The sequence below is a fragment of the Manacus vitellinus genome, unplaced genomic scaffold, assembly GCF_001715985.3.
Source record: "Manacus vitellinus isolate BGI_N305 unplaced genomic scaffold, ASM171598v3 scaffold_5_pilon, whole genome shotgun sequence".
Classification (NCBI taxonomy): domain Eukaryota; kingdom Metazoa; phylum Chordata; class Aves; order Passeriformes; family Pipridae; genus Manacus; species Manacus vitellinus.
In genome coordinates, this window is record NW_021940682.1 from 42,804,517 (window position 1) to 43,092,874 (window position 288,358).

At 39.7% G+C, this 288,358-nt stretch overlaps 5 protein-coding genes across 7 annotated transcripts in view; 3 read left to right on the forward strand and 2 right to left on the reverse strand.

The window, feature by feature from the left end:
* Positions 1-10,538: 10,538 nt before the first annotated feature.
* CAPZA2 (capping actin protein of muscle Z-line subunit alpha 2) lies at positions 10,539-42,613 on the forward strand. Its single transcript, XM_018080507.2, has 10 exons — positions 10,539-10,644; positions 25,854-25,917; positions 27,260-27,311; positions 28,003-28,066; positions 28,642-28,848; positions 30,065-30,144; positions 32,971-33,049; positions 36,553-36,624; positions 38,118-38,180; positions 39,091-42,613. The coding sequence occupies exons 1-10, from the start codon at positions 10,606-10,608 to the stop codon at positions 39,229-39,231; spliced, it is 861 nt and encodes a 286-aa protein (XP_017935996.1). The 5' UTR covers positions 10,539-10,605; the 3' UTR covers positions 39,232-42,613.
* Positions 42,614-54,237: 11,624 nt separating this feature from the next.
* On the forward strand, positions 54,238-197,991 carry ST7 (suppression of tumorigenicity 7). Of its 3 annotated transcripts, none has more exons than XM_008932473.3 (15): positions 54,238-54,425; positions 133,293-133,375; positions 141,492-141,651; positions 145,879-145,933; positions 146,507-146,622; positions 147,734-147,809; positions 149,632-149,786; positions 153,021-153,118; positions 165,123-165,237; positions 174,453-174,525; positions 176,031-176,133; positions 185,587-185,737; positions 189,602-189,694; positions 192,652-192,791; positions 197,669-197,991. In XM_008932473.3, exons 1-15 carry the CDS (start codon positions 54,275-54,277, stop codon positions 197,762-197,764), a joined length of 1,665 nt encoding a protein of 554 aa, XP_008930721.2. In that variant the 5' UTR covers positions 54,238-54,274; the 3' UTR covers positions 197,765-197,991. The 3 variants fall into 3 exon arrangements, with proteins under 3 accessions (XP_008930721.2, XP_017936066.1, XP_017936067.1); XM_018080577.2 differs by lacking the exon at positions 54,238-54,425 and adding an exon at positions 92,300-92,677; XM_018080578.1 differs by lacking the exon at positions 54,238-54,425 and adding an exon at positions 109,819-109,848.
* A 6,933-nt stretch (positions 197,992-204,924) lies between these two features.
* On the reverse strand, positions 204,925-220,677 carry WNT2 (Wnt family member 2). Its single transcript, XM_029963534.1, has 5 exons — positions 220,595-220,677; positions 219,036-219,262; positions 215,756-216,033; positions 212,532-212,796; positions 204,925-205,206 (listed from the first exon to the last, which is right to left on the reverse strand). The coding sequence occupies exons 1-5, from the start codon at positions 220,675-220,677 to the stop codon at positions 204,977-204,979; spliced, it is 1,083 nt and encodes a 360-aa protein (XP_029819394.1). The 3' UTR covers positions 204,925-204,976.
* A 6,070-nt stretch (positions 220,678-226,747) lies between these two features.
* Positions 226,748-265,218, reverse strand: ASZ1 (ankyrin repeat, SAM and basic leucine zipper domain containing 1). The gene is made up of 12 exons (XM_018080250.1): positions 265,126-265,218; positions 259,977-260,099; positions 256,882-256,993; positions 248,169-248,280; positions 247,790-247,924; positions 245,323-245,435; positions 242,476-242,551; positions 242,100-242,156; positions 234,721-234,833; positions 230,263-230,368; positions 229,729-229,842; positions 226,748-227,930 (listed from the first exon to the last, which is right to left on the reverse strand). The coding sequence occupies exons 1-12, from the start codon at positions 265,208-265,210 to the stop codon at positions 227,784-227,786; spliced, it is 1,293 nt and encodes a 430-aa protein (XP_017935739.1). The 5' UTR covers positions 265,211-265,218; the 3' UTR covers positions 226,748-227,783.
* A 2,132-nt stretch (positions 265,219-267,350) lies between these two features.
* Positions 267,351-288,358, forward strand: part of CFTR (CF transmembrane conductance regulator) — a 104,512-nt gene continuing 83,504 nt past the window's right edge. Inside the window, exons 1-2 of the mRNA XM_029963525.1 lie at positions 267,351-267,398; positions 271,865-271,996. Coding sequence (XP_029819385.1) covers positions 267,351-267,398; positions 271,865-271,996 — 180 coding nt within the window. The remainder of the gene's footprint in view (positions 267,399-271,864; positions 271,997-288,358) is intronic.

Consider the following 288,358-nt stretch of genomic DNA (forward strand, 5'->3'; position numbering starts at 1 on the left):
GTATCATTGGTAAACGTACTTAGTATCCCTTCCAGTCCTGCGTTCAAGTTGTTAATGAAGACATTGAAGAGCACAGGGCCTAAGATGTAGTCCTGTGAACCCCACTAGTGACAGGTCGCCAGTCTGGTTCTACCCCATTCACTATTACCCTCTGTGCTCAACCCATGACCCAATTGCTCACCCACCACATGATGCATTTATCCAGCTGTGCGCTGGATAAACAGTTTGTCCAGAAGGATACTGTGAGAAACAGTATCAAAAGCTTTACTGAAATCCAAAAAGATTACATCAACTGGCTCCCCCTGATCAACTAGGTGAGTTCCCTTGTCATAAAAGGAAATTAGATGCGACAAGCAGGACTTTTCCCTCATGAAGCTATGCTGCCTCTGATCTATACATATACACACCAGTGAGCAATCATAGAGAGCAAAAAGGGATAGTATCATTTTATTTTTTGTAGTGTAGTATCTGCACAGGATCTCCTTAATGTAACCCTTGCCAATGGACACTGGTCATTTTTATCAGAAAGATGTAAGCCATTAACTTTTTTTTTCCCATACACTACTAACAAAGCATGTAGGCTTGCTTCTAAACCCTCTTCCCTAGAAGAGTCAGAGTCCAACCCACATGAGGAGCCCTCACAGAAGTCATAATTCCACAGAATTGCTCTCCTATTTTGTTGCCACAGAATTTTATGCTTCTGTCTGTCTGCTTTAATGTTCCCAATAATTAAGTGTTCCCTTTCAGGTACACTGAATATTGACTTGACTTTCTTTTCCCGAAACCCTATAGACCCCTCCCACCATATCTAGCATTATTCTTGGCCTTCTACACTAGGCAAATGTACATTCATTGTCAGCTTTTAATATTGATTGCCTTAAACTACAAAAGAGAGCCTAAAATTAAGGCTGTATATCCTGCAGCAGGAGAAGAAAGATTACAATCTCTAAGTCAGTTGCCTCAGATTCCCTCCTACCCCAAGGACTCATATTTCACAGGGGCTTTTTTGCCCCATAGCCTGGTATCAGTAATCTTTAACCCATACAATATAGTGTCAGGCACATCTCAGATGACATTGGGCAGCACACACAGAAGTCAAGCACACATCCCTCAGATTTTGCAGCTTTCTTCATCAGCTGACATCAGGGGATGATCAACACCCACTGAAACCACTTCATTATTTGTTTTGGTTTCCCTTTTGTTTTGCTTGGCTAACAGAAATTCCCATAAATATTAAAACATAAAACCCTTGGTGTGACACAGAGCTGGCCTGTTTTAGTCCATTCCCCTCCACCTGCTGCCATGGGCAAGAACAGACCCTTGCCACTGTCCCTCCTGGCCTCAGCCATGTGCAGGGCTCCTCCACTGTACCCATGACAAAATCCCAACTTTGCCAGGTTTAGAGAGCTGCAACAGACTTTCATGAGTTGATGGAGGGTTTATTAACAGACCATTGAAAAATCCTTCCCTGGAATACAACCCACAAGAGGCAGGCTGTATTGCACAGAAACTGTGAAGGGCAGTACACTGTAAGGAAAAGACATGACATGAGATGTGCTTTCCCTTCCTCCCTACCCTCCCATTTTCCCACTACTTTCCTAGGCCGCCTCTTTCTTTCCTGGCTCACAGGAAAAGTCCCAGCACAGGAGGCAGGAAGCAGTGGTGGCAGCAACAACCTGATATGACTCAGAGCAAAGAAAAGATTGTGACTAAAAGGAATGTAAAGCCAAACCCAGAAACAAGTAACTAGCAATGAAAAATCTAAAAACTACCAGAAATGAACACACAGAGGTCCAATCATCACGTGCTACAACAGAGAACAGCCAGAAAACAATGTGTGAGGACACAGGTTGCATGAGGAAGGTGGACTCAGGTACAGCAGGTCTGTAAATAAGCTCAACTAGGTTTAGAAACAGCTTTTCATGTCATCATGCCAGCAAGCAGCACACAAAAACAGTGATCTACCTGAGTCTCACCACCTCCTGCCTAGTATCATTCCTACTAGTTCTTTCATAAGTTATCCAAGTCTCACCTTCTGCCACCATTAAATTTTCAAGAAAACTCTGTCATCTCCTGTGTTGCACCTGAAACATTTATAAAGGCTCCCTGCTGCTCTCTACCTCTTTCCCTAAAAATGGCTTTTGACTTTAAGGCCACAAAAATGAGAAAAAAAAAAAAGTAGGGAGAAAAGACAGCCCTCTCCATCACACTAGATGGTGTTACTTTACATATCTGGATATCCCACTTCTGTTTGTACCTCTTTGTCACCTCATCCTACACAGCACAACAGAGATGTGAGACTCCTTTTTTTTGCTGCATATCCTGATCTGACATGAGAGACTAAAACCAGAAGTTCAAAATTTTCTGGTGAGAAAAGAAGCGGAGTACAGTATTTGGACTTACTTTCCACAGATAGCAAAAGCCTGAGCTTACCATCTGGAAAGGATGCACACGAGGATTTCCGTCAGACTAATAATGTTCCATATCAGGCAGGGATATCATTATAACACAGCAAAAGGAGTCAAAACAGGCACAGGTACGTAGCAAAAGCAATTCTCTAAAAATTAGAAAACTGGTTAAATCACATGTGGAAAAAAAAGGATCAAAAACATTTTCTTTGGTTCAAAATAGTTCATCCATCTAGATATTGAAATTATTTAGTGAGTTATTAAGTACTACCAAAATACAGTCCCAGTTTTAATATTTTCCACTTTAGGTTAGTTAGTTTAGTTAGTTTTGTTAGTTCAAACAAAATGCTTGCTAAAGGGCCACAAAGTGAAAAATGACAGCATTTTTTCAGAGTAAGCATAATTATTTATTCCTCTGTGCATTTATTGAACGTGGAGAAATGAAACTAGTAAAATCGGACCCCTAATCTTTGAGTTACTTTTGTTCTGAGTTGTTGTTCTTCTTAACCAAAAGATTACTTTGGAGGTGGGGGGTTGGGGGTGTTGAGGACATTATGGTGAGATGTATTTTTGCTGGGTTTGCATTAGACATTTGTCAGTTGCCTTTCATGCCAGTTGAGGGAGAACTATCCCTTTATCCCCATTTACTGCAGCAGCAACAATAAAAAAATTTTTTCCCTTTTCACAATCTTCGCAGGAATAGATAGAATTATTAACCTACTCGAAATCCCATTCTTACAGAGATAATCCATAGTGGAAATGCTTGGTGGAGGGGGTAGGAATTCTTCCTTGTAAACCATTGAATAAAGGGTTGTCAATATGACGCCTATGAAGCTGATCACAGCAGCAAGTGCACTCAAGTACTAATTTTGTGCATCATTCAAAGCTCACACAATTAAAAATAAAATTACATTGCTTTATTTCAAAATCCTGATTCCTCTTCCTACTATTTCTTCTAATATGTGACACAAGATCAAAAATTAAGACCCCATACCACTGTTAAACAGCACAAAGTACCACTGACTCTGTGAGACCTTTTTTACCACATAAGCACAGAAATTCCCAGTGCTTCAGTCACATCTGTTTGCATGGTTTATCTTTACTGAGATTTTATCTTCATAAGACATTTGGTTCTACAGAGAGTAAAAGAAAAAGGAATTTGGACTCCTGCAGTGAATCTCAACTTCATTAAACAAATCAGCACATTTGCCATTTCCTGTTGAAAAATAAAATTGCCAAACAATGTCTCCTTTAGAATGAAAGTAAATAAATCCAGCTAGAAGACCACACTTTCTTTTTTCAAAAGGGTATAACTAAAAATATAAGCAGGAACCAGGCTCAGTGAGAAGGAAGGAAAGGAATTTTTGCATTTTCTCATAGAGCTTTCCAGAATCAGGTGGCTGCTCAATTCCTGTGAGCTAATGTTCTATTCCTGTAACAAGCTGATGGCTGGGGAAAGCAGTGCTCCAGCTCCTTTGCTTTCCTCAGTTTTGCTTTCTCCTAGTACCATGCTTTTTTCTCAATCTTTCCTGGTACAGAGCAAAGACAAACAAATGATGTACACCAAAAGAGAGCAAGACTGGTTCAGGATGGAGAAGTCTCAGAGTTACTGTAAGACACACTGCTATCTTAAGGGTACTCTTCAGCTATTATGGGGTGCAGAACCCTCATCCTTTGATTCTGATTTGTCGTCTTCCTTTGTTAATCCTAATCCTGCTCTCTTATCCATAGCTACTGATACAGCATTCCTGATGTCTGAGTAGGAGCTGCAACAAAGGCTGTACAGAACTACAGTCCTCTTGGTACAAAGTCCTTTGTGGATCAATATGAGATTTACCTCCCTGAGTACAGGTTCCCTAAGGAGCATAGAGCAATGCTGAATGACAAGTGCAGTCCTTTCTCTCTTACCTTTTAAGTTCTTACAAGTCCCTCGTGTTCTTCCCTTAGCCCTTGTCCCCTTTCATTGGTCCATCACTATCTTTCCCTTTGATCTTCTAACACTGAAAAAGGATTTGGCTGTCATAACAGAGACACCTAGTATTTAGACAACTGGACCTGAATTAGCCACCTCATTACAGACAATAATCTTGTCCTATGAAAGGCATCTTAACTAAGTCAGATGAATCTCACCCTTGGAGTGCTTATTTCTCCCTCTTGATGCTACAGAAGCTGAGAGTCCCCAGCTCAGACTCAGGCGTTTATCAGTTAACTATCAAAAATACTCCCCAACAATCCAATTTTAAATACTCAGCTAAACCTTTTTACAACCGGTTATTTGACCATGATATTCCCCATTTCAATAATACCTACTCTATCCTCAGTAATTTCCTGGTCACCTTTTTTTTTCTCCCTTTTGAATTCCATTCTCACTGGATCCAGCTCATTATGCTCAAACTATTCTCTCTCTAATTTAGCTCTTCCATGGAGCCACTTCCATTCTCACTTGAGTTTCTCTCCGTCAGCTGCTGAACGGGAAAATGGCTCAGAGAATCACGTCATATAGTGTTAGAAGGATTGCTTCAGGATCTTCCTTGCTACCTTCTCCTGCAACACAGGCCACAAGATTCCTTAAGTCCTTGCTGAATTGCAGAGTATATCTTCTGGGAAAATGGTCAACCTTTACTCAAAAATTGCTAGTGCCAATGTTGCCTTGGTTAAATTGTTTCAGTAGTCGACTACTCTGACAATTAATACTAAGTTTATTTTTATCTGAATTTGTCCTGTTTAAACTACTGGCCACGAATCCTGTAATATTCTAATATACCAAAACATCCTATTAACAACTTTCTGATCTCCCAGAAAGTACTTAGAAAGATTTAAGGTGTTTGTTGTTGTGGTTTTTTTCTGATAAAACTAATGAGAGATCGTATTGGTTGCATTTTCCGGTCCCTGATTATTCTCTGAACTCTTTGCAACTCATAAACGTTCTCCTTGAAAACCTCTAGCCGTACCTGTCTATAGCAAATTTATTTATCTTTGAAAAACAGGCTGTAAAATAGACATGTTTATACTCTTCTTTCAAAGCACTGTCACAGTACATGGATATGATATATTTTATTAACAAAACATTTATCACTGTAGCACAGATTAAGTTAGCAACTTTCCCACAGATACTGTGAACAATGCCACACAAGACTTTTCTAGTTGTCTTATTTTTCCTCGAAACTCTGGTGTTGTAATTTAAATCCCTAAAATTGTTCAGTTCTGGCACTGCTTTGTTCAGTTCAGATCATGCACTGCTAACTTCAAGACCACTTTTAGAATGCACTTTTACTATGCAGTTGTTCCTTACATAGCATCAGAACTAAATAAATTAGCATAGAGAGAAGATTTTCTGTAGTGAAAGATGTTTTATAAGAAGTTACTAATCTTTGCTCGACAGTACTTCATTTTGCACTTCAGAAGGAAATCAGGATTCTTTCCTTAGAGAATTCTGGATAAAGTGCTTTTGCAAGTCTGACAACTTTATCAAACAATACATTCAAGAAGTCAAAGGATAGATGAAGAAAAGAAGTTAGCAGGTAGAGACATTTTAATAGCTAACACTGTGGAGAACCCTACCAACACATAACTCATGTCTGAAGATTACAGGCTACAGGATCAGTAGAACATGACATTTTTAGCAGCTTTGAAAATCTGTAGGCAATTTGGAATATATAGGCATTGCTCATTTGAAAAGATAGCTTGAAATTGGCTAGACTGAAAAGTATATTGCTCAGTATGCAGCACTTCATCCTTATTATCTTCTTGTTGACTTCAGCTCTTTGCAGATGCTGCTGCACTATTGCCCATTGCCTTCAAAAATGTGTAACTTCCTTATCTCTGCTGGAACTAAAGTAGCAGCCAATGAGACATAGCTGTATTTCCTTCCTTTGGGTGTCCTCTGAAATGCTCAACACTTGCTTTTTTCACCCTACTTTCGCATATTCCCATTCCTGGATAAAAATTCTGTATCACAAATTAATTATTCCACTCAGCTCTTGAAAGAGTACATCTGCTTCAAAGTACCTCAATTTATGGGAGAGCTAAATCTTGTTGTAACCAGTGAAGTAAACCACTGGCCTGCATTTCAAGATAAATCTAAGAAACAACATGGGTATCTAATTCCTCGGCACATGTCAAAAGAAAGGCAAATGCAAAACTTTGAATTTGAATTACATAAGGCAAGCTATATAGCTGACTATTTGTGGAGGGGATGGGGTGGAGAAAGAAGCTGAGAAAACTCCCAAGAATAGAAACAGAGTACAAAGTCACAAAGCAAGCCTGGGTAAGATCTAATCCAATCCTATGAGGAAATTAAAAAGAGCTTCTAGGGTAAATGTGTTAATCAAGATCCCTAAAACTAACAAAAGAAATACACTCTAACTATCCAGTTTGTGATTTAAATAATTATTGCATCCATACTATCCATGAAAACCATAAAATAGAATTCGAAATTAATAAGACTTGTAATAATATTATGGTTGTAAAGCACAAAGAATGTTGTAACAATCTTAAAAATGCCACAGTAAGCAAGACGATGAACCTGATAAGCAAAAAACCTAATGACAGTAAATTCTAAGGTATCAACAAAAATCTTAATATAGGAAAGACATTTTTGTGGGAACAAACTGGAACAACCTCCAAGATGCAATTGGAAAGGGCACCAGACAAATCTCATCAATTCTCTCTTTCCCATGAAAGGTTGGACCAGATGATCTTCTAAAGTCCCTTCCAAGTTGGGCTGTTCCATGACTCTAAGAGGGACCTTCACAGCAGGTGAAGGACTACTGAGTCATTCTCTTGAATGTCTGCTGGGGCCTAAAAGATCCTAAGTGTTACCTTGGAAGGAAGCTTGGTCTCAGGCTTGCCCTACAGTTACACTTGATTAATAGTTTTCTTCCTATCATAGCTTTTCTTCCAATGCTATTTTAAGGATTTAACATTCAACTTCTTCAGAACAAACCTATTTGCTTTTGCTGCTAAGGATCTGTAAGGTACACAGAGCAAACTGGGAGGTTTGCAAACAACAAGTCCCCAAAAATACGGACACAAACTGACAGGCAAAGCCCAAGGCCCTAAGATCTGATACATATTTGGGAATCTCAGGAATTGGAGTATGCCTCCCATTAACCCACAGGACTGTGAGGATTTATACCAACAGGTATCAGGATGCAGGAAAACTCTTCCCATGGAAAGGAGCAGGCAGCAGGGATACAGCCTACCACACCTTTCTGGCCACTCCTCCTGTCCCACTGCCAGGAACACCATCTGAGCAGGACTCAGAGCTTGACCAGAGTCCACCTTTGTCCCAGGAAACAAGAGCGTAGTACATCCTCCAGATTAAAGGAGTAAGCACCAAATACACTTCTCATCAGTTTGTCCTCTGAGCAGATGCAATAGATAAAATGTCAATTTACTTTATTTTTTTCTGCATTGTTTATCTCAACCTTTGGGGCCAGAGCAGGAGGAGAAAGGAGGCGTGCTGCGCTAACCGCTATGCTCCATCGCCTCCTCACCAGTCTTCAGGATGGCTTTAGCACAGAAACTGCACTTCTCTCAAGCCATTTTGACAGCCCTGCAGGGAGATCTTGCAGGAAGAAGTGCTGCACTCTCCCTCCCAATGGTACTCAAAGGCCAGGGGTCTGGCCCTATGAAGTCAATACAGAAAGAAGTGACAGAAGCAGTACAGCAAAATAGCAGGGTACGTGATTGGTAGTTTTTGTTTTGTTTAATTAATTTGTTTTTCTCTCACTACATCAGTAAACTGCACGCTGCTCATCAGACAGATCTGCTAGCCCACACTGAGCTTCAGGTAGTGGGACTAGGCATCTACTAAGACATGAGCTACCTAGGGAGCAACAGGATGTTTTGTTGTTCTGTATGTGATTGTAGTGCAAATTAGCCTTCAATCAATGTGTAAAGAAACTGGTATGTGAAAAAAGGTGAATTTTATAGCATGAGAAGATGTGCTGTTTGGAAATCGGCTGTACTCAATTTAAAATAGCAAGTAAAGATATATGACTTCAGATAAGATGCATATAAATTCCAAACTAACTTGTGTATCACTGCTATTTCCGAAATCACTTCTCAGTCTTGACATCCTTAAGCCTCATCTCCTGAAATTTGCTCTGCATCTCCAGGATTCCTTTTAGTTCTCCTTTAAAATCCGTCTGAAATTTTCATATTCTTCCTGAAAAGACATACAAGCACTCCACAATACTGAGTCACAAGGCAAGAACACTACTTATTTCTGCGTGATTATTCATTTCCCATTAAGTCCTAAGATCACAGTAAATCACCTGTGAGGATACTATCCAGAAGATTCCCATCAGTTTCTATGATGACTACGCAGTCCTCCTCTGAATCATTTACTTCATTATGCGAGTTTCAGCAAACTTCCAAGAAAAAAACTGGTCTAAATATGGTACATCAAATAGATAGATATATTAACTCATTAGAAAATTATTCACATTTATCTGATAAGATCTACCTTTTTGAACTATCCTCCTAATAAATATTAAATAAAGCAACATTCATGGCAAATCCCAAGGTGTGTTAAAAATTAACAGGAGCACTTCACAGACCTCCTCAGCTAATTACTCTTCAGACTCCTGGGTGGAAGTTAAAGTCCTGTTGCATGAAACAGAACATTGCACAATGCCTTTCCATGCTACAGACCATTACCTTTTATTATTGAGTCCAAAAAATAAATGTGCGATATTCTAAACCCAAATATCTCTTAGATGCACCTTTTCTGTTCTACATTTCACCACTCTACATCTAGCAATGGCCTAATCAAACATGAGCTTTGGTCATCCTTTATTTTGTTTCTGACATAAATAAACTATTGTCCATTACCTTTATACTCTATAGCTTCAGAAATTTTAAATCTCTTTGACTTTCCTGAATCAGCCAGGTTGTCCAACCTATATATTCATTATTTTGACTTATTTTCATTTACATCCTTTGTTCATATATAGATTTTTGATGCTATTGTGATATCCATGTATCCATTTGACTGTAACAACTTTTTGTCGACTATCGCTTTCCTTCATTTCCATGCAACAGACCTGTTACTGCATCTAGAGTGATAGCCCTGAAAAATTCTACAAATATTAGCAATAATTTGCTCTACTGCATGTGACAGGATTTGTGTATAAACACTCACGCAAGAAAGACAGAAGTGGATGAACTGCATAGCATAAAAGAAGCTGGCTACATTGACACCACTAACCATGACTGACTTTAGGTGTACCCTGACACCTGCGATTTTCCAGTCAATGATGAGCTTTTCTTTCTCTGTCATAACTGGGGTAAAGTGCACTGTGCTGACGTTGAAATGTTACAAAGAGTTATCAGTGGACTACGGGCAATCCTTGTGAGTCATCATCTCAAACGCCCCTGTGCACCTGCATGTCGCACCACTGGATGACACACTTCATGTTTCTCGGTCTTGTGGTCCCAATCTATTTATTTTTCTGTTTCCTCCCACCGACCATATTCCATGTCCAATCTTCTACAGTATGAATCACTTCACACAGTCTGTTTCCTCAGTCACTGTCAGTCGCACCAGACTGAGCCACAACCTCCCCCAGCACCCTGTGGGATGCTGCGGACAAACCTGCGGCCCTCGCCCTCAGCACCCACATCCACTGACCCGCACTGAGCACCCTGCCAAGGCTCTGCCTGAAACCCGGACATTCTCCTCCTACCTGAAAGGAGGCTGTAACCGGGTGAAGGTCAGCCTCTTCTCCCAGGAAATTAGCGACGGTACTAGAGGACATAGACTTAAACTGCACCAGGAGAGGTTCAGATTGGATATTAGGAAGAATTTTTTTCATAGAAAAGGTGATTAGACACTGGAATGGGCTGCCCGGGGAGGTGGTGGAGCCACCGTCCCTGGAAGTGTTTAAGGAAAGACTGGACGTGGCACTTTGAGCCATGGTCTGTTGACATGGTGGTGTTGGGTCACAGATCGGACTCGATGGTCTCCGAGGTCTTTTACGACCTAATCGATCCTGTGATTTTCAGTTCTGCCTACCCCCGTCCCCCGTTGCTGTCGAACCAAGGACGGCAATCCCCCCTTCCCGCGCCGACCACGCCCTTCACTCCCGGATCCCCACCCGCCCGCGCGGCCTCCGCAGGGAGCGCGCGCGGGTCCCGCCCTTCCTGCCGGGAGGAGGAGCCGGGAGGGGGCGGTGCAGCCGACGGGAAGATGGCGGACCTGGAGGAGCAGCTGTCCGACGAGGAGAAGGTAGGGATGTCTGGATGGGTGAGGGTGCTGCGCCGAGCCGCGCCGCCCTCCTGTCCCCCGTTCCTCGAGCCGCGGGCCCAAGCTCGGCTCTCGGCCCGGGTTCCTGTTCGTGGGCCGGGCCGGCGGCGGTGGGTCGGGGAGGCCGGGACAGGGCTGGGCTGGGCTGGCCCCGGCCGCATCTCCCGCCGCGCCTTGTACGTGCGGGCCGGCGGGGGCGGCGCCGGGGGCGGCGGGCGCTGTGCCGGCCGTGTGCGGGGAGCGGGCACGGCACGGGGAGGCAGCAGGGACGCGGAAGGGCTCTCCCCTCCCCTTCCCCCACCTCCACTTCCCGTTCCCGGAGCGCCGTGCCCGTGCCAGCCGGAGCACCGGGCCTGCATCCCTCTGCACCCTCGCAGGCTGCGGGAGGAGATGGGGAGCAGGTGATTGCGGAGAGGAGCGGGGTGTGGGCGTGAGGAACGCTGTTTTACTTCCTGCTAGGAGGCATTAACTGGGGAAGCGTAAGGTCAAGGAGCAGACGGCCTGTGTTAGCGAGATGTATGTATAATCTCTTTTTGTGGCAGTTGAAAATTTAGATTTAAGGCAAATTTTTCTAGAAAAGTCTCACAAGGAGTAGGATGTCTTGTGAAACCTCAGTTATCACTCCTCCTTGTCATCGTCTGTTGGATCCATCTTCATGGCAGCTGCCTGTTCCCAAGCTAGGGTGTGGTGTTTTATCTACATTGTGCTGGTGCACTGCTCATGCCTTTATGTAATGCATGATCTTGTTCACTTTCGACTTTAAAAATTTGGATTTTCATGGCTGTGGAAGCTGTGAGATGCCACAAATGTGAGAGGCATCAATAAATGATATTTCAAACTTGTTTGAAGTTAGAAGGATGTCTAAACTGTTTAGGTGGTTACAATAAGACAGATTTTCTGTTTGATCACTTTTCATGACAAGAGATGCACTGACGTGCCAAGGGATGTGTAGCACCACCAGGATCTCGTTGTCTGTTTCTCAAGAGGTTTTAAGACTATGCCCTCCTCTATGTAATTCACATTCAAATGCCACCTCTGTGTTGGTACAAGCAGTAATCTTATCAAGAAGTATAGGTGGTAATACATGTTACTTTTAGCCACTTATAGGAAATACAAGTAACACTGATCGAGTGCGTTGTACCTAGAGGGTGTGCAGAAAATACTTAGACTACAAGTTATCTTGTCATCACTGAATGGTTGGAAGGACCTTGGAGGTCATTTTGTAGGGTCATCTATAGGATGCCCAGGACTACCTGCAGATGGCTTTTGGAAATCTCTAAGGACGCAGACTCCACAACCTCCCTGGACAACCTGTGGCAGCCCTTGGTCACCCTTGCAGTAAGAAAGTGTTTCCTGGTGCTAAGATGGCACCTCCTGTGTTTGATTTTGTGCCCATTGCTTGTTGTCCTGTCAAATAAGAAAAGGCACAATGACAGTTTTATCTTGTCTCTGAAGCACAGTCTGTGCTTTTGTGACTGATGGAGTTTTCTGAACTTTCTTCCGCCCACTAATTTCAGGGTTTTTTTCTCTGAAAATGGGCGCAGACCTTCTAGAGACTCTTCCTGTCTTGATATAAGTAAATAGAATGAGCACTCATCCATTGTAAATTTAAATTGATTACTTATCTGCTTCAGTCCTGTATATAATTGATTGACCTATATGAGTGGAATTTTCCAAGTCTGAGAGTGTATTTTATTGGCTAAGAAAGCAAAGATGGGTAACCTGCAAAGTAATGGAAAAACAGGCAAATATCTATGTAGATTTTGTGATACCTTAAGATTTTTTTTTTCTGATGCATTAAGTTGTTGTATCATTGTAAAATAAAAATGTTATTTGAAACATTCAGTTTACTGAGCTAAAAAAAAATCAGCTGGATAGCATTTGACAAGCACACCCTTCTCACTCATCCAGCTGGGACTATAAATAAATGTAGGAGTAGATGCAAACAGGCAAACATTGATTTTTCATGGCAAATAAATCACGTTGCTCATTTATATACTTTTCTCCCCTGATACAGAACTGATAGTGTTGAAGGCTGATGCAGATGATGGTGGTGATGTAGTTTTGTAGCTAATTTCAGTAGAAACATAACTAGAGCCCTGGTCAAAACTTCTGAAATTCAAGGAGGGAAGAAGGTGAACCAAATAACAGAAGTTTTTTTGTATCAAATTCCTAATAATTATGTATGAGCACAAGTAAGTAGGAGATCAAGTGATATAGCCCCTTGATATGACAAGTTCTGGAAGGTCTTGGATCCATATCTTACTTCATGTGTAGTCAAAAGACTTAAGTGTTGCAAAGACAGTAAGCACTTGCACATACCTTATTCTTGCTAGATTTAGGGTGACTGTGTTTAGCTGTAGCATAATTCAAATTTAAAACTGGCAGTGTTTAGCATAATTGAGAATACAGAAGGGGCATAATTGAAATAATGGCAAAACAAAGAGTTACAGTTCAGGTAAAGAAGCTGTAAAACCAAGGAAGAAGAGCCAGTTGCCAGAAGGAGTATGATTTCAATATTCAGGATTGCGTGATTGGTTTTGAACTTGTTCCTTAGATTCACATTTTAGTGTGAGATTTTTGAAGCCTTGCTTTTCTTTCAATAATGATAGTAAGTGTGAGGATAAATTTGAATAAGCATTTAAAAAAAAATCTGAGAATTATTTGAAGTAAATAAGTTGTGTAAGATTTGTGTAGATCCAAAGATCTGAAGTTGGACTATTGCCAGTGAGAGTTACTGCCTTTAGCATCCAGGACCAGCAATTTTTCAGTGCTAAAGACAGTTTTTGTGAGCCACAGTGTTTTGTAGTTGCTTTATTCAGGTAGGTCACTGAAATTTCAGAAGCTTTTGGATATGTGGAAAACATAAATTTATGTTTGCTTCAGTTTATAAATAAAAATTAGGTGTGAAAGTTGTAAATCTTGAAGCTCTGAACTCTCAAGCAATGGAAAATGATCACTTCTGTGCCCTACCTATGGATAAGGTAGTTTTATTATTTATTCAAAACTAACAAGTTTTGAATGCAAAACCTCTTTATGTATCCAGGATATTTGAAGTAGTTTTATTTAAGTCTAGTAACCATTTTTTCCAGTTCAGTTTTATTCCAGTTTCTGTAGAAATTGTTTTCTTACCTGTGGCTGTGTCAAACAAATAAATATATATAAAAATATTTTTAATGAGCATATTAGTGTGAACATAAAAGGTACAATTTATCTACATGAATATAGGCAATGACTGATGGAAGGTACTGATTTTACTGTAAATGTTGCATTTGCTAATGTAAATATTCATTAACAAACAACAGCACAAATGAAAAACAACACTAAAACTGTTTAAAACATAAAGCTTGTGTTCTGCAGTTCATTTTTGGTGACTTGAAGGGACACGTTTACTGTAGGTTTGGTTGCACAGAAGTTAAATAGCTGTGTATGTCTCAAGATAAAGGCTGAGAAAATGAGGATACCTTCAGGGAGGAAAGGGGAGAATCCTCTTAGGAAAGGATAACACATGAATTTTTTTAATGCAAAATTAGCCCTTCATTCCTGAACATAATAAATATGGGAATTGTCAAACAGTATTAAAAAAAAAAGGAGCCACACCTCTTTCAGTAAGCTTATGTCTCAGTAGTTTCACTTGCTCAGAAAAGTGGGGTTTAACAGTGGGTCAGCTTGCTGTGATTAGAAAAAAAAAACTTCTCTTATGATGCGGAAGTAGCCCTATTTTTTAAAATGAGCCTTCATTGCTTCCTGGTACTCCTGGTGCATTGGGTAATTTTGTAACTTCTTAGATTTATAGGTTGTTATTTAAGTTGTAAAGGTTGAGGTCTTACACCACCTAAACTCTGCAGTGTAGTTTTGTCAGATAAAGGAAAAGTCAGTGCTTTGGAATGAAAAGGCTGTGCCAGTAAAATGCATTCTCTCTCGTGGAACTTTGTCTTTAAAATGTAATACACTGACAGCATATTGCACTTGGACATACAAGCCCACCACTGTGGGAGGCTCAGGTGTTTCCTTAACACAAATATAAACCTTTCTCCTGTAACTGTTTTGGAAACATTAGCAGAATTTTTGACTGAAAAAATGTTACTTTTCTAAAATCTTTACATGTGTTAAAGCAGTTCCTGTGCTCTAAATCGTTAATTTTGAAAGGATTTAGAATTCTGACTTTTAGAATTGTGCTGAATGAGACTTGGAGACTGTAAATGAGTCGGAGCCAGATTTGCAAAACCTTTTCTGGGTATAATTGCAATGTAATCTATAAGGTAAACTTAAGGTAAAGTCTTGCAAGTATCCTAACGTTCTTTCTTTGTAGTTCCTCAGTGTACGCTTTGTGCAAAAGTGCAGCTTTACTAACGTGTCTCACAGAAGGACCTTATGAGCATCCTGGTTCTTATTTGTATTTAAATGCTAAATGGAACTGGAAATGCTGTAGCAGGATCTGATGAAAGTTTGAAAAACCTTTAATACTTAAATGGGTAGTAACTCAGTTACTTTTTGAGCATATCTGGTGTTTAATTTACTACACTATCAAAGCTATGAAAGTTAATATTTTTTCCTCAAGTGAAATGTAGCTGTGTGTAATGGTGTGGAAGGAATTGTTTTTACAAAGATGAGGTTCAACTCCATGGTTACACTTTGATAACATTTTGAGGAAATTCTTTAATAAGAATGAGAAAGTTGGGAGTGCTTCTCAGACTGACATGTAGTTCTGAATATAGCAGTCCTTCCAAGATTAAGATTTTCACGTACATCTCAGAATGTCCGTAAAAATGTGTATGAAAATAGCGTGTTGTCTTAAGAATTATTTTTTTTTTAAAACGCACCAATACTGTTGAGATTGAAGGACAGGACAGAGATCTGAATCACTTTGTTGGGGAAGTATTAAACACTATCTGAAGAAATGATCATGTCCTGTATGTGTAACTGCAAAGAATAACTTTGTTTATTTCTACAGTCATACAGGCTGGAAGAAACTTCTGGACATAAGTCAAATGCTGCTTGTTCAAAGCAGGCCAACTTAGATAAGGTTGCTTAGGGACTTGGTTTGAGTTTTGGGTATCTCCAGTGATGGAGATGATACTGGCTTTCGGGGTGAGGTATTGCAATGTTTGACTAAACCCATGGTTAGAAACTTTTCCTAATATTTAATTGTTGCAGCTTGGGTCCAGTGCTGCTTGGACTTGCTGCTGGGTTTTCACTGTGTACCTCCAGAGAAAGTTACTATGCAAAGCAAAATTTTCTGCCTTTCTGACAAGTTTAAAAGTAATTACTTGAAGCTTGAAGATGAACACAAATGAAACCTGTATTATATTTATAAGTGATTTTTAAAACTGCCGTTCATATAGTCTTTTCCTATTAGTAGTCTGAAAAATTAGGTACTTTTTGTGGACCTTTTGTGGACTTTTAACATGTTATTGAGTATGTATAATGCAGTGGCAGCTCACGACCATCTTGCCGCCTTTGTGCTCACAAAACTTATGCAGAAGCTTGCTACCCAGGAAACCTCATAGTTTAAGTAGATAAGAGAGACAAAGTGAACCAAAAATAGAGAAGAGCAATAGAACAAGTTATTGGAAAACCCAGTAATGAAACTGGAGACAATTTCTGATATAATAGATATGATTCTATTGCACACCAACACAATCATCAACTGTTCTGCTGTGAAAGTCCATCTTTGGTTCATTTCAATTTTGGCCATCAAAGAAGAGCAGGATATAAGGGGTTTAGTCACATTACTTATCAAAACAGTATATTTTTTTCAGGCAACACCATATAATATTCATTTTCAGTTTCTGAAAGTGGGGTGTAAAGGGGCTTGAACTGCTCATTGAGAAATGAAAGCAGCTTTTTCAGCATATGGCAATTACTTTTTTTGTAATGCTTTAGTTAAACGCTTCTGAAATGTAAAATACTTCAGATACTTTCTTAACTTGACAGAAGGTGTTAAAATTTTTAATAGGTAACTGAGAGAGGATTTTAAGACACTGAAATTGGGAGGGAGAGACATACAGCTAAGATGGCACCTTATTTTTCATAGAGCAAGCTCTGAGACTGTTCTCTTTCTCTCCCCACTGCTACTGAATTCAGGCTTGATGTCGTTGGAGTATCCAATTATAACAAATTTTCTTGGGCTAGGAGGAAGACTTACTTTAAAAATTTAGGTTTTGTAGTGGAAGAATTCTTTTCAAATATTAACCAATATTTCAAATATTAACCAATATGCTTTTTAGCTTATAGTGGGTACCACTTTATAAGGATTGCCGAGAAAGAGAGGATCATGTCTTAACAGGATGCCTTGGTTCTGTATGTGGGAGATGATACTGTCGGTTTCTTTCTTTGTGAATGAAATCTTAGTTAGCCGTGTCTTATACCTTTTATTTCTCAGGCAAAAGTTAATGCTTTTGCTTTTCACTAAATGTAAAATTTTACTATTTTTTCAGTTTTCAATGAATGACTTTTGCAAGGAAATAGGGATAATTTTTTGTATGCTGCTTATCTGTTCTCTATCTGATCCATAAGCTAAGTATGCAATTGCTCAGCTGCTAAAGGTTTTATGGGTAAGATTTACTCATAATTTTGCATTAGACCAATGCCTGCACTAGATATTTGTCAAATTACATGAGATTTCTGTTTAGCAAAGGGAGTGCTAGTCTCTAACATGCTTCTCAATACAGTATTTTGTTTCTTGGGCTGATTACATATATTAGGGCTTGACCCTACAATGAAATAAGAAGTACCAAAAAATGATGTAATTTCAAATACTGATATGTTGAAGCACCCAACGTATAGTCTCCCAAGACTGGAATTTAATGCTACTTGATTGGACACATCTCCTTCTCATCTTTTTTTTTTTCCTCCTTTTTTTTTTTTTTTATTTTATTTTGCCTTTTTTTTTCTTTTTTCTTTTTTTTTCCAGAAAGTCCTTTGGAAGTTACTGAAAGCAACTTTTGTCCAAGTTGTGAACCTGAGATGTTATGACTACCACATGAAAGATAAAAACTTGCAGTTAAGACACTTCAGGGAAGAATGTTCTATATGACAAATTTGGGAAACGTGGCCCTACCAATAATTTTAGAATCCCATTTGCATATATGGAGTTTTCTTAGCCTATTTGTTGTCCAGCCAACTACTGAGAAGACATGAACTTTCAGGGAAATAAAGGTGTGAGGAAAAATAATATAATGTATTCTACTGTCTGTATTATAATTACAAGCAATTTTTTCTACTTCAGAGATTTTATTAATTGATGCTGATAGCTGAAGCTAAAGTCTCAGGTTGATCTTGATCCCTTCACATCTACAAACAAAACTTATTTGTTTCACTAATTTCAGACCAGTATAATACTTTTAATTTCCAAGTTAAAATCTGTGAAAGCTTGTGACATTAAAATTAGATATAGTCAGGAGTAATAAAGTTAACTGCAAAATTACATGGGGGAGATTTATGTTCTCTAATATTTTTTTTATGGTTAGACTTGTGTATTACCCAAGTAACATATATTGCTTTCACGTTCCCCTTTGCTATCTGTGGCTGATACAATGACTTTCAGGAGTCCTGTTTTATGTTTGGGTTTTATTAATCCTTCATCTTATCTTACATGCTGTGTAAAGTGATTTTAAGATGGAGACTGTTACGATATTTAGATATTCTGCTGCGGAAAGGCCCTACAGTGAAGAATCCAGCACCTTTCAAAGTGGTTATTTTTATGAAAATAAATCCCATTATCCAAGTCAGGTTTTCAAGTAGAAAGAAGGCAGCTAGAATACCTCATGTTGTGTAAGATTTACTTTTTGCACCACTGTTAAGTGCTGGTACTGTTATATAGTCTTAAATACATGTGTATTAAGAATAATTGAGGAAAACACACGTTCTACAGATGCAATGCAGCTCTAGGCATTACTAATAAGGAAATGTCTGTTCAGTCGAAGCCATAGACGTGGAATGTGCCCCTCCTTTCCTGTGCCACAGAACCACATTTTTGCAGTGTTTTCTTCCTCAGTTCTTCCAGAAGCAGAAGTGAATTGAATACTACAGCACATTTTTCGGTTGAGCCTGGTAGGAAGGCAGTTGCAGCACTACTTCTGTATTCATTCCCTGTCTACCAGAGCCTTAGTTCCACGTTTGTGTGAGATGATGCATGTTTTGGGATGCTGCTTCACTGTTTGAAATTATGCCTGGGGGTATGGTGAGGTTTCATTAGAGGCTGAGAAGGCAATTTGCTGCTGACGTGGGTTAATCACTTCCTCACATGTATATTCCCAATGCTTGTCTAGCTGTTTGAAGGCTTTTTCACCTCACAAAACTGTCAGCAGGAAGGAACAATAATTATTTAAAGTTCTTTTATAAGTGAATTGGTTGCTATCTTCTTGCCACCTTTTAAAGCTATTCTTTAGCTATATGAATTTGCTTATCTGAATATTCACATAAATAGATGAGCACTGGTGATGCATGGAGGTTTGTAAAAATGCATCACAGGGCTTATTTAGGAAGAGGCAGGGAGATTAGTCATTTTGTTGGCAGCAGCAGCATGGTATTAGGTCAGTTCATGCCATCTAGGAAACACCCCCAGCTCCTTTATTATTTTAAAAGATGTGTGGTCATTGCTGGTGTAACATCCTAGTAAGTATCTAACTTAAGGATTTAATGAGCGCTTGGAGACAGTGATACCAAGTGTCTAGCTACCCAAAACAGAAGCCAGTTATATTTTCTTTAAACGCTGAAGGGTTTACAAACTCAAAAACTATGTTGGTGTTTGCAGTGCTGACAGAGCATCAGGCATTGTATCTTGCAAATGTTTGCACCTTAGACTGTGTTCCTCGATGTGTTGTTACATGTGTCAATGCAAAATTCATTTTGGCTGGTAGATGTCAGAGCTGCATATTGAAAAATAATGGTACAGCTCAAGCTGAACTCAAACCACGAGTTTGAATCAAACTCAGAACTCGATAAAACTAGATAAGTCTTTTGTCCAGTATCAGTCCAAGCAGTACAAGCAGAATCCCTGAATGACTTGTATGTTATTGTGAGTGTGAGTTACAGGGTCTTGAGAGAATTGGAACTTACCTGGTTTAAATCAGTTTAACTGTTAATATTTCTGTAACTATGGGTTAATTGTGAGAAACCCCTGTAGTTACCTGTAAATAGAGTGGGTCAAGACAAAGCCATTTGTTTAGTTGCCTGCAGACAGGTTTTCAATAAGAACTACAGCAGAAGGCATGTGTGAGAATAGACCTCTCTGGACTCTTGACTGTTACTGGAGCTCCCTTCTCCCCAGTGTGATATCTCATCTTCTTTTTTTTTGCCAAACATAGCTTCCTGTGAATGGGATATTTATTGTGTTTTATAAGATAGCTAGGTGCCCTCAGGAATCCGGAATATAAATGCATAATATACAATGCATAATATACAATGCTTTGACATTGTATGCTATAACAATAATAAAAGTAACTTCTGGAAGCTCTTTTTTTTTTTTTTGACCCCTGTGGTTAGCAACAAAGTTGTCTCTGAGTGAAAATGTATTATGGGAATCTTTTACACACCCTCCCCCAAAATTTCCGTGCAGTTTTTTAGGTAAAAAAGGCTTTTAATATCTACTTCTCTATTTCATTTTTATTGCTGTGGAGCAGTGAACTTTAACCTGTTACAAGTGTAGAGGAGGGTGGGTCTCCCTTCTGCAAGGAGTTCACAGCTGAATTTGAAATAAGTGATGTGTAGGAAAGAGTAAGGGTAAGTCCGTGGTTTCACAGCATCTTGCTTGTCGGCATGTTTTCATTGTGCAGCATGGGTGTTGATTGAAGGAGTGAGCTGTCAGGGTGCCTGGCAAATACAGCCATGTTTCAGTTAAGTTAAAAAGGGAAAAGAAAAAGGAAAGGGGGGAAATTTTAATTCCCCTGTTACCTTAGCAGATCGAGAGGAATGAGCATGCCTTGGCGGAGCTGACAGTGGTGTGGCACTGTGGAGCCCCGCACTGCTGCGAGCGCTATTCCTGACCATATATAGGCACATACAGCACAGAAGGTCGGGCTTCTTCAGCCAGTGTCACTTCTGATGTGTCAGGAACAGGAAGAGTGGTTTGGGGGCATTTGAAGTCACTACGTATAACTTCTTTAAAAGAAAATAAACTTGAGGCTGGAAAAGGTAGAGGAGTAAGATTTCTCAATGTATCTGATGGGTGTCACACATTGAGAGAAATTAGATTGTGAAATAAAGGCAGAAGGTTGAAAAGAAAGATGGATTTAGCATAACTGTCACCATTCAGTACATTACTGCATTTCTCTGTGCTTGTGCAATCTGAAAACTGCAAATACTGTTGTAACTAAGTGTAGGCATTTGTTGACAGACTAATTGTTTTAATCCCTAGTCATTATGCCTAATAACCGTGCTCCTCACATGCAATAAACCTGTCCTTTTCTCTTTTGCTAAACTTCTCTGTCTGAATTTTTACCTTAACTGAAATAGTTTACTTTATAAAATCAAAAAGCTTGTAACTGATGTGATGAGTTGCATTTGGCTTCACTTGCAATGAGAAAGTAAATATTGCTAGTTCTTACCTGCTGATACCAGGGTTCCATTTAAGCAAGACTGAGAGTGTATGTGAAAATTGGAGAAAGAGAATGCCTACAGTGCGGAATGCTTCCCTTCTCAATGTTTTCAAAGTATCTTTTTTGTATTTTTTTTATATATAACTTACTCTCAGCTTCTGTATGATTTGTCCAAATTAATACTCACACCTGCACAAAGTCATGTTTCATAAAAACATATTTAGATTGGGGGGTTTTGCATTCAAGAAATTTAATATAATAAATGCGCAGTTCCTTATATAGGCTTGTAGTAAAAGCTGCCTTTTTGTGAACCATTGATGACTGGATGTCAGGTTTTTGCCACTCTGAAGACTTTAAACTGAAAACAGTGTCCATAAATCAAATCTTGGAAAGCTACATCAATAAAACACTGTCTTCAACTTTAGGTGGTGTTTCAGGAGTAACTAGAGTAATAAGTGGAGAAACTTCAGGTGTTGTCTGTCTTTACTTTTGAATTTTCTCAAAAAATACTCAACTGTAACCTAACTTTTTGTTACTTGCTGATACCTGTGTAAGGTTCTTGTACTGTGTGTGAAGGTGCAGTTCTCTTGGGTGAAAAAGGGTTTGTCACTTAGACTTTTAAAATATTAGGTTGTTTCTGTTTTGGCCTGTTCAAGACAATTTTTAAAAGTCTCAGGGTATTGAGTAATCAGCATTGGTTGCAGCTGTAATGCATCTGATAGACATGTTTTCTTAAAACAGTTTTCAGCAGAAAAGCTTCCTGTCTCAACTGGACTGAAGTGCAGTTGAGGTTTTTTGCTTGTCACTTTGTATTACAAGTTATGCACCTCTTGCTATATGTGCATTCTTAATTTATTTTTTTTTAGTTGTCCATAAACACCACATTTTATATGGACTGTCCCTTTGTTTTAATTGTGCTTCCCCAAGTGTTAGCTGAGCCAGAGGCTTTTTACTGGCAAAAGGGAGAGATTTTCATCTTGTTGGGGCTTATGGAAGTGCATTCATTTATCCTTCAGCATAGTCTGGTTTTGGAAAACAGAAGCCTCTTTTAGAGCATTAATTTCTGAAACAATTCAGTGGCAATAAAGCTGTAAGTGATTTTCCGTTGTAATGTGCTAAGTGAGACTACTGGATTTAATTCTTTTATATGGGCTCCCTGTATATATGAGTTGGGGAATTACAGCTTTTTCAGATAGTCATCACAGATAAGTTAATTTGGCTTAACTGCTGAAGCAAAGTTCATTACTTTTAAATTGGCTTCACAAAGGCAGGTTAGCAAAATGCAGTCTTAGCTGACAGATGCAATTTCTGAAGACACCTCAGGTTTTTTGCTTCTTGTAAGCATTAATATACTTTATACTTGATGAGATGTTCATTGCAAATTTGCATGATTGTGTTTTTGTTCTGTGAAAAGTGTCATCTATGAAGAATTATCACAGTGAAAAAATTCTTAGTGAGGCATTGAATTTACTAGTAAAATGTTCATTAAAAGTAATGTTTAGTTTGGTCTGTCCTGAAGAAGCATCTGTTACTGTTGAATGTTTTTGAATGAATATTACTTATACCATAGCTAATCTGACTGATAAGAATAATTTTTACTGATAGCGAAAAAAGAAGCAAAAGCAGTTTTACGTTACCAAAACAGTGAAAATGGGGTAGTATTCCAGTTTTAGTACAGACCTAATATCTCACCTTAGAGATGTTACCAGTTTAAAGCATGCGGTCATTCAGAGTACAGTTTGGGCACCCAAGTTTTGCTTATATAGCTTCTGGCAGCCCAAAATTGATGGACTTCTTATTTCAGGGCTCCAAATGTCTGTGAGTCTTGTTTTTCTGCTTGCCCAAAGCTAATCTGGCCTTGGCAGGGGTGAGCAGTCCTGTTCACCTGAAGTGTTCCTTCATCTAACTTTGAGCCAGGAGTCTGCTGCACTTTAGTCCAGTTGAGACGGGAAGATATTTTTACTGAAAGCACACAACTAAATACTTGCTCTTAAGTGTGAGGCCCAATCCCTGACTATTGATGGTTATTGGTATCAGCCACCAAGCCCCACACTGTCCCATCAGTGCGATCAGGGAGGAATCAGAAGGGTGAAAGTGAGAAAACTCGTAGGTTGAGATAAAGAGAGTTTAACAGAGAAAGCAAAAGCCATGCACAAAAGCAAAGCAAACCAAGGAATTAATTCACCACATCCCATAGACAGGCAGGTGTTCAGCCATGTCTGGGAGAGCAGGGCCCCATCATGTGTCACGGTGACTTTAGTAAGACAAACACCATCACTCCAAACATCTCCCCCTTCCTCCTCCTTCCCCCCCCCCACCTTTATATACCGAGCATGATGTCATATGGTATGGAATATCCCTTCAGTCAGTTGGGGTCACCTGTCTTGGCTGTGTCTTCTCCCTACATCCCATGGACCCCCAACTTCTTTGCCAGTGTGGCAGTACAAAAAGCAGAAAAGGCCTTGGCTCTGTGCAAATGCTATTCAGCAATAACAAAAACATCTCTATATTATCAGCCCTGTGTTCAGCACAAATCCAAAACACAGCCCCATACCAGCCACTGAGAAGAAAACCCCAGCCAAAACCACCACAGTTGGTCATTTTGTAAAATACCCTGATGATAGAATCTTGGAGCCAGTCTTCCCCTTCTCCTTCTTGAGTGCTTTAATAGTATCATAGGTTAGCTGTATTTCACATCCTTTATTTTTCTTTGGATTGAACATTGAGCTGAGTACAGTGCCCTGACTTCAGCGGGAGAGGTATGGAGTGTGCAGATTGGTGGTTGGGATAATCTTGCTAATGCAGATGAGTTCCTTTGGTTCAAAGGAGACAATCCAAGTCTCCTTTCTTCTTACCTGGGCAAGTGCTTTAATAAGTTGCCATAGAAGAAGATGCTCGTCTCTCTGTCTCTTTTGAGAAGAGTAAAGCCTGTTACATTTATCTCAGTATTATGCAAATTCATGTTTACATGGAAAGAAGAGTTCTGATGAGGACATTTGAGGTAGCAGATAAAGGCTGTCTGCAATCCAAAACGTTGCATTCAGGTTAGAAAGTTTGGAACTGACAGCTTTTCCATTTCCATTAGCAGCTCTAGTGGTGGTGTGCTGTTTGTGAGCTGAAAGCTGCCTAGGCTAGTCACTTGAGGTTTTAACACTGCTAGTGACGCAGCTGAGCACTCTGTCAGGGTACTCTAAGCTTGAGTCACCTCTCCTGGAGACTGAAACTTGGGCTGTGTCAAGAACCAGGGACCTGAGCACTGGCTGTGTTGCTGCTAGTAAAAGCTGTTTGCAAGTCAGTTCAAGAGCTTTAGCATGCTCAGACAGTTCTTTTGTAGTTTCAAATACATATAAATGTGTAAATGCAAAACATTCTTTGGTTATTTTTATATATTTGTTAATGGAGTATGGTGGTTCTCAAACACCTTAATTTCAAACAGTGCTCTCAGAGAGTGCAGACACTGAATCTCCCAGCTCTTTATTCCACAGAAATGTAATTGAAGGTGTTAGGAATGGGAACTATGATTCAAGTGGTATCCTGTATTTGAATAGCAACATCATATCAAGCATGCAAGAGAGCTTAGAGTGTCTGCTGAACTTGGATGACTGTAAAGTATGAAAGATAGGAACTTTTGTCAGGTGAAATTAGGAAACCAACATTTATTTAATTAGTTTCTATAATGGGTGCCCATAACAGTTTAAGGGGGAAAGAAGAATAAATGAAAGCAAGTCTGCTGAGTGCCATTCTGCAAATAGGTAATAGTTGAGAGGTTTTAAGTTCTTTCACATTAAAAAAGTATTTTTGTGTTCCTTTTGCAAGCACATGTATCTGTAGCTGTGCAGTGAACCAGGTCAGGGAATTGGTCTGAGGGGAAAAAAAGAGCAATAACCTTTCTGATTTTATTCACTGTGTTATTGTACAAGGGCTTGTGCAAGCAGGAGGGAGAAAGCCAGGGCAGGTGCACATACTTGTAGTGGAAATACTGGCTTATGCTGTGTTTTCTTTGCAAGAAGTTGTGGCTGAAGGCAATTGTTGGAGGACTTGCATTAATTAAGATCTCAAGGTGGTTTTTTTAAACTTTATCTGTTGATCCTGTGGCACTAAGAGGTCATAGGTAGATGCAGGTGAAATTACATGTTTTAGTGTCTATGCAGTGGTTTTAAACTTGTGTAGTTTATCAGTTACTGTCTAACTGTCACCTTTTGGAAAGTATAGAACCATAGGATGTGTAGTAAAATTAGAAGAGAGGCTTTGAAGATCAAGTGTATCTTCATCATGGTTTCTTGCTCTTCTGGACTGTGTATTGATTCCCAGGCATCCATGGACTGAAAGTTAAAGTAGATTGTGAATATATTATTGATCTTATGTGTTATATTCATCTTTTTCTTTTTGCGAATAATTACAAAACGTGAATGATTCAATTTCTCCATCTGCTTCCATCACATATAATCTCCTTTATTCTGTCTGAAGAGGTGGAACTTTATATTCTGTGTTTTTAATGAAGACAGGAAGTTAAAATAATCCGAACAAATATGTGAAACAGTGGGAGTTGAAAAATTTCATGTCTGGCTATTAAAATTACATAATGCATAATAGGTTTGAATAGGAACAAATACAAGTATATACAACTACATGATTGTTTTTGTATTTAAGGTGCGTATAGCGGCAAAATTCATAATTCATGCTCCTCCTGGGGAATTCAATGAGGTGTTCAATGGTGAGTATGTCTGCTCTGTCCTTTCACTTAAGGCATCTATATCCAAAATTGTATTGCTGATCACTCTCCTGAGTTTCATGTAGTTTACATAGTAGTAGCTCCCACACTGTAAGAGTTGGTTTTGTAGCTTGGCATAATAAGCTTTTCAGTCACAAGACAGCTTGAAGTTTAAATGTAAAAGGAAGAAAGTACTACTTTTCTTTCTGATGTAAGAACAAGCTTTCTCTCTGTTTTTAATCAGTCATGAATTAACAGGTGCTGGGGTTTTAATTTAGAAACCACATGTACTCTTTGATAAACGTCTTTGATAAACAACTATATTTTTCAACAGAAATTAAACTAGCTGAAATTAAAATGGTCTTTTTTTCTGTTTTAAGAAGGAATAGCATTACAAATACTTAACCTTGAATATACAGAGGACTACTGCCTAATGCCGCTTGTGGAAAGAATATTAATCTTCTCCAAACATTTCTGACCCTTAAGTTCTGGGTACACTTCATTTTACTGAATGTATTGGTAAACTGAAAGGAAATTTAAAATTAACTTGTCTCAACTCTTGTTGCCTGAACTTTACCTAAGATGTTACTTTTCTTTAAGAATTGTTGTGTTTGTCTGGCACCAAGATATGTGGGCATAGATATTGTATAAAAAGGCATGTGTTTTATAGCTGTGGTTTACAAATGTCTCTGAAGCTATTTAAATAAAGAAGTAAATTAGGTATACTAAACCTGTAGTTCAATGTCAGACAGGAGAGAGCTTAAATTTGTTAAAGAATGCAATTCTTTTACAAGTCTTGTTTTTGAGTTGAACTGTGACCAGCTGATTATTATTTAAACTTAACTAGTACTGCATTTGTGAAGTGAGCAGTCCTCTGACTAGTAGAGTGTCATTATGGAACAAGACCAAAATTGGTAAGGCTTAAAAAACAGTAAGTGCAACACATACCGTATAAGTGTCATCAGAATACAGTAACAACAATATAGTGTGAGGGATTTGGTATTATACATCTTTAAAGTGAACTTGTTAGAATTCTGTGCTGTTCTCATTCAGAACTTCTCTAAAAACTAGTTTGACAGATTCCTAGAGCTGTCACACACCCCGTCGAATATGGCTTATATCTGCTTACCAGATTGTGTTGGAAGAGATCCATTTCTATACCATTCTTTTCATTTTGTTCAGTCAAAATTATGAAATATGAAGCAATAAACTGCCTACCTAGTAATCTCAGTGGGTATAGAGTGGTTTGGGTTTTTTGCTTTGTACAGTCTGTTGACATTTGTTATGTGACTGAAACAAGTTTCTGAGTTAACTGTACTTTTATGTTGTAAATACCTCCTTTCAGATGTTCGGTTGCTGCTTAATAATGATAATCTTCTCAGGGAAGGAGCAGCGCAGTAAGTACCAGATGCCACATACTCAGTTGCATAAAAGCAAGATATTTTTTCAGTTAGACTTTCATAATCAGTAAGTGGTTTGTTTAAAAGATGTGTGCTTGGCAAGTAAAACTCTATTGTGTGTGTTGGGCATCTTTGATTAAGATTAAATTTTTGGCAGAGGAGAGATCTGTGTTGTATCCTAATGATTAGAGCGGCTGTTTTGGAAATGGATGACCTGGATTTTGGAATTACTCCTCACCTTCTTGGATTTTGTTTTCTATTTCTTAGTAGAAGTTACTAAACATCTTAGACCCTACTTTTATGTCAAAACATTATGCCTACTGTGTTTTATGCCAAAATTAATTTCATCTGTAAGAACAGAGATGTCTGGCTTAGTAAGTTGGATCCCAGTTGAATTTAAACTTTATCTCATCCTCCAGTTTTATGGGTTACTGTAAAACTTATGTGTTTGTCTACATCAGGTTAGTTTTGAACATATATCTTTGTGAAATGGTGTTTAGAATCTGTAATATGAGCACTGAGTGAACCAAGATGATTCCAAGAATCTGGGGCTGCTAGATAATAAAGAATTCATATTTTTTTATGCATCATTGCTCAGATTATTAGCTATTACTTAAATATCTTACAGCTCCTAAAGAAAAAGATTGTGCTTGATGCAGCCTTTTGTTGTTGTTTTTTTCTCTTGTAGTGCATTTGCACAGTACAACTTGGACCAGTTTACTCCAGTAAAAATTGACGGTTATGATGAACAGGTACGAATACAACTAAATACTTGCAGTCTTCCTTAAACTCTTAAAGATGTTCTGGTATTGGAACATTTCTTGGCAAGAAAATTAGAAGAAATGCATCTTCCCCACCAAAACATAGAGATTGTGCCCCTCCAGTAGTACCAGTTCCATAAGTTAATCACATAGGGGCAACTAAAAAAGTTGAAATTTCAGTCTGTGATGTTGGCTGAACAGTCAGATGTATTTTGGAGCTGTAAAAACTATTTGCTTCATCTTCAGTACTACAAGACATGAATTTATGTCTTGCATTGTTTGTTCCAGTAAGAGGGTAAGATTCAAATTTGTTTTCTGAGGCACTGTATCACATTAGTCTTCTCTCTTGCTATATGCATGTTTTGTATGCATAATAAAGTGTGAGTCTGGATGTGAGTAGGCTTCAGTTAAATGTTGGATATAATCAGATTGGGCATGGCATTTCTTTCCCTCTTTATTAAATAGCAAATGTTAATAACTAATTTTATAATTTAATAAATTTTATATAATATATATATATATATAAATGTAAATGTAAAATTTTAACTAAAAGTTTATTAACACAGGTTTTGATAACAGAACATGGTGATTTGGGAAATGGAAAATTTTTGGATCCCAAGAACAAGATTTCTTTTAAATTTGATCACTTAAGAAAGGAGGCTACTGATCCTAGACCCCACGAAGTTGAAAATGCCATAGAATCGTGGAGAAATTCAGTTGAAACAGCAATGAAAGCATATGTGAAGGAACACTATCCAAATGGTGTTTGCACAGTAAGTGCTAAATTACATAACCACTGTACCACTATAGATAGAAATAAATTTTAAAAAAGTAGCTATTTGTAAACCAGGAAGACAGCAATTTTGACTGTAAAGAACTTAGTCCTGTCAGGAATTCGTACAGGGAAATAAGGGAAGGCTTCAGAAGTTTAATATTTCAGCTACTGGATTATTAGTGGGTGGTTAGTAGTTACTACTGGTTATTAGCAGGTCATAGTGAAGACTTACCTCTCAGTTTTGAAGTATTTTTATTTAAATTTTGTAAAGCATTAAGATCTTCTGTGGACTACTGCAGGTTGATCCCACTGATCCTGGCTACCTGGCTGGTTGCTTGGGGTGGGGGGCGAGGGGGGAGGAAGGGGTTGGCAGGAGGGAGAGGAAATGCATGATACAAATGTCTGTCTTAACTTAGTTTACTGAAAACTGTCTTAGTAGAGCAAACTGTTTTCTCTCCATCATATCTCCTATATGTCAAAGTGCTGTATTCTTACCACCAGAATTGGAGATTCTTACGGCTTCTTAAAGTAAAACCTCTCAGTCTGGACTAAAATGGCATTCATTTGCCCTTACAAGCCCTATGACTATTTAAACCTCAGCAAACTGATCTACTGATAGCTGTCCTGTGCTTTATGTTGATGTGACAAAAAAATTGACTAGGGAAAAAAATCAGTTGCTGAATTGACAAAGTTGGATTGGATTCCCAGGCAGTCAGATGAGTTCCAGCTCCTGTAAAGGAAACCAGATTGGATGTTCATTGAGATAATATTTGGTAGTATTTGATTTTGGGGGATAAAGCAGAACAGAGGACCAAACTCACCTGTTTAGTCACCTTTTTGCTATTCTGTACAGGCTGAAATCATCATTTAAGTGTAGAATAACTGATGTTTGAAACCCAGCTGGTAATATATATATAGTCTCTGTAGTAACTGCTATAGGCTTAAAATTCCTATAGTTGCAGACAAATGAGTTCACATAAAATTCAGTTGTTTGACCTTCAGGTTTTCTAATCTTAGATTTTTCTGCTTAATAAACACTTTAATGTTTCATGTATGAAATATTATGTAAGAACCGTAGTGGTTATAAAATGAAATTTTACAGTTTAACAGTAGTAGAACCAGATAGCTCTAAGCAGTTTGAGCAAGATATACTGAAACCTGGACTCTGTTCTTTTTTTTACTTTTTTTACTCTTCTTGTTTTTTCTTAATTCAGGTGTATGGTAAAACAATTGATGGACAGCAAACCATTATTGCATGCATAGAGAGCCATCAGTTCCAAGCAAAAAATTTTTGGTAAGTTTCTGTATGGATGCACACAGAGTAAAATACAGCAAACTGATTAAGTGCCACATCACTGATAATCCTTAGTTCAGAGAAGAAGATAAGTATACATCTTGTATGTGACTTTTTTCTCCCTTCACCCCACTCCACATTTTTCTGCTAAAATTGTAGAAATCTTTTCCTTTGTGGTAAGTAAAATGTCAGACTGCACACCTGCATCTCCTTTGCAGAACTTTAAAAAATTCCATATGACACAGTTTATCACACTGGTACCAATACCATGGCTGTATTCCCTAAGGCAGTTGCTTTTGTGTGTGTTGCTTCCTTTGTGATTGACAGAATAAAACCAGCTCCTCCTGTTTTGAATGTCTTAGAGAAGTGACCAGAAATTATTTACAGTAGGATTTGAGTGATTAATTTTTGTGAGAGGTAGATAAAGATAATTTTGGATGAAATGAACTCTTACAAACTGCACATTTCTATTTTTTCTGGACTTGATTGATAGATGTTTTCCACAGTCTGGAGTGAACTTTGGATAGCACCTTACAGGAAACTGGCCAGAGTTTAGATAAATATCACAGTATCAGGAATGGGTTAAGGAGGTTATACCCTGAAGATAACTAATATATGCATCTGTCTGAAGAAATGTATTTGTTATTTTATTTGCTATTTTCCATCTGCTTGAAATTTATATTTAGTAATCCCATGGGTAATGACTGGACTGCAGAAATCTTTGTTTTCTAATGCTGAAGGTGGATATTACATATGCATAGTAATTTCACCATGTGTATATATCAGATAAATTATTTGCCCAGTACAGTGATTTTTATTGAATTGGTACAGCTAATAAGTTATTTTTCCTATTGGCTTAAACTTGACTAGTTAAGTCTGCATGTTTTACATCAATACAAAAAGTAACTTGAAATAATAATACTGATTTTCTTTTTAATTTGGAAGTGTGAATGAATTTTGATATTCCAAATAGTTACTTTAATATTATAGTCTTTAAAGAAGAGGGATAGATATGTAGCAACGTTGTATAAATGGAGAAAATGTTTCTTGGAAGTTTTCTTTATTAAAGTTATGGGTAAATATTTACCATGTTTCTAAGGGTTTTTCAGGGGGATAGTCAGACTCTAATTTTCATTCTTAGCGAGTTGTAATAATGCACATTGGTTTGGGGGATATGGGGATGGAGAAATGGATTCAAAGTTAACCAGGCTCCTCAGTGATGCAGCTGTATGTCTGGATATCCAGCCCAAGCTGCAGGCAGTATTTATCCTCAAGGTGTCCCAACTTCTTAGGCATTTGGAAGGCTGTCGACCCACCATGAGAGCAAGTTTGTTGGATGATAGAAAACCAATACATACCAAAGAAAAATACTCTATGATTATCTGAAATACTATCAATGTAGTAGGATAGATGGCTTATTAAAGAGTGTGGAAGAAAAGGAAGGATAGTTAGTCTCTTGCAAAACATCTGAAGTCAGTAGAGCTAAATAAAGTAATAACTTTGTTTTTACCTCAGAGCATTTCCTACAGAAAGGTCCTTCTGAACTTTAACTCCCTTTTTTTTTTTTTTTTTGGAAAGCATCTTAAGGGCAAGAAAGATATCCCAGACTGGAAACACTGTGGTCTTCTTAACTTCAAGGGACCACAAAGTGGCTGAGAAGCAAACAAATCTGTTAGCTAGCTATTGAATCCCAGGCATCTAAAAACTATACCTGAAGTGCAGTTCAGCACGTAAGCTTTCTCATAACCAATGGGTTAGTCTATAAGGCTACCAGTAGTATTGGTGTCACTGAGTTGGGCAACCTTTCAGTGTTTTTTCAGTGATGTCAACAAGCTTCTGAATTGCCTTAATCTGAATTTTCAGTGATAATTTGGAATTTGTCTGAAAAAATAACCAAATGCTTTATAGTTAAGTTATTGTTGTTTGTATCTAAGATGTGTCATTATATAGATTCATTAGTAACTGTTAATTTTAGCATTTTATCTCTTTCTCTCCCATTGTTGAATGCACTTGGAGCACTGGAACTTACACCTAACATTAGCAGGACTGGAACTCCTAGTATTAACTTTCTTTCCTTCTCTAAGTGCAAACACAGGAGGAATCAAGGAGAGCTGCCATGCATTCTTAATACAGCTTCAGTGTACTAACCTTCTAATCCACTAACCTCATAACTGAATAAAAAAATGTCTAGTCTACAGGAAAGAAATCAGGTGAAACTGCACTCTCCTCATGCTGTTTTCCAGATGTTTGAAACTCCCTTTAAGCATTTTGACAAGGATGCTGAATTTGTGGAAGAGAACTGGAAGGAAATAGTTGTCCTGGAAGGGAAATACTAGAAGAGCTGAAAGGCCTAGTTACAGCTCAGCATAGCAGAAGGTCTTGCTACTTGAATGTTCCTTCCATTCAAGTTTTTGATAGCCTGAGGTGAAGCATGACTTTGACTGATCCAACAAGTCATCCAGGTCCTGGAAACAAAATATTGACTGTAAATGCCTGGAAACAAAATATTGACTGTAAATACCTAATTAATGCTGAAAGATGGAAAGAACACTGGAGGCTTTAGGTATTTTCAGAAGTTAAGTCCTATTCTTAAAATATCCTTACTAATAAATCTCTTTGGTCCACACTGAAAACTGAGGTTAAATATTTTGAAAAACTATTCTGTTCTTCAGTGATAGAGGCTAAGTCTTTAGGGGAAGATTTCGTGCATGTGTAGTTGCACTGCAAATTTAATTCTCTGGTTTCCTTTGACTCTTAGTTGTATGTTGGGATTTTTTTCTTAACCAGTGGGGTGACATCCAATTTCTGTTTTATTGTTTTTTAAAGGAATGGCCGTTGGAGGTCAGAATGGAAGTTTACAATCACCCCTTCAACCACTCAAGTGGCTGGCATCTTGAAAATTCAGGTATGCTTATCTCAAACTGTGTCCTGGTCAGTAAAGTCTCCAGTTATTACCAAGGGAGACTCAGGCCAGTGTATTAAATATGTTAAGAGAATTTGGGTTCCCCGTAAGCAAAGCAGCAATTCAGTTACGTGTGAGTGACTTAATTGAATATTTACCTAATCCTTACAAACACAAAATATGTGTTTAATGTAATGATTCAGAAGACTTCAGAAGGTGTATTCACCTCAGCTGGGTATATACCTCTTTGGTTTCCTATTTCTTGAATTCACAGTGGGACAAGTCTTTCCTGAGGGTAGGCCCTCTCTGAAGTAGAACTTTTTTTTTTCATTTTAACTAATAATAGGGGTTTTTTCATGTTATCCTATTGTTCAGAACCTGTGGTTTCAGCAATTGCACTATCAGAAATTTTTTAATCTGGGCCTTCATTCAGAATTTGCTCTTCCTGTTGGCTTTAGGGCATTCAGAAAGGAGGAACTCGAAGCAGGCAGAAGTCTTGACACCAAAGGAAGTCTGACTGTCATGTGGTAGGCAGGGAGACTTCACTTCCTGGATTAGTTCTCTGGAATATGTATTCATACTTTGCAAGAGTTTATTAAAACAGTTCTGGGATCAAGGACTAGAATATTAGTGCAGTTTGACTATCAGCATAGTACTTTATTATGTTTTTTATAAGATATAAATCAAGTTCCCTTCTCCTACTCTTTTTGTGCCCCCATGAGGTTTGCTCATCCTTACTGATCAGTGATGATTTCAGAAGGAAGATGCAAAGGGATGTTTTTCTAGCCATAGCCTGAGGCTAGGATGATGTTTTAGGATGTGGTAGCTGTGTTCAGATCCACCCAAGCAAGGGAACCTGAATCTAACTTCCCATTCTGAGGCAAATTCCATAACATTTGTAATGACAGTCAAAATCTGGGCACCCATTATTATGTTGTCGGATCACAACGGTCATAGTATCCAGCACCTTAAGTAACTTCTAGGCTTCTCAAGACTTTGTCACTTAAATTCAGCTTGCAGCAAAACAGGCATTTTCTGCACAGCACACACTTTTGATTAAATGTCTTCAGAGGTTTTCCAGAACACGGAGGCAGGTGTCTACCTAATTCTATAAAAGATTAGCCCAGTAGCCTAGAAAATAGTTTAACCAAGAAACTTAAGTTCTAATCAGCTTTTCAATTTGGGCACCAACTGATTTTGTCTTTTGTTACTCTTTCACATAATAAATCAAGTAATTATTTACATTCATTAAAGTCTGTGTTCTGGAGAGCAATGAGACGTTCTACTTTTATTGCTTGTATAGGAAATAGTTGTTTCACCAAGAAATTTTGAACTCACTTTCAAATTTTTGCAAATTGTGTACAATTTCTTCAATGTATGTGGAAGTGCTCCCTTCATCTCTCAAAACAAACAAGTAAAAAAGGTGCTTTAATTTTTTTTTAAGGAGCAAAATAATCTTCTAGAATATCAACTCCCTAAAACATGAGTGAAATTTGTGTAATTTCAGTGTTGTTTGCAAAATCTTTGACAGCAATATGCCATTGCCCTGTTTCTGATAAGGCCTTTTATGAATAAGTTGGGGGAAATTGCAGCATCACGGGCGTCTTCAGCATTTCTAAGATCACTTGCACAATTTCTTCTTTTTTTTATTTCTCTTAATAAATTCTAATACAGGAAATTATCAGTTGTGAATCTCTTCCATTGTTTAATTTTCTTTTTGTTCTGTATGTAAGGGGAAAGGTAACAGCAGAACTTTTTACTAAAACTAAGTCCTTCTGGTGCTTAATGTGTTCAAACTGTGCATGGAAAACTAAGTGTACTGGTTACTAATTTTACCTCTTAGATAATTTGTTATTCACATCCCTCCTAATTTAACCTTTCCAAGAGGTTCTGTTCATAAACATCCTCCTTCTTGTAGTCTTCTGAACCCAGACCTAGCATTCTAGAAAGATGTCAGTAGGGAGGTGTAGTACAGAACACTTATGTCCCATATTTAGTTTAAGATATAACACATCCCAGAATAAGATTTAACTCTTCATCCCTGTTAAGATTTTAGGCCTGTTTGCCAAGAATGTGATTCAGTGACAGATAGGATGTTTGTGCTGGGGTTGGCCTGAGAGCACAGAGGAGGTGTGGGCCCCTGCAGTGGATTGTCATGGACAAGACGGGAGATTTATATTTCTTTGGGTTTTGCCATTTAATTGGGATTTCTTAAAATTTTGCACTGATTAAGCACTTCTCATCTCTTAGGAATTGGATTGAAAAAGGTTGGCAGAAGTTTCACCCAGCAATGTTTGATTTGAAAAGAAACTTATTTTGTGGTTAGGTTGATACCTTTTGTTGCAAAACAAGTATTTGACGATAAGCAAAATAATCATGTAAGATGAATCATAGGAAATTTTTCTCATATAGGAAACCTTTCTTTTGCAATGGTATTACAGCTCTCTTACTACGTGTCATGTTTTTTTCATTGTTATTTATAAAGCTGAGAGTCTTTTGCAATATCATCACAATGCATATGAAATTACACTATTGTGCATTAATCTCAAAATTAAAATGTTGTCTTGTCTAATAGGGTGAGACACATGTTTCATTTTCTCATAATGTCAGCTATATTAACTACCTTGACTTTATCAAAATTGTAAGAAAATCTTTAAAGATACTTGTTTAAATGTCGGTGACCTGCATAACTCTTCTATATCAATTATTGTGAATGATTACATGTAATTTTATATATCCTTCCTAGTTTTTAAGTTTTCCAACAGTTGCATTAGGAACTAAATGTTTTCAAATCCTTCCCAACTGAATTTAAAAGTACTAAAGTTAGCTTGGGGTAGAGTTTTACTGGTCTCCTCCTGCAAAATAATCAAGGAAGCTGTTCTGTAGATACAATGTTTCAAGAGTAAATAGATATTATCCTGCTTTGCAATCTAACCTTAGCAAACTTTGTTCCAAAGAACTCCCTTGTCTAGATAAATACCAGCTTTTGTTATGAGCCATATCTAATAGAGGAAAATATCAAACCCAGGCAGATCTAGAAAGGGAAGCCTAATGTTGCACTGTCCTTAGGAAACAATTTGGGGGAAGCAGAACAACTTCACAGTGTCCTGAAACCTTGCCAAAACTATTCTAATTTTAAATATATCTTCACCATTTACAGTAGTCAGGTCTGTTCATTTCAGGCGTTTCTAGTAGGGTCACATAAATTGTATGTTGTCATCTTCATGATGTTAATCAAAACCTAAACTTCTTTGTATGAAATACTGCATAAGGCACATCAACACAAAAATGTTTCCAGAGTATCCTCTTTAGTAATCCCCCTCAAAAATAGTAAATTCTACAATATTTTGGTTTTCCTATTTGCTTTTGTTCTGTAACATTTTATATGCCGTTTTGGTTCATTTGTATAGGTTTGTTACGATGATAAATAACACAATACTTTGATTTTCCTGTATGTTGTTGTTCTGTAACATTAAATGCAAGTTTTTTTGTTTAATTGTCTGTAGGTTCACTATTATGAAGATGGTAATGTTCAGCTGGTGAGCCATAAAGACATACAAGATTCTCTAACAGTGTCTGTAAGTGAACTTTAAGGACCTTAAAGGGTATATTGAATAATTTAAAAATAAAAGCAATCTTAAAAAAAGCTCAGAAGTTTGGAGGCAAGTTTGTTCTTCTGCATGCTTGGGAATTAATGTTTTAATTTACAAATATTCTGCATGTGATATTTACTGCTTTTACCTAATATGTAGTTAGTGTTTAAAAAAAGTAAAAAAAAGATAAAATTAATGTATGCTTGCATGTGGCTTGTATAAGTTAAAATAACTTTGATATTAAAGCTTTAACTAGCTTGCTGTCAGTCTTTCTGCACTTTTGTTGTATTTAAACTTTTGTCTGCTGAGTGACCTATAGAATTAATTTTGGAATATGAGGGAGGTTTGAGTTATAATAACTGACTTTAGTAGGAGATTGCCTCCTTTGCTTGCTAGGAGAAGACCACTATGCTAAAAATAGTAAACAAATGATACCAGTTCAGAAGTAGTGGTAGGTATTCTCTTCATTTTCTCCCTCTCTGTAGCTGGTGCTGTCAGCCTCTTGCTTTTCTGTACAAAAGCCCTTTCACAGATGGTTCAGCTTGAGAAGCATAACACACTTTATATTTAAAGCATCATCTTTTTCGACTTCTTTCCAAATGGATCATTATAGTAATGAGGAGCAAACAGTAGAAATAAAAATTGCTTGGAAATAGTGCCAGATGTACTTTTTAAGGGCTGATAGTGTTGCAGCATGAACAACTACTGCTTTTGAAATAATGTGTTTATAATTGTGTTTATAAACAGTAAAATTTTCTGTTGGAGTGTTTTTTAATAAAACTTAAGCCAGTGAGGTTAAACTGGCAAAGAGAAGTTGTAAAAGTGAACAGTAGAAGTATTTTAATGATAATGACTAGCAGTAACCGATTTGGCTCAAAAGCTCAATTCATCAATAAAGAACATTGTTTATTAATACAAAGTGAGGCTTGTTGGCTTTTCAGTTGCAATAGCACCATAAAGAATGGGGGATTGTGGTGCCAACTGATAACACTTCTGGAGCAGTAGATATAAAATTACTTTTGACTCCCTGAGCAAAGGGATCTGTTTAGTCTTTCATTCATATAAGAGTTATTTCAGGGAAGATTATGTGGATGCAGTTCTCCTTTCAATAGCTTTTGCTTCACTTTCTGTTGGGAAGAAATTTAATTCTGTTTTGCAGTTCAGTAAAGCAGCAGAAGACTGATGAGCAGGAAAACATCTTTTACATAACTTTGCTAGAACAAAAGCAAGTATGCTGCTGGTTACAGATTTTTAACCTTGGCTTTGAGCTTTATAGAGGGCAGAGGCTGTACAAGTTCCTATTTCACACAGAAGAAATGGTAGGTAGATTGACCTACCAGGTAGGTAGGAGTCTCAATGGCTTCTCTTTTTTGTTGTTGCAGAGAAGCCATTTTATACCATCAACAGGCACAACTGAAATAAATAAGGTGTAAATAATTTTGCTGTATATCCGACTAATTCAAATGCTTTTTTCCTAGAATGAAGCCCAGACAGCGAAGGAATTTATAAAAATCGTAGAGGCTGCAGAAAATGAATATCAGGTATGTTGGAAACAAATGCTGTATCCTTACTCATAGTTATAGCATTACCATATACTTAGCCAAAGCTAGTATTCTGTAACTGGCAAGCTTTTGATATTAAGATAATGCAGTTCCATATAAATAGATAACATGCTGCTGTTAACTCTGTCTTGCCTTTCCATACCTTTTAGGGATTGTGCTCACCTACTTAACATTACAGTAGAAGTAATTTTTTGAGAGCAGAAAAGCTATTAGCAGGATCAAATATCAGCAATTCTGATCTGTTTAAGCATTAGTGCATTCCCTAAGTGGAATTTTTGTACAGATTCTGTTCAGAGGCTACTCTGTTGGACAATATTGCTAAATATGATTAGGCATTACCCATTTCAATTAGTCATTTCAAAGTTAGAAAAGTGTAACTGTTCTGGATACCCTCTGCAGAAGTGGATAGACGTTCATTCAGGTCTTGAACATAAGGTAAATTTAGACACCATGTTCTGTCAGCTTGAAAAAAAATACTCTTTAATAAAGAATTTTTAAATAGGTATAGTATGCATTAAATTCAAGTTCATACAATGTTGTGGACCGGCTTTACCACCCTCCTAGGAAAAACAGTTGGGAGACTTTGGTGTCTGGAATTACTGATGTATGCGCTAACCCTGATCAGCACTTTATTCATGCTGCTGATTAACCACACTGGTTTGCTGAAACACCTTGGCTATGGCCAGGTTTATTACATGTCTCACTAATTTTCTTCACATAGTTTCAATCTATATCTAACAACTTTCCTTCATAAAATATTATTTTAATTTAGCATGTTTTTATTAAGCCTGTTTAAGAGGTAGCAGGCTTCTCAATCATTTAATGTTTATATAGCGTCCTAGTTCTGTTCTTCATGTGTCTTTGTTTTGTATGACTTTGTGTTTAACAGACTGCTATCAGTGAGAATTATCAGACTATGTCCGACACTACTTTCAAGGCCTTACGTCGACAGTTGCCAGTTACCCGCACCAAGATTGACTGGAACAAGATCCTTAGCTATAAGATTGGAAAAGAGATGCAGAATGCTTAGTGAACATTGCATGACTGGATCGTTTTAGTGTCCTTGTATACAAATAAAAATTATTACAAAAAGTATTTGGAACTGTCAGATCACCCAGTCAGCATGGGCTTTTGCCATTGAAAATCACTGTAAGTAGTTTGGTTAGAGCATAAAGCTTAGCTAATTGACTTTTTTCCTTTTTCCTTCCTTTCAGAGGGTTGCAACTTCAGTATAGCTGAGTATCTTCCTTTAGAGTCTCTGTTGTACCTTTATTTTTTTATAATGAAGAGACCATGCCTTTAGTTTTCAATTACACGTTAAGAACAGTTTGGAAAAATATTTTTGCATATGATAACCCTTTCTCTTGCTTTCATGTGAAATGGACAACTTCCAAAATTTGCTGGGTTCCTTGTGGAGATCAGTAACGTGCATTTCTAGGTCAAGGTCAACATGGAGTTCGCCATAGGTGCTGTTGTAGAAATCGTCTGTCCTTTCATTTTATGTAAAATTGGGAAAAGCATTTTCTGTATCATTTAAACCTGTCAGAAGACTTACCTAGCTAGCTCCATGGTAGCTAATTATTTTTTTTAAAGAAAAGGCCAAGGTCTAATGCTGTTTTAAGATTTTGAAATTAAATAAAAGTACTTACTCCAGAAATGCATTTAATGCTTTGTTCTGACAATTACTTAAATGAACTCAAACTCCATCTGCCCTCGAGCTTTTTTATCATAAAGCTACAAATGTATTATAACAAGGCATATTGTAATATATATAATCCTGTACTCATTACTATGTCTGTTTATTTTTTCTTGGATTGAAATGTACTAAAATTCAATGTGACATTAAAACGCAAATTTTCTATTTATTTGAGTATCAGATTCCTTCCTGATATAGCCTGGTTTTGGTGTTTCTAAACATTTTTAAAATTCTGCTTAAAACAGCCACAAACTGGTGTATTTGGAGATTGTAATATTATCAGTTGTTTCCATCTGCATTTAAGAAACATCTGCGCATGGAAGTCTACTTAAAACAGGTATCTTTTAGCTTCAGATTGGCTACAGAGGATGGAAGAAATTACAAGACCAAAAATTAATACATGTGTCTGGAGAATACCTTCCTTGATGTATCTCATATTGAAAATGGATGTCAGGTATCTAAAAACACAGACTCCATTACAAATGCTATATAGCACTTCTATGAAATGCATAACTTTCATTTTAATTGGATAAAAATTTGTTCTACAATATGCTACATACTTATATGCTCATGATGGAAAATTAAAAAGCTTTTTTATTTTTGAGAAGGCAAGTATTCATGCTCACTCCTAAACAGTAAAGCTTACACAAAGGTTTTATGTCTTTGTTTACAGCATGATTTAATTAACTACCTTTAACTCAAGTTACAGCATAGCAAGAGAAAGAGTCTAGACTTGGTACTGAGTATAAAAAAGTACACACGAAGTAGTTTGCTGTTTGAATTGTAATAGCAATACCCCAATATTCTGTTCTTCAGTGCTCTCTTAAACAGGGGTATAGAAATTCCACTGCTACTTTACAGTACTAAACTGTATAGTAGAAGAATGGGATTTGTTCTACCACAGTCTTCCTGGAGAGTTGCTCTCTCAACTGTCTTTGTATATAAGCTACTGAACTGTGATGTTCTTTTAAAATCAGCTTATAAACATTGTATGTGAGCCAATAACAAATGCTGAGTCATTGTCAAGTCAGTCTGTCAGTCTTAACCAAGATCTAAATACAAACCTTCTTCAAAGAATTTCTTCCAACATATTTGAGAACAAGCTAAACAGCAGTGAATGGACAATTGGGAGAACTGTTAATGGGCAACAATGGTGCAAATAACTTTTCTAGCTGTTTAGAATGTTGTGTATGACCAGAATCAGCACTGGCTAAAAGTCAGAATGCTATTTTTCTTACCTGAAATAAAAAAACTACTTTTAAATATATTCCTAATAAAGAGGTATTTTACTGTGAAGTACTCTATTACTGTATTTCCCTGTTTATTCAGTCCTGTGATAGTCTTAATTCCTTATCTTGAAAGAATAGCATCCTTCAGGTTCAATTCTACCAGTTGGATGACAAAGTAGATTTGTATTACTTATATTTTTTCTTGTTGTGGTAATTCTTAGTCTGTGAGTTAACTTTACAGCTGGAGCATCAAATTTATTAAGTTATAGCTTCAATAAATCCATGTCTAAGTAAATAAACTATTCTCTTACTTTTTCAAAATGGTGTTGTATCATATTTAGGGCGTAACGCCTCTGCAGATGAAGCTGACCTGACTCTCAGCTGAGGCACATGGCATATTCAGAATGCTTGATTTCTGTCAAGATTTTGGATGTCACTTGCACTTTTTTTGTTTCTATCCCTACCCCTTTTAAATTGGAGAACTTCAGAGCTTGCTTGTTAGTCTTTAGGGTATTTTGTGTAGGTAAAGCACTTTCTCTGAGAAATTTTGCTATGGCAATTGTCTTAATGTGAATTACTACTTGTTTATATTCTATTTTTAAATATAAATACAAGCTTTGTATTGTTGAATGTTGATGTAATAGACATTATAGCTTGTAAAATGGACTTGTACGATGCTTGCATTTTTGAAGTGTATTACATCTTATGCATCCTAGTGCCCCTTTATATGAAGGAATTTTTAACTTCTGCAAGTGAGCAATTGTTCTTTATGAACATCTGCAACAGGAGCAGCAATTCTGCTTTTGGTTTCTCCTGAGCAGCCCCTTTTTGTATGACTGTCTTCAAATTCATTGTCATTTTGATCACATCATTACTACTTCTTATGCTCTACATGCTGATAACAATTCTGCCATCTGGCTCTATTGGGAACACTGCAATGCAGTTCATTGGGAAGTGGTCATTCAGCCCTGGGTTAAAAGCATTGTGTGAGACCCAGCATCCCAATAGATGTGGTTTCTGTAGGGGATGGCTCCAGCTGCATCTACAGCAGCAATGTAGTTTGTGCAGTTTGGGAGCAAATCCCTCTCTCATCTTCACTTGCCCCAGACTGGTTTGGCTGCCAAAGCCATTTTGGGATGCTTGAGTTCACTTACTTTTGGAGAACTTGGAACTGGGCTCTCCAGCTCTGAATGGTGGCCCAAGTCAATAGCAGTGGTTTCTTTCAGGCAGCTTGAAACCACCTATGTGTTGAGGATGTCTGAAGCATCAGACTAAACCTGGCCTTCAAATTTCCAGACTCTATATACCATGGGTATAGAAGTTTACATCAACTGTTTGATTCTGTGGATTCACTTCTATCGTATTGAATCACCTGCGGACACAGGCATGGCTTCTGCTACATTTGTTGACTGGAAAGACTGAAATTGTTCTTCATCTGATGCAACTGTAAACTAGGTTTAGATTAAACTTACTTTGTTCGTAACCTTGAAGTGTCAATTTTTGTGTGACAGTTACAACTCTAAATTTTATTTTAAGGGGAAAATTGCATCAGATTTTAACCAAAAAAAGTCAATTTTTCTCTCTCATCTAAAAGAAAGGAACTTGAATATGCACTTTATTCCTTCTGTGAAAATGAATGCTTAGTACTTGGTAGGTTCTCTTATTAGCAATATTTTCCACTGCTGCTGTGATTGGCTTACCTGTAAGAGGTATTGCTCAGCATAATGTTAGCCATGTGCTCATCAGAAGAAAGAGTGGTAATTGTTGCCTTTAAGGATGTATTCTGTAAACACATTCAGACTTCACTGTGCATCTTTTCTTTGTAAATCAATAAAGTTGTGCAGGGGCAAATGTGTCAGGTTTCTTCCTCTTAAGTCAACAGGAGTATGTAGACTTTTGCCAGACTAGCTGTAGTTTGAAATAATGTCAAATCAGAAACAACTTCCAGCTTACAGGGTTGTAAATATACCTACTAAAGTAGTAGGTGGTTGACTGGTTTGGAAGGACAACACCACTCGGCCTCCCTGGAGCAAATCTTCTAACTGTCTTAAAGAAAATAAGGCTATCTCCTCTTTTGCAGATGAAGTGTTTATGAACCTAACTGAAAAATCACAGCTGCAAGCTCTTGAGCGCAGGAAAACTACTTAACATTCTTTCTCTTGAGATGTGGATGCAGTGGATGTATTTTCCTTGTGCTGCTTGAGCAGCCTCCCTGCCAAGTGTGCAGGCTTTCTTGGGTGGTGGTATGTATTGTCAGGGACTGGGCATCTGTTGCAGAGGCAAAAGTTAGGTGCCTAAAGGCAGAAATGTTCAAATTTTTGCTGGGCTGTGAAGGTGCCAGAAGGGCCAATTGTGCAGCAAGGGGCCCAAAGATTAGTCCTGGGATTTGAGACACTGTCATGCTGCCTTTTCCCAGGTAAGGCAGCACATCCAGTTGTTAACACAAGACATGTCAGTAAAAAGAGGTACAAGATTGTGATCAATTATGATTTTCTTTAAGGATGAAAGGTGCCATGTGTTTCCACTCAACTAAGCCTGCCATTCAGCCTGGTAACAGGGAGCCTGATGCTGCAGCTCTGAGGAATAAAAGTTGCACTCCAGGAACGCAGGTCTGATGGAGGCTGGCACAGCACTCACAGACAAAGTCTTTAGTACACAGTGCCTGTGAGCTTCGGCGTCTGCTGCCCACCAGTTTGGGCACACGTGCTGCTCCTGAACCTGAGCCTTGCAAATGGCAGCTGTGTGTTTCAGGTGTTGCTCAGGCTGTTCTCCCTGTCCCAGCAGAGTCTGTCTGAACTCAGGCAAAACTCCTGATCCTGCTGCCCCAAATGCCTCAGTGGCCCTTCTATTAATAACCTGCTATTTGTACAGTAACCTGGCACCTCTTTCTCCTGTCTCATGGTCTAACCATGCAGTAATAACTTCCACATAATTTGGAAATTAGGGAAACAGACTTGAAAAAGGAGCAAGTTGATTAATAAATAAATCAGTATTCAAAGTAAGAACAGATTTTTTTTTATATTCATTCTCAACTTTGCTGTGACACTTAAGGTTAATATCTGCACATGCAACTAGAGTAGAAATCTGAGCTTTCAGCAGTCATTAGCAGTTTTAAACTAAGTAGCAGGAAGAAAAATCTGTTTCATTCTTTTCTTTTACATGATGCCTGGATTGTCAAATCAGCTTTCAGATGCTGTAAAAGTTAGTAAGGTTTGCAAATCTTTCACTTCATTGTAATAGGTAGCAAAAACATGATTAGCCAAAAAGCAGTTTTGGTTAAAGATTCCAAATTTCAATATTCAACTGTAAGATTTCTGAACAATAGTGGCGTTAGAAATCTTTAAATCCTTGAATGAAATGCAAAAGTTCATCTTGGTTTTTATTCCACAGCATGGCACAATCAGCTGCATCTTTACCATATGTGGCAGGACAGACTTGTGTGCTCTGAAATAAATTGTTAAAGATTATCCTTCCTTTCTGTAAGTCTTTGGCATTTTTAGTATTAAGGTAGATAGTGGGAAAAGATAAATCTACCATGCTGGATCCTGATCTCTTTTTGTCTTAGCTATGGGCATACAGAAAGGCTTCTTCCTATTCTCTTTGCAACACGTTTTAGGTATTTGAAGAGCTTCTCCAGACTATGTAGCTTTTAGATTAAAGACTGAATTCAGCAACTTTAATTTCTACATGAAATCCACTACTTCTAAGTAATTTCTTTACATCCTACTTTTTAGTTTCTGTTAATTTTGAGAAGCTTGTATTTTCTCTGTATATTGTTCCTTTCAGTCCTGGTGATATTGCAGGCTGTAATGATATTAATCTAGTACTTGGATTTCCTTTTGCTAGAATCTGGCCTTGATTGCTATAATATTCTCTAGCATTGTCTTCATGAGCAATTAGAAAATTTCTGTTCCAGCATTAAAACCCATGCTAAATTAAGGAGGTAAAAGAATCAACCAGCCACTGCTAGGTATGTGTGCCTGATGCTATCCTTCTCTACTGACAAAGCAGGCACTGGGAGTGTACAAAAATGAGACTGTCTGTATTCTAATGATGTGGACCAGCCAGCAAATGCATCCTGGCATGAGGAGACAAGGGCTGCTGTGAACTTGGGTGATGAGCTGTATCCTTGTTACTTGGGATATTTATGCCAGCAATAAGCAGTTTGACAGTACCTTGTAGGCACTGATGTCAGTTAAAAGTGAGGAGGTAAAATGCACCACCCCATCTTGTGCTAGGAAACAAAGCTTTTTTTCCTACCTTTTTACTATGGAAAAGAAAAGGAATCAATGATCAGTCAAAGTTGACAAGCTGTGAAATGCATCTCACCTGTCCTGCCATGCAGTGGTGAAAACTGGATGGTAGCTAGTGTAACATCCATGCAAGCATTTTCCATATGTCTCAAAAGCTCTGTGTGTAGGGACAGGTAGCATCCTCCACCAAGCTAGCCAGAACTACTTCTAGAGTACCTGAAATCTGTGTGTCATTCAAGACCCTGTTTAAAGTTCCTGTAGGCATGTACTGAGCCTGAAGAGTCCTTTAGCTGTCACAGGTACCAGGAGCCAGCTCAATTGCAGAAGGCTAGACCTGAGAGATGTTGCTAAGTAAATGCAATATGCTCATGAAGAATTGAAGTGCTGCTCCTGGTTCAAGGCTTTGCTACAAGGCAAAGGTTTCTGCATGACTGATTCTCTGGGTGCAAAATAATGTGTTAAAGTCAGTAATGAGTATGTGTCCTGTCCCTGTTCATTACTAAACTGAGTGAGCCCTCATCTTTCATTTAAGAACTTGTCTACTTCTCCTTAGCTCTTTTAGCTGCAAACTGTGTGCCTTGCAGTCCTACCAGCAGTTGGTATGGCCAGAGTTACTCTATATCAGTGTAAATTAAGAAGGTGGAGAGTGCCAGGGCATAATTTCCCAAAGGATAAATCCAGCTACCTGATACTTCACCCTCCTGATAAGATCCTTTCAGATGCAGTAAAGTTGCTACCCAAATTGTAACTGCTAACAGAGGGTAACCCAGTGTCTGGATTGCAACTGGGGCAATCCCACAATCAAGCATTATTGTTCTAGGAATCATCAAAATTATCACCAAAGTAACATAACCAGTGAAAGATGTTCCAAGGCCATCTATAACAGTGGGTTTTCAGTGCAGATGATGGGTTTGCTACAATCATGGCAGTTTTTGGTGGTGGAGATCACCACAGAAGGTGAAAACATGGGAGCAGCAACCATTACTATGTTCTTTTCTCTGAATCTCTGATAGTTTTTTGATGAAATTGTAAGGAAAAACCCCTTCAATATGGGTACTTGTGCCTGGTTAGGAAATACTGAGGGGAAAAGAACAGAAGCTTCACCCAGACTATAGGTGAAGCTCCCTGCTTATCCACCAGGGTTTTCATCTTCCCTGCTGCCATGCAGAGCAACTGATTCAGTCAGCAGCAGGAAGACAAGCTGGCTTTTTTACCTGCAATGATTGTGTCTAAAGAGAAAGTGAAGTGAGCCAATGCTGGAGTCAAATATAAATGAGGATTCATCAGATGTGTGTTTGTCAGGAAATGAGATGGGACAGAAAAATTTCTGTTGGAGCAACAGAGAGGAAGGTATGCCATTAAAACCAATTAGCCAGAGCAGCCTGTAGGAGTGGGGTTCTTAAGGATTTAAATCTCAAGCACAGAAGATAAAAGTGCAATATAGAAAAGATAAAGGCTTTTGGAACATATATCTCAGGATGGAAAAGGCCTAACAGCTAATTTTTTGGGGGTTGAGAGGGCAAGAAAAATATACAAATATCTTTAGTAAAAGCAATGGGAGAAGGAGAAGAAAGTACTCCCTTCCTTTCTGAAAATGGTTGAGTAGTGGAAGCAGGAATGAAAATGAGTTCTGTTTCTAAAGGATGATTGTAGAAAGGGCAGGATATGTTGAGAAGGGAAGGAATTCAAAGCCACTGTGATAACTACTACCTGTATGTGTTTCTCTTATTAACGCCCAGAGCACCCCTAATGCTGGGCAAGTCACCTCTGTTGCAGCAATTGGGGGAGGGCAGCACAAGCTGCCCATGCGTGATCACCTTTGGGCAAGGACAACGAGTCTGAGAGAGTTTTATAAAGATAGTGACCTCTCACGAGTCTGTATCTGTATAAAGCTCTGGTGTAAGTACCACTATGCTTCATTTATATATTCAGAGCCATTGCAGAGCATTTTGTTGTCAAAACTGAACCTGCTACCCTGACTTTGGTACCCTCTCCCAAACACTGAAACACTGTGCACCCTACAGCTGCAGAGCCACCACCCTTTTCCCCACACAGCAGCAGCTGTTGGGATTTAGAAGAACTTTGTCTCTATGTAATGCTTCTTAAAATCCTCTTTTGCTTGTTTCTCACCTTGGGGCATGCAAGCCCAGAGAAGCCCAAATTTGCAGAAGCACTCATGTCAGGCTGGAGTTCAATAAGTATGAAGTCTTGAGTATCCAGTGATGTCTAACATCCCATATTAATGACTATATTTAGTGCTATTCCTTCTCCATCACAGCCTTCCATTTGCAAAGAGATTGTGGAAAAAATCCATATGCAGTCTCTGAAGTCCTTGTCATAAAAGAAACCATCAGGGAATGAATAATACTGTATCTATAGCAGATTTCAGTAATAGGTAGTAAATGGGACCAGGGATATGTACTGAATAATGGGACTGCAGGTATCCACTGGTGCTAGAGTACAAACACATCTTGTTCCCAACAAGCAGGTGGACTGTGTGAGAAATGCAGGTGTTTCCTGAGCCACAGACACCCACCTCACCCCTGTGTCTATAACAGTCTCAGCTATGGCTGTCCCATCACACTGTGCTGTGCAGTAAATCCAGAGCTACATGATAAGAAATAATAAGTGGGATATAAGCTAGCAGTAACTTATGACACGGAAAATCATTTTACTTTGTGCTTACCAGTACTAGCAGGAGTGAAAAGGAAGAAAATTTTCTCATACCAGGTGGCCCCATCACCTTACCCTTCTGTGTTCTTCACAATCAGAAGAAGGCTGAACTACAAAATTGTTACATAAAAGCCTCCATGGTCTGCAGAGGGAGGATTTCTCAGCAATGATGTACTGGATAGATGTGGAAAGGCAAGACAAGTAGGCCAAGGAGGAAAGAACTGCATCAGGCAAAGCAAAATAATATTCTGATAGTTGATTTTGCAAAGGTTTAACAAGATTTGGCTTGGGAACCAAATCTAGCTGTGATATAAGGAAATGGTGTGCCATTTGGATGCTACTTGCTTCCATGGCAGAGGAAGTGCTGCTTGCTCAATCCCTGCCTTCCAACAGGCAGAGCTGTTCTTATCTTCCATAATAGTTGCCAGCTTCAAGCAGTAATAATTATCTGAACTTGATCAAGCACTGTGACTGCTTGATTTCCTTCCTCTGAATTTCTGGAGATTAAGTAAAATGTCACTGTCAGTGGATTTCTGTGCTTCTACCGATATATAGCTGGTAAAGATGCCATGTTGCAAATGATAGAGGAAATATAAACTATACTCTGCTAATTGCAGACTTCAGAGGAGAGACCTTTTTCTCTCTTTAAAATGTTTGTTCATTAAATATAGTATCAATGCTCAGCAAATTGAAGACCATGCTCAACATCTTTTTCCTTAAAAAAAAAGGGAAGATACCAGGCAGTAAAAAAATGCCATGTCTTCTCCATCTCCATCTTCCACAAATGCATCTCTTTAAAAAAAAAATTAAAAAAAATTACCGTTTGGCTTCAGTCCAAGGCACAGATGTGGGGTGCTGAGCTCTTGTCCTTTTCCTCAACCTAAATGGGGGAGGGAGAAACCAGTTGCTGGTTGCTTCTGGGCTTTTCACCATCTGTCTCTGCCTCCCTATTTCTCCCACAGCCTCCCGTGACATACAGAACATGTGTGGATGCAGATGCCAGATCTTGACTTCTGGAGAGCTCTTTTTTGACCAAGGGCCAACCTCACAGCTCACATGATTTATATGAACCCTAAGCATATACCATCTTGTACAAATACTGATGTATGTTGCTCCACCACCTGATTTTTTATAAAGAATCTTAATAAAATGCCTCAATGAATATATGTGTCCACTTCCTTCAAAAAAAAATACCTAATTGCTACCAGGAGATATTTCCATGGATTAAAAAAAAATAAAATATCAATTTGCTTTAGCAAATGTGTGTGTTTGGGATGGGGCACTGTGTCATATTGATGCCTAAGTGTGCTGATGGTCAGGGTAGAATTTGCATCTCATTTTTACGGAAAAAAAGTAATTTGCTCAGCAAAAAAGCAAAAGAAGAAAACAGGTTTGGATTTTTTTGATGTTTCTTTTTGGGATTTGGTTGGAGTTTTTTCCTTTTTAAGAATTATTTTGAACACTACACAAAAATACTGAAACTCTGCTCCAAGTTGCACCAGCTATTTAGCAACACCTTCCTTTGCCCTGTCTTTGCACTGACATCTGATTCTTAACTGAACCAGTTCTAACTTGGGTTTTGTCACTTTGTCTTGTAATTACGGCAGTTTGTTGGTTGATATTTTTTTTAGTAAAGATCTTAAAATTACTTTCAGGAAGTCTTTCCTCCCTCCCATGCAACGACCCAGTTTTCTGGCAGTCCCCATGGCCATGGACAACACTGTGGTAATACTGGAGACAATTCTTTAAAGCTTTTTGACAAGTAGTGCTCAAGGCATATTTGACTTTTCCTCAGTAGGAATGGTGGCATATTTTTAAATATTACTCTCTTCCTATAAGCTGAAGAATATTCCTGCAATACCATAATATCTCACTTTTAGAATGGGGAACAGAAACTTCAGCCTGGGCACACTGTTTAGAAGTCTGTAGTTGCAAACTTTTGAAATATCTTTGTTTTAATGACAATACATAGACTAAATTGTAAATTAAGCATGACCTTTTATTTCAGTGTTTTGTAGCGTATTTTCAGTTCTCTGGATTGTGATTTAGGATTGCATGTACTTTGAAAACAGATTTCTAGTATGTGATTAAGCCATTTTATGCAGACTTTGGTATGTCTGAAAAGTGCTGGGTGCAGGATCCCATGAACCCTCCTCCAGTGCTTTCACTCACATTGGTATGCTACCACTAACCATTGCTGATTCCAGTTTAGACTGCCATCTCCAGTTCAGTGCTGATATTGTTTAATATGCAGCTGATATGTTTAATAGGTGCAGTATATGCATATGTATTTATGTGTATGTAGTACACGTGTGGATATAGGGATGCATACATATGTATATTGTTGTTTAATATGTATCTGGATTAAAAGGTGTTGGGCATAACACTGCTTAATGGAATTCAGTTGCTGATGAGGCATCAGCTGAAGGTCAGGGGGATATCTGGCATCTTTGAACCAAGCTGACAATGTTTCCCAGTGCTCACATATACGTGGAGCTCATGTTGGTCTTGTTTGTGCCCTTTCTGAATGTCCTCAACTAACGTGCCTGGCCATCTTTTGGCTTCCAAGACCTGAATGCAATCTTATTTATAGCTGGGTTCCGAGGAGGTTGTACATGGTGGGCCTTGGAAAAAGTCTCTCATTCTGACCTCTGAAATTATCAGACAGAAGATATTTTAAGGTTTATTAAAAAAAAAAAAAAAGAGGACCCAAAACATTAAAAACCCCACATACAAATTCTGTGTTGGCAAAAATTTCAAACTAGAATTTTGCACATAGTGGTCCTATTTATTCTTTCTTACTTGCCGGGACCCAAGTTCAAGATAATTTATTTCTTCTGGAAAGAAACAATAACTTCACTCATGTTTAATAACCGTCATCGCTTCTGCTTCCTGATTTCATTTAGCAAAGTCATCAACAGTCATACGAGAAACTAGGAACACTGAACTCAGTTTATGACAAACAAATTAGTGTTTGCACTTACAGGTATTATTTTGAGGTAGGAACTGAGGGCTTGTGTGGGGAAACTCTAAACAAGTGAGATAATTGAGTGGAAAACCTTAGCAGAAAGGTAAAAGACTATTTTCAAAATTATTTTTGTCCAAAGATCACTTCAGCTTTATTCTGTTATAGCTCGAGGCCACGAGTGCCTGAAGCCAGATGACACTCAATAAAATTGTCTCTCTTCATAGTAGTGAACAGTTTGCTTCTGACTTGTGAAATGCATGTTTCAAGGCTTTATATTAATCACTGGCATTTCTTTCAAACAGAACTGAGAGAGGAGAGATAATTTGTGTTAAATAGACCATGAACTGTGAACTTGCCTTGAGTATCAGGTTAGGTGCTTCTTAGTAGGAACAACAGAAATGTAATTTGTCATATGAGTGCACAACGCTAGTAATGAGTCAAGATATCCTAGTGCATAAATGTTCTTTACCTCACACAAACATTTGGGGTTGGACAAACAGTTTTTATTTCTTGAGTTTTTGGGGATTTTTCTTTTGGTTTTTTTTTTTTTTTTTGGTCATTGTTTTGGTTTGGGTTTTTTTGTTGCTTGGGAGCCTGAAGAACTGGACTCTGTTGGCACTTGATTTTTAAATACTTAATGCTCACTGTAAAAACATTGGAGATCCAGGAGTGAAATGCATAACATTACTGCAAAGTATTAATAACTGCTGTAATTTCAGAGGAAGAAGAAACATGTGTGCTTAGAAGAAAAAAGGCATGAAATTATTAACAGTGCTTTAAGTGGGCACAGTTTGTAGTGTTTTGATCTTCTAGTAATACAAGAGATACAAAGAAAGCAGAGCTGGAGGAACCAACACAATCCACTCCTATCTTTCAATAAAAGAAAATAGAATGAAAAGGAAAAGTTGTTTATAATAATAAACTTTTAAAAAGCTCCACAAACCACTTCTATCTTTCACACATAAAAGGAATCAATCATAGTTAAAAAACTATTAAAAATATAAGCAATATTCTGAAAATTAAAATATGTAGAAGAAAATTTCTAAAAGTGAAAAATTGCCTAGAGCTGAAAAATTGCCTAGAGCTTTCGTCTTTTTTTCAGTACATACGAGAACATGAGATTAATATTTTGATTTATAAATAACTGCATGATTGAATAATGTTGAGGGGGTTTTTTTAGATGTGACAATGTATTAAGTATTTCTCACCTTTATAATTTCAGCTTCGGGCCCCCTGGTGGTCTAGTGGTTAGGATGCGGCGCTCTCACCGCTGCGGCCTGGGTTTGATTCCCAGTCAGGGAAACTCCCCCGGGCAGATGGAGCTCGTCAGCCCTGTAAGGCCATCCATCTAAGAGAAGGTCACTCTAAACAAACCTACGTCCTGAGGACCTCGCTGCCACTGTCCAAGCTCGCTCAGCCCCGGCAGATGAACCTTAGGATTAAAGGGTGGGCTCAGTTCAGCACACGCTGTGTCTCACCTAAAAAAATCCATTGTGCAGGCTCGAAGGGGAATGACCTTTCCCAAATCTTTGCTCGCGAAGACTGGCCATACCTACCTACCTACCAATTTCAGCTTCAGGGGAAGCCGAAATATTTGACAAGTGGTTTTCTTCGGTGTGTAATTAAACTATAAATTACTTTTTTGTAGTTAATCTGTATACTCTAGTTGTAAAAGTTTTGTGATTTCTTAGCAGGAAAAACTTCTGCCAGTGTTGCACCAATATTCTGATATGGAGACCATGGTCCCTTTATCAGAAGATCCTGTCGCCATCAAATGCATAAGACAGAGCCAGTATTCCCCATCCAGCTTCAAGACCCATAGCAGTGTGAAAGAACACGTTTCATGTCTTTGCTACCATGAGAAGGTATCAATTTGTACAACTAGAGATTTATTTTGGTTTAATGCCTTTGGGTATTGTAAACATTCTGGAAAAGCTACAATGTTTTTCTCTGTGATCAGTTTTTCATTGGCAGACTAGAAAATCTCAGGATAGAGTGGCTACTATCAGTTGGAGAAATTCTCCGGAGTTTTTGGGTTTTTTTGTAAAAATAGCACCTGTTTCTTGAGATGCTGGAGAGTGTTATCGCACTAGATCCAGACTGTGGAAACACAGGAGAGAGATCCAAACAAATTGCAATATGCAGCGTGTATCTACTTAAATGTTTGTAAGCTGTGTAACATCATATCAAAAAAAAAAAAAAAAAAAAAAAAGGCAGGGATCAGCTGTGTTAACCAACCTCGGAATTTTTGTCACATTCTGCTGTCAAATCTTGTTTCATGAATAAATACCTCATTTATGGAAGAAGCAAAATGTATTTTTCAAAAGTAGAGTTTTCTGACTTGAAGTTTATGCTTTACTGACACTATTTTAATGACACGCGTATCTAGTGGGTGACATCCCTGCCTTTGGCAGGGGGGCTGGAACTAAATTATCTTTAAGGTCCTTTCCAACCCATTTATTGTGACACATAGTTATTTTCCAAGGAGGGAGTTTTACAGTTCAGGACTCTGCTGGGCACTGTGCGAGCACACACACGCACCACTGTGCCTCTTACATTATCCCAGCAAGACGCTCAGGCCAGTCAACTGCAAAAAAACATCCTACGTGAGCCCTTTTTAGGCTTAAAGTCCTGTAACGCAGTGAAATTAACGCCTGAAATTCTTGTTCAAGATCGTAAAGATGTGGAAAAAGAAGCTGCACGGCCCTCCGCCCCCCGCTCCCCCTACCATTTTCCGTTCCCACCCCGCCGCCCCGCGCCGCTGTTCTCCGCCATGGCTCTCGCCGTTTTCCCCGCGTTTTTTGCTATTCATGCGGGCAGGGCCGGGTGTGCAGAGCTGCCTGAGGGCCGATCCCGGGTCGTCCTGTAGCCCGCTGGGGGCAGGTCACGGCGCCGCACCGCAAGCACCGTCCCCACCCACCTCCGGGTGGACTCGCTCAAGGAGTTCCATTGTTAGCGGACAACACTAATGATGTGCTCAACATTATTGTTATAAACCTCTTTAGCACCACCCCGCCCTGAGAGCCGGCGTCTTGGTAAGGCACCGTCTAGTGCTCCCGCGCGGGACCCTCAGCTCCCGGCGGGCGCGGGGAGAGCCCCCGGGGGATAGAGCGCGTGACCATCTCCACCAATACATCACGCTGAGAGCTGTGCCAGCAGAGAGCACTGCGTGGGGACTGGATTCTCCCCCCACCCCCCTCCTCCGTCTCCTTTTTTTTTTTTCTTTTTTTTTTTTCCTTTTCTCTCCAAAAAACATGGCTGAAGCTGGGATGGGCTTTTTGGAACAGCTCAAGTCTTGCATCGTCTGGTCCTGGACTTATCTCTGGACGCTGTGGTTCTTCATCATGCTCTTCCTCGTCTACATCTTAAGGGTGCCGCTGAAGATCAATGACAATTTAACCACAGGTAGGCTGCGATCATGTGCCCGCCGCCCCTTCCCCTTCCCGCGGGGAAGGCTCAGCCTGGGGACAGGGGAAGGGGCGCGGGCTGTCGGTGGGGGAGCGCCCGCCACTGCCCCCTCGGGTTTTCTAGTAGTGGCTTACGCTATTTATACTACGTACATTGTACCCAAGCATTTATTTTTTCAAACAGAGCTAAAACTTTTATTGTGTTTCTGATAAAAATTAGATCTCAGCTGCTTCTTCTGGATGATAATAAATAATAAGAGTGCAAGTTTACTCGGAGATTATCTCTGTTGCAATGGACTTTGGCTGTTTAGACTAGCTAAGGTAGTGTACCACTACTGTACTGAATCAGCAGTAACTTATGTAGTGTTAGCCGGTCTGGATTGGGCTGTTATGTCTTTATCTTGAAATTGCTTGTTTTTCCTACCTATCTACTTTTTCATTTAACTTCCGTCCCCTCATGCTGGAGAAGGCTATTTTTTTTTGAGGGAAGATGCGATGTAACCCATGTGGCATCCCTGCTGCTGGAAAGTTGAATGTTGTCTGAGCAATTTTCACCCACCTGGCCTGTTCTCATTTGATAAGCCTTTGGCAAATCCAGCATCAAAGAAGAATTAAAAAAAAAAAAAAAAAAAGAAAAGAAAATTCAGCATACTGCAATTTTCACTTTAAGTGTAAAGGCAGTTATAAACAACCGTTAAATACAGTTTGGGTCAGTTTTTCATAGTATGTCTTTGAACAATATCCTGTTTCTTTTGATATTGCCACACGCTGTTTAGAACAGGATGTAATTCTTGTTGCTTGAGTCTTAATAATTTATGTAATGTGTATGTCCCAGGTAAACGTTGCAGGCAGTGGTTGTCAAGCAAAAATGTCAGAATTGCTGTATCTCATCATTTCGCTATTGAAAATGATTGGCATCCATCTGAGACCTAATCAACCCCCTCTGATTTCTTCCTGAATTTGAGCAAACTAATTCTTGATGCACTTTCTCATTTGAAATGTTACTCTGGCTATCTTCAGCTGAGTCATCTTGGAGTTTACTGAAATGTCTCAAAATGCAAGTAAAATGACAGTATGAAATCTTTGAGGAGGTTAAAAAGACTGAAAAAATTACCAGTAAGCCCCAAAGTGCCTGATGAAAATGAGTTACCAGGGGAGAACAATAGGCACAGTATGGTCTTTATGCATCATCTGTTCCTAAATGGGGTGTATTAAAAAAACAGCAGTGGCAATAACACGATGGTTTTTTTGTTTTGTTTAGTTTTTCAAAGGTTTTTTGAACGGATTAAAAACTATTTGATTTATTGTGAATTCCTCCCTCCTAGTTGATTACAATAAGTTTTATTGTCATTAGTTTAAGGTTGCTCATAAGGTAGCACAGCAGCTGGCTATGTGATATCAAATATATCTCAGTGATGTGAAAATAAATGTGTAAATGTTGTTATTAAAACTTCTGTGTGACATAAAGAAATAATAAGGTGATAAAAACAATGACTGGGCATTTTCCCAGAACAAGCTGGATCTGGTGGTGAGTTGAGGTCAAACAAACTGGTTTTCAGTACCACCAGAGGCAGGCTTAGGCAGCCAGTGAGAAAAATGCAGTTCCACAGGTATGATTTGCACCTCTTGAAATAGTGATTTAGGAAGGTTTTAGATATTTAGAACAGACACCTTAAACCGAGCCCACAGTAGGCTGATGTGATATGAAGGACTAGTGTGGCATGTACAGGAGAGCACCTGCCTAAGGGACCTGGTTGCTTCCTACTGCTGTGTGATTTTGTTTTTCCATGTCTAATGTCAGTGTTCTTAAAAGGAAGTGGAAAGGCTAGAGAAGATAGTGGAAAAATGATTCAAAGGCTAGGAGGAGCATCAGAATAAAAGATTTTACTTGGGAGATGACTAGATTACAGTAAGGAGGTATTGTTATGGGGGAGAAAGAAATGGCCTTTTAATCATGAAAAGAATGATAAGAATTAATGACTGGAAACAGAGGGCAAACTCAATTTTGCCATAATCTGGTATTAATTTTTAGCAAACTGTGAATCAGCTGCTAGAGGAACCTCTGGGTTTCCCATGTCTGCAAGTCTTCAAATGTGATGATGAAATAGGAGAGACTAGTGTTCATGCAGCCTTAAATTGTTGCTTGGCAAGGACAGGGCAGCGGGTTGTGCACCATCAGCAGTCGAGTCCTTGCAGATGATTTCACCAAATAGGCCAGTGGTCACTTGTATCAGAAAGTTTTACTAAGATGAAGTGTGGGGCCTTTTCTCCCCTCTTTTGATGCTGTACAGGTGTGCTCGCCCTGAGCATTTGGTGGCTGTGGTAGTGCAAGTTGGTCATCCTGTCTGTTACTGTGGCTTTCCAGGCTTGAAAGTCCTCGTGGTTTGGCCAAGCATAATTTCAGTATCCTCAGTGGAATACGTTGCTGTGATACAACCAAAGGGAAATCTAGTCTGTAATATAAAAATATTAATGTTAATCTAACTGTGGTGTTTCATAGGTGGGTTTTTTCTTTTTTTTTTTTAAGCTTGATGCCTTTTATGAATAGGAGAGTTTGACCTGTTGTAACTGTACCAGACCATTAACCAGGAAGCAAGAGAGGACACTTAATATACCAGGCTAAAATATTAAATACAGAATAAGCAGTTGAGGAAGCGGATGTTTTAATCTTATTCCAAAATAATTAAACATGATTATTTTATATAACATGCTGTATTTTCCTCCTTGTTGGCACTTGCATGATATCTGAATGCCATACTAATCTGAACTAAGACACACCTCTTCTAAAAATGTGCAACCCAGCTTGTTTTTCCTGACATAACAGTAGGGGTTTCTAGTCATATCATAAGAAGGAAAGAGTCCTAGAAGTTAAGCAGTTTCCGATTATTTTATTTATCCTTTCAAAGTGCAACAAAAAAACAGATTTAATGACCAGAGCATTAAATGCAACTGGCTTGTGACAAGGCAGCCAGGAAGAAACCTCTGGGTTGCTGAGGGTAGAGAAATCAGGAAAACTGATGTCCTAGAAGTGTGAAAAATAAGTATACGGGTATGAGCTGTGGGTTGGGTCTGACTCTGTCAGTGCCTGTGGAGTATTATTGCCTTTCTGAGGAACATCCCACTTCATCTGTGCTGGAGCAAGGCCCTGTGGTATTACCAGCTGAAACTCTAGTGATGAGAAGGTTAGAAACCTGCAGAATGAAAGAAAGCAAGTAACGTCCTGCCAGGTCCCCAAGGTCAGCAAGCCCGGGATAGCTGCGGCTGGAGGAGGAAGACCACGGCACCTTGGTGAGGAGCTGTTGGCTGGGACAAAGCTGCGTTCTGAGAAACAGCTGTCTTTCTTCGTTATGATTTTTTTTTTAATTATTATTATGACTGACTGAAAATAATGCCTGCTCAAGTAATTACCTAGAATTTTAATTAATGTGGAATTTGTGACCACGTAATAGGCTTCTCTTAAAGCCCAGCACCTGAAACACTGTGCATGGTGCTGCCATCTAGAGAGGGAAGAGGCTGGTGTGGAGCAGGGCTGGCATCACTGGCCACTGCCAGGTCCCCACTCACCCCTGTGGTTTGGTGCATGCATGGGCAGGGGGGCAGGGCAGACATGTTCAAAGTCCTGTAAAATTAGGATAACAACACTTTCTCTTCATCCGAGAGTCTCTCTGAAGACACAAAACAGAGAGGTTTTTCTAGACAGCCTGATGATATGGTGATCTGGCCCACCTCAAATATGTTCACTGGTGTGCACATTGGTAAGCAGAGCACTTAGGAAACTCCCATCTCACTGAACCCTTGCTTTATGAAACTATCTTGTGTTAAACCGTGCAAGAAAACTGGGTGTGAATCCATAAGCAGAAATACTGTGGGAGATGAAGAGATGTAGCCTGCCTCTCCTGTTTGGGCTGTGCTGTCTTAGGGTGGTGGCTGCTGTCAGTGAAGCTCATCTCGTCTCTATGGTCTTCCCTTTCTGGGCTTCCTGACCCTGCAGATCTATACTGGGCACTGGTGCAATGTGCCCCGATAAGTTGCAGTGTGAGAAAAAAAGTACCTTTTCATTCCCGTGGTCTCAAATTCAAGTAGCAGCATGAAACATTTATCTATTATTAAAATTTAACTAATGGTTACTTTTTTCCGACTGCTGATATTTGGCAATCTGAAGCTGCATGTGTGCAGAGCTATGGTGATAAACCACCCTTAGGGCAGAAGTATTTTTTGGGGACTGGGTGCCTGGGGGGTTGACAGCTGGTCAGGAGGTATTGTTCCCCTTCATAAATTTAAGCTTGGGAAGTTAATCATGAGGGTTGGAAAACATTAACCTGACAAAGGCCAGGGAGTTTCAAATGGATTAAAAAAGAGTAAAGAGATTCTTTCTTCTGAGAAGAACTGAAGGACAGTTAGTTTTAAGTTTGCAGACTTACAGGTAGTTGCTTGGCCGTTCTTCAAAGCCGTCTGCCATCACTGTGATGGGTTTCCCTGTAAGCATCTGCTGTGTGAGCTACAGACGTGAGTGTGGTGGTGGCTGTGAGTTGACAGAAAACCTGGAGCAAAACTCCTATGCCACCAAAGGAAATGGAAGAACTCTTAGGTCCCTGTAAGTGCGGTGTAGATTTAGGGGTTTTTTTTAAGAACTTGGCTGTTGAAAGTAAAATTTCAAATGCATGACCATTTCTGTCAAAGTCAGCATTAATTCTGCGTATAGATTTCACAGAATCGGTTATAGATAGATAGTTTACTCACAGACTGGAAATCACTTGCATTAATTTTTGCATTTCTTAGAATGTAAATAAAATATTTCCTAAATACTGATCTTATTTTCAGCTGTCTTAATGGAATTAAAGTAAACAGTATTTTCTTTACTGTTAAGCTCTCTCTTCAGTTGTATCAGTTAAAGCACCGCGAAGCATTCATAGTGACTGCTGAGCCTCCAGACAGGGTTTGAATGTTAGAGGTTTCTTTGCTCTGTCTTTTTGGGTTTTGGAAAAAAATTAGTAGCTACCTGGCTATAGCACATGTATTTTCATCATGGTACACTGGGAAATTCTCCTTTAAATTTTTATGGAAAAAATTTACGATGGGCATGAAAGTAGCGTGTTATTTTTGGCAAAAGTCTTTATAGATTAAACTGGGTGTTCTTGGGGGAAAAGCCCTATCAAAACTTGTTTGATCAATTCCTGATGGATGCAGCTGTACAATGATACTTGTTTCTATGAATTCTGACATTTCTTCACCAGTTTGACTTTTTGATTGAGCTTAATTTTTCAGTCAGCATCAAATGCTGAAAACGGAATGAGATCTGTGGGAAATGCAAGGTTTTCAAAAACTGCTTCTTTAAGAAATTGACTTTATTACTGCAAAAGCTCTAGAAGATTTGCAGCCATTATTTCAGGGGAAATATGTAAACCAGAGCCTTCAAAATAGTATTTGATGACATCTTGAGTGAGCTTACTGTAACACTGACCAATAGGCAACCATGGAACTGTGCTGCCAGTTTCTAACTGAAGTCTAATGTCCTCTGTGCTGATGAAAATCTACGGAAATGCTGCTAAAACTGTATATATGCAGTAGGATTTTCCCAAAGCATCCAGTGACTGCCTGGATAAATTTAACCTGAAAGAACATAAGCCCCCCCTGTTGTTCACAGGGGTTATAGGTCCTAATTGTCTGAGGCTGCATAAATACCACCATTCTAAATTAAAGGAAAAACTTAAAATAGATATTTTTTGTGTGGTTATTTTGTAAACAGAGCAAATGCAAAAATCTAGATAATAAATTTGCATTTGTGAAAGACAAAAGAAGTTCCAAGTGGTGTCAGTGCCTGAAGGACTGAAAAGAGAGAGGAAAACACATAATTCTGTGCCAAGGCTCTACATTAAGTGAAAAACAGAAGGACATGATGCATGCCTGAGAGCAGCACCTGGCAGGAATTGAGAAGACGATGTTGGATAAAACAGAGATTTTGGAGGGAATGACATATCTGTGTTTTAAAATGGATTCTCTGTGGAGAGTCTAGCAATAACACACTGCTAGCCTAAGGAAGCTCAAGCTGTTAATCTAATCACAGAGAAGCCACGAAAGCTACTTGACAGTAGCTAAGGAGGTGTAGGAGCTTTAATCTAGTTGACAAACATATAGTGAGCTTCCTAAATATTTGGAGTGAAAATGCCTGTTACAGCAGGCAGAATTGGGGCCCAGATCATCTGTGATCTGAAGAAGCAGCCTGGCTGCAGAACGTGCTGCATGCAGTGCCCTCACTTTAATAGAGAGGTGGTTGCTTATGCTGCAAACTATATTGTAGGAAGAAAATAACAGGTACTAAAGTAGCCTTTAATTATAGGGGACTAATCTTAAAAAAGGGGCGGCAGCAAATCAAACCCAGAGGAATGCACATGCTAATTTTTTTTTAGAGGAGATTTTTGAAGATGTGGTTTTGGACCCAACTGCAATGGCAAGGGCTTTGGCTCTTGTGGTATTAAAACTGTCAGTGTGATGAGGATTGCCAGGCTTGACAGTGGGAGAACTGGGAGTGAAATCTAATGGCTCATGATAAATAGGAGAGCTGACTAGTTAAAACACTATCATGTTGAGGTTTAGAAAACCCCACACCCAGTTGGAAATGCTTGCTGATGGTGTGCAGGTGTGTTGTGCAAGCACAGAGGCTCCGATAGACCCCAGATGTGCCAGGACTTCTGTGCACGTGCCAGAGAGCAATCCTCACCGAGTCCAAGGTTTCTGTGTGTCGTTCAGTCAGCTGGCAAGCTCTGTGTTTGAGGGAGTTATTTGTCTTCTTGGCAACTGATAAAGCAAATAAAATCACTTAAGTGGTGACTTAGGTTGGCCAGTTTCTTTTGGACTAAAATCTGCAGAAATGAACAGAATGAATCAGAAGTTGATGAAGGTGCAGTCTTTTGTGCAGCAGTCACAACAAGTCAGGATTCAGGTTTTTTATAATGAGGCTAGTTGTTTAAAAAGATATTTTATACTTAGCAAAATAAGGCCCTGCTCCACATACCCGTTAGTATGTTGAATACAACTGAGAATTCTGTTGAACTGTAAAAGGAGAACTAAGCCATAGGGAAATTAGACCCTTATCCTTCAAATGTTCAACAGCTTGGTTTGTTTTGCAAGCAGAGGTCCAGGGCTTTACTGCACACATCCAGGGCTTTACTGCACAGGTAGTTAATATGCATGAATTCTCAATGACTTGGGCCTAAGTAGTATACTAAAGTAGTGCAGGAAGCCTGTAGCAATACTGGGGATAGAATCCCCAGTTGCTTCAGTCCAAAAGCAATTTTCCCTTTTGTGATTTGATGGTCACATCTAAATTTTGCCTTTTTTTACCAGAGCTACTTCAGGAACATACTTAGGGCATTTGTCAAAGAGTTGAGGATAACACCAAACCTGGTCCCGTGGCTGGACTGTGAGGTGCTTGTGGGGATGTTACTATTAAAGGGGACGTCTGAAGGCCCGCCCCTTCCACCTGTTTTTAAATTAGCTTTTTGTGGCACTGGAGGCATCTATTGAAAGATTGTGTTATAAACTCTAGCTTGTCCTCATGTCTGTGAAGTGACATGTGGACCAGTGATGCTGTGTAAATACAAATGAGTGAAAGTTGCTTTGTAAAATCCTAACACAGGCTAATTGGATTTTTTGTGTGGCTTAGTCAGGCACTGCAGAAGGGCAATCAGTTTTAACACCGAGAACACTAAGCTTAAGCAATGTTAATGCATTTAAAGACAAGAGTTAATGTCACGCTTTCAGCAGACAGAACAAACAAGTTGTTACTGTTAAGCCTGAGGAGAAGGCCTAAATTCAAAGTCCAAATCAAACCTCGCCAGCTGCTGAGAAAAGACAAAGATTTATTATTGTGAAGTATAAACTGGAGATTTGTCACTGTGGTAGACTCAATGCTTAAGTTATTAAGTACACTTAAATATACCGATTAGAAAGATGAAAGTTACAGGGCAAAAATGAAATGCAATCATCATTAAGATTCCTGTACTGCACAGTGTGCCAGCTGCAACCATGAGATTTAATTTCCAGCTCACTTTCTAGAAATAAACTTGGCTTATTAAATGTCAGGCCTGGTAGGCTGATATGCAGAGTCTTGTGCTCAGTGGCAAGACACTCAGAGATCAGATTTAAAGTACAAGAAATGTTACCATCATCGTCGTCTTATTTCATAACGCTGCCATTTATTTCTCAAGAAAATAAGCCTGTAAGCTGAAAGTGTCATAGATGTTGAACTTTACATAACTGAATGTTTTCATGACACGTCCTGTATGTTTTATGCTGAGGACTGAAAATTTTTTACAGTGTGGTTTGGTCTGAAGCAGGGTTATATGATCCACTAGTAGACTTAATCTTCCATGTGAAATTTCTCTTGCTATTTTTAATTCTGGAATGAACTTGACAGCAGTGTACCCAGCTGTATGTTTTACACAAAGCTCAGCTTAGAGTCCCAGACTAGTCGCTTCGCCAATTTTCAGACAGAAGGTTAAACTAGACCCCGTCAGGAGAAGGCTTGCAGCTGGCCTACCATACCCTGTGCAGGGGACAAGGGGACAGAGAGTCCCTGGGTGAAACTCAAGGCACTTCTTGAGCAGAAGCTGACTTTGTGCAGCAGCAGTATGCTTGCTGCAGCTGAGCAGATGAATTCTCCTCCCTGTGGAGAGAAGAAGCTGAGGAAGTCTTGTGCAGGGCTGCGCTGATGCACAACTTCTGTAGTAGTAAATATTGTCCTACATATTTCCAGAAATCCTTGTCAGGAGTCTGTGATTTAAAAGTGCTGATCACAGCTGTGCTAGTAGCCGCCCCAACAACCACATAGTCTTGTGGGGAACACGAGTCTCAAGGAGCTCTCCTTAGCTCCAGGATTTCCGAAGGTGGACCACAGGACTTCCCCAGACCTGACCACAAGGGTGTGGCCTGTGTTACACTTTGAGGGCATCTTGTCAGTGGTTCTGAGAAAGCTGGAGTTTTCATGCTTGATGTCCTCCTGTGAGGAGTATGTAGGGACTGTGCTCTGTGACATTAGAGAGGCGTACAGGCCTCTCTGGGTCCCTGACTCCAGTCCTGAGTCTTATTTTACGTTATCTTCCCATAAACTACTGCACTGAAAGACTTTTTCCAGAACCTGATAACTCTGGTGGATAGAAACCTTGCTCTCATTCCAGCTTAGATGTGTTTGTGGCTGGCTTGCATGCATTTGTGCTCAGGACAGCTCTCTTCTTTACCTTCGTAACCAGCACTGCTGCCATGAGGACTGGTTCCCAGTGCACTTGTGGGATTTTTCCTTCTTGTCCTTCCCTTATGAGATTGAGTCAGTTGGGCTGTCTTAGCCTGCTCTCCTAAAATGGCTGGATGTCCTTGATTCTGGTGGTAATACTCCTTCAGTTTTCTGTCCGTATCATAATTGAGTAACCAGTGTTGTACATCCTACGACAAGGTAAGGCTTCTTTAACTGCCTCATACAGTGTAATTAGTCCTTCTTATCTTCCACTGGAAATATTTCTCCTTGCTGGTCCCTTGCCTTTTGCTCCATTAACTTTGATGTGGCATCTCTGGCAGCTCATACCAGGAGCCTTCTGCACCTCCTGGTTTTGGTAATAGAAATACTCAGTTGGCAGATCTGTGAGCTGTCCTCACAGTCCAACACTCCCAGATGAGTGCTCTCTCTCTTCCCCACATCCCCTGTTTTAACTGTCTTTCTCTGGCACTCTCAGTACTTCACTGAAATCCAGACAGTTTAGAGCTACTCAGTTTTCTTGGTAAGAGAACTGAATACTTTTAATAAAAAAGCACATCTGGTTGGTCTGGCATGATTTATTTATTTTGCATTTTATCCTATTTTTCAGGTACCTCCTTTACTTCATTTATTGTTATCTTTAAAATACTGAAGTTTCACATATTACTGCCTCGTCATAAGGCCATAGCTTGGGTCTGCATGTTAAGTACAGAAGTATGAAGTATTCTGGCATAATTTGGGGAGTTTCATCCGTTTATTAAACTGTCTTGGTACTGGGCTTGCTTTTTCAAATGCCATTTCTTTCAGTGAGATGGTGTCTGTATATTCTCTTAATCTTACACTCAACCATATCTTGGACATGTTAAGTTCTTTGAATTATATCTGTTTCTCCTGTCACAGTATCTCTTTCCTTGACCTTTTATTATTTTTTTTCTCCACATTCAGCAGTTTCGTTCCCATTCAAAAATGAAATAAATACTCACTTTGGTTTGGGGACTGCTGTATCCTCTTTCTTACCTTGCTGTCTCCTTATTTATTTTGTTGAAATAGTCTTATTGGTTTGTTTGATTTATTTTGATGTATATTAACTGTTTTTATACAGCTCAAGATATAACTTAGTTTGACTTTTTGCAGATATGATTTTATTTCTGTGCCTTTTGTCCCCATCAAAGCAGAGGGGAATCTTTGAACATCCCAAGTCTTGTGGGTGTTACTTGCACAGGGCTGATGCTGCTTTATTTTAAAGCCTTAGCTGATAAATTGGTGTCTGTGAGGTAGAAATGCAATTTAGCTTTCTTTGATTATTTTGAGAAAGTCTTCATTGCAGTTCAGGCCTCCTTGAAACAGTTGGCAAAGCTCCTACTCACTCTAAGGTAACGACTCTGTTGCCCTGAGAGTTTTTTGACATTGGTCCTGATAGAAGAGGGTATGTAGTGTGAATGACTCTCCTACACCCCCCAGCAATCTGAAATAAGTCTGCACATTTGCTGCCTTCCTGGATTTGGAACATGATAGGTATCAAGAAACTGAGAACTGATAGCAGTGCAGGTAAGAAAGCATTAAATAAAGGTATTTAGTGTTAAAAAAAGTTGACTTGTCTAAACCTAATCTACAGAGTTTCTCAGCTACTTTTATGTTTAAAGCATTTTAATCAGGTATCTTCCCACATGTTTTTCAGTTCTTGAAGTTGCAATATAAATTTTCAGTTTTACAAAGTATCATAAGCTTCCTGACAGTACAACAAATTTTACACAATATAAGCCAAACCCACTAATTAATAAATCCCTCAGCTGAAAATTTTGCTTCAAATACTATTCTACTGTCTTTTAAAAGTCAGTTAGATCTAAAAATCCCAATTTTTCTGCAGGCCACATTCAAACTGACAATGACTGGTTATGGAACAATATCTTTATTGGGCGATTGGTTTTACTGAGGTTTCTGAATAATATATACAGTAATGTATAAAATAGATGTTATATAATATATACAAAATGTATTGTTATCTGTTCTATATAATATAGAGTAGTAATATATATGTAATAAAATACAATGCTGCCCCCCTTGTGTTTGAGGCTACAGCTCTATCAGTTGGGGTATAGAGTCAGTGATGTGCAGGACTAATCAGCATCATTTGCTAATTTCCTTAGGTGAGCTGGTAATACAGGCTTGAAGTAAATACCCTACAATATCTTCCTTAAAAATCCGTTCTTCCCTAGATGCGCTGGAGTTCCCATTGCCGGATGGCAGCAGTGTGTGGGTTTGTGTGCTGCCACGCTCTTCATTTGCTGTGGGGCTGTGATGGACCATGTTGTCTGTTGATGTAGGTGAGAGCAGCCACCCCTTGGTCATTGTAAGGTGGCTCAGTAGCTGTAAATGCTGACCCAGCTTGGTTCATTGGGTCAACCGAGGGAGGGCAGCTGCCACCCTGGGAATCACTGAAGATCTCTCTCAGCTCTTCCACTCTGAGTAATGACCCCTTTGCATCTTGGCAGTGGACCCTTAGTGCTGGAATTTGTGGTTTAGCCCAGGGTGAACACTGGAGACTTTCTTAGTTTAAAAAAAAACAATCAACAATCCCCAAACCAGCCACAGAGAGCCCACAGAGTGCTGCTCTGGCCACAAGCTCCCTGGCATACACAGCCCTCTGTACGTTGCCACCGTCCTCTATCCAGTGCACGTGTGATCCTTCTGCATGGGCACAAAAATCAATAATAAATGGTAAATGAATAACGAGAGGCCTGCCAACCAAAATCTCTTGTTTAACTTCATGTTTCTTTTCCTTTACTAATCTAATGTAAGAGAAGCATTTAAGGGGGAAAGATGCTGGGAACGACGACATTTTATGAAGCCTTTGTTTCAGAAGCTTGGTTCAGAAGGAGGCCGATGGTGTCCGTGGGGGCCGTTGTTCCCTCACAAGCGCAGTCTGCGGCTGTGGGGTCCTGGGCTCAGCCCCTCAAAAACTCTCTGCCTGTGTAAGAGTCAAAACCCCATGGCATTGCTGGAGTAGGTCTCTGGTGCAGGGTCAGGTCTGCAGGTCTCAGTATGTGTTTTTATTTGTATACAGAAGGCAGATTTTACTTGCTTTTGGTCTTTAGGACGAAAATAAATTCGTATTAAAAGTATATTTTCTGTTCCAATTTGTAACATTAGTTTGTTTGGGATATGTATTTTGAACATGCAGACTGGAATTCTATTTACAGGGCAATGTTTTCAGAAGCACCTGGGGTATTTCATCACCTAGATGCTTCAGTCAGCCATTAATTTACTTATTAACCTGTACTTATTTATATACTCTTTATAATAAGCTTAGTAATAAATGAAAAATGCTTTTCTAACTGAAAGAAAAGCATTAAGTTTTGGATATACAGTATATTATGTGCATGTGGGATGGCACAGTATTCTTTTACTCGTATGCTAGTGTAATTCTGTACATTGTAGTTATTGCTTTTGCAGGAAGTTATGCTATCAGTTTGGAATAAAAGTTAATATTAATGGGAGATGTGAGAACACCATAAAATAATAGTAAACTAAAAATGCATACCAGTTTAAACAAATCTGGTTACAGTGTTTGCTTTCTGTGAATGCTATAGTTCAGCAAGATGAACATTGACTGGCTTGGGTCTTCAATGTTTTTCTTAAAATGTGGGCCCCTCTGCTCTGGTGATCACCAGCACTGCATGGCAGTAGATGGAAAACATCTGATTTTTGAATTCTATTCTTAATTTATAGTGAACAAAATAAATGGCATATTTACTTACAGACAGTTAATATTACGGTTTGGCATGTTGCAGTTTAAGTTTAGTAGAGAGGATTCTTTGAAATTGTAGTTTTGATTCACGAGATGTTTATCATGCAGAAAACTTTACTAGAAGCCAATGCACTTGCATTTGAGTCACTTTGATTTCCTAGTCATCACTATTCAGATGGGAACAGTGAGATTAGACTTTTGTTCTGTGCTGTGGGTTTGTAGGGTTTTTTTCCCCTTGTCTTTGCTAGTTCCCTTCCAGTCCTTTCCTTAGCGCTTGAGCCAGCCCTGCCCCGTGTCTTTCTTAAGCTGCCATAAGGTAGATTTTGCATTTGATACTCAGTAATGTGGCAGGAGTGGAAAAGTATAATTCTTGCACTAGAGGGCATCCTGTGAAAGACACGGGAGTAATGCAGAGACGAGAGGCAGCTGCAGCGTGTGGGAAACAAAGTCTGACCAAAACGCAGGTCTGACTGCGTGTGGGAGACCTAGTGAAGGATCAGCAGTTTCCAACAGCAGACATGCACACACAGACACAGCCTCATGCAGAAAATTTGTGAGTGGAGCCCCTACAGGTGCAAATGGACACCCTAAATTGTCACTGTATTGCATCAGGTTACCCCCAGAGGGGAAGTCTTAAGTTGCACACAGTTGTGATAGGTAAGTAATAAAGTTTTAGGGCCATCCTACAACTAATGTAGCTGTATGGCAAGGTTCCACCCTTGACCTTCCGAAGTCTGCCTGTGAGGAGGTCCTCTAAATTGCTTTTACAAGGTCAGATAAAAGATGAGGTTCGTAAGATCCAGGTCTTGGGCTACAGAAATTTGAAGGAACTGTGGTGACTGCCATAAAGCTAGATTATTTTAGGTAGGACAAAAAATAATAAAAAATGCAGGACTAGAGGACTGATTGTGGTCTAAAGGTAGACTTGTCTTCCTGAAGCAATTACCACAAAATAAATTAAACAACAGGTTTGAAATGGTTGTGGTGATGGGTGTTGTGTCTGTGTGCCCAGGCTCCTGCAGACTGCGGGCTTTAAGACAGTGAGGACAATTTGCATGGAGGTGCTGAGGAGGTGACTGGTACCAGCCTGCCTGCCCTTAACCTACTGCTTCAACTATTAAGGCCACAAGGCATTTTTACAGACTTAAAGTAACTTCTAAGGCTCTGGAAAACTCATGCTAGTTGTTGTGGTTTAATGTACCTGACTCTGGCTGATTTATTCTGTACAAACAGCAAAATTAGCTCCATTTCATGAAGGTTCATCTCCTGCCTAGCTGTTATTAGATAGATCTCATGTATAACCTGTCTGAGCATTTGTGTATACATCAGAAATATTTTAGTTGTTGGTTTTTGTATGTGTACAAACAAATAAAAGGTGTTGGTTATTTTCTGTATCCTCCCAGCCCAATTCAGCTGATCCATTCAGGCATGTGTAATAGGGACACTGATACAAGTCTTAAAAAATGCCCCTTTTGTTTCAATATAATGTTCATAAAAAACAAATATGTATATTGCTCATTTTTAGCATTTGACATCTTTTATCACAGACTTTCAGGAAAGAAGTCGCTGCTTTCCTTTGATGTTTATGTCTACCTTGTTAAAAAAAATCGTATATCTGGTTGTTCTTTTATAAATTGTTCTTTTATAAGTCAAATCAGTCGTGCTCTAGTTCTGCTCATTCAGTCTGTTCTCTAACTTATTTTTATTCTGTCTCTGGACTGCCATTGATATTCTGTGTGTGCACAATAGCATCATTTAAAATGGAGGTGTTTGAAGCTGCTCAGACAGTTCAAACAGACTCTAGAGCATCAGGGGCCTCTGGGATAGTGCATGTCTGCTTCATTGGGATTTTGTCCATGAGCTTATTTGGGAAGTTAAAACTAGATTGGGGCTCAGGTTCCTAGTCTTTATATGGCTGTGTATTAATGCTAGCTCCCATCTTTATGTGATCTATTCAGACAGACCAAAGATAAACATAAGTGATAAAAGATGAAAAAAGCTAAGCACTCAACAGGTCTCAGTGGTTTGTGATGCAAGCTGTTCCATGCTTATTAAATTGATTTTCTGAGTGTGTGTATTGTTGTAAATGAATGACAACTTAAGCTAAAGAGACTTATAATGAGGCACACCAGGTAGAAGCAATGTAAGTACTTAAAGTTTTTGTCCATAAAGTGTTTTAGTGAGACCAGTCTCAGCTATGATGTGCTTTTATGACAGATATTCATAAATGGAACAAAAATATTTGCTAGTGTCTATCAAGGCAGCACCCTAACTTTAGAGAGGTTTCAAAGGCAAAATACAAGAAAACAGATTTGTATGGTCACCAGCAATTCACATTGAATGTCAAGGGCATAGGGATAGGTGTTCTGTTCCAGTGAGTTATCTCATATATCTCTTTATCATAATGTATATTTCATTCTTGTCCCCTCTTTCACTTAACGTGGTATAAAATAATTGGAAGACTTTTAAAGAATATCTGCCTTGGTAGACAAGCCCTTGGCCCTTCCTTAGCTTAAAACATCTTCTAATGCTGAATAACAATGGCAAGGTCAGAAGAATTAAAAGAAGTTTGCATGTGAAGTAGTTTCCTATGGAAATACTTTTGTAACATCTAAAGCTGATTGTACTGTATTGTAACATCTGAAGCTGAGAAGAAGTAAGTGAATGTGAAATAGGAGCAGGGCTTACTGTGTATTTTTTATTAAACAAAATTCTTCATATGTAAAGGAAAAGGAAAATGCCTGATTTATTGATAATTTCTCAAGTGTTATCCAACATCATTTGAGTTTCAGGTTCTCATTTGCTTTCCAAATCTTGAGTGATAACTTTCTCACACACTCTTCCTGCAGTTGCATTTGAATTCACTTTTTTCTTGCTTAAGCCCCGTCACCACAGCCCCTTCCCAAATTTGTGATACATGGAGGAGTATAGGCAATGATATGGAAAGAATTCAAAATTCATGTGTCACTTTCTATTGACAATTTTAAAACCAAGTTTAGGTAAAAAGCTTTTAACATCTAGCTGTGTGGGGAGAGTGAGAACATAGCAGCTTTTGTTTCCATACTGGCATCCTCTGGGAAACCCTCAAGGAGCTATCACAGAAAACATAAAAGGTGTTGCATAATTGCTAGCATTTATTTTAATTTCCTCTCTTCATGCTTGGAACTAGTCTGTCTACTTTCCTGGGAAAGGTAATTTGATTGAAAATAAATAATTGCCATGAAAGTTCCGTTCCAGTCATCAGATAGGAGTTCAGTGTGTTTTATCAGAGAGTGGGCCACGATGCTTAGAGAGTAGACAGCAATGCTTAGTGAGCTGGAGTCTGGCATCCAGATTACCAAAAAGCAGTGTCACCAAAATGGCGACTTTTCTCTCTTTGATCCTCATGCAGAATAATTAACACCCATTTGCAGTACTGCTGTAAAATCTTAGTAGAGGCAAAATCTTGACATTTTTACTGTAATGACAGTTATTGAAAGCTTCTTCAGTTTAGCCTGGAAATCATCCAGCAGTTTCCTGTTATCTGTATGTATTGGGTTAGTGTGGCCAGGTTTTGGTAGTGGGGAGTGTACAGGGGTGGCTTCTATGAGAAGCTGGTAGAAGCTTCCCCCATGTCCAGTAGAGCCAATGCCAGCCAGCTCCTGTCTCTGAGCAGTGGCAGAAACAGCCTGTGATGAACTGACCGTAACCCCCATTCCCTGTCTCCCAGCACCGCTGGGGGAGGAGGAGGTAAAACCCAAGAGAAATAGGTGGAGGGAAGTTGTTTCTAAGACTTACTTTACTTCTCATTATTTTGTTCTGATTTTGTTAGTAGTAAGTTCAGTTAATATCCTCAAGTTGAGTCTGTTTTGCCCATGACGGTAGTTGGTGAGTGATCTCTCCTGGTCCTTTTATCAGCTTGTGAACTTTTCATTATGTTCTCTCCACTGTCCATTTGTGGAGGGGATTGATAGAGTGGCTTTGGTGGGTGCCTGGCATCCAACCAGGGTCAAACCACCACACTGTAAAACAAGGGGTTTAATGTGGGTTTGGTATTTTTGAGCAGAGTAGAGGGTTTTGTATGTACAGGCAGACTGTGCTCCAGAAAATACGCAGAACATAGAAACCTCTGGTGGAGTCACTTAGAACATTTCTAATGTTGGTTTGGGGGAGTTGGGGATGGATTTTTTTGGGGGTGGTGTATTTTTTTCTTGAGAATAGATAATACCAGATACAGATTCAGCAGACAAAGAAAATAACTTTTAATAAACAGGTGACAACTGTGATCTGCCCTTCCTTCATCCCTAGTTTACTTTCACGCATGAACTTGCTACTTGGCTTGCCTTGTTATACTGTTATACTGTTATGGATAGTCTTACTGTAATTCCAGTTTTGAGTTTTGATGGTTTTTGACTTCATCTTTTAATACTGACTACTGCAAGCAATTACATTTAGTGAAAGCCTGTTGTCTTGTGCAGTTCTCTTTTTGTCTCATATATTTCTTTGCAATTCTGTTTTTTTATCTACATACATTTACAGTATCCCTTCTCCTTTAACTCTTATGTGACCTAAGCAATACTGAGCTTTTTAATCTTACAATTTGTATTACCACTGCTACATCTTCCTCCACAGTCATTTTTTTTTGGATAGGTGGTTGTACTCATAGGTGGACTATGATACATAAAATAGATTATTTATTCAATATTTTTTACCATCCCTAATATCACATTTGTTTGGCTGTTAGGGAAACCTAAAAAGTTCAGTTTTTCTGGCTCTGCCTGCATCTGTTCATGGAGGGAGTCAGTTCTGTTGTGCTGTGTACAGCAGTGCTCAGATTTTGTTCTCAATCTTTTACTCAGTATGGGGAGAGAAGAAAATCCAGTCATTGTGTTTTAAATATAGTAACTTCTAGTAATTTTGATGATTACTAAGATGCCTTTTCCTATTATAAATAAACCACATTGTTTAAAATATTTTGACTAGACTGAATTATGTCCCAAAATTGGAACAGGCTGAAGAGAGTTTGGGAAAGAAATTACCATCAAGTTTTTGCATTCTTAACCGTAAATGGAAACAGAAGGGCATTGACTGGCCAGAAGCTTTAATTCTATATCTCTTCTTGATAATGGAAAACATTATATACTAAAAATCCTGCCAGATTTAGTTTGTCATGCTTTGGAGGTTCTTCTGGAGGTCTGTAGGTGGTGGAAGGTGACAAGCCCTTCTGTCTGGAGCTCCTTGGGCAACCTGGCGAGCACTGAAAGTTGGATATGAATAGATGTTGGCATCCTCTGGAACAAACAGAAGAGGTAACCCAGCATCACTTTTGCTTGGAGAGCCAGACCAAGCTGACAGACACTTGAGGATAAGCATGGCTTGTTGCAATGACAGTTTCAGGGGTTTGATGATCCTTTTGGGTACCTTCCAGCTCAAGATACTCTGTGATTTTGAGTCATTGAAAGCAAAACCTGAGGAATTTAATGTCTTCCTTGTTCAAACTGCTCGGCAAAGGCTGCAAAGTTTGATGAAGTAGCAAGATGGTTAGTTGAACTAAGGAGAAGGAGAGCTTGAAGGGTGGAAAACCTAAATGTGGTCACTGCTTCTTTAGCTGTCATGAATCCATTTATTTCCATGGACTAAACTGTCTGTACAGGTTTTTTTATACTGCTTGAGAATCTTGCTTCTTTTTACATAGTTTTGTCAAGATTTGTGAATTTGGGAGATAGCATGTGCCAGACAGGAAGGTCATTGAGTTCAAGTTACTGATGTGGCTGAACATGAACAAAATGGTGCCGTGATGCTCTGGGGCATATCTTTGCCCTCCCGAGAGACTCACTGTTTGCTCTCCTCTGTGTACCATGTGGCGTCTCTCTTTGTGTGCATGTTACATGAGACTTAATACCTGTGAGATGGAAATGAAACTCTTCCAGTGTCTGACCATATAACACAATGTGTTGGGGTGTCACTTCTGGTTTCTCATTCTGGGACCAGAACAGCTCTCTTGTGAGGAAAGGCTGAGAGTGCTGGGGTTCATCAACCTGGAGAAGAGAAGGCTCCAGGGAGACCTTATAAAGGGGGCTTATAAGAAAGATGGGGACAGACTTTTTACCAGGGCCTGTAGTGACAGGACAAGGGGCAGTGATTTTAAATTGAAAGATGGTAAATTTAGATTGGCTATAAGGAAGACATTGTTATTGAGTGTGGTGAGGCACTGGAATAGGCTGCCCAGAGAAACTGTGGATGCCCCATCCCTGCAAGTGTTCAAGGCCAGGTTGGATGGGGCTTTGAGCAACGTGGTCTCGTGGAAGGCGTCCCTGCCCCTGGCAAGGTAATGGACTCTTTGGAAAATCTTTACAACAAGGTGACAAGGTGTTTTACAGTTTGGGAAATTATAAATAATTGTGGATGTTAAAAGTTCAACGTTATAAAGTCATACAGAGGAATGTTTCACCCATAACAAGATCTTAACTGTGTGTTGTGGTTTTTACTAATTTGTGTGATGTAGGCATTTGATGAATTTTTCCATTCCTAATTTTCTCTAAAGTAATAAGAGAATTATGCACTACTTGCTGCTTCTTTGCTTCTTTTATGGACTTGGAAGAGTCCATAGTCTTAGAAGAGATTTCCAAACAGTAGGTGTTTGAAAAATACCGCTTCTCTATCTAGAATTAGTACATAGGGCTCTATTTTAGGTTAACATTTTTAGGTTTGTCTTCTTTCTACTGTTGGTTTGTTAACAGTTTTTTATGTTCAGCATTAAACAGAAACAGAAATGTAAGGAATCACTGTAACTTTTTTGTTATTTACTAATAAGTGAGAATCTCAGTGCTTTTAGGAATGTTTGTAGCCGTGTGATACATCCCTGTATGAAGTTAGGAATTCCATCTGATGTATGAAAACCATTGATAGTTGAAACTGTGTTCTGGTTCACGTTTCTGTCTCAGCGCAGATATAATACTTCATGGACAGCCATGGCCAGAGGAGATTTTCTGGCACAGCAGGGCAGCAGTTGTTTTCTACCAGCAAGACCTTTGACTTTATAAAGTGTCCTTGTCCAGTTAGGTGGAAACCAGCTGCACTTATGAGCCAAGATAGATTTCTGCACTATGAACTGTATGAACAGCAAGAGGAATAGGAGATCCCATAAAGGCCTTTTACCCTAGTGGACAAAAATCACAAGAGGCAAGATGGACCTTGGGATTTGGGGTTTTGGGTAAACCTGGGGCTCTAGGATGGGATGAGGTCCAGCTTGTAGGGTGTGTTGGATTTATGCTGTTTTTCGAGGTGAGGCATTTTTGACTAGAAACATTGTTTTGTTTAGCCAGTTTCTTTGGATAGATTGCCCCATGTAAGTACAAGTAAGACAGTGGCACATCCATACCCCTTCTCCAGGGTGCATTAAATATACAGGCCTCCAAGGGGCTGGGTTTTATGAGACTGCTGGACTCTGCCAGGAATATGAGGTGAGAGAGCCTGTTCATCAGTGATTGCAAACAGGTTTTCTGAGAGAATCTAATTGCAAAAGTAACTGTGGAAGTGGAATAATTTTCTTATTTAATGTCCTTTTATTACTTCATGGAACATAGGTATCCTTGGGACCTCCATGGTCATGGAGATGAACGTCCTCCCCTCAGCAGGTACTCAAGCAGGGTCTGGTTTTTGGACGTGTGAAGTCTACACAAAGGCATGAATACTGTTTTCTGCAAATAGTTTCAGGTGCACTGTATTCTCTAATCATGTTCTTTACACTCAGCAAACCACAGTGCTAGTGGGACAGCAAATGCTATAGCTTTTGAACATCAGACATGCTCCATCATTCTCTCCATGTTGCCTCTGATAAGCGCATTTTAGAAAACAGTATATTTATAATGGCCTTTAACCTTTTAATGGAGTTGAGAGAAAATAATACAGGTTTCACCATTTTATGTTTTGATTACCACTTAGTTCTTTTAATTCCAAGGTGACATTATCCTGTTACATTTTTCTCTGAATGGTCTAACCTGCTCACAGTGGTGTCAATGGCTGATTTCTCCCTGGCTTCTATAGCTAAAAGTCCATGGCAGCATGAATCAAAAGTATGTGTTCTGTTTCATCATGAATTTGTGGTTTCTGCCTAAGTTGTGTGTGTTTAGGAATAATTTTGTAGGAAAAATAGGAACATAACATATTATTTCACATACAACCTATTCCTACTTGTTTTAGTAGAAAGAACCTAAAAATAAAAAATCATGACAGTAAGTAAAGCTGAAGTAATAATTCAACTAAAGGAAAGAAGAAATATAGCAATTTAATGGAAATTTATTTTTTCCCAAGCTGCACACAGTAAGATACATTTAGTCAATGCAGTATCTCATTACCTGCATGATTCTTAAGTGTAGTGGAGAGATTCATCTGCTTTTATATTATATGGCAGGTGCACTTTTTTACTAAAGTGTAATGCAGTAGCCAGGGAACCAGGGAGTATCTCCTGTTGATGACCAAAATTGCTGGCCCAGACTCGTGGTATAGGTGCATGGCCTTGGCATTTATAAAACCATAATTTGCAAAACCTTAAAATTTTAACGTGATCCTTCAGACCTGACATCTTTTGTCCCTCACCACTCACACAAAATACACCTTTATTTAGCAGTGCTATGTGGAAAAAGAAGGAGGAACAAACGAGTTTGTTAGAAGTACCAGGCATTTAACCTCACTTTCTGTGCATGTATGATGTGCTTTTAAGAAGTAACAGGGAATGAATGTGTAGGAGACCTTGTCTCTCCTCATCTGCGATAAAAAAGCCTTCCTTAGGAGAACAAGCATGAATGAGAATTTGTTTCAGGAAGGCAATTTAGTTTTAGACCTGTATTATCACCTACTAAATATTAAACTTTACTTATTTGAAGATCAAGAAGGTCTGTTGTGCTCTTAACACAGACAACATAATTTAAGCATTCATTTCAGTAGCTGACCAACTGTGTGTCACCAAAATGTGATGTACCTTCCTGACAGATCTCCAAATAGATGGAGATCTGTCAGGATCTATGTTTTTCTATGTTTTTCTTACAGCAGTTTTTTATTGTTGCTGATATCTGAAATGAAGAGCTGTGGACACTTGCTAATAGGAAAACTGTTGATGCTGTTCTGAATAATACTTCCTGTGAAGGGGTTGAAATATTATGGAAATGATGACTAAGAATATTTGTTTTAAAATATGTTATGCTACATTCTTAGCCATGGATTTAAAAATAAATAGTCTACTGGAGAAAAAATGTTGGGCATGTTCCAGTTTCACAACAAAAAGTGGGGGTGGGGTTAGATACTCTGTGCTTGTGCTGAAAAGGAAAAGTGCAGAGGGATTGGATAAAGGCATTTAGTGGAGACCAGGAGAAGTCCAGCTGCATGTCTTACATGAGGGAAAAGCCTAAAAAAACTTTCTCAGTATTTCTGCAAGTTGATGCAACTCAATATGATCAGAAAAGGAGAGTCGACAGATAAAGTGTCAAGAACTCGATCACCAGATTAATTCAACTTTTAATTTTAACATTTTTTTAATGTTACTCTTTTGAGTCTTAGTTGTGTACTGAGGTTGTGATACAGAGAATGGAGTTAGTCTGAGAGTAGAAAGCCATAATTTGATATGTTCTATGTGAAGTGTAACACAGGAAGAAACTCTTGCGAGTATTGCAGAAGATGCTTTACTACTCAGTGCTTTTAGCCTTTGGACATCATCCTTAAACCTCTAGTTTTAATCCCAGACTTTCATGGTTTGTGTGATTTAAACATCCAAAAACACACAGACCTCTCTGGTCTCTGCAGCATTCACGATAAAAGACTTTGGTAACAAGTGATGTGGGTATGGGTCAGGGGTACAGGTAAGCTGTTGGACTGGCTAATGTCTCCAAAATGAAGATGTCCTCAATTTCCTTCCATATCATCATGCATCTAAATCCTAGTTTCAGAAGTGATATGACTTTCTAGAAAAAACAGTGGTACTTGAATAAAGAGGTTCCTAATTAACTTTTGAAAAACACACGTGAGTTTTTATGTATTTCAATGACACAGCTGAATCAATATTAAAATAAATATGTGTAGGTAAGGCATGAAATGTTTTTCTTTAAACAATAAGAACAGGACAATTAATAATCATGAAAGGATGACTGAGAGAAAAATACATCTACCACATGCAGAGCATGTGGCATAGCTGGTTTTGATAGCACTGGACATTGCTCCTTTTCCAGACTGTAATTTCTATCTCTCTGTGATACCTTTTTTTCCCTCAATAAAAATCCAGTGGCAGTAGATAAAATAAAATAAAGGATGTATAAAGGTCCCACGGAAATGAAAAGATCTTTAAGCTGAGTTTTGGACTTCCTGAATACCCAAACAAAACAGCATGAAACAATGCAAGAAAACTCTAGGTGCCTTTGGGAAGTGGGTCAGACTGGGCTGGTTTGTGGGTGCTGGTGGCTGCGTCCTGGGACACGGGAACCTGCTTCACATCTCTGATTTCTGCCTTGCCTGGCTCCTGGTCAGGTGAATTGGCCAGGGCAGGGTCTTCTGGGGGAAGAAGTTTTGATTGAAGCCTGACTCACAGTGATCTGAGGTGAAAAAAGGCAGATTGAGTGCACCCGGTCATGAAATAGGATCAAATCTCTGGTCTATCTTAGCCCAATCTAATGCCCTACCAGAAGGCTCTGCAGGGTCCTCCTTGTGCCTCATGGTCTGCAAGCTTGTCTGGGCTTTCCTGGCAAAGTGTTGTTGAAATTTATGCACTTCCATGAAATACATTGATGCAGTTGAAAATGCTGCCAGCAAAAAAATCCCTTCTTGCTCTTCTAGGGATACAGTGAATAGGAGGCTACTGAGAGATATTTATTAGAATTAGTCTTATAAACCCGTCATAGTGTAATTTATGCTTTCCTCTCTGTGCAGGCTACAGCTTTCCAGCTGTAAAGATTGTGAGAAAGTACAGAGTGGTCCCAGACCAAAAAAAAGAAAAACCAGAGTGGCTGTGAAATCCTGTTCTCATACAAATGCTGAGAAAGATTACTTGCAAAATATGTATCAAAAAAATAACAGTGACCATTACAGATAAAAAGAAAAGTCTAGTTCTTAAAAAGACATAAGCTTTGCCACATGTTAGGGAAACTTAAAAAAACAGAACCCTGAAAAAATATTTGGAAATACTAGTTTATTATTTCAAAAAACAGTGACGTTTGCAGAGTTGTCTGCATGGCTGTCACCATGTTCCCCTTCCATGGACAAATCTGTGAGATTGTAAAGGTAAAGAAAACACTTCAAATCCTAAGTGTTTCTGTTTCTTTTTTCTTCTTTTTCTTTTTTCTTTTTTTTTTCTTTTCTTTTGGTCATATACATCATAAGGTTCAGACGCTTGTTTTTATCTAATGCTTGGGGGTTTCTGCCCTTTTTCAGGTTTATTAAGATACAGTCTCTGTTCTTCATTTGAGTTTGTGTCACCGTGCTTGGCCATGTGGTCAGCACGTATAAAATCTGCCATGCTGCAGTGCAGCAAAAGGAGCATTGCTCCTCATCACTTTAGCTGGGAGTTTGTTCATGGCTGAGGTTGCATGTTTCTTCTTCTGTCTGCTGGAATTCCAGGGATGTTACAATACAATATAGTTCCTGACACAGACCAATGAATGTGATCTTTACTGTGGGAAAATTTCTCTGACAGCCACACTGGTTGATAGATTTGTTGTTGATGCTCTCTTTGGTCACAGGATGTGGCTCGGGCAGCTGTGTCTGCACAGAGAGGGAAGATTGATGCTCCCTGCCATATTATTCCATTAACCTTCTCCCATCTCCTGACATTCTTCTCTTGTGCTCACACCTCAGTCTGCCCTGACTCTGTCTTTTCTCTGCAGTGCATTTTGACTGCCAGGTCTCTGGTTTTTCAGCAGAGCTGGGTCCCTGAAGCACAGCTCTCCATTGCAGTCTCATGAAGATTTTAGATAAAATGGTGTTGCATATTCAAGTATATTCCTGCAGCGGCTAAAACCTTGGCTGACCTGGAAAATTACTCTAGTCCATTGTGCGGATTGCTGCCACACAGCAATTCAGCAATATTTAATTTGGGTTCTTCACTATTCGCTGTAATGGCACTAGACAGTCTTTTGCACAGTGCTTTCATTAGCCTATTAATTCTCAGACAAGACTTTTGTGTCTGTTGGGTCCTGTGAAGGTGGGTGTTGATAAGAACAACTTATGGATAGTTGGTTTAGCTCCCTGTAGAAACAAAATCAGAGATTTGAAAAAACTGTGATAGCCAACTCAACTCTGGGATGGTGAGGGTGGCCTGTTTAGCCACCAGCGCGGTTGTAGCAAATGTGGGTAGATCCTTCCCCAAATCTTCGTTCGCGAAGCCATGATGATGATCATGATCACAACATTTGCTGCAGTAATAACATCCCAGGTAGTGGGAACCCTCTGATCTCACAGATCAGGTGGCAGAGGTAGCCGTGGGTCAGTGGTGGCAGCTTGCTGTGTGCGGGCAGCCGGTCTTGCTATGTACTCTTCCCCATGTTCTGCTCAGCCAAGTCCATTCCCAGACCTGGTTTCCCACATGCCACTCAGGAGAGTGAGTACCAAAAGATGCGTTTAAGGAGCTTAGGCTAACACAACTGGTTCAGTGAGCACATGGCTGCTGAAAGGGTAGCAGTGCCATAACTGCATGCAACTGAAGTGGATCATGAAAAGGCTCTGTAGAGCTTCCAAAGGCATGGTTTAGTGAATTTTTTTATGTCGAGTAATACAGAAATCTGTAGCTGGCTACTGCAGAAGCAACAAAACAATGCCACAGTATTGTCAGAAGTACTTTGGATTTATCTGATTGTGAAAGAAAATTAAACAACCGAGCTTTTAATATTTACTGTGACCTAAAATGATACATCTTAAGAGAATGAAAAGTTTCATTTGTTGCCTACAGTATATTAATTCATCTGTCAATTGGAAGAAAAAAACAGAGGTGTGATTAAGATCATATTTTCTCCGAGATCAGTGGTGCCTTAAATCAAGGAAATTCAGAAACTCTCTTTCAATTGTTTCACAACAAAGGCAAAAAAGTAATTTAAACAGTTGTCTGATTATTTTCAAGAAACAATAAAAATTATTGTAATTTAAAAAAATATAAACTATTATTTGGTTCTGAACTGCTGTCTATACTGTTTACTATGCAGTTTCCCAAGGCACATTATGGAACAGTCCTTGATTTGGGAAATCAAAGGTTATAAGGATCTTCTTTTATCTGCAGAAACTTCAGAATTCTCTGACACAATCTGTTTCATTGGGGTTGATAATGTGGAAATATTTAGTCATGTCATCACTGCATGTTTTTTTTTCCTTAGAGTGCAGTTGAAAGAGTTACTTCTGTACTTTTAGGCTGACAAAAGAGTCCTGTCACTATTACAATTTCTTTTTTTTTTTAAATACTAGAAGGGGGAAAGTGAAGACATGCTTTCTGTGGCTTACTACTAGTACTTATTAATGTATTAAAATCTATTTATTATGCACTCTTAAACCTAGTTCAGTCTAAGCATTATTGGGGTCTTAATTTGGCAAAAGTTGAGGATTGTTGGTTAAAATTTTCACTATAAAATGTTCCTTACAGAGGTATATGTTTTTGCTTCAGTAGCTCTGCATTCAGAGAAGGCACAATGCTGTACTTTTAAATCCAAGCTTCCTGCTCCTTAAAACTTGCTGAATTTATTATATATCTTTTTGCCTCAAATGTGGTGATGGACAGAATACTTTTCTTACATGAATAAACTTGGAAAAATTACGGAAACCTGAAAAATAATCATCTCTTAAGGCTGAGTTTCAATTTGAGGTTAATTCCAAAGATGTGCAAAAACCATGATATTAAGATTTTAGGAAAAAGGAAGTCAAAAAGAATCAAATGACATGTCCTTCTGCTTTAAGTACCATTATTTGAATAAATTGTGCACGTTGCCGTATCCTTGTTTTCATCCAAGGGATCTCTAGTTGACCTGGAAGGGCATTTTAATCAGGAGATTGAAAGGAATGGTGCATTCTGGGCCAGGAGGGACTGCAGTCTTTGAGGTGGACTTGGTTACATAGATTGGATTTCCAGTGGAGCCCAATGGTAGGACAAGAGGCAACACACAGATGTTCACACATAAGAAATTTTTCCTAGACTGAGAAAATACTTCTTTACTCTGAGGGTGTTCAGACCCCAGAGCAGGTTACCCAGAGAGACTGTGGAGTCCCCATCCTTGGAGACATTCAGAACCGAGGTGGATGTAACTATGAGCAACCCGACTGGACAGGGACTTGGATACCCTTGCAGCCTGTGCTTCTGGGTGATGATTTCGAAGAGCCTTTAAAGCAGAGGATATGGGTCAGAGCAGAAGAGAGGGGAGAAGATTTTTCTGTGGGCTTGGGAAGAAAAGGAAGTTGGCTGTGTGTTGGGAACAGCTGGATGCTCCGTGAGAGGAAGGACAGACACTGGTGCTACAGAGCTCTGGATTAGGAAGTGTGGAGCAGGCAAAGGCAGGGCTGGGACCTGAGCATAGCTGTTGCTGGATAAGTAGAACAAGTAGCCACCTTGCTGTACCCATTTCGTCCAACTTGGATTTTGGTTTGAGTAAGTATCTATGGACATGACTGTATTGCTTTGTTTGAATTATCCTTAGAGGGTGATTTATCACTTCACTATGGATTTTTGCAAGGGAGCTGTCCACACTATCTGTCACCTGCCCCTTTAGGCTTTTGTTTGATCTGTTTTTGCTTTGTGTTTACTGCTGAAAACATAGTAGTCCTTGTCTGTTATAAACTAGTGAAGCACTCTGTTTTAAATATTAATAACAATATAAACCAAGAAAAAATTAAAAAACAGATTTTAAAGAAAATACATACTTAAAATGCAGCTAACCAGGAAATTACCCCTTCAGAAAGCTCCTGCCTTGGAGACATCTGGCTCTGTAGCTTAGTGCACGTAAATCTGCTGCACTTTGCAGCAGAGCTAAACTATGACTGTGGCTATTGCAGTAAGATATTCCAGTTCCCTTCTGTCTTCCACAGTGAGCATGCAGTGGGTGTCTGCCCACTCACTGCCTGTGCCAGGGCAGGCCCTTGCCAAAGAACACATAAGGGACATTTCAACAAGGAAGTTTTTAAAATCTTTAATGTTATGTCAGAGCAAAATAAAAGCTTTTGCTTGTCTTGATTTAATGACAATATGTTCAGGAGGTGGGACCTCTAATGAGGTAAAACTCCATTTCTCTTCTGTTTATTTCCCTTCCCCAAATATTGACAAATTTTGAAGTTAGGAGGAGTCTAAATGAAGGAGGAAAAAAAGATAACAATTTTACTAAAAAAAATGGAGAACAAAACAAAAACAATAAATAGCAGAAAAAATGTCACCTAGCCATCCCCCTCCCCCTTGGTTAAAATGAGAAAAACCTGTAAGAGTATGTCAAGTGCCACCAAGACAGCAGCATGGATCCCGATGGAGCAAAACCACTTGACAATGATGAACTGGAGCGGCACCAGGACTGGGTGATTGTGAGCCACGTGGCAGCAAGTGCCCCGACAGCTCCCCAAAAGGAAATTCCCTGTCTTTTCAGCATTGCTGGCAGTAGGGAACTGCTCCAGGAGATGACTGGCACAGGCAGACACTGCTGGCAATGGGGAACTGCGCCGGGAAGCACTCAGCACCACCCCCCCCAGAACAAGGAGAAAAGTTTTACGAAGTGCTGGAGACTTAATCCCCCGAGTTGTCGTAGTCCCATGTGCTTTTGAACTATGTGATGATATGAAAAATTCAATGGAAAATCTTCCCCATTTAACTAAAACGGTAAGATTGGCATTTCTTTAAGTGAAATGTAAGTTAAGTACATTAGGTTAAATGTAACATTTAAATGTATGTTAATTCAAACTAGTAAAGGACAATGAAAAGTCAGTGATGGGTTAGTTTACTGGTGAAATACAAATTCACATTATGTGTTGCTTTCATTTACATCTGTAATGTAGGGCTAAAGTAGACCTGAGTGAACTATTTTTTTCATAGAATATACTCTGTAAAAATAATTGCTCTGGTATTCATACAACAAAAGCAATGTCCCAGAAGAGTCTTAATTCTCTCTGCACAGACACGAGAAATATAGCTGCAATAAGGAGCATATTGAGCACATGATCAAGACATAGTAGGACTTTCCACTAAGGTCTTTTCTCTAGGACCTGAGACTGCATGCCAGGGGAGACTGTATGTTCATAGTTGGACACTTGTTAATACACGCCCTTTTCTTATTCAAGTATGTAACCCGTTGCTTTTCCGTACCTGTAATGTGTTGTACCAATTTCAGTCAAACACACAACAACAAAAGTAATGAAACCTGTAATTCTGTACCAGTTTTCTATGAAGAGATGTGAAGGTCAGAGTTGGAGAAGGTGCCATACTGGACCACATTCATCCAGTGCAGTTTCCAGTGATGTTTGATGTGAGCTGAAGGAAGACACAACAGTCTGTGTCATTTATTTCAAAATACATTTTCTTGAGAGTTGTCATTTAAAAAGATTTTCACGAGATATAATTGATGCTATTTGACTGAAGTTTAAGGGATCTGTGAGCCTCTGCCCTTGGGGTGCCTGCAGGAGCAGCCTGAACCAACTGAACACAGGAGGCGAGTTGTTCTTTGTGCTTGAGGTTGTGTTTTGGCCAACGACCAAACCATCTTCTGCGAAGGATAAGTGGTATAAAACAGTACTTGCCCATAGCATAAACAGGGCCGGAGGCTCAAGTGGGTAAATAACACTGACAGCCAACAGTGCTAAGCAGAGCTGGTGGCCATCTAAAGGCTGATGGGTTTCTCCAAGCATCAAGAAGGGATGCTTGGACACAATCTCCCTGCCTTGCAGACTGAGCAGAGCTATGTGCATCTGCTCTGCTACAAGGCGAAGCTCTTCGGCCTGGTTTGACAACTGATTAGGTGGAATTAAGTAAACGAATCAGGTATATCGGAAGGGCCACAAAGCCTTCTACTTGAAGAAAGGAATGTGTGTCCATGCTTAAATCTCTTAGGAGAAGGCATGTCTCTGATGGCAGGGGAGACTTACTCTTTGGCGAAGTGATGCCTGCTGATTTTATTGACTTAGTGTATCTGAAAATGTTGTACTCGGCATGACCTTCCTGCCTGGGCTGATGGAGTTGATAAACTCTGTCTGCTACCCAGTACTAGACACAAGACCTTGAATCTTTCATGGATGGCATTGAAGGCAGAGAAATGTCACAGTGGTTCAAAGTACCAGAAAATCACTGGTGTAATGCAGATCTCTGCAGCTCCAGGGGGGCAAAAGGTTGTCTCTCTGAGCTGAAAACCTGCTCTTGAGATGACCTGATTGTTCCGAAGTCTCGGACGGGTTCAGGGGGAACTTGTACCCATAGCGGAGGCTACAGTTCAAGGTAGTTTTGGAGTGCGGGGGTCTACTTTTTCTTCCTGTAATTATGGGGTCCCTGACCTCAGCATAGCCTTCTCCTTTTCCAGTGCTTCCCCTAAAACTCCCAAACACACAGGAGACATTTCTTCTCTATGTATGTAGACATCTGCACTTGAGCTGCTCAAACTTGACTTTGTGTGCTTTTCCTGTAGTCAGTGGAGGGAAATGGGCACTGCTGGAGTTGGCAACTGCTGAACCAAGAACAGAACTAATTCAGAAAATCAGTGCTCTCTTTTCTGGGATGCAGGTCGTGGAGACTGGGAGCTGCAACCCCCATGTCTCCTCTCTCTCCTTACGCTGTGAAGTACAGCAGCTCTGAGGGTACCACCACTCCAGGGGAGAGGCCAAGAAAGGGGGATATCAGAACCCTGGCCCTGGGCAGTATGGTCTGCTCAGAGGGAGGATTCTGAGAAACTTGAATAGTGTTAATGTCTGATCATTTAATTGTCACCAAGTTTTAAGTGCTACTTATTGTTTTGCCCATCTGAAGTTACAGTTCTACGTGGTGTTCATACACTGACCATCACCAGGCTGAAGGCATAAGCTGTAGTTACTGAGGCTGCTTTGTGCTTTGACAGCACAGTAGTTTGCTGTGAGAGGCACTTTGTGAACCAGTAAGTGCCATGAGCTCCTAGTAAAAGTCTACTGTATATCTAAGATGTTTCCACATGGAGTTAGACTTGTGAGTCTCTGCAGTTTTCCTTTATGCTTGGTGCCAGGTGAGAAGGCTGCTGGTACAGTTCACTCTGACATGAAGTGGCAGATACCACCACCTTTTCTAATCTTATTTTCCTCTAACTGTATACCTAAGCCACTTGCTTTGATTGTTTTATTGACTCTCGGAAGCTGTTCTTTGTCAAGAAAAGCTATGATAATCAAGTTATCCAAGCATTTACTAATTTTTGTAGTTAATCTTTATTCTGAGAGAGGAATTTTAGATCTTCAGTCTACAGGGATGGCACTGCATGGAAATGGAGTGAAAACCCTGGAAAGAAGGGCTGGGACACCACCAAAGTGCTGCTTCTTGGGAAAACTGAAATCCTTAAATGACTACGATGTTGTCCAGTGAAACTAGTGCAACAGTTTCCACTGCACTTGGTTTCCCCACTGACTCTGCAACTGTGTTGTATTTATGGCTGCAGTATCAGCTCGTCCACTGTTACGCACAGGAGTGCCCACCTAGGAATGTAAAAATAAAACTCTCAATTGATTTTTTTTCCTATGGTTATGCTATGGATTCTTTTATGTCTGCTAGGGAGTGTGCTCAACACAGCACTCACCCGTCCAGCAGGGACCCTCCTACCTTGTTCTGTGCATATTCCCTTGAGGGCTTAGTCATCCTTAATTTTTCCCGTATGTACGATGAAATCATGGCTATTTGTAATGTCAGACTGAATGTTCTTAGTGTGTTTACTTGGGCTGAGAAGTAGTATAAATTTGATCTTCCTCTCTCAACAGACAAAACTTTCTGCTAATCGTGAAGTTTCTGCTAATCATGAAGTTTTGGCATCAGATCAAACATTATTAATGCAGATTGTAATGCAATGTTGGCAATGTTTGCTACTCCTCTAAGTCTCTGTGACTTATTTTTATACAGATAAATTGGATATTTGTGTTTTTTCTGGGGCACACATGTTCCCTCTGATGCCAGTTTGCATGTGGTTTATTATGAGTCGACCTTAATCCTAATTTGTGATCCCTCGGAGTTACATAAAAAATGACAGTTTGTTTATAATCTGTTTTTTTAATTTGTTAACCACCTCTGTTCACTCTGACATTTGAGGCTTTCATGCGTACCTCGTGTGCAGTCCCGTGGCATAGATCCTTGGAAATGACCCTGATATTAGGATACATAAAATAAAACCCCAAAATATTTTAAGTATTTCCCTCAGTGTAGAAAATCTTTTTTCTAATATTTTATTCTTTTAAAACGGCACTTAAGTAGCTGGTGATTTAAGTTTATTTAATTTAACAACAGTGCAGATTTGGATGCTTCCTGTGTTTCTAAGTTCTCCTTGGATTGTATTGAGAAGTAGTGTCTTCTGCTGGGACATTTTTCACATACAGCAGTGGCCCCATTTCATCACACAGTTGCATGCATTTGGGACAAAAACTGCTCTCGGAATTTGATGAAGCCATTTCACATGCTCTGTTGAGCCATGGGGCTTGATATTATTGAAAAAATAACACATTTCATTTGGTTTTGATATGTCATTTGCACACAGGGAGTAGAATGTCATACTGTGTTGGTAACTGTCTATTTGTGGGTAAACAGTTCTGTGTTTAAAAGGAAACGAACCAAACTGAAAACCAACAAAACAAAAGAGAGGTGAATCATCATTCTGATCTTTTGGCAGTGTTATACAGAAGGTGAGTTATACTCTGCCACTTACAAAATAATACTGCCTTTTTTACTAGTCTCACATTGAATATTGTAAGGTAAGTTGTTGAAAATGGACTGTTTGTTCTGTATCCTCTGTTGCAGGGAATGGGAATACCGTTCTGTTCTGTCACTCCCTGTTACTGGATGCCAGATAGGCAAGTAGAGTCCAGGGGCGAAATAGATACTCTGTTGCTCAGTATCTCGAGGCTGTATTGCCTACAGAAGTTCCTGGTTCCTATGAGAAGGCAGAAGCCAAAGATTTGGGGGTTCTTCAATATCTTAAGTCTAAGAAGGAGCAAACACTGAGTCCTCTGAAGAGAGCTTGACACCTGCCTATGATCTACAGTCTCAGTCGTACTCTAGAATTAGGTACTTAACCTGGGCTAATATTTTCTTATTTTCTTTCTAGTATGCAGTATTCTTTACTTACAGCTTTCTGTGTGTAGTACTTTACCATTTCATACTTGCTGAAGCTTCATGTCCATTAGATGTGCTCCAGATGGCTGGGTGGCCTGGGAGAGGCAGAACACACAGAACTTCCACTGTTAATTGCAGAGCATCTGCTGCTTCATGCCCATGGTAAATGGCTTGCAGTAATCATCTACAGAGCTGTGCTGAAGCGAAGATCTTCGTTAAAAGTGAAGTTGAAAGGCATTACAATGTAATAATTGGCTATTATGGTTCATTGTATCTCTTCTTTAAAAAGCAATCTGTCTTTTGAACTTCATCTCTCAGATGAGGACCAACACAGACATAAAAAGATTTTTTTTGGTGGCAAAAAGTTCTTGATCTTCAGTCTGTCTTGTTACTTATGTGTATATACATGTATATGTTTACTCAAAAAGCTTAGTTCTTCCAGGCATTAATTGCCTAAAAATACTAGAGAAAAAGAATTTTTACATGAAATGGCTTTGCATAAATGAAATATGGACTGCACAGAAATATTTGAAAAATCAACACAAGAGCAAATAATAATAAAAAAAACCATCCCTGCCGTCAGTCTGGTGTAAAATCCTTTTTCTATGTTAAACAGGACAAAGGTCTTGACTTCTTTTCTGCTAACAGTCTCCTTCCTTTCTGTGCCAACCTAACAAGGGAACTGCAAGTTGCAAATAAGGAATGTGGGTGGAAAACCTTGAACAAAAGATGATAAGAGCAGGCTATGAGGAGAACACTGAGGACTTCCAGACAGCTCAGATGTTCAAGGATATTTTTCACTATCTAGCCAGTCCCCTTGCCTCCATGTCTTGGCTGCCTGGTGTGGTCTTGTCTCAGCCACCTGCCTCAGTCCCTGGGCTGCTCCTTGCTGTCCAGCCTGTCTCCTGGTGAAAACATGCTGGCGTTTCCACAAATGAAGAACTTCAGACATTTTGTTCCAGTGGAACATGCTTTTCTTGGCTCTCCTTGGCTCTGAATGCTGTGTAATCCAAGCTGGCGGACCCCACTCAACTTCTGCCCCACTGCCCACTTTCCTACCAGAAAGGGCTTGTCAGGGCTGTCCTCCAGGAGCAGGCTAGCCCTGCTCCTTTTCCCTGTGGCCATGGCTCCAAAGTTACCTTCTGGGACACTGGCTTCATGTATTGATAGAGGTATTGGACAACACCTCTGCATCGGGGACTCTGTCATAGCATCAGTGCAGGCTATTTGCCTTGGTTCTTTGGGGGCTTGTACCTTAAATAACGTGACCCTGGAAGATGAGAAGCTGAAGTTGTTGCACCACACTAGATTACACTGGTGTAATCACAATGTCAACTTTTTCACCAAGGATGTCTATTAAAGATAATTAAGGGTCAGCAGAGTTGAGCAAAAGAAGGCCAGAGAAAGTGTAAAGCCAAAGAGCTGTAGCTTCGTAAGGCGTGCTGCTCTTTGGCTTCATTTTTCTATAGAGCATGAAAAAACACCTTTGCTGTATTTTGTGGGTGCCATGGTGATCAATAATTGGCATGGCAGCTGTTGCCAGAACTGACAAAACTGACAGAAGCTGGAGGTTGTCACAGTGTGAGTGGCTGAGGGTCTCACTGAGTTTTTAGGAGGGAACTAAGTAACATTACTAGAGGCAAAATAAATTCGTTCTGGGTGTTGCTGAATGGTCTGGACTCACTGCACAGTCACTTAGAGGTTTCCAATAGCTCCTTAAATGCATTAAATTTTTTAATGTCTTAAGAAAAGTTCAGTTTTCAGGCATTACAAAACTTACAGAACTGGGGACTTGGAAAATAAAGCCAAGTTTAACTAGTAAAAATCCTTACCCACCTTTGAGGCCTATTGAGATTATCCTGTACTTCCCCTCTAGAGACTCAAAGGTGTGGGACCTGTTCCCTTGCCCTGGGGGGAGTCAGCTGAGACTTCCCCTGTCTAGGTGAGCTACTCAGGGCAGGAGAACCTCACAGGTGGGAGGGACTCATTTCCTATTCCCAGAGTTTCTCCTGTGAAAAAGGAGGTTAAGTGCAAAATGAAATGTTTCTCTAGTGACGAAAGAATAAAGATTTATGCTTTAGTAGATCAGCATAAGGCACGTGTACAAATCTACCTCACTTGGTATTCAGATTTTCTGCTTGCACTGTCTTTATAGAGAGAAATTACTTCAAAGCAGAAATTTACATTTGTATAAAAAATTTAACATTTCATTATCCAGCTTCATTATTAAAACTCAAACTATGCTTTAGGGTTTAGACACATGTATCCCTATAAAACCAAGTAAAATATGTGTATTATTCTTCTGCAGTGATAAACTGAGGAACAAAGTAAATCTGCTCCAGGAGTGGCAATGGTTGAGAAGCACATCCCTTTCTCTGGCAAATGTGAATATAAAGGAGAGAGCTTTGCACAGCATATATTATTGCTGCTTTAAATATGCTGCTTGTGGAGAAATGTTTGGAAGGTATATTTTAAAAGAATCAGAGAAAGTTCTTCAGTGTCCTGTCATGGGTCAGCATCCCCATAAGGTACTGAACTGCCAAGCCTGACAGTAATGAAACAGATTGTTATGAAATCCTTCTAGAGATACTGCATAGGTTGTTTGGGCTTTTCAAATGCCTGTATGCGTCAGTGTAATGAGAACTTGGCAGAGGGCCTGTACTCCATGACACCTTCAAGGATGTCTTTGGAAAAACCCTGAGGTTTTGCATCTTCCTTGGAAAACAATGCTGTGGAAAGGTCCGATCTGCTCATCAGAGCAGAACTTATTCTTCAGCCATTGCAGGAGTGCACTTGGGTTTTTGTTCCAGAGAGTTGTGTTTAAGATGCTTTGAGGATTACTAGTACATAATAGACAGGTTTCTTTTGTGAACTTGCCTCAGTTGCTGGAAAGCCCAGCCAGGACACTTGTTTTGTTCAATGCACCACAGCTTCTTATCAACCTGTTTTGACAGAAGAAGGTGTTACCCGCTCCAAATAGTCAAAATAACTAATTCAGCTCTGGGAACGGCAAAGCTACAGTCCTTGTCAGAGGATTTGTGCCACTGTCATTATAGTCAAAACCAATTTGGACACGGCTTCCCAGTGCTGAGCACGCACGTGACTGCAAATATTCATGACTGTTAATAGCCAGGCTGTTAATTCAGGTGCTTAGGTACAGATTTGAGGACATCTGGTTAATTTATGACATTTGTGGGTTGATTTGAGTTACCATTCACTGGCATCCTGTCTGCCGGTGGAGAGACTAAAAGCTGCCTGTTAGAAAGTGTGTTGCAAGATGTCACCCCAGGGTATGGCCTCTCCCATGGCTTTGTTCCAGAGATGAAATACAGTTAAATGCTCCCATGAGCCTAGTGGTCCTAAATATTCTCATGGTGTGTGCAGAACACAAAGGGACTGTTAACATCTGAGCCATCAACTCCCTGGTTCCGTAATGATTTCAGCACACTGAGATCCTCAGGTGGCAGGTCCTCCCAGCCTTCAGTAGTACTTGTTTTTCCAGCCTGCTGCTGATGGTGGCATTGTGTATTTTGCAAACAGCACAAACCCCCTTGGCACGTGGAGCAGCAGGATTGTTTGGAATTGTTAACCCACAAAACCTGAGAAATGGGAGGGGGTGGTTGTTTTCCTTTAAATGCTTCACTTAATGGACCTACATCTGCCTCCTTTCTCCTCATCCACCAGCAGTACTTTCCAGTCTTTGCCATCTTGGGAACTGCACATATGTGTTCGGTGAGACTTGGCAGAATTGTTCTTTGTTTTACCCCCTCCAGACAGCCATGGATAGCCCCCAATGTCTGGTAGTTTCTAACCATCAACTTACTACCTTGGCTGCCCTCACCAGCATAAGGCAGGCAAATTCCTATTGTCTGTGAGAGGACTGAAGGAGCTAGCTTAGGGCTTTGTTTCTATGTTTGAACATTTTTCAATTACTGAGTGTCAGAAAAAAAAGAAACTCAAAGAAATTCAGTACACTAAAAATGCACTTGCAGAGGCTAACAAACGCTAGATCTAAATGGTTTAGAATAATAAAGAAGAAATAAGGAAAATATTTCTTTGGTTGCTAGGATGCCTTTTTATCATTGAATTCAGTTAGTGGTTTTATTTTTATTTAGATGTATGACTTATTATTGTGGTTAGAGCATTGTTGCGTGTATTCTGAGAATAAATCTAAGTAAATGAGACAGTTGGATAACACTTTGATGTGAAAATTAGGTTTGAAATGTAGATTGGCCCAGAATTTTAATATTTATTTGAAGGAAAAATAATAAAGAGAGTTAATGATAGAAATTTGTGGTTGTTCTTTATTGGAAATGGTATAAGTGGTATTTACTAGGGATATGTGTCCCTGAAATTTATTCCATTAGCACAGAGACACTTTGCATCTCGTGCAGCTGAGAAAAGTAGAGCGAATTCCAGGCAGATATTTTCCTGCTAGCATTACAGCTCCGCGTGGGAGCTTTAGCATCACGGAGGGAAATATAGGTCTGGCTCTTTGTCTTCTGCTTTTTGTGACAAAGGAATTCCCATCTGAATCGCTCTGCTCTGTCCAAGCCCCCTCCGAGCCTCTGGGTTAGCAGCAGTCAGTCTTTGCAGTGTTCTGACGTCATCCCGTGTGTGCATAAGCTCCGCTATTGTCTTACGGCGAGCAGGGCTGGGGATTGCAGTATCTGGTGGCTGATACCTATTCCTGCCTGCCGGTATCACGGAAAGGACGCTAGCCTGCCCTTATCACTCGGATTTAAAACAGAAGCTCCTGGTTTTTGCTTCCTGAAGAAGGACCTTCACTGCGGTTGCAAGGAAAAGCTGTCTGCGGTGTTGAGCAGAGGACGGGAGAGGAGGAGAGAGAAGAATCTGGCAGCTTGGATAGCCTGGACTGCATTGTCTGGCTTCATGACCCCTGCTGCGTAGCAGTCTCATCCCTACTCTCATACACTCCCTCTGTCTTCCACTCTTTTCTTCTTTGCTTTTTAAAATAGCAGCATCTGGGGAGAGCCATGTTTGGCACTGAATCTTCATGTAAGTAAATGCATCCCACTTACATCCTTTTTCTGTTGAGTACAGGGCTTGTTTTCCTCACTCTACCCACCGCGTTTGCATTCTCTTTGCTGTAGGTCGTGGGCTAAAAGCTGTGGTCCTTGCCTGTTTGAGAAGGGATGAAAAATGCCAGAGGGGAAGCATTTACCTCCTTATTGTGGGTACATCCTCGATACAAGCAGCAAGACAGCATAGGGCTGTCAGCACTGCTGAATTCAGGCCACTGAAAGATGGGGGGAAAAGGCAGTTTTGCTTGAATGTGTCAATAGATAAGATTGCATCTGTCAATGACCAGGAGTTGCAAACACTCTTAATGAATGCACTAGTCAGATGATATGTTTGGGGATTGTAAATGCTGCAGTATTAGATGGGCGAGAGGTTGGGGAGAGTGATTTAACCTGCAGGTTAAATTTGCTTCATTTTTGTGTCTGGGAAAAAGGAGGCTTGTATGCAATCCCTCTTGTAACTACAGAATCCAAAATTAAATTGGGTGGAATTCTAAATATGAGGTGAAAAATGCAAAATAATAGGATCATTTATTTGTTTCTTCCTGATCTTTGTTCTGGAAAATCTTAGCTGAGGCAGTATAATAGCAGTGCAGTATAATAGCAGTGCAGATGCATGTCACTGAAAGCAAGCCAGTTCTGCTTCAGTGGGAACAACAATTACCTACCTGGCAAATCTGTCCAGGAGGAAGGCTGGGGGTTTATGTATAAATAATGCTGCTGGTGACAGTGTGGCTGTGTGGAGACCAGTCTGATCCAGTGATTATTGGGTGACTGAAAAATAGAAAACAGTCGGTTCACGCTGTATTTTGTGCACAAAATAGTACTGTATGTTGAAAACATGTCTCATTTGAATATGAAGTGGTGGCTTTTATAGAGCATTATACCATGCAGTGAGGTGTAATGTCTCCATGCACTTAGGCTGGGACCCGTTCTGTGTCTTGGCTCTTCCTGGGAAGTGGCAAGAGCATCGGAATACCTCATAGTCACATCCTCCTGGCTGTCAAACCCCTTGCTCCCAAAGGGTTAATTGGTCCTGTCACCTGGTTCTGGTAGCTCCCCCTCTCCTCTGCCACCTGGTCATGGTCAAGGTCAGGCAGGACAAAAACAAAATTTGCCTTTAGATTTCTTTTGTTTGGGGACGAATTTTTCATGCACAGTTGTAAACATGTTTGCAGCTCTGGGTCAGCGGAGCATGAGCAGAGATGCCAAATGTAGCTGCGTCTATTTCTGCCCTGCCAGATCTGTGAGCCCCAGCCTCTCTATCCATGGGCTCTCTGTCTGCAAAATGCACAGAACGTGCTCTGAGATAAAATCAGTGCCCCACCTGCCCTCTTGCAGAAAGGTATAGTGCTTACTCAGATTGTTCAGTCTTGTTCATTTTCTTGGGTTACAAGGCGCATTGGCTAAAATCACTGGCTTGTGCACAAGCAGCTGTGGCTGTTTTTGTTTCCATGGTTCCCACAATTTAGGAAAGGGTGATGGGAGCTTCCGTGACAGCCACTACCTGTTTCCAAGAGAGGTCTACAAACATTATTTGCTTTTAATAAAAGGGTTAAGCAGAACATGGCTAGTTGCCATCGATTCGAGCAGAGGCTGTGGTTGGTCTCTGCCTACAGTCCCTGGCCTGACGAAGAGAAGGGCAGTGTGGTGGCCTCGCCTTTGTTCAGAACAACTCCCATACGCCTCTGCTCAGGCCTGGACCTCCTGCCCAAGAGTTCCTCTGAAAATTGGACAGGCTGCCCCATTGCCTACTGCTGCCAGGTGCTGGCAGGCGGGAGGAGAGTGGAGTTACTGGTGCTGCCCCCCTGCACACCTGCCTGCACAGGCCAGTCCTTGCGTAACCAGCCCTGCCCACACCACTGCTGGAGGCAGAGCCGGTTTGCTTTCAAAGACAGAAGATAGTATCAAAATTATTTTAATCAGAATGCAGTCACAGCTAAGAGGTTTTTGGTCTTCCCTTTCCTCCTGTCTTTTTCGTATTTCCAGGCCATCAAATGATAACAGTGGTACTAATTGTTAATGTTTCTATCTGGCTAGAACATAAAGTAATACAAAATAAAATAAAAATATTCAGATCATCTGGACCTTGAAAATACAACAGACGCCCTTGCTGCTGCTATCCAAAAAGCATAAAATGAACAGATTTCAGTTTTTTTAATCCTGCTGTTTACACATAGTGTTTAGGATTTTATTTCTCTTCTGTCTGATTAAAAAAACAAGAAAAATGGTCAGAAGCAAATACTGGTTCAGAACCTTTAGTCTGTCACTCAGTAGCAAAATATTTTAAATGTCAAACCAACTCTCAAATCCTGGTCTTTCTTTTTGCTTGTAGCAGCAGTCAGAAGGGCAGTAAAAGATAGTCTGAGGGCTGTTGTAGGAACAGGCATCTGCTTATCACCTCCTGGGTGGAGGGAAAGACAAACAGCCAGTGACGCCGGCCCATAAAGGGGGATAAGGCAGCAGGCAATGCACAAACATCTGCTGACACTCCAGCGCATGATGAGCAAGGATAGAGAGTGCAAAGCAGAAAACCCAGGAAGTGTCTGTGGAAGGGTTGCACTGTGGCAGAGTACTTGCTGTACGGTCATGGTCATTTTTTTCCATTGGTCACATGTCCTCTTTATAATCCCCACAGGAAACATATGCGCCAGAGACCCTTCGTCTTCGGTGCTTTTGTGCTGATCCACTGTCAGACATGCTGCTGGGGCAGTGTCAGGGGGCTGTGTGCATGAGGAGGCAGCTGTCCATCCCACACCACCCCTCCTGCTGACCTGACAGATTTTTCTGATTTCCATAATAGTTTCACATTCTGGAGGGAGTGAATAAAATCTGCTTTGATAAAGCTTGAGTTGAGAATTAAGTCTTTTTGAAGCTGAAATAGTGTTACAGTGCTGCCCTGAAGCTGGGAAGTGATGGGGCTCTGAACAAGTGACAGGCTGGTCCTCATGAGAAGGACACCCTCAGCTCAGGGAGAAGAGGTGATCCCAAACCTAGCAGAAATAACCAGCAAGCATACCTTGTCTAACTAGGAATACTGTCAGTTGCAGGTCTATATGAGAGACAATACAAGCACAAATTAAATGAAAATGTGAGAGCAGTCACAGTTGGTGGGACTTAGCAGTGGTAGGGGAGGTCAGGGGAATGCAACTCCATCAAGTCTGTCTGTATATTGGTAAGGAATGGGACAGGATGCAGTTCAGAGCCTATAAAGCAAGCAGAGAGGCTCAGAGAGCCATTTCATGTGTGTCTGAGAATGTGCACCATGCATATGTGCTTCAGATACCGCAGAGAAACTCAGTAGGAAGCTGCGAGGGAGGGAATCACACCCATTCATGCTGCTTGCCCTGGTGGTGTTAAAAGGACCGAGGTGCATGCTGTGGAAGTCTGAGGTGATGTTCTCAATGCTGCTATGTTTGTTCATGCTGGGGCGTTTTAACCTAACAGCAGTGCTGAACTGTGAGGGTTATATGGGAGGTTGTCTGGGAAGTACTCTTCCAGCCTGGGCTGTTTGAGAGATGCTCATGGTGGTCCCTGCCTGATAGATCAGCAGCTGCACTCTGGAAAGCAGAAGGACTCTGGACCAAATGAGGGCTGACCAAAGGGCTGGAGAAATACAAAACCAAAGGCCATCTGGAGCTTTCCTCTGCCGTGAGGCTAATGCTGGAATGCTGCTCTCTGGGGGGAGGCTGAGGACGGCTGTGGAGAAGGGGAAAGCTTGCCCACTTAAGTGTGCCAGGAAAAACTGCTGTGCTTGCTCAGGCGCACTGTACTGTCTTCTGCTCTGTCTGTTCAGGAGGTACCTTTGTTCCTAGGCATTTTTTTCCCAAACTCTCTTCCAGCCAAAATGTAATAAATGGCAAAGGTTACACCAAGAGAATTGATTTTATGGCGTCAGAAAAGTAGTTTTACAAATCCCTGCAAAACATCAGCAGCCAACAGTGGAGAAATCGGAGACCTTAGCATCAGATATTGAGAGCCAGAACAATCTGATCAGTATGGGTGCTGCCATCCTGGGCTGATGTGCCTGCCTCCTCTGTTTTCAGCACTGGTACTCACCCCATCTGTGGGAAAATGAGCCAAAACCTGACCACTTTTGCAGGTAGTTTTGAGCATCTTGGCTCCCCAGGATGGTTCATGGGGTGGTTAAGTGAGCAGCAGCAAAAGGGAGGGTGCAACATGATTGTTGAAACTCTGGTGGGATGCCTTGGCAAGACTGGGCTCCACTGAACCAGCAGATGACCAAAATGCTCCTTTTTTGAGCATAAATAGCCCACTGCCATCCTAAAAGGCCAAGACCAGCAAGTAGCGGTAAGTATAGCCACAATTCCACAGTGATGTCACACTGGTTTCTCAGGCAACAGTACATCAAAGAGAGGTTATAGGAAAGTACCAGAAACTGTAACTTTAAACCAGTGTATTTGGCTGCTGAGATTCCCGTTGTTGCCCACAGAGTCAGGACTTTTGAAAAAATTTCAGAACCAGGTCAAAATGAGGCTTGGCTACAGCAGTATCAGATGCCAGAGTAAACTTGGGTTATGAAAGGGATTGAGATTACAGAAGCTGTAATAAACTTGGCAAATGCATCAGTGAAATTTCAAGGTATTTGGAGAGAAAATGTAGTCTCACCTTCCACTTACAGTAGATTTTGAGGATTTACCGAGTGCTAGTATTGTTATTTTCTAAATGAATGCATATTTTTAAAGTACAAACCTGAGATAAGATAGGGTTCTGCAGGTTCTGTAAATCCCTTGGCCCTACCACTTTATTAGATGCCTGAGGTATGGTCTCCAAGGCTTAACTGCATGTTCAGGAGGACAGGAGATTGAAGTGCAGCCCTCCTACTCCGGCAGCACGAATGGCAATTTGAATTCACTGTGTTGAGCTGTTCACAAGCACTGTCAGAAGAGTTTAAGTGCACCTTGTCCTTTCTTCCTCCACAAAGAAGAAGTGAACTGAGACATCTCACAGGCTGGATCTGACTCATGAATTTGACAGTCTTTGGTAGTTTGTCTCTTGCAGCCCTGGATCCCCTTTCCTATCTTGTTTAGAGGTTGCAAGGGTCTGATGTAGAGTTACTGAACACAGTGCTAGTCTCCCATGTAGCTGTGTCCACACATGAGCTTCTGGAATGGGGAAGAAATCTGAAGGTACATGAAGTGAATAGGTAACCTTTTGCTTGTCAGATCATTTGGTCTTTGCCATAGTTGAAAACATGAGCTATAATTAGTGGACAGGTCTGTGATGGGTCAAAGATGACAAAAGGTCTTTCAGATTTAAGATAAAAATCATAGAATAATTTAGATTTGGGGGGACCATCACTTCCCTCAAAGCAGGACCAATCTCCAAGTTAGAGCCAGTGACGGATATGAGCTGAATCAATTGACATGTTTGCAAAATGTTATGAGATCAAAACAAGCTTCAGCTTTGACCAGTTTAATTTACAGGACCAGAAATAGGGATAAATCCTCATACCCAAGGACAACTGAAAGATTATTAGAGTCCCTTTGGGCTGTGTGACCTAGATAGGAAGTGCAGTATAAGCAGTGAGAGCTCTGTCGTATTATTTGAGCTGGGGTAAAAGCAGTAGTGTTTCATTGTAATTTAGGGATAATTAATTGTCATGCCTGGAAAAAAAACTTATTCACAGAAGAATCTAAGTAATCTCTTTTTGTTTGAGCTAGAATCCCCTGCTTGATCCCTCAAGCGCCAGGAAAAGGTCTGTAAAGTGCTATGAAAAAAGCACGTGGGATTCAGAGAGACAGAGTATTCCAGATTTTCTAGACTAATGGATATCTTTTCCATTTGGTGAAAATGCTGATGGGATGTCACTGTTTAGATCCTGTCATATAAAGGTTACTATCTATAATGGGAGATTAAAGAATCTTAAAAATGCCAATATGTTCCCTATTGAAAAAGACAGAATGCTATATTAGCCAAATAAGCTGTAAAACTACAGAGAAAAAACACTTGCTACCCAGAATCTGGTGTAGCTCAGTGAAAAATTGTCTGACTTTGCTGTGTTTGGTCAAGGTGAAACTTACACTGAGAGATCAACTTAAGATGCTGAGAAATTGAGAGTGGAAGTGAACCCGTATTTTGCCTAGACCAGGAAATGTACCATTGCTTCCCAAAACTAGATGGAATTAGTATTTTAGGACTTCCTAGCTCTCTCTATTTCATTTGGAAATGATGTTTGTCAGGTGTTTTGATCAGTACAGGGGAAGGAAAACTCTTGTGAAACTACATGGCAGCAATACAAAATTAAAGTATGACATGTTTGACCTCTTTTGTGAAACTGAGTGACTGGGAAGGTCTTCCTTGGTGCATACTTTGAGGGTTGCTGAGATAGTGTTTCAGCCTAGATAGAGGAGGAGCCTCAGGTGAAAATGATACAAAGTTGGTGAGCTTGTCAGAGAAAGTATATAGCTATGGTGGGGACTTTCCAACTTTGTGTAGCCCTTATGCAGTTTTTGTAAAGGTTTGACTGAACAGTGAAGAAAGATGAGAGTGGTAGGAATGAGCTCTGGATGAAAGTGGCTTGTGCTCAGAAGGACTGTAGCCTAAGAAGCCATGAGGAGATTTTGAAGATGCCAATGGAAACATGAGCCATCTCCCTTAACCTTCACATTTAACATGCCACTCACTAGCCCAGTGATTTTGCAATCTGTAAATGCTAGCTTTCATTTTACCGTTAGGAATGAGTCTAGAAAAGCTGTTGTGTATTTGGATTTCCTGCTGTACTCACTTGAGTGTGGAAGTACCCATCTTATAGCACATCAAGAAGTTTTAAGAAGATATGGTCTTGATGAGTTGTAGTTGTGCAAGTGCAGCAGAAGAAAAATATACTCAATTACATATTTTTAAAGTTCCTGGTGATGCCTTAAGCCCCTAATGGTTTTTTTTATTTTTCTAATATTTGTAAGACTGGTAAGAATTGTAGGTTTTAAAAAGCAGAAACCCCTTTCTCCCTTGTTCCTTTCCCTTGTTTACATATTCCCTAACCCTCTTACCCCATTCTATGCCTCCCATATCAAACCTACCCCTGAATTCAGTAGCAGTGTTTAGTCTTTTGTCAAGGCAAAGACCCAGACTGTTTGGAGAACAGCATATCAGGGCCTAAACCACAGACTACGGTCAAAAATTGGGTAGCTATGTGCCCTTTGTGCTCTGAAAATGGTGAAGATGAGGAAGTAGGTGGTCCCAAAAAGACCCCAGACCCAATTCTCAGGGGAAGGGCCCAGGGCAGACCAGAGGAAGGGCCAAAGGGTGGACACATCTGGGATTGGATGGATAATGTTATAAAATGTAACCTCTCAGGCACGGCCTGCGCGCGCGCGTCTTATATCACCTACTGCCTTGGCAAATAAACCCTTTCTTATCTCACCCCTAATTAACTGCTCCGGAGATTTTTTCAGCACCAAAATACACAGGCAACACTGGATGGGAATAGAAAAAGGAGACTAGATATTTTTAACTTCATGTATTTGCTGCATTTTTTAACAGTAAGGGATTGTATGATGAGGGCACTGCTAGAAAGCAAATCCTGAGGGGAACGGCATCTATTACAGCTCCATGGAAGTCAGAAAATGGCAGTGGACTCTACTTGTAAGACCTGTGCTAAAAGAAAAGTAAAAACTTATGCAAGAAGATAACATCCCAGGCAGAACCTCAACTGTATAAATCGCTGGCTTATGGATACCTAACACGAGTGACACTGACTCTGAACTGACTTAGCACAATTAAAATATTGCTGGTCACAAAAGAAGAGAAAAGCATTATAATTAGCAGTACTGAAAGATGCTAAAAAGGTATATTTAACATTTTAAAAAGGACCTGAATGTGGAAGATATTGGCACTAACCTTTTTTCCTCTCAACTGCATTCATTACTGTCATTAGTAAAGTATTTAGGACTGTTGCAGTGGCAGTAAATTGTGCCGCTGTATTTGCATCAGAGTAGGTAGTAATGAGTCACTCAAACTATCAGCTGATAAAATACTCTCAGACTTTAATTTAAGTTATCAAAGAATACAGTAGATGAGAAATGTCAACTAGCTGGTCAAGTTGTATGTGAAGATCTCATGAAGTGCTTTGTCATCCACAAGCAGTCTAGCTGCAAAGCCCTGGAAGTTTTAAAGGCAATGGTTGGAGGCAAAGGCCTGCTAGAGGGTTAAATGAGCCAGGGAAAATGTTCCTCTGACTGCAACATGCATCAGCCTGACTGTTCCCTGCATCCTCTGCTGCTTGCGTGGTCTGCAATGATAACTTTAGATAAGCTGTTCAGAGCGAATAATCGATTGATAATCGAGCTGCTTGTGCAGATGGATGGAGAAAAGCTCCAAATGATGGAAATGAGCAGCCAGATTAAAAAGCAACAAGATCTAAACTGTAAGGATCACATTCAAGAGTGGAAGTTCCTCCAGGAACCCACGGAAGTGTGAGAGGCCTAACACATGAACATCACACAGGAGCATAACGTGTCTTTGGTCACAGGACAGGAGTGGTTCTCTGTGCGGGAGCGGATTCCTCTACAATTGTTGACCTGCTAGAGATATCTCTCTGCAACTTTGACTGGAGTGTTCTGATAGCACAAGGAGATAGCAATGGGATGAAGGATTTCTTGGGTGTTAAATAAGACATACTGCCTTATCTTTAGTGTCATTTACACTTGCCACATTGTAGTGAGACTAGGGAATATTGCCCCCACCCACAGGGATACAACAGCTACAATAACTGAGATATTAAGTTGCCTACTCAGGATAAAGCACTAGTGGTCTGTCACATCAGGCAGGGGTCCAACAGAGAATGGGCATTCAAAGGCCTTTACATGGGACCTTTTCTAAACTTATCTTCCATAGGTATAAGTATTTTCACAGCTGGGGTTCTCACTGTGCTAGGCTACACCTCCACGCCATGGAAGGTGGCACTGCTGTGGGCATTGTGCATCACAGTGACCATCTGGATGCAGAGACATTCACTTGGTCGCTCTGGGGCATTGCATGTATGCTAATGACTTAGACTCTCTGCGGGCTTGGCTGCCTGTCAGAGAGGAATGAAGCTGTAGATTTAATGAAGCTGTAGATTTCAAACAGTGCCCTGTACTGCAGCAGTTTAGTGAACTACGTGCCTGGCATTTAGTTAGGTTATGTCTTGTTTGTCTGTCTACAGTGACATTCAATTAATTCTTCCATAAAATACAGATAAATACACAGAATTACTCAAAAGGACAAAAAGAAAAGGCTCATGTTTGGACTTACCATCATCCTTAATAGTATCCCCTTAAACAGAGAGGCTCCCCTGGGGGAACAAAGAGATATGACTCTCTAATCTGGAACGTCAGCGCCGCCGCCATCACTGTAGAGCGAGTCGCTGCCGGCAGCAGCTGCTGTCTGCAGGCTGGCAGCAAATATGGGCGTCTGCATTTTCAATTATTGTCCTTTGGGACACTGGTTTGTATGTACTCCAGATTTGCTTTGGTTTAACATGAGGAAGAAAGAAGCACTCTATGTCATTGAACAATCTAACTATGGACAGAGGAGTTTAAAAGAACCTGCCAGTTCTTGTTTATGTATGTAGTATGTGTGTTTATTTATCTGTGTCTTTATTTATTTTACTTCTACAGCTGTTGTCAGTTAAAACTATTAACTGCCTTTTTTTAACAGACTAGTTTACTGAAATTAAAGTAGTTTTTTCCTAGTGAGGGAAAAGCCTGTCTCCCTATATAGCATATCATTGCTGATGAGAAGCTGTGGTCTTCCTGCTTCTTGCCAGGGAGTTCAGTGCCATGGCAGTCTGTAAATCTTGTTATTCCTGTGTGGGGGGACTCCAAAAGTTTACATATATCTGGAAACTGGACTACCCTCTCATCTCCAGAAGCATTTCAGACATACTGACAGATCAGTGTTGGAGCTATATCACGGGCGGTATGGGGAAGCCTGCATTGCAGCTGACTTAGGTGTTGCCTTATGTATAGGTAAGGGATGATCATATTATCAGGTTGGCTTTCAAAAACTATAATTTCCTCTCTAAAAATCAGCTACTGGAGGTTGCCGATTGCTTTCTGCTGATTTTTGTTTTGGTTGGTTCGTTGTTTTTTTTTTTTTAAAATTTGCTAAAATCTGTCTTTCTGAAGTTCATTCTGGAAATACCTTTCAAAGGAAAAGATGCACAGCTATTTCAACTATTAAATTCTAATCTTGAATCACAGTTGTTTGGCTGTGCTTCTGCTTTCTAGCATCCAAACTCACAAAATTGGTCTGAATAAATAATTTTGAAGAAGAAAATGAGGACAGCCAGTCAAATAATAGCAGAAGTTATCAGTGGTTATAGTCAGAATTAAATCTAATCAAAATAAACTTGTGAACAGTAATCTAAGACATTAATTGATAAAATAATTGGCAAATAAGATAATCATGATAGGACAAGAACATGACCAAGTGCCCTCTACTGGGTTAAAAACTGGCTGGATATCCAGGCCCAGAGAGTGGTGCTGAGCTGTGCCACATCCAGTTGGCAGATGATCACTAGTAGTGTTCAGGAGAGATTCAGTATTGGGCCTGGTCCTGTTTAATATCTTTATCAATGATTTGGATGAGAGGATCAAGTGCAACTTGAATAAGTTTGCTGAGTTGGGTAGGAATGTTGATCTGCTGGAGGGGAGAAAGGCTCTGCAGGAGGATCTGGACAGGCAGGATCGATGGGCCAAGGCCAACTGTATGAGATTCAATAAGGTGAAGTGCTGGGTCCTGCCCTTTGGTCACAACACCCCCATGCAGTGCTACAGGCTGAGAGAAGAGTGTCTGGAAAGAGTCCCAGCGGAAAAGGACCTGGGGGTGCTGGTCGACAGCCATCTGAACATGAACCAGCAGTGTGACCAGGTAGCCAAGAAGGCCAATGGCATCATGGCCTGTGTCAGAAATAGTGTGGCCAGCAGGACCAGGGCAGTGATTGTCCCCCTGCACTTGGCACTGGTGAGGCCACACCTTGAGTACTGTGTCCAGTTCTGGCCCCTCACTACAAGAAAGACATTGAGATGCTAGAGCGAGTTAAGAGAAGGACAACAAAGCTGGTGAAGGGTCTAGAGAGCAAGTCATATGAGAAGCAGCTGAGGGAGCTGTGGGTATTTAGCCTGAAGAAAAGGAGGCTCGGGGGAGAACTTATTGCTCTCTACAACTACCTGACCGGAGGTTGTAGCCAGATGGGAGTCAGTCTCTTTTCCCAGGCAACTACAGACAGGACCAGAGGAAATGGCCTCAAGCTGCACAAGGGGAGGTTCAGGTTGAGCATCAGGAAGAATTTCTTCATGGAAAGGGTTGTCAAGGATTGGAATGGGCTACCCAGGGAGGTGGTGGAGTCACCATCCCTGGAGGTGTTCAAGAAATGACCAGACACGGTACTTCATGCCATGGTCTAATTGACAAGGTGGTGATCAGTCAAAGGTTGAACTCAATGAACTTGAAGGTCTTTTCCAACCTAAATAATTCAATGAAGAAATATTTCAAATATTATAAAAATCAAAAATTTAATTTGCTTTCATTCCTTGCAAGAAGAATAGAGAGCTACCTATGAGCAAAAGTAGAGGTAACTTATTTTGTTCTTTATAAAGCTGCTTTTTCCAGGGCCTTTTACATGAGTCCAAGGCAAAACACAACCAACCATCATGGACTCAAGTTTTATCTGTCCAAGTGATTTCACACCAGCTGTAGCAACATGCTAATGTGCAAAAATAAGTCAAGAACAGCAGTTGTCTCACTGCAATCAAGTTTGAGTGTTAGCCATTTGCAGCTGGTCGCCTTTTCTGTGGGAACAGCGTGTCAGGGTGAGTTTGAGCCATGAGTGACTTGGCCCAAATAGGTGTTGAAAACATTTGTGCTGAATTCTTAAGAGCTTAGGCTGATTGATGAGATCAGTCTTTTCTGTGATTACTATTCTCAGAAATAGTACATCATCTCTTACAAGGTTTGTCTGGATATGTTCTGACTTAGGTTTAAATAAAAGTGTGGGGTTTTTTAAAAAAGGTTAATTAGTATGGTATAAAAAGCCCTACAGACTCTCAATTGGGACTAAATTGGGACTAAATGGGTTTCAGATTAATTGAAATAAACCTTCTTAGCTGAAATAAACTCTCTTAGCTGTAATAAGAATGTACATGAACCACTGGACAAGAATGTACATACTGCATCAAAGCAGCGCAGGCAGGTCAAAGGACTTTAAAGTAATATTCATGTAAAAATGTCATCATGATTTATTGGATTTGGTTTTAATGTCTTTCATAGTACTCCTTGTAGTTTTCAGAAACTCAAAATGAAATATCACCTTTGTTTTCTGTGTTCTCAAGTCTCTTGACAAGCATGAATGACCTTGGATAAAGGGTTTGAAGTTCGCATCTGCTGAAGATGAACTATGGTTTCCAAGCATAACAAATGAATAACCTTGTTTTCTTTCATCTTGCTGCTGTGCAGTCGGCCCTTTGGTGATATTTCTGAAAAGCTAACAATACATATTTGGAGGATGCCAAGAAAATGGGTAGTATTTCCCAACACATAGATGCAACCATGCTTTCCTTAGAGACTTGCTTGTTGAAAGAGACATGTCTCTTGTAGTAGCAGAGTCAACAATTCTGACAGCACGAGATGAGAAGGGCCACCTTAAAGTTAGGAGGATATTATTTGTGATAGTCAGCACTTAAGCCATTGTTCAAGGTAATATAAAAGTTTCTCTACACCAAACAGCCTATTGTTTATGTTCTGTTCTGTATCTAAATACCAAACTTGAGCTGGTTTTAAAACTTGAGATTCTGACAAAAAAAACAGGAATCGAGCACAACATATATTTTGCAAGCTGTTGCAAAATCAAGCACGGGCTAAGTAGCTGATCTTGGGAGACTGAAATAAACTGAAGAAGAGTGGTTGAAAACCTGAAGGAGGAGATCAGATCATCTTCGTTCTGGAACAACAAGAAAATTGAAGACGTGATAAGCTAGAAGAGAGAGGGAAGTCTGCAACATGGAAGATCTTGGAATAGTATGTTCTCGAACTGTGGGTGATTTGGAAAGTGTGAGAGCTAAAATCTCATATGCCAAATATGCATTTGGACTATATATGTGCGAGAGAGGAGGGAGGATGAGAGAAACAGTAGAAGGGGCAGATGCGAGCGCGTTTGATGGTGGAATGCTTAATCCTGCCCACCCTTCTTTGAAGAATGCTGCTGTTCCCATAAAGAAACTAAGAAACATCCTTAAAATGTAAAATGGAAATAGTAGAAAATGCTGGAAATGCCATTTAAGTGATTCTAGTAACTGAGACCATTTTAGAAATTTAAACACATCAGTATCCCTATATTCCAGTACCTAGATGAGAAGGTGAATGACAGATGATTTCCTGTACTAAATGATACTACTCGGTTCTTGACTGCTGTGGAAACGGGAGTTCATCATGTCCATAGAGCCAGGCCCCCTGCTTCTGCTTGGAATGGGAAAACAGGACAGTGTCTCTAGGACTGGGGTGGTGAAGCTGCAGTGACCAAGGTGATCCAGGGCTGGAGGGGTTGACACAACTCCTACTTTATTTTCAAATCTTTCAAAGTTTGGAGTGGAGGTAAGCTCCATTTTCCTTCTCCAGTGACAGCTGATGGCTGCTTTTGTAATTTTCCCTGGGTCTGTCAATCCTGACTGTGGTCTGTTTTACTGAAAGCACCAGTTGAGTAGCCAAGCATTTGCTTTTGTTCCCAAGTGGTTCCCTCTTCAATACTGGAAGTAATCTATGCTGTTACAAAATGGGTGGGAACCCAGGCTGTAGTCTTGTTCCCTGGTCAGTGCAGCCTGCCATTTGAAGCTGGGTTAATAATGGGATGGATGTGAGTTAACAGCATACTTAGCAGGAAAGAACAGAACCAGGATGGGGTGGAACCAGGGGAGAGAAGAAAGCACCTGATGCTGTTTTGTTTGAGCCTGGTGTGCTCCTAATCCTGCTGGCCATTCAGCCTTGATGGTAGCAATAAGCCCGAGTACCAGCTGTGCCTTCTCATGGGCTGCCATGCTATTTTCGGCTCCTGTGAAAATGAGGCATTTCTGGTTTTTTTCTTTTTCTTTCTCTAATGAACAAGTGAGTACAGCAAATGCATCTATGCCTTCCTTAGTGATGTCTCCTCTCCTTTTAGCTGCATCTACTGTAAGGTCCCTTTCAGTCCGTTACTTGCTTTAGATCTAGCGCCTTGTAGTTCAGAGAAAATAGTATCTGTTTGTTGATGAATTCTCTTGCAGCTTCCTGCAGTTCCATCTCTTGTAGTTTAGAACTTGGATTTCTGAGCATAGGCATAGTTACCCATTCAGCATTGCCAGTGTGGCCCCACGGAGACTTTCCTACATAATTTTCCCTTTACTCTGAAAAATCTCTTATTTGCAGAATATATATTACGAATGTACTAAAGAGCTATCTCAATTTTTCTCCCTATTTTTTAGAACTCTAGAGATGATAGTGGAGAAAATGACCGAACATGCCGTGTTTCATGTTCTGTACAATCACTTCCAAGAGTTGGTGTTTCAGGTTCTTCTGGGACATAAAGTCTTTACAGTCCTCAGCTGTAAAAAGCTCAATGATCTCCTTTCTATTACAGCCCAGATAGCATGCCAGAGAGGTTGCTTGAGCATAAAAAGGTGCACTAAATTAATTCAATAAATCTAAAAAAATACATTTATTGGTTTGTTGTGGACAGATCAGGTTTAAAAAACATGCTTTGCTACAGAGAGGGCTTAGCTAGGTCTTTGGCATGAATGAGTCAAAGCGTCTGAAGTATAGGTAGCCAAAAGGTACATGTGTATTTTCAATTAACAAATACGCTCTGAGTATTTTGAAAGTGGATATAAATCTGTTCTGAAGCTGAAAGACTTATTATTTTTTCATATAATCCCTGAAATGGTAAGAAAGATAAATAAGATGATCTCAAGCTTGTCCTCCTGGAGAAGGGAAGCAAACAGAGAGCTAAAGAAAATAGTTATTGTTATCTATGACATGGCCTTCAGTTATTTGGCTTGGAGCAGTCTATCATATTTTTGTCTTGAACCTGTCACTTATTTATTTGTTGCTCATGACTGACTCCCAGTACTGCATGTGATTTGGCTGATCGGGCTCAATCTGATGCACAGTGCATCTCAAAAACCAGAGTTACTCATTTTTTCTGCTACAAACACATCTGGCTGATCTTCGGGCTCCATTCTATGGCCACTCTGGTTCATACATTTATAGTTCATGACATTTTCTAGGAAATTGGTGAGTTATTTTGTTAAGCACCTAATTTTGAGAGGAGACTTTTCATCAAGTCCTGTTAGGTAGTTAGGTTTTCTGCTAAGTGGGATTTTCTGGTCTTCAAGTAGACTGACAATAGCCATCTTTAATGGGTAAGGAAGAGACTCTGGTTCTTCAGCTATAGCTTTACAGCTGGAAGTGCTTTCACCGCAGTACATCCCTGCACAGCACAATGCTGCTTCCAATTTCAGTCACTAATTCCATCTGCTTTGAACAAGATTTAAAAGTTGCTTAGCAGCAAGTGCCTGTGGTGAGTGGAAGGTAGCTGCTGTGCTTGCAGAGCAGCAGTTGCTTAAAGCAATGGCAGAATTTTATATAATTATTTATGCTCCTATTTTTGTATTCTCTGCTTATGTTTGTGGCAGTTACTGGATAAAAGAATACGAGCACATGTATGTGCTCATATTTAATGTTCTGAACATTTTACATATGCATACAGTGTTTATTTTGTATAGCTTGTGTGTAATAATGAAGCTTTTACATTGCATCCTCCTTCAGGAAAAGGTTTGTTCACAATTGTGTGCTTGGGGGTTTGTGTTGTCAGTTTTAGTGCTGGGGTATAAAGAGAGGAACTGAGTCAAGACTGTGAGACATAGTACATTTGGAACTGAAAACAGCAACTTTAAATGCAGTAATTTCCCAAGCAAAGACACTTTACCCATATTCCAGTAAAATTTTAGTGCTGATCAGCCAGTGGATGTTTCCATTGCTGAATTCTACTGTGATTCTTAGTATCATTTCAGATTGCAGGAAAACAGTGATTTTATCATTAATTTGATGCTATTTTTTGAAGTAAAACAGTGAATTACAAGTAGAGTCAGTTTCAAAATTGGCTGATTGTTTTAAATCATTAGTTTTTATGAATTCTTTTTCATTCTGTAATATTTTATCTGGGCATTAATGTAGTATCAGTCTAGGTTGAAGTACTACTTGTACACTTAGTTTATAGTTTTTCAAGACACCTTAAATGTTATTCTATCACCATTAAGCAGGATCCTGGAAAACACTGATGTCTGATAGCTCAGTCAGGGTAAAAGAGGTATCTTCTGAATAAAGATGGTCAGGTGCTTCCTGAAAAGCCACTAATGAGATAAGCCACTAATGAGATAAGCACTCAGATAATGGCATCTTCTCCTGTGGGCTGGTAGTGCTGAGGTTGACCAACTAGATTTACCCTTGAAATAATGTTACAGGTGTCAGTGGCCCAAGCTGGGGTCATTCTGTCCCACTTTTGTGTGTGATCGATAGGCTTGTTTCGTTTCTGCACTATCCTTCCCCAGCAGCAAGATGCCCTGGGACAGAGACTGGATTACCTGGAGTCTTGAAGTGTTATCCTTTAGCATCTTCTGCCATTTGCCCAAATCACATCTTTCTTCAAGCTTGAACACTGTTTACAAGATGATTCTCTTGGGTGAACGTCCTCCATATGTGCTTGTATTCAAAAGGAATGTTACATTTTTAGTCTTTGTGAGTGATGTAAGGTGTGCTTCCAGATGTACATGCTGTATGTATTTGTACTTTTATACAGGTGCTTTTTGGTAGTAATACTAATCCGTTTTCATTGCTGGGTGATGCAGCTGTAGCATGAAGAACATGAAGGGGTCATTTAGGGCTCAGATCAGTTGCCTAAATGAGCCAACTAGAGCCATTTCAGATGTCCTGGAACGTATTTCACCTGGCTGCCAGCTCTTGGTCCCTGGGGGCATTCTGTGTGTGCTTTGTGTCAGTCTATCAGCTACCCTGTTCATCTCAAACAGCTCTGGATGCACATGCTTAGACAACCAAATCAAACTCTTTTAGTCACCAAGGGTTGTCATTTATGAATCCTAAACAGATCCAGTCATGGTAAGTAATGTGGGAATCTCAGATTCCAGAGTAACTGCAGGTTTTTTGGGGGCTTTTTTTGTGTTTTGTTTTGAACAGTAGAGAGTGAAAGTCACAGTGATGATGACAAACTTGGACTCCGTCAAGGCACGCGTGTCAACTGTTCCCATGATTAACACCGGTTGCTCAGCAGCACAGGCTCGGGGCTCAGGGAACATGCTGTACTCAAGTTATCTGGCCTAGAAATGCCCTCCACTTGCCATTTGCAAGCAGGGACAGACAGAAGACAAACATTTCTTCCCCTAAATATGGAGCTTGTTACAGCTTAGTTGCTTGGCAATCCACTTGACTGTAAAATAAGCAGACTATTAAGCAATGCTACCGGTTTCCTTCCTTCTATGGCTTCGCGGGATATTCTGTGATCTTTGTGCCATTACAGCCTTTGCAACCCTCTGTTTAACTGCAGATACACACTGCTGCCACGGGTCTGGCTGCGGGGAGAGAAGGTCATTGCATTTTCAGGTGTTTCTCCGGTTGGTTTTTTTTTATATATGACGATACATTTCTATTCCCACCACTTCCCTCTATCCTTAATTTAAGCTTATTGTCAACAGGAGTTGCTGCTGTCTAGAATTACTCTTGGCACTGGGAGAAGGGGAGACACTGAATGCAGCAACTCCCTTTGTCTTCCCTGTAAATTTTCTAAGTAATTTATTAATATAATGACACTTCTAGATTCCTTCATCATTTATTTCCCTTGATCCAAAATAAATTCTTCTTTCTCAACCCTGTATTGACTAAACAGTAATTCTGACTCCTCCCTTTGTAGGGAAAAGTTGAACTATCTGCTGCCAGGAAAAAACAAGAGTTTTCATATCAGATTATATTTATATAGCATAAATTTAAATATGTCTTTTTAATATATGTTCAATTATATTAATTTATATTTAATTTGTATTTATTTATGTGACTGTCTTGTGACTGAAGTAGTGTCAACCATATGCAAAACCTTGATAAGTCCTTTAAAGATGCAAGTGTATTTTTGATCCCAAGTGGATAGCTGTTCTTGCTGTGATTAAAGTAATAATGGTAATGATGAATAATTATTAATAGATGGCACTATTCATAATTCTGAATTATACTAATCAAATACAAATAACAGATTCCAAACTGTGAGCAGGATTTGCCTCAGGGCCATTGGAAGAAAGCCCTTCTGATAATCTGGGTTTATGTTTGCAGAAGTTACTTTAGGTTCTGGCATACTTTATTTTGATATACCCTTTTCCTTCTGTTCAGTATAGTAAGTGATGAGAGCATAAGGGTTTAACCAATAGCTATAAGGAAAAGGAATAGAATAGAAAGGACAATATAGCTAACTAGAGGATAAAGAGTGAGAATCTCATTCACAGTAGATTCTTGTGTATTTGAAATTTAGAGTTAAAAAATTGCTTTAATCTTATTTTCATATGTCATTTGACTTTCCCAGACAATGAGCCCTGAAATGTGATTGCAGTTATTGCAGGAAGTATTAAATGAAAGAACATTTAAATACGGGAATTAGTAGAACTGCAGTTAGCTAATGACTGTAGTACACTTGGTAAGCAAGATATGCAAATTTGAGTGGGGCAACGTCTTGAATCTTTCTTCTAATATTGGAGGAAAAACCCAATTCATCATTCTTGGTCCTTAGCCTGCTGATGAGTATGCACAGGAACCCAGACCATTTGTGGGCTGATGTTCTGGTCCAGCAGTGTGTGGGAGCAGGCTGCTGTGGTTGCACTTTGGGATAGAAAGCTGAAGAGTCTTGAAGGATGGGTCGGTGGGGTTCTGAACAGCAAAGGACCCTTTGAGGTGTTAAGCCACTTCTGTGAAACCAGCAGTAAGACAGACACTGATTAACTCCATGAAATAAATTCACATGCGCGCGCACATATTTTTATAGGATGTATTGCATACATTAAATTCAAATTAATGTTAATTTCTACTTGCTTCAGTGTATTGCTCTTTAATACCAGAAACAGATTTACTTTCCAAAAAGAGGGAAAATGCAGGCATGCTCACTGTCTACACATATAAAATGCACAGAGGTAGTCCTACATTAAATGGAATTACAATATCCCTTTTCAAAGAAAAATTACTTTCATGAAATCTGTCAGATGCCAATCATACAACCATGCTTTGATGCCTTTAAAGTGATAGATAATTATTTTTCCAGAGGGGAAAAGCATATACAGAACACAAAATTTAATTATGCCTGAGAAGACTGGAAGTTTTTAACATTTCAATACAAGTGTGACATTTTGGATATTGGATGATTTTGGATACAGGCCTAATTAGATTTAGCTGCAGTTTATAGCATTCAACATACAGAAGTATATTTAGCTCCAAAAACCTGAAGATAGGAATGTAAAAATTGAGGCACAGACTTAGTCAGGAGTTTGTCACTTAATAAACAGAACTAAGTTTTTCCTGTGAAGGGCACGTCTATATTTTGCAGTGGAGAGAGCTTCAAGTGAGCTAGTGGGGTAATAGCAAAGCAATATTGTTCTTCAGTACTGTACTCAAGCCAATTAGTCTGTCAAGCTCTTTGATATGGTTTTGCAGCTGTATTGGATGACAATGAGCATCTTAACGTTGCATTGTCCTACTGTACCACATGGGGTTCCGAAGCAGTGAGCAGTCATTCAGGGCTCTCTGCAACACACCTTTCTGTAGCATTCCCCATAGCTGAGGGAATGGTCTGAAGTTGTGTTAAGGGAGGTTTAGGTTGGATATTAGGAAAGGGGTCTTCACCCAGAGGGTGGTTGGGCACTGGAACAGGCTCCCCTGGGAAGTAGTCACAGCACCAAGCCTGACAGAGTTCAGGAAGTGTTTGCGTTTTGACAATGCTCTCAGGCACATAATGTGACTCTCTTGGGGCTGTCCTGTGCAGGCCCAGAAGTTGGACTTTGGTGATCCTTGTGAGTCCCTTCCAACTCAGGAAATTCTGTGATTCTGTAACTGTGCAGGGTCCCTGGGCTCATTTCGAACCAGCTGCCCTTAGCTAGCTGCAGATGTTGAGTTGAAGAGCATGAACTTTTCACCCATGAGGATAAGGAGGGGAGTTAAGCACCTCTCCTGTCACTAAAGCATTACTGCAGACAGTCAATATGAAGAGTGCTTTGTCCTCACTAGGTTCAGGAGGCAGATGACAAAAATGGAAGGCAAAGTGAAAATGACCATCAAAGCTATAAATAAAAACCCAAACCAACCCCCAAACCACACCCAAAGAAAGAAAGAAGGGAGCCATAACTGCCCCATTTTGTCCTTGTCATTCTCTCCACTGAGGCATGCCATCCTACATTCACACATTACTTGTATGATAAAAATCTACATAAAAATTGCATAACAATTCTATATGAAAAGAAAGAGTGCCCAAAAGGGAGCAGAAGAATGGTCTTCTCATGATGGCTTGGGAGGACTTCATTTAAAAAAAGAGCTCTTGTATCTCAGTAAGGTTCTTTGGAAAAATCCCTGCAGTGACTGGCTTGTTCCCAGCATCTGCAGCATGAGAGATATCCAGAAAAGGCAGCAACAGAGAGAGCAGTAGTCAATCAAGCATATTATTATTCTTTAACAACTATTTCATTAGTAAAGATTCTTGTGAAGCAGAGTATATTAACACCAAATGAAATGAACTGAACAGATGTACAAAATAATAAAATCAGCTCTGAAATAGATGGGGTTTGTCTATCAAGCCTATCTTTCTGGGTGCTCTAAAATCATTTTTACCTGGAAATGGGGCCTGGATGATGCTTTCTTCTGTTTAATATATATGATTGTTAATCATAACAGATGTGCAAGGGGAAAGGTATCATCCAAGAACTGTGCATTCTGCTGCAACCACTTAATGATGCAGTGTATAACTTACTGCTATTATGGTGACAGCCTTCAGAAGGCAAAATTAGAGACATGGCTTTTCTCTTTTGGAATTGTTAACCCTACCAGGAAAATGGTAGAGGTATCAGGTTGCTAGGGGAGACCCTGTTCCAGCTAACACCAGTTGCAAAACTTCCCCTGGCTTCAAGGTGGGTAGATGATTTCCCCTGTGATTCCTGTCTGAGATCAAACACTGACTCAGTGTTTAGTAGTGCTTCTCTCTATATATATTTTCCTTTCATAAATGTGAATTTAATACACCCTGTTTAACGATGCAGTTTGAGATACACAATGGAAAGGACATTGAGGTGTTAAGCAAAATTTATTAGAAGGGTTAAATCTCCTTGGACCAGTTGTTACAGTTGGAAAAAACTGACTGTTTCCAACCTGCAAGCCTTTCTGAAGCAGAAGTTGTTTCGCTTACTCTGGCTCCTTTTTCCTCTGAATTATGAAGGCTTTCTTTTGGACATTCAGTTTTGGTATCTTCCATTTTGTCGCTGCAGAGCTTTTATGATTGTGATGGCCTGAAGATAGAAATGAGACTGAGGAAGAGATTACAGTCACTTCACTAATACTTCACATGTCATTCCACCCATTCAGATATTGAAATCTGCTTAGATTTTCCTTGATTTGTCCTTTTTATTTGGGCAAAATAACATACCAAAATTGAAATATGATGGCAAATTGCAAAAGGTTGTAAACGTGCTTAGCATGAGCGAAGACTCAAGATTTTGGTTGGCAAGAGCTGTTGAGATCTATTAATTTCTTTGTATAGCTTCTTTTAGTCCTGTCTCACGATAGAAAAGCACCAGTCCATGTACTGCAGATCTAGGTGACATACCCTGCATGCTGTTTTTTCATCAATATTTCATGCTGTATAGTGATGTGACCAAAAAACCAAAACCACCACACCAGCAACTGGAGTGCTCTGACATTTCCTGGAGTCCCAGATTTCCCTGCAATGTGCACATGCGACTTCATTAATAAAGCCCCTTTTATTAGATATCCAGAAGTTATTCTTCTATTGGTTTTCTATAAGAAAGCACCATTATTATGCTGCAGTCTAGCAACTGTGCTTAATCCCACTTTAGAAAGTAGCTTCAGACCAGACTAGAGATCTAAAAATAGAACATCAGGATCATGGAATCACAGAATCAACTATATTGGAAAAGACCTCTGAGATCATAGAGTCCAACATTTGTCTAACACCACCTTGTCTACTAGACCATAGCACTAAGTGCCATGTCCTTTCCTAAACACCTTTCTTAAATGTTTCTTAAACACTTTTCTTAAACACCATCCAGTCCTTTCTTAAACACCTCCAGGGTCGGGTCAGTGAGTCCTCTACCTCCCACTCCAATGGTGCTGCCCACTCCAATGCCCAGCCACTCTCTGTAAGGAACTTCTTCCTAATGTCCAACCTAAACCTCCCCTGGCACAGCTTAAGACTGTCCTCTTGTCCTACTGCTGGTTGCCTGGGAGAAGAGATTGACGCCCACCTGGCTACAGCCTCCTTTCAGGGAGTTGTAGAGAGTGATGAGGTCTCCCCTGAGCCTCCTCTTCTCCAGGCTAAACAACTCCAACTCCCTCAGCTGCTTCTCCTAGGACTTGTGTTCTGTCCCTTCACCAGCCTCATTGCCCTTCTTTGGACGTGCTCCAGCATCTCAATATCCTTCCTAAACTGAGGGGCCCCAAACTGGACACAGTACTCAAGGTGTGGCCTAACCAGTGCTGAGTACAGGGATGAACATAAAGAAAGGAGAACCAGAGCTCTGGGGTGCACCTCTCTGTCCCTTTAGCTCTGATCGTGTCTATTTGAAAATTGGCATAACATTAGGCTATATTTCCAGGATTAGAAAGAGTTTTAATTTCTGTTTGTTGGGTGCTTTGAACATTGTGACAAAAGATGCAAGTGCAAAAGATGGTGTTTATTAGCATTTTATAAAATCCTCATCAAAATTATTGCTATTTTTATTTGTTACAGACTTCACAGTAATTTATAATTTGAAAACAATATCTGTGTCAAAATAGATAATACAAGTCTAGTTTGTTGGAAGATTTTTTAAAATTTCTTGTTGTATGAAAGTCCAAAATAGAGAAAGCATCTTGCTGAAATCTTTCGTACAGATGTTAAAGACAAACAGATTGGGGGAAAAAAAGATAGTTTATCTTCTGCATTTAATATGAGAAGTTCTCAACACAGTCTCTTCCTGTTCACTGGGAAGAAAAAAGTGCCTGTTAAGGACTTACTTTAGGCTAACTATGTCATTTTACCTTGAAACAAGACAGTAAATTATCCAGTCTTTTGTGGTTCAGAAAAAGAAATATGAAAATGCTGCCCAAGGTTATGAATCTAAAAACCATTGAGCGACTACACTCAATGACTTGTGTGTAGTCCTGGATGCAGAGCTGTCCTGAAGGTTTTGCTGCTGGAACAAACAGCTTTAGAGCAGTTGCTGAACTAAATCAAACAACCAAAATCTCATTAAACCTCTCAGCTTAAATGGTTATGGGTAAATTCTTGGTGCTATGCACAAAAGTTTAGCTGCTGAGCTGCAAGTACCGTTAATCAGAGATGGAAAGCTAGATCCCTGGGCTAAAAATTTGCTCCTTAAAGTCCATCTTAAGCATAGGTTTTTTGAGAAACTACCTGGAGAGTCTGTGGCTTGGCAACACATGAAAGTGAGAAGTGGAGAAAGGGGAAGGAGAGCTGGAGGAAGAAATAAAAAATACAAGAAATTAATTTTGGCTTTTCTAATTTGTGTTTTAACAGGTATTCTTTTGGCATTAGGTGGGTTATAGTAAATCCTACTGTTTCACTCTTTAATCGTGAGTCAGAAATGAAGTTACATAAGGTGCAGTGCGTGTGATTGATGACGTGAGCTCTCGCCGTGCTGTGGGTTTGCCCTGAGCTGTGAATACCTGCTACCTGCAGCTGCACCTCCGGCCCGGCAGCCCCCCCGCACGAAAGGTGCTGTGCCCAGGGCAAGATACTGTGCGGCACGTGATAAAGAAGCAGAGTTAGACCTTGAGCCCTTTGGCACTGAACTGTTTTTTACCTCTTTCTCACTGCTTTCAAAAGGAAGAAGGAGCGCTGTGGCTGTCTGATTCCCTGGTAGTGCACTGGAGGAGCTGAGTCTGTTGGAATGGGGCGGGAAATGGCAGTACCTGTAAGAATTTAAAACACATTTGGAAAATCTGGGAAGAGTAAGCAAAAATAAGGCATGTAGATTTTCAAATATGTGAAGGAAAGTGAAGATAAACAGGAGGCAAACTCAGATTTCAACATCCATGGGATTTAGGGGCCAGGGAGTTAGTAATCCATTGCTGTGAGGCAGGGCTGGATGCCCTTACACTGCTCCTCCTGCTAGCTGTGCTAAAGGACTCTTGCTAAAGGACTTTGTCCAGGAAGGGCCCACATTGTCCCTAACCTGGATTTGGCAGGTAGCATATGGCAACTTTTTCAATTACTGATTTCAGCTTTTTGGGGCTCCCCTTCAAAGCAGGGTTCAGTTGTACAGAGGCAGCACTGCCCCAAAGTGAAAGGGGGCAGCTGCTGCTGCCTCCCCATGTTATCCTCAGGAACCAGCACCCCTCCACCAGTCCCTGTGCCTTCATCCCACCATGTGATAGAGAAATCGATCACAGGCTTTATTCTTGCAATAAATCCTTGGCAGTGACGGTTTCCTTTTCTTTAACAGGGTTATTTTCCTTCAAGGTTAAAGAAAACTTTTTATTCTTCTTTAAATAAAAAAAGCAGCTGTATTTTCTGATCATTCCTTCTTGTCCTTCAAATCTTTGTTTGTTTTGTTTGTTGATGTTCATTCATCAACCACTTTCTTGTAATCTATTCCATGCCTTTTCAGCTGAACTACAGGGAAATCTAATTTCAGGGAAAGCTTTGCAAAATGATTTACTGAGGGGAAAAAATTCTTCTAAAAAATTATAGTGGGAACTTTGACTAGAGTTTTTGCCCATCAGCATTCATTATGCATTTGGTCCATCATTGTTTACCATACAATGTATAAGTGGCAACTACTGATGAACTCTTCCAAAATGGGTGTTGTTATCGATTCCTGGCAGAAAAGACATAAACAGAAGTTTTGCACTCTGGTTCCTTCTCCTTTTGAGACCATTCCCAATGCATGCAGATGAGATAGGATAGGTTAGGATAGGGTAGGATAGGACAGGAGGATAAATCTACTCTGCTTTTTTCAAATGGCATTGCAAATTGAAACTAAATTGAGCTAAATGACAGAATGAAAAATTTACAAGTCAAAGAGGAAGGAACTGCAATGGAGACCAGCAAGTGGATGCACATCACAGAAATGAAGGCAAGAAGAGATTTTTAAAACTATTGCAGCACGGAAGGAAGTAAAAATGGCTTTGTGAGCTGGACACTGGTGTGCTTGGGAAATCCGCTTACAAACTGTAGGTATGACCTGAAGAAATGGAGGAACAAATAATTCAGTCCTTTCAACCCATGTAGCCACCTCAGCTAATCTGATGTATGGACAGCACTTTGGTTCCACTGATGCTGGCCTCAAGCAAAAGATTATACTGGGCTCATCTGGTAGCAGAAGCTGTATGGTTTCCCTGTCAACTCTGTGCAGGGCTCCTGGTGATTTCCAAGAAAGGGAATATAACTGTGGTGAAAAAATTTCTGTCTTCTCAGAGCAAAACAGAGAAAGCAGTAGTGGTCTACACAGAAAGAAAATTATACGTTTCATGACTGTCAGTAGAGAATCCAGACATGTTTCATTTTTTTTTCTCAATTTTGCTTCCTTTTTTTCTGTTTATTCTGTTTATTTTTTTCTGTTTATTAGTTAGGATTTGACAGAAATTGCATGATTCTTTATAAAATAAGTGTGTGAAACTGCAGGATAAAAAAATCTGTTTTCCCTTTGCAGCCCAGCCAAAGACAAGATGTGCTGCTTGGTACCAATGTTTTCTGCATGCAGGGAGGTTCTCCAGCCCTTGAGAACATCCTTGGCCACTTCAGTGAAGAGGCCTCTCTGTAACTATTCCTCGGGGCTTGTTTTCAAACACCCAGGCAGCATGCTGTAACTCAGGAGGGTTCGCTTGAATTATTCCTTTGAATTTCGGTGCTACATGTTTACTTGTATTTTTGACTCAGTGATGCTCAGGTTGCCTAATTTGCCAGCATTTCCCAAAACTTCAGTATGGAAAAAACGTCAGTGGCATTTTGTGGCACTTCAGTTCTCCTGATATATATTGATAGTCAGCATTTGCTCACAGCCAGAGAGCATTGGTGGCAGTGCAACTGGCAGATGGGGCAAAGACAGCTTTGGTTTTCTGAACAATGTCCTCTTGCCTTTTTTTTTTGCTTTACCTCATAGGAGCAATCAAGCATAGGATTGAAAATGTTTCCTTGTTTTTGAAAACAAGGAAGTAAGAGTAAAAATACTGCAAGTTGTCTGCCCAGCTCTAGTTTGAGACTCAGTAAACTCTGAGGGGTTTACCTGTTTGGCAGTATTAATTTAACTAGGGAAAACTGACAGTATTAAATTAAATTGGGAAAACTCCTACAGGAAAAAAACCCCAGCTTTAGGGAAAAGATAATGATTCTGTGCCATTTAGTTAATTATCCAAATTATGAGTGTACTTCATGAGCAATGAACCTGGAGTAATTTCCTCAGGAGTCTCACTTCTCACCAAAAGGAAACCACCATTTTGGAGAAGTCTAAAAGCCTATTATAACATTTCTATTTCAAGATGTGCATTTTTCCCACAAAGCCATGTTCATAACTCCCGTGTAAAAAAAATCCTGGATTTATTTATTTGATCTAAAAATTAAATGTCCTCAGGACAAAGACCTTGTTAATGGGAGAAAAATATCAGCTTTGAAAAACATTAAAGTTGGGGTTTTTTTGTTATACTTCACTGAGAAAATTATGAATGCTTCTGGAAAATGGTTAATTTAATATTTCTTTATTGATGGACTCATGCAGAAGTAAACAAATCTTGCCCCACTGCATATCAGACAAATACATTTTTTTAAGACAGCTACATGATGGTAACATCTCTTTATACCATCTCCCAGACCTGCTGGTATTTCCTACGCTTGACTTCTGCTACCAGCATCAGCTGTGGGCTTGACTTTGCTGTCAAGCTCTTGCACATATTTGGGCATTGTGCTGTTTCCTTCAGGCAGCAATGCCTTAACAAGCCCAGGTGGTTTTCCTTAACTCCTCTAACTGATGTTTCCTCTTTTCAAAGTTTGAGATCCTCCTGCTCAGTGGCAGCTCTTCACCACGTGAAGGATTAATATGAGAGAGCGCTATTGAAGGGAGCCATTCCGTAGTAGTGCCAGTGTTGCTGGAGCTCAGAGAAACCTCCATCGGGGAGCTGTTTTTCTTTCTAAAAAGTAAAAAAAGAGCGAGATGGTAGCCAAATACAGGGAAACCCAAACCTAACACAGTAGGTTATTTTTGGTCTTCACATTTTCTGCTAAATATCAGTTTTTTTAGTCTGCAAAGCTGTATTTGTTACTTGTTCTAATTACCTTTACCTACCCTCTCACACTCTCTTTCATTTTCCAACCCCTTTATATATATTGAGAATACTCAAGTCCGCTTCACAGACCACTGTGGTGTAGACTATCACTCTGTCCTTGGACAGACTGGATCTAGATCAGGTCTGCTGGAAAGTGCTAAATGAAACACCTTCCTTTGGATACAATCAGCTATCTTCTGTAGTGCCTTCTTGGTTCTGAGGGTGACACTACCAGAAAGAATCCTTGGAGAAGTCCAGAGCAATTCACTTTGCCAGGCTTCAGGAAGGTGCTACATGTAAGTGAAGAGTCCAGCAGGAGGGCCAGAAATTAGTTCAAAGATCTCTACTGCTTCTGTGCACAAAAGGTTACTTAGCTCTCTTCGCAAAGCACAAGCAGGGAGCCCAAGCCCCAGAGCACTGCATTGAAAAAACTCGGAGACAAGCCAGCCATGAAGCTGGGAGCAGAAGCCAAGCTCTATTGCAAATTCTGTGTTGCTCTGGTATTATATATCCCTAAGTGTGCCTCTCTAATGGGCACTTCTAGCCAGAAAGTCAGCTGCCCTTCTCTCGGTGGTATTTCGTGCTTTGAATAATGAGCAATAAGGGTTTTGTTGGTCATTTAAGTGCTACAATTTCAAGTGCTTAAACACACTTAGCAGGTTCCGAATCTCTCTGTGTCTGAGCCAAGTGGCATTTTGAAAAGCATTAAGTTAAGTAGCTCCTACAATAATTTTGCGTTCCCTCTTTGAGCTTTCTGTACTAGAGCTCACTTCAGTTGTATCGCTATATTGATTTTGGTATTCTGCCACTCTCAAAGTTTTCTTCTGGATTTTTCTGTTGAAGCAGTTGCTCCTTCAGATGTGTGTTCAGAGGGGAATTGGCTCCACTTGCCGCACACTTGGAGGTCACTTTCCTCTCACTCTTTGTCAAGGGCCAGACAGGAAGCTGGTTCCTGGCCACAGGTGTAGGGACAACTGGGAGTAGATGTGAGGTCCCCCAGCTGTTGAATCTTTTTGCTGGCATTCTGCTTCCTGGAAAAATTCCATAAAGTTTTGGTACTGCAACAAGAGAAAACATGGCAAGTTTTAGCTTCAAAGACAGTTTTTCCAGGGTGATCTGAGTAGGTCAAACTAAAGAGCAGAAGAAAAAATCCCAATGCAGTGATTATCCTGCATTAACCACCAGTATCTAAGGATTAGCACAGCCATAGTCACCAGTCCTAGATACACTAATGAGAACAGAAGAGGAACAAGCAGATGCAAGAAAACCACAGCATTTTGATGGGCTGTTTTTTGGAGCATGGCCTTCTCTTGGTCACCGGGTGCAGTGGTGAAGTAGCATTCTGTTGTGTTTAGAACTGAGTAGAGGCAACAATCACTGCATGGGCTCAAGTCTTATCAGCCCCAGGGAAGGGGAAGGTGAACTGCTGAGGTTCGTCTCACCTCAGTGACTCACTGTATGCCTGTGAGCAGACTTGAAAAACCACTTTCTAATTGCAGACATCTCTTTTGAGCCATCTTGGCCTGATTTTTTAGGAACTTGACTTCTCGGCACTCATGTTAGTATCAAAGGAGAGAATTGCAGAGAGGATCTTAAGCCATTACCTGTCTGTTTTGAGACCCAGATCTGCATGATGCAGTGGAAGAGAAGGACGGAGTTGCTGACTGGCCATGCTTCTGGCATGCCCTCCCTTTAGCTCAGCATCTTTCTTGCAAGCCATTGTGCAAAAAACAGTGCAAGACCCAAGACATATCCTGTTAATCACAAAGAGAAATACTTTGGGGAGTTTTTTTAAAGTTTCTTTCACGGTATCTAGAATCCAGCTATAGTTTGATATGGTATGACATGCACAGTATTTCCCTTATTTACTAAAATGTGTGGGTACACTCTTTAGCTCTTTTATGTCCACCTGGAGAATTCAGACAGGTAAATAAGCATTTACTTTCACAGGTTCCCAGCTGGATCTAAACATGGTAGCTTGCAAACACAGCTTTGAATTTTCCAGTTACAGCCAATAAAGTATATGAGTGGGGCAACAACAGGAATGAGAACACAGGTTACACTAAGTCCTGTGCAGGTGTTACTTCTCATGTGAGCTTTGCATCTATCAAGGGTGCTACGTTTGGCTAATTTAGTCCTGCATTTTTCACTTCTCCCTCTATGCTGTTTGGCTTTAGAGGAAAAGAAAACTGACAATAGCCAGTGGCTAACACAGAGTGCTGGGGTTAATGTATTTGGTGTTTCTGGACAGCCCGACTGCTGCAGCAGGTAAAATGACAATTCACCAAGTCCTGTCTGCAAGTCCTGCCCCACTCCTCCTATGGTCTCTCCTACCTGTGTGAGGAGAACCATCACTGAAAAGATTCAGTAATTTAACCAGGAAAAAGGAAAATTAAATAAGTAACTATTGGACAGAATGCTCTTTAAGTTATTTTCAGCCAAGTCAGCCACAGTTGATGTTTGAAATTAAAACCATCAAATATTCAGTAAAAAAAATAGTGGGTGTCTTGCAATGCCTTTTCTTGTGGGATTGCATCAAAGGCTAAACCAAATAACATCATTATTGTTAATGGTAATGAGGTAGACTAAGTGGTGTAATTAGTCTTCTCATGAAACAAAGCAAACTTTAAAACCATGGACAGTCTGGTTTTGTCCAGCAGACACATAGGACTTCTGGAGGAAATCCCCCTGGAGAGAGACTCACTACTTGTGGAGGACAGGAGGACCACCCTAACCACAAGGTGATCATGTTTTACAAGGCTAACTTCATGCAATAAGTTTACAAGCCTGTGTGAGAGGGGTGCTCCCTCAGCCTCTGCTACGTCATTTGCTGTGAGTTTGGTTGGAAATTCTTTCTCTGAAGCTCAGACTACTGAAAATCTTTATTATACAAAATTCTCCCCTGAAGTTTGCCTCCTCATCAGTTAGGTCCGGAATGCAGATTGCAGTTCTGTCTGCAGTTACTGCAGAGCCTTTTCCATTTTACTAAGTTTTGGGTATCCCAAGAGGCTAGTAGACAGTGGAAATTATACAACACTTGTCAAACCTGTTCCTGTGCTTTCTTAGAAATACCCCAAAATGGAGGCAAAGAGATAAAAATTTTCTACTTGCCTTGTCTTCTTTTTCATTTGGTACAATTACTGTGTGAGTCACTCAGTGTTAAGAATACTTTGAAGGGGAAAGTTGATTATTAGATACATAGCAATAATGAATCACACTTGATGGAAAAATAATTTTCTCCTTTTTGTGCCACATTACCCAGACCATCAGTTATTGAGGGGAAAAAAAAATCCCTGCCTCATACAGAAATTTATCATAGGTAGAAATTTCTCATGGGAGAAAAATGGCACAAACACCCTATTGATTTTGTAAGTAGGAAGCACAGATGAGTTTTCAAGGGCAGGATAATGATATCAGCTATTTAGATCTCCAGGGAATTTTCATGAGTTTGCTGGCTCTAATTATGAAAGTGTTTTCCAGTCACCTCTATTCCAAAAAGCATCTTGCAATTTTTTGTATGCAAAGAGATCAGCATCTTAAGAAACTCTCAAAATAGATGTACTATATAGAGTCAGGCTATCAAGGTTAGGACAGAAATGTCTGGAATAGAATATTTCTCTAGAAAAAAATAAGTTTTAATCAATATGCAAATTTCAACCATATATTCTGATTTTTTTTTCATTGCTGAGACAATTTTTTTGGACGCACAGTTGATGGTGCTCCTCGTCTTTGTGTGTCTGGGAATGCAACACACAAGCAAGGATGGAAAGTGTAGCACTGCTCATATGTGTAGGTTTAGCGCTGGTATCAAATCCTGCCTGGAACAAAAAGAGGCACATAAAGGAGGCTGCAGGGCAGCCGAAGGTGCTTTGTTCATGTGTCTTTTTTTGTCTTAGCATGGGAAGAGTTCCTCTGAGAGAGGTTCCTGGATAATGGGAACCCATGGGATATTTTTTCTTTTGTGGAATGCCCGTAGTTGCTGGTGAAAACTCTTTGCATGATTTGTCTCTCTAGAGTAGATTAGCCTTTGTTATCTGTGGCATTGGAATTAATCACTGTGGCAGACTTTTAGTTTAGGGTATTCTTTGGACAGCTAATGAACCAACATCAAAAAGATTTAATGGAGCAGTTACCTCCCTGAATGTTGCAGGAAAGAAGAGGGAAATACATACCCTTTTTATTGAGAGAGCTATACTGATTTGGTACTTGGAACAAAAGCCTTTAATTTCCTTAAGTTACTACAGATAATGAGGTTTAGTAATTGGCTTTTGTTTTAATACAGCTTTGAAAGGCTAAACCACATAAACCTGTGTAATACCTTGGAATAATCGACAGTTAAAGTAACAGGTAGGTTTGACTTCGCAAACAGTGCCTGTCCAAACTGGATAAAGATCCATCAGTTCAGTTACATGAATGATTAGTTGATGATAAGAGTAATTTTAAAATAGGAATTTCTTTGAACACTTTGGGGTGCAGAGTTGAAAATAAGGTGTTTTGTTGCAGTGTTTAGGTAGTTTTTTTCAATGAAATACACTACTGTTGATTTTCAGTAGAGCCCAATTGCTGTGGGCCTTAAATTGAAGACCTAGAAGTCTGATAAACTGTATAAGAGCTGTACTCCTTCTTTCTTACGTGTGTGTATCTAAGAGAAGGTAGAAGATGTCTGTGCATGGTAGTACTCTGCCTGAGAGACCATAATGCGTCCTCATTTGGCTGTTGGATCGCATCAGGATTTCCTTTGCTTTTGTGTTAGAGAAACGGGTCATACACACACATGCTGGTAGTGTGTGTGATTAAAGGAAAACACAAGCTAACCATGAAGATTCCAGTATCTGGACTGGTTCTGCCTACAAAGACATCTAGTGTTTCAGAGTGAAGGAAATTCCCCATCACAAATCTGAGAGCACTTCCCCATGCCGTGCAACACTGAGATAAAAATTAAGGACTCATATGATTCCTGAAACTTTAAAATCTGCAGGGGAGACATGTATAATAACAGTGTTTCGAATCACTTTGCAAGAGACCTGATTTTAGAAGAATTGAGGTTGAAACTATTGCAAGACAATTTGACTGACAACCAAGCAACAACATGATTTTACACATCCACATCTCTAAAAATCCAAGTATTAATATTGCTCATCCTTCATACCTCGTTCTTATTTGACCCAGTCCCTCCTTTCCATTAATATTAATTATTATTAATACCATCAGTCTGCTTTTAGCATTAGAAATGCTGTGATGGTCATAAAGAAATGCACTGTAGTTCAGTCCCTGATAACTAAGGGCTGTAAGGGCCCAGGAAGTGCTTTTTCCCTTTTTTCTTCAAGTGGAAATGCTGTGGGATTTTTGTTGTTTTGGGAGGTTTTTGGTGGGGGGAGAGGAGGGTTTAAACAGGCTTTTTGCTGCCAACATACTAGCAAATCTTGGTGTTCCTGCAGGGTGCTCTGCAATTAACAGGAGCTGTGTAATTAACTCATGTCACCACTGCATTATGAAAGCAAGCGCAAATGCCCTGTCCCTTGGAAGGGGCAACTATGTGACAGCAAATTTGCATTATAATAGCTGCTTGCATTGGGGAAATTTCATCTTTTTTTGCCCATACTTTTACGCTCCCCAAATCCACAAGGTACGGAGTTCATAATCTCAGACAAATGGAATAGCAAAATACTGTGCTTGAATCTAGCTATACTAAGTTGGTATTTTTAGTATTTAAATTTTTAGTATTTAAATTCCCGAGACAGAATGTTTTTCTTGGGGTGGATATAATGCATCCTCTGCCTGTACGTCCAGCCTGTCAGTTCCTGAGGCACAGTGTAGCAGTTAACCTTAGCAGGACATTCTGGGAAAATACAGCTGGGAACGGCAGTCTTTAGTAGCATCTTTTGTTAAGGGCTTCAGTTTGTGAGAGAAGGCTTTGGGATGTGTATTTGATACTAAGGAATAGCTTGGGAACAGTATCTCTTCCTAAATGACCAAAGCTGTTAGTGTTGGCAGTCTCATTTCTCCCAGTGAAAAGGTATTTCTGAAATGCAAACCATCTTTTGCTGAAGTAAAAATAGCCATTATTTACATTCATGCTACATATGTCATTTCTTGTGTCTTTTTTACTTTTGCTGCTCTTGTCTCTATCTTCTTTCTACATATGTTAAATTTTATTGCCATTGCATTTTTTAATTTTCTTTTAACTCATCTCTGTATTTTAGTAGTCTGTCTCTAGGCTGTTTTTCTTTTCTTTTTACTCCTCCAAGTCACAATAGGGTCTTAAGTGTTTGTTTCTTACAGATCTGGTTTCCTTGATGCACCTTTATGCCCTTCTGCCCTCATCTCTGTGATGGTTCTTGTCTCTTATCAGTTACGTTTCCCTGTATACTGTTCTCAGCAATCTAAAGATCTAACAGGCTGAATGGTTCATGCACTCTGAAGGACACAGTATAGTCCTCTAAATTCCAAAAGCCCCAGAACCTTCACAGACTATTTCCTGCTAGGACTGAGCAGAGTTTTGATGGATCCAATAACGTTTGGATATCATAACATGAATATAGACTTGGTGTTGAAAAGCAGGCCAGCACAGATCATTGTGCCACTTTGGCCTTCAGCTATTTAGTGCATTGGCATACTGGGGAGAATGATTAAATTGAATTTGTTTGCAATCCTCAGGCAGGATTGTTTGGGAAAAGATGGACTGAATTTGGTAAGATTTGTTTCCATTTCCTCTGCTGGAACACTGTGGGACTCTGGGTCACAAAGTGGAGAGAATGTTATCACTGTCATCTTCAAACTTCTTTATTTTTCAGTTATTAGTAAGTGAACTTAAAAGTTTTTGACATGGAACTGGTACTGTATTTACTACCTTGAGTTCTTTCTTCTCTTTAGGCTGTGCTTTGTGGCTGAAAGCCTCTCCCATCATACCCAGTTTTTCTTCAGATCAGACTATCCCTACTCACTCTCCCGTTTTATTGTGTTATTGTATTGAAAGAGAAAACCTGCATTTAAGATGTGGCAACATGGAAGAGAGAGTGTGGTGGTTTTCAGTCCAGACAGTTTTATTTTACTAATTAAAAATATTTATAAAGGCAGAACTTTGATTATGTGCAACTGTGTAGTTAATCAGAATTAATTAATATCTGAAGTAACAGGTAGGTTCTGGCACATCACCTGTTCTCTCACCTGGGCTCGGATCCAGCAGTCACTGAGAGCAACAGGCTGCTGGCCATTAGGGCAGGCTCCAGGTATCTGAATGTGACCCTCATTCAGCCTCATGCCTTTAGGACAGGACTAGTAGTTGAAGAGAGTGAGTGAGCATCTGGATTTCCTTGTGCACAGCACAAGACAGCAGCTCTTTCTGCCTGAATGGCCATGTGCTTGTTAACGAGTGAGAAATTTTTTCAAGTTTTCAAACAGATCTAGACAAAAGGCCTTACAGAAAGAAGCTGCACAGCATCTGCAACAAGTGAAATAGAAAATCTCTCTGCAGCTATTTTGAATGCTTACTTCTTCTTTGGGAATTTCTTTAAGAAGTTTGAAGAAGTTAAAAAAATCTTGGTAGCTTCCCTGGGAAAACGTGGTAATTGGTAAACTTTATTTTGTTTTTGTGAGCAATACTCTATGCTAGCTTTAAATGTAGTAGGGTTTGTATTTATATTGAGCTGGAGACCATTATAGTATATAATGCATAATTCAGCCTGACCCTAGTCTGTTTTCCTAGTAGTGTATTGTTGACACTCTTATAAGGGAGGAGTTGAGAGTTTGGAAAGGTTATGTACAAACAGTTCTATTAAAGTCAAGAGTATGCAGTGCTTTTTACTCAGAGAGGGAAAGTCTTTACATTTATTAAAAGAAGTTTATTGAACTTTATTTTGCACTCTTTGCTGACACTTTGGTAGAAGAGTTCTTCATTGCTGCAACAACTTTGAACTGGGGAGCTTCATTAATCCAAGCTGAGGCTCCTGCAAAATAAGCCAATCATTGCCATATCTTCTGTACCATGTTTGAACAGCAGCTTGAATGGATGGTTGCAGTGAAAAGAAATTGAATTGCTGTGTCAAAGGTCTCCAACGAGAGGTTTCTTAGCTTGTTGCCTGTCTAAAGGATTTAGGGCTCTTGGCAGTGGTGCTAAAAGAATTTGCATCGTTCTGCATATCAAGCAAATACTATGGAGGGTGGAGGCAGAAAGTGCAGCGGAATTTCTTAGTGACACAAATATTATAGTCATGATAACTTAAGGACTGTGGAAATGCTTTAGAAAGGCTCTGTGACTGTAAGCTTTTTTAAGTTTTAATGGTAATTTGTTCTTATAAAAGTAACTACTGTACCCAGAAACCTTGTTTAACTTTGGAGTGCAGAGATATTGGCACAAAAAGAGCTGTGCCTTCATGTGTATTTCAGTTTATTTGAATTGTTCATGTTTGATCTTTAATTCTGGGTCTGCAATGCATATTTTTATTTATGTTTATAATTTAATTTATATATTATTTATTTATATATTTATATATATTTATTTATACAAAATGATTGATATATATATAATTTTGCCTGTATTTTGAGATAACATTCTGTTCAGGATACTTTTCCTCTTAGAAGTGCCATAAATTATCCAGTCCTGTTTTTGCTTGATCTGTTTGTGTATATGATTTATGTAACATTGCTGTTAAATTTTTATTTGCACCTCACTGTGCACTTATATTGCCTCACATTCAGAAGTAGGTAATGGGACTGTCATTTTTAGTAGACCTACACGTGGGAGTAGTAGGTAGTTTGCAGTGCTCCCTCCCCTAGTGACCTTGTAATGTAATTAACTGATACAGTAGAATGATGATTCTTTGAGCAGTTTAACCCAAGTATTTCCCTCCTATATGGTTCCTCACAAGCTTGAAATCTGTGTGCCTCAAGACCTTGAAGAAATTTATAAAGCAACTTAGTGTTTTATCACCTTGAGTGATACATTTTATGTGATTCGAGGATTTTGTTACTTGAAAAATACCTGGATTTTCCTCTTTCATTTATTCCCATGTTCAGAATGAATCACAAGTATTGGCAATGAATAACATACATAACAGGAATGAAATGGCATCAGCTTTCAAGAACACTTCAGTCACCTCTTTTGATTAGTCTCAGCTGGGAATATTAGATATGACTTGTGTGCTTTTTTAGTTTGTCTGCCACGTAAATTCGTCTTTTTGAGTATGCACAGTTAACAATGAAATAACAGTCCTTCTCTAGATATTATACAATAGGATGGAATGATTTACCAAGGTAACTTAGGCACTTTTGGAAATGTAAATAGTGCCTTATTCTGGATGACTCAAGTATGAGTAAAATGAAAGCAATAAAGAGAGGGGAAGAAAGAGAGGGGTGGGTATTTGGGAGGCTCTTATAAGTTGACATGCTTGGCTTGTTTAAACAGAATTTATAGGTCATGCTGGTTTTGTTTAAAAAATACAAAACAGGCTGTACTAACACACCTAAAATAGACCATTCAGTGTCAAAAGCCTGAACAAATAATTGAAATTTGACTGTAATTTCAAGCGAGTTGGCACTGTAGGAACATCAAGCAAGTTTCTTTCTCTAGATGCCCATTACTTGCCCTTTTTAAGTCCTACAAGTTACAGACGAGATGATATTGCAAGCTGCATAGCTGCACCATCTTACTGTTGTGGACAGAAATAATTAGGCATACACTGGCATGATATGCATTCAGAAGAAAGGATATACAGTACCACCTTTCGCTGGTGATTCTACTTGGCTTCTTTATTATGCAGTCATCTGCTGTTGTCTTCAGCTCTCTCAGAAATCTCTCTCTGCTCCTTAATCCTGCTGCTTCATGAAATGGAAATAAAGAAGAAAAATATTGCTATCCAAATTTAGGCAGATGGACAAGTAGCATTATCTAATGGCTCTAGTTTACTGCAACACACCGAAGGAACCCTGTTTCTACTACAGAATGGAGACATGGAATATGATACCAATTTATCCAGTGTCAAAATGCTGACTTGCTGACTGTAAAGAAATACTCTCTTTTGGATAATGATATATGACTCAAAAGTGTATTGATTTTTACTTTGGGGATTAATTAGTATGAGAACTAGACCTCGATGTAGTTTCCACTGAAACAATGATTGAATTCTCATTGACTTCAGAATAAAAGTAGTCTGACCACAGATGCTTAGTTTTACTGTTTTGGAGATATGTTTCTTATTAGAAAGTGTTTGCTTCTGTTAATAACATTTATGGAGACAAAGGGACTGGGAGGGTAGTTAATAATTGGCCGAAGGTAATATTTTTCATAATGAAATAGAAGATTCTTATATTTAATGAGTGGGAAAAAGAATGTCAAAAGTATTAGAGAGATACAGTCCAGATAAACAGCTCTGGTAGTTGAATGCACCTGTATCAAATCTACTGAGTTATTCCAGTTAGCTGGGAGTCTGGCTCATACAATCTAAAAGCATCCAGCATCATATCTATTCACCTTGCAAGTCCCTGTGACTAAGCTGCAAAAGTGAAGAATTGCAGCAGCCTATAGTAAAAAGGATAAAGGAGCACCAGTATGTGTGCAGGGAAAGAAGGAAGCAGTAACACTGGTGGAAATGGCAGATAAATAAAATCCAATCTCCATACACATCTGAGGGTTTGTCTATAAATCAATATACATTGCTTGTAAAAAAGAGGTGAAAAGCTAACAGCATTTCCTATGAGCCTCATTCATTCTACACCACTGATGAGCTCCATAGAGCTAATTTGTTGAGGGGGCTCTTCTAAATGGGGATGTAATTCCCACAGCGAAATTTTATGGATGGCAGTCAGTAATAATATTTAAAGCAAATAGATTATATCCTTGTTCAGTGGATATGCTCATGTAGAATCTTCACAGGTGACTTAGATGGCTCGCAACTTTGGAAATCAGATTACCTCCAGGGCAGTGGGAAAATTTTTCCAGTTTAATAGGAAGAATTCCAGTATTCCATAAGCTGTGAAGTTATGATAGGAGTGGAAGAGAAAGCTCCTCCGTAAAGTCTCCTGCTGCCTGGTTTTTCATGTTATTGTTGGCACCACAGCAGCACTGTGCTAAAAGGAGAGACATGGGCATCTATATCCCATCACAGCATATTCTCTCTCAGGAATATCCTGACCTAAGCAGAGGAAGTAATTTTACCGGCAGTCTGAAATTTCCCCAGTGACATAGTCTGAGTATGTCTCTGGCTTATGTTTGCATTCCAGAATGAGGAATGTTTCTTCTAAAGGACTCATGGTAGTTGGTAGAAGCCAAAGCTATTTCAGTCTCTCCATTCCTCTTCCTTCTTAGCAGGTGGTGGGGCTGGAGAAAGCAGGGACCAGTATTTCAAAGTCAGCTTGTATTAGACAAGGAAGGAATGAAGGAAGGAAGGGAGGGAGGAAGAGAGGGAGGGATGGGAAGGAAAAGGAAGGAAAAGGATTGAGCCAGTGTAGCTGTGTTGCACACAGCAACATTGAGGATGTTATGCTGATTTACACTAGCTAAGAATCTGACATCCAACTAATTTATGAAGGAAAATGTATGATATAATTAAAAGCTGCAGATTACTTTTCTATATCAGCTTGATGCTTAATGTCACTCCAGTGAAGTAGAAAAGGACAGTTCCATTTTAACACTTTATGGCTTTTTCAAGGAAAGAAACCATAGAAAATAAGGAAACAAAACCCAAACAAAGCAGCTGAATTGCAGGGCTTCAATCTCTTTTAGTGATGCATTTCTGGAAAATAATTTTCTGTTTTACTGGTCATGGAAAATTACTCATATGTTTGATGATTTGTATTCTGCTCTTGTCTTCTCATCATTTTTTGGTTCCATATTATTTAATTTCTGTAAGTGTCATTTCTGAATGGAACAGAATGAACTGTGGGTCTCCCACCTACATACTTAGGTCTTTTAGCAACATTTTTTAATGCCTGTTTGGTAGTCTGCTGCCAGCCTTTTAAATTTACCTACTGACAGTTGTCAGTTCCCTCTTCATTCCTGGATGCAGATACATATACAGATATAGATATATGTGTATACATTGTACGAGAAATACCCTGGCACTGGTTAAGGATGAGACCAGTAGGGTTTTTTTACAGAAGATATTCTCACCCTTCATGTAGTTCAATATGGAATATTTTCTTGTGGAAGATGGAAGTGATGGGAAGTGAGAGTTTTCTTTAAACATCTAGAATTTAGTGGAAGAACTCCAGTTCTCTATCTAGTAGCTTCAGTAGAGTGATCCAAAACCTAGAAAAACATTTTATTCTCTTAAGGCCATATGAATTTTCTGTGGGGGCTGAGCATGTGTATCTGTTGATTTTCTCACCAGCTTCCAAGACTGGATATGACTAGAAAAGCCCTTTGGGTTTCCAGAAGCCCATACAGATGAAATTGCCATTTCTTGCGGGTTATCTGACTTCGCTTCTGCCCTGCATTTCCGATAATCTGGACAGCTGTCATTAACACCCATTATTAACAGAAAGCCAGTTAGGTCATTGTCTAATATTCTATTCACTGTTGTCATACAACTTTACCAACTTTAGTGCAGTAGAATGAGTTAGGAAAATGCTATTATCTCCTACGTTATAAGTTAGGAACCAAGGTAATGAGAAGTAAAAAGTTTAAAAAAACTTCAAGATCTACAGGATGTTGAGACAATGTTGAATTCCAGACACTGAAAAGACCCCTAAGATTTCTAACTGCAATGGAATAGCAGAGGCATATAATAAAATGTCTTCCCATATATCATGGGGAATCCTAAACTCTGAGTCAGTGGGGCAGTGACTGGAATAGCGAAGTCCCAAACTTGTATGCAACTGTTTTCCAGTGCCTTGTGATTGACTCTGTTGTGAAAACAAAATCTCGCATGTGGCAGTCTAATGCTCTGCTCTATTGCATGTTAGGCAGATGGAACAGGATATTGTTTTATTGTCTTTTTTATCAGAGTTAAGGTAATAACTTACCTGAAGTTGCAAAGCATGTGGAGAACATTTCCTGCTCTTGTACTCATGGTTTCATCTCTTTTCTTTTTCAGTGAGTATGTTTTTGAACACTTTAACTCCCAAGTTCTACGTTGCCCTGACAGGCACATCCTCATTAATCTCGGGACTTATTTTGGTAAGTACTAGATGTATTAATATGACTTTACAGTTTGATTTAGATATCCAGAATGGTATTTTGGGCTTTATGCAAATTAATAGGTGTCTTTGTTTTTTCCTTAAACTTATACTTCTGCAGCACATAAAATTTGTCTTTATTTGTACTTCTTTTTCCGTGGGAACAAAAAGGAAAGAGAGGAGAAAATATTTCAGATCTGTGTCTTTGAAGAAAAAAAAGTCTTGAAGAACAATGTTACCCACTAACAACCCTAAAGTAATTCATAACAAGTATTTGCACATTAAGTGCTTCCCTCGACAAGTACTACAGAAATGAAAAAGGCCAGTAAAAGGAAGAGGAGGAGAGGTACCAACTATTTCAGCTTTGCATGGTCCTTTCAGAAAGTTACAGCAGGACTTATTAGAGAAATACCAGTTCTGGTGCCAGGATTCCAAGGGATGATTATTTCAGTTCTTCCCTTCTTAGAATCTTTCCCAGTACATATCTGCCTATTTGCTTAAATGTCTGTAGAATATTTTTAAACCATTTAAACCCCCTTTCTCCCATATTTAATCCCTGAGGGCTTCTTTTGTGCAAATTGATGCAGTGGAGTGAATCATAATACCATTACAGTGCAAAGCAGGAGTGGAGTATTTGCACTGAATTTTATTAAATGTCTTCATAGAAACAAATGGAAATAAAAAATCTAAGAATCCACACGGTGTACATTGGCTATTATGCTTATACTAGGCTGTTCTTGTTTCCTCGCTGCCAAGAGTTGGCTTACTACTTACACAGATGAATAGTATAGCACGGCACAGCACGGAACAGAACAGAATAGAATGATCATCTAGTCCAGCTGCCTGACCACTTCAGGGCTGACCAAAAGTTAAAGCATGTTACTGAGGACATTCTGCAAAAGCCTCTTAGACACTGATGTGCTTGGGGCATCCACCACCTCTCTAGGAAGCCTTTTCCAGTGTTTGACCACCCTCTCATAAAGAAATTCTTCCTGATGTCCAGTCTGATCCTGCCCTGCCACAGCTTTGAACCATTCCCACGTGACCTGTCTCTGGATACCTGGGAGAAGAAATCAGCCCCACCCTTTCCACTTCCCCTCCTCAGGGAAAGGTTGTCTTTGTTTTAGTCTTGTTTGTTCAATCGGTCTTAGGTCTTTTGTCTTATAAACAAGTTGTACACTTTTAAAATCTGCTGGATAGAAGCTGCAGACCCTCCGTCACCACACCTAACTGAAATTGAGGGACCAATGAGACCATGTGAAAGTTACTGTAGTGATAAGTGAAGAGAGGAAAGAGGGAGACATGGCTAGGGGCTAGTTCACATCACCTCAGATCTCCTGATCTCAGAGAAACCTGAAAGCAACTAGAATCTTAACTAAACATTGTCAGTTTGGTGTGGGAAATACACACCTCTCACTTCCTGTAGCTGATGTAGACAAACAAACAGCATCTTTGACTACTTAATGCCTGTGAGACTCTCATCACTTAGATGATTTCTGCACTGTTGCTGTGCCTTGCTCTGGGTTTCCTCATAGCAGAAGGCAATTACCTAATGTCTGCACCTTGGGCATTCATCATTCTTGTGTGGATTGAGCCCCAAAGCACAGGACAGTACTCCAGAGGGACCAACAGAACTTTCAGAATACTAGCAGCAGCCAGACCTGTAAGACTTGGATTCAGTTCAGCACGACTCATTCAAATGCCTGGAGGGAAAATACTGAATGCTACATTCAGTACTGTCACTCAGAAAGAAGAAAATGCTGGGCCCCACCACCAAGATGAGAAGGAATGAGAGAAATAACATGGGTTTCACAGCACAATTCCTTATTTGTTGCTAGAGAGCAAAGACAGTAGGAGGAGGTGGCGAGACAAAGACAGTTTGTGCCCTATTGAATTACCTCACAGAATCAAACAGGAATAAAACCCTGAAGAGAGACTAATTTATCTAGAGCTAAATTCTGTGTATATCATGATTGCAAATCTAGGAACATTTTTTTTATACTGTAGTTGTGAAGGCAGTTTCTGAGGACTTAGCTCAGAAGTAAATGACTTGTGAGGAAGAAATTTCTAATTTTGATGGAGAGGACAAGAAGAAAGTGGCAAGGAGTCTTAAAGACACTCATATGAAGAAGGGGTAAAAGGGTACCAATAGAAGCCTTTCAAGAAGAGATCAGACTGAGTGAGCCTTAATCAAAAGAAATCACTTGGTGTTGCATGAGAAACTCCATTATGAACAAGATGAAGGAACAGTGAGTTGATGGAGGTGTAGACACAGATCGAACAAAGACTGAAAGTCTTCTTTTGTGTATCTTCACTACTGCTATCAGTTGTTGTCTGCTTTTCACATGCCACCATCCGAAGTGTGAAAAAGATGTGTAGGCCAGGCAGGTAACATTCAGGAACCCCAGACTGTAGGGACCACTGTCATTGCTGAGAGAAATGTGTTGTTTGTAAACTTGATAATGGAAAAGGAACTAAGCAGACATCATCATGGAAAGAAGAAACTGCAAGTTGAACAGACCACACATCAGAAATGACAGCTGAATACATTCTAGTTCTGATTATGTTCTACAGCCTAGTGGTGCTTCAGATTATTTCTTAACCTTGCTGTTAACCCGTGGCCCAGTAACATCATGAATTGCCTGCATTGCCACTTGTGTCAGACTACACAGCATCCTCAGTTCTAAAGGATCCTTAGTGCTACTAATGGTATTAAGTGAAACTCTGCTATAAAATAAACATTCTCCTTCCAAATCTACATCACTGGGGTATTTTTTAGACTAAATGTACTAATATTTCTTGGAATTTTCCACCATATGGGCTGGCAGATTTTTTTCCATTATCAGTTGGCTGCAATTCCTAATCTGAAGGAGAAATCACAGCACTGCAGGTTATAAATGATGGAAAATTCCATCTCTTCTTAAGTGTGGTAACTGATGGGAAAGTGATTGCTTTTCCTAAGTCATGTTTGGGTCCTGAAACAATGACTGTAAAATTCAGCCTTGGGCAATCGTATGCTACATGACTCCTTCGCAAAACACTACACTCCCATCTTATTTTGTCTCTTACTTTAATTCTTTAGGTAAAATTCTGGCCTTGCTGTAGGCAATGTGACTTAACTGAAGCAAGGATTTCAGACCTTTTTTCTTATAGCTCAGAACCATACAGAAAATACTTTTCTATCTCAAGCTTTCTCTGTAATTACTTGACTACAGCACATAGTTTAAAGTTAACAATTTAGCATATATTCACTTCATCCTTGCACTATTGTAGACATTAAAAATAGGAACAAGATTTAGTCCAAAGTTGCATCAGAAATACTGTATCGGAAACTTGGTTCCACCACAGTTACTTTTAATCCAGTAAAATATAGTGTTCTGTCTCCGAATACAATGAGCTGCATTGTATTCAGTGTCTGGAAGGCTGAGGTTTTCCACAGGTAGGGCAATAAAACTGTCATGAAACACAGCTGACGTCCAGTAAATGCTGTGAACTGGAACTGTGTAAATGCCACTAAGATTTCTAAATAAAGCCACATATTTAACGTACAGTTATCACCAGTGAAAGTTGGTCAGCAGTCTTGGGTGGCACTTGAACTGCAAACTGATGGAGTCTTGGTTCTAACAAAGCACAGGTGGAAGAACCTCAGACTTGAATCTCCACCAAGAAAGCCTTGTTATTCTACTTCAGAGCTTGCAACAGTAATGAGAGTCTTCTGCTAGAGAATGAGAAGCATTCTGCAATGAACAAACACCAGGTCATTCAGATACGACAATTAGGAAGCCAGTCTACAAAGGCAGAGCATGAGTTCTGAGTCTACACTCTGCCTAGCATTGAGTATCTGGGCTGTCTGCTACTACCTGAGAATGTGTATAGTGTGTGAGAGTCCCAGCCTTTTGTAGCCAGTGGTACTACTACAGGAAGTCTGAGTGTGGACCTGAGTGACACAGAAGGACTTGTCTTATTTTCTGTAGATATTAATTGTTCTTCTTGTTTCATTACCTTTGTGTAGTCTGCTGCAGAGGGGCAGAAAGGTGACTGAGTTCTGGGTGTTGCCACAGACACTCTGAAAGTCTGACAAGTGTGCAGGAACAGCATTTGATGGCTGAAAAGCAATACATGGTAATTGTTCAAAGTTTCTGCTCTGGCAGAGAAGGCTTAGGTCAGGAAGGGCAGAATCATCATAGGGAGTTCCTAAGAAATTGGAAACCCATGCCAAGGAGCAAATGAGAGAGGAAGGATCTGTCAGAAGGCAGGCTATAACCCAGGCCACAGAGAAGGGTATCGTAACTAGCTGGGGTCTACACAGTGTTGAGAGAAGTACTATACTTAGTCAAGGCAATATATTATTTTCTTTCCCATTTTTGTATTTTTAGAGGTAGATGAAGTAAATAGCTATTTATTTTGAATAAGCTGCTCATTAGCACTGCATGTATCTTCTCCTGCTGACTCTTTGAATAAGACAAGTGGGCCAGGAGCAGAGTCTAAGAGGATGATGAATGTGTGTACTTCATCCAGAAGGAATGGGGCTGCATATCCTTCAAGACTGTCATTAAGGACACTGAGCGTGGTCAGAGATATATTGACTATTTCCTAGATCCAGGCTGGGCAGGACGGAGGACCTGCTTGAGTCAGTGGCTACCTGTAACAGCTAAATAAAGTAGACTAGGGGCTTTCTGTGTCGGAAGGCAAGTAGCATTGTGTAGTCACAGTCATATGGATAAACACTCTTGCCTCTCAAGACAGGATAATCTTTTCCATACTGTCTACTGGATATAGCCCCTGGGCTGTAATATCCCTAGAACATGTGCAGTCATTACCTGGGAGAGTTGACACAGGCCAGGCAGTGTGCAAGCAAACAAACAGCATGGATGACTTGAGCCAGCCAAACCTGTGCTGTGGTCCCATTGTATTTATAAAATAGACTTAACCATGGAATCAAGTTCTGCCAGCATTATGCTGTTCCTCCAGAGAGTAAGTTTCATTTAAATCCATTAGATCAGTTGTTACCACCACTGCTGTTAGAAGAGTACTCCGAATCTTACTCCTCTGAGACCTGGAAGACTCATTACGAGCCTGAAAGAGAAATCTGAGCTGTGGAAGTTGCCAGCAAACAAAATCCTTTACTGCTTCTGTTGAAGACTCCATACACACACATACACTAGGAGAGGATGACAGAGAGAGTTCTCTCTAAGAGAGGATGCCTGTCTCAGATATGATAAACAGAAAAGCATAATTCAAATTACAGATAGAATCACGCATTGGTTCAGTGAGAACCACCATCAAAAACATCCCTTGTGAACTGATGCATTTATGATGGAGTATCTGTTCTGAAAAACCAGGCAGGAAGATCAGATAACCAAGTGATGCAGAATAGATTTGTTGCTACAGAGATAGATAACATTATCTGGGATTGTTTGTATGTGAGAGCAGAGATAAGAAAGAGGACAACTGTAATGTTTTCATTGCACAGGGGAAGAGAAGCACCTGCACAGAGAAGCAAAAGCAAAAAAAAAGTCCAAAGCAAGTTTTTGAAATGCATTAAAAAGACAACATTTCCAAAATCAAATACTCTTACATTAAGCAATACCTATACCAGATTAAAAATCAAATATTCTAATTTGCATTTCTAAATACACAAAGCTGGAAATTTTCAGAACAGGGTTTTAACTTGGCCTTTGTGAACATAATGGTCCCAAAAATCCCTCGAGGGTTTGGAGATGTTTGACCCTGTTTCAGTTTGAGAGCACAGGCACCAACTAGAAAGAGCCCCAAGAAGTTTGCCGCTGCTGTGAAGGGGAGGAGATCTCTGAAGTTGAGCTCCCCTCTTACTGTATGTATATGACAGAAATGAGGTTGCCTTTTCTTTCAGAAGTGGTGCAGAAAGGATCTTTCTGATTAATTTGCTCTCTAACTCAGATACCTGTCAATGGGTAATTAATCCTTATATTCAGCTATTATTCTGCCAGATGATCTCTCATCTGCTGAATTGTCAAGATGGTTGACTTCATGTTGCTTTCAAATTGGATGATGCAGTTAAAAGTCAAATTTGATTTATAGGTTTCAAACCAGCTGACACTGTCTGAGAAAGGTGCAAAAATTCTGCAAAGAGAATTTATTGTTTTAAGTACCAGAATACAAATTACCTCCTCATACACGCTGAACAAATCACTCCAAGCAAAGGCTTATGATGATTTATGGCTTTAATTTCTAAGAGACTGTATGCATTGAGATCTGTCTGATATTTCCTGGCACTGGATTCACTCAACAGAGCAAATATTTTTCAAAGCTGCCTTAAACAATTTATGAGCTTTAATGCAATTTTTTAAAGTAATTAATGTCTTTTTAAGTCTGGGGAGGAAGACTTACAGCTGTGTCACATATTTTAGCAAGTTCCTGTCACTCAGCTGAACTGTAACAGTGACCACGTATATATATATATAGATAGATAGATATAGATAGATAGATATAAATATATATATATAGTTCTTTGTGACTGTCCCCTCAGTTTCACTGAAATTCAGTGTGATGGCTTTCCACCTGGTATACATATACATTGTGCAGGGTGAGTGGGCTCAAGCATGCTTTTGTACTACTCACTCCCCCTCTGAGTTTTACTGACTTTCCATCTAAAAGCTGATCATGATTGAAATAATGAGCAGGAATTTATTAGCACATTTTGGAAAACCGTTTTTTTCCCCTTTCTCTCAGAGAAAGTATGAAGCTTGTTAGATGTAGTCTAAAAAATATTGTGGGAGGGAGAGTGTGGAGCCCAGCTTGAATCTCTCTACAGCAGGTAGACCTCTAAGAGGCCTTCCAGAGCCTTCTGGCTCCTGTCTGGTGCTCCAGAACCTGCCCTACAGCATGCTGATGGTGTTGAAGATGTAAAAGCAATCCTTTTGCTTGTTGCTGATTGTAGTAAGAATCAATAAAGAAACTTTTTTTGGAAGAGATTTTGTCAATGCTTTCAGCACTGGAGACATCGGAGACAAATGGAGACATCGAGTAATATAGAAAGGTCAGAGATTGCTCATTCACAATTTCTAGTGCAATCAATATACAAAGTACCTCCAAATTTCTCAAAACTCCATAGATTTGCTTTTTTTTTTTCAATTGGTATGTAGATGTTTGGGTGATGATTCAGGTACAATTTTCCTATTCATTAGAAGCGTGTGTTCCTATATAATTTTTACAGTCGCAACCTTTTCTATATTTGTATGAAATAGTCTTCATTTCCAGGTTTATGTGGTTTCCTGAAATATGTGTATTCTTACTGAATAATATCACTTTTTTGGTGAAAATAGCACAGATATATATTTATGTGTATAATTGCAATTATAAGGAGTTCTTTTAGGCTGTGAAATGATTTTCCAAGTAAAGCTCTATAACTAATTCTGTTTTCTGATTTGCTAGCTGAACCAAAAGCCTGAAAATCAAATGAATTCTGGATCAGCCTAAGTCAGCCAAACAAAACACAGTTCAGCTGAGGGGGGGGAAATCCTAAAAGTATTCAGCTTCCTGGAGTTCGTTTGTAATTTGTAACATTTTTTTTTATCAAACTCAGTGAATTCCTTTGGAAGCATTTACTGGGGAAACAAGCAAACCTTCTTTTCCTCACGTTCCCTGGACTGCAGAGGGAGCTGGGGAATGACGAGGCGGGTTCACTCCTGACTGCACCATGGCATCGGCGTGGCTGATGTCGAGCAGCATGGAGTTTGGGGTTTTTTTTTTTTTTTTTTTTTTTCCCAGAAGTCAGTTTAAAGGAAGGGTCCTAACGATTTTAAACGCCTTTAAAAAAGAAATAACCTGACGTAAGGTTCTTTGAGGTTAAAAAAAAAAAATGCACTGACAAGATGACAAGATTTGAGACTCCCCACCTAAACGTGGATCACACTGAACCTCCCGGTTAACCTCGGCACCCTCGGGCAGGGGTGACGCGGGCAGGTGCCTCCCTCGGGATGTGCGAGGAGGGGCGCGCGGTGGCTGGAGCTGCCGCTTCCCCTCGGGCTGGGGCGGGAGCGGGATGCAAGGGCGAGGGAGCGGGAGTGGGGAACGGGGGGCGAGGAGGAGGGGCGGAGGGCGGCGAGGCGGCGCGTGTGACGGTGTCTCCGTTGCAGATCTTCGAGTGGTGGTACTTCCGCAAGTACGGCACGTCCTTCATCGAGCAGGTCTCGGTGAGCCACCTGCGCCCCCTGCTGGGCGGGGTGGACAACAGCGCGCCCAGCGCCGCCAGCGCCGCCGGCGGGGACGCGGACGCGAACCGGCAGAGCGTCTCCGGTGAGCGGGACCACGAACGGCTTCCTTTACACTTGTGCTGTTGTCAAACAAAAGGCAAAGCTGCTTCATTAATCGCAAGTTGCATCTTTCCAAGTTCGTGCAGTGCGTATTGCTCGGGCTGCGTGGCTGATGCATTTATTTCCGCCCTTGTTCTGAAAGCCCTGCTAAATTCCACGTGCCCTTTCTGCAGCACCGTTTATCCAGCGGAGGGCCACAAAGATGATTAAGGGAATGGAGCATCTCTTAGCGAGGAAAGGCTGAGGGCGTTGGGCTTGTTCGACCTCAAGAAGAGACGAGTGAGAGAGGACGTCATCAATATCTATGTGTCTGAAGGGAGGGTGACAGAAGGATGGAGCCAGGCTTTTGTCTCTCGGTGGTGCCAAGCAATAGGACAAGAGGCAATGGGCAGAAACTGATGAATAGAAAGTTCCACTTGAATAGGAGGAGAAAGTTTACTGTGCAGGTGACCACACAGTGGAACAGATTGCCCAGGGAGGTTGTGGAATCTCCTCACTGGAGATATTCAAGAACTGTCTGGATGTAATCCTGTGCCATGTGCTCTAGGATGACCCTACTTGAGCAGGGAGGTTGAACCAGGTTACCCGCTGGGGTCCGTTCCAATCTGATCGATTCTGTGATTCTAGAGGCACATAGTATTTGTATTGAAATAGTTTTGAGTAATAACAAAGTTGTAAAAAAAAATTAAAATCAGGCAGAGATGTTAGAATGCCCATCTGGTTTTGCATTACTTTGTTTTTTAAATAATGTAAGCAGTATGTAAACAACAATTGGATTTCACTTCAGTAATAGGAAGCATAGTGACTTTCAATAGCTTGAGGGCTTGTTGTGTTCCTGACTCTGCTACCAATTTGATTTGTGAATTTAGGCAAGTCCTGACATAGTCAGGTTTTAAAAAAAGGCCTCCAGTTTAGGAGGCATCATTTCAGGCATGTGGGGCTCAATTTTTATGATCTTCCAGGCATTCAGAGCTCCTACAACTTTCAGTGCAAGGAGTGAAGGTGTCTGACCTTAAGCCATTCAGGCCTGAGGCACTTCGAGTTGGGTGCCAAGTTGCCTGGGGGATGCTTTCTCTGAGAGACAGGCCATCCTGCCTAAAACAAATCAGTTCCCCAAGCACTGATCTTTATGGACTGAAGGAGTCTCAGGGGAACTTGTCTCCCTACTTAGGTGACTCAGCTACCTGGGGAGAATGAATTGAAAAATTAGCCCATGAGTGATGAAGATGCTGAAATGCTATTGCTTCTGCCTTGAGTTGGAGATACTCACTGTTAAAGTTAGGGCAGGAGCATCTTGGCTTGTGTTCCTCCTCTGTAAAACAAAGCTTACCTTTTTCAGCCCTAGCTTGGTATACAGGCCATAATCTTAATATTGGAAATTAATTCAGCTTTCATTAGGGATGTGCCCCTAGAATCAATTGCAATTTTATTAAATCCATTTCCTCTGCAGGCTTTTAGGACAGAATTAGTCAGTGAAGAAAAATGAATGAAAAGAAAAAAAGCAGTTATGTAGAAAACATTGTTCAGCAGCTGAGATGCCTATGTCTGTACCTAACAAATTTTATTTCTGCTCTTCAGTGTGCGTGACAACAAACAAACAAAAATTAGCTTTGAACTCACATGTTAAATAAAATTGGTGGCCTCAAAAAACCTTGTTCTCTACAGGGTACTTCTCCTTAGGGAATCCTCCATATATCACAGCAAATTCAGCTGTTGTCATTCCCATCTGAGGAGAGGCTGTGAATAGCAGCACTGCATGGTCCAGGATATTAGATTTGGGTGAACTGGCAGAAAGCAATAGGATGGCTTGGAAACACCTGTGTGCACTCATCAGTGTGCTCAGTCACACTTCAGCAGCTCTGAAATAACTCCCATAATTTTAAAGCAGAAGGCACAGTATTTTGACTAAGGAGGTTCACCCAAGCATCTTGGCTTTTCTGATATAAAGAAATAGTCAAGGAGTGCATTTGCTTTCAGTGCATTGGCACTGAGCTGGGACTCTTAGTCTCTGGAAAGTATATCTACGGATAGCCTGTTATTCATACCTTAAGAAAGATATCAGTGCTCAAAACATGATCATGGTACAAGTATCTGAAAGGTTAAAATAACATAGTTATATTATTAGTTTGTAGGGTAATGGAAAAGGCAACCTTTTCAGTTTAACGTGCATCAAGACTGGGATATTTCTTTCACTATCCAACAAGGTCAAGGTGGCTTTTTCTTTTGGCTCACCATGTTTTCCTATGTAGATGTTTGACTGTGGTAGAAAGTTGCAGTTAATACCTTTGTTCTTTAGAAAGATCACACGAATGTTGTACTGGCCGGCATGTTAGCCGATACCAAGATGAAAGAAACAAGAGCACACCATGTTTAACTAGCCAGGCAGATGCCAAACCACCCCCAAGATGTGGAGGTGGTAATAAAAGCCCTTCTTCACCTCCCCTTTTTGTTGCCCAGTTCAACCTTTCCCCTGCTACAGTGCCAAAATACCGCATACTTTGGATAAAGCATAGCCACTTGAATTTAAGTAAGATGAAAGAAATGATGTCACTGCAATCAAATAGTTGTCACCTAATCTTGTTGGTTGCAAACAAAATAAGTCAAGCCATTGAATTATACCTCTGGAACTGAGAAGTCTCATGTTGATTTAATATTTACAATGATTTGAAAGTCATATGATGTAAAAACTGTCGAGCTGAAGCTTGTCAAGCAGCCATACCCTCTGGCTGCACAGCAGAGCAGCTGAATGTCGATCAAGCACTTCTGCTGAGTAAACCAGTGGAACTTTCTAATATTAGCTGCTTGCTGAAGTGGGTAGTGTAAAGATAGAGGTGTATAACGAATGCAGTTACTCTTGCCCGAAGTCTGCCTATTCCTGTGGTCTGTTTTATACACTTTATGGGTGCTGTAGGCAGCAAACTGAGGGCCCACCTCCTATGCCACTTGACTAGTTTTTGTGTAGCTGAAGGTGTCCTTATGTTGCTGCAAATAATTTATGTAATATGCTTTCTGTCCATGCCACTGTAGCCTCATACGCAGAAGTGGGAGCTATGTCCATGAGAAAAGAGAAGGGCTTGGCTTGCCGTTCAGTATTTCTGTCTCATTCTTTAATGGAACAGGCATAAAGAGAACAGGCATATACTTACCATAAAGATAGCCTTCTAAGTCTACCAGAAAACTAATGTTGTGATCCCTTTAGAAATGATACCACAAAATTTTATGGGGAAAAATGTGCTGATTGACTTTTGTTAGTGGAAAGCAGCTGGTGAAATGCTGGAGGGCCAGTGCTACTGATGAGATTTTGCAGAGCACCATGTGAGGTGTCATCCAGTAGCAAATCTGTGGTAGAATGGTATGCTGCCTCTCAGTGAGTCCTTATACAAGTACTATGTTTAATTCTGGTCTCACCTTCACTGGAGTCAATGAATTGTCTTTGTTGAAATTAAGAGAATAAATCTGGTGTTAAATTAAAGGAAAAGCCAGACTCGAGACCTCACCATTTCAAAAGCTATAGATATTGATTATATTTTTTTAGTTCTGCTTTAAATTACATTCTTGTGGATTTTCAGTTCTATTACTTCTTGTAGTGCGAAGAATTCACAATTTTTCCCCCTGAGGGAAATTTATAAAATGCTCTTAATGTTCCCAAACCTTTGCAATGCAGTGAACTTTTCTCTGCCAGTCAGCTTCAGCATCTGCTTATAACTTAAGTAAGAACAGCAGATGTTTCCATGGATTTTTACTTCACGAGCTGTGAGGAGGAATTAAATTTGGCAACTGTAGCTGAGATCCTCAGTGATTTACAACGTTAACTGGACAGTGATGTTTTCCTGAAGAAATAACAAGTCTGTAGGGACTGAGTTAATTGCTATTTTTCAGTGTAATAACTCAGTTCTGCATTATGGTAAATGTGAGTCCTGGCACTAATCAATATTATCTTTTCATCTGACATTTGGGGCTTTGTTAGTGGTTATTTGTCTGGAATGATTGCATTTGTTGACACTAATTTATAATTAAATTATTATTTAAGAAAGGGAGAACAGTCTGGTTGCCTGAATCTCAATGCTCTTGTTGATTTTTTTCAATTTTCACCTAGAAAAAATGAATCATTTGATAGGACTCATTATATGTTAACTGATGTTTTTGATAAACATCAAGTACCATTGTAATTTGGGAGAGGTTCATTACTATGTGTTTCGATTTCTTACAGAATGCAAAGTCTGGCGAAATCCTTTAAATCTGTTCAGAGGAGCTGAATATAATCGGTAAGTGCTACGATGTTACAGTTTTCAGGCACAGTACTGGGTTAAGGAGCTTAACTGTACTTTTCCATTAATGTAACTCAGAGATGGAAAAACAAAACCAACTGTGGATACATGCACCCATGCCAGATTTTTCTGTAATTCGTAAAATGTTTCTGAATGAAAAGGAATTTAAATTCATGCTGATGCACTTGTTATTTCTGCAGTTTTTTGTGACCTTATAAAAAAAACATGGAAAATCATAAGTGTGGTGTAGTTGGTACTGTTAATACAGCAATCCTGTTCAAATCAGTTATAGCAAACAACCTAATTGATTAGGTGTAGGTTTCATGTAGTCCTGATGTTTGAATATATGTGTTACCAATTTCCAGTGTGTACTTTTCAACATCCTCATTAGCTTAGGTTTGACTACTGTTGCTCCATCCTAATACAGTGAAATGCAAAGTGTATTGGTTAAGAGATTGGCCAAGTGAACTTAGTTGGCTTTGCCCATCTCTAAGATCTAGGATTCTTGTCTAGATTTGTTTTGCCAAGTGTGACCTCACTAATCAAAATATCTCTTTGGCATGTTTGCAGGTATACATGGGTAACAGGGAGAGAACCTTTGACTTACTACGATATGAATCTTTCAGCACAGGACCATCAGACATTCTTTACATGTGACACAGATCATTTACGGCCTGCAGATGCTAGTAAGAGACCTTGTGAACAACTGTTTTGGCTAATAGCTTAATGATTGCTTTAAACTGATGCAAGAGAAACGCAGTCAGACATCCGTTCTTTTGGCTAGATAAGGAAAGGCAAAAGCTTGATCATGCCTGGAAAGCCATTGCTGTTGAATTTATAGAATTCTAGACATGAACAAGTGTCTATATATATAAACTATCTAGTTTATGTTGCTTTGTTCTGCTATCTTGCTGGAGTCATTCAAGGTACCATTTGCAAGTGTAAAGGATTGGGTTTTTTCTCCTGTTTCTTGCAGTGGCTTCCAACATGTATAGCTTAATTTGCCTTCAACTGCAGTGTAGTACATTGAGTTACATTATCCAGGTCTCATTTAGTCTATGCTGATAGAAGAGAGAGAGCTGATGTAAAACTTGAGTGTTTCATCCCCTGATGTAGTTAGAAGCTCTGTAAAAAATGAGAACAGCAATTTACAGCTGAATTTGTATAAGCAGCTTTAGTTGTATTAAGCCTTTACTGTTTAGTCCACACGCAGACTTTGGTTCTACTAAAAATATACAACAATGATTTCAATTGTCAGAATTTGCCTCTGAACAGATAAATTCTCTTTGTCTCTTAGGAAGGGAGGACACTGATACTTGGGTGCTCCATTCTGAAGGCATAATTACAAGGGAGAACATACTGTGCTTTTTTTGACATATGATAAACATGAATCCTGTTTTCTGAACTCAGTGGTCTAATTGTGAGGTCATTTTATTAGCCTGGATGTTGTTTCCATTTAACATTCATCTAAAGCAACAACACAGTAAGAATCCCAACTATCCCTGTGGAATCTTCTACACCAATAGGAAATAGCTGCTTGTCACCTCTATACATGGCAGTGCAGATAGCATGATGTCTCAGCCAGATTTTCTCCTGAAAAAAGTTTAATTAAATAAAAAGAAGAAAAAAGCTGAGTATGTGGGACAAAAACTCATATTCATTATGTATCTTTTTGAATGATCACTGAGCTATATGAAATGCTCTGCGATAAGTTGGACTGTTGTTACAAGGCAGTAGATTACAGTGTTAGTGCTGTAATGACTGATATGCCCCTCTTCTCTTTTGTTTATTGAATAGTAATGCAAAAAGCCTGGAGAGAGAGAAACCCTCAAGCCCGAATTTCTGCAGCACATGAAGCTTTGGAATTGAATGAGTGAGTGACAACAACATTAACATTTATTTCCCGTCTTTTAGAAAATCCATTTGATTATAGTTTAAGGCAGGAGAGTTGCTACAGCAGTTTTTAACTGTGAATACAGGCCTGTCACAGGAAGGCCTACAATAGAAGGAAAAAAGCACAGCTGCATTCTGTCCTAGGTACCCAGAAGATCCTTAGGGCAGTAATGACAATGGAAGTCTTCCTGTTGATATCAATGGGCTTTGGAACAGCATAAAAAAATTTTAATTGAGTTGCCTCCTGATGAGCATATGAAATATGTGTTTATGAGATGAAGAGTTCCCTTTTGAGTTTCTCAGTCATCATGAACGGAAGCAAGAAAGAAAGGACTCATAAACACCTTCTGAAATACACATTTCATAGTATGAGAGAATATGATCTAATTTTCTGGAACTTTTGGTCTTTGAGTCTGTTACTAATTTCCTCAATGAGAAGTGTAGTATTTTGAGATCCCACAATAAACACAAAAACAGTGCAGGAATGCTTTACTGGTATGGCAAACTGTATAAATGTTGCTAAAGTGCATAAAGTGGAGAGAGTCCCTTAGGTTGCCGACAGAGATTACTGTATTCTAGAATTCCATAAACTGGTGCTTTACAGATTGTCCTTCATGTATTTCATCAGAAGAAGAGAAAGAATTGTTTGTTCTTGTATAGTGATTTAACTGAGAGAATGTAGCATAAAAGGCAGAAATGAGCTCTAAGACTATCCTGTTCTACTCAGATATCATAGAATTAGAGAATGGTTGAGGTTGCCAGGGATCTCTGGATGTCATTATTGAACCCCTCCATTCAAACAGGGCCACCTACGGCACATTGCACAAAACCATGTCCAACAGGCTTTTGAATATCTCCAAGGAGGGAGACTTCACAACTTCCTTGGACAACTTGTGCCAGTGTCGGTCACATTTTAAGTAAAAGAAGTGTTTCTGATGTTCAGGGGAACCTTCTGTGTCTCATTTTGTGTCCACTGCCTCTGGTCCTGTCACCAGATACAACTAAAAAGAGCCTGGCTCTGTCCTCTTTGCCCCCTCACTTCACGTATTTACAAAGATTGACAAATTCCCCCCAAATGTCTTCTCTTCTCCAGACTGAACAGTCCCAACTCTCTGAGCCTTTTCTCATATGTGAGATGCCCTAGTCCCTAATCATCTTCATGGCCCTTCATTGGACTCTCTGTAGTATGTCCATGTCCTTCTTGTACTGGGGAGCCTAGAACTGGACACAGCACATCCATGTGTGACCTTACCAGGCTGAGTAAAGGATAAGGATCACTTCCCTTGACCTGCTGGAAAAACTCCTCCTAGTGCAGCTCTGCTGCAAGGGCACATTTCTGTTTTGTTTTTTTGCTTGGGTTGGGTTGAGTTTTTGTTGTTGTTGTTTTTTAATCTCTACAATTACATTTATAATCTGTTCTTTGCATATGGCAAATGTTATAGGTCTGTTGATTCTTTTCAAACCATTACAGTAATTGAGACAGTTTGTGTTAAAACAATAGTGCATAAAACTAGTCTTGTTTTCCAGAAGGAGTTTTAGGGATGTAGGCTTAGTGAGACAGTACTTTACTTTCTGGGACAGTTGTCAGTAGGTTTACTCAAGGGCTGAGTGATATAGTACCTAAAAATGAGAGTCACGATCTGGTCGACAGAATATTTATTCATCAAAATAGTTCATCAGAAAAGTACATGGACAAAATCTCCTTACTTCCATACTTAACACATCCTTGCCAGTCTGCATGTCTTCACATAGCTTTTACATCATGCACCCTTCTCATGGTTTTTCCTCTGATATTTTTGCAGGTGTGCTACTGCCTATATTCTCTTAGCTGAAGAGGAAGCAACAACAATTGTAGAAGCAGAGAAGCTGTTCAAGCAAGCTCTGAAAGCTGGAGAGGGCTGTTACAGGCGCAGTCAGCAGTTACAGCACCATGGTGCCCAGTATGAAGCCCAACACAGTAAGTTTCTTATGAGGGAATAGCCATTTCTAAGGGAGAGAAGTTCCAGGGAGTTGTTTGGGTTTTTTAGGTGGGGTTTTTTTTTTGTGTTCTTTCCCCTCTAAGAGCTGTGCAATTAGTATTTGGCATTAGCTGGAATATGGCCCTAGAGCCAGACTATTCTGTTTCAGTGTTTTCACTTGATTCTGTTGCTGAGCTATCAGTGCTCAGATTCCAGATATGCCTTTTCTTTGTCATGGCAGAAAATATTGTAGCATGAACTTAACAGAAAAGAAAAGGTATTAGAGCCAAAAGAGATCTGATATTTAGAAAATACTGGACTCAGTTTAAGTTGGACTGAGATGCCTTTAACCATTTTGAAAACATGGGTTCATGTTGTGAAAAAGTACTAAAGAATGATGGAAATAGGAGCAAAGTGATGCTTTGCCAGCTTTTTTCTGTCAGCTCTGAGGATAAATGGGTACACTGCGTTGTTCTGTGTAAAAGTTAATGAGACCCATTAAGGAGTGTGACATTTGAAAAGTTAGTTGCATATATTAAGAAAGGTCACAGAAACATAGAAATTAACAACTGGAATATTACAGTGATGTAATTGAAAGTCTAGATTTTTAGTATGTTTTAAAAATTTTGAATAAGCAGATTTAGCTGTTTTGATATTTATTAGCTACTCCTTGAATCCAAGAAAATACGTGGGGGTTCACTTACAGTAAATTACCAAAGAGATAATAAAACCAACAGTCTAGTGGCTACCCTAAGCAAAAATAACACCAATTAATTACATAAATACAAACACTAACATACTTTGGGCATCTTCAGGTTTCTCAGGACCTGAATTCACAGCTTCTGGCTATCTCACATAATTTGGAGATTGCTGATAAAAATTGTACACAGTAAAACTATCTGTGATCTCTGGTTTCAAAAGTGTATGCAAGTCTGTACCTGAAACCCTGAGGTTTTATAAAGCTTGGGGGTAGTATTTCAAATATTTGTTGGTTGTAAAATGATATTTAGGATGATTTGTTTATTTTTGATGAAAGTAAAAATACAGAGCAGCTGAGCCCTTGAAGCAGTTTTTGTGCTCTAGCAAGCTTATGGTTTTCTGTGAAACCTTAATTTGTGCACTCAATTCATCTTTAGTGCAGAAAATTACTATGAAAAGTACACAATAAGTAATTAGTAAACACTGTCATGATGCTTATGTTCAAGTTAACCTGGTTAAGTTTGTGCAGGCAGTTACAAGTATGGTATTTCTGTAACCAGTGTGTGCTAGATGACTACTCTCCTGGTCAAATTTGACACCCGAATCCTTCAGTATTTCAGCTGAGGAAGTAACCAGTTGAATCACAAAATTAAGTGCATTGCCACAGAGCAGGGGGGCTGAAAAGTGACTCCCAACTCTGACTGTATTCAAGAGGGGCTTTGGGAGGGCCTAGGTGATACCACTTCTCTATACCACCCAGTCTCCCCTTGAAAATGTCAGTGTGCACCCGCAGAAATAAGAAAAATTCCAGCCTCAGATGGTGCCTTGGACAAAGGGGCTTCACGCAGGAGTCTCTTGATTATATGCTGGACTTCTGCATGGTTTACAAGGGTGGAGAGGAAGGACTGTGGACTGATGTGTTGCTGTTCCATGATTCTTAGAGGTCAGTTGTTCCATTTCTGGTCTTTGAAGTAAATTTTCAGATGAAAAGTGGGCATTTCATATTTTACAGGTGAAACACACTGTAATTTCTTGAACAACAGCATATTTGTTGTTCTAGCACATTGCTCTGCATTTCTGTTTATTCATGTGTTCCATCTCCTTCATATGGTATTTTGTGTTAGACAGTAAATTTTAAGAGTAAATGGCTTTGAGTACCCCACTTGGCTTCTTTCAAGAGGTGCTTGTTTATAGAAAACATGGGCAATCTTCTTTTTAAGATTGCTCATGTTAGGCACCCCAAATTGTTAGTCACATAAGAGAATTTTGTCCTGGAAGATTATCTTGATTTCATAGCAAGTAAATGCCTTTGGACCATTCCTTCTGAAAAGTCTGAAAAAAGCTTAACCTCATGTGTACCTCATGTACACTATATAAGCATGTTGAAACAGATGTAACTAATAGATTGTGTATTAAATATATAGGAATCCATACAGAGATAAGGAATCAGGTAATATAAAATACAACTAAAGAAATTCTTCCCTCCTTTATTTATGTTTTTCCTCCAAAGTGAGACCTTTCAACCTGCTGCTTAATCTATCTGAAAATTTTAATTACAGCTTTAAAACAATTTGTAGGTCTTTGGAATGTTTTCAGCACACATGTTGTTCTTATTATGAAAGGCTTGAAAATGTTAGGAACAGGCTAGAATCAGAGCACATACTATACCGAAAGATAATTTGTAGCAGGTGTCTTATATTTTCATGATATGGTAATTTTTTAGATGATTAGCTTCCCACTTATTTCCTGTTGGCCCAGAAGTATTTTAAGAGTTCGCATTGGAAGTATAGGGAAGTGAATGAGAAATGAAAGGAATAAGAATTCTTGAAGAGAATAATTATTGTCGCTGCTCAGTTTCTGTCATCTTTAGTGTTAGAGTGTCTTCTACCACACAGGACTGTCATATCTGAAACATGTTTATTTGCCATCTGTAATCAGTGGTGTGGGGAATTTGAAGATGATAATTAGGTAACGAGTAAAGGCTGTAAACAGAAAGTTCAGCATGTACTACTTTTCTTCTAATCATTAAGAAAAAGACTGTTAGAATATGAGGATTTGCTTTGCTACTTCTCCTTATTAACAAGTATGTTTGTAAAAACTTTAAAAAAAGACAGGATGTAACATGCATTTTCATCAATGCCCATGTCTTTACCATGTGTGTGAATTGGTAAGTGTGACCACAGAGTTTTGTGCCAGTGTTAACCTCATAGGAGTTCTCCTTGCCTCACTTGAGAACTTGATGGTCTGTACCCTGTAGTGCTTTCTGTACCTTCAGATCTGCTTATGTTTCACAGGTGTAAGGCCAACCCAGGAGTTCTTATTTATCACACTGTATATCTGGAATCATTCCACTGATTTCAGTGCTGTTTTGCCACATCTAAATCATCAGAATTTGGTAATTTTTTATTAAAATTCTCATTAAAATATTGATGGTAGTGAATAAGAAAAAAATGGCAAGAAAACTGTGTTTTGTGTTGGAATAGTAAATGAACCTTTGTTTTATCTTAATGCTGTTTCTTTTTCTTTTTATACAGGAAGGGACACCAATGTGTTAGTATATATTAAAAGGAGGCTGGCAATGTGTGCAAGGAAGCTGGGAAGGACCAGGGAAGCAGTGAAAATGATGAGAGATGTGAGTTTGGATTTCTTTCACATGTGATATTTAGATAATAGTAGCATAGAAATGATCCACATTTTCTTACAAGTTAGGAGCCGTTCCTGCTGCATTCAGCACTGCTGATAGTTGGTCTGTATGTGTAATGTACATAAAGATTAATTTAAGAGATCATTTATTTATAATGAAAGCAACCTAAAATACCAGATGGATGGTTACCCATGCACACTGAATTTCCCATCCTGGTACATGTGCAGTGGAGGGCAGTATTTAATTATTTGATCATGAAGTTTTTTTCTGAAGCATGTGGCGAATGCTTCTTATTTAATAAGCACATCTTAAGTATTCTGTTTTCTCCTTGCAAAGCTGCAGTTTGGCTCTGTGCATTGTTTGTGTCACACTTTTCAGACATGAGGACAGTGTTATTTATTCATGCAAAACCTATCACTGAAAGTAATTAATCTATAATGAACTGAACTCACTTAGAGATAGGGGTTGACTGTATCCCAGTTTTGTAGGCAGGGGAGCTACCAATGGTAGTCATAAGTCAATAAGTACAAAACTACAAATTTGAAACACCGAACTAGCTATTTTGGAGATGCCGGAAGGGGCAGCTGTCTGCATTAGGCATTGTATGTGTTTCAGAAATGTAAAATGCTCGAGTTTAGAGGTACCTGTGAATGCCCAGCAGTTCTTCAAGTGAGATCTCCTGGATGCAGATTAGGAACACAATTCTTTGAGGAGATGACTTGCATCACCCAAGGTAGCAAGTCTGTGACAGAAGGAGGAATGGAGCCCTAGAGCTTCTGGGCAAATGATGGTAAAACTGTTTTCTGTGTTTCTTACGCTTTATATTCCAGCTCCCGCAAAAGTCGAGTAGAGATGAATCCAGCAAGAGTTCTGTAGGTTAGGCTGAAGGAGTTAAATTTCAAATGCACAAAATGAAATCCCAGACCAGAATGAAGCACCTGCAAAGTGTGCTTTAGGCAGCTCAGATGAATGATCCAGACACCTGCCTAGTGAAAAAGGAAATTCTTATTGCGAGTCAGTGGGAATTTTAATGTAAAAAGGCGAGAGACTTTCTCTGGAGCTGAGGCACTTGCATCAGTGGCAATAGGGCAAGTATGTCTGCCAGCCTGGAATCCAGTACCACCATCTTCTCCTGGAACTGGACCACTTATGAGTATTTTTTGAAAACATTGAGCAGTGTTCATCATAATATTGCAGGTCCTCATCCTGAATAATCTACCAGATGGGGAGTAACTTTGTTTCCTTACTCTCACTGGGGTTTTTTAAGCACACACAACTCTCGATCTCCAGAATCACTAGAATTTGAGACTGAGGTGTTGAAAAAGGATTTGTCAAAAAAAGAGCCGTTATATAGCTAGGAGAGTGAGAAAGAGGTATAAGGAAGAAAGACCTGGGTTTGCAGTCTTCTGGTCAGTTGAGGGAATGTTGATTTCAAAAACATAGTTTTCAGTCCAGCCAGCTCCACTAATTTTTCATGAATTTTGTTACACAGACAGTCTGGGACAAATACTGAAATGTTTTGGGGACAAACATTGGAATTCCAAGTTCTGGCATTAATATACAAGAAAGATAAAATTTTGAATTTCGTATTCAGCTGATATACATTGTAATTATGGGAAATTCCAGAGCTTATTATGAGCTGCTGAATGTGTTCTCTGATTTATAGATAGGGCTGTGTGAAACAGATACTCTGTGAAGCTTTCTTCTGCTGATGTCACTATATATGGATAGTTGTGTATGCAGGACACTGGATTCATGGACTTGGGTGGTCCCTCTAGTCCTAGATTTCTTATGCAAAGTGAGAACCAGAGAGCTTTGATTATAATGAATGGCTTATTCTGTCACTAGAGAGAAAATCGCCTGAAATTGATAAGCAAAATAGAAAATTGTGGATGTTAAGTACAACGTGGATCTCAAAAGGCAACAATAACAGGGAGACCCTAAGTGTCATTAGACACTTGAAGGACTGAAAACACTCCTCTACAGGAATGTTGTACTAAAATTAAAGGACTGGATGCAAGACGAAGCAGGTATAAAGATAGAATTTCAGCTTCTGGAGCTTCAACTCAGATCAATGCATTCTGTGTTTTTCCACATACAGACACCGAGCCAAATCCTCAGAACTGAATTTAGATGCCAGTAGAGCTTTTCATTTTAAGCAGCAGAGCTGAGAATTATCAAGTCTCTAGGTGAAATATAAACCCAGCAGTATCTCTAGGTCACAGCTACAGTACACTGGGAGCAAGAGGGGGGTCAAGTCAGCTTTGCAGATGCTTTTCTTAGACTGGTTTGGAGCTACTTATTTCTGATGAATGCACATCCTCCTTTTCGTCATAGAAGACATAAATAATGCATTTATGAAGAGCTTTGAAGAACATGAACCTGTCGTTGAAGGTTTCGATGTGATTGATGAGGGAGGAGATGAATTTATTCATCTGAAAAAGAATATGAAGAATATGTTGGCTGGGGACTGCTGAATCTAGCATCAGGGGACAGAGGGTGGAGGCCCTGTTTGTGTTTGAAAGATTGAAAACAGGTTTCTCAAGACATGGAACATGATGGAAATGAAGTGTTAAGAGGTTCATGACACCATCTGGGAAATATGATTGGGATGTAGTGAGTCTTTGCCACTTTGAAAAAATAAAACATTTGAGAATGTTTAATTCATTGCATATATGAGGCCATCTTGAGGACATTACTGATGGATTAGATTGTCTTACTTGAATTTTTTGTAAGAAAAGACTGAGATCCTGCTTAAAACACCTTAGTGGAATGAAAATGAGTTGTTGGTGACTTAAGATTTTGATTTTATGGTTATATACACTGCTGATAGGAAAATCATAATCTTTAATATTATTTTGAAGGTAGTAAAAACCACGTTTTTTAAAAAAACTGATTAAAAAACTTCAAAATCAAGGGTGCTTTAATTTAAAAACATGGGTAGGAATTTCTGTTGCTTCTGTGATTGATTTTGAGGTAGTATTTTTTTGCTGGCTTTTCTGCTTGGATGTAATTCATTTAGTTGAGTTGAATTAGTGAGAATTACAAACCTGTCATTTCCATGGAAACATGTAATGGAATCATACATAGGTGTCACTTTTGCTTGTATTTCTGATGATAATTATTTACTATATTTTGCTATAGAAACCAGCAGCTGTCACTATTTGTATATATTGAGTTAACTTGTGATCTCATTTTGATTAGTGTATTGTTGGAATAAGTCCACTGTGGTCAACAGAGTTATTCCAGTTTTATTCTTGTTTATACAGAGCGTGAGGCAACTAGATTGCTTTTACTGTCCCTGAGGAGAAAGTCTACAGTGCTGGTTGTTTTATTTGTTGTGCTGATTATGTTACGAGGATTTAAACTAGTTTGTTCTAAATGATATTGGAAAATTTAGTGTATGCAGAGGCGAACGGCTGTAATGGTGGCTGTGGGGAATCTTTTGTATCCCTTTGTGTTGAATCTTCATTGTGGACAATGTTACAAGCCAGGCAGCTACATGGTGATGAGCAAGGGTAGCCTTTTGTGCCAGCAACTTTCTGTCTGCTCTTTTCAGATTCCCTCACCATTACAATGGAAGAAAACAGAAATGTGCTGGGTTTGTGTTTTGTGTTTTTCATTGATTGAAAACAGAGAGGATGTGCAGGGTATGCAAGGCACTTCTCTCTGTGCTTCGTGGGCAGCTGGATCAGTGACTGCACCACTGAATTCAGGAGCAGACCAACACAGTTACTTCTCTTAACTGGGTCAATGGAACATCCAGGCGAAAATGTACCATGCAAGAAAGTGAATTGTCAGGTTAATTGGAGCCTCTTGGGATTGTTCTGGAGAACATTTGGCCTGTGGAACAAGCTTTAACTGAAGGGTGATGTATGTTTATGAAAGAGAATGGTGGCAGGCAGAAGGCTTACTAGCGGACAAAGCAAACGGAAGCTCGTAATTGCTTCCTCCTTCAGAGAGAAGATGAAAGAAACTCATTCTAGAGTGTATTTATCTCCTAACCCATGGCCCTGTGCTCCCTTGAAGACTGCTTTGTATTCATAAGTATGTGTTTCTGAGACACAGTGAAGTTGCAATTTGCTCTATGCTTTGCAGCTTTGTTTATAAATGAGTGAGGTTTAGGGAGAGAAGAGGATCTCCAGGTCTTTCCTGGAGAAGGATAGAAACAAAAACACTTTTTAAGGGTCAGAAAAGTGCACTTTATATCTGGGATCAGTCATATCTGCTGAGAAATTACTCTTCAGATTCTGATAAAGTACCTAGAAGTCTACTTATTTCTGAGAACCTTGTTGAGGGTATTTCAGTTGGATGTGTTTATGTGTTTGTCTTGGTGCCCACCTGCAGTTTCTAAATGTGTATTTTATGCCACAGAAGACACCTAAGCAGCTTGTATTGTTAGAGTGTTGCATGCTTATCAATGGACTGCATGATAAGTTCTTTAAACACTCAAGCTTAACTTAAAATGGTTTAAGAGGTTATGTCACTTGAAGGCTTTGAAAGGGTACTCAATCACACTAAATCAGTTTTAATGATATGGGTAGGTTGGGTTTTTATGACCAGTGGTATTAGTGATTTTTGCTGGGATGATGGTTCTGCAAATCTAGCATACTTTCTTGGCAACCTCTTTTGCTAGGCTTTGAATAAGGATTTCTGTTCAATATTCTGTTGAAGTCTGTATTCTTGTGTGTGCATTGCTGATTTCCTCTTGAGTAGTGCAAATACATAGCCAGGAGTGTTCTGCACATTGAATTATGAAGCTGTGTGAAACAAGGAGAGTACTAATTGCTAATAAAGATATCGTGATCCCTAGCAACTTAACAACACAATTCCTGCAGCTACTTGCATCAACAGCTACTGTCTGTCTCTCGCAAATGCTTCTGGGCTCGAGGCAAGGATTAGTGAGTCAGATTCTTTGGTTTGTTTTACACAGGTCAGGTTAGTCAGGCTACTCTGCCTTGAATGGGATTCTAGCTTTACTAACATCTATAGCGGTTGTTTTAAGTACCGTTTATTACCATTTAATAAAATTTATAAATATTTATAAAAATATTTATTTAGTACCATTTATAAAAGGGAAAGTACTTCTTAGTTAAATGAGACCAAGAATTATCTCACAGATATTAGAAGAGTGCTATTCTTGTGAATGGTGACATTTGCCCGTCTTTACCAGTCTTCAGTTAATTCTTGTTCTGACACAGAATCACTGCAATAATAATAGCAAGTGATAAAAGCTGATTTTAATATTTTCTTATGTCTTTGTATTCAAATGTGGTTTGTTTTGTCACAGATTCACATAGTATGGCAAGTGGGAAAGGCAGGTTGGAACATCTCTCATTTCAATGGGCTCTTAAACAAAATGGAGACTTCTCTGATTCCCCTGATGGTGTTCATCCCTTCCTTTTTTCTGCACATGACTCAGACCCCTCACTTTTATTCATGACTGTGATTCTGTGCAAAACTCATAAGCTAGAAATTTGGTGACTACAACCTAAACTGCTAATAATGTTTCTTATATAAATTATAGGTTTCCAGCATTGGGATTCTGTTGAGCTAGAATATGGTCACATAGTCTTGGTAGGAGCCCTGGTAACTTGGACTCCTTTTTGTCCACCATCTTGCATCACTCCCTGTTCAGAGGCTTTGTATTGTCCTTTAATTATGGTCTTCCATCTCTCTGGAATGTCCTGGCTCATTTTTGAGCTGCTAGATAGTTTCCTCACTTTAATTTCATTTAAAAATCCACTTCTAAAAATATGTCAGTTTCCACAAAAAGTACTTTGAGATGATTTTTCAAGGACTAATTCTGCTTCTGTCTACTGCTTTTGCCACCTCTTAGTAGCCACTTTTACTTTCAGGGAGAATTAGATGTAGTAAGTATGAATTTTCATGAGCAGGTTGATTCTAGTTGAAGGTGTCCTTGCCCACAGCAAGAGGGTTGGAACAAGATGATCTTTCTAGCTCAAACCATTCTATGATGCAAATAAAGGAAATTTTTTGAACAGGACTATGAGTAATGACTTTATTTTCATGCTTTGTAAAATTACTAATATTTGATGTAACAAACAATTATAATTTAGCACTGTTATTAGTTTTATATGATGTGATTGTTTCGTACTAAATGTAGATCTGGAACAACTTGTACTCTTCTGGGTCCATGCCACATCTGCCTTTAAAATTCTCTTTATTCCTGAAATACATACATTTTTACAACATAGTCTAAATTACAGCATTTTCATAATTATATTCCTTAAAGAACTCAAGTCATACTGTGATAGTTTTCACTCTAGGCCTTCCTGGAGACCAGCTTATAACCAGGAAGGAACTAGGAAGGTGACCACGGAAGTATTGCATGCTATTCCTTTACGTAATCCTCCAATTAAGAGAGAACATAAAGGCTGCGTGTTGTAGCATGTTTCCTTAGAGTTTGCATGTTTAGTAAGATATTTTTCACTCTATTGACTCATTGTTAATCCTATATTGAAGAGAAGTCATGTTACCTTTGAATATTACGGAGCACTTGGTCTAAATTCAAACTTAAAACTGAATGTTGACAGATTATAAACCCGTGCCATCCCACAGTTAGTGTAAGCTGGATCTGGGTCTCTTTTCTGACACTCTGAAGATGTTATATTTCCTGAATTCCACATATGGATGAAAATATGGGGGATCCTACTGCTAATCATTTGCAAGCTTCAAAACAGATCTGACAGATTTGGCTTCTTAGCTCCTATCCTCTCTGAGCTGTGAAAGAGTAACTGTGGAGCTGCTTCCAAACAAAACAGTGAGTATTTGCCAAAAGGAATGCAGCACTTAGAGAAAGTAATGAATTGACAGAATCCTACTGTTGCTCTAATTAAGCAGAACTTTAATTCAGGTAGGTCCTGTGCATTTCAGATGATTTTCCAACTCAGAGAGGTATGAGAGGGTCTGTTTGCATCACAAGAATCCCACTCACAGTGAGACTGTGCTTGAATGAGTTTGACTCCTAGGACCAGGAGTTAGACTAATTTTTAAGCATCTGTTAACAGGGCCTTTTTGTGTGCTAGCCTTAGTCTGCTGACAATGTTTCTTCCCTTCTGTCCTCGCCAGGTGAGCTGGCCAGGAGAAGAACTAAAGATTGGTGTATCTTATTAGACATCAGAGGGTCAACATGGAGTAACGTTGCAAATACCTCAAGCCCAGAATGAGCTTCAGTCAGAGCTTAGACATCTGAAAGGTCAGCTGTAGCCAATGAAGCCCACAGAAATGGAGGTTTCTGGTTTTCTGCTCAGAAATGGCTTGGAGTTTTGCCTTTTCTACCTTGTTCAGTTAACAGTTCTTGGAGATTACAGGTCATATACCAGAAAGCAGGTTTTGCGAAGCACTTGTGAAAATGACAGTGCTATCCATACTGTGTGCTTGATTCTTCAATGGTGGTGGACAGGTTTTGCCATTTTAGATACCCACTGCAGGAACATATACGCTAGGAATTAAGGTTGTAACAGTTTCACTGGTTGCATTGGATTTCCTTTGTTTGCTTGATGTTTTTTCATTTTAAGATGAATTCATTTTCCCTTTTTATAAATGCATTCAGTTGAATACATTGACCTGAAAATGTTTTTGCTTGTTTGTTGAGAAGATAGGAGTACAAGCAGCAGTGAATGGTTGCATGCACTGCCTGTAAAATATGTGGCCATGCATACAGCCATAATGTAAACAGAGCATAGGTATGTCAGCACCAGGTTATATATAAGATCATTTGTTTATCCACCTTTGTATTCCCTTGAGTCCTGGGGTCTCGTTGTAGGCATAAGCTGCAGGTTTAAGCAGTTTTCTACACAAATAATGTTTCTTTGCTAATTGGTGCATGATGTTAATGTCATTACAAGGAGAATAACAGATGCAGCAGTTAAAGCTACATTCCTTGAAAATGTTAAAAAAATTAGATCTTAATGAGAAAATCCTGGTGACTGAGATATTCTCAGGCAAGGCAGTCTTCTTCATTAAGCTGTCCTTAGGGAGATAAAACTTGTTCCTCATCTAGTAAATCAGATGTGGATTTCCTTCTACCATAAAGCATTTTCTGTGATGATCATAGCTTCATATCCATCACAAAATTGTTGAACCTACACCCTGCAATGTAAATTGAGGTGAGTCTGTGAATACAGAGCTCCCAGAACTAGTCTTAAGATATCCAGTCTTATTTCCAGAATTTTTCTGAAAACTTATACTCCAAAAATATTATTTATCTAAAAAATTAAAACTTAATAATTATCTGCAAAAGTTACCATTTCTGTATATTTGTAGTATACCTAATGAATCTTTCAAAGAAAAGCAGTTCTACTTTCTATGCCTGTACGTATTTCCCCCCAAACGTGCAGAGCAATTAGAACAAAATATGTACTATCCCAGCCCCAGGTCTGAATTCCATCACTAGAAAGTATTTTGATACAAGTTTGAAGTAAAATCCTTGTGAACATAGATTTGGTATGGTGTGTTCAATAGCTGTTTGAATATCCTTATGTTGTAAGGAGGGAATACGATCATAGCCATGTAGTGTGTGTTTTCGTATGGTATGAACGTGAGCTTAGCTCAGTGGGACACTTCTCTGTAATATCAGCCGAGAAACCAACTAACTGCAATTTTACAATGGCATTTTTAGTTCTAATTAGTGTTTAAAACGCTGCAGTGGCTCTGGTGAGAAATCTTGAGTTCTGAATTCGATGGCTGCTCTCTTGAATTCTAAAGGTGTAGAGAAAGATGATAACAGAGCCTTTGTCTTTTCTTCAAGTGTGGTGCTTGCCACTCAAATGAAAGCATTTGTCGGGTTACAGTAAAAACGTAAAGATAATTAAAATTGATAAGCCAAATGATTTGGCAGATATTGGTCTGTAACTTTGCAGAAAATAAATGCAGAGGGTTGTCTGTGCCTCTTAAACTGGAGGCCAGATTAGAGCTCAGTGCTGTGTGGGTCTGGAGAATGGAGGGTGTGTTTTTTGTCTTGTGTTTGGGGACAGCGTGCCCATCTTTACATCTCTGTGTGGAGTATGAGCCAGCTCCCTCTCCATCTGCTAGGGAGGGGAGGGGAGCAAGCTCACAGTCTGCTCTGAGTAGCTCCTCAGCATGATGCAGTACATGACCTGCCCTGACTATTCACCAGACCTGTGGGGCGATTTTTTCTTCCCCAGTGTTTGCTTTCACTATGAGGCCTAAAAGATGGCGTGTTATAATACTCCTTCGTCCAAGTGGCTTTACTTTCTGGCAAGTTTCTCAGAAACCAAATTTTTACTGTGACTGGAAATTATTTGCAGTGAAAACTATATACTCTACATCCAGAAGTGACAGAGAAATGAGTTCATGCCTTCTTTTCTTTCTTTTAATAGCAAACATGCTCTCATTTATGCACAGTCAGTGTTCAAATAGCTGAGTGGCCACTTAGAGGTGTTTTATTTTTGAGGCTACAGTATCAACTGAGTTCATTATTACTGGGTTGGACTTCTTAACATTTGACTTTTCCCAGATGAAACCTTTTTTAACACTTACCAGTTTGAAGGCCTGGCAGTCCAGACAATTACCTTTATTCTCCTGCTGTCTGAGAGAGGGTTTATCACTGACAGAACGTAATTAAAATAGAAAAAAACCAAAAGGTTAGTGAGTGATGTCAGTGAGAGACAGAGAACCAGAGTAAGAGCTTTTGCTGGCTGAAGTACATCTATAACTAGCTGTAGCTCTTCCCTTCACTGATGGAGGGAATGTTATTCTGCCAGCTGTTATTCTCAATGAGCAGGGATAATCCTTCTCAATCCCCTAGAGGGGTTTCTTTGCAAGATGTTCATTCTAAAATTCTCATGTTTGCATAGAGCCAGATTCTGTCATGCTCTTTCCTGCCAAATAGTAGCTTCCTCTCTTAAAAATCAAATAGTTAGTAAGGACAAGAATGAAGACAAGTAGACTCTGTGATGGGTCTTTAACTGATGAATCCAACTATGTGGATTTTCACCTGCGCTTATTTTTGTTCATGAGCAATGACTTAAACTTTTTATTTTATTCTCAAATCCTTCCATTTAACCTAGGTGAGCATCAAGGTCTGTGGTCTCTTGGTGTTTGTTTGTTTGTTTTTTTTTTAGTGGAGGAGAAAAGCCTGCAAACTATGCAGTTTTGTTTATGTTGTTTTTCACAGGTTTAGCTCCTACCAGTGAAACTAAGAGCTTTATGGCCATCCCCATGCCATTAACATGAAAAGTTCAGTGCTTTCTTTCAGCTGCTATCACAGTGATCCTGATTGTCACCAGAAATTTGTATCATCGGTTAAACAAAATACTGCCATCCTTGCCTTTCATATTTTAATAATCCTCAAACTGCAGCAAAGTCATTGCCATCCAGCCAGACAAATTTAGAGTCTTAATTTTTAAGGTCAGAGTAGTTCTTACATTAGCTTATGCCAGATCATTTCACAAGGAAGAAGTTCTCTGTGCTTTGCTTCTCTGTTTACCTGTTGAGGTCTCTTTCTTAACAGTGAAGAAGCTCTACTGCATTACCTGTTTCTCATCTTCTGAAGTTCTTGGTGAATTTTTGCCCCTCGTGTTTCAATCCTGGTTTACTTTTTGCTTATGTTACCTGTTTGTGAGATTAAGATTTGCTGGTTCTCATCAGTTTCTCTATTTACATCTTGAAAGGTAGATTTAGTAAGTGACAGAGTTTTCAGATCTAGCTTGTTATTTTCAAATAGAGCAAGGCTTAGCTTGAATAATTTTCTTTACTTGGTTTTTTATAACATTTATGTTGTCATAAACTATATCAGAGAGATAGTAAATGATAGTGTTTCCCTGCAGGTTCCTGAAGAACAGTGGTAATATCAACTATCCTAATTCTACACTGTCTGGGACCTTTTTGTGCTGAATGTACATCATGTAGGCAGTTAAAGAACCATAAAGAGGACACAAGGAAGCAAGGATCTTTTAACACTTCAGTTCTTTAGAGAATCACTCTGACAATAAAAATATTGTTTTGTCCATTCTGCAGTGAAAAATGTGGATGCTTGTTATAAGTGTGACTTCAAAAACAAGATGTGATAAAATATCAACTTCAGTCATTTTAATCTATGCAGATATTAAAACTGAGGATATCTAAAAACAAATCCATGGTATCTGTCCAAGGCTTGGTTTGTAAAAAAAAAGGCACTTACATCTGAAAGTATTAGATTATTTTAAGTACACATTTTATTCAGTTTTTCATACAAGATGAAGTCCTCAGTTATTGTGTTAGATTTGTTTAAACTTTACCTTTCCTATTGTTGCTGCCTTTCCTTCTTTCTTTTTCTTTTTCTTTCTTTTTCTCTTTCTTTTTTTCTTTCTTTTTCTCTTTCTTTCTCTTTCTTTTTCTTTCCTTTTCTTTCCTTTTCTTTCCTTTTCTTTCCTTTTCTTTCCTTTTCTTTCTTTTTCTTTCTTTTTCTTTCTTTTTCTTTCTTTTTCTTTCTTTTTCTTTCTTTTTCTTTCTTTCTCTTTCTTTTTCTTTCTTTTTATTTCCTTTTCTTTCTTTTTCTTTTTCTTTCTTTTTACAAATTCTGGTATCACATACTTGATAATATAGCTTCTTTCATTTGATGTTATTGTGATTTTTTTTTCAATGTATTTTCTGATTTTTCCACTAATATACTGGAGAGGTGCTGGATTACTTACTACTGATATACTGGAGCTACACTGTTGAAGATTCTTTTCCAGAACAATAACTCTTCTTCACTTTGAAGAAACCTATTATTTGAAGGAGAATTATGTATTCAGATAGCTCTGTTGTTGGATTTCACTAATTACATCCTATGCAACCATGTCTTGTCAAGAACCTGATCTAGCATCCATTAAGAGCTTAGAAATTTCTGAGATAATAGTGAACTCTGGGAAAGGACTAAGAGCAAGGGGAACTGAGAGCTTTTAACTTGGTGTTGAGTATTTCAATGCATTTTGAACAATTTCCACATCAATAATCTAACCCTTTCATATATTATTGATTTTAGTTGATGAAGGAGTTTCCTCTGCTCAGCATGTTCAACATCCATGAAAACCTGCTGGAGGCTTTGTTGGAACTGCAAGCATATGCAGATGTTCAGGCAGTCTTAGCAAAGTATGATGGTAAGTTCAAATATGTATTTGTATTTTCTCTATATGGTACACACTGAAAAAATATTTCTAAGTCAAACTCTTAAAATTTAGGAAACACTGTAATTAAATTGATTGACATGAGCTTCATACATGCCCTTACACAGTCCTTAATCCAAAGATTAAACACTGTACATTTTTTCTTTCAACCCATGCTTAATTCATTGTACAGGGTAATGGAAGTCACTAGCAGCTCTTCAGTGCTTTCTTTGCTTTCTGTTGGTGTTTAAAGAATGATTGTTTAGGTTCTGCAGACTTTTTATTGCATGCTATTCAAACCTTGTCTGAAGAAAGGATTATCAGTTCCCTTGTGGACTTTCCTATGAATGTTGACTTAGTAGCATACAAGTGCTTTACAAACATTAATTGATTTCACTTCATACCAATCTATTGAGTAGCAGACTTAATGTCTTATGGAGAAAACTTGGCAAGCTCAGAAGACTAGATGAACTTTTTGTATTAATTTTTTGTATTTTTTAGTAAACATTGGTTTGTGCAGCATTACATCTCTTTTTATGTTCAAATCACAGGTGCTGCAGCTCTAGCCCCTTGAACTTCAGTTTAAGACACCAGGGTCTCAGAAACACAGAATGAGAAGTGTTTAGCTTAAATTAAGTGGGTTTTCCTTGTATTGTGCAGAAACTTTGTGGCTGAAACAGGAATACAGTCCAGTTCTCCTGAGCGGTGTTCATCAACCTGCACAGTGCTACTCTTCCTCCTCTTACTGTAGTCTCTGGCTTACTCAGTAGCTACATTCCAAGTTCTGCAACAAATGAATCAAGGATCCTCTAGCTGTCCGTTTCCTACTGTGTTACTAGACAGTCCTCATTCATCCTCAGAAAAGTCTCGTTCTGTGCACTGGGTTATGGCAAGGAATATATAAAAGGAATATTATGTAATCATTTATGTAAAAATGAGATCATAACCTGCATGAATCAAATAGCTGACTTATATGAAACCTATTTAGCCTTAATTTTGATGTTTCTTAACTCCTTCTCTGTGTTTATCTTGTAGCCTTTAAAATGTTCTTAATTGCTAGCTCTTACTAGGTCTGGTGATCTTTGAACAGAGATTTTAAGACTTGTAACATCCGAAGTTTTTGAAAAGGTAGATGGGCATTATTTGAGCTACTGTTGTATAAATGCCTATGAATATGGACACTGGAGCTTATTATATCCACGGTGCTTTGGACACTCTTTCTTGTTGATTCTTAGAAAGAATTGGCTGGTCTTCTGTCCCACTTGTCTACTTCTTCTGCTTCTCTTTTGCATGGTCATTTTCAGCTTTGTATTGCTCGCAGTTGCTATTAGAGGCTCCTTGTTCAGCCAGTACCTCTCATTCCCAGTGCCATTCTTCTGTCTCTCCTAACTACCTGTCCCAGTCTTCTCTTCAGGGCAGTGATGGACAAGATACATCTCCTCCTCTCTTAACGTCTTTTCCATCTACTCTTTTCTCTGTGACTTCTGCCTCCTCTTCCTTTGTCATTCTATGTTGCGTTGCTGGGGTGCCAAAAAACTAGAGCAATAAGAGCTCACACAGAGAATGGCTGCTCACTGTCAGCCTCTGTACTTGGACCCATATCATCACATGGAACATCACAGGGCAAGGGGGTGATGCATAAGTTTATTGGGGCACTGAGACGTGTACTTGATGAGCAAAGAATCTTTAGAGGGTATAACCAAAAAAATGCAGAAACTTTCACTGAATATGTGCTAACTGCTTTCTTCTAACATCTTACAACTTTGGAAATTAAGATAAGTTTAGGAAATTAGGATAAATTTTAATGAGACTCTTAATAGACCATTGGCTTGCTACTAACATGATCATACTGGCAGATTTCAGACTCCTGCACCAGACTGTGGCAGAGCTGAGATTATTTAACAAAAGATAAATAAGCAGCTGATTACAAGTAACATTAGTGATAATCACTGCTACCAGTCCAGTCTGGAATGTTTTCAGCTCTTTCTGGAGACAAATCATTATAAGTAGAGATCAGAATGTCACCCAGGCCCTTCAATACTGCCATTCTGTAGCAGTAATGACTCTAGGAGAGATCTTGGTTGTACTTAGTCTGGTTGAAGAAATCGGCAGTTGAAGTGGTAACATCACTATCTCATAGCTCATTGTATTTCAGTATTCTTGGGACACAGGGATAGATCCCTATAGTCTTTATTTTGGCATGTTAAGAAGGAAGTAAATAGAAATGCCTATTTTTATGCCCCAGGCACCACAGGATGTTGGCACCTTCTAGTCTTCAATGTAGTTGTGAAGCAGTAGTCCTGAGAGATAGCAGAACTGTGACAGAACAAGGAATTAAGCCATGGCTTTCCAAATCTCAAGACAAAACTCCAGTGCAAGCTCTACTTTGGCATACTAAAGCACTGATCCCTGGTTTTACACAACACCATGGCGGCAGTTTATGTCTTGGAAATTGAGAAAACTTGAAGGTGTGTTTTGTTTTCTCTGAAGCATCTGATAAGAGTGAAAACAAGTGAGACTTTTAAAAATAAAGCTCTTACTTGGGCTGTTTGAACACATGCAGTTTCAACTCATGCTTTGAGTATGGTGTGTGTATACACTAAGTATGCACAAGGACTCGGCAAACACAGGCTTAACCAGTATAACCCTTATAGTTCATGAGTCTCAGAAGGGCTGTCTCACGGAGTTTCAGCTCATTTTAGAACTCATCAGCTTCATGTGTTGTAAGATTTATTGGAATATAAAACACTGAACTCATTTATACTTTCCTATCTGCAGTTTCTGTTAATCCCACTGCACTGCCTTTTTTTGACTAAGACCAAACCTGATTTACTGTATTTTGATAACATATGAACAAATTATTTCCTTGAGTAGTCTGCCCCCACCCTGGGATAAAAAAGTTGGATCACATTATGTGAAACCTCAGCCTCTGCAAGCAGATGCACTGCTTTACCAAAAGCCATGTGTTAAATTGTGTTTATATTATGTACCTGGCAACAGAGCTGATGTCCATACTCATTATTCATGGAAAAAGGGCCTCATTAGTGGAACAGCATGCACTGTTGCTGAGCTACATCATTATGGTTTCAGAGTTCAATGTCTATCAATAAGAGTGAGTATGACCTAAATACTATTGAATTCTGAAAATATTTTTGGCTCTGATATAACTCATATCCATGTTATTTACAGCAGAAATAGTTATGGCTGCTAAAGAGATTGTTCTTGATGGAATAAGCTAATGATATTTGTAGTAGATAGTCTCTCTGCTCCTCTATTCTTGCTTTTTAGACAGATTGTTTTCCAGTGGACTTGGGTTGCATGTTCTGATGTTTAGAGCAACTGATTTATTAACTTCCCTGGTCAGCCAGTTGCTTTGATAGATATTATCTGGTAACCTGGGCACTGTGTGAAAACTCAGATTTTTCTGGCAATTGAAAGTCAGGTTTAGAAAGAATACATGCTTCTGTATTTAGTCTTAGTGATGCAATGGCTCCTCTCTAAACCTGTCCTTTCTTTCATTTTTTAATAGAACAGTGTTTTTCAGTGAGACTATGGTATGACACCTTTTTATTTGTTAATAGCTTACTTAGCAGAACCCTACTCTTTTGTAGACTTGCAGATTGATGAACCAATTGCATGCAGCCATCAGTTGCATTAGCTATGGTCTCCAGAGGTTTTGTGTGTGTATGTGTGTGTGTATATATATATATTTGAGATCACGTGTCCATCCATTTCATTACTTGCCATATTTATGTTTGACATTTTTGAGAAGATGTTCTACCTGGTGGAGCTAACTGGGTAGGTGTTCTAAGTGCAATAAAGGGTTTTCTTCTGAGTTAAAAGATGTAGCAAGTAGCAGTATGGAAGCAACCATTAACTCATGCACACTATTTTGTAATCCTTTTGTTTTTTTGAAGGAGAGATCTTAAGAAAAAGTTTTTTTTAGTTAAGGTCATACTGAAGTCTAGTCTACTTACTTACCTCAAGAGATGGAAATCATGTGACACCTGCAGTTTGTGTAACGGTAATCAAGAGAATAGTTTGTCTTTGTTCGTATCACATCTTTTTCAGCTTCTGCTTCTAAGAACTAGTTTCTTTCCTCATGTCAAAATCACTTGTCACTTCAGCTAGGTCTCTGCATCAGTTCTATGTCTCTTCATACCATATGGTCTCCTCTTTTTTTGCCATATGATTATGTGGGGTTTTTCATTTGTCCTGTATGTGCAAAACCACAAAAAGTCTGAAGTAATTTTACTAATCTTACTCTTTTTAATCTTCTGTATCAGAAATTTTTCCTTCCCCTCTATAGGCATTTAGGATTGAATTTGGTCACGTTAAAGAGGCTGACACCTGCTTGGTCACTGATATACATCTCAGCAAGAGTTGCATATGAAATGTTTAAAAGCAGCAGTTGTAAATCTTTCCATAACTGAACAGTGTAAGTTTTAGTTGTGGTCATGGCAAAATAAAGACTTTTTGTTTGTGCTGAAGTGTTTTTTCCATACCATCAGGGACCAAAGTCAAGGCCTTAGCATACATAGTGGCCATGGGTTTGTGTTTGATTGGGTGTTTCCCACCACTGAGGAAGAATGTTAAAAGTACAGAGAATCAGAACTGGTTTATTTTGTAAGCACTGTGTTCATAGTTGTGCTCCCTCCAGCATCTTTTCTACCATGTTTTGTGGAAAAAATGAATTGACTGTTCTAATGGGAGATAATACTGCAGAATATTACATCTTTTTGACAGTGTTTTTCCCCTTATGTTCAGTTCATACTTTATTGATTTCCATCCTTGTTTTTAGCCATTTGTATGAGTTTAATTCACTTTCTTTCTTAATATTTTTGTCTTCATAGATGACTGGATCTCTCTTTTGTCATCACCAGTCCATCCTGCACATATTTATTTGCTAGAGCACTTTCAGTCTTTCCCATAAGCAATTCTTCCTACCCCTTGTATAAGAGTTGACAATCTAACCTGCAGGTGCCAAGAACTAGGAGGGTTCTGTGCTGACAGAGCAAGTGTTGGCCTAACACTTAAACATTAGAGTCTGCAGAGAGGCTGAGGGACAGAAAATCAGAGCTGGGATTTGCCCCCAAGCCATAGTACAATATATGTCCACCATATATGACAATATATGTCCACCATTCTTTGTTTTACCTCTTCGCATAACTTCTTCCAGTTTGTTGATACACTTTCAGTAACGTATTTGAAAATATGTGAATGATTCCAGCAGCTTAATGTTGTCCCTCTATAGTGCTATGTGAAGAATTTAGATGATATATGGCATATTTGGGATATCCATAGCATCTTTCCATTAGTTCAGTCTCACAAGCAACTGCTTAAGAAGCAAATGAATAGTAAGAATTCATTGTCTTGACCCTCCCCATACCTGACTGCAGCTAATGGAAAGAAAATGCTCATAAATTAAGTCTAGACTTTTGTATTCTGTTTAAACATACAAGCAATAAGGAAGAAGGAGAGCCTTTTTTAGAATGACACATCAGTTCTTATTAGGCAAAAATGCCGTGATGGATTTGACAGCAGAATAGCAGTCACATCTTTCAGCACATTGTGGGAGCTCCACCAGTAATCACAGGAGGGTGGGAAACAGTGTATGTGAAGATATTTTGCCAGATGGCTCACAGAGCTGGACACAGTCATTTATTAAAACTTCACTTTGGTTCCTGACAGAGTATGTATCTCCTAGGACTAGTTTGGACATGATTCCCTTGCTAAATTCGAGTTGTTACCAGACATAATTGTTTTTATACCTTTCTCTAAAATATGAGGGTGCAGTTTTGGAGACAAAGACTAAATTATATCAGGATTTTTAAGTACTGCAGTCATAAGACCAGCATATAACAGAACCAAGTACTTATGGTCTAATATGGAGCAAATAAAAAGCAAAACACTTCTGAAGGGAAGCAGGCATGAACCTGCTGAGGACTGTCTCAGTTGGACTAGGTGATGTCCAGAGGTCACTTCCAACCCTAACTGTTTCGTGATTCTGTGATAAACACAGACATTTGTATATATTTCTTCCACTCTTAGGGGACAGTAGGTATTATCCTCAAACAAGTACTGCTTGATTATTAAGAGCATAGTATTGGAAGAGTCCTCCTGGGTGAGTCAGGCCCCCCACTGTTGCATTCTCTGCATGTTACCGCCCCTTCCATGAGCTGAGCAAGCTCCATCCTAGAATTAGCTGTTTTGTTTTCCCCATTGTTCTACCTGGAAATCTGCCTCAAAAATTCACTTCACAGAAACCTTTTAATCTCTGATCTAGATTTAATTCTGAACTCTTTATTCTTGTGCCAACATTATCCATTACCTAGGCAATCCTTCTCCTTTCCTGATGTTCCATGTGGGTATGCATAGGGAACAGTTGTATCTTCTCTCAGTCTTTATTTCATTTGGTTTGATAAAAAACTATCCAGACCTTCTGTTTACTTTTGTTGTTCTTGACCATGGGGGATCAGATTTGAACACAACATTCTTTGAGAAATCCCATTTCTTCTGCAGAAATGATTCACGTGGTGTACCTGAGCCTTACCTCATCTCACCACATTTCCCTTCCTTGCAGATGCCAGCAGTTCATTGTGAATCATCCTGCAATCTCTATGCACAGATGTTTCTGGCTCAGGAACACGTACTGCCTACTAGAAGATATTATTTTGTAATACTGTGTTTTGTTTTAATGTATTTAACCCTATATCAAGCTCCATTCTTACTGCATGATCTCTTAGCCAAGAATTGTAATAATTCTCACAACTTGGCCCATGCAACTTCCACTGAACATTCTCCATTCAAGTATCAATGATTAGATGCAGAAACTAGGTTGTATACGTGTAATTAGAAGTTGAGTGGTATCCTTGTTTAACCTCATGGCTGAATTGACATTTTCTTCCTGTCATTCTGGGTTTTGCTGGCTTTTGCTGCTTGCTTTGATGAAATTGAGTGAGCAGCTTTTATCAGCATAACAACTGCTTTTCCTGTGCTACATCAGTTATGTGCTCCAGACCTCTGGATTCCATCTAGTTCAAACAGATAGAAAAGTGAAATGCTGCTCTCACTGTTGTTAGAAATCTGAGCGAGCATCCTCTGTTTGGTCTTTTTTTTTTATCTCTAGAGTTCACCTTTTGCCTTGGGAAAATATATTTCCAGGATCTTCTAGTAAGACCTTTCTAGGCGGAAGATCCTTTCTGTGTCATTCTTGCAGACTTTTAAAGGTCAGATCCCAAACCAGCATTATTAGGTTTGAACTGATGCAGGGGAAAATATTTCCCATGAGGTAATGGTGGTTTGATGGCCCAGAGAAACACTTACAGGTAAGGGGAAAATAAGGTATTCTGTTGACCAATTGAAATCCTTATAAATGTTTTTATAAGCACATCGCTGGTTTTCCCATGTGTATTTTTTTCTTTTCCATTCCTCTACCTTTCACTCCATTTATAATTTCATGAATAAGATTTATACTGAAAGACAGAGACCAATGTATTCTGAAAAAGGGCATTTCTGCTTATTAGAAATAACTTCTAATGTTAAGGAAAACCTGGTATAAGTGGGGTTATTGAATGTGCTTATAAGTATTTTCTCTGCCTGTCATTGAAGATGTGTCTGTGTCTGTAGCTGTCTTCTATTAGTGGAGTAATTAACATATCTATCATCCAGCCTGCTTTGCATGCTGTTGATTGCAATTACTTTAGTCACTACGATTACATACTCCAGTGAAAATATAGTTGGAATATATTATAGAGGAGCTTCCAACAAGATCTGTACATCTCATACTTGAAGGGCAAGTGCATTAGAAGATAATAGAGAGGATTTAACAGGTAGCGTTTTCAAAGTGCCTCAGTCATTTTGTCAGTGTTTTCTGTCTAACAGAACATTGTGCCTATTTGCTTCGTTATTAATAAGTGAGGGATGGTGGCTGCTGAGATATGACTCACTTATCCTCTTTAACTCCCTTTTGTAGCCCTGTCTTGCAAGGCACAAGTTCAGTAAATCACAAGTTTCTCTTAATCTGAAAGTTAGCAAGTTACCCGTGATAATTTTGTCGTTCTAAGCAAGTTTAATGAAAAACCAAGGGATAGATAGTTTTTTAGAACAATAGTCAGATTAGCTGCTCCTCACTTTACAGTGGACTTACTGAAGTGCCTTGTGTTTACTATACTGCTATTTACTGTAGGAAGCTCTCACTGTGTGCAGAAGTGTTTGCAGAATCCAGCCTTTAGTGGGTTTGGTTTGTTGGGTTTTTTTATATCGAGCTGTAGTCTTTAACTTTTTAATCCTGGAATATTTCAGTCGTTATATAATATGTGTCTGCTGGGTAGATTACAGAATCACAGAATATGCTGAGTTGGAAGGGACCCACAAGGATCATCAAGTCCACCTCTTATCCCATCCCCAAGAGTCACACCACGAGATTACTAATGTGAAAGTCAATTCTTCTCTGTAACAGTGGGAACAAATATATAATTCAAGTCTGTTAAGGAGCATTTCTCTCTATCTTTTGAATGCTTTATGCCAATTTGTTATTAGAGAACAGGTATAAATTAATTAATGGGTTAAATCAGGTTTATGGCTGCTGAGTGTCTCTGGAACAGGATAAAATGGCCAGAGACTGTCTGGTGAACATTTTGCTCCAACATTTCCCTGAGAGGCAAAACACCTTATTTCACTGTTAATCACAGCAATAAATCTACTGGTTGTTTGCTTGCAAGTCAAATCCATTATTACTTGAATAACTGTCCTAACTTGTATAGCTGCCACACACTCATATTAGACAACTACTTCTGCTTGAAAACATGAAGACTGAATAAGATAGCCTTCAGCTATTACTTAGATGTTTTATGAACTATGGAAAAATTAATGTATTCCAGGTTACCTATACATTTATGTATGGAATAATGAATTCTTTCATTATGTCTCTATGATGTCAGTCTTTGAATTATTTCTCTAATGAACCCAGTTGCTGTTTAAATAACAGTTCCAGTGGTCATTAACACACACATTTTAAAGCCTGTATGTAAGGTGAAAATTAAAAAAATCCATGTGATATGGCAGCATAAGTCCAATATCAGAAAGTATTCTGAGTTCCCATAGTAATTTTGCATATGTCATGCTTACTCTGAAGTATCAGTCAAACACTTGTCTTTCTGCAGACTTTTAAGTTTTCAGATGTTTATTTTTTTCTTTCTTTTCAACAGATATAAGCTTACCAAAATCAGCAACAATATGTTACACAGCTGCATTGCTCAAAGCCAGAGCTGTCTCTGACAAGTAAGTGCTTAAGAACTACTGTCAAGCAAAAATCCTGATTTAACTCAAGATTTCTCTTATCTGAGCCCACACCCTAACAATCTGCTCAGTAGCAGGAAAATTCTGTCCTGTAGTAAATTCACAAAATTACTTTATATATGAGAAAAATTTGCAGTGATCAAACATTGCACTTCAGATATTAAGGAAGAAGAAGAGAACTAGCATAAATTCAGTTCTTTTTTCAGTTTTACATATACTGTCTGGGTGAGCTTTGGCTTCCTAGATAGTATAATGAAGATGCAACTAAAGAGGGTTGTGTGGCTGAACCTCTTCAAGTTCATATAAACCTGACCATAAAAAGGTAATAAATAAATGTGGATGCACTGGTAGCAATGTCATTTTACAAGACGTGTCAGAAGACTGCGCACCTACTTATTTAGCGGCAGGTGGATTTAGCATTATTATGTCAGGGGTTCTGAGAGGTAGATGACGTTCATATTTTTAGAGACACAAATATCTGTTCATTCCTGTGATGTTTTTCTCTTGGGTCTCACCCTTCCAAGGTGCTGAGCACATCTATGTGATGCCTGTGGACTTGAGAGCACTGGCCCGTTCTGAAAGGGTGCTCAGCTCCTTGTGAGATGGATCTCAAAAATCCCGATTCTGCTCTCAAGTGCCTTTACACAAATCCCAGGCAGAGTTGTGTCTGTGCACCTGAGGGTCGAATGCCCCCCCAAAGTTGGAAAGCAAGTAAAGTGGAAAGCCATTTTCTTGACTGACATCCTGACAGTTTTTGCTTTTAAAGTGTATGTACACATCAAGATCTAAGTAATTTTCTTTCATTCTTTTTATCCTGTAGATCGCCAGTACCTACTGCAACATCTTTCCTCCCTACACAGCGACTCCAGCTTGGGAGGGCAGGGCTAAGGTTGTCACAGCTTTCCCTGTGGTGTCTGCCTGCCAAGTACAGCTCTGGAGTTAGCCGTGGGGTGTGAGGTGAGAAAGAGATTGCATGGTCTGGTTTTTTATTCACTGGGGCAGATGATTTGCCCACAGTTTGGGCATGCTACCCTCAATGGTGCTGCGGCCAGTAGACCACCTGCTACTGCTGCTGCATCCATCCCAACCTGACCCAGGGGCCTTGGGTTGGGAACGTCCCTAAAACTTCCCCAAACCTGTTTTTAATAGAAACCCTCCAACAATAATTTGGCTTTGTGGGTTTTTTCCTTTTTTTCTTTTCTTTTTTTCTGCAACTTCAGCCTTGAATATGCCCCTTAGCAAGATACCTAGAGCAAATTTAGATTAGTGACAGAGAAGGGACTGTTTGGATGGATTTTCTTCCATGATTAGATGCAAACATGCTTTCCACTTCTGCTGGGATCTCAGGGTTTCCACTTGCTATGGAAGTTTGGAGAGCATAGGAAAATGACTCAGTTTGGTTACATGGGCCCATGTTCTAGATTCCTCTTCTGGCCTTTTCTTGCTGACATTTCTGACCTAATGTGTTTGTTTCTTTGCTTTTGTAGATTTTCTCCAGAGGCTGCCTCAAGGCGAGGGCTGAGTACTGCAGAGATGAATGCAGTAGAAGCTATTCACAGAGCAGTAGAATTTAATCCACATGTGCCAAAAGTGAGTACTGAGAAAACATTGTCGTAGCTCTAACACTGCTGAGGACATAACTCCTGATTTTTATGTTAGATTGTTGAGTGATGTTGTGAAAAGGGGAGCAAACAACGGGGAGGGAAAAAAGCTGATAGTATACATAGTTTTTTCATTTCACATTCAGGACTGTGCAACTTGAAATTTAGCTAAAGTGGATTGCGGTAGTAGACACCACCAGATGTTATGATGCAGCACAGAACCATACATAAAGACAGATTATTATTTGCAAAATAACCATCAAAGATCTTCTAGTTCAAAATAGCATATTTTATTTGTTTTGATGATTATATGTAAGAATATGTTTTGGCATGCTGTACTATCTTTGGAGTTAACGGTGTGCTTTATATGAGTTGCATTAGTAATTCCTTATGCGGTACCCTGTCATTAAGTTCTGAGAATGCAAAGCTCAGAGATGAAGAATTGCATAGAACTACAAAGACTAAAAATGGATTTATGTTCTAATTCCATAATCCCCTCTCTAGATATGTATCTCAGCAGTAAGAATCTTGCCCAGAGGCTGCTAAAGGCTAATGTATTTTATTATTTCATCACCTGATACTCAGTATTGCAATATATAAGTTCACTGAAAAGGCAAACTAGAGGCAGATGCTTTTTGGCCGTTGAACTTTTTTGCCCTTTGAAAGTAAGCAACAGAAGACTGGTATATGTTAATGTAGGGAACCTGTTCATTAGGTACAGCTGAACACCAAGTCTGGTCAAGAGAAACCCAAAACCTCTCCCATATGTACACATGGATTGCAGAAAGTTAATTCTCATACACTGCAGGAATTAAATGTTTTTTCTGTGAGCTTTATCTATTATGCTAACCACTAAATAGTATAGTGTAGCTATCTCAAAGTTAGGCTGTTTGCTTAATAAAATTATCTAGACTTCCTCTACAGGCGGTGGAAAGAGCAAACTATCTTAGACATCTTTAGACAGACTTTCCATCCAAGATGTCTGTTTCTGCACTTACTGTGAAAGGATCAACACTTTTCCAGTAAAAGCTTGACTTTTAGACAACAAAGTTTAGGTGAGATGAGTCCCTTTGTATTATTAGCTATCTTCTATTTTTGTGCCATACTATAAAATTAAAATATTAAATGAAGTTTGGTTCCAGGGCTGCTTCTCTGGAACTTTCTTCACTTTCTTCCATCCCAGTTCTTGCACCAACACAACTATTGCTATTTCTCTTCTGCCTCGTTGCCTGCTTAACTCTCTAGTCTAGTCCTGTTCTGGGTGAACCTTTCTGAGTGTTTTACTGAAGCCCAGTTAGAGATCTTGGCAAGCAAAGATACTAGTTTCACCTGTCATAAGCAATCCTTGGAAGCCTGTTCCTTACTTATCTCCATGCCTTTGATGATTATTCCATCAAAATCTACTTTAACAATTTGAATACTAATGTTTCCATATTAACACACAGTGTTTCCCTTTAAATGAATGGCTGTGCATTTACTTCTCTCCTCACTTGATTCTGAGTGGGGATCGTTTTGCTTTAGGTCAGTTTTGCTAGTCTGATTGTGTCTGGGACTGGTTCAGGGACAAAGATAGTGGCCTCCACTTCTGTACGTGCTCCTTATATCCATCCTGCTATTGTCACCAGGCTCTGCACTGTCATGAAACTGAGGCTAAGTCTCATTTACTGCCTTTTTTGCTTTTTCTATTTCTGTTTATGCTTTAAGAGTGTGATGTTCTTTGGTTTGACTTCCTTCGCAAAATTCACCCTACTGTAAGATGTGGCATTTGCTGCATAACCTCTGTACTTCCAGACCTACAAGATCCTGCTTTTCTTGTAGATCAGAACTTTCATTCATTGCTTGTGATGATACAGATTAATATGCAGCACTGCTGCTTTCACACTTACTCCTTCTGCTATTAGCCAAAGGATATTAAAGTGTGAAAGGATGGATTTGGTTGTAGTTTTATGCACAGTGCAGATATTACAGCTCAATTTTCACTCAGTTATGATTGATGTTGTATCTAATTTGTTCTTAATGAAATAGAGATAAGTTTTAGCAAGCAGCATCACAAGAAATCTAACAGGTCCACAAAACTAATGTGTCTTCAGAGCTTCTTTAGGATTTAAACACTAATGAGTCTTTTGTTCAGACTGAGGAAGAAATAAATTAAAAGGTGACAAATTATTTAAGATTCCCAGCAGAAGCCTTGAAAGCAGGTTCTACACTACTGAAGAGAAAAAAATACAGTTTGGTATGTTTCTGTTTTGTCTCAAAAGATTTTACTGTTTTCAGTGCAAATGGTTAAAATTTCGAATTACTACATAAAAAGGTTATTACTGGATATACATTTTCAAGGCATTTAATTAGAAATAGCACATTTTTGCTAATAAGATTCTGAGACAAAGAGAATGCAAGAAACATACTCAGAACATGCTGAGAGATGCTGCTAAGCTGGATTTACCAAGAAAGGGAGACTGGGTCTCCTATTGTAACCTATTGCAAGTTTGTGTAAAACAGCCATGGACTTCTTACAACGATTCTCATTCTACCCTGGAAGATGATGGCCAGATTGCAGTTCCATAGGGATATTGCAGAGGTCAGATATACTTTTTACCCTTTTTTTAAAATGTAATCTAAATATGTAGGAACACCTTAAGAGGAAGCGGTTTAAAAATCCCAGATTTCCATCTTTACGAAGATGTTAGAAACCCTGCAAAAACACCTACTTTCCACACAGAAACCACTATGTATGCATGGATCTGGGAGTCTTGTCAGTATGCATGTCATGAATATGTTGGCACCCCTTCCACTGATTCTAGATGACAACACATCACTTTCTGTCTGCATGAAAATTACTTTCACAGAGGCCTAATATGGCTGACAGTCTTTCTTCAGACAGCCACTCTTACAGCAAATAACCCTCTTCTGACACAGGTCTCTTTCATTTTTGAGTACGTTTCTATGACAATTTAATTCCCAGCCATAGATGATAAATTCTCATTATTTTTGGAATACACTGGAGTCAAGATATGGCACATGAAGGTACCAGAATTTAGTTTGAGTGAACAAAGTATTAAAGACCTCAGCGCAGCCTGCCAGATCTCTCCAGGAAGCTGGACAGCTGATCTGACTCTGCTGTTTCTGGAAGCTGATCTCCTATGATCTCCTTTGTGACTTCAGCAAAAATGGAACCATTGTCAAACTGATCAAGACTTCTTATTCTGAAGACATTTTGCCTGTAAAAAGGTTTCTTTGCTTGAAAGTGGCTTAATTTTTTAAACTGTGACAGGAAAACAAATCTGATATAATGTATTTCATCTTTCTACAGTTCATCTTGTTTATGTTACTGAGTCAGCTACAGCAAATTGCAGCTTTATACTTTGGCAGAGATTGCCTATGTAAAAAGAAAGCACTTCACCAGGCTGAGTGTCTTCAGGGTTCTTTGCAGTAGAAAAAAACATAACCCATAGCACATCAAAGTCAGCAATACATCAGAAAAGAACAAAGCAAAGAGCTGTGAATTCCACTATGAGAAGAATCGCAACAAATTTTATCACTTGTTTGTGAAGACTTGTGTGAATTTTTTTTTAACCATCTTTGTCTTAAATGGATTAGTATCCCTTTGTTATAGTGTAGCACCATACACTGTGTAGTTTTGTTCCCAAGGAAATGTGCTGACACTGTCTGACAATGTACTGCTCAAAAATTTAGGGGTTAACCAAAGAAGGCTGTATTACCACTGATGCTGTAATTCCAGAGGGTTTTGTATGGAAAAAGAGAGTAGTACTTCCTATGTAATGGAGAGTGCATAATTTGTGGAGTGGTTGAGAAAAAAGTATATGTACACACACAGAGCTTCATCATTGTTATTTATGTGTGTTTGGAGCTTCCCTGCTTGTATGTAATGTGACTCTCCCAAGCTAATGCTGATAAGCTATCACAGGTGTTTCTGGGACATTCCTCAATTGTGGAACACCCCTTCTGAACTGATTTGCAGGGCTCCTTCCCTGCATTCAAACTCCTGAAAAATGCCCTCATGCTTTTGTGATCTATGAGACTAGAGCTATAAAGAGAAAACAGATGATGGTCCATATATCTAATTGTTAAAAGTGAGTCAAAAGTGTGTCCTACACACAGTTGTATGGGGTTGGTACGTAAGCCAGGAGCTGCATTAGTTTAGAGAGAGTCCCTGCTGAAGTATGCTGCATTTGAATCAGACACCTTAAATACTGATATTACTTTAAGAAATGCCAGTTTCATGTGTAAACAGTTTCTTAAAAAGATGTAACAAACCATTGACTTAAGCACTTTTAAAGATTTATCTGTTCTCCATTGCATCCCTTCTCATTTTTTTCTTATTTATTTTTACTTTTTTTAATAAGAACTGTGTCTGTCTGTATGCTTGTGTGGTTTCTAGTAACTTGTAGTTGCTAATAGAAACAAATAATGCAAACAAACCCATAGACCAGATGGGAAGTAAATCTGTTCTGCACACCCCATGATATTACAGAGAAACTATTTGAGACATGTTTAAGAGAGTTTTTAACTGTTCAGTGAGACAGTGATTTGTTTATGTACCTCCAGCAAAAAGGCCAAACTTCTTAATTACCATCAGTTCAATGAGAATTTGTTAGGTGACTTAAAAGTGGCTTCTCTAGGCATGTGGAAACCAGTATTTTGGAATTATCTTAAGCTCGTGGTGTTCATCCCACTGGGAGGAGCAGAGTTCCTGTTCAAACAATGTTGAATTCTCATGTTCTGACCTGGAGGGATGCTGTCACAGGTGCAGGAGTGACTGTTGCCTGTTTGCGACCTGAGCTGTAATTTCAGAGTCAAATTGTACAATTGAGGAATAGAAGGAAATCTGCCTGGGATAGGTTGATTTATTTTATAAAAGGTCGCTGAAGTAATGTGGAATGCTAAAGCACTCCCAGCAGAGGAGAATTAGTAGCCAGAGCGCTGTCAATATTATGAAATAAATAATGTATTCAATTTATGTAAGAGGAATATAAACTCCACCGTGTTGCACTACATGTATACAAGGTCCGTTGTCATCCTCCAAATGCTCATTAAAAGACATATTTCCATATGTGTACAGAATGGCTATAGCTCAGCTATATCTATCACAATGTTATGTAACTGGCCCAGAAGCCCTCTGTGGAAGCAAGTGAAAACTACTGTTACACTTGTTGTAACGCCTAAATATAGTTCCTTGACAGAAAAAGTTTAGAGGGAGAGAAGAGAGAGACCAGAAAAAAAAAAAGATAACCAAAAAAATTACAAACCAGAACAATGCAGCGACAAAGGGCTGATTGAGCCATCTCTTGATGACAGGAATCATTGCACAACTTCAGTATTCACTTCTAACTTGATTGAGACTAGGTCATGGAATCATAGAACACGCTGAGTTGGAAGGGACCCACCAGGATCATTGAGTCCAACTCCTGGCCCTGCGCAGGACACCCCAAAAGTCACACCATGTGCCCGAGAGCATTGTCCAAACACTTCTTGAACTCCTTCAGGCTTGGTGCTGTGACCACTTCCCTGGGGAGCCTGTTCCAATGCACAATATGAGTCCCGTCACTGGTCACAAGAGTGAAGAGATCATTCTGACTGAAATTTTCTGTCTTTTCTGAGCTGTTTCCTGTTTTTAAAGGAACATGATAACTCCAGATGGTGGTGACTTGCTATTTCTTCTTCTAGTTAAACTTCTTAATTTGTTAATGAAAAACAAATGCAGCTGTAGATTAGTTGGGCTTATCATCTCCATTTTCTCCATGAATGCTTAGCTCTTTGGTAGGTTTCTTATTTAGGCTCTTGCTTGACTCTCCCTCTGAAGTGGAACCATGCTTAGGTTCAGAGCTCTGCCAGATATTCAAAGTATTGATAATGTAGTGAAGTTCTGTTACTTAAATTGTGGAGGTCGTGGTTGAATCTGAGTGGATGCCAGTGCATCAGGAGTTACAGTTAATAGGGAGTGTGTCAAGAGCTGTAGGTTTCTTTTATGAATTTTAGTGGTATGATTGGATTTTGTGTCCCTATTAGTCCTGTAACAATGAGGGCTATGCTCTGGAATGAGGCCTTTGGAAATTTTGAGATATAAATAGTCAGATTTCCACTCTGAAATCTTTGGTGGCTGAAGACTGCATGTGTCTAGTGTAGTACCTTTGATTAAATGCGATAACAGCCTCTTCAAAACAATGATCAGATGTCTTTGGCTGATTTTTTCCAAGAGCTGGAGAGGCTTGTTGCATGCAGAAATTCATCAGGATTGTGGTTCACTCATTATGTGGGCAGCATGAGGACTGCAGCTTATAGGATAGGTTTGGAAGAAAGACTTTTTTTAATTTAATTTTATTTCACTAGAATCTGTCTGCTTGTCCAATACAAAATGTTTTGGGGGACCATGTTGATTTCATGGACAATCTGCTGGAAAACTAGCAGATTGCTGGGACTTAGTCCTACCTGTAAAAAAATCTGGGGCCAGTAGCCTGCAGTTACTGTAAAAGGGGGCTGCCCTTGGCTATGCTATCTCCAGGTAGACCCTTAGCCCTGTCAACAAAACCTCCAGGAACCCCAATGCCCTCAGGGCTCTTGAACTCTCTTTGAAAATACAGTAATGCAGCAATGGATATGGTATTCTAGGACATCAAGACTATCCTAATTTTCATGGACAGTCATATCTCTCCTTCCATAATAATCAAGCCCTACTTACAGCTAGGTAGCTTTTTGGTACCTGTTACTTCTGTTCAGAGAAGTTAAGTATATGGAGGCCCTCAAGTGCCCTCTCCCAGAGTCATTTCTTTGATTAGATATATTCTGTACTTCAGAAATTTGATCTTTATGTTTTGGAGAGTGCCTGTATGGAGTGTTCCAGATGAAGTCTCTATGGGGCTGTGTACAATTAGCATTCTTGCTGGAAATACCTCCAAAATAAATTAATTGACAGTTTGTATGCCCAAAAGGTGGGGCTGACATTTATGCATAAAATAAAAGTAATTATGAGTTCAAAAGAGTCTTGAGCCACCCATCAACTTTGGGTGGGAGTCTTCTTAAATATCACCAAACCAGGTAATGGACTTTTTGTTTGTGAAAGTAACTGTGATAGAGTAATGAGGGATGAATGGTTTTGATCTGAGGAACTTTTAAAAGTAGTTTTTTCTTTCTGAACTTGAGAAAAATGCAGACTGAAAAGTCAACGCAAGTGAGTGAAGACTAAGATTGATTTGCAAGTGTCAAGATACATGCTTCCATCTGGTATTTCCAGTTGGTTTTTATTTTAACCACTGATAACAAGCAATATGCAAGAATCAAAATAATGTGTTTTCATCTTAACACTCCGAAAATTAGACATTTATTCCTTGTTTTTCTTTTCCTAAAATAGTGGCATGTCATTGGGTTTGCTAGTGGTTTTTTCCTTTGATTGAAATATTTAAATATTGAGAAATTACTTTCTCATTTAATTTTGAAAAAAATATGGAAATAAGAGCTATGTTCTAAATCATTAAAACAGGTAGAAACCTGCAGCTCTTGCAGCTGTATTCCATTTTACTCAACAGGTATAATGTGTGTTTTTAAAAGGGTGAGGCATTCCTTAGGACAATGAATGTTTGCTATATCAGTGTAAGCCTGGCAACTCCTTCCCTCTTGTCAGCTCTTTATTCTGTTCTCTCTATCACCCTTAATCCCCTGGCCTGCCTACTAAATTGCAGCTTCCTCCATTAATCCACCTGCTCTGCAGCTCTCAGATTTTTCTGAAAGGCTTTAGGGAAAATCCAAGTATCACATTAAACTATTCCCACTGCTAATTCAGTTTCTCCTTTTTTAATACTGTCACCCACATCAGAAATGTGTGATTTTTCTCCTCTTTGAAGTATTTATCTATTTCCCAGGGTTGACAGTTCTTTGCTTTGATCATGATCTCTTAAAATCTTTCATCTGCTTGCTACCTCCTTCAGGAAAAGGGGCAACAAACTCTTGGACACTTTCCACGACCTCTTGCTATTGGTGCTCATTTCCCTCTACCCTTTCCTCTTCCTTTCCACAAGGCTGATTTTCAATCCTTGTTTCTTTCTTTTGCCTTCTTTTCTGCACCAGTACATCCCACTCACAAAAGCCAGTGTTTAACAGGAGCTGTGGAAGGTTGGCACCACCCATGCCACCCTTTCACCACCGGTGCCAGGTTGCCTTCTCGTGGGTGCCTGCCCTAGGAGGTTGTCTGTCCCTAGGTCCTGCAGTCCTCGTCCTTCCAGACCAGTCTGTAGGCACAAGGTGAAATGGAGGGGCTGCATACTCACTCCTCCTTTGCCAGGGATGAGCCATAACTTTTCTTTCCCATCCTTATGCTAGGGCCTGACAGTCTACTGCCTGACTCACCTGCTGCCTTTTGCATTAACCTAAACAATATGGTGGGAAGAAAATTTGATCTTGGGCATCCTGGAAGAAGGTGACAGTTTCCCTGTACTATTGAAGAGTGGTCAGCATGCAGCTGGGAAGTGTAACAGTGCTCAGGAGGACTGGCAGGAGTTGATTTGGCAGCCCGTTTTCTGTCTGCTGTTCCTTTCCCTGCGAAGCATGCTGGCAAGGGATATATCTTTCCCCTCCACTAACTGGAATGTAGTAGCACCAGTGATGAGATGTCTGATGGACTGGTGTTAGTTATTCGTCTAGTTAACTCAGTTTAGTTTGTGGGTTGAGGAGGGAGGAAAAACCACCTGCTTGAATAAGGCCTGGGACCTCTTTTCTCCTGTGGCATGAACCCTTCATATGTTTCATCTGCTTCTGCTAGTGCGGATTCAGTTATGGGGAAATTTTCTGTGAAAATTGCTTGTGGGTTTAGTCAGTGGTACTTTTCATTTTAGTAACTATTTCAAGTAGGAAGTTTAAACATCCTAGTCTTCCTCCTTCCCTGAAATCAGGAATTTGTTACATTTTGTAACATTTTCACTTTGTAATTTATTAAGTAGGTTCCTAGGTGGCTACCAACCTTGAGTATTTATAAATCTAGTAATTAATGGCAATGCAGTAAAGCAACCTGTGTGCAAACTATGAGTGCTGCATGTTTCCTTAGAGAAAGACAGTGTGCATCCAACTGCTTAGGGTCTTAATTTTATTATAAACTCTTTTAATTAAAAAGCTCTTGTAATTAAATTCCGTTTTCTGCTTTGAGTCCTTTTTTTCATCTCCTTTGATAAGAGAGGTGTCTTATTTTGAATTGCTCTGTAGTTCCCATACTACTGCTGAAGAGAAGAACATTATCCATCTGACAGCATGTCTTAGTCTTTGGGAATAATTCAGTAGTTGTCTCCAAGTGCAGTTGGTGATGAAACATTTGATGAAACACTTAGGAGAGAAAGTACTTTAGGGAAATAGACCTTTCAGTGGGCATTATAGAATTGCATGCAGCTTTCTGTGTTTCATATTACCTCTGAAATAATTGTGCTCTGCTTTTTTATTGCAGTATCTACTAGAAATGAAAAGCTTAATTCTGCCCCCTGAACATATTCTGAAGAGAGGGGACAGTGAAGCAATAGCATATGCTTTCTTTCATCTTCAACACTGGAAAAGAGTAGAGGGGGCATTGAATCTCTTACACTGTACATGGGAAGGCAGTAAGTAATTTGCTTTTTTACAAAGGAGCTAATCAAATGTTTTTATTGAATGTCATGAGAAAATAATAGTTTAATGTGAAGTATAGTATGTGAGGATTTTGGACATCAGTTCTCACCACCATTTGAACACTCGAAATTCAAACTAAAAATACGAACTTCATTTAATGAGAAAAAGGATTCTGAAGTCTTGGATTATGTTTGCTGTCTAATACTGAACAAAATTTCTCAACTTCTTTGAGACATGTTTTCTTACTCATGGGTAAGTGGATAATAATTTACCTTCTTTCATTCCAGACTTGTAGAGATTTGTTTGTCATTATTTGAATGGATGGTTTCAAACTGAGAATATATTTAGATTGGACATAAAGAAAAAAATTTTTGCTGTAAGGGTGGTGAGACATTGGAACAACTTGCCCGGAGAAGTTGTAGATACCCCATCCATGGAACTGTTCAAGACCAGGTTCGATGGAGTTTCAAGCAACCTGGCCTAGTGAAAGATGTCACTGCCCATGGCAGTGGGATTGCAATGAGATGATCTTTAAAGATATCTTCCAACCTAGACCATTTTATGATTCTGTGAATGCTCAGATACTGAGAAGTTATGAGTGTGCCCTATAGACAGATATATGTTAATGAGTAGTGGAAAGTAATACTGTATTTTATGACTTTTCTTTTAACTGACAAACTGTAGTGAGTCCAGTGGAAGATTTCTAGGATGCATAGGGGACTGGAACATGTGATGTAGGACAAGGTGCTGAGGGAGCTGGTTTTATTCAACTCGGCCGGAGGGCTGATCCAGTTGCTGTCTTCGGCCACCCAATGGAGAGATGATATGGAAGACAGTCCTAGTCTTCATAGAATGGCCCAGCAGGAAGACAAGAAGCAATACACACAAGTTGAAACAAGAGAAATTTCATCTAGAACTAAGAAACGTATTTTCAGAATGAGAGTGGTGATGCATTGGATAGGCTGTGGGATCTCCATCCCCAGAGATACTCAGAGCTCAGCTTGACATGGTTCCGATTAATCAGACCTAACTTTGAAGATGACCCTGCTTTGAATGGGAGTTTGGAGGATATGATCTCCAAAGGTCATATACTAACCTTATAATGTATCTTATCATGTCTTTGAGATTTGTTTTTTATCAAGTTTCAGAGAATTTAAAAGTACAATTTATAATCAGCTTTTGTGGGAGGTTTTTCTGATGCAGATTTTACTTTATGTAATCGAGTTCCACTCTTCTGCTCTGCTTTATTCTGCTCTTTTTCAGCCTCTCCATATGTTATTACACCACCTTTTTTTTTTCTTGCTTTCACTATTTTTTGTTCTCATTTAGCTTTGATAGAAAAGCTAATTTGTCACCGTGATAATTGCTATGGAAATGCACTTAATACTTCCATTATAAAAGTGACTTACTGTCTCGGTCATTGTATGAAATGGTCTGAACATGCCTAATTTGCAGTGTAGGCTCCCTGAGGATGCACTGGCTTTATTTCTAGGTGTATAGAACACTATGCTCACTAATTTATTAGCTAATAGCTGTATAGTAGCCTGTAAAGATGTAAATGAGCATAACTTCTACAGAAAAATCCATAATTCATTCACAGTGATTGCAGAAAGATAAGAAGTGTACCAGTCTTCAAGAATTTTGTTCAACTTTTGCCTACATATGAAGACTCCCATGGGTTTTAGTAGTTTTACCAGTGTCTAGTCCAGTAATTCTAATATTTGGTAGATATCTTGGCATCCCTAACTGTAAGTGAAAACCAGTGAAAACATGATAGATATTAAATGTAATTAAATACTAGTTTTACCCAATAGTCTACATATAGTACTTGATTGCTTGCCCTCGCTTTCTTTCTAGGTGTTTGTAGGTAGTTTATTAATAGTACCACTAAAAAAGCCCAAGTGACACCACTGGGTTTGGACCATGTTCTGTGTATAGAAGGTGTGTAGTTTGAAGTGTGACCGAATTTTGAAAGAGTCTGAGGCGATTGTTTCTCACTGTTGGTTTCTAAACTTGTATCAAAATTCCTCTTGTTTGCATGAAGAGAAACCCAGGGGGTTTAAAATGCTACAGTATCCCTTACAGCAAGTACATGGCTGAATGGCAAACTGCCTCTGTGCTACCTGAGTCAATTAATGTAAAATAGGATCAGATAATACTGTAAGAGTAAGGCAGAGAAGTACCTACATAAACACAAACTGATACAGATGAACTAGAGCACTTTCTTCCATGGCTGATAGCATTGCTAAATAAAACTGTTTTGCTGTAAATATTCCATAATTGGTCTCATGTCAAGGATAACTGTTTAAATTCAGTAAAAGCTATTCAGACATTTTTCACTTGTTTTGTAAAAACAACATCTTTACCATCCCTTTTTGATTAAAATCTTAATATTGCTCTGATTTAGTGTAAGGTAGAAGAGGCTCAATTGTCTGTTTCAATATTAGGCCAAATTAGAAGGAAAAAGTTGTGTTAGTGATTTTGAAGAAATGAGCATTGAGCATCGCTCCACATATGTTTTTGTACAGACATTCAAGTTTGTTGCATGTGAAAATCATACACAGCTTGGATTATTGTATTTGTACTTGGCTTTTTGGGTTGCTATGGAGAGAGGTGGTTAATACTGGAAGAGCATTAAAGCCCAGGTTGGTTTACAGTCTTTGAGGATTTCTACCTTCTTTAAACATAGTAACCAAGTAAAAATGCACTCATATAATTTCACAAAAATACAGCTAACATTATTTCAAATGCAGTGTGCACAACTGAAAATATTGGGGGATTGTGTATTTAAACCAGTGCTTCAGTTGTCTTGTGAGCAAGAGATAATGGAGTGTTATTGTGTGGCAGTGGGCTATACCTAACAACTAAAATGTACAGTGCTTCTCGGACATCTGTTGGGGAAAATATTGCTTCAGTGACTGATGTTCATAGGAGTAGTGAGTATAACATGTTGATGACATAAAAAGAATGAAAATAATATATAGGATAATGGAAAAGGATGCCTTGATTGCAAAGCTATATTTCAGTCAAGGATTCTGATGTTTCTATAAACCACCCTCAGTTGGCCTATGACATCAGCAGTGTCCAGATTTAGTAATCCATTTCCCTCCCTCTCTGTTATTATTTTCAATTTTAAAAATTCATAAGATTAAGTATTATTTATTCTATGACCTGAAGATTTATATTGGAAACCTGACTTGATCTGCTGCATCTAGAAAGAATGCATGAGAGGAACCTGGTTTTAATAATTCAGTATTAATCTTTGATTGCCAAATAGAAAATAAATAGAAAATGAAAACATGACAGGTTGGAAAACTGGTTCTCAGGGCTTGTGTTCATCAGTGTTACCTGGCTTGCTGGAGTGTGATGGAAAAAAAAGTAGTGTATGATTTTCATGCAAAACTTCTCTTATATTTGATGCACAGAAATTGTGAGTATTGGCCTGAACTCACAAGCTTAGCTGGTCATTTTTGTAGGCTGTACCTGTTATACCAGATACACTACTTTCTCCTGAAATTTAAAAATTCTGCAACCTAAAAGCCTAAGACATTATGCATAAATTTGGCTATGGAGTTGGAAGTACAATAGGCTTTGATTATGCAAACATTTATGTGTGTCCTTGTAATGTGGTCTCACCTGACATTCATGAACCTTTTCTCAAGAATAAAAATAAACATAGGTGTTTGCAAGATTAAAAGCTAAATGTAGATTTATATTTTGGCATTTCATTAAACAATTTCTGTGTTGTTTGCAACCAAATATAAATGTTTTGTCTATGTTTGTTTTCCAGAATTGCAAATGTAATTAAGTACGACTGCCACACTTACAGTAACCTGTGCATGGTGTTTTCTTTTCAGCTTTCAGAATGATCCCCTATCCTTTGGAAAAAGGACATCTCTTCTACCCATATCCTATTTGTACAGAAACTGCAGATAGAGAACTACTACCATGTATGTTCAACCTTTCTCTTCTTATCATTGACATCGAAGAATTGTTTAGCTGAGTCTTGCAGCACTGATCTCCTTTGATGCCTTTTAAATTGAATACACTGGATTAGAATAACTGGATCGACACTGAGCCTCTGGAGCTCCCGTGATGGTTTAAGAAGCAGCTCCTAGCCATAATTCATTACAATTAGCTGTATTTATGGTTTTTGACATCTTAGGGACAGGGAGAGAGATTACCAAAGAGATAGAAATTAGTTAGATCGTGCTATTCTCTCTTGTCAAGACACTGGAAAATATGTCTGATCTTTCATCTAGAGTAACATCCCATCAAATCAAAAGCACAGTGTTGCATCCTTGTTAGTCTTTTGGAGATACACTAGCTACTTAAATTCCAAGGCAAGATCCAACCTGCTTGAGGACAGCTGCATCATTAACACAGCTATTATTCTGACAGGTTATGCTGACATTTTCTGAAAAGCACTCTTAAATAGCAAAAAAGGGGTTTCTTTGTGTAATGGTGTGTGTGTTATTATGAAGAGATTTATGTGAAATCATCTCAGTCATTTTTATATGGGTTTATGGCATGGATTAGGGAAGTGCCAGCAGTGTTTCTAGATACGGATATACAGACAGATCCAGCCCTTGAGAAGTGTTACAGTCCAACATAATGAGACTCATTGCAGTGCATGCAGTGAAGCATAGGAATGCAGAGGAAGAGCCAAAGCAGCCAATCTTGCAGTTACGCTTCATTCCCACGTTTTCTCTCAGTGGGACTCAGTGAACATAAGTGGAACACACACAAATACAGTGGGGTTTGCAGAGTCAGGGCAGAGAAGACAAATACAAGGTGATCCAGGGAAGGCAATTCTTCTCTCACCTTCTCACTCCTGAAGAAAGAATAAAGAGAAATGTGTTCTGGAACAAGTAAAATGAAGCCTGCTTCTGCTGGGAAGGCTGGTTTTAAGGGCTTTTGCACCCTTTGTAGTCTTTCATTCAGAACCTCTCTGGTTTGGGCTGAAAAATGTGTTGCCTCTTTTTATAAGCCTACATGAGTAAACATTAGGTGAGACTAATACAGCGAAAATCCACTCATTGCAAGTCTCTCCTTCACAGCACATTCTTGCTGATATTACACAGAAATCCTTGGCAACTGACAATATCTCCCCACCCCGTTATAATCACCCTAATTATAACAACACCTCTTAGAGTGCTCTGCTTGCTTTACTCAGAGGGATGCTGAGCTGGGAAGGGTGGAGTGTCAGGAGACTTAGGAATGACAAAGTCATGCAGAACAGCTCAGCATTCTCTGTTTAGATGCAAAACTAATCATTTCTGTCAAATTTTAGAAGCGAGGGACTCTTTAATAGCATATGCAGAAAGTCATGTTCTGCTCTGGCAGTTGTGGGAAATACCTTTCACTGCAAAATCTCTTGGGTTAGAGGAGGGAAGGGTTTAACATACCGTGACAGAACAGGTGGGTTAGAGGGTTTTGCATACCTGTCCACACCCTTTAATTGCATGTGTTTTAAAGAACAGTCAGCTGGAATTATATCAGAACACAAAAATCTGATAGGCTATCCAAATTAAAAATATCAGTCACAAGACTTTTGCCCTGACTGGATAACAGACTGGAACAAGGTTGAGCCTGTGTCAAAAAGAAGTGCAAGAAACTGAGCACAAGAGATCCTAGACTTAAAAAGTCCATGATCTGGTATTTCTGATCTCTAAATTTATTTTAGATCAAAGAGAAGTTGTAATCTATCTCTACTTTTCTTTTTAAACTGATTGAACTAGCAGACTCAAAAATCATACATATTTTATAATATTTTAATTTAAACTCTTATGAATTCTTGCTGTTGGTTTTGGGAACCACTGCACTCCGGATGAATGCAGTCAAGAATACTGTCCTGGCATGTTGCTGAATTACTCTGTGCTTATGTTGTCTGCAAGTATGATGAAATGAAAGCTGATCGCTGAAGCAAAGAAAGTAGGAAAAATGGAAGAGTAGTTTCTTATGTATGAATAGCCACAGGATTCGAGTATATGGGAAGCCTTGAGGTTGGTCCTTTATGAGAAAAAATGTTTCAGCATTTGCATTTATCTTGACTGTGGCTGCAGACTGTAGGCTGATGGAGTGAAATAGACAGGGAAGAGTCCAGCAGACCTTTTGCCAATCCAGCCAAATTTTCACCTTGAGTCTGAGCCACCATAAAACTTTAAGGGATATATTCCTCTGGTAGAATACTAACTGTCCTCTTCTGACCTTTTTAGTCTTCTCAGTGCTACTTTCTCCAAAGTCCAGTGAAGGATTTTTTATACCAGAGTCGAGTAAATGTCTGTGTTCCTTTCAATGTATATTAGCAAACACCTTAAAAATTCACTATTAATTTAATTTCCAGGTTTTAAAGTACATGTTTATATGTCCTACTTTTATGATAACTTTTCTTGGTTCTGCAGATTAAACGTTCAGAATTTACTGTAGTTTTACAGCCTGGTTAAACTGGTCTGCAGCCATGCTTCTGTAAGGCTGGTCTCACTGCTGCTCCTGGATGCATGTTTCTGCACTGTTTGTGTATCAGCCATGTTGCTAGTCAAGGACCTGCATAAAAAACCATGATGTTTTATTTCTAAGTTTGTTTTCTGGGATTAATTGTTACATAGCTGCATTATAGTTAGTGCTGACTCAAGTAAAGTGAAAGTAATGTGTACATAGGGCCAGAGTAAACCAGAAATAGGATCTTTAGATGAGAATTACTTGGCAGAAATTACTGACACAACAATAATGTTGGCCTTAGATGTTTCAGACCATCTATGTATTTCTTTCTTCAGAAGCAACTTTGGGTGTCTGTGGTTGTTTAAACCATGTAAGAATGTTAGATTGGTTCGGGTTGGTTATTGGCTTTTGATTATTTTTGCAATGTATAATGCATTCCCCTTCCCATCCTTTTTTTTTTCTACAGCATTTCATGAAGTTTCAGTTTACCCCAAGAAAGAGCTTCCATTCTTCATCCTCTTCACTGCTGGACTCTGTTCTTTCACAGCCATGCTTGCCCTCCTGACACATCAGTTCCCAGAGCTTATGGGGGTCTTCGCAAAAGCTGTGAGTATTCTCTGCTGCCACTCTCTTCTGGTAAATAAAGACACTGATGCAGGAATAGCTGAGCTAAATACTGCCAGATATCAAATATCTGCATATTCAGCAGTATAAATAAAACATCCATCGATATCTGAGCAGAGAGACATTTACACAAATGTTAAGGACACTAATCAGTAAAAGACACCGCTGTCTGCTGTCTCCAGTTTATATGGCTCTCTTGCTAGGCCGGATCTCTTGTGATTTTGGGCTTGGTGGGAAAAGCAAATATCTGTATTTTCATATATCATCCAATAAAATAAACTAATAAAGGTTTGCAGAACCCCTCTATATTTGTGAAGCCATAATGACTGCTGTGATTTCTAGTGCAATAGAAACTCTTAGTTATGAGGAGAAATAGAGCATACTGTTAACCAGGGCAAATTTCTGCGTCTTTCCCCAAACTGCCAAGAAGGAAGTAGTCTCAATATTTGCTCATAATTTTTCTTAACTACATCCAGAGAAGTCTCTCCTAATTCTGATTTTTTTAATCCACCAAGGATTAATAAATGTTAGAGGATGAGGGGGAAGAGCCATCAATTATTCTAGAACTTTTTTCTTTGAAAAACTGAGGACATCAGTGCTCCAGCATCCTAGGAGATGAAAAATCCACTAACAGAAGAAAATCTAGGATAAAAAACCCTTCTCCTTCTCCAAGAAATACTGAATATCCTCTGTTCTAATATATTTTCTCAAATATATTTGTATCTTTCGTAGGTCTTATGCTTCCAAAATGGCCTCCTGGCCTTGTTTTTAATGTCTTCAGTACTTTTGATTTGGGGAGCATAGGGAGTGGGGTGGAGGAAGCAAGGCTGAAAGGTTTTGGCAAATTCCACATTGTGAGTACTTTTTCAAACCCCTTTTCAAATGGCAAGAGACTCCATTTGCAAGTAAGCCAGGTCTTCTCTTAACTTGGACTTGTGAATGATAGAGATCTGGTACAGCAATGGTTCTTGCATCAAGAATTTTGTTTTGTTAGCTCTAGAAGACAGAAAGTAAGGTAAGTTGTAGCAAAAGATACCACTTCTATCAGAAAAAAGTGCTGAAATGTACCTGAAATATTACTGCTTTTTCTTGTTTGTTGAGTTTGTATGTAGGTGTTTGGTGGACAATGTGTGTAACTTGGGCATCTGATCATAAACTTCTTTGTAAAGCTTTTCTTCTGTGTGGTAGTTGGGGGTTTTTTGTTCCTTATGTTATTGAAGTGCATGACCCTTGTTTGGCTCTTTCAATTGAATTTACAATTTTCTAATACTGTCATAGTTACTGATCCCAAATCTGTCCCTATTAGCCTTGATCCTCTGTTTATCAGCCTTGTATCCTGAAAAAAGAATATGTCTTAAGCTGGCAGCATGTGCTTAGTTCTCCTGCCACAGGCAGTGAGCTTCTGGAATTGGAGAAAATTAGTAGCCTGTTTTCATTGGCTTAACTCACCCAGCTGTGGTTGCTGAGTGCAATCAGAGAGAGAGAGTGAAAGTTACACTGGTGGTGTGTTGGTAATTGTTTCTCTGTGGTTGGGCTTCCAAAGCCGTTTGGGGAGTAAAATCAGACCAGAAGGATCTATTTCCCAGATGTATAAGTGAAGCTGCCATTGGTGTTAATAGATAGATAGGTACCCCAAGGCTCTGTATGGCATTATCAAGTTCCACATATCAGAGCAGGTAAAGCTCCTGGTTGGTAAAATAAGCACAGACAAATAGAATTTAAATATGAGCTACATTATGTGCATAAAGATGGAACAATTACTCAAGATCTCAGAACCTGTGTGGATGCAGTTAGTATGTCAGTTAACATGTATTGTGACTTGGTTTAGCTATATATTAACCTTCATAAACTACTACATGCAGCAGCTGAGTTTTGGTTGTACATGGGAAGGGCAGAATTTTAGCCTGTGAAATTAATTTGGTAGCTCATAGAAAAGCTTTGATTCAGAAGGTTCATTGTGTTGTCTCCTCTGGGAAAAGTGTCCCAGGTGCAAGAGATTGAAGAAAATCATAGCAGACATTTCTTTAAAATGTGGCTGTATCAGAACAGAGTAGGAGAGGTTGGCCAGGCCTGACTCTTCCCTTTCAGTTTTAGGGAAGATAGTTTCATAAGTAATTGGTTCCCTAAATAGCTAAATGATGAATGTGATGACTGTTTCTGTGGATATGTGTATTGAATTGCATGTTCCTGTCTGGTTGGTAGTCACTGTGATGGTGGTATATTACGCTGTGAAACTGTGCACATATGCTTTAATTTCTTCTTATGTCTGCCAGTCCCAAAAGCACTGCACAGATGTAGTATCGCCACCATGGTGTAGGCCTATGTTACTGTAAGTTGGTATTTACCATATTTCACAAAAACTGAATAATGTACCATGGTTGGGCCTTGGGCTTTGACCTGTCCTCCAGGTAGCATCTTCATGCACTTTTCCATAGCCCATTGACTCAGAGACTGGGAGCTTCAAGGTGGAGAAAGTCCTCTAAGTGCTGAGCACCCCTTCCATGTCATCATGGCTAGGCTTCGTGAACGATGTGAGAGACTGCCAAAGGTGGCCTGTGCCACTGTGACAGTCCCTTCCAACAGCCTGCATTCAGCCGCTGGATGCAGAAGTCAAAGGTATTTTAGAGCTCCTTTCCTCTTCTGGAAGATTTAACATAGGATGGAATTTATCCAGCTCCATCAGTGCACCCGTGTTTTAGATCCAGAACCTGCTCTGAATGCTGTGGTTTTAATTTTTGCTAGCCTTTCTAACAGAAAACTTTCGGAAGTGAGTTAAGATATAAATACAAGCAGAACAAATTTCTGATTGCATGGCTTCGATAAAATTGCCAGCACAGTGTTCGTAGTATTGAATTTCTTTCATTGACATGCAGAAATTTAACAGTGTGGAAAAGCTTGAAAGCTTTTGCATATCTGTTTTAATCAAATGGTGCTATTCAAAAGGTAGTCCCAAAAAGCTGCTTTCTGCCAGCTTTGAAATAACCAGGTTGACTTTCTTTTAAAATACAAAATAATGATAAAAAACTTTTTACAGGTCTCTTATCACCCCTTCTTCCACCCTGAATTCTTACTGTACTACTGGTGCTGGTTTTTTTGATCCCTGTGGAAAAGACAGTCAGTGTCTAAAGGAAATGCAGAACAATTAAAAACAACCCAGACAACAACAAAGACAAACAAAAAAACCACCGCCAACTGCTATCATGCAGACTAAGCTCTCCTGGGTGCTGGCAACAAACCAGATAGGTGTCTGACGCATCTACCACTGATGTCTGAGAAAGGGAGCACAAAGAGCTTTCCAAGGGCCAGGCAGGCCCAGCACAGATGTTTACATCAGCTTGTACAAGAGAGTAGGTGGCATCCTGAACTTCTTGCTGTCAGCAGAAGTTTTGCTTAGACTTTATCGAAGCCAGGCTTTTGTACCCATGACTTTAAATGTGTTCTGTAGACCAGCTAATTTTCCAGGTGGAGAAAAACTTGGCTTCTTTTCAGCTACAGATACTTTGTGGAGTTTGTTACAGAATACAATTAACTACTTGAGCAACAAAATTCCTATGAATTGCCATAAAACTCAGTGTAAGGCAAATTATTCTTGTTTCTTTGATTTAAAAAGTATGTAATTTGCACTGGTTACAAAGCTGAGTTTTATTCAAGTAGATCTGATGGTACAAGCTTACCACATAAATCCAGTGCTTCTCAAAGAGCAGAAGCTATCCTCTAATGAGCCTTTTGCATTTGGCAAAATTAAAGGGACATATTTATTTCAGCACTTCACAGCTTAACCAGAGGGAATGCCTCTACTTGGAGGAGCCACTTGAAATAGTGACAGCAGTCTCTAAGATGATCAATGTTACATTGATTCAGCTGCAGCTCATGTTATACAGCTTGACCTTTAGTACCACGACTGAAATATTGTGTTCTGCTTCAGTTAGAAATTTTTTCTTGGACCTGTGCTTATGACAAAATGACACTACCAGTGATGCCGTTACCCAGTTTTCCCATGGGAGTTTTCCATGTATGGTGTCTGCATTGTATGCAAACACGTCCAAGAGGAAAAATGAATTAGAGTGCTTAGTATTGCCTTTAAAATGCATAAGCATCATATATGCTGTACTCTCTCATACACATATAGGGCCACAACATAGCTGTATGTAATGTGTACAGTTGAATTGCAGGTAATGTAAAGCACAGTAAATATGCATTTCCCAAAATTTTGGGAGTGCTTTGAGGACCTGAGTTCTGAGATGTGTATCCAGAAGTGTTTTTTTCCTGTGATAAAATGTTCCCTGTCACATGATTTTTTTTCACATATGCCTGTTCTGAGCATTAATTATTGAAGCCACTTCTAACATTGTGTTTTCTAATAGAGAGAGAATGTTAAGATAAATTTAAGTTAATGATACAGACCATGTTAAAATAAATTCTAGTTCATGATGACCCTGTAGATAACCCAGAACCATTTTAAAACTGACTCTCAGGACACACTTTTAATCTTTGAGAAATGGTCTGGCAGACTGTGCCATTATGAGAATGCCTCTCTTTCTAGGTTTTGGGTTGAGCTTTTAGTGGCTTCAGAATGAGCCTGAATCTAGGATGTGAGATGTGTGAAAATTTTTGTAGTTTGTCACTTTGATCTTCACAAAAATAGGGCTCTTGCTTTCTTTACTGCAAAATCCAGAAATCTGTGTATATGCAAGGCTCAGAATTTGGCAGAAAGTCTTTATATATGAATTATGTAATTTTTATGCTGAAGGATTTTACGGAGGAACACAGCAAGAACATCTTGTCTTATTGGACAGCTTTCTCTTGAGATGTATTGTTTCCTGGATTTTGATCTGAATGTGTGTCTGATTTCTTTGCAGTTTCTCAGCACCCTCTTTGCTCCTTTAAATTTTGTGATGGAAAAAGTAGAAAGTATCCTGCCCTCCAGTCTGTGGCACCAGCTGACAAGGATCTGAGGGAGCACATCGCTGACTGACTGCCATGACATCTTCTGTGCCAACTTTTTGTTGACCACAAGAAAGCATGATAAAAAAGGGAAGCAGTTCTAAGACTTAAAATCACTTCATGGATTGTCTGTTCTCATAAAAACTGTTTTGTTGTACAAATTACATTGCTGTTAGGTTCTATTATATTTTGCCTTCAGAAAGAAAAACTCAAAAATAAACTTTTGTGTATTGTAGCATTACTGTCTTCTGGCTTCTTCAAAGCTTAGATTCTAATTTTTGTTTATAAACACATCTGCTTCACCATACCTAGGGCTTGGCTACCTGTTCAGTTAATGAAAAAACCACTAATAACTTTACAGTTCAGTGACATTGTCACTGTTTTTTCTTGAGTTCACTGGGTGAAGGCCTCACCGCTACAGAGGCTTCTGGACAGTTAAAGCTCTTGCTTAAAGCAGCTTTAGCCTCTCCAGGCAGTTTGGATGGCACACTGGGCTTCTGATTCCCCTCTCTGCACAGAGGTCAGTTTTATCCTCATCTGAATTTTCAAGAAGTCCACATACTTGACAGATTTTCTTCACATCGCTGCTATTTCAGGTACCTCCAGAAGCTCCACGCATTGTTCTCTGACTACAGAGCAAAGCATAAGTAATGGCAGAGAACTGAAAACAAATATACCTGTAGTGAGCCATCATTGCATTGATGCTCTTACGTATGTCTTTCTGAGTTTTTATTGCATTAGTAGTAGTTTTCAAATACGAAGGAGCAGGAGCTTTTTCTTGTACACATGAAACATCAGCATTATAAACTGTTGCTTGAGACCAGAAGCTCATTAGCAAAATTGGTGTTAGTTCATGCACAATTAATAGAGAGGTTGGTGTTTCCCTTATTAGTGCTCACCTCAGGAAGTCTTATCTTTGTGCTGTGAGAGGTTTAGACTAAATATTCATTTATAACTTACCCCTGTAGATAGAAACTTCCTGCAGACACCTCTGCTAAGGCACAAGATCAAGATTTTGATCTGGAAGTTGAAGCAAGCAGTCCTCTCTGTCAAGAATTGGAAGTGAATCCTTACAGATGTCTCCAGGATTTTTTTTTCAACTCCTGTTCCAGATAAGGAAACTAACCCTGATGAAGCGGATCAAAAATGCCACTTTGCCATTTCAACTTTGCTATTCTAAAAATGTTGAGCAGTTTGAGGGACTGTTATCCCTAGCAGCTAAGTTTGTTTATCAATGAGGGAATGAGTTAGCAAAGACAAAACTCCCATTACTGGAGTTGGTATAAAAGGAAAGTGTTTCTTAACAGCAGAAGATGCATTACATTATTTTCTGCCCTCGTGATCACAAATGTGTTAGTCTGGTAGAAGACTTAAGTGAGTAAAAATACCGTATTAAAGCAAACACTGCTGTGCTATGAGGGAAAAAAAGGCAGCCCCACACCAGGAGAAATTGGCTATAAGAGTGAGACCTGAGGGAAGACATAGGTGATCGGTGAGCCCCATGGCCAAATGTTAAACCTGGTGAGCTGTGTCGTTGTTGGGAATTTGCATACAAGTTTTTCATCTCTGGCTATTATTCCTGCAAAGCAATTCACTGTAATGTATGGCTTACAGTTAATGTAGTAGGTGGCATAAGATTAGAAGTAGTGGATTGCTCGTGGATAAGCATGTGGAAGTGTGAGATGGGCCAGTATTTGTGTTCTTAGATTTGCATTTGAATTGCTAGAATGGCCACTGAAAACACCTTTACAGCAGGTGCTCCTGTGTATATCTAGCTGAAAAACTAGGGATAATCATATTAATTTGTTTGCCTCACAACAGCACTGTCAGAATTAAAGGCTAGTGAAAGTCAGAAGAATCAGGCGTAGTCAGCTCTTCTCCTGGGCTTTGTATCGCTTATTCCCAGCCACCTCAAAAACGTTTCAAAGTTCATTTATTTATCCTCTACATTTCAAAAAAACCAAATTGCTGTGATTAACAGTCCTAATATGTATTTGCACATCACTTTATATCTAGCTATATAGAGAAATCTCCATGTTTGTCAGCAGCTAAGGTAGTAGTTTTGCCTTCTGTTTGAAGAATTATGATCTGTGTGGGAATTACTATCTGTAATAATCTGATAAAAAGAAACGTAACTCCTGGAAGAATCTTGAACTATGGGGAATATTTAGGAACTCAAAAATACCTTTATGCAATTCTATCTCTACCATTTCTAGTATCCATCTCCCTGATAAGCAGTAATGAGCCATGGATTTTATCTAGAAAATCTCTCTATAGCTTTAATTATAATTCTAGGCATCTGGAAGACTAGGCAAGTCAGACGAAAGGATTTTCTTTTCCATTGGACAGAGTTGGTTGCCTTAGGCTTTGCTGCCTCTGACATGTTTCCTGTGAAGTTCACCATGGCTTAGATGAAAAGGCAAATACACCCCACAATTATAATGATGGAAAGCCTCTGGCTTAGTGCAGAGATGAGCCTTCTGGAAATCTGCTTCAGATAATAATTCACCTGAATCTTCAGTTTGCAGATTTAGAGGTGGAGGGTGGGGGGAGCTTTTTAAATTCAAATCTTAGCAGTTCCTTTTTTCTTTAAAGCCAGCCTAATAGAATTTGGATGCACACTATCTCTTTACACTGTAACCTGCATAGAACAAAAAAGGAGAGGACCCCCCCAAGGAGTGTCAAGTCAAGCTGGCCACCTTCTATCCTTCCCTTCCACTGGGTAGATTTACAGCTTCTCCAAGGCAGGAAGTGCACTGGTAGGGAGGGCTGCTTTCTCTTCATCGTTTTGTGTGAATGCTGAATACACAGACTGTGATTTTTCAGTGGGAGAACATAGAAGTCCTTACCCTGGTAGAAAATTACCAGGGGTTTTGCTGTGTTGCAGAAACCTGCAGAAGCTAAACATCCAAAGGAAGCTGCACCTCTCTCACTCAACGCACACTCCACAGCCAGTGTGGCTGCCACCGATGGAGACCTTGTAAACCTCAGGGCTCTGATTATGGAGTGAACAAGGTGGCCCCTGGCCCCAGCTGCCACCCAGCTTCCTTCAGGGCTCCTGCCCAGCTCCCACCGCAGAGGGAGCTGTCAATGTGTTGATTCATGTGCATTTGCTTCTTTCACACAAGAGACCTTACTTTATGAAGTCATAGCCATTTCAGCAGGCAAATGAGCTGTTATATGAAAAAACCCAACCCAAAACCATGTTTGTGATTACAGCCGGTGAGCTGCTGCTGTCTTTCAGATAATAAGTTCATTTGTTGTTGTTTGAAGTGGCAGAAGAAACTTGCAGGCTCTGATACGTGATCTCAAAACCACCTCTGCCCTTGGAGGTAGCCATGCTCTGCATGAAGGCTGTAGCCTTTCCAAAGAGTGCGGGGCAAATGACATGTAGAACAGTGAGTGTTGGTACACTTTGTGCTGCCACAGCGGATTAAGAGCTGTTTTTTTCTAGGAAAAGCACCTTCTCCAGCTCCAGATCTTCATTAATCCCCAAACATTCCTTTCCCCCTTGCCACCATACACTGATGCCCACAAGAGGCTGGACATGGAGCCTGCAGGCAGAGACCAACAGTCGTGGTTTGGGCATCCAGGGTGGCTGCCCTTCAGCAGCTGTGCAGCACAGTACCAGAAATGCAGTATTTTATTTCTAATTCACAGCTGCAAAGAAGGTTACACAGGGATGGGAGGTCAGAATGAGATGCACAAATTGGGTTTAGGTAATTTTGCAGGAAAAAAAAGCAACGATCTCTCAAGTTTCAATGCCCACATGCCCTAGCATACACCACCATTCCTAAGTCATTCCCCATTTTCCATGTGATAAAAGAAAATTACATTTTTTAAAGGAGATTTCACATAAAACAGCTCAACACACTTTTTAGGGTAAAGTTTTTTAAAAAACAGTATAGTGGGGAGGGAGCAATCCCAAAAAGCTTGGCGGGCTAACTGTTTTAGGGCGCTGTTAGATTCTGAGTTCATGCAGCAAATTAAAGGGAACTCCCTCAAGAAAACTGGACTGCCTATTTAAAGAAATAATCCTACAACTTTTTGCTTCAGCTAACATTATTCTGACACTAAAGTGTCTACCGAGGGACAGCTGTTTCCTCTTCATGACTAAATAAATGAGTAAATTTATTCCATAGAACAAAATACAGGATTATTTAATTTGCCTTGCCTGATTTCTGTTTCTTCTTTTTTTGCTTTCTTTTTTTTTTCCCTTTTTTTTATTCTTTGTTTAATTAGCTGAAGGTCACGGAGGGGCCTTTCCTAGCAATATTTACATCTCTGAGTGTCTTTTGTCACTAAGAAATAGCAATAGCTTCTGGGAGTGCTTTTTTTCATGGAAGAGACAGCAAAAATACTTACAGTTGTAACATACCTACCTTGAGCTCTTTAAAAAAACCAAAAAAAATATAAACCCAGAAAAAACAATCATCAAAAAAATGGCCAGCTCAGTGCTTACACAGTTGTTAATGCTGTGAAATATTTTGGTTTTCCTCTGGTGAAGTGGGTTTGGTGGAGGCATCACATCTCAGCTTATTGATATGGCACGTCTGAAATGGGAAAGTCATCCTGCTGTGCGTACCTGGCATGTGCTTGGTGCTGGATGGGGTGACAAAGGACACCGAAAAGGCCAAGGTACTCAATGCTCCCATCTTCCCAATAAGACCGGCCTTTAGGAACCACCAGCCTCTGAGACCAGGGGAAGATTTGGAGCGAGATGTACCTTGGTGCAGGAGGACCAGGTTGGTGAATAAAAGTTCCACCTTTAATACCATAACCCCAAAACACTTTACCTGGGACTGCAGAATTCAGGTGGGTTGGTTTTCTGGAGTATTAACCAGATAACAGATTTAAGAAGAGATCTGATTTTACTACCTTTCACTCCACTGCCTAGAACAAATTCCCTTGTAAGAATGAGGCTTTCTTTTTTTCCAAAACATTGAAATATTTTCAGCTTTATTACACAGGAAATTTTTAGACTACTCAAAGTCTCCCTGAATTTTTCAAGCAAAATGGCACTAAAAAATTAAAAATTATTATACTGCTTTTAAGTTCTTTAAGCCTTAAAATATGATATTGCTCAGGCTATGAACTGCATGCAGATTTAATTTCACAGTGAAATCCTAATAAAAATTCTCCTTGGAGCTCACCTTTAAATACAATTATGTATGAAATTTTCCTTATCCCACCCAGAGTCAGAATTGCCAGCAGTAATGGGGCCAGCAGTATAACCACTGAACTGCACATGTGCACATACATAACACACACACTACACTGCACGTGCACTAACATGCTGGCAGGGCTGTTCCCACGAGCAGTTGGCTTATAGACAGAAGTCTGATTATTCTTACTTCTAGCCATGACCATTGCCATATACAGTAACTAAAACTTATCTTATTGTCCAAATAAATACCCTTCTGGATCCTCCTCGTCTTTTAATGCCAGCTGTGCCTTCTGGAGATGAATTACCCATTTTAATTTTTAATGATACAAACTTTTTCCAAAGCCTTGCAGATGTAAATGACTGTTCTCTCAAAACTGCTGAATACAAAACCTCATTTTTTTAAAATAGTTAAAAAGCAAAACCAAACAAAACCAAAACCAAACAAAAACACAAACAACCTCCCAAATCCAAACAAAAAACCAAAAAAACCCAAAACAAAACAAAACCAAAACATACCAAAAACCAAAACAAAGCCAGAGTACTACTCACTTTATTGCCTTAGTTTGCTACTTGGATATTACTTTTTCCTGCACTGTTTGTACTCACTAGGGTTCTTCCAGTCTATTTCATTTTCACATGGAAATTTCACCTGTATCTACAATACATTCTATCACCCATTCAACCTCCTTTCCCTACTTTATTTTTTCATGACCTTGCCTGCCTCTACTCTTCATGGGTGCTCTTCCAGAGCCTTATTAGACTTATTGTCACAGAACCCATCTTTCTCTTGGCTTGTTTGCTGGTCTCTGCCTGGAGGAGAGGCAGCTGGTCCCTCTCTGACCCAGTTCCTCTCCACCAAGGCTGTGAGATTTCTGGGCCTTCTGAGCCTGCACATCTACCCAGCAACTTGTTTTGTGCTGACCCCAGCCCAGCATATGGACCTGACACAACCTGGAACTGCCTCCATCAAAGGTGGATGCACTCTGAATCATAGGCATAAGTTTTTGTAGAAAGTATGCAGAAAAAATCTCATTTGAAAGTCCTCGTCTGAATAGAAAGAATAATTTTGAACACGCTTTAAAGATTTATTAAATTTAAAAGAAGACAGAAGTTGATAAATTCTTTAGAAACCAAATCATTACCAAGGCAAGGCATTTCCTTCTCCATCACTGTTTGCAGATGTTTTTCCACTTATTCTGCATGCGAAAAAGAGGAAACCTTATCCTTAGGTAGTCGAGTGTCCTGTACCCAGCTCTCACTAGGCTGAGAAACCATTTCTTCTCTTCGATCCTGCAGATCAAAAAGCCCCAAAACCTCACTAGTTAATGACTTTTTAAAAGCTTTTAAGGCAAGTTTTCACAAACATATAACTAAGACATTTGCTTTGACTCTGTAATAGTTTATGAAAGTGTTGTGGTTGAATACATCTCCTGTGATTTCCTTTGTTTATTCCGTGGGCCGATTTCTGCCCCATAGGAAGACACAGTGTGCTAATGGTGGCCAGAGTGGCCTCAGGTGGCCACCCTATTGCAAACTCCATTACACCAGGGATGAACAAACATCCCTCCAGTAAAGCCTTTCACCAGCCTGGCCCCAAATTCTCTTTCATGGAGAAATCACCAACCAGTGCTCAAACTCCCGAGTCCTTCAGTATCCAGGGCACAACTGTGACCTGCCCAAGATCCTTCAGAAGATGTTTGAGCAAGCTCAGCCCATGCAGTTGCTGGTGGTAAGAGCTGCCCCATTTTTGTGTCTTGCTGTATTCCTGATGACAAGTAGTCTGGAGGAGCGTTACATGGTGGTTGAAAGAGTCCTGGCACAAGTACGTCCTTCCAGAGCTGCATCAGTTTATGCACAGACAACTCTGCAGCAACACTGTCTTGCTGAAATGGAAAGTAAATGCTGCAGTGTTTCTAGTAATTATTCAGCAACTTCTGTGTGATGAACAACAAAGGCAAAACAGGTGTAAAAGTAGCAAAGACCTCAGATGCCTTCCCTACACAGACCAGGGAGGGCAAAAGGTTGTGGTCCTCAGCATCAGCAGCCTGTGCATTCATTATGTCCGGGAGATCCAGCCAGCACTCTTCGGCGCTTTGCAAGTGTGAATATCCACCACTTCTAGGCAGTCCTGGCAGCGCACAGCACAACACCAGTGGAACTTGCACTCGCATTTGGTCATTCTGCTGACGCGGGACGTGTCGTAGCCTCTCCCGCAGCACATCACCTCACAGCTGTCCATGCCACGGGAGGTTTGGTTACACACCCGACCAGCTGTCCCAAGGGACCCTACAGAGGGAACACAGTAAATGTCAGGAGGCGGATTTTAAGGAAGGACAGAAAGCATATGAAAATAGGTACAAGAGACATAATTCACAATTTATTTGATCCTTCAGCATCACATTACCCAGGATTCAACATCAAGACAGAGAAATACCTATAATAAGGTGAAATTGCTCTCAATTGTCCCCTAGAATTCAGGTCTGGAGATGAGGAGTAAAGTGGACCAAATACTTCAAGGCTCTGCCTGATTCTCTTGATATCATCATGCTTTGCTTCATCTTTCCCTAGCACCTTCTTCCTCTCCAGAGAGCAGACACCCTCCTCGAGGCAGCTGTGCAGCCTCCTCCTGCTCCCTGTGCCCAGCCTCCCAGGGCTGTGTGAAACAGGGTGCCCAAGAGGAGCATCCCTGTGGTGCTCAGGATCTCATTGGCTTTGGTGAGGAGCTCTGGGTGGGCAAGGGAGGGCTGGGAAAGAGAAGACCACAAAATTTGGTGACTGCAAGGGGCCGAAGTAATTGTGCTGCCAGTGATTAAAGTCTTGCAGAAGTGACTGCAGAAGCACCACTCTGTCCACCCATGGTTCCCATGTCCACCAGTTCAGGGTGCAGCTGAAGAATGGCTGCTCTGTGTGCCTCTCATCTCTGTGGGGTAACACCAAGGGTTGTCCTCTTCTTTCGTGAGAGAGATTAGAAGAAACTAAATTATAGCCTGCTGTAGACAGAAGAAGGGGTAAGAAGCAAACCACACCTCATCATGTTCTTGAAACTCTCAGGAGTGGCTGAAATGCCTCTGCCCATCTCCATGTGCACAAAACGGCTCTGTAAGACATCTTAGCCTGAATAGTGACTGTACCACATAGGGGCTGCTGCTTATCTAAAACAAACTGATCTTAAGGTACATTTTAGGATCAATACCACAGTTGTTGACAGATTATTACTATCAATCTGAAAATTCATGAAAATTCATTGCTTCACCTAATTTCTTATGTATTGTTATTATAAATCCAATTCAAGTATATTCATGAAATTAACATTCTTCTGAAATTTTCTGTAGCACTAATTACACCTCCATTCTTTTCTTCTTGGCCAAAATGATATTTCCTAAATAATGGCTGGGATAATTAAATTAATTGGAAACATTTTACAAAGTGTATTCACAGGTGGACACCAAACATGAGCAATTTACCTTCTTAAACAAGAAAAATATATGCAGACATTAATTCAAATTTGCATAAATTAGGATAGCAAGCCAATCAATTAATAAAACTTAAACTGTAATTAATCTGCAATTGTTAAAAATCTAAGGTGCATAAATTCTAATTTTCTTTATTTCCCCCTTATGGTGTACTTATGGTTGTATATACTGACACTACTGTCTCAAAGCAGTGCATAACATACACTGTCCCTCCCCTTCACTGTCCCTCCATCCCCTGCTGCTCCCAGCACCAGGGAGACTTCATGTTATTTCAGGGCTGTCCCCAAGCCACTGATATAATGAGGGGTCTCAGGGACTGGAGCACAGTCACCTCAGACTGCAGGACTGATACATGATTCAGCCTCTCAGGCATAGGGGTGGAAATTTTGCTCTTTTTGCATCTAAGTCAGGACAGGCTTCAGCTGCTGTCCCGGAGAAGTGTTTCAGTCCCTAGAACACATCTCAGCCTTCTCTTCCATAGTCTAGATGCCTGTATTTATTTAAATATTTAAATATTCATTAGGTTGAAATATACACCTGGAAAGCTTCAATATCAAATGGCTGGTTCAGGTCTGCTGCAGGCAGAACAGGAGGGTGTTGTGTGGCCACCTGCCCCCAGAATCAGCAGGTACCCACAGCTGCCCCAGTTGCCCACCCCAGGAGCCACTCACTGGCTGCTGCCAAGGGCTGAGGCACCGGCCCTGGCTCAGGGGTCCAGAGCCACAAAGGTGCTGCTGCGCTGCCCAAGTGGCCTCAGCTGAGGCACAGGGTAATTTCCAGCTCCACAGTTCTTACTTGGAGATGTATGGGGAAATCACACAGCAGTGAAGAAGAACCCAAGCAGAATGCACCCGCTGCTTTCAACAGAAGTTTTGCCACCAGCTTCAAAATCAAAATTATTTCAGCTGCTAACAGTCAGAAGCTGCTAACATCTGATGTTGCCCACAACAAAACATCAACATTTACTACACCACTAGGACAGGAGACTAAATGATCCACAGACTGTGACAAAATTGAAAACAGGCTAATATAAAGGCTTAGTTTCCAGGCAAAATTAACATTTTTTTTAAAGTTCAAACAGCATCTTCAGCATCTCTGTGGCTTCTCTAGCAAGAAAGAAAATGAGCAATAGTCAGCAGCAAGGAGCCAAACAAGTTATTTGCGCGTCTTCATTACCCTGGGTAATGAAGACTACAGAAGACACTGCACAAAATAAGGCAGAGTTTTCTGATCTTTGCCTGCTACCTGTGATACACCTCCTCAGCTCTTAAGAGGCAGAAGTATGTTCTAACTTGTAAAAGGTTTTCATGCAATCTCTTTGTTTTCATTTCAAGTATTGGAATTGCCATGTCTACACACATTATGTTGGCAAAACATCCACAGCTTTTAATACTGCTGACTTTACGGCCTGTACATCAAACCCTTTCTTCTTGGTTTGCATAGCTGTTTTCTTAAGCAAACATATGCTAAGTTGAAAAATAATTTTCCCCATTCTTAAAGCTCTAAAATGTATTTATTCCTTTATAATGTGATCTTTTCCCTTCTACCTCTATTGATTAAAAATCTGATGTCAAGAAATAACATTAATTATTTGACTTCCACCTAAAAAAAAAGCAAAAACAGTGAAATTCCTGGCAATAGTTTCCTCACTAGTGTTTTGGGGGAAAAAATTAAAGGAAATATTCAGAGAAAAGTATCTCTGAAGCTACTGGAACCTATGTACAACACCCAGTATAGAAGGGCTGGAAAGAACAGGCAGCACACATTGGAGGCAGCCTTGTCTGGAGAGGCTGGGATTTCCAAGGCCAGCAATGAAGAGACAGCAATGCGTTGACAGAAACAGCTTATCCAGATTCAGTTTTGAGGAAATATGTGTCTCATTCTAGTTTCTATAGCCACTGAGAGCCTTCATAACCTCTCAGCTCCCAGAGGCTCTCGGGGTGATGGCACTGCTCCCTTGCCAGACAGTGCTTGGAGGGGAGCTGCCCTAGTGGAAGTCATCACAAGCTCCACTATAAGCCCGCACAGGGCTGGAACACCCAACATGTTTGCAGTGCTCAGGCTGTGAGATACAGGCCAACAAGTTGCACTGGGACTGCCTGTATGCAGCCAACCTCAGCGAGAAGTTTTTGACATAGATCAGGATTGGTTTCCCTCCATGGGTTACATACCTCAAGCACTAACACATCTTGCACAACACCAGGACTCACAGGCTACACTTTAAATTCCAGGCTACACTCTGGACTTGGCCTCATTCACATCAAAAATGCAGCAAATGGCTTACATGGGGCAGCAAGAGAATAAATTAACACAAAAACAATCCTGGGAAGGACCCAAAGCAGGTCACCCTGGCCATGTGATTTGTCACCCAACACACAACTCCAGAGGGCTGCCTGTAGCATTGCACATGCCTCTCCACAGTGCTTTCCACCAGGAGACCAGATGTGGAGGGTCGTCAAACCCAGCTGCAGTACCCTGTCTGCCTGTTGGGGACAGAGGAGGTGGACACCACAGTCCAGGTATGCGACCCCAGCCCCAAGCATAGGTAGAGGCAGTGACACTGGTGTTGACAGTACTCAAACTGGGACCATGTGAGTGTTGGGAGAAACCTAGGGATGACTTGAAGCACATGGATTTGCAACAGGTCCTGAAGGACTGCTGCAGCAGTTTGAGATTATCTGCACATAAATATGCCCTGCCTCTGCTCCACCACCACCTCCACATGGCTGAAGCCTCACTGCTACCAGAACAGATGTGAACAATCAACATAAGCTCACCAACCCCATCCTGCCTTTGCCCACCACCTCCACCTTGATGCCCACACCTGGGGACACAACCTCTCTGCTCATACACATTATGTCAACACGCTTTAGTTGAGCTCAGCTTGCTCTACACGCTTTGGTGGGGGTCTCCCTGTAGAAGGAATTTTCACTCAAATACTGCATAGATTTTTTTGATTACTCTGTACAAATGATTAATAAATCAGTTCTAAAACATTTTCTGTGGCAGGCAGATGTTACACTGCTTTAATAGTGTCCATGATCAACAGGCTCTAAGAAAGGCTTGGCCAGCAGGCTACAGCTGCTCATATGCTTTTTTCTAAAGCAGTCTCTGCTTGTCCACCATTATGTTCCAAATAAACTGGCAACAGCTTTCAATCAACCTAGCCTGCATGGGTGGGCAAATAGCAACCTTTTAAAACTTAAAATACTTCAAATAGAGGCTTATAAAAGCAGACAAGCAAGAGGGAGTTTTAGAGCATTTCATAGGGGAAGTAATGCATTCAGGGTAAGGTAGTATGTGTGACAGCGGGACTGCCACTTGTGCAACTTTCGCTTTAGTTCTTGTCACAGCTCTATCATTCTTAACAGGTCTTTCCCTGGGCAGTCCTGGGTATGCTGGTACTGGGTTTGGAGGCTGGAAATTTATGATAATATAAGGAAGAGTGGCAAAATTTCTATGTTTGTGGCAAGATTTTTCAAAGCTCTCTGGGATGTCCTACCTCTGTTTCTATCAACTTTTGAGTACAAAATTGTGAGCAAAAATTATTTCAGCAGAGTTATGTGAGCATAGTTAAATGAATTCTGAACACTTGTGAAAATCTTCCTTTGGTCCTTCCTGAAATCTTAATGTGAGGAAAAACGTGGTCACGTTATTATATTCTCTTTCTATTGAACTGCTATTAGTGATTTCCACATACTATGTCTCTCCTGAAGTCAATTACTCCCCTTTTCCTTCTAGAAAAAAAAACCCAAACAAACCATATTTTTCATACTGTAGGGGTGTTCCATGTATGTATGTCCAGCTACCCAGCTCAGAGTGCCAGACCCAGGGGGGTGTATTCAGCCTCAGCACTCTCTGTGACTGCCCACCAACAGAGAGAAGAACCAGGGCTAAAAGCTCCAGTGGCAGAAGAGAAGGTGTCTGCTTTTTTCTGGGTAGGCTGCTGATGGTAGAATCCCTGAGCACCTTTAAGTCACTGGTTCTTAAAGTTTCCTCTGGGAATCCTTCATTCAGTCCCAATACTAACCAACCTCCAGTATACTTTTTTTCCTGAAGCACTAAATCATTCTCCAGGGAATACAAGTGAAAGGCAGAACTATATTCAAGGACATACTAAAATGCAGCGGTACTAGATTAGCTGATGCTGAGATGCTCCCTACCTATTTCCAAACTCAGACTTCCATAATCTCATTTCATTTGCAGCCATTTAACAGGGCTGACACTCTGGAGTGCTCAACAGGGCAAATATAAAAAAGGAAAAAATGTTATTCAGCTGCCAAAATCATCTCTCTCAAAGCCAAATCAAGTTTTGTTTCCTTTACTCCACACAAGCAACAGGGCACTCCACATCCCATCAAAAGTTTTCTGCAGTTTGCTAAAAATATTCTCTTCCAAACAGCCACATTCCCTAAATTCTGGGCAGTAAAGAAATGCTGCCTCAACTGCAGCCTTATCTTGAGCTAGGCCAAAGCACATGTCAGACTTTGCCATCTCTGGGCAGGCTTGTCAGCGTCTGGCAAATGCACGTAATACATTGCAGTGAAAGATGCTTGCTCTCCTCCACGATAACAAGACTGACAGATGAGATTAGGTTTAATACAAGGAGATTATTAAATTGCTTTTTGACATAGAATTGGGTTGTGTACAGGTTCTTCTTCCAGGAGAAAAGAAATCACGGGTTTTATAATGGACGAGGCAACCTCAAGAAATAAATGTTTTGAAAAAATCCTAGTCTGCAAACTTAGTCTCTGCACAATGCCACAATATGCCTATTTATTCACTTGGGTTGAAGTATTAGACTTCACAATGTCAGCCACTATTCAAGGAAGAATATGTTCTTATGCAGGTAATAAACATCACCTGCCAAAACCATAAATAACATCGAAAATTACATTGACTACTCAACTAACCAGAAACACTGTACAATGTAAGCATACTGGATGAAATCCTGGGTTCATTGAAGTCAATAGTACATGACCAGGAATTCACATATTGTTCTTATTTAGGTACAGTTGTTCTGCAATGTTTATTCCAAGCAAACTTGGATTGTAAATATGTAGCAGTGCCAAGAAGAGTTGAGCTGCACTGCTATCCAGATACTTACAGATATGCCATATGGGGTGCAATCTGGCCTGTTATACAACCTATTAATTAGTTCCACAACATCTCTCATGCATTACTCAGTCTGGTTCTCTTTTCCCAGTTTCTGGTTTTCTAGTTGCTATTTTTTAATTGCCACATCAGGAAATACTATACATGGGTCAAGAACTGTTAGCAGGATTCCTGGTGCTTGGCAATTCCTTGAATCCTGGAACACTGCTAAGTGTGTCTCTATCGACCCTCTGAAAGCAGGAAAATTCAGCGTTAATAGCAGCCCTGAAACTTTATTTCATCCCACTGGGGCTGGCACAACTCTTCAGAGAATGCAATGGTTGCCATGAACAGAGCCAACACTGTCTCGTACAGAGGAATAAACCGCTGTGTTGCTCAACATTGTGTCCAACCAACCTCTGTTCTTTCACCCACCTGCACATCCTCCAGCTGCCTCACTCTGTGTTACCCACAGCTGCCCTGGCTGGTGCAAGCATAGTTGGGTTAGCACCAAGGGGCTGACCTGCCACATGGGGAGAGATGTGTCTAGGGCCAGGGGAGCCACAGTCACAGTGAGCGGCGGGGAACGTGCAGATAAAGGAGGGCACTGCAGCAGTAGCATAACGACGTGGAAGAGAAGCAATGCAACAGGAGGTGGTATCACAGGGACATCACGGGACTTGGGGCAGCTCTGGAGTGAGCTGTGTGACACAAGGTGTATGCAGTTCTGCACAGTATGGACATGCCTCCAGAGCATAACTCAAACTGAAAGTGGCCGAAAGCTGCTTTTGCCTTACAGCGTCTCCAGGGCTCCATAGCATCTGGCAGAAACTGCTGAATCATATTAGAATCTAAAGACATGGAGAAACTATTGTTCTTGTATAGAGCTGTCCTTCCAAAACATCTTCCTGCCTTTTTCCAGCTGGTTACATGCATGGATTTATATGCACACGCACACACACTCTCAATAATAATGATAATTTTTGACCTTTGAATTACAAATGTCTGAAATAAAACCATTCATGTGTAATGATAGAGGCTTACCTACATCCCTGTCCCTGATACAGTAGTCTGGAGAGCTTTCAAAGTATACCAGGTCATTCTTAGTTGGCTTCTTAAATTTCTTATTAGCCACAGTGAAACCCGTGCCATCTTGATTCATGACCACCTGAATTGCTCCATTGTATTTCTTCCACAGGTAATCTCCTGTTTTCCTAAAGTCTGCCATGGCCAGCCAACAGGTCCTTAGAGTGCACGATCCGCTCACACCGTGACATTTGCACTCCTGTTTCAAAAACCGCTTCACGGCCTGTTTAGAAATGCAGTAAATATACACAGGTAAAACAAACTATAATTGATTGCTTCTCAGCCCTTTCCCATCCATCCTGTAATGCCAGGCCTGCGATGAGTCTCCATGTCATGGTCTGTAGTGACACCCACTGGCAGCATCAAGCACCAACTCACATGGTTGATCTGCTCTGGTTGCTTGACTCAACCTTACACACAATCCTCCAGCTGGTGGGCTTACCTTCCCACTCATCCCGAGGATCGAGATGGTCCTTAGCACTAGGACACACATAGACTGGGCAGGAGGAAACGATCCGGGAAACAGACAGAATCATTCATCCCCTTGGGAGGTGAAGGCACTCCCTTTCCCCATCGTTCCAGCTGCAGCGTCGCTATGCTGACCCTGTCTGGTTCATCTTCACAAAGTTGCCTTTTGCCTTGAACAGTGTTTCAAACATTGTCCAGGAATCCATAGGCATCTCATATTTAAACAATTTTACTGAGGCTGTACAAAACATCGATCCTGGGCTAGGCATCAGATCTATGCAAAATTCTAAAATACAGTATCCTTAAAAGGCTTATAAACCTTTTAACAAACATTTTGGAATAAGGCCTTCATTAGCTTGCACTGGAGAAATCACCTTCATCATTAATTTAATGTCTTGATAGCATTAAAGCCACATCAGCTTCATCGCAGATGTTTAGGTTACCTGTATGATGTTGGAGAACAACAGATGGGTTCATAGGCAATAAATAATTTATTTCTAATTCTGAAGATATGGATATTTGATGTATAAATATTATGCCTTAAGGGTTCATGAAATATGAACATTTTAGCGTTTGTACAAGAGGGATGGCACCATGGGAGGAAGGTAAGAGAGAGGAAAGTTCTATGATTAGAAGTGAGATTGATGGACAGTGGAGCAGCATTTCTCAGTCAAGCACTTAGTAATAAAGAGAGAATGTATTATAAAACCAAAGTACTTTCAATTTTCTTTCCAACTTTTAAATGATATGACTACTTCAAAGAAGTCACTGGCATTCCCACAGCCCCACTTCATTGCCAATGGTACTATCACAAATCTGGGATTTAAGCAGATACTTGGTTTTAATTATCTGAGCACAACTCAGTTTAACTACTTGTATGTTTAAAACAACTTGCTGGAAGGGTTGGACTTGATGATCTCAGAGGTCCCTTCCAACCCGGCTGATTGCATGATTCTATGCTTCTAAAAGTGGAAGAAGCATACAGGAATGCAGGTCTCTTTTTTTGTCCATGATGTTCCTACACTGATACACATCATGTTATGTTCTATGCTTCATATGGAAATATTATAAATATTTATTCTACTTATTATTTAATTAATACAATTGGAATAGTCTAGTTTTAAATGAAACTTACTGACAACGCTTTAGGGGGCAAGAAAAAGCTGAGGGTACAGATGGTTTTACCCAGGTCCAAATGCCAGGCTTATGGGCAGCTGAGGTGGTGAGATCCCTGCAAAGCTAAACCTACACTATTGCACTTGGGACACAAAACAGCATCCCTGTCCATAAGGCAGGTCCTAGGGAATATGAGAACGTGTTTATTATTTTTAATTGAATATATTTTTTAAAATCTCTTGATCTCTTACTAAAAATCTACCTGCTTACCAGGACTTTGTTAGTATTTGGCAGCGGTATTTTTTAAAACTTACTAAGATGCTCAATTATTACAGAAAGTAGTTCCCATCATGGAACTTACTCACCCCTAAAAATTCTTTGCTTCTTTTGTAGACTGCAGTCTCTTTTGGACAGTAACATAAACACAGCCACAGTACTGCATGTGCATATCATTGACCTGAATAACCTCATCTGTCTATATTACATATTAATTACACCTGCTGGCAATAAACAGGCGGAGGAAAGATGATGAAGGACAAATATTTATCAGGAAAATCATCTACTTGCAGTACCATTCATTAGAATTGGATCATTTCTTTTAATAAAATAATTTTACAGATTATATAAAGGGAACTTTTTAACACAAAAAGATCAGAATATGATCAATTTACTTCCTACTGAAGATACCTTAAGGAAAACCAAAGGTAAGAAACAAGAAGTCTCTACAAATCATTTCAGAAGTGCTTGGTCTAGCACATTAAAACATTTTTTGGTATTACTTCAGATTTTATAGAAGCAGTAAATTTTGAACACGTTTCAAATAATGAAACAACGTATTCCAGTATCTATTCTTACTATTTATAGCTACCATCACAAAGTGTTAGTGCACAAATTCCTCAGCCCTTGCACCAGTAGTGGGTAATACACCTGGCAACTACTCCTTCTATTCACCTTCAGTGTAAAAGTAAAGACTTTTTGTTGAAATTCAGGAGTGGTATTCTCATACAGTGTTTAGAAAAGGGGTTTGTTTACTGCAGGTCATGGCCCAAAGCCAAAACCTTTTGGAGGGACATGTAGTTTGGATTTTTATTCTTAAAAAGTAAAGCAATTACCGTTTCTCTCTGCTCACTTTATGATTAGGTTTACCATACACATAAAGGGACAGACATGATGGTTTTTTTCTTTAGTGTTATTTTGAATTTGCTCTTTAAAGTCAAGTCTGTTCTTCAGTGTGGTCTTCAGGAATTTCTATTCTGTATTAACCAAAATTAAAACTCTGCCTTATATAAGAATTAAGCTCAAAATGAAACATGCATTCAAACTTATCCTGCAATGACTTGGACTCCTGCTTAACTTCCCACATAAGGAGCCACTGAACTGACTCCGACTATTAATCAGTTGAATTCAGTCTGTTTGAAGATCTCTGCCACACACTGAACCTCCAAGGGAGATAGAAATAGCAGCTCAGGCTCCTGCTCATCCCATATTTCTTCCTAACTACTCAGACCAGACAGCAAGAGCTAACCATTACCCGCCCCAGACACGGGAGAGTTCTCCAAGAACATCTCTAGGCATCTATCTGTTGGATGGACACCCACCTTCCTTCCAGCTCTGTTGTTGTGAAGGTTCATCAGTGCCCTTGCATCTTTTCCTTTCCGTTCTTTGGCATCCACAAAGGCTCTGGCAAATTTAATGCCATACTCAATATTATCGCTGCAGCCACCCCAGTCAAAATGGCCCTTGCTGTCCTTGGCAGAGCCTTTCTTCTTGGGATCGCAGGAGCAAGATTTCATCTCCCCTTGGCTACATGCCCTGGTGATGGCAAAAACAACTCCAGCGGAGGAGATGGCATGCACAAAAGCAGATTCACGACTACCTGAAACAAAAAAAGTCACTTTAAAAATCATTGGTGCAGCTAGTCTGAGTAGCTGTCCAGAGAGTTAGCCTGGACTTTTTTGCAGAGCAAAAGATAAAATTAAGCTGAAAACACACAAATACACATTCCCTGGAGCCAGAATTAGTCATGGCTTAAACTAGGACTCCTCCCTGGTAAAAGCTCATCAATATAGTGTTAGAGTTGGAAAATATTAAACATTTGCTTCTAATATTGATTAATATACTTCCATGGATCAGTTGTTCTGTACAGATACGTGAATAGGACAGCTGCTATTCCTATCATGTTTCACCAATTTAGAAAAATATATGAAGGGCTATTTGAGAGATAAGTTCAAGAAATTATTAAGCAGGGACACTAAAACAACATGTACATTGCAAAATACTGCAAGTAACTCTTGAAACTAGATTTTCCTCTCCCAAAGCATTCGGAATAGACTTTCTTGCTTAAAAGGTGGTAGGGAGAAAACTTGGGTGTTATTTCCTGAAAAAAAGCTAAAATTAGGTTTTCTGCCTAGAACCAAGCCCATAACCATAATTGACGCAAACAAGTTCCATTAAATCAATGGCACATGCTTGTGTCATTGAGGCAGGATTTGGCCTGGCAGCTGTGACTTCTTCATGCCAGCTGCTCTGGCAGCTTTCCCTTCTCCTAACCAAGATACTTTATTATACCAAAGAAATTTCTAGATTATGCCTCCTCATAGGCTATTAGGCACATATTTCAATGTAATAATTGGTTTTAAGATATAGTACTTTACAATACAGAGTTCTATTATACTGGCACAAATCTATTTATGGTAATGGAATATTTTCCTACTTTCTGAGTTTTCTAGTGTAGAAAGAGAAGCAGATTTTTGTGCAGTATCTAAGACCACTAGCAGTGAGAAAGACCTGTTTGAAGGACTTGTAAGCCTTAAATAATATTAGCACAGTAAAGTAGGACCCCAAAGACAAATGTTATCTGTTTTTTTTATTGTAGAGGCAGCATTACACCATATAACTTATTATTTAGTATTTCGATTCCAGTAGCATCTAAATGTTTCAAACAGGAATGGGCCCTGAGCTTCCCTGTACTGTGCAAACCTTCAGCAAATGGCAACTAAAAGTTTTCAAAAGGACTGGACAAACCATGCCTTCCCTACACTGCCTTCAAAATCAGGCAGAAGATACTACGGCTTTTTACAAATCATGCTCCTTTGAAGACTTATTTCTGAGACAGGTTGTTCAGAGACATCAAAACTTTGTAAAGTGTTAGTTAAAAAATAAATGTAATTAATTCGAGTGTTAATTAAACACTTGATGTCATTGGAAGAGAAATGTTTCATTTGAGTTTACTGAAATAATCCAAACCATTTAATTATATTAAAGCACTATCAAGCTACATTTCCATGGCAATCATAGCCTGATCAGGCTCAGTGTAGAGCTCAGAAGCCTGATGTGCTGTCATTCTCTCACATAAGCCAACAGTGAAAATTTCCCTTTAGGAAAAACTGCATTTTTACTTCTTTTATTAAGTAGCCTCATCAGAATTAGGCCATGTTCTGCCAAACATATTTTCCTGAATAACAGACAAACCTCACAGAAAACTTCAGCCTATGGGTGAGGTTACTGGTTACTCACAAATAATTGCTAAGGGAACACGAAGCTGGTTACAGGAACCAACTGCTCACCAGCAGCAGAATCTGGCACCGAATGCTCTGTGGATGAAATCCCACTGCTTGGACCAGCATGCCCAGTGTCTCCCATCCTCCTCTCTATCCCCACCAGTGGGGCAATGGTCCCCCGGGGACTTTCCTCTTCCCCTTCTTGCAGGCACCATGCTGCTCACAGCCTGGAGAGGCTGTCTTGAATGGTGCTGGGGACATCCCAGGGACTCAAGTGCCAGTTCAGGGTGTGCACCACTGGCTGTGCACCACAGCTGGGTGTGGCATTTGGTGAAAAAAGCCACAGTTTCTGAGAATCTCAGCATATTTATCACTCAGGTAAGGACATTCTGTCACAGTAACAGATCTCAGTCATTTCTTTGAGTCAAAAGGACCACATAAGAGGTTTGAAGACTCACTAGTCTTCAAACTAGTGCTGATGCCTCCGCCCAACATTTAGATGACACCACCACCCTGCTTAACCATCCTAAGGGGCTTGAGGTCTGCACAAGCCTGGCTCACCCCCATCAGATGTGTGTCCCCTGCTTCTCTCTCCCCCGAGCTTGACCTGGGGGACTGGCTGTCGCAGCCCCTGCAGAGGTCAGGGAGCCTGGAGGGTTGTGCTGCCCCGGCATGGTCGCAGATCCCAGCCTCGCAAGCAGCACAGCCCTGGGGGGATTGTACCCTGCTGCTGTGCTTTCCAGGCAAAATGCTCCAGCGGGAACCGGCGTGCAGGAGTTGTCGTCTGCCATCCCAACGCACCGGGCTCCTGTTCACACATGAGCTGCCCCTTTCAGCCCGCCCCACCCCGAATACGGATATCCCGAGATTGGGCTGTGATGGAAAATTCTCTGTCCTGCTTCATTATTCAGTCGCCTCGGTTTCCCCATAGCCCTTAATTTGTGGGTCCATTATGCACCAAAAAAAAGTTGGGAACTGCATAGCCATCCCTTAACGTGTAAAAGCCCTCCACCCCCTTGTCTTTCTTATTTGATACACGTTTTTAAGCAATGCAGCACTTCGCATCATCATATATGCCGCTCTTTCGAGACCCTAGAATAACTTTGCATTTCCCCTTCCCTTCCTCCTGAAGTGTAAAACGAAGCTTCATTCTTGCTAAGAACAAGGATAACAGGGGGATGGCCACCTCCTCCCGTTGTTCCTCACCACTGCCCGGGCGGTGCCAGCCCACAAGACCCCTGGTACCCCTGTGTGGAACCCTTGTACCCTCACGCCGACCCTCTAAACCCCCGTTTACTCTCAGTCCGTAGGCGCGGGGGCTCCGCGCCCCGCCTGGGCCCGCGGGAAGCCCCTCCCGGCCTCCGGCCCCGGGACTCACTGCGCAGCAGGACTCGGCCGAGGAGGCGCTGCCCCCGCTCCAGGGCGTTGCAGTCCCAGCGGTGCCGGCGGAACTGGTGCTGGCACTCGGCGTTCCAAGAGCCGCCACGCAGCGGCCGATGAGAGCAATGGCCCGGGGTGCCGCCGCACAGCGCCCGCTGCCGTCTCACACAGCCCCGCACGTTGGTTTCGCTACATACTCGCGACCGAAGGCCACGGCGCCCATAGGTACGTGCTGAGGGAAGGGGCCAGGCAGTCGGCGGGGGCCCGCGGCGACCCCCGGGCACCGACTCCAGGGGAAGGAGGGTCCTCAGAGCCCTGGAACCTTCCTCAGGTGGGTCCAGAGCTACAGCTACCTCTGCCTTTTTGGTGGAAATCCTTTACCATTAGTCACCGATGCTGTGCTTTTTAATAACGTGAAGCATTCAGGAGAACCCCAAGCCCCGCTATTGCAGCTCCGTGCAGTACTCAAAAAAAAAAAAAAAAAAAAACTTTGACAAAAATTAAATTACATCATCTGTATCCAGATGGTCTCTATTAGTCCTGAAACGTTTCGAAAAGTACCTTTCATAAAACCCAAACTTCTGTAGGTGTCTTTTGAAGGGATCAAACAGAAGAAAATGTCCTTTTCTTGTATTTTCATTATTTTATACGACCATAAAATCGTTAAAGCCGTGACTTCCAAAAATATATATATATGTGGCAGTTAGAAGACACCATGACAAAAAGCCATCGCAATAAATAACATTTATACGGCTAAGGACACAGATAGTCATTTTATTGAAACATACTCAGTCTGATAAATCAGGCTTTGATCCCGTGTCAGCTGGTGTCAAGGTTAAATGTGTTCCCTAGGTTTACAAGAAGGGTTTAACTCCTCTCCTATACCAAGACTTTTCAGGCTGGCCTTGGTTGGGGTCCCCAGTTTGAGGAGCAGCGTGTGTTTTCATTCAAACCCGTTTTGCAGCAAGCTACCGACATCAACTATCACTTCAAGCTCTCAGCCCTGTGCCCTCGCAGTTTAGTGAGGGGAAACTGTGCAGGAGGGAGGGGCTGGGGAGGGCGAGGAAGAAAGAAAAAATAAATTAATAATAAAAAAATAGCGCTGCTGTAGCCAATTCCCAGCGCCGCCGGGGCGCGGAGGGCCGGCTGCCAGGAGCAGTGCTTCACCCGCGCCCCTCGGGCGTGTTCCCCGCCCGCCTCCCTGCCTTCCTCCCGCTCCCTCGGCGGCCCCGCAGCCCGGGCGGTGCCCGCTGCCCCCCCGGGTCCCCCTGCACCCGCAGCCCTGTCGAAAGCCCCGCGCAGCCCCCGCTGCTGCGCTGTGCTTATGCGGAGGAGGAGGCCGGGGTACGGGGACGGGGTGTGGAAGCTGATGCCGGGACCGTCTAATCCCGCTCTCTTTAAGGCTGGACTTTCTGGACCGGAGCAGCTGGCAGCAGCGAGCTGAGAGCCTGAGAGGGAGAGGCTCCTCCCTCCCCCCCCCCCCCCCCCCCCCAGTTCACAATTAATCCGACCCCACCTTCCCCAAGAGCAAATAAAAATTCCTGGAATTGCACAACTTACCACCATGAAGAGCTGACTGGTGGGGTCGCCCAGATCAAGACCAAAGGAAGAGACCACCAGATCCCAGGGAGAAAGTTCATGTTAGAAACGCTTCGGTCCACATCAGGTCAGTCGCGGGGGATAGAAGAAATCCCATGGAGCAACAATTATGAGCAGGGGCAAATGCACCTCGAAGGCTAGTTCTTTCCCGTGGGTCAAGCGCCTTCGCATCCCCACGCGCTGCCCCTGGCCTTACTGATCCCCGCCCGGGGTACGGGGGATGCCGGTCCGTGCATCGCTCTGGATTCCTCTCGGTTCGCCCTGCACCAAATCCTTCAGGACACGGAGTTCAGCCCCGCTCTCATCCTTCATCTTTGCCCCGATCCAGCTCTTCCCTGCAGTCACGGCAAAACTGAGGGGCTGGTGTGGGCTGCTCTCGGACTGGGTGGGTTCTGCTTTGGTTGGTGTTTTTTTTTCCTCTGAAAGTCTGATGGATGAAATGATGTCAAGAGACACTGGGGGAAGAGGAGGAGGTAACACCTCTGATTAGGCAAGGAATCCCGAGGAGCCAGTTGCTTTCCAATAACATTAAGAGCAGACAGTGAGTTCAAACCCGTCAGCAGATGCTACACGACCTGCTGCCGAGCCGCCGGCGGTCCCGGCCGGCTGGTACAGACCGGCAGCGCTTGGCACCTCTCGGGGTTCGGCACGACGGCACTTCGGGCTCGTTACGAGCGCTTGTGAACATCGAGCAAGGAACGGAACCGCGAAGCGATGCGAGGGGAGAAGCGGAAAAGCAGAGCAGCCCCGGTGCGGGGTGTGACACCGCCCGGCCGCCTCCCCTCACCCCGGGCCCCGCACAGCCGGGCCGGCTCCTCCACGGGCACCGGCTCCGCCCCGGGCCTCCCTGCCTACTCTCGCACCGCGGGGACCCCCCAGCCCGTGGGCTCCGACGGGGGGACGGGCTGCGCGCCCCATCGCGGCGCCTGAAGCCCGGGACGAGGGCACCTGCTGTCGCCGCAGCGCTTCCCCGCTCCGAGCGGCCACCCACCGCCCGGGAGCGGGACGAGGCGACGGGGCTGGAACTAAACTCAACAAGGGATTTAAGAACTTTTTCACCTCGTGTCATCTCTGTAAGGCAAATACAGGGCAACAAATATTCCAGACAACGAACTATCATTACCAAGCTGGAGATGCTTCAGTTCTGAGACAGCCCTCGTTGGCTGAAACAAAGACAAACGCCGAAGGTTGCTAAGAGAGTTGGGGACTACACAGCTCTAGTTCCTAAAAGAGGAGTTCAGTTATCAACTCCAAGTGAAAATCCCAGAAAAGCAAGCTAGGAAGCATCCTTTGCGAGCTGTTCTTCACGCAGCATATTACAGCCACGGCTGCGTGCAAAGGAGACATCAGTCTGCTCTGTTCCTTGGTACAACTTCTCGAGATCAGACACAGAACTAGATGCAAGCACATTCCCTTTCAGAAAGAAAAAGGCAGAATTATATCAACTTTCGAGGTGGTAACATTCACCCACTTATCAATTTAAAGAAATACCCCAAAACCCAAACAACCCCCAGAAATCAACACCCAACACCCACCTACACACAATGTCAAAAGCTGCAAAGACTTCGAAGTAAGAGCAATTGAAGCTTGGAGCACGTTAATGCTTCTCCAGCAGTAGTACTTGCCCAGAGGCAACCACAGCTCCTACTAAGTCCTAAAAGCAACAGATGGGCACTCTATCTATTTGATAAAGTATTACCAGTGTATAAACACATTCCAATTTTTAGCTGCTGGCCAACTTATTTCTTAGGTTTATGATATACCTTGGATCAATTACCAGGGCACAGAAACGCCAGTGAGAGGACAGCAAATTCCAGCAGTATTTTAGATCCCTGCAAGCAGAGGCTACAGTCCTCACTGCTACCAGCCGTCTCAGGCTTGCAGTAAAAAGGTGACCTATTAGAATTTCTGAGATACCCTTCTGTACTAACTGGAGATCCTTTACCTGTAACAACTGCACCAGCAACTCATCAATGATGTCCTTTTCTTCTCCATAACCCATCTACCACATCTGCATTCCAGCTTTATTGCTGTTCAGATTCCTTCTCCAAGCTCTATTTTGTGCTGGTCCTACACAAATTCACCTTGGATCCATTATTTTTATCAACCACTCTTTCATTATACACGGCAGAACAGGCAAGGTTGGAAGGAGGACTGGGGAACCATATTTGGTTTTCATGGCCAGATTTAGGTAGTAGGGACATTACAGGGGTGGTTTCTGTGAGAAAATGCCAGAAGCTTCCCATAGGTCTGACAGAGCCAATGCCAGCCGGCTCTAAGACAGACCTACCACTGGCCAAGGCCAAGCCTATCAGTGATGGTGGCAACACCTCTGGGATAATTATTTAGTAATGGGGAAAAAACCTCTATGTAACAGCAATTGCAGCCAAACAGAGAGTTAGACTATGTGAGAGGAATAGCTGTGCAGACACCCAGGCCAGTGAAAAACAAGGGGGAGGAGGTGGTCCAGCTGTCGGAGCAGAGATTCCCATGCAGACCATGGTGCAGACGATGGTGAGGCAGCTGTGCCCCCGCAGCCCACAAAGGTCTGTGGTGGAGCAGAGATACACCTGCAGCCCATGGAGGACCCCACACCAGGGCAGGTGGATACCTGAAGAATGTTGTGACCCAATGAGAAGTCCACGCTGGAGCAGGCTCATGGCAGGACTTGTGACCCTGTGGGAGACCCACACTGAAAGTCTGTTCCTGAAGGATTGCGCCCCATGTGAGGGAACCAGGCTGGAGCAGCTTGTGAAGAACTGCAGCCTGTGAGAAGGGCTCATGTTGAAGAAGTTCGTGGAAGACTGTCTCGTGAGGGTTTGCTGGTTCCTGACACCCCTCGAGAGGCTGCTGGCCTCCCCTGCTGCAAGCACAGACTGGATCTAGAAAGCTGTGCCTTCAACAAGTATTATGTGCACGCAGTTTCTCATCCAGTTAAGAAATCATGCCATACAGGAGCAACACAGGTGACAGGAGAGTAGCCAGAACACTGAAAGCCCAATTCTCTGCATACCTTATGAAATCAAGCTGAGATTTTTCAATACAATAGTGAAAATAATGTAGCTAAACCTGTATTTCTACATTCGAATAAAGACTGTTTTCAGGAAAGCTGAAGGCATGGAAGGCTCATCTGAGAAAAATTAGTAAGAAAAAACCCTACTAAACTCTTAAGTAGAATACATCTTCCCATATATATCACTGCCAGTAGCACAGCTTAAAAGAACTGAAAATCCTTACCCAGAGGGATCCCTGGTAAGTCCCACTTCCAGGGACTATGGCTCTATATTATATGAAACCACCATCTGAATCGGGATACAAATTTGAAGTAATTTAACTGCTATTAAATCTGTTAAGGATACACATCACATTATTAATTTATGTCAGTAATACCCCTTTTCATATCTCACTGCTTATCAATTCAGAGCCCCATTACCTGGAAATTCCTGTTTCTAGAATAGGGAAATATAAGTTTTCATATATACACTTCCATCATGCCTCCAGAAAAAAGAAATGACAGTACATGCCTTTAAAGGCAGAAGCCTGCAGTTATGATACCTGTTAGACCTTCATGGTTTCTTATTGGTACATGAAGATCCAAAGCAACATTTGTAGTACTTTACTATTAACACAGCAGCTTTATTTGGGAAAGACAACCTGTAGCTTTTGCAGAACTGCTGGAACAGAGAAGGCAAATGTAAGCAAACACCTATTCACACTTATGAGCAAGGGACAGCTTTGGGGAACACCTGAAGTGGTTCAAAGATGACAAGACGAAAAATAATAAACTGCACATTTTTAGTCTTGTCCTCAACAAAGCACTTGGATGAAATAAAAGAAGAAAAACCAAACACGTGCTTAAGTAAATGGAGAATGTGGTTAAAAAAAAAAAATCACTCTTTCTCAATTTAAGAATTACACATACCCCAAACTACTCTTTATTACTTGCAATTGGTAGCCAACAGGAATAGCTGGGCAATGCCTTTTGACAGACTATGTACTCCACAAGTCAAATTTAAAGAACGGGGCAAATCCCAAAGCATAGGAAGAGAGACACAACACACACAAATCGCAGAGTGTCTTGGACAGGAAAATTAGAAAAAAAAAATTCTTTAGGTTCTTTCAGATCTTCACAGGATGACCCAAGGCCCTCATTTTACATAACAGTTTAAAGATTCAGAAAAGACCATTGTATAAATAGTCATCCGTATCAAGACAAGTTAGGTATCCAATGGCATTGCAAGTAGGAACCTCGCTGCATCTTCATCCTAGGTATCCACAGGATTTGGCCCCAGGTCCAATTCACTCAATCCTCCACACCTCAATTTGCACTTCTGTAAGAGGAGAACAATACCAGCAGGGCTGCGCATCTTACTTGCTTAATACATGCAAAGCTCTTTAGCATTCTCCTCCAATCCCCTCATAGATGTGCAAATCATTGTATTCTCACTGTTCTGGGATAATGACTTCAATTTGATGATTTACAGAAGGAGGTGTCTCAGCAGGGGCATTTTCATCTGAAGGCTCCCTCAGTGCTGGTGGGGGTGAGAATTTTAACAGTGTAGCTCAGGGGCCAGATGTTGAAGGAATCTTTTTCTTTGCTCCCTGCCCTATCTCCACCATATTGCGATACCTTGTCAGAGAATTTGAAAGAGGCACTGCAACAACATGGAAGTGAATAAAGGATCTTGAAACTCATTGTTTTAAGCCCGAGTTTGGAATCTGAGGAAGTAAATACAATTTTAATCTTTTTTTATTATATGCTAGGTCAAAATAATCTTTGCTCATTTAGCTCTTAGCATGTCCTCTTCATGCAATGCAGTTCCTGATCAACCAATTAACAAATACAACTTAAAGTGGTTACTCCAAGACCCTACTTCTTGTGAGTGGTTTATGACGTTTTGAACACTATTCTTGAATGGTGCACGATGCCAGGAATGCTGCTGGCACAAAGCCTATGTTTAACCCAAATGATGTTCACATGTGTGTTTGCAGTCATGGCTATAAGCATCTGAAACAGGTGATCTGTAAGATAATTTAAAAGGACCATCTTCTTCCAAATGTGTTTTGGAGGTCTCCTAGAGTTCAGACCTTTGACTCATTTCTGCAAAGAATATTTTATTGTAACTCTCAAATTAGAAAAAAATTATCAGCAGCAACTATCATGCATTATTTTTTCCCACATAATTATTTTACACCAAAGGCATAATAATTTAGTTAAACACTGATAAAACTTTTCCAGAGCAGATTTTCTGTTCAATGGCAAGACCTCCAAGTTTAGCTTAAAAACCCTCCGTATGACCAGATCTTTACTTAAAATTCATGGAAAAAAATAGTTTAAATTTGTACTGTTTCAAATATCAAGATCTACCAGTGACAGGAAACACATCTCTTGAAGTGGAAGCTTTGTTCAGTGTCCTTTGCACTGGCTTTGTTAATGCAAATTGTCACTGAAGTGGAGAAGTAAGGGCTAAGTAGCAGAATCTCTTCAAGTGCAGTATCACAGAAATCTTACTAGTGGTTGAAATAAATCCACTTAACTAATAAAAAAGTACATGTTGGAAACATAGTCTGAGCAACATGGTTCCCTACTCCCCCTCCACTATCCATCCCCCCCCCAAAACCCCAACAACTTCATGCAACAGAAACACCTAAAAGACATTAGCTGTCAAAGTTCTAGTAACACCTGTGAGCCATCCCATCGCTGGGCAACTGCATTTGAACTGTATTTTGAGCTAATCAGAGAAAGAGTGGTGCATATATAAAAGGTTCTTCCTTTCGCAATATGTATCTTATTAGTTTAGGATTAATTCTAAGGTATTATGAAGAAACAGAGGACTATTTTTCAAACATTTCCTTTTTTATACTTCATTTGTTCAGGCTGATAGTATGTTCACTTCCACTTCTGCTGGCAGATGGTGGTGGTGAATACAGCTTATCCCCTCTAACCCAAAATGGGGAGCAGAACAGAAAAAAAATCCTAACTTATGTTCTTTTTTCCTCTAACCTCATCACTCTGTAGGATTTTCCTTGCACTGAAAGAGAAACCTGTGAGGAAAGGAGGTAAAACAACTGCAGTAACAAGGAAACATACTAACACCCAATGCAGTAAAAAAAAAAGCAGAAAACTGCAGTTACAGCAATTGGAATAGCACTCAAGTTTTTATCTTCTCCTTACTGGTCTCTGGAGAGAATACCAAAGACAAAGATTCCACACAACATTTCTGAAAACTCAGAGACCTAAAGTGTAACACACCCATCCAGGTTTATGGTTATTTAGACTCCTTTTGTTTCATTTTGATAGAAGAAAGTCCCTTCCAAAATATTTTGCATTTTTAAAGATGTTTGTTGAAGTATGCAAAAACATAACTGATTTGAATTCACTTACACCAATTCCCCTTTTTCCAACATAGCTGTTTTGGTAGAGCAGATCAAAACCAGTTATTAATGCTTCACTCTGGGATTACAAACACCTTTTTAAGTGGACAAAAATATTAAGAAAAAATTCGTAGTGAAAGACCAGACCAAGAAAAAACATGCTGCTATGCCTTCTAAGTTGCCTGCATTCTTACAGCAAAGCACTGTTATAATCCTTTTAATAGACGTAATGAAACTCTTAATAGAAGTGAGTATCCCTAAGGAAACAGATTTCAGGCATAATTTGAATATCATAGTTCAGTGGGAAATTACTTTTTAGGCAATGTGTAAAAAGATCTCCACAGTCCTCTTGATTGCGAAAAGAAAAAAAAAAGTATATCTCTCTGCAAGAGAAAAGATCTTTATCAATATAACATTGAATATGATACTTAAAATATTTTAAACCCTCCCAACCCCCAAAACACATCTGCATTATAATTTTAAATACAAACATGTGATATAATCAGAAGAATTTGCTTATGTTGATCTCCGAACAGTTAAAAGTAAAAAAAATGAAACTAGTAATTAGTAAGCAATAATCACAACTTTAAGCCAAAAAAGAAAAGCAGCTTCGACAGGATTTTAGACCTACATTGTATACAAAAAATTTTCAAAATAAATGCATAAGATACTCTTAAGTAACAGTTTTAATTTTTTAATAACTTTATTTCTAGATCAAAGTACATACTTGATACTACTACAGATATGATGAGAAACAGCACTAAACCTAAATTCAGGTTTTCTTTACCACTAATTTAGTTATAAAGAAGAAAAAACCAAATCCAAGCAATGTTACCCCTCCCATCTTTACTAATCTTTTTTCCAAGGTGGCTGCTTTTTTTGGAAGTTTCACTTGGTTGGGTTCATTCTTCTGTTCATGCTGAGGCAGATGTTAAGTTCATATAAAAAGTACAACAAAAAAAGTGTTAGTGTGAAAGTTTATGAAGTATTTTATTAAGTGGGTTATAAAGTACCCAGTCCTAAGAATTCGCATGCATCTAGGATTTGATATTATTTCTTTCTGTCTCTGTCCTACTTCAACTGAAATAGATGAGTGTGTAAACCTTTATCTTATCTAATACTCAACCATTTTGTAATATATATTAGAAAAACAAACTGTTCATTTACAAACTTAATTACTCAGGAATAAAACGCGGCTAATAGATGCTACAAAAACCTAGTAACAAAACAACTGAACTCCAATAGTCAAATGTTTTAACCAGAACTTTTGCCATTTAATTACTAAAACAACTGTTTATTAAAAGAGCAAGTTAAATACGTAACACATTAGCCTTTGTCGAAATTAAAGGCACCATGGAAAGTACCTTACAAGTGCTTGCTCAAATACATGCTGAAGCTGAGTAGAGCCTTGTCATGAAGGGCAGCAGGGTTAGGTTCTGATTTCCTACCTTACTTCATAATGCTTAGAAGGCCATCTTATTTACTGTACTTTCAAAAATTATATGCTACAGACATGTACTGCTGACAAAGTCTTGTAATGACTAACCTTAGCAAACAATACTGAAGACTTTAAGGGAGTTTATACAAACATTTTATATAAGTGGTTTAACTGTTTCACTTAAATTTGCACTTTTCATAATAAACATTTGGGTGCTCTACATTCCAAAGTGTCTCATCATAAATTAAGTAGCACAAAAATGTTTTGTATTAAAGCCTTCACAACTGAAATTCATAAAACATAATAGGATTTTAAAAAACAAAAATTGTATTTTTTAAGCAATTAGAAGGTTGTTTCACTGGATACAAAGACATTATGCTTCATCTTGATAGCTATAAAACCTTAGGCACAGATAAAAGCAACATCAAGTGGCACCTAACTCAGATCTCTCCCAGCCCTTATAACTAGCCTGCACACACACGGGAGGCAAATATATACACAATTGATTATTGCATATGCAAAAAATGAAACAAATGGCTAATAAGTGTTTTGCCACAATCTCTCCCTCTTAATATATTTGGTGTTAAGTGATTTATTGGGAGAAGGCTGTTATATTACATTAAATTTACTTAAACTACAGGAAATTGCATTAGTAGCATTATACTCAAGGTCTGAGTTCCACATGGCTTCGTTCAGCAACAGATTCCTTTCTGACACTGATGCTCCATTTACTCTACCGCAGCGGCCGTTCCTTTTACTGCCCTATTACTTAAAATGACCCCATCTGACAAGAGTGTGTCACTGTGTTGGTTTGAGAATGACTGATATGGTGCTAACATCTAGCCTTGACCTCTCCCACCCTCTTCTTTTGTCACTCCACAGACTTATCTGGGATGCCTCCCATTCAATCTATAAAACCTTAGTATCTTCCTTGTGAGTCAATAATTCCAAACAAAAGATTCCTTAATTAAAAAGAGTGTCACTATTCAGCATAGCGTTTATGCCACAATGGTTGCCCAAGAGTGCAGGGACACATTCCACTATTCTTTCCTGAGGGAGAAAGAAAAAGGTAGATCATGCCTTCCTTTGGAGGATCTCCACACTGCTGTGGAATATTCCAGATTATTTCTCATTCTGTCTGGGGAAAGGTGGATGCAGCCCAAGCTAAGGCTAAAGAGCCTGTGGCACACCAACGTATGAAACATTTCCCTGATGGTGTCACATCTGAGGTTGCATTAGAAACCTGTACACAGTACTTAACAGCCTTACACACACTCACCTTCACTACCAGGTCCTTCAGTTTGGCAACTTCTTCTCCCAGATTCTTAACACTGCAAACCAAATCTTTGCAGAGTTCAATGTAAGTTTCAGTCGGTGCCCACTGCAGTACCATCTGTTAATAGTTACAGTTATTTGCCATAATTACATAATTTTAGATTATAGTTTAATATTCTTCAGTTAATGTATCATAAAAGATAGCATCAGAAAAAGTTTATAACTGCATTTATGCTGGGTTTTAATTGTATGATTTATGCACAACATAATCTACTACTCTTTAGCAGCGTTTCTTGAAAACTTTTGTCACATTAACTCTCCTATCAGCAGAAACATAAAGAAACAAATTTATCTCCTTTAATTGGGTGGCTTAACTCTTTGAAATAAATTATTTTTAAAAGTGTCCTTTACAGAAAGAGCATTGGAGAGCTCTATATAGCTATATAATAACCAAGACAGTTGATAAGTGTTCATAGGTTTCAATTTAAAAGATAGAATAACAGATTCTAAATCAATCTTCTCTTCTTTGGTTTAATACCTTGTGCGAATTTTTGAGAAAATGCTTATTCATGGTCTGCACAGGAACGATCAGCTTACTACACTCTTTATTCAGCTTCTGAAGAAACTTGTAGAATTCATCTTCACTACAAAAATAAAGCAAAATTTTGTTATTCGTCAAAATGCTGCACCTTTTGTAAGCCAAATATTACATATGCATTTCCAACACTGGCTAGTGAGTCAGTTTCATCACATACAAAAAAAACCCAATGTCATTTTAACAGAGTAGTTAAAGACTACTTTTAATATCTTAGCAAGTTTTCTTTTTCCTTGTTTGTTCTGTTTCTCCCCTCTTCCCCCCTTTTTTTTGGAAGAACAATAAATTACTAAGTTACTTGGAATATTTAGCTAGTAAGACACACTAAAAGCCGAAAAAGTGTCACCCAAAAGCTTTTCAGAAACATTCTATTAACCTCCACTTCTAACTCTCATCAGACTGTATTATCAATTGCAATATTTCATTACCTGCTGCGTAATTTTGTAACTCACTATGCATAATAACTGCAACACTATTTTCCTATGTGTGTGTGCGCACAAATCTAAGTCTTGCAACACCAAAAAGAGAGAACTTGTACTCAATTTTATGCTACATATCAATATTTCTGACCTGCAGCTTACATTTTTGAGGCAGATATGGGAGGAAAAAAACCCTGCTTTCTACTTTTAGAGCTAAGACTGAAATGAATAGGTTTAGAGTAATTTAGTCTCCAGCACAGTGTAATAAGATAAGAATTCAATAACACTGGCTTGGCCCTTGGATCTCGAAACATGTACCTCAAAGGCCTAAAATATCTGATGTTACCTATTTGGAAGAACATTTATACTTGGTGCTCAAATACAAACAGGAAGACAACTCTAATCAAACTAATTTTCAAAGAGTGGAGAAAAGGGATTAATTTCAACATTAGGATTCTAGAGGTTCCATGTGTCACTGACTCAACATTACTGGAAGCATCAGAGAATTTTAGTTGTAAGTCATGGTGCTGGTCAGAAATATTTTGCTATTGACCAGGAAGAGGTAAAGAGGGCAAGGAAGATCATCCAATTGGTTTTACAGAGTGACCTCTCAAGCCCTGAAAAACTCCTGAGAAGTGCCTGTATCTCCAGTAGAAAAGTTTCCATTAGCTCTGAGCCATTTGGGTGAATAACAGGTAGAGCCAAAACAAGAGATAATTATTTATACGTTCTTACTGCAGAACTTCCTCTTCTGCAGATCCATAGGATCTGAATAAACTAATTCAGATCCCAACACTCCTCTATTCCCTAGGGCAATCTGCTATTAAACCTAAATGCAACATGCTTACACACCATCTTACTTGCTTCTGAGGGCAAAAACGTATCCATGAAATTTGCCAAACCAGTAAACTAAGTTACGTGCCAGTGCAGTGCAAGTATCTAAACAGAGCTGGAATTTAGCCCATAGAGTGTCATAGAAGGCTTTCCTTCAACTTTGGCACAGGATCATTAGTGAGTAAAGTTTCAACCACTGCTCAGGACGTCTGTGATTTGCAACAGTGCTGAACTGTTAAGACTTTAACATTTAAAACAGAAATATCTAGATGCATTAGTAGGTATGCTGGAGGTTTAAAACCAAGACTGCTCATGGTTTTCATGAAGATGGGGAAGTAAGAATGCCCATTAGTACATCTTTACAAAATAAACTATTATTTGTTTCAGAACAATGTAACTGAACTGAGTATTTTGAGTAAAAACCCAAATGCTAAACATCTGGAGATAGTCTCAAAGTTTCTCTCACATTACTACAGTCAAGCCATAATCGCAAACATTTCCTTCTACTCAGAAAGATAACTTTTTAGCTGTCTGGGATCAGCTATGGCACCTTCTGTGTTTCATCATAAAGGAAACTATTTTTTGGAATTCTGGAAGGATTCTCAGCAAATATAAAGAGTGTCATGGGCTTCAATTTCGGAGGGGGAAAGAAAGAAAGAAGTACATTTATTCTTTTCATACCACTTCACTTCTTAACAGTTTAAACCCCCCTCTGGCCCATTTTCATATAATTTTATACCCACTGCAGTGATTTGTTCTTATATTTAGAAATGTTTTCAAAAAATTATCACTTTTAAAAAGAATTAATGGCTGTCAAAACATCAGTGGCTAAACAGTACTAGACACTCTCTGAGTTTATAATCAATCAGTTCAACATTTTCTACTATGTTAGTTTTTCTATGACCTAATGACTGATTTTCCTTCTCACAGAATGACTTTGAACAAGTGGGAAGTAAAATCTTTATATAATAGCATGTAAACATAGTCTATGATTTTAGTCTCAAGGTCAGATTCCTAGAATACATGTCAAACTATTTTCTAAAAAACTATGCACAGTCCTTGCCATAATTGAAATGCTGTCATATTTTGTGTACTTCCATCTTCAATCAATCAATTATTTTCTGCTTTAGAGAACTTCCTATGATCTTAACCCACACTGTACTAGGAATTACATATGTCACTGGCATGTGAGACTGCACCAGATACCATTTGGGTATTTTATTGTATTTGGCCACACATGCAGTGAATGGATACTTTTTTGTATTTCTCCACTTGCTCCCTCTGTTCAAATTTTTAAGCTGCTCTGTTTGAATGTGTATATTGAACACTATTACAGAACAATCTAAAAAACCCACACATTTTAACTTAAAAATGGATAAAGCTTAAACTGAGCAAAGTCCCCTTAAAAGTCTCTATTTTAATAGGAATGACTCAGATGTTGTTAAAGTTATTTATGGTGTATCGATATCATATTGGTTTATTTAGTTAGTTAGTTAGTTAGTTCTTGCATGCTGAAACTTCAGTTCTTCAGTCTTACAGCACAAGCTTGCACCTGGATCCTCTTCTGAAAATACCCACTTGTTTTGATGGAGAATCACAGAATCATAGAATGGTTTGGGTTGGAAGGCATCTTGGAGATCATCTCATTCCAATCCCTCTGCCATGGGCAGGGACACCTTGCTTGAAGCCCCATCTAATGTGTCCCTGCAACACACTATCAGGAATAGGGCATCCACAGCTTCTCTGGGCAACTTGTTCCAGTGTCTCACCAGCCTTATATCTAATCTAAACCTGCCCTCCATCAGTTTGAAGCCATTCCCCCTTGTCCTATCACTACATGCCCTTGTAAAAAGTCCTTCTCTGCTGGTCTTGAAGGCCGCCTTTGTAGACCTCTCTAAGGTCTCCCTGGACCCTTGTCTTCTCCAGGCTGAACAATCCCAACTCTCTCACCTAATGCACAGTTGCAGCGTGATTCAGCTGCCTCCAAAACATGGTGACATGTACAGACTGAATTTGAACCCAAGCACATTCTTTGGTTCAATGAACAACATAACTAACAGAGTCTAGCCTCATAGCACCTAAATAATACAACAGTGCTCCCCAGTGTTTTGGAGAGGAAAGAATATCTAAGAGAGTAGCAGCACAACTGACAGGTCACTAGTCAAGAGGGAGATAAACACTCCTTAAAGAGGAACTCAACCCTTACTGTCTAATCCTATTTTCAGTAGCTATTGTACCATAGTTCGGCGAAGTAAGAAGAGGAAAGATATGAGCACAGAATTTAAACTAAAGTTGAGGTGTGTCTTCTGGAAAAAAATATATTTACACATAAAGGGTAAGAGGTTAAGAAATCCTAGTACTCCTTTTGTACTTACTATATCCTTCATTTTTCTTTTTGTGCTGGATGTGGAGTGCTCTAGAGAGCAGTCAGTGCTTAGAGAACTGATGAAGTTTAATAATGTTGCTGAGCAATGTACCTCTCAGCTCAGGCCTGGCTTCCATGGTACTGCACAAGACTATGCTAAAAGTATGACGGGTATTGCAGAGGTGATGCTTAAAGACTACAATGGCAAAAAATATCAAGTTGAAATGGAAATTTAAAGGAGTACCACTTCCCTAAAAAAAGTTTCCTTATAAATCTACTGATACATATAATCTATGATAAGGAAAAAAAACCCAACAACTTCTGAAGTGCTTAATTTGTAAGATAAAAAAATGAAGTATTTTAGAAGCCAGTTAAAACTGCTTCCAGTGGAAGACAAAAACAACAAGAAAGTCCTGAATCTATATGGAAATAACATGTATGATTTAAGATACACATGTACAACATTTAATTTATCAGTTCAAAATTAAAGCCCTATGCAGAAATTATATGCATCTTTCCTTCCCACACATCTTTTTATTGTACCTTACAATCAGAAAAATTTGATTGCAAGACTAACAGAGCCTGCCTTGTCTATGCTTCCAATGTTCTTTATAAAAAACACACCTACCACCAGCTCTCATAATCCACTAACTAGCATATTCTTATGAATGCTATGCATGGGATAAGGTGTGAGAGAATTTTATCTTTGAGCAGCAGAAAATAATGCAGTCATCTTAAATAGTTAATATTTCACTTCCATTTCCTCAGATATACAGTTAATACCTCAATTCCAGGTTCAGAATTTCAGAGAAGTCTTCAATTCTTTTTTCATCCACTTGCAGCTCGTTAATAGCACCTAGGAGTTTCTCTTGATCTCCGGGATTTGTAATGCCAATCTAAATTTAAAGAGTAGTTCCAAATACAATTTACTTTTAATACTTATTAGACATAACAGTACAGTATCATTTATTACATGAGCTTCTAAATAATTAAGAGCCAAAAGAAGTTGTTTTTAAGTTATTACAACCAATTACAACATATGTAAGTGCCAAAGGAAAAAAATAAAACCACAAAAAATACCTGATGCAGAACAGAATTACAAGAGCTGAGAAATTGCCAAATTGAAATTGCACAGGATACTCAGAAAATCTGATTAAGGTATATTAAGAAAAATTAATAGCAGCTTGTATAAGTACCCCTGTGTTGTTAGGATGCTAGGCTTATCTATTTCAGAATCATCAGTGTCATCTCGGACAGCAAAATAACGAATCATCATAATGGTGATACAGCATTAACTCAGAAAGAGAAGAAACTATCAAATCAGCATCAGTTGGAGAATTTGACAGAAAGTGGTCTTTTTTTAACTGAAGAAAATCACGATTTTCCTAAAAAAAAAAAACAAAAAACACTAGTAACTAAAATTCTCCAAGTAATGCCTGATATAGAAAACACTGTCAGCTGTGCTATTCATCAAGTATTTCAGATTAAATTTTAAGTCATATTTAAATCCTAGGTTGAGAGTTTTCTTGCAGAACACTTAAGTAAATTAAAAAAAATAATCCTTTTGTTTAAAGGGAAATGCTTCTGTGGCACATTCAATACTTTTCCTTGCTCATCTGACAGGACTTCTGGTGCTAGTAGCCCTAAGATTCTCCTCCAGAAAAGTGAAAAACCTCATAATGCCAGCTCCAAGTATGACTTTGTTCCTAACTTTCCAGCTGAGTACCTGGATTCAGCGGGAGTAGACCACTCAGGAATGTGAGAATGCAAGGATCCCAGAGTCTCCAATGCTAGGACATACAGGACTCTCACTGATGGTCTGAGGTCCTGAAGCTCCCTTCTGCAGCCTCAGAAATCTATAAGATGTTAGTATTCAGAGTATCACAGATTTCTGCAACTACTGCAGAAAGAATTTTGAATGAACAGCTGACAACACACATCAGATCAAAACTCTAAGAAAAAGATAGTGCCTGGAGAAATGCTTGCTTTATTCTGAGACTATCGTTTGTGACACCCAGTGTTCATCATGACTGCATAAAACTGTCCTCTGAGTTCTCCACCAATCACAGGTAACAAATAACTAGGGGCTCACAAGTGTGTCTTTAAACATTTTAAAACCGTACGTGTACAGACAGGTAAGCTCTTCGGTAAGGTAAAATCCCAACAAGATTTATTGGGAATTTAAGTACAGGTGTCAAGAACTTTTGAGTTTCCAGTAGGTTATCCTGGGTACCTGAACAAAATGCACTGAAGTCTTTTTAGCAAATATCATTAGCAGCCTTAAGAGAGAAAGGTCTGGGTTTCATAGAAATTATTTGCTTTACTTATGTCAAGCTGTAAGTTTGCTCAATTCATTAGCTCTCACGTTTGCCTTGTGGAGCCCTATCTGATATGAACCAGTATTTTCTTAATGCTTACAAAGCATTACAGGAGTTATCATGTATATGTAAGCTGATTTATAAAATGGTAGTTACTCTTGAATAGTAAACTTAAAGCAGAACTCTTATAAAGATTGGGTGTGCTTTTGACTCCACCTTCTTATTCCTGAAACCAGCAAATCAGGATGCAGCTTTCTGGTCAGCATATCAGGATATTGTACCTTGTTCTTCTGCAAATCGATCACTGACTGAGGGTCACCATATCTTGAAAATACAGTTCAGGAAGTAAAGAATGTGATAAATGTCACCACAGATAAAGCCTTCCACCACCACAGCAGTTCTGCATATCAAGGTAAAAGGTGTGGAACTTAAGAGATAGGAATTTGATAGATCAGTCCAGACTATTTCAGAAAGCAGACATATTTTACCTTTCTAGACCATCTCTGCAGAATGTGAGGGTGACACAGAACCTGACTGTTCACGCAATGATGAATGCATGGGACAATCACAGTATGACAAGCCCTTCTTTATGGATAAGCAAGTTTTTAAGTTGGTGTTGGTTCAATGATGCTCTGCAGTCCAAATTACAAGAATATTATTGTGAAGTGGCCATATATTTAAGAATGTACAAGTGTTGTACAAGAACTTGCTTATATCTGTAAAACAGACTATGTGCACTCTTGATTTTAATTTTAGCTACATCAACTCAAAGAACATCTATTTTATTCTTTATTCAAATAGATAAAAAGCAACCACTGAAAATCCAAGCCCCAAACTCACATTCCAGCATGAACAACACAAGAGGTGAATAACAGATTGCCTGAACACCTGAAAGATAAAACCAGTGAAGCTATGCACAAACTCTCACATCCTTCCACCTTGCCCAAGTGGCCACTAATTTTAATAACCTGACGCATTTCTGTCAAATATTAAATGCTTTATTGCAGGGACAGGGAGCAGAGGAGTTACAGTCCTGGAACTGTGATATGGAAGCACACAGACCAGGTAATTATCTAATACATATAGTTAAATTTCTGGATTATATTTTGAATTTTGATGTGTCAACTTTTCATTATACATTTCATTTAATCTCAAATCGAGAACAGGGTGTTGACTTCTCTTATTCTAAATTAAATAAAATGTGAGAAAGAAACCTTTTTTCAGTCCTAAATGCACCTAGACATAAAATCACTTCTGTTGCTATCTTACAAGAGATGCTTAAAAAAATAAATAAATTTGAGTGTCAGGAGTAGTGCAGAATCAGACAAAACCCATCAAATGTTGAAGAGACACGTCCCAATATACTGAACAGATTTGTCTCAATATGGAACAGTTTATAAGCTTAAGGAATGCAAGGATTCCAGCTTGAAAGACTCATTGTTTAGGCTCTGTTGTAGAATACAGATAAAGATATTTACAGAGAAAACATCTTTCTGATATTGTTTGATGGAGGAAAGTGTATCATGATAGTGACAGGATTTCTCCCCAGTTCTCTGGATACAAAGCAGCTTGGTTCAGAGGCATCCATCAGAGGTCATCATTAATCTTTGTAGTAATAAGATCCAGGCTATTTAAAATAGCTGGCTGTTAGCTGAAGGTCTGCCATCACAGTAAAGACTTTCAACTCTGGAGTTACGAGGGAAAAGATTAGATTCGTTCTATCAGCAGCGTGGGGAGAAACTGTTAGCAGAGCTCTAAAACTAGACTGCATCAAGAATTTAGGATAACTTCTGAAGTGCTACTAAGCCAGGAGCATTACATAATTTTTTAACTTCTCAATTGAAGACTCACAAATTAATTTATGTCCACGCACAAAGCATGACTTATTTTCCAGGAACTGTTTTCTGCTGTTGCAGAGTTAAGAGGCAATATCTACAGGAATTGTTTTATCTTCCTGTGCAGAAGCAGCTGATCCAGGTGGCTATTTCAGTTTGTTCAAAACTTTCAGCTTGTCTTTAAAATAGGGAGCCTAGAACATGTTAAAACACTGAAAGAGAAGCTATCATTTTGAGTGAAATTACACATCTTTGGAGAAGGAACTGTAAGACTTAGTCATTCACTAAACTCCACAATTTTATCCCCTTCCCCCAGTGGCCTCTGGACAAAAAAAACCAATGACTACAACACCAAAGGAGATGATGAATATGAACATATGCTCAGTCAGATTTGCAGTTTAATGCAATCATGACCAACACAGCAGCTCACAAAGGGATGAGAAGCAGCCACAAGTATCTCCTTTAAGAACAAAATTCCTGTCAATAGGGGCTTTAGGATTCATATAAATCCCACACCAGGACGCTGTCCACTGATCCTGAGGCTTCAGAAAAGCAGTAACATCAGAACACGTTACTTGCCTTATAATATTTAGAATCATAGAATCAACCCGGTTGGAAAAGACCTCTGAGATCATCCAGTCCAACCCTTGATCCAACACTGCCGTGGTTACTAGACCATGGCACTAAGTGCCACATCCAGCCTCATCTTAAAAACCTCCAGGGACGGTGAATCCAACACCTCCCTGGGCAGCCCATTCCAATGCCTGATTACTCTCTTTGCAAAGAAATTCTTCCTAATATCCAACCTAAACCTCCCCTGGAACAGTTTATGCCCTCTTGTCCTACTGCTGGTTGCCTGGGATAAGAGATTGATGTCCACCTGGCTACAATCTCCTTTCAGGGAGTTGTAGAGAGCGATGAGGTCTCCCCTGAGCCTCCTCTTCTCCAGGCTAAACAATCTCAGCTCCCTCAGCCTCTCCTCATAGGACTTGTGCTCAAGTCCCTTCACCAGCCTTGTTGCTCTTCTCTGGACCCGCTCCAGCACCTCAATATCCTTCCTGAACTGAGGGGCCCAGAACTGGACACAGTACTCCAGGTGTGGCCTCACCAGCACTGAGTACAGGGGAAGAATCACTTCCATGGACCTGTTGGCCACACTGTTCCTGATCCAGGCCAGGATGCCATTGGCCTTCTTGGCCACCTGGGCACACTGCTGGCTCATGTTCAGCTTCCTGTCAATCCAAACTCCCAGGTCCCTTTCTGCCTGGAGAGTCCCCAGCCTGTAGCGCTGCATGGGGTTGTTGTGCAGGACTCGGCACTTTGCCTTGTTGAACCTCATCCCACTGGAATCAGACCATCTCTCCAGCTTACCCAGGTCCCTCTGAAGAGCCCTCCTGCCTTCCAGCAGATCAACACTCCCCCCCAACTTGACGTCATCTGCAAATTTGCTAATGGTACACTCAATCTCCTCATCCAGATCATCAATAAAGATATTAAACAGGACTGGGCCCAACACTGATCCCTGGGGGACACCACTAGTGACTGGCTGCCACCTGGATGCAGCACTGTTCCCCACCACTCTCTGGGCTCGGACCTCCAGCCAGTTCCATACCCAGCACAGAGTGCCCCTGTCCAAGCCATGGGCTGCCAGCTTTTCCAGGAGTATGCTATGGAAGACGGTATCAAAGGCTCTGCTGAAGTCCAGATAGACACATCCACAGCCTTCCCCTCACCCACCAGGTGGGTCACCTGATCATAAAAAGAGATCAGATTGGTCAGACAGGACCTGCCCCTCCTAAACCTGTGCTGGCTGTGTCTGATCCCTTGTCCATCCTGTAGGTGTTGTGTGATTGCACTCAGGATGATCTGCTCCTCAGTGACCTTGCCGGGCACTGAGGTCAGGTTGATAGGCCTGTAGATCCCCAGGTCCTTCTTGCAGCCCTTTTTGTGGATTGGTATGACATTTGCCAACTTCCAATCATCTGGGACCTCCCCAGTGAGCCAGGACTGTTGGTAAATGATGGAGAGCGGCTTGGCAAGCTCTTCCAGCAGCTCCCTCATCACCCTTGGGTGGATCCCATCTGGTCCCATAGACTTGTGGGGATCTAAGTGGCTCAGTAGGTTGCTAACTGTTTCCTCCTGGATTACAGAGAGGCTATTCAGCTTCTTAGCTCTGTCTACAAGCTCTAGAAGCCAGTTGTCCTCAGGACAACCTGTCTTACTCTTGAAAACTGAGGCAAAGAAGGTATTAAGCACCTCAGCCTTTTCCTCATCTTTGGTGACTATGTTCCCCCCCACCCCACCCCGGTCCAAAGAATTTATGGTTTCCTTGTCCCTCCTTTTGCTATTGATGTATTTGTGGAAGCACTTCTTATTATCCCTAACAGAAGTGGTTAGATTGAGTTAAGGCCTAGATGAATGTCCTAGTTAGAACAGCTGGGACCAGTTCATCACTGGATGGGTGTAACCCAAAACTGTGCATTCTATAGCCTTCCATGCCATTTCCCAGAAACTGTTATCAATAGACCATTTACACCCTCTGCCCAGAGCAGCCTGACTCCTCAGGCTATAAACTGGGTGTTAAGAGGCCTGCAAGACAGGAGGGTGCCTCCCTGTCCTCACACCCTTTGTGGAACTCCCCACCCTGAGGGAGGTACTGGGCATTCCTGCCTGAACTGGAGGATACATATAATCTTGGAGTCTTGGGACTTTTTTAACCACTCGTGGGATCCAGAGGAAGACTGCAGACCACCGCTCTCGACCGGACTGCAATCACCACTCTTGACCGGACTGCACCATCACTCTCACCAACAGGTTTTTCCCTCTCATCTTACTTTGGACTCGGGGCCCAACGAACACCACTCTGTTCATGCCCCAGGGTGCTGGGTTATACATTTGGGTTTTGTGGGTTAAAACCAACTGTTTGTCTGTATAATCGTATTTATTGTATTATTTTATTAAATTGTTATTTTGACTTATAATCTCTCCTTTGAGTTCATTTCCCCTGCCAGTTTACCTTTAAAACAGCACAATGAACTCTTAAAAATCTCTTAATTGACAAAGTTCCCTATACATGCACCCTCTGAGAATACAGAGCTACTTGTGAGTTCTGTCAGAACAACTAAACTGTACTCAGTTACAAGACAAAACTTCAAACAAAACATCCTTGTTGATATCCACTCTGAAGGAATAAAACTCTGGTTCCACCTGCTAGAACATGTGCCTCCTTGGTACCAGGATAGGGAGAAAAAAAGCTGACACTAAGGACATGGCAGTACATCAGCAGCAGGGAGCAGCGTTGAAGTAGCTGTTTTAATGAGGCATCTCTGGTATCCCAGACCAGGCACAGAGTGCTCAGAAGAATTCTGAAGCCTGAAGTACTTACAGTGTTCCAAGGATACTCCTATAATTGGATTTTATTATAGCATCCTCCAGTAAGCACAGAAGTCTTTCGTTTCCCACATGAAAAAATCCAGTAAAGACTAAGGAAAAGCAACCACCCTATCTCCACTGAAAACTGAAGTTTTGTAATATACATCACTTAGTCCTGGACAACAGTAAAAGACCTTCCCAGCTGCAGTAAACTGAAAGAAACAAAATCTCTTTTTTTTGGTAAGGTTTTACAAACCTGATTGGGATATGAGATTCTACATATTCTCCAACAAAAATTACCACCTCACAAAGGAGGACCACATTTAAAGTAGTAGTTCAGGATTATGTACTGCTAATCCAAGCACTGATTTCCTTTCAGGGAAATCATACTTAAATACTAAAAATGGTAACAACTAAACTTTAAACCAGAACCATTTCCTGCTTAACCCTGATCATTCACTGATCTGTTAGATTACACACTTCATGGAAAGTCTGTCTATATTCACATTAAAATTCAAGAAGTTGCAGAAGATGCTGAAAGAATTTTTACAAGGTTAGACATTTATAAAGAGAAGGCATTAAAAACATTATAAAAAGAGGAAAAAAAGTAAATTAAGTTTTAAAGTAGTAAACTGACCTGTATTAAGTCATCTTTTTGCATGATCAGAAGTTCTCTTAAAGTTATATCTTGTTCCTGTATAAAACAAAGGGGTTTCTACCATCAAAAAGGATTTCAGAAGAAATCAGTTTTCACTTGTTTTTCCTTGTTTTACTTCAGTTTTCAAGAACAAAAGGAATTAGTTGTTTAGTTTAGAAGCATCACATGTGATGAATGCACATAATCAAGAAATTCAATTTAGTCCATTGTAGTTTAACTTACCATTTTATATATAAACTTCTGCTTAATAAATTTACTTGAATTAATATACTAGTAGTGATATAACTTTTTATTATGTAGTAGTTGCATTTGGCTTTCACGGATTACTTGACAGATAGCAGACACACAAGATTACCTTCAATAGTCCTCTAATGTGTTCTAGACCAAGACCATGTAAAAACACTTCCATGTCATCAAAGAGTGAATAGGAACTGTAAAGATAATAAATGAGACCGGAGTTAAAAACAGTGGACATCCAGAACAAAATGCTATAGAAAAGCTCTTCATTCAAAGCACTGGGGAGCAACCTAAAGCTGCACACATCTGCTGATGACAGAAGCATCTCATAAACATCACGGGATGCAATTTATTTTATCAAAATTCTATAAATGTCTTTTCTGTCTAATAAGTTGAATGGAGCCTGAAGGTGATGATTTTCATAAATAAAGGTCATTTTAAGTCACAAAACACTCCAACTGAACCTTGAAGTTGGGTCACAAAACCCTGAAAAATGTGGAAGTAGGGTTAAGGAAGATAACTATGTATTCTTATCAGATAACATTCATATAAACTGGATTCAGTCCACAACTCTTACCCTTCTGGTTCCAGTTAAGCCAAAAAAAGGTTATCAAGAAAACACGAATGTCTGTAACTAAAGATAGTGGAAATTAGTCCATCAAGAAACTTGTTGTCAGAAGACTACTGTTCAGACTGAGGAGGTAGTAAACTCTGAAATGTAGGTTCAGAGTTTAACATTTCTAAACAAAGACAGAGTACCAATTTTGATTCCTTGCTCTACTAAGAGATTTAAAAGCATACGGGGGGAAATAACTAAACAGCTTTCAACATTCAGATGAACTTTAGTGAAGAGAATCAAACCAAAGAACAAATACAAAATCCAGAAAGGACTACTGCTATTGCTACAGTGAATCCTTTGCCAAAATCCTGAGTTATGAGTTGCTCTGTCTTACTGTAGGCCCTGAAATGAAGGTCTGCCTCCTCTTCACCTCAAAAATTGAAAGGGCATCTTGAGTGCCATCACACAGCACGTACATGACAACCAGGGGATCAGGCTCAGAGATCATGGGTTAAGGAAAGGTGGGTCCTGCTAGACCAACCTGATCTCCTTTTATGACCAACCATTTCAGGATGAGGGAAAGGTTGTCGATGTTATCTACTTGGACTTCAGTAAAGCCTCCAATACCATCTCCCACATCATTCTCCTGGAGAAACTTGCTGCTCATGGCTTGGCTAGGTGCCCTCTTTGCTGCATTAAAAACTGGCTGGATGGCTGGGCCCAGAGCGGTGGTGAATAGAGCTACATCCAGCTGGCAGCTGGTCACTGGTGCTGCTCCCCAGGCCTCAGTATTGGGGCCAGTCCTCTTTAACTTCTTTATTGATGATCTGGACAACGGGACGAAGGGCACCCTCAGTAAGTTCACAAACGACACTAAGTTGGGTGGGAGTGTTGATCTGCTGGAGAGCAGGAGGCATCTGGACAAGATGGATCAATGGGTTGAGGCCAATTGTAGAAGTTCTGGGTCTTGCCCTTTGGTCACAACACCCCCATGCAGTGCTACAGGCTGAGAGGAGAGTGTTTGCAAAGAGTCCCAATGGAAAAGGACTTCAGGGTACTGGTCAAGAGACAGCTAAACATGAGGCAGCAGTGTGACTGGGTGGCTAAGAAGGTCAATGGCATCCTGGCATATACTAGTGTGGCCAGCAGGACTAGGGAAGTGATTGTTCCTCTGATCTTGGCACTGATGAGGCCACACTTCGAGTGTTGTGTCCAGTTCTGGGTCCCTCACTGCTACAAAGACATTGAGGTGCTGGAGCATGTCCAGAGAAGGGCAACAAAGCTGGTGAAGGGTCTAGAGAGCAAGTCATGCAAGGAGCAGCTGAGGGAGCTGGACTTGTTTTGTCTGGAGAAAAGGAGGCCCAGGGGAGACCTTACTGCTCTCTACAACTACCTGACAGGAGGTTGTGGCTAGGTGGGGGTTGGCCTCTTCTACCAGGCAACTAGAGACAGGACAAGAGGAAATGGCCTCAAGCTGACACAAGAGAGGTTCAGATTGGACATCAGGAAGAACTTCTTTGCTGAAGGGGTGGTCAGGCATTGGAAGAGGCTGCCCAGGGATGTGGCAGAGTCACCATCCCTGGATGTGTTCAAGAAATGACTGGCTGTGACACTTAGTGCTATTGGTTTAGTTGACATGGTGGTGTTTGATCAAGAGTTGGGACTTAATGGAGTTCTTTTCCAACATTAATGATTCTATGATTCTAACAACAGAACCCAGTGAGGCTTTGTCTGAACTGAGGTACTGTCTGATGTGAACTGCTACCCTGCAAACTGCCATCAACCCATCAGCCTAACGATACAAAACTACGCCATTCCAAATTCAGCACGACCTGGCTGAGCAGGGGCAATCTGACCCATCAGAACAGACTATGGGCTCCAGAAGCTGCCTTTCTAAGACCATGCAACTCAAGATGAAGGCAGCAAGTAGATGGTTTGTTGAGGACTTAGCCAACATGTTCTGGAATAAAATTGTATCAGAGATCTTTGAAGTTGCTGAAGCAGGGGCTGATTTCAGGCATAGGACACCTTCAAGTTTCAGTCACCAGCATGCTCTGCCAAAACTTCTAGAGCTCAACTGGTGTTCATACATAATTTTGACTCATATGCAGAAAAAAAAGAAAAGGGCATAGCTCTTCCTGGTGACATGAAGCCGAAAAGCGGCATTTGGTGAAAGCATCGAAATTTTAACATCAAATGAAGACAAGCACAGAACAAGACCATGCTCTTTGTTTATAATTCTTGAAAAATTAATAGTACATTAATATACTTACTATGGGCTCATGGTAGTGCTCATAACATATATATATATATATATATATATAGGAACAACTTAATCATTGATATGAACAAATACAATCTCTTAGGAATGTTTATATGCTAAAATTACACTATAACTGTATTTACCCAACTCTGTGGTCAGAGACAGCTGTCAGAAATTTGCAGATAGCCTCTTGCTCAACTGTTTTATGGTATCTCCCTTGCACATGATTTGCAGCCAAAGAGAGCAAACTAAAAATCTGGAAGAGCCAAAATGAATTAATTGTTATTCAAACTCAAAATGCATAAAAAAATATATGGGAATAAGACTACAAAGAGTTCTATAACCAGTTACTATCTACAGGGAATATGAAACATCTGCCACTTATTCTCTAAAGCATACATCTATAATGAGAAGTTAAGACTACACCCACAGAGTATTTCCAAATTAATCAAATTCCAGCACATCACTGAACTGACACAGAGCAAAATGGTGAATGTAACGTGGTCTAAAAAAGTCAGCATCCATCACTACAGAAGTAGCCAAACACCAACATACTAATATTTGTGGTTTGTAGACGAGTTCTATATACTCAAGGCAATAAGTTGTCTTAAGGGCACAGGGCATACAACTATTTTCATGTCTCCATTTCCACCGCCCATATAGACCTAACATTGATCAATTTACACCTGACAATCTAAGTTAACTATATCTGACAGTCAGGGATTCTTTCAACTGATTAAAGAAGCAGCCTTCTGTTAGACATCACTATGCATCAGTGATGGATTCCAGAAACTGAACTGCCCCTGTGTTTTAAGATAGTCACTAGAAAAACAAGCAAAAACAAGTAGAAAAATAGCAAAACAAGTAGAAACTCAATAAACCTAAAGGAATGGTGAAACCCATTGCCTGAACTTCAGGTGACTAGCCAGTTTCATATACATACACACATACGTGCAGTGGGTTGATCTTGGCTGATAAGTCTCTACTCAGTTCAGCAGTATGGGAGAGAATCACAAGGGTAAGAGTAAGAAAACTTTTCTTGGGCTGAGATAAACACAGTCTGAAAAGTAAAGAGGGAAAACCCCCAAAACTTAAGTGATGCAAAGGCAGTGACCACCTCCCACCATCAGAGAAATGCCCAGCCAGTGTCCAATGTTATCACTGAGCATGTGATAGGGCATGGAGTATCCCTTGTGTCAGCTGGAGTTAGCAGTTCAAGGTTATGCCCACTCCCAACCTCTTGCTCACTTGCAGCCTACTTGCTGAAGATGGGGAGCAGTCTGAGAAACAGAGAAGGCCTTGATGCTGCACAAGCACCACTCAGCAATAGCTAAGACACTAGTGTGTTACAAATGGTGGTTTGGTCACAGTCCTAAACCACAGCACCATATAGGCTGTTTGGAAGAAAAATAACTCCATCCCAGTCAAATTCAGAATAACAGAAATGAAAAATATTTCCCCTCCCAGAAACAGTTTCTGCAGACAGTCTGTATGACAGGCCTTTCAGTTGTCAATAGCCTGAAGAGCAGATCCTGAAGCTGGAAGAAGCTCATGACCATTAAATATCTCAATACCATCTGCAAGACTTTGCACCAACTGTTGAAAGTCAGCACTTCAGGTCAAGAGGCAAGACCCACCTCTCAAGTGTGAGAAGCCTGTATTCCCTCCATGTCACAGAAAGTCATGTTATAAGATTATATGGCCGTAACCTGCTGAACAAGTCGTTTATCAAAGGCAGAAAGCTTTTGTAACCTCTTTCAGTAACCTGAGCTAACAGATCACTGAGCCTCAGACACAGATCGTGCTAGCTTCCACTGACAGCTTTGTGCATAGCTATCATTTTTGCTCCTGCCTAGCCTTGGAGTGTGGCAGGAAAAAAAAAAGGTAAGAAAAAGAAGCTTTAAAGTGAATTACAATTTGTAAGAGTAAATTATACATTTTTGAAGAGCCACTGTGAAAAGCCACATCATTCGTAAGAGCAACTCAAGGCAAAACACACAGAAATATGGTCTCACTGATCCACCATGTATCATCTGGTAACAGCAGAAACAGATTTATTTTAGGAGAAAAGTCAGTAGCTCTCTACACTGCTCTCCCCATGATCCAATGACCAAGTTACATTATTTTACACTTTCCTCCCTCCCAAGAACAGATTTTGAAAATAGCCAGTACCAACTCCCCTTCTTTTTAGCTTTAGCCTTTTCACTTCCAAATTCAATCAGAAACTATACTCTGCAAATTAGTTTGATATCTGCATTCTCTCACATATTTTGGCAGACAGATAAAACACAACACATTTTTATACTTCTCTTATCAACATTACTAACATGAATAATCCCTTGTTTTGCATTCTAAATCTAAAGTCAAGGATTCTGAAAGAATAAAGAAAAAAGAAAAAGCGTTTCCAAAACACTACTCTATAGCTTTTACAGCACTGTGAAAAGCTTTGATATAACAGAAAGTTGTCTATATAGATGTAACAGCACAAGTATTCAACTAGCTGCTATAATGTAATTATTAAAGTAACACTTCTATAGAAAATTATATAATTAACAGATTCTTGAATCAAAACACAAAATTTACATTTCTAAAAAAAATGAAATTAAATACCTCTGTATGTTTGTTGATTTTTGCTAGCTCTGCTGCTGTTTTTTCATCCTTAGTCTGCAGATTTTTGTCAGCTCCTAGCTCAAGCAACTTCAAAATTACACTTCTATGTCCATGCTGCGCTGCCCATATTAATGCCTGCAAAGAGCAACTTTGTTTCACCAAATTTACATATGGAGCAAAAAACAACAAAGGTTCAATCAATAAAGCATGGCCCAATCTGGAGACAAAGACAATTAATGCAAAAGAATCTCAAAGTGGTGTTAAAGCAGAAAATTCCAATGAGTATTTCTGAGAAAGTTGTACCTAGAAACAAGTTAGCAGGTTCTTGCTTTTTAAAATTTTTATCATTAATTACAACACACAAAAGTAAATCACTTACTGAATATCCATTTTCATCTTGGGCATTTATGTGTGATCCACAAGCAACAAGCAGAGCAACAACGCGAGCATAGCCTTTTCTAGCTGCATACATCAGTGCAGTCATTTTTTTCCTGAAAGAAAAAAGAGGTCAGCTGAAAAAAAAAGTATTTCAAGATATCAAAATACCACTGTATTATCAAGTAGAGCACCTCAGTTCTATAAAGATTCTCTGTTCTGCAGAAGAACTACACAGAGGATGAAAGACCAAGACACCACATTCATGCTTCAGCACAGGAGTCAACAGAACATACAGAGCCAGCAACTCATTTATGACGAATTAACAAGTTTTAAATATTTTAAGAGGTTGCATTTATTTTCTGACTAAAACAAAGTTAAGAGGTCAATTGCCTCTCAACTTGTCAAGAAGGAAACTTAGACGAAACTCAACATGTCTCTCCTAGGAGTTTAGAATATAGACATATAGTACTTCTGGGAGAAACAAGTAAAAAATCCTGTATCAATGTTTTATCACCTGCAAATTCCATTAGCACATTAACACACAAATAACCTTAACATGTCCCAGCTATGAAACACTGTAGCTTGGTGACTAAAACCATTTCTGTTCTGGTTCTGAACTACACAAAACCAGTTTTTAAAAACCATCCTTCCTGCTGCTACCACAGACCCAGAAGCAGCAGGTCTCTCATTTAGCACATAGGTCAGCTTAATGAGAAGAGAATGAACATAATTGCAGATCACAGTTTTCACCCTACTAAAAGCAGAGAAAAATCAGCAAATCATCTCTTTCCCCTTCAATTAACAAAACAGTGGCATACTTCCATTTCTCATTTTTAAAACACACAGCCTAAGTGATGGGTTCTACATACAGTCTAATTTTAATCCTAAATTTGGAAAAAATACGCAGTTTCATGGAGGGCAAGTTGTAAATCACAACTGAATATTTAAGAGGAAGAATATTAAAAAAAACCCAACTATGTTTATAAATCCAAAACCCTCTCTGGTAAAATCAGTGTAAGCAATAGAATCACAGGTCATACAGGTCTTACCACCACTGTGCAGAGGTGCAGTGCAATAGCACAGGCTACACACATATTGTCAACATCCAAGACCCCCCCACCCTGAGTACACCCAAGAGGAGTCTTCAGACAATTACATACAAAGACCACACTGAAGATTGTAACTTTTCAAGTACTAAAACTAAATGCAATCAGAATATTTTTGTCCTTTATCTCATTTTTGTTTTCTGTTCCCAGAAGTTGCACCAGAGAAGGTTCAGTTTAGATATTAGGGAAATTTTTTTTCACTGGAAGACTGGTTAGGCATTGTCTTATGCAAACACAGTTTGTGCACATTTGAGACAGCCTTACAGTAGGGAAAGAAGTCGATTACTCAGAGATAAGTAAAATGAAAGGTAACCAGACCTTCAAGACATACAGTTAACAAAACAGTGGAACTTTGTAATGAAGCAGAAAGATTTGCATCAGTCTAGAACTAATTCGATTTAGTTCATCAACCCTCCAAAAGCAGTTTTGACTGAATATGAGGAGACATTTTTACCATGGGGTACAGTCAATCAGTGGAACTGGTTGCTCAGGGAAGTTTTTTAGTCTCCATATCGAGTTTCAAGACCAGATGGCAACCTAGCCCAGTGTCTTAGCAGAGGCAGCTTTAAGGAAGAAGCTGGACTAGAAACCTCCTGAAGTCTCTTCCAGCCTGAATCACCCTGTAATCCTATGAAGATTATTATAAAAATAGAGAAAGACTTTGTAATCTGCCTCTGCAACTTAATAACTAACTGATGAGATAGCTATACCTCACAGTCTCTATATGTCTCTTGAGATATCTATATCTAGACATCTTCAGACATCTAGGCTTCGTGAACAAAAATTTGGGAAGGGCTCTACCCACATTTGCTACAAGCGCGCTGTGAATACCTATATTGTAAAGAATGAGAAGTTGATTACAACCTAACAATTTGTAGCAACAAACTTGTTCTCTAATGCAGACACTCCCACACATTTCTTTTCAGTGGTGGGTAGCCTTTGACAGACTTTCGAAGTATTTACATCTGACTAAAAAAAGAAACCAGTCCAATCATGCCTGATTTCATTTTAATTTCTCCTGCTCTCAACTTTTTTTTTTTTTTTGAACTTGCACACTGCAGCTACTTCATAATTACCTTCTGCTTATTTCAAAAGGAAAATACTGAACAAAAGTCCTGAAGCTACAGAGTAGTCTTTTCTCCAAAGAATATGATATGGTTACAGTTACACAGTACTGCAGATGTGATATCTGAAATCAAGGCAACAACTCAATGACATTAAAGCCACCAAAAAAGTTTCACCATTTCCAAGTAAAACCCAGTAAACATGACATTTAAAAGGTCCACAACATGAATACACAATTAGTACTGCAAGTATTCCATCTTAATGTTCAAGTTTTAACTTCAAAGGCTACAAGCTGTTTCAGAATAGAAACACTCACAGTGCTGTGCAAATTCACAACTCTACATGCAGAGGGAGTGCCGCGAGCCGCCCCCTGAAATCAGAGTCCATTTACACGTATGGCCACAGGAGGGAGATGAGAGCATTAGAGAAAACAAACCCTGTTTTCCCAATCCTGCAAAGAACCCCCCTCAAGCAAACAGCAAGCTTTAACAGGGCAAATCCACTGTTTCCTGCTTAAGTTGAAGAGAAATTAAATGTATCGGTACATCTCAGTGCAATCTAGAAACGTTCATAGAGTGTAGTGATAACCATCCACACAGAAGAGCTGAAGAATCCTTTCATCATTTTGAGGAACCACCATGTTCCACCAGTCTGGCTTGCAGATGACCTTCTTGTCCAAACACCTGTTAAGTATGGCACAATTTGCCACGTGACATTTGCCCATATTGAACATGACAATCAAGTCATAATCAGTAAATAAATAAATAAATAAAAGCTTAAAAAGCATATGCGCAACTGATTAATTAAGGATAATGCCTGTTCCAACTACGCTTCCAGTTTTTCAGCACCTAAATAAAAAGAAAAGTCTCATGCAAATGAAGAGAGATTTTTGTTTTTTTATTTTTAGAATAACAGAATATTCTATGATCCACAAGGATCATAGAATCCAACTCCTGTCCCTAACATGACAACCCCAAGAGTCACACCATGTGGTTGAGAGCATTGTCCAGGTGCTTCTTAAACTCTCAGGCTTAGTGTTGTGACCAACCGCTCTCTGGGTGAAGAATCTTTTCCTGACATACAACTTAAACGTCCTCTGACACAGCTTCATGGCATTCTCTAACTCTCCCTGCTTTTATGTTAAGGCTGGAGAAAGACAAAACCAGAAGCTTTTGCAGTTTCTAGGGCCATCCAAAACTTTGCAAGTGACATGTACACAAAGATACAACCAGAAGTTCTTACAGGCTCACTTCACCCTGTCAAAAAAATGAGGCAAAACTTTATCACAAGAGAGCAAGCTGTGTGAACCGGCCTACCACCCTGGAGCTTCCTACCCTAGATAACTAGGAGCCATAATAAAAACGGTGATAAAGTGACAGCAAGATATCTCACTGAAAAATGTCCTGAGTACCTGCTACTAAACTGAATCTGTGGTGCAGAATTCACTGCACTTGACAAATAAACATGCTTATGTTTGGGATCTTGCTCTCAAGCAATACAAAGTTCATCTTCCTGGAAAACTTCATAAGAGGGAGGAGAAGAGATATCTCCCATTTACACACAGGTTTCCGTTTATTGGCAGACATCTATAGAAAATTCAGTATTTCCAGTTGGTGACCTTGAAAAGTTGCAAGTCTCATAACTGGATATATGTTTATTAACTAGATCAGTGTATCAATAACATTAGAAAAAATACAGCAGGCAGAAAACAATTTAACCCTGACTTTAGTCTCAGTCTTTTCTTATGGAGATCCCAAAGCAAGGAAATGATGCCGCAGGACTACTGAGCTGCAAACTGAACAGTGCTTCAGATAACCAGAAAGCATCCTCAGAAGCTTTTGGAGTTTCACCACTCCAGTGCTGCATATTAAGCCTCAACTGAGAAACAGTGGCAACAGTGTGTCCCCAGCAACAGAAGAAAATCTATTTGCCCATTTTCTGGCTAACTAGGATTTAAGTGAGGAAGTGGGGAACTGTATACAACAAGTAGTATTGGAAGAAAATACTTCAGTGTATTGTGGGCTACAAGATACTTTTTCCAGGCACTGTCTGCTAGAGCAAGGTAGGAGAGTCCTCTACCTTCCTGAAGTAGACCTTTTTAGGAGAAGGGAACATACAGCTCTAGAAAAAAGATTGGGCTGGAAAAAGTGACAGCTTAGTTTCAGATTCCCTAGTTTTAGGCTTCATTTCAATTTGCCAGTTCTTGTACTTTTCTGCGTCTGAACTCTGTTTACATGATTGTTTCAAAATTAAAAAAGGCACTTGTGTAAGTTCTACAGCACACAGAGGTGGGAAGGTAGAGAGCTACAAAGTTATCTTTATATGACTAGAAAAATATAAAGGATGTGATTATAAAAGGGATTAGTATAAAAATTAACAATGGGGATGGCAGAACTCTATGCTGTGACATTCCCAGTTATCCTTCCTGTCCTCCTACATCCTTACTCCAGTCACATTTTTACAGGCAAGCTGGTTTAGCTAAAAACACTTTCACTTAAATATAAAAACACATACACTTAAACATAAAACAGAAAAACATGAGTTACCTGCAAAATAAAAACTTCTCAGACTGTTTTTCAACTCTACTTTCAAAATGTGGGTAAACTCTGTAGTCAAGAAATCCAGCACATACATGTGAAATCTACTACACCTTTCTAAGGAAAGCACAATTCTCTATCATGTAAAAAACCCAAACCAATCCTATGCAAATAGCACATCATCAGGGTAAGGTAGCAGCAATGACAGGAAGTTTAACATACTTGGGGATAGAATGCTAATGGATTTCAGGACAGGTTTTATTTCTATTTACTCTAAAGCTGCTCAGGTGAGTACCTTTACCTTCAAGACACCACAGTACACTGTCAGAATGCCTCTGTGAAAAATAGCTTTTCATTTCCCTACTGTCCCTGAGTGTTTTATACCTCTGCTCAGAAACTGTGATCCACAGTTTTAAGCCTGGCCATACAGTCATTACTAGCTGGGAAAAATACAATCACTTATTTTGGTGTCTAGGTTCCTCTGATGAACAAGACGCAATACTTACGTTCAGAAGTTACGTACTCTGCCAAACTCAGAACTCACACATTTACCACACTTTTGACTTCTCCCTAACTCAGAAGGAAGGAAGAGATGCATGGACATATCCCAGATGAACACAGTACTTTGGTAAATGTAATTTTGCATCTCATTTCTTATATTTAGACCCTCTGTCCTGACGTTTGACCAACAAAATAAAAGTCTTTCTATCCTGAGTTCACAGTGCTAGAATAAAAAACTCTCTCAAAGGCACAGACTGTAACAGAGTATAACATCACAAGGTACTTTCTGCTCTGAGCTGGATCAAAGATTTTGACTCAATAGTATGAAATTCTCTCATTTTCTTGCCCCATACATGGAATGCACCATAGTGCATTAACTTTTCCCAGGCTATTTACTTTTATTGAAATGTACTGTTTGTCTATCACACAATGATAGTGTCAACATCTTTGAAATTATGTGGCAGTGCAAATTTACTGTCTTATCAGTAGCAATATATATCTTGCTGAAATTGAGGTGTTACACAAGTGCTTTGTTCTGACTATGCAACCTGAAGACCTATCTTGTGAACTGAGCAATACTGCGATGAAAATTTCCCCCTCCATTACCATCTTCCCAAGAGGGCAAAATAGACCAAAATTTTAAGAATCAAACCATTTTTGATACTCCCTAGAACTGCTCTAAGTGGAGGCACAAGTGAACATATACAGGCAACTTAATACCAGACCTAAGAAGTAATTATACTTTTCATGTATATGCATTCATGTACATGACAGCACACTTCAAGCTCAACTTTTAATCTGCACACAATTACAAGAGACAAAAGGTTTAGTTCTTCTAATACTCACCCTAAAAAAAAAAAAGGAAAAAAACAATCACAAGACTTTCTGAAGACTTTCCTCTAAATGTACACAAAATTTGTAACCATTTTAGAGTAGAAACACTGAAGACAGGCTTGTTCATTGTCTAGGACTCAATTGTGCCAGAAACATTAAAAGTGAGGGGAAAAAATGGCTCACAAACAAAATCAAGCCTTCACATATCCCATGCAGAACAAGAGACAAAGACTTTATGTCAAAACAAAGGAGGTTTCAGTCATTTAACTACTTGTAGCTTCTTCTAACAAACAACTATTAGCATGAAACATCAACTCAAAACACTTTCCTTACAGGCAAAGCCATTACAATTCCTTAACTCTGCTTTATGTAAACAAAAACTTGGAGGATGCTGTCACTAAAATCCATATTTACTAAACAACCTATGACATGTTATCCTAGCAGCAGTAATTTACTTATCAGTTGGTCATGCATTTTCATTTTGCCTAAATCGAATTTCTAACTTAACATTAATAAAACCAGAGTAACTTTAAGAAAACACATAGGTTTTAAAAAAAGGTTTTTAAAAAAAAAGACTGCTTAAAGATTTGCAGTTTGTTTCTCATTAGTCCTTCCCTGCTCCACACAGACTTAGGAAATTAGACCAAAAAAAAAAAGGAAGTTTCTGTGTATCACCTCCAGATGACATAACATAGAAGAGCCTACTGGTTGCCCTGACAGTGCAACAATGAAAGGACGAACATTAAACTCTGCCTTACATGAAATTTAAGTATTCTGCTTTGCATTCACACACATTCCAGTTGATGGTGGATAAAAGAAAAGTTTCCTAAATCATTCTGGTTCTTAAGTACTGAGAAACCCAAATAGTGTGAACCTTAGTTCTTAACACCTGTGGTAGGCTGATCACACAGGGAATGCTCTCTTAATATTAAATCTCAATTCACTGACAGTTGGCTCCTACAGAACATCCTGCTTGCTCTAATGAGATGGGTGAAATGGTACTGCAGTGCCACAGAGAGGGGCTGTTTGATCCCTTATCTGCACATAACCCAGTTTATTGTGTTTCATACCCCTTTCAGAAATGGAGGAAGAAGCCCCTGAGAAGCAGCAGCTGCTGCCTGAGCAGACCTAATGACAAAGTGGTATGCACGGATGTCAAGCACTGGAAAGGCATAAAGGCAGCACAAGGAATTCAGATGTCGAGGTCTGGACTTTTCAAGCTTCTACTTTTGTTTGGCACAAATATGACATTTCTAATTGTCACTTAATTTATCTTTTCATTTGAGAAAGGCTACTATTGCAAAAGTGAAAAAACCACAACTAAATACTATCTGATGGATGCATGAATAACTCACATTAGCACAAGGTCTTGGAAAACAAAGAGAGAGTAAATAAATATTTGTATATAAAGATCAACAATGCAAAATATACTCTAAGTTTATTTATAAAGTTTTGACCTTAAAATTCCTATGTCTTGTGTCAGCATCCAAACTTTTTTTCCCAGCAAAGTTTAGCCAAAGGCCTTAGCAAATGTAAACCTACAGCTTTGCACTTTGGCTTAGATTTTCAACACCCAAGACAAAGTTAATAATGCAAAGACTTCCCTCATTTTTTAAAGCAGGATGTTTAATCCAACACCCAGCTATCTGACAACAACAATATGTAATTAATTCAGACGCTGTAGCTTTCTCTTCTCTCATGAACAATTTTTAGCCTCTCTGATAAGAATAAAAGAATGGCATTTAAACTTGGTACCAGACATCAGTGGCACATCAGCACAACTATGTTTCCTCCTAGTCTATCAGTGCTATGCTCACAGTGAGGTCCAGGGCCTCGTGTAATTGAATGCTACCAATGAAAACCAATGGGCCTTCAATTCTATTCTTTTTAGAGAGCTATTCAGTCTGTATATCCCAGGTAATGTGATAAAAGAGTTGCAGTACAAAAAAATTCCAGTCAAAAAAACAGTAGACCCAAACAGTATTTTCTTTTTTTTCAACAGAGGCAGCAGAGTTTATCCTGGGCCAGCCCAGAATTTATTTATTTTTGATGTAAAATGAACCACTGCATCAGACTGTGCACTACAGACATCTCACAACACACTGCTTCAAACTGCTGAGACACAAAGGTGTAATTGAAGAAAGAAGCTATTACTTGTTTTTACAAGTTTAAATCTCCTTTTAATATGGATTATTCCAGATTGCAGTGGAGTAAATGTATCTTATTTACAGAGTTTTCTTTTCCACAGGAGGCAGTCTGTTAAAGGAATATAGCTAGATATCCACAAAAAGCTCAAGAGGACATGAATTTAAATAAAGAATTAACTGACTTAACTTACATCCCTTTGAAGAAGAGGCAATATGATTTGGGAAAGGCAGAGACATATTTCTCGCCTTTACACTTCAGTCAACTGAAGATTTAATTTAAATCTTGTTCAGCTAAAGAACTTAACTTACAATTTGATAAAACTGATCACAGTCTTTATTCAGATTAATGACTGTACTAGGAGATATAAGTATCTGGGCACTAATCTTTTCTTATACAGACAGCAGTGAAATTACAAAAAGTATGTACACCTCATCTTAACCAACAATAGCTATGTCTATAAACACATCTCTGTATAGTAATATTATATTTTATGCTGTATTCACAGACATGGGGTTTTTGGTACCTGCAAGTAAGGTTAGGGTCAGCATTCCTTGATAGAAGCAGTTCTACAGTCTTCAAGATGTTCTCCTCTGAAGCTTGTGCAGTACATGCTGCCATCAGCACAGTGTATTTATCTGTTTGGAAATTTACAGTTAGAAAATTACACATGTAAATATAAATACCATGCTAATCCAGAAGTTCCTTTAAAAGACTTTATATTTGCTAGAGATGTTAATCAGATTCTGATATTCTAAGATATTTAGAAAAGGCTAAGAAACTTGTGTTCCTGTCTGTAAAAGTCACTGGAATTATCAGATAAAACAAAGGCACCTGAGATACTCAGAAAGACAAGAGTGAATCACAATAGTAAAGCATCTATTCCTACCGAAATTTAGAACACTTTGCAAATACCCCATAACTATAGTAGGAGCTTAACTGTGGATGCTTGTTTTTCAAAACACGTTCCACACCAGTCAATTCACTCCCCGTTCCTCCCCTCCAGTTTAAGGAAGAAACAGCTTACAGGAAGTTAACTGCAATGGATAAAAAAAGGTGCATGAAAATGTATTATAAACATATAGCAACATCAATTTTGGGGAGAACTGAGGGCCGTACAGCTGAAGGAACAAAGCTTTATGACAGGTCTTAAGGAGGAGGAATTAAATTTATTAGGTTACTACAGTACAGTAGTGGTAGAAGGACTATTAAAAGTATTGTTTTAGACGTAGATTCTAAAAAACATCTACACAGTCCATAACAATACCAGCTATTTGCTACTCCAGTTTTGAAGCCAGCTAGGTGTTACATGTCACCTTTGCTCACAGATCAAAATTGTAGACCATTGCTGCCTGCCCACAGAACACAGGAGATCTCCTTTCCCGTGGTTCACCTAGAGAGGTGTGGGAAGTGTAACACCTTGAGGACCCTAGCAAGTTAGTTGGCCCCGGTGTTATTTAGAAGACTGCCATCTGAATAACTGCCCATTTTGCTTACTGCACAAACTTGTTCACAAGTTCAAACATGCCTTCAACAATTTGTTTTAACAAGTATATTAGCTGTACCTACTTCAGACCACATCATCAAGTGTTACAACATATTTTCTAATTTTCTTGTAGAAATTTTAAGGCTGTGTATAATTAACATCTTTATTCTTCAACTGAGGTCAGACTTCATTGTATTTAAACGTGAAAAGTTTGTTATGTACTCTACCCCCTCTGCTCTATTTCTCACCACTTCTTGTCCCTCACCTCCCCAACTTAGTTCTGCATTTAAATTCATTTGGTTCTTTAATACACCATCTTTTAATTTTCAATTACCTCACGTAGAAATTATTACTTGATGCAGTAAAAAATTTTTACTCAAAATGTTTAACCTGGTTATCAACCAGAACCTGAATGGTAAGATGTCAGGACTTCAAACAAAAGTAGTGATAAACACCACTAATCTGGGAATGACATATAGATGGAACCTGTAGTTATACTTGTTTTCAGTATTTCAGGTAGTGAAAGAGAGTGGGAAACTGCTTTCTGTTCACATACCTAAAGCTCACACATGTGAGCAAGAGAAAGGGAAATAACACCTTAGAACTCTTAGGCTTCTCTTTTGCAGATAAAAACTGCTAAAATACTGCAAAAAATATAAGTTTATGTTCACCCTAGCTGAAAAACCCCGAAAATCCAGTGAAATTATTCCTCAAGGATGCAACATCTTGAACCCATCACATAGTAAATGACATATTAGTTCCTTGTTCTTCACAACTACCAAAAAGGGTAAAATTAAGTAACCACTTACAAAGAATGACTGAAGAGCAACTAAAGGTGATTAACAGTATAGCTGTTATTAGGACTATAAGCATTAAAGGATAATTATTATAGGATCACTTATGTGATTGCCTGCTGATGTAAAAAATAGCAGCAAGACTGGTGAGATTTAGTACCATTTTAGGATGGCATAGCTTTACTGAACACATGTTCTGACCCAGACCAATGACTAACAAGACTGCTCCTGGCTGGACAGTACTCTGGTGTCCATATGCCCTAGTTACTGTTTCCCTACACAGTATAACAGGGAAACAAGCCAAGAAACCTGATCCTAGCAAGGTGCCACTTTGAGCAAATACAGTCACACACTGAAAAAATGCCAAGCATTCGGTTACCTGGAAACTCTAAACTACTGCCCATAGCAGTTTTTGCCCCATTTATAGCTCTCTACAGCCATAAACAAGGAACAGGTGAGCTGTAGGTAGCCACAGCTGTAGGCAGCCACATGGAAGTTCCCTGAAGCTGGCTATAAGGACAGTAATTAGAAGAAGGTATGATTGCTTTTGGTGCAGGTAGTCTACTCTAATTAACTGCTAAGAAGTTATAGAAAATTTTCAGAGCCAGATTTGTACCATCTGCGTTTCAGTCTACTATTACTACAAATATTGGCAAGTTACTGGAAAATATGATCACTGCTTCTACATACTTGGCAGTATTGTGGGATAAATATTCCAACACAATGGAAGAGAAGGAAAATAACCATAGTTTAAGTCAGAAAAAGTTATTATTAAGCCATAAAAATTGTCAGAGGAACTGATATTACTTAGAAGCCACACTGAATTCTTGCAGAAAAATGTGATCTAGTAAAACAATAAAGAACAGTTTTCACTTAATAGTAAAACTGCGCTCTAGTTTTAGAGAAGTCCACATTAGTTTCCCATGAACTGGAAAGCTATTCCTGTTGTTTGGGATGCTATCTGGTTTCTGCATGTATATATTTTGTAACAGGATCAAACAAAGGAAGTTTTACCTGTACAACTTTATACTAGAATTTTTGAACAAGTATTTCCAAACACTTTTTAAAAAAGCACTTGAACTTGGGCGGTGGGGGAGAAAACAGGATGGAGAAAGAAAGAACAAGAAAACCCATCAACAAATTCCAGATCAGTTCCAAGAGCACAATTTTTATTTTAAAACTACTACTTTTACTTCAAAACTGTGAAAGGTAGGCTAGGTCCCAATTCCACTGTGAACTTTGATTTTTTTTTTTCCCCTATATATGTGAACAAGAGAATAAGGATAGGGACAACGTCTGGTGCTGAGCATTACTGGCCAGTATTTTTCACTCACATCTTACCTATTTCAAAACATGCGTTGGCACCTCTGTCCAGAAGAAGACGCACTACTGCGAAGTTGGCCACGCTGGCAGCACACATCAGGGGAGTCCAGCCAAACTGAAAGCTAGTTTCTATGCTGATGCCTGTCCAAAGTTGAGATACTAAAATCATAAAACTGCATCACAATAAACATGCTTTTTATAAACTTTACTCTCAATATGTATCATTACAAAGGTTACACCCCGTTTGCATTTTATTCTAGAAAGAGAAATCTCTTACAGCATTTTCTTTAATACATCTTTATTTAGAACCAGAAAACAACTTTTAAAACTGACATCAGTGAAGTTCAGTTCTCAACTCAAGGAGTTAACTATCACAGAAAGATTACATTAAAAAATCCCAAACATCTAGCTGCAAAAATAATTTCACATAAGTGCACAGAATCATTGTTTTCTCTACTTCTGTGCAATAGCTTTCTTCAATCAAAATGAAAAATTTTGACTCTTGTGAAGCCAAGAGGACTGCTGTGGAAGCAAATTGCTTGTCAGGCAATTAAGATCATATCATCCAGGGTTTCCTGCTTCACGGCTCCTTTTATTCTCTGTCCTGCAAGGCAGTTAACTGGCAGACTTGCATTCAGCACTAACAAAATATTATCTCAATAAAAAGAAGAAATAGGAGACTATGCAAGATTCAATGACAATCACCAGAATTGTTTGTTACTCTTTGTAATAGCCAGAATGGCTAAAATGGCTAGAAGTGTTCCTGCCAGTCAGCCCAGCCCTTCCAAATTCACAAAGAACCAAGTACCAGACTGACAACTTTCAAATAAAAAATTCTATGCATTTTTGCAATAATAGGAATCATCTTCCCTTCAATCCTTTAACAAATATTACGTCCTCTAGAACAGTTTCCGTCGTCTGGTTCCATACTAGTCCAATGGTGACTATAGGTAATAAGAAATACTTCTTTAGAAGAGAGAATTCTGGAAAAAAACCCCAAAACTGTCCTAAGAAATGTATGATAGTTGAGCTACATGCCTTCTTTTTCATGCAAAATGTGTATTTACTTTCCCTGCCTTGGTACAATGCCAAAGATGTGCTCAGTCTAGCAATATAAAGTCATTAAAGCTGAGAGACTAACAGGTCACTGCTTTTGGATTGATTCTTTAACTGTTTAAGATCACTGGAATTGTAGAAGCAATCAGTAAAGAGGCAGCAATCAATAAAAGCCACGTGTTGAAGCATTCTAACACCTGCAAGCCACAGAATTTACAATCAAATCTACTTGGTAATGTGTACATAGCAGCTGCAGTCCTTAGTGCCACAGCACACCAGTTTCTGTGCAAGATACAAAACATTCAGTTGAAACCCACACATAAGTTCTATAAGGGGAGCCAGCAAGTGTCCCTTAGCAGTCATATCTGAACTTCCTTGTAGACAAGTCACTTCAAGAATTTAGCAACTCTGATACAACAGCCCACTTAAATAACAATAGTAAGAAATACCAAAAAGGTGTCACCCAGTCAACCTTAAGAAATCTCTTTTCCTCGTAAGAAAAGCAGTCAGCAGTCTATGTAACATCTAGAGCTTTTTATTTTACTTTTATTTTAATATGTATCTTTTTTTATTTTAATACATATCTGAACAATAGCAAGAAAGGATCTATTTGGCAGGCATAGAGAGACCTATCAAAATTCTTGAGAAGGTATTTTCTTCAATGCTTTCTTAATTCATATAGCAGACAGTATCTGCCATGATGCTGGTGCTCCTTTTAAGTTCTAGAATTAGAATGGTCTATTTGGCAACGGTATGTTGTTTGTCCTGCACGGTCTCCTGCCATCTTTGTAGTGACTGACTTGAAGTATCGCTCAGTGTGAAAGTCATAATGCAAAACAGCTGGAATTCCCAGAGGAAGACAAAGAATGGACAACAGAAACAGTAAGCCATGTTGCTTCTTGGCTGCATAGTTATAGGAGTTGATGACTGAACCAGAAATGTCTCACCTTGGTGACTACTCAGACATGTTATTACTCTCATTACACGAGCTGCTGTTGAAGTAAACAGCATTAGTTCAGCATTTAAAATGGCCCTTAAGAAAACCTATAAGGCAACAGTGAAGCCCAGAAAAAAACACTTTTTAGCAAAAAAAATCAGGCCAGATTCAACAGCCAGAGAGAAACAAGCCTGCTACAGCTCCACAACCCAATGTTCAACCCATACTGATGCTGAGCATGTATTCCCAGCCAGCACACACATACATCACTGGCCACAGTGATCAACACAGGCAGCCAGAGCACTCTTGTGAACAGAGTGCCAACAGTCTCATTCTGCCATCTACCTCCTCCAGCTGCTGGCATCACAGACACATAGGCCTCTGACCTCAGGTCCAACTCCTGTGACTGGCACATCTTTCACTCGCTCCTGTCTCCACAGGCACTTGGCCCACAGGTGCAAGGGTCCTATGAGAGCCCTGGGAGTCCCTTCCTCTGAGTCTGTAATTTGTGTTCCTGCCTGCTGGTGGGCTTCTCTGAGACTGTAAAGATGGGCCTGTGATGGGCTATTAGCTTCCACGATGGGCCTGGGAGGAGCTGGGCCAGGCTATTATTTGGGCTCCCCCACCTGCCATTACCTCTTTGTGCTCCTTTGTAGGTATAAGCAGAGAAGATTTTCAGTCACATGACATAACAAATTATAAGTAGGAGAGAAACCAGACACAACATGCTTTCTTACAATCTGAGTTGCAGATAAATATCTTCCTCTTTAACCAGCAATGGGTAGAAATACGTTCTGGCCTCAGACAAGCTCTACAACAGCAGAAACTCTGTGAAGCGTATGAATAATGGAGAAGCAAAAGAACAGCAAAGGGAGAACTGCATTCTTTTTGTGACTACTACAGTTTCTCCGGTATCCCTTTCAGATACTTTGTTGACTGTGGCTAATAATTATGGTAGAATGACTGTTTTTATACAGAAAAATGCAACCTCAAATTCAAAAAGATTAGCAAGCCCAAAGAACTACGATCTGACTTGCCTACCTGACTCAAGGCTCAAAGTCCTAAACTGGCTGAAGAATTATTCTCACACACCCTGTCCCCTCCCACTCCCATAGTTTACTAGTACTTTTAATTCTCTAAACTGGCCCACAAAAGATGAAATGCACTCCAGCACTCATGCTAAGATATAAGTGGAACAAACTGTTGAATTAAAACAGGAAAGAGAATTTGACTGTACTTATATTTTTAATTGGCCTAAACTATCATGAGATCATAACTTTGAATTCCATTTTAGGAAATCAAACACATGAATTATATGGCGTTAAGTATTTTAATCCCAAAGCAGGATCAAAATGCTCAAGTCATCTTTGAACCTGCTACTTGCTTGCACTACTTTTTGCGACACCATACTTCAGAAACTTGTTCTTAACAAGCTGCTGTTTTACAGGAGTGAGGAAAGAAAACATTGTGCTTGTCCGTCTCCTAAAGGAGCTCTGTAAACCTGCCTCAGCACCAAAGACCTTAAAGCAACATTTAAGCAAGCCAGAAGATGATATGTTCTCCCTTTACCTGAAAGAATGGCCCCAATGGTTGCTAGGAAATCCACTTCCAACACAAACCCTCAGTTTGGTGGAGTGCTGGTAGTGAGTCTCCTACAAGCTCTACTGAACAGACACTAAAGGCAACTCTGGAGGCAAAGATTTAATCAGACTGAGCACCAATCCTCTGAAGGACAATGTCACCTTTCTTCAGAAAGACCTCCCTGATAGAGAAGTATTGTGTTCTACTGCTTTTCAGGACAGTACTGGATGGCTCAAAATTTACTGTTGATCCCATTTTATAAATTCTTTTGTGATACTGCCCTGTTCATTTCAGGAGACAGGAAAGTATACTACATGAATCTTTGGCCTGACCTTACGCTCTTACAGATACCTATCTTCTAGCAGCACACAACTGTTCACTGTATATCAGGCATCAACACAGAAAGTGAACTAATGACGTTTGACTGCAATACAAGCAATTGAAAATGGAGGGCTGTAACAAAACAACTAAGAAGTCTGATGCATAGACATCATCAAAAACTCTACCCATAAATAAGAACATATTTTCTCAAAGCAAGACAGATGTATTTCACACTCACACTGCACCTATTCTGTTTCAGTCTGTGCAACAGTTTTACTTCATTTAAAAAGAACACCATTTTCCCATCGTAGTGAGAAACAGCAGTCTTCTAAAAGGACAAGTAATGTCATCGTTTTAAAACTCAGAAAAAAACCCCATTGCTAACTAAGAAACTACTTTCTTTCAGCCATAAGACAGATTTTCCTCAGAGAACAAGCTCTTGGGTACTATATTCTCCTTGCTTGCTGAAGCAGAACTTGCTGACAATTATCACTAGGCAGGTCAACTCAGCTATGCAGTTTCTGCCCTGGATGCTTCAATAAATGATCCAGTCCACCTAACACTGATTAACAAACACATTACAGACAAATACAGAGTAACTGAACAGGAAGAAAGGTTTTTGGTATTAAAACAAACTACTTTTTGGTGACAAATGCCACATAAAGCCTGTTAGACCTTTCAGAATCGCAAAATCTTTGTCCAGTTGATGTTGCCAGGACAGCAGTATCACAGAGGGCACATACCAGAAACTTAACCGTGCTGTGGAGGCAAAAAAAAAAACCCAACCAAACAACCAACAAACAAAAAACAAAAGGAATTTCCAAATTGGGGAAGCATTAAGAAAAAAAAAAAGCCAGTCTCCCCTTCTCACCCTGTCCCATACAACCTTCAACACCAGAGTAAGACCACCCACTGAATTCTCCCCCTCAATTTAACCCACATCAAATTCAGTGTTTGTAATTGATATTTGCAGGCTAAAGATGCACCTGAAAAGAAAGAAACATCTTATTTCATAGTTCACACATTATAGTTTTCTCAGTTTTCAGGGCTTCTGACTGATGAAAGAAACATAAATTAGGAGGAATGTGGTGGAATATGGAATGCTGAGTCACTGAAAAAGTATTTGAATCTTTAAAATAAGAGTTTATACCCTGTATTGGAAACATTCACATATTCCTACATGCACTCAACATGTCATTTTGAAAGGAGAAACTTTAGAATTCTTGCCATGATCAATTAAAAATATTTAACTTTGTAACTGCCTTTCCTCACCTGAGTTTAAGAGTTCTTCAATTAAAGACACATCACCACGAAACAGAGCCTTCTTTAAAGCCTCATTCTTATCTGCCTGCAACATTTGATCCAACTGCTAGATAAACAAGGAAAAGTTAAGTCAAAACATGTTTCAAGGCAAAACCAATATAGCTTCATTTCAGTATAAAAGCACTAATGATCTCTGAAAGTGCAGAGTGCAGGAGCGGAGAAAGAGCAAGAAGATAACTTTTCTTCTTCCATCTCTGTAGATCTGTTTGGGGTGTACTGCAAAGCCTAAGTTTTAAAATTAATTTTTCTGAAAGGTTCCATTCTCTGAAAATGCAAATATCTTCTTTCTCAACAGACCTGCTATCCTCCTATGCTGCCCTCAGTTTTTCTTACCAGTATTAGATTTCAATTAAGATTTTTTTTCATCTTATGGCACTAGAAAAACTTAGCAATGCATTTCTGTACCTTTTTTTTGGTACATGTCACACATTGTGAAGTGTAACATTAAAAAAATATAACTATCAGACATGAAAGTTTGAGATTGGGTCAAGGGAGCTCAATGACTATCTGTCCGGCCTAAAACAGCACAAGTCCACTGCTGTGAAGGGCTACCCTTCCTCCTGTGCTGGCATTTGTGTTGCTGCATCATTAATGATTTGGCTGAAAAATGCCCTCACCAAAAGATTAGTTTATACATCAGATGGTTGCCCAATTCAAGTTCTTTTCAAAAGGATCACAGATTTTTCTCTATCAAAGCTGCAGATGCAGCTGAAGATTGATGCTGGCGCTATTTAGATTTGTACAAAACACTTATATACACTAACGATTGGATTATTCACTAGTTTCTTTATGGACGTAAGTGAGTATGAGACAAAGTTGTTTTCTCATAAATTTTTAACTCATAACATTATAACTCAGAGTTATACAATTTTCACAGCACACTGTAGCCCATCATTCCATAAACTTTTGTAAAGATTTTACCAAGTGTCTAGAAAACCAAAAGTGAGAAACAGCCAATAAAATAATTTAGCCCTATTTTCACTCTGCTCAGCCAACAATTTTCAAATAATGGACATCTCTGGATAGGAAGCTCTATTTAAAGATCAAGATCCCTAATCCACTGCTACAATCTTCAGCCTGAGTACTGCAAGAATTCAGTTACTTCCATTTTCCAATTCCCGCCACGAGATAAGCCAACACCTAAAACCACTCACGGAATCTCCCTCCACCTCACACTAACAGACACCTCACACCTGTTAGATGCAATAAAGGTCACTTTTAAATTTACCCTCATGCTGAAACAAGGACTCAGGTGTGCTACTAAACGGGAGACAAGTCTTTTAAGTAAACATTAAGTTCTTATGTAATAAGACAAGCCCTTGAAATTCAGGTTTCATTTACTGGACTGAGGGTACACCACCCTGGTGGGAAATGGCTTCCCTGGTGGGAAGCAGCAGCCGCACGCCCTCTGGGACCCACCGCGCTCGGCTCCCTCACCGCCAAGCCGAGGCCGCCCCCCACCCCGAGGCCGCCCGGCCGGGTGGCCGGGCGCCAGGCGCAGGGAGACTCGGCCCCACCTGCGGCTCGTGCCGCAATGATGCCAATGTCCCAGCCGCCATCGTCGCTGTCCGCTATCGCTGTCCTCGTCGCACGCCCGCCACGACGCGGGACCCGCAGAGCAGCGCGGCCATGGCGGGGCGGCCCAACCCAACCTCGCCCGCGCCGCCGGGTCCGTGCTCGCGCCGGCCGCTTTCCCGCGCACCCGCGCCCCGCCCCGCCGGGCCCGCCCCTCCGAGCGGCGCGCGAGGCCGCCGCCTAATGGCTGTGCCGGGCGGCCGCGCCTGGGGGGGGCCCCGGCCGGGCCGGGCGCTGTGCCGGGGCAGGGGAGGTGCTGGTCGTGCTGGGATTGTCAAGGCCGGCGCCTGCCGGGGGGGCCCGGGCCGGGCGGCTGTGCCGGGCAGGGGAGGGGACGGGGGGGGACCGCGTCCGTGGTGGGATTGCTGTGCCCGGGCCGGGCGGCTGTGCCGGGACAGGGGAAGGGGTGCCTGGTCCGTTCGTGCTGGGATTGCCGTCCCTGGGTCGGGTGGCTGTGCCGGGACAGGGGAAGGGGGGCCTGGTCCGTGCTGGGATTGCCGTGCTCGGGCCGGGCGGCTGTGCCGGGACAAGGGAAGGGGGTAGCTGGGCCGTTCTGGGGATTCCGTCACGGCGCCAGGTAAAAGAAACCAATACCGGCGATGGCTGTGACACGGCGCACTGGTGTGCGGCTGCTTTGTGAGTGTCGGGTGAGGCACCAGAGCAATGTGTGAAGTTACATCGCTAGATCTATGGCTGGCGTACGTGTGTGGATCCAGGGTAAAAGATGCGGTTTCCTCTCTTTAATTGCTGACGTCATTAGTACACTTCTCCAACGCCACGTCACCCGGCAGCAGCCAGTGACGTCACTTGTGTGTGTGTGTACGCGCGGTGCCACATAGCCCGAGCCTGTGGTGAGGACACGTATGTGAGAAAGTTGAACAGCAGCCGTGCATAATGACCCAAACTTTCACCCTCCCGCCTGGATACATGGGGCATTCCTTTCAATTTCAAAACTGTGGTTAAATTTCTTTCTAATGACAGATAGTAATGTCTTTCATCCATCACAAAGTTCATGTAAAAGTCTTTGAAGAACAAATGAGGAACAATATTCTGTGTTTCAACACTGCTCTTTGAGCTCATCTCAGATCTTGCCCCGGCCTGAAATGAGTTTGGTCACCCACTGACAAAAGAGAACAGAAGAGTACGGAATGATGAGTGCAGAGTGTAGTCCTTGTGCCAATGACACTGTAAAAGTGTAGTTTTGGGAGGTTCATTTTCAAAATTTCCCTTATCTTGATCAGAAGATGACTGGGAAGCATTTTTTTTTTTTTTTTTTTTTTTTTTTTTTTTTTTTTTTTTTTATTTCTTGATGCAATGTGTAAGGCAACTTTTACCATGTTGGGATTTACAGGTTAGCTAGAGCTATGCTTAGAACATACTAAGTGCTATAAAAATTCAATTTACTAAAAAAGAAACCTGCATGGTCTGCATATTTCAATTGGGCACACCCGACATTTTTAATAGCTGTGTTTTCTGGATTTTGTTTGCTTGTCTGTTAAATATGACAACCTGTTTGCATAAAAGTATTATGAAAGTCAGATTATTAACAATGAGGAATTGTGGTATAAGAGCTAGCTGAACATTTTAAATGCACTACCATGAAAGAAAAGTCCAGTTCTGGAAACTTGATAGAAATGCAAAACCCTTCTTTTCACACTGCCTCCCTAGAGCAAAGGGTGCTAAAATTGAGTCAACTATAATACATACATCTATAGAAAGACTTAGCTTTATATGCTTATTTTGTCTTTACCTGCATATGCTAAATCTCTGGTTAAATTAGTTTGGTAATGAAGATATAATATTCGCTGTGTGTAATAATTGAACACTTATGTAGCCATGTAAGTTGTTATAAAATCGTAACTTTTTTTCTCAGTTTTCAGTGGTTTTGATTACTGGCCTGAATGCTTCTTATGTCACTTTCTACCAGCAGAGGAAAAGTAGAATTTATGGCATTTTTCTGTAGCTTCTTTATATCTATATTGAGTCTACCAGTCTTCAACATTATAGTTTTTGTAACCAAGATCAAGCTGAGCTGTGTTACAGAACACAGACTTGCTAGCAGATTTTGTATCCCCATCTGCTGAACTCTAAACACAACTGAATGTGGCTTTTTACAGTTGACCCCATATGGTCCAAGAGGGTTGTTTCTAACTGGTGCTGGTACTATTTATAGATTCACTATTTTTAATACACTACCAATTCTTTAGTATTTGACAATTGTGATTTATTTGTCCTAGTTCAGGTTTCAAAGTTGGAGATGGCTGGTTAGTTGGTTCATTTGTTGTGGGTTTTTTTCCTTTTTTCTGCATTATATCCTGTACAATTTAAAATGTCACAACAGACACTTCAGATGCAATGTGCTGCTGCTGCTGCTTTGCTCAAAGGCCACCACTCTTTACGAAGGTCATCTTCAGTAGCAGACCTAATAGTCCCTAGTATTAAAAAAAACCCAAAAACCCTTTCAAAAGCTCACAGTGCAGAATAACCTTGCAGCCAGTGTACCCAATACCTGTTTCAAATGTGAACAAGCCAACTGTGCAGAAGCTGGTAGCAGGTGATCTCTCCTTGTGTGTTTGCTTGGAACTATAAATCAAACGTTATTGTAGATGTAGACTCTCCCACTTCTGTTTCACATTCTTCTTGCTCCAACTCATGTGTGACCTTGAAGTCTATCTTCATTTTTCAGCTAGGCAGACTTACTTTCATTAGCAGTGTGGTAAGTACTGGCTGTCATCCATATTTGCCAAATACGATGGTGATGTTTTTACTTACTCGCATAGGAACAGTTCCCACCTTCTTTTCCTCGTTGCTGTGCAGTACTCATTTTACATGCAGGAGACAATTATAGAACGACTCAAGCTGGGAAAATATCTTAGAATAATTTCCTGTATCACAAGGGGCATCAGAACGAGCATTAAAAGCCTACTCTAAAATAAGTACTTAATCTGTGTGTACTTGCACATCAGCCTATACTAAACATACCTGTTAAAAATACAATGTCTAGTAAGGACAGCAGATGCTGGATGCAGTAAATAACAGTATTTTAAGAACCTGGTTTTGCTCTGAATAATAGAACTTCCTTAATATGCTTCTCATCTCTCTTTAGCCACCCTCCTTGCTGGCCATATTTGCATTTTTTTTATCCATCAACTGGCTTTTAATCTTTTCTCATTACTTCTGCTATTAAATAGATTTCATTAGTTGAATTTCTTATGTATTTTTATCTATACCTCATATGTTGTCTCACCTGGGACAGACATATGCGTAGCTAAAAATTTTTATTCAAACATGGTTGCCAGAATATTGCAGAATATTTTAACTGGTTCAGTTTCATGTGTTTCAGACCAAAAGGCTGAATCAGCAAATATGTAATGATGTTGATATTGGTAAAGTTCTTGGGAGGAGAATGAGAATTGGTAAATGTTTGGACTTAGAATAGATGGAAAGCATTTAATTTCAGCTGTTTTGCTTATAATTCATTTTTTACAGCTGTGTTCCTCCTGTCCACTTTGCAAATCTCTCTGGATAGTACATGATGTAAAACTTTCAATCTGCTGCCAAACACTTGAGTATAAATGGCATATGAACTGTTTTTCTGTTCGTAAAATTTCTTTCTGCTAGAGGAATTAAACCATAGTCAAAATGAGACTCCTTGAACTATTTAGTGAGGAATTCATGGTCATGAGTAAATCTGAATCCTTTTCAGGAATTGCTAGGTGCTGGTGTCATGAAAATATTTCTTATTATCATAGTAATGTTAGACAAATCTAGAACAGGAAGTACGGTGTTGAAGATACTTTCTTTTTTTCTTTTTTCTTAGTGTCAGTAAGGCAAATTTGTAGCTTCTTTCCATATAGCCTGGAAACTTTAGTCTGTGTAGCAAGTCCATGTCAGAATAATTCCTGATGTTACTAGATGTAACCTCTCAGTTAAAAATTCCTCATTCCTCCCCTATCTCTACTCTGTTATACACTATTTCACCCCCTTAATCTTAACTGGCAGTACTCCCACTTCGTTATCATGTTGCTAAATGGTGAGTACCTTCTTGTTTCAGCCTATTCACTCTTTGGTGATACTCAGGCAGCCACTTCTGCCTCTTAGAAATTCAAATGTTTGAGTTTACTAATGGCTGTTTATACACTCAGGTGGTGTTTTGAGCTTTCTACACTGTTTACTTCTTATTCTGATATAACAGTTTATCTTACCACTTTTGTCAAGATGGAAGATTATCCACATATTTCAGTATTTTCACATATATAATATTTTTATTACTTGCCACATTCTTATTTTGCTCTGACCAATTGAAAAGGAATATGATTTCTTGGAAAAGAGACTGAATCAAAAGCTGGTTTTGCTTTATCATGTTTTGTGGTTCGTGTTGTTTTTTTTTCTTTCGTTAGCAAAGCATGCAATCTAATTGTCATTTCTGCATACTGAATGGCTTTGCTATCATAGGATAACCATAAGATGTTAAGTCTCTGGTTATCTCTTACAACTGCTGGGACTGCTCATCAGTAATCTCTGAGCATTGTGACAACTCCCACACATATATCATCTTCCTGGACTTGTTTTATTTGAGTTTATTAAATCAGGATGGTATTTTATATTGTGGTCTGTAATTCTGACTCTCCAAAGTGATACTAGTGATTCAGAGCTCCTAAAACGTCACAGTTTCTCTTCTGAGACCAACTGTTCTGCCTCTCACTGAATTCCTACAGTACACTAACTGGACTTTGCTACTGATTCCTTTTACCTCGTTCATCTCTTCCAGCAAAGTCAGTATCTCCTTTACATCTGCTTTAAGATCTTCTCTTCAAGGGTAATTGTGGTACCATCCACATCCCCAGTGGTGTGAGCTAAAATTGTTACAAATGCCAAAAGCTGGAACACACTGTGCGGGCAAAACATCCAAAGATGTTATTTTCCAGCTGTCTTATACTTGCATTCTTATGCTAGCACCAAACTTATGTGCAGGAGTGTCTAACTGTGGAAGAGACTTTTATGATCATTTGACGTACTCCGTCACAGCTGGCAAAAATAACAGGAAGCCATAAGTCTTCCTTATTGGCCAGGTGGGAGCAGTTATGTACTGGGGGTGCCCTGACTGTTTTAGCTTGACAGCCGGCTGAACGTGAGCCAGCAGTGTGCCCAGGTGGCCAAGAAGTCCAATGGCATCGTGGCTTGTGGTACAAATAGTGTGGCCAGCAGGACTAAGGCAGTGATTGTCCCTTTGTACTTGGCACTGGTAAGGCCTTGCCTCAAATCCTATGTTCTGTTTTGGCCCTTCACTACAGGAAAGGGTGCTGAGGTGCTGGAGCATGTCCACGGAAGGGCAGCAAAGCTGATGAAGGATCTGGAGCACAAGTCTGATGAGGAGCAGCTGAGGAAGCTGGAGTTGTTTAGCCTGGAGAAAAGGAGTCTCGGGGGGACCTTATCGCTCTCTACTACTATCTGAAAGAAGGTTGTAGCCAGGTGGGGCTGGTCTCTTCTCCCAGGTAACAAGTAACAGGATGAGACAAAATGCCCTCAGGTTGCACTCGGGAAGGTTTAGGTTAGATACTAGGAAAAATTTCTTCACTGAGAGGGTAGACAAGCATTGGAACAAGCTTCCCAGGGAAGTGGTGGAAACACCATCCCTGTAGTGTTCAAAAGGCGTGTGGATATGGCACTGGGGAATATGGTAGTGGTAAACACTGATTTGTCAAGGTCTCTCTGCAGGGCCTCCCTGCCTTCAAGGGAGTCAACAGCTCCTCCCAGTTTTGTGTCATCAAATGTGCTTAGTATCCCTTCCAGTCCTGCATCCTAGTCATTTATGAAGATGTTGAAGAGCACAGGGCCTAAGATGGAACCCTGTGGAACCCCACTAGTGACAGGTCACCAGTCTGATGTTACCCCGTTCACTTTTACCCTCTGTGCTCCACCTGTGAGCCAATTGCTCACCCACCACATGATGTGTGCTGGACAGTTTGTCCAGAAGGATCCTGTGAGAGATAGTATTGAAAACTTTACTGAAATCCAAAAAGATTACATCAACTGGCTTCCCTTGATCAACTGGACAGGTTTGATAAGCAGGACTTTCCTCTCAGGAAGCCGTGCTGGTTGTGACCAATGACTGCAGTGTCTTTCAGGTGTGTTTCAATACCTGCCAGAATAATCTTCTCTATAACTGTAGCAGGCATTGAAGTGAGACTGACAGACCTGTAGTTTCTAGGGTCTTTCTTCTTGCCTTTATTGAAAATCATGACAGTCTAGTCAGCTGGGACCTCTCCGGATTTCCAAGATGACCACCAGTCTTCACTTGGCTCACAAGATCCACTCTGTTGACAAGGAGCAGATCAAATGTAGCGCCTTTCTGAGTTGGCTCCCTTAGGACCTGCTCCATAAAGTTGTCATCCAGGTTTTTTTAGGAGTCTTCTGGCCCTGGTTCTACCACCTGTGTGATGCTCCAAGTTAATTTCTGGCAAGTTGAAGTCTCCCATAAGGACAAGGGAAGTTGATTTGGAAGTGTCCTTTAGCTCCTCAAAGAATAAGTTGCTGGTGTCCTTGTCCTGGCTGGGAGGTCTATAGCAGTCTCCCACGATGACATCTGCATTATTTGTTTGCCCCTTGATTCTTATCCAGAGGCTCTCAACTGTACCATTGCCAACTGTGAGCTCCATACATTCAAACCCTTCTGCTACATACAGTGCCACCCCTCTGCCTCTTCTGCCCTGCCTATCCCTCCTGAAGAGCCTGTAACCATCCAGCAGGGCACTCCAGTCACAGGTCTCGTCCCACCAGGTTTCACTTATGCCAGTGATGTCAAATCTCTTGGACTCACCTAGAAATAGGATTTAGTCTTGAGTTTGATATATGGAGATATTTAGGTTTTTGTTGATTTCCATAGAAGCCACAGATACTTGCACATTAGAAAAAGAATTTAATACTATATAGGCAAGAGATGACTTCTTTTCCAGTGATCAGCATGGTACCTGTGCATACCCTACCTAATCTGTTAACTTTGGCCACGCATCTTGAGATCTTCAAATTAAAGCAATTATATAATTCTGAGATACTAAATTAAATGCACTTTTTTTAACAAGTACTAGCTAAGAACCTGTTAAGAAGTAACATAGATTTCTCTGGAAGTGTATTGTACTAGGCTAATAAATGACAACGCATTCAATTCGAGTAACATTAAAAAAAAGTTTTAACAGTTTTGTTGTTATTTTCTAAAACATTTACCGATACTGGAAAATTTTATTTTAAGGGTTTTGTTCATATTAGACCCACTCCTGTTACTGTGATATGACAAAACTCACCTCTACTGCTTTACAAATTGGTTTTGATAAAGATGATGTAATTTGAAGTTTGTCGCTCATTTCTTAATGAGATAAGTTGGTCTTAGGCCTGCTTACAGGGAAGTCATGATTATTATTAATTTTAATGCATGAGGTATATAGGTTGAGTGATGTAGTTTTGTGTTGCAGTACAACAGTCTAAAAAAATACACTATATCTTTAGCCCTTAGTGCAAAAAGTGCCAATATCTAAAGTCACTGGAAATTTGGTTGTCAGCCTGGGAGATGGCAATAGTTGGCACTCCAGTAGTTAAGAACTCCAATTCCGAGATTTGTTTTCTGTCTTTATAGTATGATTGTGCCATTTTCTCATCTTCAGTCATAGGAAACATTACACTATATTACACTCACTCATCCAGAGCAGCTCATTACATTTCTGCTGCTTTTTTTTACCCTACTAGTTGTTTGTTTAAAAAAACAATGAGGAATGTTACATATCTGTTAGTCTTTTACATGTTCTTAAGTGTGTGTACTTTTGTACAGTGGTCTAAAATCATCAGTGTACCTGTTCAGAGATAGAGAAAGTCATACCAAGAAGAAGATGCATCATTGGAGTTCTTATGATCTTGGGCTAGTAATTTCTTTGTAGCAAAAATTAGCTAGTGCTGAGACTAACTCTTGAAATTATACACTATGTATATGTTTAGGTGGTGAATATGGGAAAGTTCCATTTTTCTGTAAGCCTTGATTCTTTTCAGGACTCATTTTGATCCTAATCAGTTTAAGTCAGGGTTTGTCATTTTTTGTCTATGTGTTTGGTGTTCTATACCAAGAATACATGCTGGAGAAAAGCGTTTAATATGACAAACCTCATCTAAACCTCATCTACATTACCTAAACAGCATAGCATGATTATTTACAAATAAACTTGTAGACAGCAGTGTTTGCTGATAGAAACTAATTTTGTAAGTAATTAACGTGACTTTTTAAGAATATCATAAGCTTAAAGAGTCTTAACCTGGAAAAAAGGAATTAGATTTCTCCATCACATCTGGAAGTGGTGTTAAGGTTGTTTATGCTTGCAAATAATTTAGAATTAATTTATCTTTTTTCTTCTGCTTGCATTGTTTCTGCTTTGGCATGTAAATATGACTTCTGTTTAACATCTGCTTGTTATTCAGGCCTTTTTATTTATGTGCATTAGCAGAACAGTCTTTTGTTTTACTTGCCCTTGACATCCGCTGATCTTTTTGCAACACATTCTAATATTATAGCTTTGAGATTACAAAGCCGAAAATCATTGTGTAGAAAAGACAATATCACAGTCAACAACAAAGAGGCATGTCATGTCATGTTGTGGCTACTAACTGACAATCTTTGAATGCCAGAGCCCCAGATAACACAGGGACCATAATGTGTACCAGTAGGTTTTGAGTATGTATATATATTCACGGAATGTGTCATTACAATTCTGCCTTTTGAATGCTTGTTTTGATCTGTCAGAGTCACTTTTGTCTTTCCTGAATTGGTACCAAGACATTTTGCTTTCATCTCTTCTCCAGATCTGTGAGGCAAAAGGTGATGCAGTGAATACAGTGTCAGAGTAAGAAAAATAAATTTCCAGTTGAGAGGGCATGGAGTGCTTGAAGGGCAGGATCCCTCCAAAATGATAGTTCCTAGATGGTTTCTAGTGGGAATGCTTGGTTCTAGTATCCATATTGTATAATTTCAGATTCTTCATTTTTATTTGAGGAAAAGCAATAAACAATCCTTTTGGGTCAAGGAAAATTTTCTTGTTTGTAATTTCTACTGAAATAATGTAGTTTATGTGAATACTACCAACAAAAAGTCTTCTGCCTTGTCTTGCTCAAGCAGATTCATTTTGTCTAGATGTCTCTGAAATTTAGAGTCATTGACGAAAAACTTCACAACCTGGGAACTTAGAGAGAATCTAAAGAATTTCTGAGGAGATGATGAGTAGTTACCCATCTACCGATTTTCTTTTACCTTCTGCAGCAAGGCCAGGGAGTGAAAAAAGTGTTGTTGAGCTATGGCCATATCCACATTATGCCTGTAGCTCCATGCAGTTCATACCACTTGAGCAGTCTCTATATTGTGTATGTGTGTGAAAATCCCATCTCCATTTCAAATCATATTTTGGCATTTTTCAGAAAAGTCCTGTTATTATGTTGTTAATTCAGTAAATGAAATATATGAAGTCAGTAAATTGAGATGTGATGGGCTAAGTCTGTGCTTTAATGGGTGCACGCTTAAAGTTTTTGGATTTGTGCCAGGAGTAAGAATGAGACCACATCTTTTTGTCTGCATGTGTTGAAGCTTGTAATAAGATTTCATCTGAGGATGGGGATGGGTTCATATGCTTGACACAATGTCACAGCTGATTTAGGGGAAGAATTCTCAAAATATGGTGTTAACTTGTCATAACAGACCTCAAGAAGTCAGTTAGCCCAACCCTTGCACTGAAAATGGAACATACCTAAAACCTTCTAGACAGATATTTTGTGTGGCTTGTCTTGAGAGGGAGACTGCAGACTTTTCTGGTCCCCTATTGCAAGTTATTGTAGTTCTTGTCTTTGATAGATAGGAGGATAAATTGTCGGTTTTAGATGTATTTGAAGATTTGGGTCTTATAGGTTACAAAAATTAGCATATCACTCTTTAGGTCTTTTCCTACACCACAGTCTTTTTCTTACACTGTGCTGCCAAATAAACGGATTCAGGGGCTGAGCTATAACCCCAGTGCCAAATGTAACAGTGTAACTGCCTTGTATGGTCTATATTCCCCACTTGTGTTAACACATTTCACAATTCCATTTTCATTTTTGCCCCAATTTGCTTTGCTAAATTGTTGAATCCGGGTTCCTAGATTATTTTCCACAGAACTAGTTCTGTATTTGTGCTTCCTATTTGTGCCCTTGATAATTTTTTTCCTTCCTACTTGGTGTCTCGGTCTTGCTTTGTTTCACATCACTTATATGAAGTCCTTTGCCTTGTGTTTGTTATGTATAATTTCACGCAGTTTCTCCTCTTTATCAATAATTTTGCTTGCATTACGTATTTATTGGTTCTGAATGTACTCTGTGTAATGTTTGGGAGATGTAATTGTTAGACATTCAAGGTTTGCTACAGTGATGATGGTTTTGTAAATGTGGAGGAAGCATGTGGCTCAACACCATCAGTTACACCTTAATTTGTTCTTTAATGAAAGAGGCAATTTCCCAATTTATTACACCAGTTTTACAAAGATATAACTATACAAGTGCAAAAAAGCCATTTGGGCTACAATACTAAAACAGACTTTGAAATATCTGACTTCCTATAAATATAGGAACTTTATTTATATTCCTATAAATAAAGTTTAGGGAGGACTGTTGGACATTTTTTAAAGTTTTTACAAAGAGAGAAAGTGCATGTTTTCAGACATGAGTGCATAATGGTGATCACCTAAAATATTTAATGCCTGGTATGTTACCAGCAGGTGCCCTGAGGAACTGTGTTAAATTTGAGCATAAGATGATCAATACATATCCTGGTTTGGAGAGTTTTTCTGCAAAACAGTAATAGTGTATGTTTTGTTGGAGAAGACCTATGGGAAGCACTACTTTTCATTACAGATAGGTTCTGCTATGATCAAGCAATCCAAACATCTAATTGCTCTGTTGAACTGTTACTCTTGCTGCTGTACTTGTTGTAATACTTTTGGAAGACTCTATTTAAGCTGCAACTATCTATTGAAATAGTATTCAAAGATTTCAAACAGGTGAAGGTATAAAAAAGAATAATACTTTTTTTCCAGAAAACCTGAGGAATCAGGAATAATTTTATACTGAGCCTTCTAAGAAGCAATGAGTAATTATTAAGCCGTTTGTAGTGATACAGTTAGTGATCAAAACAGCAGTGACAAGGGTATAATGCGAACAGTGGATTAAGTATAAAGGCACTGTTTTCCATTTGGTAATGTAGTGTTCAGTTAACAGCATTGAAACTGCTATTTAAAATAAATTTAATTAAAAGCATGGTACATGGGAGTAGTAGGTGTAATTGATGCAGGGATGATTAAAAGGCAAAAAGGAGATTTTTCTATTGATCAGGCTGGGTTTTGCATTATCTGCTTTATATGTTACTGAGTTGCAGCAGAAACTTAAGAAACATCCCGTTTGGTTCAGTTAGGCTACTGTTTTACCTTTCTCTGCCTTCATTCTTTCAGCACTAAAAAAAATACATATGTAAAATTGCAGGAAGTAGGATCTAAGGACCCTTTTAAGATAAATGATATCTGGAGCATTCTGGGTTTTGCAAGCCTGTGATGGGTGTGGATCCTGGGTCCGGTTTGGCTGAATGATTCAGAAAAAATGCCAACCTCCTAGAAGAACACAAAGGATTTATTTATTTTTTTTTAGTAGAAACTCAGTGCCTGAAAATCATGGATTAGGCACGGAAATCTCACCAAGCAGTTGCTCTCTTGTTGGGGCAGCACTGATCCACCCGTTTTAATTTAATTTCCCCATGAATATGTTCCTAGGGGATATCCCAAGTGCGAATGAATTGGTCTCTATGTATTTACAACTTGTATATCTACACAGAAAGTTTTAACATCCCCTTCTTATGAGCTGTTATATGGAGGATATTCCTTCTTCACTGCTTTATAGATCAACCTTTTATTCTAATGTTAAGAAGGTTATTGATGGGGGTAAGCTGTCTGGATGTGTTAAGTTACGCTTTTGGTGTTTGCTTTTAAAAAGGCTGCCTTTTTGCAACGGAATTTGCTGTTCCTGTCTGTGGAAGCAGTGTGTTTGTGACAAGCTATCAACTCAAGCTCACTGGATATAGAGAATGTGTTAGGGTGTAGGCACTTGGTGTTCTAGCCTGTTTTGAGAGTGATCTTTCCCCCAGGCATTAGTAGTAGAATAGAGACATTTGTAGTTAGACAAGAAGGTGTTTGAATGGTAAAGAAATGTCTTATGGCTTAGGAAAACTGCCTCCTCATATGCTCAGTATTCAGAATTCCTGTGACATTTCTCAAGACAGATATCTTGTTTTCTATTTTAGTGTTTGGGGTTTTTTTACTATTTATAATATTTTTTTCATCAATATGCACGTGAAATGAGGTGTGTCAGCCATACCTGTAGAGTTATATCTGCATCTTTCAGCATAGTATCCATTTAAAACTTCTTTTATTTCCTTTCCTGGCTTAATTTTTGAAGAATAAATTTTAATTATTTCCATTACTCCCTTTTCTTTTAGCCTTCAGTGTTTCTACTCTCAGCTTAGCATCTAGAAATCAGGGCACACAACCTTCAACTTCTTTTTTCCTGTCTTTGGTCTTTTTACTAGTGTTCTTAATTATTTCTTAAGGCAGAGGGTAAGAAATCACACCACACCTCTATTTAACTACTTCTTTCTAAAAATCATACATGCCTATTTCTTTTTCTGACTTCTCTCCTCTTATGCATCCCAGGTATCTTCCTACCCACCCACGTGTACCTGGGTGGACCTGTCCTTCCCAAAGTGTTTGGTCTGCTTGAGTCAGAGAGGCAGAAACCTGGCTGAGGCAGGGAAAAGGGTGAGCTGAAAGAGGGGCCTCTAATATATATGCTGCCTCTTCTTTTTACAGCTTTTCTCCCAATCTGAAAGTTTCTCTCACTCATTTGTTTATCTTACCTTCAAACTGAAAGTAGTTTGAGAAAAGAGAATAGAATCCTGATTTAGTTGACCATAGGTAGTCTTAATTTATATAAAAACTTCTTTAGTTTCCTGCAGCCAAATCAAATGCATATGACAAACCAATCTACTGTGGTTGTCAGCCCTAGCCAGGATCTTGTACAGCATACTGCAGTGAAGAAAATAAAGCTACAGTAAGTGATGCTTTGTGATAGAATGAATATACCAGATGTTGCCTCCTAAATTCATAGAAATAGAGATTGTCTTAAGAAAAAGGCATTTCAGATTTTGGTAAATAATTATTGTAAATGCATTAAATATTTCCCTCTCTCTATATATGTATTTGTTTGTGTCCTGAGTCTTTATAAGCTTAACAAAGCTGTGCGTTGTTGACTTTTGCAGCATAACTATGCATTGAATAACAAAAGCATTTCCTTTTACTTATATATTATGCAAAAGGGTAAACAGAAGTGCTTGATTTTGTTTGTCCTTCCTGTATTTGAAATACATAATTTTTTTCATTATTCTCTACACTATTTTCTCTACACTAAATTCTACACTATTTTTCCATTATTCTGAGAAAAGATGAATGAGACTGAAACAAATATTTGATGAGAAATCATTACATTTCTGTATAATATAATTAAATAGTTTAATTATAAGTTTCTATCTCTTAACTTAGTTGTCCACTCTTGTTTCCTTGTGCTGTCTACAATTAAACCCACAGTTGGTTCTTTCCCTCAATGGTTATACTAATTTATAACCCACTAGAGTGCATGAATAGATCATGTTGTTCCTTTCATAGTGGCCCAGGGAAGTGTAAATTAAGTTTTTGTTAGCCAGCAAGGGAGAAGTCTGTCCAAGGGTAGAATATTAAATTTCTGTTTTTAATTTCTGTGATAAATGCAGTTAGAAATAAAACTGTTATATCTGCAAATATTTCCAATTTCTTAAGTAGTAAACCCTATTTGTTAGTTATAACTATTTTTGTGTATACCTGGCTTTTTAAACTTTACTTTAAAAGTATTGTGCTGACATTGAGCAACATAATAGTATTAATTGTAGCTAGCTAATTATAGAAATCCCTGGAAGAAAAATAAAACTGAACTTTTAAAAGAGCCTTTTTAGATTCTGGTCCTGTTCTGAAAATGCTTTCTCCCATAAACTCTTGAGGACTGTTTGAGTCTGTGATTTCAATACTCGATGCTGTCCTTTTTTTCTTATTTTCTCTCAAAACCCATTGTTACCAGGTCTCTCCAGGCTCATACCAAAGAAAACTGAGATTATCCATTCTCCCATTCTCCTGTGGGAAGAAACTGACACACCTGACATGTTTGGGGGTTGGTTTTTCTTTATTTATTTTTTTTTTTAAATTTTTTTTTGTTGTTTTTCATCTATCAACGAGTACCTTTCCTTTCAGAAAAAAGAAAAGAAACAAAACCAAAGAAAATAAAACAGCACATCATTCCTCATTTAAAAGATAGAGTTCAAATAATGGATTGAAACTTGGGTTCCACTAAGCAGCTCATAACTGTGGGTGCTTGACTGTCTTTAGCTTTAGCTGAAGCAGCTTTAGCAGGGCAAACTCAGAAACTCCTCTCAGAATGATCATCTGGTTAGGTCTCTTACCAGGCATGGGAGATAGTGGTGGAAGTTCATGGTCAGAACTTAGTGGAACATGAATTTCATCACCAGTTTTTTAACTCTTTGCCAAGCACCTCAACCTTTGGTTGACCAGCTTTTTATTCCTCTACATATCAGTTATTGTATCCTCAGTATGTAAAGTTTGTTTTTTTAGTAAATAACTGAGTGAAAAGTCAGGGGCCTGAGTTGCTTTATATACCCTTATGTTCCTTGCTCTCTTATTTTTGCACTGTTAACTGTGGTAGCCAGTATTTTACAGTAAGCCTTAAATGTCCTAGAACCCTGGGAAGTATTTTTTGATCTGCCTCATCTGGAGATGTGCAGAATTGGGTTGTTCTGCAGGTTTACCTGCAACAGCAGCAGTCTGGGCTTGATGATCAAACTTTATGTTTAGCAATTTTTATTAAAATTGTCAGTGGAACTCTTAAGTTTCAGGAATTCCTTTTCAAGTGGAGGAATGCTTTTTCCAACCAGTTCTGCAGGCAATGTCAAGGCCGATGCACTTAGTCGCTGATACCATTGTGCTGTGATTGTCTAACATGGTTCTTATCCTGTAATGCAAAACTTTTTTCTTGCAGAAAAGTCACAGGGTATTTTGTAAATAAATAAATAAATAAATAAGGCAATTATCTTCCATAGCTATATAGTGGTGGATTTCTCTGGCTGTCACTTATGTTAATCATAGCTTGACATAAGTCTGCACAACTTCAGGTCTTGCTTTTAGCCTCAAAAATCTTAACTATTTAAAATACAGCTGCACCTGTTTGGCTTAGCACAAGGATCTGCAAGATCTCATGATGAGAAACTTTTAACCTCATCTAAATTTTTCATTATGTCCAATGTGAAAGGTTTTTAATTAAACTCAGTAACTCATGATATTCTGTTGACAGCTACCATAAAAAAAAAAAGACATCACTTCTCATTTTGACTGGGAGAAAATCCTTTGTGAAAATGTCAGTCAGTGACTCAATCTTTATTCTTTTGTACATGAAAACATTATTGGTTTTCTGAAGCCTAACTAAACACGGGGCTTTAACCTACTAACCTGAATCTCAGAATGGGGATTTTATGCCACCCAGCCCCGTGTCTTCATGTGGAGCCCTGTTTGCCCCTTTACTCCTACAGTAAGCTCAAAGTCCTTGGGTATCTTCAGGGGGAGAGATTATCCCTTTTTTTTTTTTAATATAAATATATTTATTTTTTATTCTGAAGATTGAGAAAACTTCCGTACTGAAGTGGCAGTTTTAGACTATTTCAATACTAGAAGAAAAGACCGAGTCTTACAGTTCTTTTGTAATTTGAGTAATGATGGTGTTTGTTTCAAACTTTTTCTCTTAAGATCAGGAAATATTTGGATCCATATGGAATTGCTTTAGGTAAGAATAGCATACACAAAACTAAGCACACTTTCAAAAAGAAATGGGTAAAGGATTCATTGTGCTACATGGATTTACAAAGCAGAGTTTATACTGCATGATCTTTGCAATAAAGTAAGATTGCAGTAAAGATGATTCCTGTCTCAGTGCCCTGTCAGGAACTCAAACTCTTTTAAGCAGTTGTAAATAATTAAGCACTTTTTGTTATGCTCTAGGTGGTTCAATAATCTTTGTTGCTCAACTATTAAGGATTGCTGGCATGTGCCTTTTATTGAGTCACAGAAGGTATCAGTCTTGGATTTTTGCCCTTTTAACCTCAATAATATCATTGTTCTAGGATTATTACATGACAGTACGAAAAGGAAAAAGGTAAAGCTATCTTTGGAAAGATAAACCTTGCAAGCTTGTCAGACTGGGATTCTCAGGCTCCCCTCATGCTTATTCTGGACTGAAAGAAAACAAACCCTAAAGTTTTCAGAAAACTATTTTCTACTGCAGCTTCCAAAGAACCAAATATATTTTATCGAGTATAAAGGGAAAAAATGTACCCTATATCTGATAACTGTTCTGTTGTTTTTTTCATTAGCTTCAATATTTGTCAAAAACGTCTCTTTTTTTCTATTTTTTTTTTTTTTAATGCAGGTGCCCTATCTGCCAGGAAAATTATTGTTTCTGGCTAAGCTGTATCCAAACTGTTGAAACTCATCACAGATCTTGGTATTATGAGGGTTACTAAAAGCAAGGCTTTCACCATTTTAAGAAATCTTTTAGAAAAATGGGTAATATGACTTCCTTATGTAATCAAGGCCACAGTCTAAACTTCCTCTGTTCAGATTCTAGTTCCTTCAGTACTTTATTTGACATAAGCTTAGTCAGCAAGATTTCAGTCAATATTTTGATAGATCATGTAGGAAGGCAGATCAAAATGACACTTCAGTAGATCTAGAAGTTTTTACTGCTTTTGATGCATCAGTATAAATAGAAATGGGTTGTCACAAAATTGTGTACTTCTGAATGCAATAATACATTTTCACTTCCCTTGTTTCAAAAGGCTTAAAGATACCTTCCAGTTTAAAAAGGTATTCTTGTAGTGGTTATTAACTTCATAGACCAAATGGCAGCGTATGAACGTCTGCCTTTTGTCTGATGGTTCCTTCTAGTGTGATGTTATAATTTTTGTTGAAAATTGTGTGCAATTTGAAGTGCTTTGAAGATGATGGTCTGGAGTGCCTGTAGAATCAAGCTCTGCAAAATCGGTATGAGTTGTACTAAACACCAGCACACAGCTATTCTGCTATTCTTACACCAAGCCTGTGATGTATTCTTCACTGTTTTCCCTCTTGTGATTTTTGGTAAGAGCTTACCAAAATGTGGTCTTCTGCCCATTTTGCGCGTACAGAATGAAAGGTGTGGTACTTTTAGGGTACTTCACCTCACAGGTCCAGACATTGCGTCACAAAAATACATACCTGGTAGAAGATCTGTGAAGTTTCCCTGGAGTATTAAGATGCTTTGAGTATTTATTGAGACCATGCATTGAATTGACATAGATACTGATGATGCAGCGTGAGAAAGCATACATGAGTCTGCTTGCCAAAAGTATCCGATGTCCACCCATTAAGAATGTTAATCTGCAAATACTGGAAGCATTGGTTGAAGCAATTTTAGCAATATTAAGATAATGTATTGGGATACAGTTTTGGCTTGTGTAAGTGGATCCAGCAGCTGTCAGTCTGGCATCTTCTGCATGTCCATCTGTATTCTAAAACTATTATGATTGTGGACTCAAAATGTATTTGTCCGGGAAATATCTGTGAATAGTTTACTTTTTAAAATGAATGCTGCTATAGCTTTTATCTTGGTTAGGATTCAGTTTTCATTATATTTCCTGGGAATAGAGAAGCTCTTTGGAATTCACAGTAGTATAAGCCAAAACTAACAAACTATGAAAAGTGAGATGTAGCTAATTAATCCACAACAAGAGAATACTGTGGGGACTTCAACAACTAAGGCAGATATTTGTAAGTCATCAGGTAGAATGCTTTTGTTGAATGTTATACATATACTTATAACTGTAGTTGACAAAGTTCTTTCATTGATACTGCTTTACTATTTTGAGTCATTTTTAGATGTTGTCTATCTTGGGAGTGTGAGCAGCTCTGAGATAGAGTAATTGATTTTTTGTAAATGACAGCTGTAGGGTAGAATGAAGCCCTGCCCTATGGAAAGGTGTCCACACTGTTTTCCCTGCTCCCTAAAGAAGCTGAAAGTGAGATGAAATTAATATCTCACAAGAGATATTGAGGAGCTATACCTGACCCATATTTTAAGGGCATTCATCTAAGAGGATTTGAAGCAAGGCCTCCCACCATTATTTAAATCACTTGGAATGAGGAAGTGAACCCAGGTGCAACCGAGTGCACAGGGAAACTTGAGAGAAAGACCATTGTCAGATTGGTGGATAAAGTTCTCTTCTTTTATTAAAAAAAAAAAAAAGGAAAATAGACCAGACTACTTTGGGGTTGAATGAAACATTGAAAAACCCCCACCAACCAACCAACCAAAAAAACACAAGTAGTTTCCAGTTAATTAAAAGATTCAGAAAAATTTGGGGGTTTGGTTAGAAATATGATTGGTAGGGCAGGTTGCTTCAATTAAAGAAAATTATTCACCCTTATGCCTGTTTTCTCTCTGCCTGTCACTACAGCAAGGTACTTTTTTTTGTTTTTTGGTCAGGGCTATTTTAAAGACTAAAGTTTTCAGAAGTTCAGAATTAAGAGATTGAAGAAAACACTTTTTCATTTTAAGCAACAAAAAACCAGTGACTTAAAGTGTTAGCTTTAACAGCTACTTAGCTTAACTTTCTGAGGAGATGGTAAGCTTTTTCTACTAATAATTTCTACTCCTTGGTCCATTGACATTTGTTAATCAAAAATTAAAATGTAATTAATTTCTTAGAATCATAGAATCATTTAAGGCAGGAAAAGACCTTCAAGATCATGGAGTCCAACCTTTGACTGAACACTACCACATCAACTAAACCATCTACCCTTCTTGAAAATCAGCAACTGGATAAAAAATAAAAAAGCCCCAACCCCCCAATGTGTTACTGTACCTAGGAAAGTGAATGCAAAATTCCATTGGTTATTTCTTAGGCAAATCTTCCCCTTGCCCTGCCTTTCTCCTGCCTTGCCCCATGCCATAGGTTCTTACCCTTATCTTGGCAACAGCACTGAGTTTTCTACCTCCTAAGTTTAGATCCCACTGAAAATGCACCACTCTGGTGGGGTTTTCAGCTAGACCAGAAGCCTTAAGCAGCTTTACATGCAGCTGGTGGCTCTGCAGCTTAATGGTAATGTGTATGCAAAGGCAGGAGAGAGGCCAAGGTTATAGCCCTCAGAGCAGAAATCACTTTAAGTTGCCATGAAAATGAAAGCATCTATCCAGCCAGTCTGTTTTGGACTGCCCATGGCATGTTGGCTCTCACCTGAGTTACCCTGCACAAGTGTGGTAGCCAGAGTTATTGCAGTGATGGCATGAGGAACCAGCCTTTACTCATCCTCTTGTTCTCGTACCTGGCTCTCTAACTCAGCCTCGCTGTATTTTCTTCAGAGATAACAGAGCAAAGTCAATAGATGGTGGATGTGGATACAGCTAAAGAGTATAGTAGCTATTGTCTTGATGTCTCAAGTTGCATTTCTGTAGAAGTGAAAGAAAATCATGTAAATGAAATTTGGAGGTATTTCAGTCCCTAGAGAAGAATAGAAATACTACATTTTATTCCTACTCACAGTAACACTAATGACAAGTTTCACATTCATGTCAGATGAATATGTTCAAGATCCCTGAGAAGATAAGGAATAAGAGTGGCTCTGAAATAAGCAAGGAAATGTACTGGTGGCAACTTTGTGGACACATGAAAGAAAAATGACAAGAAATATGTAAAACAAAACTAGTTAGGAGTTTGTGACTCTGGGGTGTGTGTGAAAGCAGCTGAATTATTTGCAAAACTATTAGATCACAGAGCACAGTAATAATTACTGTGCAGGTGCTGGTGATGCTTAACATAGCCAAAGCTGATACTTAAGAAAGTAGGCAAAGAAAGTTTAGAGAAGAAATGTTCAAAATTAGGGAAAGGTGGTGGAATTTTTCATGTAAAAAAATTACATAATCAACAATGATTGATGGGATGTCTTTGTTAGTCCCAAATTTGCTCCAAATGCACATAAATCAGCTTTGGTGGCAATAGCAACAGGGAGATACTGTTATGAAAAATACTTCATTACCTATTGCCATTTTAAGCAGTTTGGACCTGATCCATGAATCGTTTTAAATGACTAACATACCTAACTTTCTAATATAAATTACAAAAGAAGTCTGATCTCCTGCTCAGTTTCTACTTTATTCGCTGGTACCAGAGATCTGAAGGGAAAGAGCCCCTAGCAGGTGGGTGTGTATCGGTCAGAAGACTGTGTTTCCAGTCTGTCTTTAAATTAACGTTTCACCATTTTTTAATGAAGTGGAAGAAATTTGGGGACTTAGGTGATCTGCATATCAGGGCCTACTCAAAGAACTTCCTTTGAAAGGCCGATGGAGCGCGTGGGATCCCAGCCCTGCCCCGGCTCCCGCAGAGGAGGGATCTGAATCGTGATCCACGTTCCTACTTGAGCGCCCTGATCACTGGAGGGGCTGAAGGGGTGACGGGCTGTCACTGCCGCACTAGGGAGCTGCGGGAGTCTCCCTGGCGCCCGGTACCAAACGCCCGGAGAGAGCGGTCCCGCCTTCTCCCGGCGACCGCGGTGCGGTGCGGTGCGGGACGGCGCCCCGGGTCCGGCTCCACTAGGTGGCAGGATGCCTGAAGGGCTCCGCGCTGCTGTCCTGGAGCCCGGGCGGATTTAGCCCTGCCTCTACGTATTATCTGAGGACATGATAAAATGCGGACAGTTTCCTGGAGTCCTGCCTGCCCCGCGTTTCTTACTGGTTTTGTCATTAATAAAGCAGAACCGGGAAGAATCCGAGGGAGGTCTGAGACACAAAGGAGCCCGATGCGGTGGAAGGGTAAGAAGGCACTTCTTGATTATCCACAGCCTGCGAGGGAGAATTGCCAAGGCAGAGAGAAATTCTTTATGAAAACACGGTCGGGTGTACCGAGAAACGGTGAAATAAAAAAATGTCTGCGAAGTTTGCAAAGAGTAACAGCTGGTTAAAGTGTAGCTCGAGCTATAAGTCCATAGAAAGGCACGTTCACTTCTTTACAGCCGGTTTAGAGGGCAAGGGCTGCATGCTTAAGAAAGCATGGCCTTTTTCATCCCTATTTTGTTTTAAATCACAGAAGTGAAAGGACACTGGAGTGTGTAAATATCACAATAAAGCATCAAATAAAATCAAGTCTTATACAGAATTAAATCACATCTTCTTTTTCCTGCTTGTTGTCATAATTGTCTCTTTCAAGCATGCTTTCTACTGTGCACTCTGAAAGCAGTGATTTTGTTTCTATGACACACGTATAAAGTTTCATAAATAGCTTTAGTACTAGATCTGGGTGTTTGGGCTAAACTTACTAAGGATATAACTTCAGTTCTGATTCCTTTCGATTCAGGTAGCTGTGCCTGCCAGAAAACTTGAA

Coding starts and splice junctions, on each gene's coding strand:
- ST7 (XM_008932473.3), top strand. CDS start 54,275: ATGGCTGAAGCTGGGATGGGCTTTTTGGAACAGCTCAAGTCTTGCATC. Junction 146,623..147,733: donor TTTACGGCCTGCAGATGCTA/GTAAGAGACCTT, acceptor TTTATTGAATAG/TAATGCAAAAAGCCTGGAGA. Junction 149,787..153,020: donor CCAGTATGAAGCCCAACACA/GTAAGTTTCTTA, acceptor CTTTTTATACAG/GAAGGGACACCAATGTGTTA.
- ASZ1 (XM_018080250.1), bottom strand. CDS start 265,210: ATGTTGCAGGCAGATAAGAATGAGGCTTTAAAGAAGGCTCTGTTTCGT. Junction 242,157..242,475: donor ACATTAGAGGACTATTGAAG/GTAATCTTGTGT, acceptor TGTTTTATACAG/GAACAAGATATAACTTTAAG. Junction 227,931..229,728: donor TGAAGGACCTGGTAGTGAAG/GTGAGTGTGTGT, acceptor CATCTGCCTCAG/CATGAACAGAAGAATGAACC.
- WNT2 (XM_029963534.1), bottom strand. CDS start 220,677: ATGAACTTTCTCCCTGGGATCTGGTGGTCTCTTCCTTTGGTCTTGATC. Junction 219,263..220,594: donor GTCAGCTCTTCATGGTGGTA/AGTTGTGCAATT, acceptor CTCAGCACGTAC/CTATGGGCGCCGTGGCCTTC. Junction 212,797..215,755: donor ACAACAGAGCTGGAAGGAAG/GTGGGTGTCCAT, acceptor ATTTCTAAACAG/GCCGTGAAGCGGTTTTTGAA.
- CAPZA2 (XM_018080507.2), top strand. CDS start 10,606: ATGGCGGACCTGGAGGAGCAGCTGTCCGACGAGGAGAAG. Junction 10,645..25,853: donor AGCTGTCCGACGAGGAGAAG/GTAGGGATGTCT, acceptor TTTGTATTTAAG/GTGCGTATAGCGGCAAAATT. Junction 33,050..36,552: donor CTGGCATCTTGAAAATTCAG/GTATGCTTATCT, acceptor AATTGTCTGTAG/GTTCACTATTATGAAGATGG.